A 288358-nucleotide genomic window follows, 5' to 3' on the forward strand; every position below is an offset into this window, starting at 1 on the left:
GGGAGGTGTGGCTCACTGCTGCTGCCCTGCATCACAAGAGAGTATTGTACCACATGTACCACATGTTGCTAGCTGGAAAAAAAAAAAAAATCAAAATTCAAAATTCGAAGTATGCATTCTACTGAATGCATATTGCTTTTGCACCATCTTAAATTTGAAAAACCGTAAGTCAAACCGCAAGTCAGGGACAATTTACACATATATCTGTATATGTATATACTATGATTTATTAATTTATCAATTTTAGATGTTATCCATTAACTTTCTGTTATTGTAGATGAGGAACTAGCTTTCTAACACCTTCTCTTAATTATCTCCCCTTCATTCTCTTAATATTCTCCTAATATAATTATATCACAATATTTATAGTATTATGTTTATATAAATGTGTCCCATAATTGCTCCAAGTAGTATGCTGTGATTATGCTTTCTTTTATATGTAAGTTTTGTTTAACCTAGGGTTAATAATTTCCTCATTTTTTCCATTTGCTTTGCTTTCTACTTACCTACTGCTATTTCATCTGAATACTCCAAAAAATCTGTCATGTACAAGCAATAGTATTTTCAAAATTCTCAAACACCTCAGACCTCCCTTCCACTTCCCTCTATGCTCCCACATGAACTGGTTGTTTTCTAAGCCTTGTTCATGGCTTTTGTCCAGGTTCTTTCTTTTGCACCTTTTTATTGTTGGATTCTCTGTTTCCATGTCTTCTTCACTGACTTACTCCCTTGCAATGATAGAGAACTTTCCCAAGAAAGTGTGTATGACAGGTAAATTTTTTGAATCCTTGCATACTATAAAATATTTTTCTTTACTGCCATACTTGGTAGATAGTTTGGTTGGGTACAATTTTTTAGGTTAAAAAAGTTTTTCCTTCAGATTTGGGAGGCATTGATTCATTGCCTTCTAGCTTCCAGTACTGCTGCTGAGAAATCTGATGCAATACTGATTCTCAGCATAGATCTCTGTGTGTATTGTTTTCTCTCTATAAGCTTTGAGAATCTTTTATCTCTGTTGTTCTGATTTCATGATAAAATTCCTGTTATTGATTTTGCTGACTTCTTGAGGATGCTTTCAAACTTGAGATTCATGTCTTTCAATTCTGGGAATCTTTTGTATTATTTCTTTGGTAATCTCCTCCCCTTTAATCTCCTTGCTCTTCCTGTTGTGAAACTCCAGTGAGATATTGGACCTGCAGAATTTATTCTCTAATTTCTCATATTTTCCAATCTATTTTTCTTTTCTTTTTGTTCTACTTTATGGGGGATTTCCTTGTATTTAGTCCCTAACCCCCTTTTTCCTAAATTTTTTATCTTGTCTATCATATTTATTTAATTTCTAGGAGCTCTTCCATAATCAATTATGTTTTTTAAAAAAATACATAACATCTTATTCTTATTTTATGTATAGTGTCATCCCTCCACTTTCTTCCATAAAAACAAACCTTTATCTTGAAGGTTCTAAGTTTTGTCTGTGTTACCTCTGTTTTCTGCATTAGGTATATTTTCTCCAAATACCCTTCTTTTTTGGTTTATTTTAGTGTATTTCATGTTAGAAGTTTTCCTCTAACATTTATTTATATACAGTAATTGTATTTGTTTTATTTATAAGCATATTTAAGAGTAGCTCTTTAAAAAAAAGGGAAACTCCATGTGCACAGCAAGGCTTGTGTCCCTGTGAGTTTGACTGCAGAGTCTCGCTGGGTTTTAGCTGGCGGTTTGGTTGGTTCAGGCTGTGCAAACAACTTCACCAAGCTCACTCTGCTTTCATATCTGTGCTTTCTGCTGCCCTGTGCTCTTCCTGATGCTCCTGAGCCCAGAGCCTATCTGATTAAATTTCCCTGAGAATGAACGTTGGTTCTCCCCTGGCAGAGTGGGCACAAATTGGAGATCCTGACTGCTTGGGTTGCGGAGGAGAGTCTCACTCTCCTGTGAGCCCTGTGCCTCATCCCTGCCTGCTTGGCTACATGGGGCTTCTCAGTCCTAAGCTTTTCCAGTGCTCTCTGGGGACAATGTGGCCCACTTTTCATCCACATTTCCCTGTGGAGGCACTTAAGCTTTATGATACTTCAGCTCTGCTAAGTGTGTTAACAAATCCTAATTTATCTTCCTAAAATTTGTTGAAATCCTTGTTCACTATTGCTTCCTGTCCCACATGATCAACCCACCATATTTAGTTAGGAAGTATTATGTTTATATTTTAGAATTAGAACTTTAAGTCAGAGAAACAAATTCCTAGTTGTGTCATTTTGGATATAATGACAGCTGTTTCAGAGATTTTTGTGTTCGGGAGGGCAGGGAGATGGAGTGGGATATGTGTTGGGAGACTATAAAGAAATCTTTATTGAAAACTAAACAAGACAAAGTAAAATCTTTTCTGTTTGCTGCCTCTTAGTAGTTTAAAAGGAAAAAAGAGTCTGTCTTTAAAAAATATACAGGTGAATGAGTGAGGGCAGTTTGACTCAGAGAGGAAATAGTAGAGAATTACAAATGAAGAATATCGTATGCTACTTTTCGAAAAAAATAAAATTTTAAAGCACAAATAAAATTCCTCTGTAGAGAAATAAGCTATTGATGACATTTGGGAAGAAAAGTTGAGACTATTTATACTCATAGAGAAATAGAAAAGTATTTTTAAAATACCTTCTCAATAGAAACTGCAAAGACATTAGGATTGCTATAAGATCTTTTAGTAGTCCCAGAATTGAAACAAAAATTAGAGCCTTTTTATAGCTATAAAGAAAGTGAAGATGTAGATACATGAAACTTATAAAGTTACGGTAGACTGAGTAGCAGTAAGCACACCCAGTGTCAGATCTTGGTTTCTAAATACCATTCCTTAGGGCTTCTTGGAGAAACAGCTGATTCTATGGCTGGGACAGGGAAAACACAAATGAGCATCTTGTAGTACCAGGAAGACAGTACACAATCAACCAAAAGGATGGGGCATGTCAAAGGAACACAGGAGTCAACTTGAAAGAGCTCCTGATGATCAAAGCTGGAATAATTTGAGTAACAAAATAAATAATGAAGTGTTGGATTATAAACTAAGGTATGAAATAAAAATACATGAGTCCATACTGATATAAATGAGTGAATGAATGAATGAATGGGGGAGAAGAGACAAATCTTTCTTAGAGAAGAATTCTAGGTGAAATATGCAGATACATCCTTCTCCAGGGGGTGAACCTTAATTATCATCCACCTCCCCTTGAAAGTGGGCTAGATTTAGTGATTTATCTCCAAAGATTAGAGTAGGGAAATGGGACACTACTAATTTCACAGTGGAGAAGCCTTGCAAACCCTGGCTTAACCAAGTGATGAAGGTTAACATCACCAGTGATGTCATGTGTGTGTCATCTACCATCTGATATGCAACAAGACAACTTCAACTCTGTGCTATTTCTTCCAAAAACTTATAACCTCAGTATAGTCATGAGAAAAACATCAGACAAATCCAGGCATTCTACAGGATACGTAGCAGTACTCTTTTTTTTTTTTTTTTTTTAACGGTACTCTTGAAGACTGTCAAAGTCATGAAAAATAAGGAAGGATTGAGAAACTCACAAACCAGAGGAGACCGGAGAGACATGACAGTTAAATGCAATGTGGTACCATGAATTGGATGCTGGAATAGAAAGAGGGTATTAATGGAAAAACTAGTGAAATCCAAATAAATCTGAGGTTTAGTTAATAATGTTCCAGTGTCAGTTTCTACTTTTTGAGAAATGTAAGATGTTAACAATGGGGGAAACTGTGTGAGGGTCATATAGGACATCTGTGTACTATCTTTGCAACTTTTATAAATTTAAAATTATTCCAAAATAAGTTTATCAAAAGGAAAAAAAATTAAAAGTACAGTAGAAAAAAGGATACTTTTGTAATTTATACTGGAGCTACCTGTATGTCCCCTGCTCTCTCTACTGCTTTTGAATAGAATTTCTTTTGAAAGAAGTCAATGTATTTCCTTAGGATTTGCCAAGCCAAGCATTCCTGCTCTATCTTTGTTGTGTGAAATGCCCACAGGCCTTCCTGGTTTTTCTTAAATTTATACTATGGAGAAAGCTGCCTAATTCATCTACCCTTAAAGCCAGGTCAAGTTACATGTAATGAGTAAAAACCCACCCACCGTCGGAGAGGTGCTAACATCATCCATGCTTGCACTCATCTGCCTTATTCCAGCAGATTAAGGGAATTCACACTCATTAAAGGAAACTGGGAAATGCAGAGAAATGGAAAGTGTATTTAAAGTCACCTCTTCTCTAATGCAGATGCTACTAATGTTTTTGTGTTTTTCTCTGAGATATTTTTTCTATGTATTGATACTTTTTAAAAGTCTTTAAGTAATTGACATGGCAGCATATTTTTATTTAATACTTATAAACCTAATTTTTATTTGCTGGATAATGTTTCTTTGGATGGATTTGTTGGTCTAACCTTTTCCTTAGTGTTAAACATTAATATTTTTCTTCTAGATTTTTGCTACTATAAATAATGCTGTGACAAATATTTTTTTTAAATAAGAGGTTTTCCATATTTATGACTATTTCCTGTGTATGTATTCCCAGAAGTAGAATTATTTGGTTAAAGGATATAAATACTCTTAAAGTTCTGATTACATATTTTAATATTGCTTTCCTACAGGATTTTGCCAATCTATACTTTTACCAACTATGTTAATTTTCTACCGTTACTGTAAGAAATTACCACAAACTTAGTGGTTTAAACTATATACCTTTATTATATTTCTGCAGGTTAGATGTCTGGTATGGCTCTCACTGGCCTAAAATCAGGTTGTTATTAGGACTTCATTCCTTTCTGTTGGCTCTAGGGCAGAATCTATTTCCTTGTTCAATCAGGTGGCAGAATTCAATTCCATGGGTTTGATCTGAGGTCCCCGTTTCCTTGCTGCTGGCAGCTGGCAGCTGCCCTTAGCTTCTAGGGGCCTTTCTCTGCTGCGTACATGGCCCCTACTTCTCAGAAACAGCAATGGGTATTGAATCCTTCTCATCCTGCCATCTTCCAGCTGACTTTTCTGCATTCCATTGTCTCATCTCTCTGATCCAGCCAGGAAAAGCTCTCCATTTTTAAGGGCTCATGTGATTAGATTGGGTCCACTTGGATAAAGAAGGATAATCTCCCCATCTCAAGGTTCGTGCTCTTAATCACATCTGCAAAATTGCTGTTGCTGTGTAAGGTAATATATTCATGAGTTCCTGGGATTAGGGCATAGACATCTTTGGGAGCCATTATTCTACCTATCACACCAAAAATAGACAAGTTGTTTATTTCACACAATCTTAACCTCACTGGGTAATATAATTCCAAACATTTTTGTGATAATCTGATAGGTTAAAAAAATGGTATCTTGTTATTTAAATGTGTATTTTTTATTTACTTGTGAGGATGAACAGTTTTCATACTTCATACAGTTATTTTTGTCTCTTGTAATTTTTGTTTATGCTTCTCTCGTTAGCAGAAGAACATATGCCTTTTCTATAATATTCCTACCAATTCTTCCTATTGCTTGGAATTTATTACATCTTTCTTCTTGAAGACACATCTACCTCTTTCTGCCGCATTCTTCTTGAAATCACAGCTGTATCTTTCTTGGTTTTCATTCTCAGTTTGCTCCAAGTGTCCTCAAGCAACATCCTCAGAAAGTGTGAATGAGAATTAAACTTTCTGAGTTCTTACAAACTTTATTCTCATACTTGATAGATATTTTGTCAGAGTAGAAAATTCTAAGTTGGAAAGAATTTTCCTTCAAAACTTTGACAATCTCACTCCATCATCTTCAAACATCTATTATTGTTAATGAAAAGCCTGATGCCAATCTGATTCTTGTTTATTTATAGGTAAATTATTTTTCTTTTCTCTGGAAGATTTAAGAATTTCCCCTGTATTCTGGGAGATGAAATTTCACCACAATATGCCTAATAGAGGGTATGTATCCTGATACTCCCCCCCGTTTTTTCTGGTAGTCTTTTAAAATTAAATAGTTAATTTAAACTTTTTATTATGAAAAATTTCAAACATATAAGTAGAGAAAATAGTATAATGAACTTACACGTATTCATGTACTCCTCACCCAATCTTGACAATGACCAATTTACTGCCAATCTTGTTTCATTTGAACCCTTCATTATCCCCCCAACTGAGTTATTTTGAAGAAAATGAAAAGCATTATATCCTTAAATAATTCATTGTTTCTTTAAAAGGTAAGGAATTTAAAATTTATCAACCACACTAATAAAAATTCCTTAATATCCTCCAAATATCCAGTGTGTGTTAAACATTTCCCTGATTTGTCCTTTCTTTTGTTTGTGTTTTTACAAGTTTTTTCAATCAGGATTTAAGTAAAGTCCATATACTGCAATTAATTATATGTCTCTTAAGTCTTATTTAAGCTATAAATGTCACATCCCACCATCTCTGTGTGGGTCTCTCTCTCTTTACTCGCTATGTAACTTATTATTTTAAGAAGATGGTAAAGAGGGCTTCCCTGGTGGCACAGTGGTTGAGAGTCCGCCTGCCGATGCAGGGGACACGGGTTCGTGCCCTGGTCGGGGAAGATCCCACATGCCGTGGAGAAGCTAGGCCTGTGAGCCATGGCCGCTGAGCCTGCGCGTCCGGAGCCTCTGCTCCGCAACAGGAGAGGCCACAACAGTGAGGGGCCCGCGTACCGCAAAAAAAAAAAAAAAGAAGATGGTAAAGAGCTTCCCACAGTTTTGACCTTATTGATTGCAACCCTATGTAACAAACTGCAGTATTTTTTTGTGAATTGGAGTGAGATGAGAGGCTTGATTATATCATATTCAATTTTTTTTTGGCCAAAATATGTCATAGATGGTGTCTGCCAGAAGGTACATAATATCTAGTTCTCTTTTCTGTTTGTTTTTTTTAAACTTGATCCTTCCTTCCTGCTGCAGCTATTCCTCACATTCTGGTAGTCAGCTGTTGATTTGTATTTAAGGGGAGGAAAATACAGCTGCCTGGGAACTCTGTGATTGTTTCTTTCTCCTAGTAGTCTTTATTTTAGTACAGATAGGCAAAGAGTAAGCTGTTACAGTAGTACCTCCCAACTGCCATAATGTGAGGGCTGTCTTGAGTACTGTTGCTTTTTAGTAAGTTTTGAAATTGGGAAATATGAGTCCTCCAACTTTGTTTATCTTTTTCAAGATTGTTTTGGCTGTTCTGGGTCTATAGCATTTACATTGAATTGCTGGATCAGTTTGGTAATTTCTGAAAAAAAAAAAAAAAAGCCTGATGGGAATTTGATAGGGATTGTGTTAAATCTGTGTATCATTTTAGGGAATACTGTCATCTTAATGATAGTCTTCTGATCTATGAGTAAGGAATACCTTTCATTAGGTCATTTATTTTTCAACAATTTTTTTTTTGCAATTTTCTGTGTACAAGTCCTGCACTTCTTTTGCAAATTTATTCCTAAGTATTTTTCTCTTTTTGTTACTATTATAAATGAAATTGTTTTCTTAATTTCATTTTTGGAGTGTTCATTGCTAATCTTTAGAACTACAATTGATTTTTGTATATTGATCTTGTATCCTGCAACCCTGCTGAGGTTGTTTCTTAGTTTTAACCATTTGTGTGTGTATGTGGATTCCTTAGTATTTCCTATATACAAGATCATGTTACATGAGAATAGAGATATTTTTTCTTCCTACATACTGAGCTAGATTCCTTTTATTTCTCTTTCTTATCTAATTGCTCTGGACCTCCAGTGTGATGATGAATCGAAGCGGAGACAGTGGACATCCTTGTCTTGTTCCTGATCTTAAGAGGAAAGCTTTCACTCTTTTACCAGTGAGTATGATGTTAGCTGTGAATTTTCATAAATGCCATCAGTCAGATTAAGGAAGTTTCCTTCTACTCCTAGACGTTGAATGTTTTTATCATGAAAATGTTGGATTTGTTAAATGCTTTTTTGTCATTAATTTAGATGATCATGTGCCTTTTCCTTCGTTCTACTGATGTGATGCATTACATTGAATGATTTTTACATATTGAAGCACTCTTTCATTCCTGGTAAAAATAACACCTGGTAATATGTAAAATCCTCTTAATATATTGCCATATTAGCTTAAATTTTTTTAATTAATTTATTTATTTGGCTGCATCAGGTCTTAGTTGTGGCACACGGGATCTTCATTGTGGTGCGAGGACTCTTCTCGCGGCTCGTGGGCTTCTTTGCAGTTGTGGCGCGTGGGCTGTAAAGTGCGAGGCTCAGTAGTTGTGGTGTGTGGGCTTAGTTGCCCTGCAGCATGTGGGATCTTAGGTCCCTGACCAGGGATTGAACCTGTTTCCTGCATTGGAAGGCAGATTCTTAACCACTGGACTTCCAGAGAAGTTCCCATTTTACTAGTATTTTATTGAGGAATTTTTCTGTCTATATTCATAAGGGATATTGTTCTGTAGTTTTCTTTCCCATGATGTCTTTGTCTAGCTTTAGTATCAGAGTAATGCTGGCCTTATCAAATGAGTTATAAAGTGATCCCTTCTCTTCTATATTTTGGAAGAACTTGAGAAGAACTGACATAAATTCTTCACATGTTTGGTAAAATTCACCAGTGAAGCCATGTGGGCCTGGGCATTTCTTTGTGGGTAGCTTTTTGATTCTTAATTCAGTTTCCTTTATTATTTTAGATCTATTCAGATTTTCTGTTTCTTCTTCAGTCAGTTCTTGTACTTTGTGTTTTACTAAGAAATTGTCAATTTCCTCTAAGTTATCCAATTTGTTGGCATACAGTTATAGTATTCTCTTATAATCTTTTAAAAATTATTTTTGTAAGGTTGATAATAATGTCCTTCTTTCATTTCTGACTTTAGTAATTTGGGCCCTCTCTCTTTTCTCTTGTCAGTCTAGCTAAAAGTTTGTCAATTCTGTTGATCTTTTCAAAGAATCCACCCTTGGTTTTGTTGATTTTCTCTATTATTTTTCTATTCCCTATTTTATTTATGTCTGCTCTAGTCTTTATTATTTACTTTCTTTTGTTCGCTTTAGTTCTCTTTCCTTTTTCTAATTTATTGATTAGAAAGAAGCTAGAAGTAGAAGTTAGGTTATTTTCAATATTTCTTTTTTAATATATACATTTACAGCTGCAAATTTCCCTTTAACCGTCTTTTTCTGTCCTTTAACTTTAATCTATATGTGTGTTTGAATCTAAAGTGGGTCTCTGGTAGATAGTGTGTATATATATATACAGACACACAAACATACATATATATTTAGTTTTGGCCTTTTAATTGGATGTTTAATCCATTTACATTTAATTTACAAATCCATTTACATTTACATTTAATGTAATTATCAATAATGTAGGATTTACATCTGCCATTTTGTTATCGTTTTCTATTTTCTTTATGTGTTTTTTACCCTCTGTTCCTACACTAATACCTTCTTCTGTTGGTTGAATAAGTATTTTCTAGTGTATCATTTTAATTCCTTTCCTTTTTCTTTTACTATATATTCTTCATTATTTTTTAGTGCTTTTCCTGGGGATTACAATGAACATGTTAACTTAAAAGAATCTGGTTCAAATTAATACCAACTTTATGTTGGAGAGGATGTGGTGAAAAGGGAACCCTGTACGCTCTTGGTGGTAATGTAAATTGATGCAGCCACTATGGAAAATAGTATAGAAATTCCTCAAAAAATTAAGAATAGACCTACCATATGATCCAGCTATTCCACTTCTGGGTATCTATCTGGTTGAATATGGAAATGCTAATTCAAAAAGATATATGCACCACATGTTCATTGCAGCATTATTTACAATACCCAAGATATGGAAATAACCTAAGTGCCCATTGATGGAAGAATGGATAAAGAGATGTTATACACACATACACCTACACACACACACACCAGAAGACAGAATACTACTTAGCCATAGAAAAGATGAAATCTTGCCTTTTGTGACAACCCAGATAGACCTGGAGGGTATTATGCTAAGTGAAATAAGTCAGACAAAGAAAGACAAATATCATGATTTCACTCATATGTGGGGAATAAAATGAGCAACAACAAAAACAACAAAAACAAACACATGGATACAGAAGGCAGATTAGTGGTTACTGGAGGGGAAGGGGGATTGGGGAAGGGCAAAATGTATGAAGGGGGTCAACTGTATGGTTACAGGTAAAAACTAAACATTTCCTGGTGAGCACACTGTAGTGTATACAGAAGTCAAATTACAGTATTGTACACATGAAACTTATATAATGTTATAAATCAATGTCAGCTCAATAAAAAACTACCAATTTAATTTTAATAGTATACAAAACTTAGTATCCACTATTGCTCTTCTCCTTACCCACTCCTTTCTGCTATGATTATCTATGCAAATTATATTGTTATATAACATATTTTTATAATTCTTGCTTACGTAGTTATCTTCTAAATCAACTAGAAGAAAAATGTTAAAAACAAAAATACGTTTATACTGTTTTCACATATACTTGTATGGTTACTTTTACCAGTGCTTTTAATTTCTTCATATGGTTTTGAGTTTCTGTCTACAATTCTTTTATTTGAGCCCGAAGTACTTTAGTATTTTTTTCAGAGAATGTATGCTAGCCAAAAATTCTTTCAGTTTAAAAAATACCTGGTAATATCTTATTTTCTTTCTCATTTTTGAAGGATGTTTTACAGGAGATAAAATTCTTGGTTGACATTCTTTTGGTTTCAGCACTTTAAATATGTTATCCCACTGCCTTCTGACCTCCATGGTATCTGATGAGGAGTCAGCATTTAATCTTAATTTTGATCTCTTGTTATGATGAGTCAATTTTCTCTTGATGCTTTCAAGATTCTGTTTTAGTCTTGAGTGTTCAATAGGTTGACTATAATGTATCTAGGTGTAGATCGTTTACATTTATTCTCCTTGGAGTTCATTGATCTTGGATGTGTAGATTAAGTTTTGTCATCAAATTTGGTATGTTCTTGGGCATTATTTGTTCATATATTCTTCTTGTCCCTTTCTCCCTTGTTTTCTTCCAGGGTTCCCATTATGCATATGTTGGTACATTTGATAGTATCCCACAGGTCTCTGAGGCTCTGTTCCTTTTTCTTTATTATTTTTCTTTATATTTCTCAGACTGGGTAATCACAGTTGATCTCTCCTCAAATTACTGTTTCTCTCTTCTACCAGGTCAAATCTGTTGAGCCCCTCTAGTGAATTTTTGATTTCAGTTATTGTACTTTTCAAATCCAAAATTTCTACTTAGTTACTTTTTGTAACTTTTATCTCTTTATTTATATTATCTATTTGATGAAACATTGTTCTCATACTTTTAATTCTTTGGGTATAGCTTCCTTTAGTTATTAGAAAATATTTATAATAGCTGATTTAATGTCTTTGGCTAGTAAGTTCAACGTTTGGTCTTCTTCAGGGATAGGTTTTGTTGACTGCTTTTTTTCCTTTGTGAGCCATACTTCCCTGGTTGTGTTCATGTGTCTTTTTTTAACTGGACAATTCAGATATAATAATGTGGCAACCTAGAAATCAGGTTCTCCTCTCTCAGCAGGACTTGTTGGTTTTTTGTTATTACTATTTGTTTGTTTAGTGACTTTTCTTGACTAATTCTGTAGTCTGTATTCTTTGCATGTGTGGCCACTGGAATCTCTGCTGTATTAACTTAGAGGTCAGTTATCGATTGGACAGAGATTTTCTTGAATGCTTTGAACAAAAAGTCTACCACTCTTTGCTGAGGGGCTCTGTCTTGCACACACCTTCAATACATTGGCCATCAGTTTACAATTCTCCTTAAGTCTTTAGTTCCTACTTGCACAGAGCCTTGATGTTAGTTAGAGGAGAGAGTTTAGGTCTTTCTCAGATCCTTCCTGGGCATGCCTACAGATTTATATATGTGTGTGGCCTTCTAGGAATATTTTGGGACTTTCCAAAGTCCACTATGGACATAACATACCCAGATTTTCCTTTTCAGTTTTTTGGCCAGCCTCTCGTTTGCCTCAACTAGTGTTGCTGTCTTACATCACTGCAGTGTTAAACCATTGCCACTGATTGTTTTTTTTTCTTTTTTTTTGCGGTACGCGGGCCTCTCACTGTTGTGGCCTCTCCTGTTGCGGAGCGCAGGCTCAGCGGCCATGGCTCACGGGCCTGGCCGCTCCACGGCATATGGGATCTTCCTGGACCGGGGCGCGAACCTGTGTCCCCTGCATCGGCACGTGGACTCTCAACCACTGCGCCACCAGGGAAGCCCTTTTTTTTCTTTTTTTAAAATAAATTTATTTATTTATTTTTGGCTGCGTTGGGTCTTTGTTTCTGTGCATGGGCTTCCTCTAGTTGCGGCAAGTGGGGGCTACTCTTCATTGTGGTGTGCAGGCTTCTCACTGCAGTGGCTTCTCTTGTTGCGGAGCATGGGCTCTAGGTGCTCGTGCTTCAGTAGTTGTGGCACGTGGGCTCAGCAGTTGTGGCTCGCGGGCTCTAGAGCACAGGCTCAGTAGCTGTGGCACATGGGCTTAGTTGCTCCATGGCATGTGGGCTTTTCCTGGACCAGGGCTCGAACCCATGTCCCCTGCATTAGCAGGCAGATTCTTAACCACTGCGCCACCAGGGAAGCCCCCACTGATTGTTATTTATTTATTTATTTATTTAACATTTTTATTGGAGTATAATTACTTTACAGTGATGTGTTAGTTTCTGCTTTATAACAAAGTGAATCAGCTATACATATACATATATCCCTACATCTCCTCACTCTTGCGTCTCCCTCCCACCCTCCCTATCCCACCCCTCTAGGTGGTCAGAAAGCACGGAGCTGATCTCCCTGTGCTATGCGGCTGCTTCCCACTTGCTATCTATTTTACATTTGGTAGTATATATAAGTCCATGCCACTCCAAAAGTCTTAGGGATAGGGTTTTATTACTGATTGAGATCTGAGTCAGATCAAGCCCTGTGAATGGACCTTTTCCAGAGAGCTATCAGGTAAAATAGTGACAGTTTTCTGGGGATGTTGCTTTTTGGAGAGCTCCAACCCCCCTCTGTCCCTTCTAGTGGCTACTAGGTGCTTTTTTTTCACAGATATCATGGTTTTGAGGCTGCTGGGTTTTTTAAGGGTCACCACAAAGCAGGGCAAAAGGGGATGAGAAAATAGCAAGTTATAACTCTACAAAGCTCATTTACCTGGTTTCAGCCATTTTTCTTCAATAAGTACTCCTCAGATTGTTGCAAGCCTGTGGTTAATTTCCAGTTCTGAAAAAGGTGATTTGGACAATTTTTTCAGTGTTTTGTTTCTTTTCTGAAGTAGATATTTGAAGGTGCTTACTCCACCACTCTGGAAGTACTTTTCCTTTTCCTAACATTTGCATGCAAACTCAGGTGGAAGAAGGTACAAATACATGTAAATACATCACCTTGAAATGGCTAAATTGATTTTTTAATAATTGAACCTCTATATTACTATTCCTCCTGTAATATACTGACCTCAACACATCTCACACAGGCAAATTATTTTATAATCATGTCTCAAGGTTTGTGAACATAACCTTAAAATCTGGAGTTCTAGCTTAAAATAGAACACATATCATGACTAATCTAGTGACTTTGAATTTTGGAGAGAATACAAACTGGTGGATGGCAATACATCCATATGCCTTATTTTTAAAGGATACCAGGTAAAAGATACAAATATTTTTCTCTCTTGACAGTTCCCTTAAATATATACAGACATTGTCCTTAATGTTCATTTTTTATAAGTGGACAAACGGAAGCATTAAATTTTATGGTTCAGACCAGAATAATTTATAACCTATGGTTAGCTAAGAACCGTTAATCTTTGAGCCTTTGTTCATCTTACTTGGTTTAGGTGAATGAACCAAAAAGGATTTAATGAGTAGTAAAGTTGGACCCAGAGCTTTGCTACACCTTTATAGGAATGCAAAAGATGAGACCCAGAGGCCTCTTTCTCTGCTGTCATTAAAAAATCTCCCAACACGTTGCTTTTTTTACTTCCCATACTCTGCAAAAGATTCTCTATAGGAAAAAGCTGTTTAACTCATGGAAGAAAACTCTACCTAGTATTTACAAATAAACCCTTGACTGAAAGCATAATGAAAACATCAATTCTCAGCTGGCAGACGAAATAAAAGTTCTATTTTAGACATTTTTTTCTTATTGTTTTTCAAGTGTGCAGCTGAAATTATGATGGTAGTTTCACATTTCTATAATCTATTTTTTTCTTTTTTTATATTGGGCCTGTTTAGGTCCCCAAACCCAGAACATCAATTTTATTTTCATTTGATTCTTCTTTTCTTTGAAAACTACAAATTAAGTCCCTTTATATTATTCCAAAAACAGGCTTCCTTTCTTTTCTCCATCCCTGGTTTCTCAAATAATTGCTCCTTTGTGAAGAACCGAACAATAGCAAACCACTGGTAATCTGTTGTTGGTTTAAGTCCTATATTTAACCAGAAAGTTGTTTAATCAGAAACATAATCCGAGCCATTGGGTAACCAAATTTTGTTTAATATATCTGAGAATAATATATCTCCATTTCTAACTGAGACATTCTCATCTAGTTTTCCGTGGACAACAGAGACTTCTTAGTACAAAACAAGATACACCAAAATTATATCATTTGATAAAATTTGAAAGTGGAAAATTAAAAGTTTAACCAATATTTTGTTTTTATTTTTATCATTCCACAGAAGGTTTTTGTGTGGTTGCTTTTTCTACTTTTTTTTTCATTTTCTTTGAGACATTATTCTCAAATGTACATTTTGGGATATGATTATGATTGTACAATATTGTGTTTCAGATTTGGATACTTTGTGGGTTGTTTCTAGAGCCACTGTCTTTTAGACTAATTTCAATATAGAAATAGAAATGCTGGAGGATTGAAACTGAGAGATAGGAGGCCAGTTCAATGCAGCCGGTCCTCAGTAACCTTCACATCTTAACTTCTCTGAGTCTCCCTCTTATTCTACTAGTAAGTCACTTCAGATCTTGATCAGCTGGTTGGCTCACCTTTACAGCATTTTCTGTGAGATGGTTGCTCTACACTGGATTGGGAATCAAGATCCTTAGGTCCTCATCCTGCCTTGTTATTAACCAGGGTGACCTGGGGTCAAGTTATTTATTCTTTCTGAACCTCAGGTTTCTTCATCTGTAGAATGAAGCAGAGTGTGTGGCAGGGAAAGAGCTGGGTTCAGTGAGCTTTAAGTATATTATTCTATGACTCAAAAGAGAAATATTTCTAGTTATGCAATAAAAGCCTTAGTTACCCAGTGCCTTTGACTTTTCCCAATTTCCTTGATAATCATCCTCTGTCTATGTGTGTGTGTGTGTGTGTGTGTGTGTGTGTGTGTATTTCAGTCTTCTAGCTAGTTACCGTTTATTGAGTGGTAACTATGAGGCAGATGCTGTTGTAACTGCTTTATATTTATTAGCTCATTATTCCTCACAACAAGAATCCAAGCTATATATCATGGAAATGGGGCTCAGAGAGATTAAATAAGTTGTTCAAGATCACTCTGATAGCAAATAGCTTAACTCAAGATTTAAACTCAAATAGCCAGGTACCAGAATCATGTTCTTAACTGCTGCATTGTATCACTTTTGTGTAAGAATCCTATGCTACATCTTCAAACTACTATCTTTTTATTCTTTGCCTTTCACTATAAAATTATAGAAAATATTATTCCTCATTCACTGTTCTTTCTTTCCTCCAAATACTCATTCCTCAACACCTGGCAAGCTGACTCTTCATTCCCATTTTGAAGAGTTGTAACACTGAATTCAGTATCTCTTTCTCCTCCACATTCTGTTGTTATCTTCTCTAACAGTACCTGGTTTTTACTTTTGCTCTGCCTGTCAACCACAAATGCCTTCCTCTCTTCTCTACTTCAGATACACGCAGGCATATTTGGGACCTTGTCATTGTTTCTTTTTGCCACTAAAATGTGGTCTGCACTTTCTGGCCTTGATATCTCTGTTGGCTTGGTTCTATCTGCCTGGAATTCCAAGTTGTATTTGTTCTCCAAGACCTTGAAAAATGCTGTTTTCTCCATGAAGCCTTTGTGATCCATCCAACAGGATGTTCTCTCTTCTAAAATCATATAACATTTGATATAACCCTCACTAATGGCATTTATTTTCTACCGTGCATTATAATTCTGCTGTCATGGATTGAATTCCTACTATGAGCTAGAGATACTGGGAATACAAAGATGAATAAGGCACAATATTAATTTTCAAGAGGTTTTGAGGATGGTGGAGGAGACAGTCATTTGAATATTCAACATGGAGATGTGGGAGGGGAGGGAGAAGGGACTATGCTAGGTAGGGGTACTGAAACTGAAGCTTCCCTGCAAATATGCCTCTGTGGGAGGGTTTCCTGGAGAGACTAATGGACCCCAGTTAATCATCATGTTCTGTAACTGTGTAGAGGACCCTTCTTTCTTTGGGAGAATTTCTGGCAGAGACACTCAAGGCTTATTGTAATCATTTAGGAAAGTAACTGTTATATTTTCCAGGTGGGAGCACTTAACACTTGAGAGGGAATTAAGGCACTGGTGAACTTAGATCTGGGTAGGATTGAAGGAAATGGTATTTGGGAGCCTGGAGTGAGCAGAAAGACCATTAAGGGAATTGGTCAAGCTTGCATTTAAGAATGATAATTATATTATAAAGGTAATATATAATGGTATAATTATAATTGTAATAATGGCTAATACTAGCTGTGGAATTCCAGCACCATTATAGATTCTTGAAGTCTCGCAGCACCACCTCATTTATACCTATTAACATTTCCACAGGATAGATACTATTAACACCCCCATTTTACAGGTAAGAAAACTGAGGCCCAGAAAATTTAGGTCATGGGTAGAATGGCTTCCTTTTAAGTTGCACAGAATCCTAGAATGAAAACTTGCCTTGCTCACTGTGAGAATTTTGGTAAAAGTCTTGCCCAAATTCTCATTGTTAATAAGTGGCAGAGAAGATAAAGGGAAATGAGTCAAGGGGAACAAAGTTGTAGTTGTGCAAGAAGTATAAGTTCTGGAGATCTAAGCTACAGTAGTATGAATATAGTTGATAATACTGTATTGTATACTTGAAACTTGCTAAAGGCTATATATCTCAAGTGTTCTTACTACACACACAGAAAATAACTATGTGAGGTGATAGATACGTTAATTAGTTTGATTGTGGTGATGCTTTCACAGTGTATGGATATATGAAAATATCAAATTGTATACCTTAAATATGTACATTTTTTGTCAATTGTACCTTAATAAAGGTAGGGAAAAAGGGTGGAACTTGGATTAAAACACTGTAATTCTCAGGGACCAGCTAAGTCACCTGATGGGAGCATGCTCAGGGACTTGGCTGAAGCCACACACAACTGCACCCCTGGTGAAAGGCCTGCCAACTGCAGACTTGACTGCAGATCCAGCAACAGCTATAAGACTTGGGCCCTCCTTGACCGCAATTCTGGAGGCAGTCCCATTAATCCAGGGACCCAGCAGGAAAAGGTTTTTCAAAACCAGTCTGTAAAGACTGGAGGAGGTGTCTGCTCTTATGCATAGACACCAATGCAACACTACATGGATCATGAAGAATGAGGCAAACAAACATAACACCATCAAAGGAAACAAATAAAGCTCAAGTAACCAACCCTAAAGAAATGGAGAGCCATGAACTCCTAACAAAGAATTCAAAATAATCATCTTAAAATCCCTAATGAGCTACAGGAGAACACGGACAAGTGAACAAAATTAGGAAAACAATACACAGACAAAATAAGAAGTTTAGCAAAGAAATAGAAACTGTTAAAAAGACCAAAAAGAAATCCTAGAGCTGAATAATACAATGACTGAACCAAAAAATTCAATAGAGAACTTCATTAACAAACTTGATCATGCAGAGGAAAGAATCAGCAAACTCAAAGACAAGTAATTTTTTTTTACATCTTTATTGGAGTATAATTGCTTTACAATGGTGTGTGTGTTTCTGCTGTATAACAAAGTGAATCAGTTATACATATACATATGTTTCCATATCTCTTCCCTCTTGCGTCTCCGTCCCTCCCACCCTCCCTATCCCACCCCTCCAGGCGGTCACAAAGCACCGAGCTGATCTCCCTGTGCTATGCGGCTGCTTCCCACTAGCTATCTACCTTACGTTTGGTAGTGTATATATGTCCATGACTCTCTCTCGCCCTGTCACAGCTCACGCTTCCCCCTCCCCATATCCTCAAATCTGTTCTCTAGTAGGTCTGTGCCTTTATTCCTGTTTTACCCCTAGGTTCTTCATGAGAAGACAAGTAATTTGAAATGATCCAATTAGAGGAATAAAAATAATAAAAAGGAGGGAAGAATGCCTACATGACCTATGAGACAAAAGGAAAAGAACTAGTATATGCATTCTGGGAGTCCCAGAAGGCAGAGAATAAGGAAGTGGCAGAAAGTGTATTTAAAGAAATAATATCAGAAAACTTTCCAAATCTGCAGAGGGAAATGAACATCCAGATTCATGATGCCCAAAGAACCCCAAATAGACTGGACTTCAAGAGATTTTCACTGAGACATATTATAATCAAATTTTCAAAAGTCAAAGACAAAGAGAGAATTTTGAAAGCAGCAAGAGAAAAACAACTCATCACATAGAAAGGGGTCCCATAAGACTAACAGCCGATTTCTCAGCAGAAAGTTTGTTTCGTTTCTTGAAAAGATAAACAAAGTTGACAATCCTTTAGCTAGACTAAGAAAAGACTCTAATAAGATAGTAAAAGAAAGAGGATACATTACAACTAATACCACAGAAATACAGAGTCTACTAGGAACAATTGTATGCTAATGAATTGGATAACCTAGAAGAAACAGAAAATTTTAACAGACCAATAATGAGTAAGGTGATTGAATCAGTAATCAAAAACCCAACAAAGAAAAACCCAGGACCAGGTGACTTCACTGGTGAATTCTACCATACATTTAAAGGAGAATTAACACCAACACTTCTCAAACTTCCAAAAAAATAGAAAAGGAGGGTTCACTTCCGAACTCATTTTATGAAGCCAGCATTACCCTCATACCAAAGCCAAACAAGGACACTACAGGAAGAGAAAATTACATGACAATATCCCTGAAGAACATAGACACAAAAATCCTCAATAAAATACTAGCAAACCAAGTTCAATAGTACATTAGCATGATCAAGTGGGATTTATCCCTGGGATGCAGGGCTGGTTCACCATCTGCAAATCAGTAAATGTGATACACCACATTAACAGAGTGAAATTTAAAATCATATGATCGCCTCAAAGGTGCAGAAAAGCTTTTGCAAAATTCAACATCCTTTCATGATAAAACCTCTCAAAACCTTAGGTATAGAAGGTATGTATCTCAACATAATACACGTCATTAAGACAAGCCTACAGCTAATATCATATTCAACAGTGAAAAGCTGAAAGCTCTACCTCTAAAATCAGGAGCAAGATAAGAATGCTCATTCTTGCCACTTTTATTCAGTATAGTGCTGGAAGTCCTAGCCAGAGAAATTAGGCAAGAAAAAGAAATGAGGCATCCAAATTGGAAAGGAAGAAGTAAAATCGTCTGTTTGCAGATGACATGATCCTATATGTAGAAAACTCCAAAGACTACCAAAAACTGTTAGAACTAATAACTGAATTCAGTAAATTTGCAAGATACACAATCAACATACAAAAATTGTTTGTGTTTCTATACACTATCAATGAAATATCCAAGAAAGAAACTAAGAAAACAATCCTAGGGACTTCCCTGGTGGTCCAGTGGTTAGGACTTGGTGCTTTCACTGTGGGGGCCTGGGTTCAATCCCTGATTGGGGAACTAAGATACCACAAGCCACGTTGTATGGAAAGAAAGAAAGAAAGAAAAAAGAAAGAAAGAAAGAAAGAAGGAAAGAAAGAAAGAAAAGAAAAGAATCCCATTTAAAACAGAGTAATAGAATAGAATACTTAGAAATGTATTTAACTGAGGAAGTGAAAAATCTGCATACTGAAAACTACAAAACATTGATGAAAGAAATTGAAAAGACACAAATAAATGGAAAGATACTCTGTGCTCATGAAGTGGAATAATTAATATTTTAAAATGTCCATACTACCCAAATCAGTCTACAGGTTCAATGCAATCCATGTCAAAATTCCAATAGCATTTTTCATAGAAATAGGAAAAACAATTCTAAAATTTATATGGAGTCACAAAAGATCCTGAATAGTCAAAGCAATCTTAAGCAAAAAGAACAAAGCTGGAGGCATCACACTTCCTGATTTCAAACTATATTACGAAGCTATAGTAATCAAAACAGTATGATATTGGCAAAAGGACAGATACATAGACCAATGGAAGAGACTAGAGAGCCCAGAAATAAACACATGCATATATGGTCAATTGATTTTAGACAAAGGTGCCAAGAATATACAGTGGGGGAAGTATAGTCTCTTCAATAAATGGTGCTGGGAAAACTGGACAGCCACATGCAAAAGAATGAAACTAGATCCCCATCTTAATACCATATATAAAAATCAACTCAAAATAGATTAAAGACTTAAACGTAAGACTTGATACTGTAAAACTAGTAGGAGAAAACATAGGGGAAAAGCTATTTGATATTGGTATGGATGAGGATTTTTCGGATATGATCCCCAAAACACAGGTAACAAAAGCAAAAATAGACAAGTCTGATTGCATCACACTAAAAACCTTCTGCACAGCAAAGGAAACAACAGAATGAAGAGACAACCTATGAAATGTGAGAAAATATTTGCAAACCATACATCTGATATGTAATTAATTTCCAATATGTATAGGAAACTCAAATACCTCAATAGCCCAAAACCAAATAATGTGATTTAAAAATGGGCAAAGGATCTGAACAGACATTTCTCAAAAGAAGATATATTAATGGCCAATAGTTATATTAAACAGTGCTTAACATCACTAATCATCAGGGAAATTCAAATCAAAACCACAGTGAGATGTCCACTCATACCTGTTAGGATGGCTTTTATCAAGAAGTCAAGAGATGACAAGTGTTGCCCAGGATGTGGAGAAAAGGAAACCCTTGAATACTGTTGATGGGAATGTAAATTGATACAGCTATAATGGAAAACAGCATGTAGGTTCATCAAAAAATTAAAAATAGAAGTACCATATGATCCAGCAGTCCCACCTCTGGCTATATATCCAAAGGAAATGCAATATGGAAACAACCTAAGTGTCCACTGACTGATGAATGAACAAAGAAAATGGGATACACACACACCATGGGATATTATTCAGCATTTAAGAAGGAAATCCTGCTATTTGTGACAACATGGATGAACCTGGAGGACATTATACTAAGTAAAATAAACCAGACAAAGAAACACAAATACTGCATGATCTCACTTATATGTGGACTCTAAAAAAGTTGAACTCATAGAAGCACAGAGCAGAATGGTATTTTCCAGGGACTGGATGGTGGGACAAACAAGATGGTCAAAGGGTATAAAGTTTCAGTTATATAGGATAAATGAGCTCTGGGAATCTAATATATAGGATGGTGACTATAGTTAATAATTCTGTATTGTATACCTGAAATTTGCTGAGAGAGTAGACCTTAAGTATTTCCATCACACACACACACACACACACACACACACACACACACACACACAAAGGTAACTGTGAGATGATGTAAATGTTAATTAGCTTGATTGTGGTAATCATTTGACAATGTATATGTAAATCAAAGCCTCACATGTAAACCTTAAATTATTTTTTGTCAATTATGCTTCAATAAAGCTGTTAAAAATGAGCTCTGTAATTCTCACTCTAGAGCCCCTGCTCCTTACTGCTCTGTTTCCTCTACTGTTTTGGATTTTTCCGGCTGCTGGTGAAATGAGGGGACCATTGATACATAGCCGTAAGCTTTTATTCCTCCCTGGTTAGAATGCATGGGCAGGTGAGGGAGAAATGTGAAATTTTGGGAGGCAGAGAAATGAGAACAAGGGTTCAGGGATAGCCCCTTTAAGGAAGTATCAGGATCGGGCTGGCCCCTAGTTTGGGTTCCCCCATCTCTATGAGTCTCATAAGGAGTGCATTTCCTAAGAACTGCGGGGATTTCAGGCTCCACTAGCACCATGTTTTTCTTCAAGTCATTGTGACTCATCCTCCAGTGATGGAGACAAAGCAGAGTGAGTGATGCCTGGAATTCTTCATTCCTGAGTGAGAAAATCCTATTCTCTCCACTTATGCAAGCATAACTTGTTTTGAGGATAAGGAACAAAGCTCATAGCTAGCCTGGACCTGTACTGGGATTTTCTGAAGGGATGGAAAGACTGCCAAGCCCCAAAGTCTCCATCTCATCCACATCCTGATGTCCCACTGCTCCCATACTGCCACATACATGCCCCTGCTTCATCTTTATCTTTTAACAGATTATCTTTCTCCCCTATGAGGTTTAGATACCTCAGGCTGCACCAGCTCATTTGGCTTATTGGAGTAAGAGCTGCCGATAGAGCTGGGTACCCTTTTTTAAAAATTTTATTTTGTTGAAGTATAGTTGATTTACAATGTTGCATTAATTTCCGCTGTCAGCAAAGTGATTCAGTTATACATGTATATACATTCTTTTTCATATTCTTTTCCATGATGGTTTATCACAGGATATTGAATATAGTTCCCTGTGCTATACAGTAGGACTCTGTTGTCCATTCTATATATAATAGGCTGCATCTGCTAATCCCAAACTCCCAATCCATCCCTCCCCACTCCCCTTCCCCTTGGCAACCACAGATCTGTTCTTTATGCCTGTGAGTCTGTTTCTCTTTCATAGATAAGTTCATTTGTGTCATATTTTAGATTCCACATGTAAGTGATATCATATGATATTTGTGCTTCTCTTTCTGACTCAGTTCACTTTGTATGATAGTCTCTATGTCCATCCATGTTGCTACAAATGGCATTATTTCATTCTTTTTTTATGGCTAGGTATATTCCATTGTATATATGTGCCACATCTTCTTTATCCATTCCTCTGTTGAAGGACATTTAGGTTGTTTCCATGTCTTGTCTATTGTGAATAGTGCTGCTATGAACATAGGGGTGTATGTATCTGTTTGAATTATAATTTGTCTGGATATATGCCCAAGAGCTGGGTACTCTTGACCCCTACCTTGTTCATTTTAGTCCTCATTCCAGAATGGCCCTGAAGGCTCTAGGAGCTTTGGTGTTTATCTCTCTCCAGGTGACTCCTAGAGGTGACTTCTAGGATGGGCAAAAGATATTCTCTCTGTTTTCTTTCTGTCTTTTTTGTTTAGAACACACACATTTCCAGCTCTCTCAGTTCTTACTGTGGGCATTACTTAATTAAGTCATTCAACATTCAATAAATATTTATGAGTTCCTACTATATGCCGAGAACAATTATAGACATTTGGGAATATGGTAGTAAACAAAATAAATAGTGTTTACATTCTAGGGGATATGAAGAAGTATATAGTGTGTTAATCAGTTCTAAAATGAAAAAAAAAAGAAATGGCAGATAGAAAGTATTAGGGTAAAATATTAGAAATGGTGGTCAGATTTCACTGAAAAGTGGCATTTGAGTAAAGTCCTGTAGGAAGTTAGGGAGAAATCCAGGTGACTAGGTGGGGAAGATTATTCCATGTAAAGGGAATAGCAAGTGCAAAGGCCCTGGGGCTGGTTATCTGATCTAAGGAGGCATACTGGCATATAGGAATAGTTGAAGCAAGTTGGAGCTGCCTTAGAAAGGCCATGGTTTAGGATTAGAAACATTCTGTGGAGAGGAATGGTGCCTGGCACACTAAACCAGGTACAGCCATTGAAAGAAGGTTCAGGTGGCACAGCAAAGACTGGCATCTAAGTAAGGAGGGCACACGTGGGTGGCAATCTGGACAAGACATTGGTAATGGGTGGAGAGTGTGTCCAAGTCGTGGTGATTTTGCCTGTTGTCTCTCAGCTTTAAATCCATCCTTCTGTGTTCTGTTCTGTGACACTGGAACGGGGTCTCAGAGATTGCTTTACCAACAGACCTCCTTTTAGATTCTGCCAGTAAGAGGCAGGAGATGAGTGAAAGCTGGGAGGAGGAGAGAAGAGAAGAGAGTCATTTCCTGTTTCTTGGTATCAGAGTTGTTACTCCAGTAGTGGCCCTTAGCTCCAGCAGTAGCATTTCATGCCATCAGGGCAGTTTGGTCCAGGTTCTAGCTTCTTTCCACACTCCCATAACCAGCTTCAACATGTCATAACAATGGTACCATAAGAAACCAGATTATGAACCATCTTAGATATGTGAGCTCTAGTTACGTGGTGCCCCCTCCTTCCAGCTCCTAAGTTCTCATAGCCCAAACCCCTTTTATTCTCCCAGTGTTAGGGTGGTGGCTGCTTTCTGCAGTTATTATTTCTGATTGGTCGGCCCTCCCACACCTTTGTGGCCAATTCCTTATGTAAGATCCCTTCTGTTGAAATAGCTAGTATGGTGGGTTTTCCTGACTGATACAGGAGAAGAACTCAGAGCACAGAACTCAAGAGGGAGATATTACTCAAGAATCCAGGCATACAAGTAGTTGGTCAACAGGTAGCCAAAAAGTTACTGGGAATGCCTAGGTGAGACTCTGAGTGGGTTTTCTTGTCAGTTATAATTGGAATAAGGATACCCACCTTCTATTCTTGTTGAGGTGTTAATTTACCAGAAGAGATGCCTGTGCAGAGACCTAAAAGGAGTGTGATTTCAAGTTAAAGAAGCCCACTTGATGCAGTTTGAGCAACACATGTGAATGTATTATAAGGATACAGAGTGTCTTATGGGATCCAAGAGCAGGAAATGCATCCTGACCTTGGAAGGAGCTTGGGACTGGGAACTAGAAAACTGCCAGGATTCTCAGTTGCCTTTTCGTTTTCTGTACATTGACTTCATTCTTTTCTCCCTGTAGACCAGCTTTCTCTGCTTCCGTGGTCCATGTGATGCAGAGACTATTACCACCTAGGGTTTCAGAGTCAAGATCTTCTCTTTCTAAGAAACTAGTTCAGACTGGAGTTGCAATCCCTTGATGCATTTTCAAATTTTATGGAATGATTTCTTGCATTTTATGAAATATAATTCAAAAAACAGCTTGGATCACTAGCTTGGGTCACACACTATTCAGAAAATAGCTTGTATATTCCTGATCCCTTCAATTATGGCCAAGGAAGTGGAGGTTATGTAATACAAGCATAGATTTTGGTAGTCCACCCCTGTAGGAGAGAGGGCAGTACTGAGGTCACTGTGGATTGAACAGACCTACAAATATTTACTATCCTTGGCCTCAGGAATGTTGATAAAACTTGGAATCAGGGCCATGACAAGATGTAGGTCTTTAATCAAAGACAGACCAGCTATGACTGCACAGGTCCTCCTATATCAGGCTCAGAGTGATTCTAACAAGGTTGGGGGAGAGGGGGGTGCAACTGAGTCTGCAGGTGAGGATCCAGGGGCCTTCACTGTAGGGAGTGGAAGGGATGCAGACTTAGGATCCATCTCTCCATTCACCTCTGCCACATCTCTCTCAAGTGTATTTAGATTTCTCATGACAAGATAATTCTACCTCTATCTAACCTTCATCCTGTTGAAGAAACTGGGGCTGCCCATGGGCAAAGCAAAGAACAAGAGATTGTAGGACTTCATCTGTGTTCTCAGAGACTGCTGACGTCTCATGAGGTGATCTTCTCCAGACTCCATTCCCATCTGGCCACTCCCCTGGCCTTCACTTGGTCTATAGATGCTTTACCTATTTTTTCCTATTTATTTTGTTGGCCTTAAATATTTTAACTGTTTAAAGTAAAAGAGTATTCTGTGCAATTGCACGATGCTTTGGAAAGAGTAATGAATAGGGACTCAAGAGATGTGAGTTCTATGCTGTGCTTTCTCCTCCTGTTTTGTGTGACCTCAGAAAAGCCACTTAACTGTGCTGGGACTCAGCTGTAAAACTAGAGCGCGAGGCTTGTTGAGCTCGGAGGCTCCTTCCAGCTTACGCTGAACTGGGGTCAGCGTAGAAGAACTTGCCCTTGCTTTGTGTCGCACGGGTTTTACATCTGAAACTTGTCTTGCTAGTTGTGAGAGCTCTGTCAAAAGGCCACTGGAGAATTCTGATGGAGCCTGGCTTGGTGTAAATGGTTCCTCTCTGGGATGTTGAAGGGCCCTGGAGAACGTGGATTCCATCCATAAGACTAACATCTGAGCTTTCCCAGAAGCACACAAGGATTACATGGAATCAGAATCTGGTCTTTATCTTGAAAGGCAATTTGAGTGCTGCTGGACATTCCAAACTGGAATTGTACATGGAAAAATAACATTGGCCTATAAATTCCTTTCCGCTTTGAAATATGTTGTGTGTTAGAAACAGAAAGGTGGTGTTTACGGTGTAACTCAGGGCAATGGGATGGAGTTATGCATTGAGAGATGAATGATACGGCGTTAAGCAAACAAAGTCTCTAACGTGAGATATTTTAGAGGATAAAATAATATTTGATAATTCTGTAGAGCCTTCCCCCCACCCCCCACAAGAACTCAGAGATATTAATCTCTCCAGCTTCTCAGTGCCCTCCATAGATACATGAGGAAAGGAGGATGAATCCCTAAAAGCAAGACTCAAATAACTAAAAGTCCTTTGATTTTTCCAAGTTTCTTGGATCCCTAACAGGACAGTCAGTGGGGATTATGTTGTTCCTCTTCCAGACGCCGGAAAAACCCCAGCCTGGATGAGAGGCAGCCGAGGGTCTTCAAATTTCATAAGGAGGGTTATCGTTATGTATAAGATGATTGCTCCAAACTGGGCCTGAGCATGGAAAAATAATACTGCTGCTCAAACTCCACTCTGCTCTGAAATATGTATGTATAAGGAGCTGGGAAATAATTTAGCTGAGGGTTGTTTTCACTGAGTGCAGACAAGGAGGAGGTAACATGGTAGCAGGGGAGATTCGGGGTAGATAAAAAGCAGAACTTTTGACACTGAGTGTTGATAAACACGAAGGCTGTTGAGAGATCCTCTTCCCTTGGAGATATTAAAAGTAGGTTACTTTCTTATCTGACAAGGACAGTTTAGGTTTACAGACTTTAGCCCGGAGAAGGGTTACATTCCTAGGATGAGGCTGTGAAATGCATTGTTTTAAAAACTCTTTTTGTAGCCCTCACTCTCCTTAGGAAATCTAAGGCTAAGCTACACTTCTGAGTTCTCCATGTCTATTTTCTCACCCCTCATCTCAGAATTTCTACCGAGGTAAGGGTTTTGTTATTCTTTCTCCACAGTGAAAAAGGAAATGGAAGAACAGTAAAACAGGGAAAACAGATAACCTAGTTAACTAGAACTGGGTGTAAATCAAGAGGCTAGAGGCTCTCAGGTTTTTTGTTGATGCTAAATGGGCAGAAAGAGAACTGTGAAGCAGATGAAATGGATTCAAACTCAGATTCTGCCATTTACCAGCAACAACTTCAAGTAAGTTACTACTTCCCTGAGCTTCATTTTCCTTATTTGTCAAATATCTGCACTGAGTACATATTGGGGCTGTCTGAGGATCAGATGAAGTCATGTCTGTGAAAGCACTCCTTTAAACTGTGAAATATTATATGTGGCATTGTTAAAAACACAAGTGAATAAGAACGTTATTTTGGCCATTAACCTCAGCTTCCTCTTTACTTGACTTTTCAGCTCGTCCATGGAAGAGTCACAGACAGAATGATTTTAATTTTTAAAAAATTTCTCGGGCTTCCCTGGTGGCGCAGTTGTTGAGAGTCTGCCTGCCGATGCAGGGGACACGGGTTCGTGCCCCGGTCCGGGAAGATCCCACATGCCGCGGAGCAGCTGGGCCCGTGAGCCATGGCCGCTGAGCCAGCGCGTCCGGAGCCTGTGCCCCGCAACGGGAGAGGCCACAACACTGAGAGGCCCGCGTACCGCAAAAAAAAAAAAAAAAAAATTCTCATTTCTTTCTCTGGTGGAAGTGCTAAGAAGCAGTGACACAAAGATGGGCTTCAGGGGAGAAAGAATGGAATGGAAAATAATGTAGATGATTCTCCACATGGATTACCAGACTTCAATGCCTGAATAGCTAAGAATTGACTCTTTCCCACGCACTGTACATCTTTCCTGTTCACCCATAAACACACTTTACTATCAACTAAGTACATATATACATACATGTGGTCTAGCTCACCAGGTATGATCCTGGGCAAGTTAGGATTTTTGTGCATTAATTTCCACATATGGACATTGGGGAAATAATAGTACGTACCCCATAAAGTTCTTTTGAGAAATGAAATGATAAATGTAACATTCCTAGAGGAATGCCTGCATACAGTAAGTACTCAGCAAGTTATTCTTTTCTGATCTAATTTTACTCTCACAACCCTGTGAGTTGTACATTCATATCATCCTTCATTTTATAGATGGGAAAGTCAATGACTTGTTCAAGGTGACTCTGATCACAAGGGGTTTGGACGTGGATCATCTTCCACTAAAGTCCATCAGAAGAATAGCATCGAGTAGTATGTAGCGTTAAGACCCAGCCCCTTGAGGGAAAGATCTCTTAGGGTTAAGATTATCTTTGAGAACTTCAAATCACTTATAAATGCAGTATTCATGCTTTTGTGGATACAACTCCATAGGATAACTATTAAGCACACTAAGATTCTTGAATCATGAGCTAAACTCAGGAAGAAACCAAATGAAAGTCTATATGCAGCTATCTGGACATTAAGACCACTCTGCTTTTAAGAAAATCAAAGTATTTCTATTGCCTACAAGTTTTCCTCTGTATTGATTTCTTCAAAAATTAAGCCTTTCTGACTTAATACATGTCAATGGATTTATCTGTTATGGACAGATTAACCAATAAAAAGACATCTTATTTTAAGGATTAGGTTCTAAAATTGGTACTTAAGTTAAATATGTACACAATATGACTTCGCTGTATTCTTTGTTCTCTTGTTTTGTTTGGTGAGGTATAATTTCTTTAAAATCCAGGGATTGTCAGGCTTTGTTAATTATTGATGTAGCAGATACTTTTGGCTTGTCTTTCTTTTTTCTTAAATTTAATTTTTATTGAAGTATAATTGATTTACAATGTTGTGTTAATTTCTGCTGTACAGCAAAGTGACTTAGTTATACACATATATACATTCTTTTTTATATATTATTTTCCATTATGGTTTATCACAGGGTATTGAATATAGTTCTCTGTGCTATACAGTAGGACCTTATTGTTTACCCATTTTATATGTAATAGTTTGCATCTACTAACCCCAAACTCCCAGTCCTTTTCTCTTCCACCCCCACCCCCTCCCCCTTGGCAACCACAGATCTGTGCTCTATGTCTGTGAGTCTGTTTCTGTTTCGTAGATAAATTCATTTGTGTCATATTTTAGATTCCACATGTACGTGATATCATATGGCATTTGCCTTTCTCTTTCTGACTTAACTTAGTATGATAATCTCTAGTTGCATCCATGTTGAAGCAAATGGTATTATTTCATTTCTTTTTATGGCTGAGTAGTATTCCATTGTATATATGTACCACATCTTTATCCATTCATCTGTTGATGGACATTTAGGTTGTTTCCATGTCCTGGCTATTGTAAATAGTGCTGCAATGAACATTGGGGTGCATGTGTCTTTTTGAATTATGGTTTTGTCCAGATATACTGGCTTATCTTTCAATGTATGACACCCCTTTTCTGAGAATTGACCCACCTGTGAACGTGATGGGGCAATTTTCATATTACATGACCCATTGCCCTCACAGTTTAGAGATAGAGGATGAATACATGAAACACACCTGACCAATCAAATTCTTCATCTCAGGATTCCAGAACTGGGCTTCAAAAAACTAGTCATTCTTTCTCATTCATTTGAAGTGAGGAGATATATATATATTTGAGAGATAAGACATCATTTTAGGGTAACCACCTTTAATAATGTGTGAAAAGAAGTAGAAAAGTCTGGTCTGCTGAAAAAGAATAGGTTAAAGCAAGATGTGTAGAGATAAGGAGAGAGAGATGGGAAATGAATGAATGAATGAGGCAGAGAGATATAGGGAGGGAGGGAAGAAGAGGGAGGAGAGGGAGAAAAGAAGAAGGAGGAGAAAGAGAAGGAAAAGAAAGAGAAAAGAGAAGACAATTAATTAGGCATTAGGTTACTGGTGGCTAATTTCTGATTTTAATTCCTTGTGAAGCTTAAATGTACCAACTGGGTTTGGTTTCTGTGAATACCCATATAGCCTCTTAAGATTTGTGTGTGTGTGTGTGTGTGTGTGTGTGTGTGTATTTCTTAAACTGAGTTAGTTACATTCCTTTTATTTCCATCCTTTATTTGACTTCCTATGGCACCACAAATGTATCGAACCCTTGTGAATTTGGAGACAGAAATACTATAGTTATTTCAGCTCTTAACACTTGTATTTAGTGTAAACACTTGAACCTTGGTTTGTAGACTAGAAAAGATCTTGAAAAGTAATCTTGCACATTTCTTCTAGTTAATCCTGCATCCTGACCATTCCAGATAGATCTATCTTATTTTTTAGTGAAGTCCAGGTAATGGAATTCTGTTTGTCAGTAATTCGTTTCTAGTGTGAAACAGTCCTCATAACTAGGATATGTTACCTCCCATGGAACATAAATAATTCTGATTGCAATGACTCATGTTTCCCAAGCCAGTCCAGGGGGCAAAATCTGTTCACAAAAGAGTAACAAAATCATATTTCTCCACATCTGTTCCCACAACTTTAAGAATTCCAGCCTTACTCAAAACTCTGTCAAATAATTATGAGAATCTCCAGGAAATGTTTTCTGTGTATTCTGTGAATCACTGCTTTCAACTTTGAAGTGGCATTTGCCATTGTCTTTCTTTTCAGCTGTGGCTTCGTGCAGCAGTGGCTGTTGTCATATCTGAAGGAGCATACCCCTCTCCCCCAGCCAGATCTGTAGACTCAAATCTGATGATCCCTTCTGATGCTTTCAGTATCCCTCAAATATTTTAGTAAAATGCTGCTTTCAGCTTTTCCTTACTCTATTTTTGGTAGCATCTTCTTCTTAGAGTTCATGAGTAGACCCCAGATTTGCCTAAGAGTAACCTGAGTTATAGACATGGTATTTTTCTTAGAGCTTCTCCTTACTTTTGACACAGCTTGGTTGCACTTGGTGCCTGGCTTTTGTCCCTTGGTTCTTTCTTCACTGAGCGAGTTCTTCCCAAAAGTCTCCTTGGTCTGCATACCAATAGACTCTTGACAGGGCTACCCATCCTTCCTCAGACAGACCCCAGTGTGTCTGAGTTTTGGAGTCAGCATCACTGGCTCAAGCTGGATTCCTAGTTATACACATACACAGAAAAACAACCAACTCTGACTATAGAGTAGAACCACCTTAAATACTGGTGTTTGAGGATACATACTTTATCTGTCCTTTGTTAGCTTCTGGCTTTATGAAATTATTATACTGTTTTCCGTATCTGACTTATAGTCTCACCAAATCTGTGAAATTATAGGTCAGGCTATCAGTGCATTCTTCATGGTCATGCCAAATAGGTAAGCAATTACGGGGCTAGATATTTGGAAGGATTCTAGGACTATTTCTATAACAAGATGTCTGTAATTGGTTCAGGCAAGCACCAAGTAAAGTGCCTGATAAATGCTCAATATATATTTATTGAGTTGAGCTGAGTTGGTCACCCTCAGCTAACTTTGGGCTTTCTAAGTTATTTGAAGTCTTCTTAATAGGTTTATCTCTGCACTGCTTCTTCTCTTTGTAAAATAACCCTAGTTCTAGTGTTTCCTCTTAGGTCTTGTTTTCTACCTTTAATCATCTCTGTGGCTGCCCTCTAAGAACTCTCCGGATTCTCTGTGTCCTCTTCTATCTGGAAAGTACAGATATGAAAGGCCAGTTTCTGACTGAGCTTAAGGGCTTTTTTAGGGACTGAACACTGGCAGCTTGTCTCCTCATGGCATCCCAGTTGGAGGTCTTCTTGCCTCCCTGCTCCTCGCCTGAAGTACCTATCGCTCCAAACTTACCATGGGGACGTCCTTCCATGATCTCTTTCCACTCTCCTCTTCCTGTTTGTCACACCTCTCTTCTTGCTCCTCATGGGGGCATGCAATCCCAGATTGCCTACCAAAGTACAAGCAGAGAAGAGTTGGGGATAGCTTAAGAGCCCAGAGGCAGGAAGTCTCTCTACGAGGAGGCCAACGCTCAGAGGTGGGTTAGGTCTTTTTTTGTGTGTGTGGTACACGGGCCTCTCACTGCTGTGGCCTCTCCCGTTGCGGAGCACAGGCTCCGGACGCGCAGGCTCAGCGGCCATGGCTCACGGGCCCAGCCGCTCCGCGGCGTGTGGGATCTTCCCGGACCGGGGCATGAACCCGTGTCCCCTGAATCGGCAGGCAGACTCTCAACCACTGCGCCACCAGGGAGGCCACGGTTAGGTCTTCTTAACCTCTCTTTTGCCATTTACCTTTCTCCACAGATCTTGTGAACTTAAGTCTCTGCTTACCCTGCATTTCCTGTACTCGCAGAGAATCAAGACCTCCAGGGCAGACCAAGCCTGTGCTTGGTAAAGAATGATCCAGGCTTGGAAGGGTTAATGCCAGGAGCCTTGATGGATGGGAAGGATTATTAGTTACTGTTTTTAAAGAGCCAAGGAAGGGTTCCTCCCTGTCACTTACACTCCCCTTTCACATGATCTCTCTTCATGGCCGTGGATAGGAAAAAAAAAAAAAAAAGAGGAAAATGAAAAACGTTTCAAAATAATTTAGAAAGTCCTCACAAACGCTTGTGTTTCCATTTAGCAGCATGGATTCAGGACAGCCACAGACCCTCAGAGGGAGCAACCAACTGGGAATTGAGTGGAAAAAAATAGGAATCCTAGACTCTCAAACTATCCACTTTTTTTTTTTTTTGGTGGGGGAGATAGTTCCGGAGCAGGGAGGATTAAATCAAATCTTTTAGGGGAAGGGCTCAGCTCTGGGCTTTCATGGATAAAACACTAAAGATCAGCTCCATGTGTGTGACCCAACTGTCCTGGAAGCGTCAACTGGAAGAGAATCCAAACCTTAAGTTGTGCTCATAGCTTCAGCTCAAGTAAGAAAAATGAGGTGGGGGTCACAGGGTGGGGACCAAGTCTTAGATGGAAGAAGGGGAGGGCTTGGGGATGGATGCAGTGGGGATAAGGCGGAAGGGAGCTGTGTCTTTAAGTCTGTCCTATGGTTATACATATTTTTTCTTCTATGAATGGGTTTTGCTGTAAATTATAGCTTTGCCCGTGGTCCCTTGGGTCAAAAGAAATAGTCTCTAAACAGAAAACAGCTCTGATTGGTGACTTTCCTTCTTCCCTCCCCAACCCCCTTCCTAATTGAAACCAAATGTGCAGTATATTGGATGCTGGGATCCCTGGCGCTTTCCCAGGAATCCTCAGAATGTGAGGTTTCTCTCAAAGGCATCTTGCATCAGCCTGTGGATGTATGCCTACCACCGGGCTCCTCCACCGGCAAAGTGGAAAAAGAAGCGTTTCACAACAGATTCTTCTTTTTGTGTTGGGGGAACGCAGTGGATTATAGCTCTGTTTTCTTCTTTCCCAAACTGTGCACTCCTGGATGAACGTAAGTTGTGTGTTTTGGGGCTTTTTTTCCCTTCATTTTTTTTTTTTCTTTATTTTCCGAAAACGAAAGCTCTAAATATCCTTCTCCTGGTGTCTCAGGAAAAGTTTTTAAAAGGAGGCAGAAGGGATTTTCAAGTCAGGCGAGGAAGGGAAGGGAATGGGGCACCCTAGGCACGAGACATCCAAGATTTCACGTTTTGGGGGGGCTGGATTTATGTTATGGAGAGAAGAATAAAGCACTGCTAACCAAAGAAGACTGAAGCATAATAAACAAATCCATCGCAGCTGCAAGATACAATAAACAACGTTCGCAGGGTTGAAACTGTTGGCAGGCAAGACAGGCCGATCGCAGGGCTGGTTAGGTTTTCGGCATTTAGTAGCGGCGTTTGAGGGTCCTGAGTTTGGGAGAGGACAGCTTTTTGTATTTTTGATTTTTCAGGGGAGTCGTTGACTTAATTGTGAGAAGGACAACTTCGGGTGACGGGTGCCTTCACCTTGAGGTTTGGGGTGGCTGGGGGTCTGGGTGGATGGGACATTTTCCAGTTGGTGATGATCCTTATCTTCCCCATTTCGCTGGCCTGGGTGCCTTTCCCTTTGTTACCGAATGACTTGGGACTGTTTGCAGTTGGGACCTCTGAGTCCTGGCTGAGGTTCAAGAGTCCCATCCAAGGGGAAAGAAAATTTTTCCAAGTGGCTGAAACTCTCAGGCCAGCCATTTGAGGCGGGAGTTCGCAGTGTTCAAGCCAGGAGGGGTTCAGCACCATTTTGCTGACTGCTTGCCTTCTGCCTCCTTTCCCTGGAGGAACGACAGAGTCAGAGTCTGTGAAGAGCCTTAGAGATCTCTTCTGACCTCCTCATTTCACAGGCGGTGGAAGTGACAGAAGGGGGGTTGACACATTCAGGGTCAACACAGCACGTTAGTAGTGAAGTTGCAGATGAAATCCAAGTTCTCTTTACTGCTAATCAGTGCTCTTTCCATTCCATACCTCTATGTCCCTGTTCATTTCTCTCGAGACTGAGGTGATAGAGGCAGTTTAATTAACAAGTCACCACAAGGACGTTAGTTATCAGCAAGAGAGCATGCTAATGGTGGTTCTTCAGCAGGTGGTATCTATGGTCATATTTAGTTGTGTGTCTGTGTGTAAAATAAAAAAAGCTAAGTGCTTGCTCTGCACCAGGCTCCATGCTCAGAGCTCTACATACATAATTTGATTGAATCCTCAGAGTTCCCGAGGCATTATTCCTATTTTATGAATAAGGGCATTAGAGCTTAGAGAAGAAGAATGTTTTGCTTAAGGAAGTACAGCTAGTAAGGTTGAGACTCATGCATGTCTGAGTCTAAACTCTGTGCTCTGAATCACTCTGCAATAACACTGCCCTCCCCCACTCCACACACACGTTTGACTACTTTCCGAGTCAAGTTCCACGTTTCCCTCGGTGACTGGTGACTAGGAGGTGAAGGTGTCAGGCTAGGGGAGCAGTGCAGATCCTCTCTTGAAGGCCACTTCCGCACTTGGATGGGTATTTATCTGGATACCGGAAAGGGGCTGCGGGTGGGCAGCTCTCTGCATTAATTCTGGGTGTTTGGTATATACTTACATTTGTTCTGCAAAGAGCCTGGGATTTAGATTCCAAAGACCCAAGTTCAAGTTCTGGCTCTACCTTTTATTATTTGGCAAAGTTGCTTTACCTTCCTGCACCTAGGCCTCTGTATTTATTACATGGTAAAAATAGCGATACTTTCAGTATTATTGTTGTTGTTTTTAAGAATTTTATTTATTTATTTATTCATTGGCTGCGTTGGGTCTTTGTTGCTGCGCGTGGGCTTTCTCTAGTTGCGGCAAGTAGGGGCTACTCTTTGTTGTGGTGCATGGGCTTCTCGTTGCAGTGGCTTCTCTTGTTGTGGAGCATGGGCTCTAGGCATGTGGGCTTCAGTAGTTGTGGCACGTGGGCTCAGTAGTTGTGGCTCATGGGCTCTAGAGCGCAGGCTCAGGAGTCGTGGAGCACGGGCTTAGCTGCTCCCCGGCGTGTGGGATCTTCCTGGACCAGGGCTTGAACCCGTGTCCCCTGCATTGGCAGGTGGATTCTTAACCACTGCGCCACCAGGGAAGTCCCCAGTATTATTGTTTTAAGAGACATTGGATGTGAACGCGTTCTGAAGGCTGTGAAGGCCTTCCCCATACCAGTTCTTGTGACAGTGACCCCTGAACACTGGAACAAAATGTGAGGCAGCGTCTGCCATGCTGGGTCCAGCAGGTGGTGCTGATGCTGGCGTGAGGGTGGCTGTATTGGGCTGTGTGTGAAACCCTGGAATGGGTGGCCTTGGTCTTAGTGCCCATCTCTTTTGAGTGGAAGCAGTCCCTCCTCACAGGGAATATTCCCAGGTTTTCTTTTTTTATTTCCTTTTAATTAATTATTTATTTATTTATTTTTGGCTGTGTTGGGTCTTCGTTTCTGTGCGAGGGCTTTCTCTAGTTGTGGCAAGCAGGGGCCACTCTTCATTGCAGTGTGCGGGCCTCTCACTATCACGGCCTCTCTTGTTGCGGAGCACAGGCTCCAGATGCGCAGGCTCAGTAGTTGTGGCTCACGGGCCCAGTTGCTCCACAGCATGTGGGATCCTCCCAGACCAGGGCTCGAACCCGTGTCTCCTGCATTGGCAGGCGGATTCTTAACCACTGCACCACCATGGAAGCCCTATTCCCAGGTTTTCTATCTGAAACTTTCCTCTGGTGCCTGGCTTGGCCATGCTTCCTCACCCAGTAAGCTCAGTGGAAGCTGAAGGACACAATGGTGTTCAAGCTTCCCTTGCCTGGGTCTGTGCGGTCTCTGAACGAGAAAGGTTTAGTTAAGATCAGTCCACAAGTCTCTCCTCAAAGGAGATGGCTTTCGAGGAGCTTCATATCTAGTTGAGGGTAGATCCTTGACCCTGGACCTTCCTCATGTTCCCTCCTCTGTGCCTGTCATCAGAAGGAATGCAGCTGCTCCTGGGGGTGGGGTTGGAGGCCCAGCAGGGGGTGGGGAGGCCTCTGCCTCTGCTTCTGCTTAAGATCTGTTTGCTTTATAAACACTAAAGGTAAGGGAAGTGGGGAAGGCGTTTCCAGATTCTTTTACTTAGAATACATGGGTTGTGACTCCAACAGTATCCATGTCTGTGACATATGCAAAAAATATATATCGGTCTCTTCCCCTGGCTCCTGGCACAGAGCTCCTGAAACCCTTGTAGTTTCCTAAGTGATAAGAGCACTCGAGCATCTTTTGTTCTAATATTTGGTCTCTGACTCCCGTTCCTGACATAGAGCTCTTAAGTCCCTTGGAATTTCCTGGGTGAGAGGAGTGTCTTTTGTTCTAATGAGGTGATTTTGGGTGGGCCCCTGAATGGGGGCTTTGTCCCCAGAAAGACCAAGCCATGCTTGGAAGCTAGGAATTTTCAGCCCCACCTCTTCCTCCCAGGCAGGGAGGCAGGGCTGGAGACAGAGCTGATGATTAATCATGCCTACATGATGGAAATCCCCAAAGTGTCAAGTCTGAGGAGCTTCTGGGTTGGTGAACACATCCATGTGTTGGGAAACTAGTGCACCCCAACTCCACAGGGACAGAAGATCCTATGCTGGGGACCCTTCCAGACTTTACATATCTCTTTGGCTGGCTGTTTATCTGTATCCTTTATTATATAATAAACTAGTACACATAAGTGTTTCCCTGAGTTTTGTGAGCTGGTCTAGCAAGTGATTGAATCCAAGACTGGGAGTAGGGGAGGGGTCATGAGAACCTCTGATTTGTAGCCAAGTTGGAAAGAAGTTGTGGGTAACTTGGGGACCTACTACTCGTAATTGGTGTCTGTGCTGCGGGGACGGTCTTGTGGGTCCGAGCCCTTAACCTGTGGGGTCTGCACTAGCTCCAGGCAGTGAGTGTGTTAGTAGGGGAAAGAAGTGAGTTCTTCCTAGACGATGTCCAAGCACAGAGTGGGAGTGTCGTCCAAAGGAGTCTCATCACCTCCTCACTCTCCCCTCGCCTCTCTGTTAACTCACTGTTTTCTTCCCTTCTTATATAGTCACATCCCACACTTTGTCATATGAACTATCTATCGCATGCAACAAATCTAGTTCAGACCTTTCCATTTTTAATAGACACACTAAAAAATTAGAGGTTCCCCCCCTTATATTAATGTCACACCATTTAAAATTAACTCTCAGGCACTTCTTCCCAAGTTTCTTTGTAAGGTCCACTTTCGGGCACTTTACATCACCCTCACCTCAAACACATGACTCAAACACACATCTCACGGGCATTCAGAAAGCTAACGCCCCTCTGAAAACGGACCTCCACAGACCTGCTGATGTCACGTGCCAGCTGACATAGATGGTGGTGACCTGCCCACAACTCAGACAGGCTGGATTCTTTATGCCCCTTGCCCTGTTTGACGCCGCGCAAGGTATGAGTTGACCCTCTCCTAACACTGACTACTCAGTCCAGATATGTGTCCTACATCCCCAGGCCTCCCAGAGCTTCTCTGAAGTCAGCAACCATCCACAATGAGGGCTGCTCACCACTACGTTAGGAAGCTCGGGTAGACCTTAAGGATCAATTAAATTAGAGTATCTGAGGGTAGGGGTTGAAGTGAATACACTTCAGTATTTTGAAGTGTTCCCCATGTGATTCCAACCTGAACCTCTGCTGATAAATCTCCAAGTTTGTTGCCTCAGCCATTCCTCAGTGGGGAGTAAGGGCGCCCTTTATAGGACAACCCCATCCCTGTTGTCCTGTAAAGAATTTAACGGTCAGTGCCTCCCTCCTCTAGCTGGCTTCTTTGATCTTGGTCAGGACCACCTCATGGTGTCCACAACCTGCCTTTTCCCTGGACACTTGCCCAGGCCTCAGCCTCTTTCTGATGTGAAGTCAGACAGACCTGATTTCCACTCCCAGCTCTATACTCACTGGCTGTGTGACCTCGGGCAAGCCGCTTCAACTCTCTCAGTTTCCTACTCCGTAAAATAAGGATCGTAATTCCCATCTAACAGGTGTTACAGATACCTCTTGTGAGTACATAGCATAATATTTGGCATGTAGTTAATAAATGAAGTTGATGATGATTGCTTTTATTATTAATTTGGCACAGATGCTTTGGCTTGTTCAGCCACATAGAACCAGCCCAGCTATTTTTCCATATCCTTAGTCCAAAAACATTCTTCCAGGCAGCGATGTTCACCCAACCAAAATCCCCTTCTACAAATAATGCTCCTCAAAGGACTTTTGCAGTGGAAAGGATATGGGTTTAAATTCTGGCTTTGCCACCACTTACTAGCTGTGTAACCTTGGACGAGATCTTGAACCTCTCCAGGTCTCATTTTTCTTATCTCATAGGTTTGGTATATGAAATAGGTGTCATTAGATATGCAAAGAGGCCAACATAGAGCCTCATACGTAGTAGATGCTCTGAGTAAGTGAATGCTCACTCAGTGTCACTTCTCTTACTTTTTCTGGTGGAATCTTCAATGCTTTGTGGTTTAAAAGCCTATCATGTGTGAACCATTGAGATTGTTATCTTGGATTGATCCCTTTCATTTGAACACCTTGGTTTGATCATGGATGCGGTCTGTTGGAAATTTGCCCTCTTTGATTTGAAAAGACAGCTGTCCGTTCATCTCCTTGCCTCCACTCCCTCATCCATTCCCACCTCACTTTTACCCAACCTTTCTCTTAATGCTCAAAACACACTTGTGCATAATGCTGTCTTTACAGGGGAACTAAACACAAGAGTGGATTACTTGGCTAGGGGTCCGTACAACACCAGAAGAAAAAAAGGAGTTGGCAGTTTGGGGCAGGTAGGGAAGAAGGGATACTATATATTATATATTATATATTATATATTAGACAAGATAATCCTCTTACAGTGGAAAGATTTAGAGGGCAGTATAAAACAGTATGGGTCACAATTGCTACTGCTGTTGTAACTAAATGCGAAATGCATTCAGGAAAGGGACAGATGAGTTAACAAAAGAGAAATACAGGTTTTGTGCTTCTGTAGAAGTCATCCAGCAACTAGCTCGTCCCACCAAGGCCTCCAAGTTGGAGGGACCACTGGGGGAAAATTGGTCTTGACTTATGTTCACCATTTTTTTCTTCTCCTACTCCTAATGCCCAAGTCTCTGCCCCTTTTCCCCATCTGGCTACATTTCTCAGTAGTTCCTAACCTGTTTCTCTCCCTGATTGTTCTGGAATCCCTTGGCAATTCAATTTTATTTTACTTGGCTTAATTCTATTTAGCAAGGATTTATTGAGTGCTTCCTAGTGTAAGGTACTCTGCTTAACATTTTCTAATAACAATAGCTTAATAAAGGAACTGAGATGTCCAGGTGCCTGCCCGGGGATATTCATCAAAACACCAATCACCTAATGGCTAAAGTGATGGTCTCTCTAAACTTTCTCCATCTCTTTAAATTTTATTTGCATGCATTTGGACCTGTTATGATTGAGCCTATGTTATTCAGCTATGACAGGCTGAAAAGAATTCTCTTCTTATTTTGATTTTCTTTCTTATTTTTGCTTTCTGTCCTTCCTGTTGTGCATGGAACTATTTGATGTTTCCAAGTTCTGTAATTCTCCAAGCAATGGAGATCCCAGCCTTTGACAAGTTGTATACTTATTAAATGGAATCTCACTTTGGTCTCTAAGCACCGAGAAAGGTTAGGTTTGAGCCAGCCCAAGTATCACTGAGGCCTGGAAGAGCAGTGAAAAGGCAGAAGGGTTTTAAATGGTGTTTAGACTTACTTTGAAACTCCTGGGTTCAGCTAGGCTTCTCCAGGAGATTGGCATTATCTATAATGGATTCACTCATTCAACTGTCTTGTGGCTTGTGTTTTGTGCCTAGCGAGACCCCAAAGAAATGTTTGAGGAGTCCCTTGTACCTACTGGTCAGAGGTTAATGCTGTGCGCTATGTGGTGTGGGTTTATAAGAATAGAACCTTGTGTGCAAAAGGTAGTGAGGAGAATATGCAGTAAGTTTTGGTCTCAGCACCATCATTTTCTAGATTTTTTACCTCAAAGAAGTCTTTTACCTTCAGTGGTCCTCAATTTCCTCATCTGTTTCCCTCATGTACTTTTTTTATTTTTTTGCGGTACGTGGGCCTCTCACCATTGCGGCCTCTCCCGTTGCGGAGCACAGGTTCCAGACGCGCAGGCTCAGCGGCCATGGCTCACAGGCCCAGCCGCTCTGCGGCATGTGGGATCTTCCCGGACCGGGGCATGAACCCGCGTCCCCTGCATCGTCAGGTGGACTCTCAACCACTGCGCCACCAGGGAAGCCCCCTCATGTACTTTTATATCCTTTTTTTATGTTCAGAAAAGGTAATGTGTCAGAAACTTTGTAAAGGGGAAAGCACTGTGCCTATGAAGATGGTAGGTGGGGATGCCCTTTTGAACGCGTTTCATAGATAGCTAATCCAGCACAATTTACTGTGCGCAAGGTTGCCTTGGAAGTGCTCATGCGAGCTATACCAACAACATGCCTTGCAGGACTGTAACTTCCCAGAAGCATATAAAACTTAGACGAGTGGTGAAGGTTACAAAGGCTGTTGGGGCTTGTCCTTTAGGATGTACTCTCTTGAGATTCGGGGGAACAAGTTGATCTAGAGGAGAGAGTAGTGGGAGTTAAATTCACTCAAGAGTAGCTAATCGTTCCTCAGACGGATGTAGTTCTAATTCTAGAATGTGTACACTATATAGATTTTTAAAACTGAGATAACAATGTTAAAATAATATCAAAGGGAATTAAAAATAAATCCTAATCCCCCCCAAAATCTCTGCAAGTTATTTTGTGCATACTGACAAATTGATTCTAAGGTTTATATGGAGAGGCAAAAGCCTCAGAATAGCCAACACAATATTGGAGGAGAAGAACAAAGTCAGAGGACAGAAATTACTTGATTTTAAGACTACTGTAAAGTTACAGTAATTAAGACAGTGTGGTATTGCTGAAAGAATAGATAAATAGATCAACAGAACAGAATAGACAGCCCAGAAATAGATCTACGTAAATATAGTCAACTGATCTCTGTCAAAGAAGCAAAGGCAATACAATGGAGCAAAGATAGTCTTTTCGCCAAATGGTGCTGGAATAACTGGACATCCACATGCAAAAAAAACCAAATCTAGACTCAGACCTTACATTCTTCACAAGAATGACCTCAAAATAGATCATGGGCCTAAATGTAAAATGCAAAATCAGGAAACTCCTAGAAGATAACATAGGGGAAAGCCTAGGTGGCCTTGGGTATGGTGATGACTTTTCGACACCAAACGCACAATCCTTGAAAGAAAAAATTGATAAAGTCGACTATGTTAAAATTAAAAAGTTTTGCTCTGTGAAAACTAGTATCAAGACAATGAGACTACAAGCCATAGACTGGGAGAAAATATTTGCAAAAGACACATCCGATAGAGGACTGTCACCCAAAATATATAAGGAACACTTAAAATTCAACAGTAAGAAAATGAATAGCTTGATTAAAAACCGGGCGAAAGATCTGAACAGACAGCTCACCAAAGAAGATATACAGGTGGCAAGTAAACATGAAACAATGTTCAACATTATATGTCATTTGGGAATTTCAAATTAAAACAACAATGAATTACTACTACCTACCTGTTAGAATGGTCAAAATCCAGAACACTGACTATACCAAATGCTGGTGCTGATATAGAGCAATAATAACTCTCATTCATTGCTGGTGGAAATGCAAAATTGTACAGCCACTTCGAAAGATAGTTTGGCAGTTTTTTATAGAACTCAACATATTCTTATGCATGATCAAGAAATCGTGCTTCTTGGTATTTACCCAAACAAATTGACAACTTACGTTCCCACAGAAACCTACGTACAGATGTTTATAGCAGTTTTACTCATAACTTCAAGACCTGGAAGCAACGAAGATGTCCTTCAGTAGGTGAATGGATAAATAAACTGTGGTACATCCAGACAATGGAGTATTATTTAGCACTAAAAAGAAATTAGCTATTAAGTCATGAAAAGACGAGAAGGAACCTTAAATGCACATTGCTAAGTGAAAGAAGCCAATCTGTAAAGGCTACATACTATAGGATTCTAACTATATGACATTCTGGAAAAGCTAAACTATGGAGACAGTAAAAAGATTAGTGGTTGCAAGAGGTTACAGGGGAGGTGGGGATGAATAGGCAGAGCCCAGCGGGTTTTTAGGGCAATGAAACTATTCTGTTGGTGGTGGATACCTGCCATAAAATTTTCCAAATCCATAGAATGTATAATACCAAGAGTGAACCCTCAAGTAAACTATGGACGTTGGGTGATAATAATGTGTCAGTGTAAGTTCATCAATTGTAACACATGTACCGCTGCGGTGAGGGATGTTGATATTGGGGGAGGTTGTGAGTGTACGTGTGGAGATACATGTGAACTCTCTACTTTCTGCTCAATTTTTCTGTGAACTGAAAACTGCTCTAAAAAAAGTCCCAAATTCTCAAAACTCTGATTTTATCCTGGCTATTTCTTTCTTATTTGATGTCAGACCTTGTAATATAGTTATATAATTGACTCCTAATTATTAATTTTGTTTTTCAGTTAAGTATTGCCAGTTTATCCTAAACTTTAATAATATTATTTAATCTAATGGAAGCAGAAACTTAAAATTATCGAGAAAGACTAATTCAACAGGTTAGTAGCAGATATTTGGGAAATCTCTTTGTCACATCATTCAAATTAGAATAACTTATCACTTGAAAGAATATTCATTGAAATTGTTTTGACTAATGCCACATACAAACATTCTCACTTAAAATCATGGTATGGTGGAAAGAGTGATGGGCCAGGAGTTAACAGGGTGAGATTTAAATTTTAACTTTGCCACCTACTAGCAGTTGAACTTTGTGCAACTATATTTTTTAACCTAATTGCACTTCAATTTTCTCATCTGTAAAGGGCAATATAAAATTTCTACATTTTCTAGTTCAGTTATGCTAATAACTGCCTATACCAGCACCCATACCCCCATATTCACTTTCATAGTTAAGTGTTGAATCATTCGTCTCCACTTCAGTTTTCACTCCCCGCCCCCACCCCCCCCATACTGTTAAGTATTCTCCTTTCTCCTCTCATGTTAGCCAAATACCACCGTTCCTTAAAGGTTAGCTTAAGTTTCCGACCCTCTGGCCAACTCAGATCTTACTTCTTGGCATCCCTAGTTCTTTTGGTCAGTATCACCTAGTCTAGTAAAGGTCATGTCTTAGGTGATCTCTATAACTCATCATAGAACATAACCCATAAATATTTACTGAGTTCTCAAGATATAGTATGTTAGAGACTTATTACATGCCTCGCAAAGTAATTACTTGTTGCCAGAAAAATTCTTAGAGGGGAGTAATTGAAGCCTCACATACTATACTTTTTGTGGATTTAACAGGGCTCAAAATTTTTCTATTACTTGGTTATTCTGTAAGATTGGAATCTCAAGAGAGCCAGGTCATGGAGAGATGGCGTGAGCACTAGGTTTGCTATCAGAAGCACTGGGTTCAGATCGTGCTATTTTTAGTTGTGAAAATTGCAGGCAGTAATGTCTTCATGAGTACAAATGTGGAGGAATAGATAAGCTCACATATGAATACTTGGTGTGTACTGGGTATAAAATGCACACAGGGCTATTTTTCTTTAAGCAATAAATAGAAAATGGTTATTCCCAGAGGGTGATGATTGTCATTCTAGGTTTTAGGATACAGCTGCAGATTTGGTTTTTCCTGGTTTGACCATGGGCAGAGCTGGTGTCTTTCTCCTCGTCATGCTTCTTTCCTTATAGGTGTGTCCAGACCTCTGATAATAGAAGTGCTTACCTTTCGCTCTTCCTTCTCATACTGAGTGGTCTCTCTTCCCTGAGACCACTTTCATTAAAAAAAAAAAATTCTCATTTGATCATTTAGTGTGATGTAAAGAGTAAATTAACTGCTACTTAATATCATGTTTGGAGGTAAAGATTTTTCTAAGCCTTTTGTTCAGTCATTCATTAGCAAAGGGGTGTCAAGCTTCGATGTCAAGCTAGGATGTAAATTCTAGACTTATGTGGATCCCTCGAGGGAGTGTGAAAAGTTACTTTCTAATCCTTTTGCTGTATTTTTGGTGTCGGACTTGGCCTTTGCAGGGTAAAAGTTGATTGAAGCTCTTCCCATTATTTCTCCTTCACAACTGTGATGTTTGCTTACATCTTTCATTTTCATGACTTAATGTGCTAACTTCTTGCCCTCTCCTAGATCCACAGGCACCCCACACCTTCTATAAAAAGGGGGCTGTGCCGTGCCTTTTGCTCAGTTGTAGGAAGTTCCCCTTCTAGGCTCCCGGGTGCTCACTTTCATTTCCCAACTGATCAAGTATTGCCAACATTTACAAAACATATTCTGTCAAGGACCTCAGGCTGTCTAATGTTATCCCATATATATGTAAACTTCAGTGACTGCATTTCCTGATGATCCTACAAGTACCTTCTTGCCTTGGGCATAAGTAATCTGGAAGAAAAAAAAAGGAGCATTGCTTTAAATAGGGCAGAAGTTCTAATTTCCAGCCCTAATTTACTAAGTAGTACGGATATTGAAATGAATTTCCAACTTTTTAGATCTAAGTCCTTATTTGTGTTGGGTAGATTAGGGCAAAGAGAAGTCTGGTGAAGAAGTTCTTGGGCAGTTAAATAGGAAGAAAAGAGTGTGACACATAAAAAATGGCTGCATATTTGTTATCAGCAGACTGGAAGCAACAAATGAGCCTTGGTTTCAAGTGAAATGATGCAAGTGAGGACCCTGAATTCACTTACAATGTTGCTTTACACGAAGGTGTTTAAGGCACTAGCAGGGACACCTCCCATTTCTTTTGGAAATAAATTGAAATTGAGTGTTCCAAAAACGTTATTGAAACAGTCATAATAAAAAAATAGGAACTTTACTGAATATTCTTATAGTTAATGCTACATTTAGCATTATTTTTTATAACAAAGTACTTGGTGAGGTGGAATGGGGAGGTTGCTATAATATTTTCAGCGCTTGGAGCCTCTAAAGGTCTGAATCCAGCCCTTTGTAGGAACAGAAGCTATTGTCATCCACAACTTATTCCTAAATGTACTCAGTCACCATTCCTCAGAGCTACTGGGAAAAGTACTATGATGCTCTTCAAAAATACGTTCAAGGGCTTCCCTGGTGGCGCAATGGTTGAGAGTCCGCCTGCCGATGCAGGGGCCACGGGTTCGTGCCCCGGTCCAGGAAGATCCCACATGCCGCGGAGCGGCTGGGCCCGTGAGCCATGGCCGCTGAGCCTGCGTATCTGGAGCCTGTGCTCCACACCGGGAGAAGCCACAACAGTGAGAGGCCCGCGTACCGCAAAAAAAACCAAAAAACGTTCAAGTCCATCCTTACCATGAGGATGTTATTATGGTTACCACTGCATGATTCAGTAATTGGTATTGGGGAAAAATACCCACCCCACTGATCGTGAGGTGTTAAAATACTTTCTCGTGAATAAAGGAAGGTTAGGTGAGAGTGGGGACAAAGCATTGGGATATTTAGGCCCATGTCATTTCCCTTCATCACAGCTCAATAATCTCCCCCCCATCACCAACCACACTTCTTAAGGCCAAGTAAATGGCTTCAAGTGTAAGGTAAATGCTGTTCCACATTCAAAGAAGTACTATCTTCCCCACCCCCACTCTCCCCAACATAGTAGCTTTGCTGCTGCTGATGTAGGGTCTACTGGGAAGATAGACAGCTGCTGAGGCTGTAGGAAACTGACATCTTGTCGCGATGGTTTTAGTCATGGGTTTCTAAATGAGCAGGTTCTCTACTGCTTCCCTCGGTGAAAAGGCAGGACAGGCTTTTTCAAGAGAGACAGAATGGACTCAGCGCTCTAAAAAACTTCCCTTAGGATTATCTAATTTGGTATTACTCAAACCTGAACAATATATGGACCAATTTTATAGGGAAATTTTTTTCAGCTCCTTAGGTTGATGGATTGTTTGGACACTATTAAAACATGTACAAACAGGGCTTCCCTGGTGGCACAGTGGTTGAGAGTCCGCCTGCCGATGCAGGGGACACAGGTTCGTGCCCCGGTCCGGGAAGATCCCACATGTCGCGGAGCGGCTGGGCCCGTGATCCATGGCCGCTGAGCCTGCGCGTCCGGAGCCTGTGCTCCGCAATGGGAGAGGCCACAACAGTGAGAGGCCCGCGTACCACAAAAAAAAAAAAAAAAAACATGTACAAACATAAAGCTAGGTATACACTTACATGAGGTTCCTGGACCCAATTTCCACATGCGTGTTGTGTGCGTGTTGTGTGCGTGTGTGTGCGTGTGTGTGTGTGTGTGTGTGTGTTCCCACACAACACCGAACTGTTCTCTGGACACCACCTGGGTGTCCTACAATTCAAATGAATTCTGACACTACCCAGAGATAGCATCAGATTCCCCAGGTTAAGGGTTCAGTCCTACAAGACTGCCCCCACCCCTTTACTACACCTCAGTTCAGAGGCCATTTGCAGGCTCAGGCTGCTAATACCTGTGCTTCTGATCGACTGGCTACAAATCAGACTCCCAAGACCCCCTCCTTGGGCTCACAGAACTCAGAGAAACATTTTATTTGCTAGATGACAAGTTTATCATAAAAGGATTTAACTCAGGGACAGCCAGATGATGAGATGCATAGGGCAAAGTATGGGGAAAGGGAGAGGAGCTTTTGTGCCCTTACTAGGCACCATTCTCCCCAAATCTCCGTGTATTCTTCAACTTGGAATCTCTCTGAACCCTGTCCTTTTGAGTTTTTATGGAGGCCTCATTACACAGGTATGACTGATTAAATCATTGGCCCTTGGCGATTGATTCAACCTCCAGCCCCTCTTCTCCCGGGAGCTCAGTGGTGGGACTGAAAGTTCCAACCCTCTAATCACAAGGTTGGTTTCCCTGGCAACCAGCTCCCATCCTTAGGTGGGGTCCCAGAATCACTTCATTAACCTAATAAAAGGCCTTTAAGGCTCTTGTCACTTAGGAAATTCCAAGGGGTTTGGGAGCTCTGTGAGCCTGCATCTGTGGATGAAGTCCAAATATATATGAGAAACATATTTTGGTCCTCTGAATGACCAGATATTTATTTATTTATTTTTAACATCTTTATTGGAGTATAATTGCTTTACAATGGTGTGTTAGTTTCCGCTTTATAACAAAGCGAATCAGTTACACTATATATTTCTTATAAATCACAATATCACAACATCTCTTATGCTTTAGTTCTTGCGCAACTATAAATCCAAAGCAGATTTATAAGTGAAATCAAATATAGTTATAAGCTCAACCAAACATTATTTTAATGCGTGAGATGATTTGGTTTGTTGAAACTAACCACTAGTGTGGAGGTTAAAGATAGAGTGGACACATGTGGCCCCAGGGCCTGGTCTGTATTTAATTTGGGTCTGTTGTTTAAGCAATTAATACTCATGCAGAAAATGCCTGTTGGAGTGAGTTAAACAGATAGTTATTAATAGCCTTAAGGGTTTATGCATTGAGGGGGTGGGAATCAGACCTCATACTTACTTAACCAAAGCTCTGCTGGTAGGCAATAGTCAAATGTTAGTTTTAACTTGGTATCATTAGATAATCTGTTAAATTGTCTATTCACTTGAAGATAAGGTTAGCATGGGGGTGATAATGAAGTAGCTACACAATGGGTATCTAATCTAATTACTAATAGAATTAGTGACAGAACCACTGTGCTTTGTGTGTTTATGCCTTATAGGTTTCTGCCTATAAACTGATAGGCTTCGGTATGTAGAGTCAGAGTCTGCATGACACAGCTGCCTGCTGCATGAACAGTCGCTGCCCACAATGGCTGAGCGGATTAAACTGCCCTGTACCACCCAGTGGCTCAACTCTCCCTCGGCCCGTTTCCTCTGTTTCTAGCTTTGACTTGCTCCGGCTTTCATTTGGCATTTGGACAATTGTAAACACAAAGAAAAGGCAGGCCCTGAAATCGCATGGCAGTGCTTGGTTACCATTGGTATGAAAAGTTCCAGATTATAGAATCAAAGGTATAAACTTTAAAAAATTCTAGAAATGTTGAGGACTGAAAGAATACATTTACACGTGGAGATACTCTGTTTTAAAACTAAATTCAAGCTACTATTTTTTTTCAGGAAAACCTTTCTGATCTGCCCTTGTTTCTTTAAATTTCATTAATAATCAAAAATGTCTAGGGAATTCCCTGGTGGTTCAGTGGTTAGGACTCAGAGCTTTCACTGCTGGGGCCTGGGTTCAATCCCTGGTCAAGGGAACTAAGATCCTGTAACCCAAAAAAAAAAAAAAAAAAAGAAAAGAAAAAACATCCATTTGTAAATTTATATATATAATAAAACCTATCATGACAACGTAGTGATGAGTGCTTATTGTGTACCAAGATTTATGTTAAGCACTTTATATACTTGATCTCATTGAAAGCTTATAATAATTGTGTGAAGTGGGTATTTTTCTTATGTTATATATGAGAACACATGACACTAAGACAGGATCACTTGCATAGTGAATAAGTAGCAGAATAAGAATTTGAACCTAGGTCTTTCTCACTGCAACACCTAACTCTTTACCACTGCTTCGTTACTCTCCTTGAGCCTGTGTCATACCTTGTGGATATCTCTTTCTTTGCAAGTAGGCGCCACTGTTTTATAATCTTCTTCTTATATGCCTGTCCTTCCATGGAACCAGTGAGTCTCAAACTTCAGTATACATCAGAATCACCTGGAGTTCTTTTTAAAAACGCAGATCCCAGGGCTTCCCTGGTGGCGCGGTGGTTGAGAGTCCGCCTGCCGATGCAGGGGACGCGGTTTCGTGCCCCGGTCCGGGTGGATCCCACACGCCACGGAGCGGCTGTGCCCGTGGGCCATGGCCCCTGGGCCTGTGCGTCGGGAGCCTGTGCTCCGCGACGGGAGAGGCCCCAGCAGTGAGTGGCCCATGTACCGCAAAAAACAAACAAACAAACAAACAAAATTGCAGATCCCAGGCTCCATCTCAGACTTGGTTAAATTAGAAATTTTCTGTCCACCAGAGAGCCTGTGTCTTTTTCACAACCTCCCTTGGGTGACTCTGTTGCAGGTGTTCCTCTGCCTGCATTTAGAGTAAAACTGCATTTGACTGTCGGTGCCTCGAGGACCGTGATTGTTTTTTATCCACCCTTGTAGCTCAAGGATTCACTCAGTAAATGTTTGTCAAATAGTTCAAAGAATGAATGAAGGAAGGAACAGTTGTCAGTGGAGGATATGTTCTTGGAAAGAACATTCTTTTGGCTAGACCCGTGGAGAATTTAGAGATACATGTTTAAATATCACTTAATGTACTCAGTCTAGGCTCTGTCTCCTGGAGGCCAAGCACTGCAGGGAAACTATGAGAAGGAGCAAGAAAGCACAGCTCTGTCTGTAAAAAAAAAGAATGAAAGCTCACTAGCTGCCCCAGGATGGGGTAAAATCAATCTTCTTCCCCTTTCCTGAAACTAAGATCAATTGAACTAAAAAGGTAGAAATGCCTTTGAGGCCCAGAAAGGGGTTAGTTTTCCTAGTGTTTTGTAGGCATGAAATTTTCTGCTTAACTCTTTGTTCCGAGGTCAATAAAGGATTTATTCCTTTATGCAGCAAAAGGTTTGTTTTGTTTTGTTTTTTGAGCATTTACTAAGTGCCTTGACTGTCATAAGGCACAGTCATTTCCTGAGTTTGTTATCAGTTAGAAAATTTGGGAAATGGTAAAGGAAACGTGGGGCTAGTTGCTCAGTGTCTGCAAGCACAGGAGTGCAGGGAAGGGGTTGTATTGTCGGGGGACTTGAGCTGGATGCTGGAAGTGGAGTAAGAATTGGATGGAATTAGATAGGCAGGAAGCAAAGAGCAGGAAGAACAGAGGCTTGGTAGTCAGACTGCTTATGACCCGCCGGCTCTGAACAGTGAGGATGTGAGCCTGGGGTGGTGGAAATTTGCACTGGAGAGCATGGAGAAATAGCCTTGTATAGATTTGTTTTATTACATTAAGGAGAGCTGTGAATGTCGTGGAGTTTTGAACATTTTCCTTTATCTTAAAACAGGTGCAGTGCTGTTTTAAGAAGATTAATGTGACGGCAGCATGTCAGGGAAGTTGCAGGGGAGAAGGAGTTAAGTCGGGGAGACTCACCCAAAGGCTGCTGTCAGTCCTCCAGATGTGAAGTGACAGGGTTTCGACCAGGGTGGTGGAAGGAGCAAGGACAAGCTAGAGCCACTGTGGATGTAACTTGAAGGACACTGATGAGAGAGTATTGCTACTAATGGTGGGGCTAGAGGCAGGGTGAAACCCACACGCTAGCTGATGTGGAGTGTTTGAGAACCTGGAAAGCCATTTTCCCACAAGAAGTCAAGGTTGGAGATGATTTCCACTTCAACTGCCTTAAGCTTATAACCAGGATCCTGAGTCAAAACTTCTCAAGTAGCTGTTTCGCCCTTTGATGTTGGCAGGGCAGATGGCTCTGGATGAGACTGGGGCTCTTTGTTGTTTCTCTTTCCTTCTCTGTCTCTCATTGCTACCCCACCCGGTTCACACAGGGAGGACCTCAGTATTGGCACTTCTTCTTGGGACCTAACAAAGGAAATCTTGCTAACTGGGCAAAGGTGGTGCTTCCCAAATTACAATCCTTGGAAACCAGTGGGTTTTTAAATGGAGGACGATAGGGCCAGGGCCAGGGCCAGAGTTCTGTGGCCAAATAAGTTTTTGGGAAGTATTCTTAGAGAATTGAGCAGGTTTCTTTACTGCAAGGACTTCCCAAGGTCTTTAATGTGGTAATAAGCATTTTGACCGTCCAAGAGAGGTATAGCTTATAGCACTCCACAAACTTTTTGGACCATGGAGCTCGTATTTTAAAGAAGCATCTTGAGGGGAGAGGGCTACATAGCATAATATCAAGAAATTAAAGACACGAAACATTGTCTTAAAAATAAGTCTCTTGCACTAAAGGTTGGTAGTGTAATGGAAAGAAAAAAAGAGTTTGGAATTTTAGTCTGGGGTCTACTGCTAACTGGTCATCTGGTCATTGAACTTCTCTGGCTCTGTTTGCACAGGGGCTATACTAATACTAGATGAATTCTTAAGTTCTTTCAACTCCGAAAGTCTGTGGTCATGTGCATATTCAGAAGAGGAAAATAATCTGATTTTTCTACTCTGTAATAACGCCGGTGGCGGAGACAGTGGTAAGGAAAGTGAGGGCAGAGGGACAGTGACAACACGATGAGTAAGATGTGGTTTGAACCCCTGAGCTGATGATATGGTTGGGCAGGGTCACAGTGCTGAACTGGTGGAGCAGAGGTAAATGAAGCTTCTGGTTTGCTCTCAGGCTTCTCTGCACATGCCAGTATCCAGTTGCTAAGGCAAGACTAATTCCCAAGTCACTTCATTTGTCTAGTCTCAGTTTTGCTGATAAGCAGCTGTGAGGCCTTGGATAAATCAGTTAACTGTCTGGCCCTGAGTCTTCTTTATCTGTAAACTGAGGGAGCTGGGTTAGATCAGGGAGTGCTGATGTTTTGTGAGGAGGAACTGTTTTTAAGTTGTCTTGAGTCTCACCCAGAGGGTAGTAGGGGAAGCAGAGACGTTCTTCCACCAGTCAGTGCAGATAGGCCCCAGGGTTCTGTCTTTAGTTTTCTTCTTTTCCTTCTACCCGGATCATCTCATCTTCTCAGACTTTAATTATTGCTTTTATGGACTTGATGTTCAGATATGAATCCATAACACCAAACTCTCTCCTTTTTATGGCCGAGTAGTATTCCATTTTGTGTGTGTGTGGTGTGTGTGTGTGTGTATTCTTTATCCATTCATCTATTGATGGAACCAAACTCTCTCTTGAAGGCCAGACTCAGATTTCTACTCCTCTGCTCGATGTATTAATCTGTTTCCACTGAGAGGAAACCAAATTCTTTATGTTCAAAACCAAACTCACAATCATCCTTTGTGAACCAATTCCTCTTCCAGTTTTCCCAGGTTTTGTTAATACATAGTGACGTGCTCCTGGTCACTTGCAGGTTGGAAACGCAGGCTTCCTTGACTCCTTCCTTCTTCCCTGCTGTAGCTAGTCGCTGAGCGATCCAGTCCTCTCCACTTGATTATTATCATACCTCCACGTTATTTCTTTTCCCTTCCTGATGTCATTGTTCTAGGTCAGGCTCCCATTGGTCACTCTGCCCCTCTCTCTCCTCTAAAGCATCTCACATGCCAGGTTAAGCCTTATAGAGCCTCCCTCACCCCGTCATTCCTCTTCCAAAGCTTTTCCTGGGTCGCCTGTTCTCACCTCTTGCCGGTATCCATAGCCTCAACCATCTTCCAGTCTAGCTTCAATTACTGAGCTTTTCCTGTCCTCCAGCCACTATTTATTGATATCCTCATTCCATAACTTGCCTATTCAAATTGTTCCCTTTTCTTAGACTTTTATATTTACTTTTTCTGACAAAATCCCAGTTATATTTCAAGAGTCCACTTAAATGATGCCTTCTCCCTCCTTCAAGTCTTCCCTGAACATTCCACTGGCTTGATTTCTCCTTCTTTTAGTGTCTTATTCTTTTCTATCTTATTATCTCACCAACCCAAATATATATATTATGTATATATATATATATATAATATATATATAGAGTAGTTATATCTATTATATCTTATAATATCCACTATATCTTCTTCTTCAAGGACAAGGAACATGTTTTCTTCATCTTTAACACTTATAGTACTTGATGTATACTAGGAGCTAGAAATATTATTGGCTAACTTAATATTAAAATATTAATCTATTTTTAAAAATAATAATCTATAAATTGAAACAACCTATTGATCTTAATAATTGAGCTAATCGAATGCAAATAAAATAAGATAATCTACAAATCCAAAACTAATAAAATATTGGTTTTGGTGTCCTGCCATTCTACTTTGCATCTAGTTGAGGTATGATTTTCTGAAGAATTTTGATTTTTTACACTATTGGGTTAGTAAATCCTTAACTTACAGTTAAGGATAATTTCTCCCTCCGTGAGACCATTTCTATGAAGCTGCCGGCCTTGCTATGTCATGACAGGGCTGGTTTCCTTTCTAGTTGGAGCATCCTATGATGATGTGGTTAAAAATTTGAGCTTTGGAATAGGACAAACCTGGTTTTGAGTTCCCACCCTGCCCTTGTTAGCTGTGTTACCTTGGGGAATTTACCTAATGTCTCCAGACCTTAGTTTCTTCATCTGTAAGTGGAGGTCATAATAATAATTCTGTCTGTAATTACTGTAAGTGCTGCTTCTACTCCTGGGAATTGTTCAGAAGTAAATCTCTGCTCATCCTCACCTGAGGGACTCCCCAAAACCTGATGGATTTTCTGTAGATTCTGTGGGCCTACAAGTGCAAACCACACTGGCCTATATAATTTCAGAGACAGATGGAAAAGTTGAAACAGAAATGCCGGAAATGTTGGTGCCAGTTTTCCTGGCCTAGTGAGGAGGAAAGCAGACCTGTGTCTCTCATTTTGAATCAGACAGATGACAAACATCTCACAAGAGGAAAAAAAAATCTCCATCATCTTCTCTTGTCCCAGTCTCTTATAGCTCCAGACTTCCTAAAAGACTAGATTATTGGGGTTCCCTGAAAAGCCAGCTCAGTCCATGACATAAGATCAGTCTCACACATTATTTCTGCTCATAGAACAATAAAGGGAGAGGGCTAGCAGTTACTGAGCATTGAGCACCTACTATGTGGCAGGCACATTTAACAGAGAATTACAATTATTCTTCTTCATAACTATGTGAGATAGTTATCATTATCTCCATTTTACAAGTAAGTAGAAGCTAAGTAACCCCCAAGATTATATAGCTAGTAAATCTCAGCGTGAGGAAATGAACGCAGGTAGTCTGCATACATTTTAGCATTTGAAGCCTGCAATGTAATTAGACCAAATTAGCCATATGAGGCGAGGGTTTCCTTTAGGTGACAGGTTTTCTATGTCAGGGAAATTGTGTTCTAACAGGGCTAACCTTTGCGACCTTAGTACCACAGGGAAATAGTTTTCAGAAATACTGTTTGGGGACCCTTGGACCCTGATCCTGCTTTCTTCCCCCATGATGATGTGGCACTGATGATAGTGTGTTTCAGAAGAGGTTGATGTTTGTAAACATTCTGGTACAAACAGGCACAGAGATATTAGTGCAAGTTTTTCTGGAACACTGAGGTAAGCCCCAAGTATAAAAGGACGGTAGTATTGCCAAAGTTGGGATATTTTCTCAAATTTTGAAGACTTCAGCTGCATGCCTTGTTAGGCAACTAGAAGTCGGAGGAAGGCTGTAGTAATATATGTGACATTCATTCTTGCTCCATGTGGCCACTTTATTTGCATTAAGTTCTAAATCCTTCACTGAAGAAATTGGCAACTTATGGTAGCCGTTCAGGAACCCACTTGGACCCTGTGGCACTATGTAGAGTTATATATCATTGTATCCATTGAGCGGGATACTATAGACCTGTGAAAAGGGATGATGTAACTACGTATGCTGAAATGCAACTGCCCCCAACATGTATAACAGAAAACCCAAGGTGAAATATATGGGATGCTAATACTTGATTTTTTTTAATTAAAAAAATCCTATCCATCCATATATTTTTACATATGTTTAGGATAGTTCTAGAAGACTACTCAGGTAACTGATAACTAGCTGCATCTGAGGAAGGGGACTGATAGTCCGACGTGGAAGCGTGACTTCTTTTGACCATATGGAGCACTGGTTCCTGTGTACTCGGGGGATCCCTGCGAGTTCTTGAGACCCTTTCAGGGGGTCCACAGGATAAAAACTGTTTTCATAACAACACTAGGATGTTTTTGCTTTTTTCACTCTCATTCTCCCACAAGTATATGGTGGAATTTTCCAGAGGTTAAATGACTTGTGCTATTACTGCAACAAATTGAATCCAGAAGCAGATAGAATCTGTTTGATTAAGCCAGATATCAAAGAGATTTTTAAAAATGTAAAACAATGTCACTCTTCTCACTAAATGTTTTATGAAACATTTTTATTAAAAATTCTTATTTGTGTTAACATGGAATTATTATTTTAATGAATTAATAAGTAATAAATTAAAAATTCAGTTTTTAAATTTCTAAATTGATAAATATCAATAGCATAACCCCCATAAACAAAAACTCTTTGAGGATTTCTCAAATTCCTTCAGTGCCAGGGGTCCTTGGGAGGCTTCTGTTTGATAGTGGTGGGCAGAAATGTCAAACAGGAAAGAAAACGTGAATGAAGAAAAAGTCTGTAATAAAACATTGCTTTCTGATTTTTCCCCCTCTGTAAAGGGAGATCTACGACTAGTCGGGGGTTCAATGCTCTAGAAAGTGCTGAGACTTGTGACTTGAAGCAAAGAAGCTACGATAATTGAAGCGAAGCAGAGGCCAGCTGTTCCTGAGGATCCTGCCCCTCAGAGGATGTTCTGCACCCGTTGATGTAAGTAGGGCAGTCACTGAAGCTGGGTCACCACAGGAGATTGGGGGTGACAGTGTGGCTCCCCTTGAGCCCCTCACTTACCCTGGTAGGTGTCATGGGGAAAGGTGAGCCTCGGGTTCTGTCCCAGAGCTGATATCAAATGAAAAGATCATGGATTTGATTGTACAGGGAACCTGATATTGAATGTCTGTTTCCTCTTTGTACTTCATTGATCCAGTTGTAGCCAGCCCAGATTAGAGGCCCATCCTGCGGTGTCCTGTGTCCCCAGCTCCGAGTGACCCAGGATCTCTAGGTCTTCCCTGTCCCTATAAGACCCACTGGAATCTCTGGAGTTCCTAGATCAATCTGGGCCTCTTCTAATAGAAAAGATCATTTATAAATTTTTAAATAAATTGCCCTCTTCCAGCAATAATTTGAGGTGGTTTAGAGAAAAATAATACTTAACAGAACTACTAAAATCAGGGTAAGAGAACCAGAGCCCTGAAATAAGTTTTGGGAGAGTTAAATGTACAAGAAAACCTAGCCCAGGGATGCTTATTGCAGTTAAGTGTACTACTTAGCTCTGGGACCCAAGGCAGAAAGAGAAACGTGATACACTGCAGAGCTTTCATGAGGAAACCAAAAACGTTTGCACAGGTCTAGGTGGTCTGCTGTAGGTGAATTTTGGTCTGAATGGGACTTCTCAGTTCATTCTTTAGGAGACTCAAATCCCATCAACAAAACTAGAACTGTAGCAATTTCATGTGTCTGAGACCTTCTCAGTCTGGAGCTTATTGAAGGCAGAAACCATATCTCCTTCATGCCTGCATCCCTGGCATCTAGCATGGGGTCTGGCATGTGGAAGATGCTCATTGAGGACTCAGTGCCTTGATTTAGACTTACATCGCTCACAGCTTCTGTAATACTTGTTAAGTGAATGCGCGGTTGAGTAAATAATGTGGACCATCTTTGCGATGAAGGATGAGGATAGGAGGGTAAAGTAGTCTTTCCTCACATTCCCCAGGAGATTTCTTCTCACTATCAAATGCTCCTGGGGGTTATATACTCCTTTCTGTTTATTATCTAGGTCATCCTACCCACCCTCCCTCCGCATTACTCCTTAGCTTCCTTGTGGTGATAAAATATCTTGGGTCCCTTTATTCCCATAGATTGCTTTGAAACTAATTTCCTCCCTCCCTCCCTTCCTTTCTTCCAATAGACTCTTGATACTGGAGAGCTAAGCAGTCTTAACTTGAGCCTTCATGGTGTACATTTCAGAATGAATAATCCATAGCTACACTTAACCACTAACCAGAGGTTACTGCGGGTTACTGCAGAGTTTCTCTATTCCATTTGACTCCTCAAACATTATTTATCTGTGACTCATTCTGCTTTACCTTTTAGAAGGGTAAAGTTACCTATCATTGTGGTCTTTTCTTCCCCTGCCACCCAACCTTAAATGACTAGTTCTAGAAATTATTATTATTATTATTATTATTTAAGCAGAGGTCTTCTTAGAAGCCCATATGATTTAAATTTATTTATTTATTTGTGGCTGTGTTGGGTCTTCGTTTCTGTGCGAGGGCTTTCTCTAGTTGCGGCAAGCGGGGGCCACTCTTCATCGCGGTGCGCGGACCTCTCACTATCGTGGCCTCTCTTGTTGCGGAACACAGGCTCCAGATGTGCAGGCTCAGTAGTTGTGGTTTGTGGGCTCTAGAGCGCAGGCTCAGTAGTTGTGGCTCACGGGCCCAGTTGCTCCGCGGCATGTGGGATCCTCCCAGACCAGGGCCCGCACCCACGTCCCCTGCATTGGCAGGCAGACTCTCAACCACTGTGCCACCAGGGAAGCCCTAGAAATTATTATTTCAATATCCAAGGCACGTGCTATAAATAGCCTTGGCTTGAGAAGCCTAATCTGGGTGCCTTCCCCACCCTTACCATCATAGTATTATGCCTAGAATTATCTCAAGTACTTTGGTTCTCCCAGGAAGGAGTTCTGATTTCTTCTGGTCTCTTCTGGTCACAAATGCAGGCTTCCTCCTTTTCTGAGAATGATGAGGCTAAGTATTTCAGTCTGTTTAGAGACTTAATAAGTTTCAGTTTCCTGTGTCTCTTATTAATAGGAAGCGTGGGTAATTTAGCATCTAAACCGGAACACTTGTGAGGGAAAGGGGACATTATTAACAGAAACTCTGGAACGTGAGGCTTCGTCTGCATGTATGCTCACGGACTTTTCAAAGGTCTTGCATCTCTAATGAAGGCTGAGTGCAGAAGGTTAACAAGAGCCTTTGGGGACAGACTCCCTGAATTCTATGCAGTTGTCTGTTTTGGGCCCAGGGGACTCTGACATACTCTTCAGAGCTCTGAGTGTTTCTAAGAAGCCAGTGGAGAGCCTGTCCCCTGGTGGATGACACAGCTCCTGGGGGAGAGCGGCAGGGTTGCCGCAGAACTGGTGGCCCGTGTTCGTGAGACCCAGCGGTGCAGGCCCCTCCTCCTCTGCCTTTTCCACCTCCTCCTCTGCTGCCTTCTCCTCCTTTTGTTTTTGACCCTCATTCTCTTGCTCTGCCACCCACCTCCTTCCGGTTTGTGCCCCCGCCCCCCCCCCCCCCCCCCCGCCCTTATCTGTCTTCCCTCTTCTTTTCTCTTTTGTCTCCCTCTCTTTCACTATTTTCTGCTCTCCATTTGTCACTCATACTTCCTTCCTTTCCCTCTGTCTCCCCAAATGGCTCTTTCAACACTGCTGGAGGGCAGCTGAGAAGAGCACTGCTGCCAACGTTACTTTCTCCTTTAAAGGAAAATCTTGTATTTCCAACTGTTTTCCCTTTGCAAGTGGTCTGTTTCTCACGAGCCACTCTGATGGAAGGTTCTGGTTTCATGTGTCCTGGGGGACATGTGTGCTAGGGCATGAAGACAGCATGGGGGGGGGGCTGTTGGAGGGGGGAGGCCATGTGGGTGGGGGGAGGTTGGGGCCGTGACAGGAGCAAACCTGAGAGGCGTCTGCTTGTCACAGAATGGATTACAGTGGAGACAAATGAGACCCTGTGATCGTGATGCTGCATAAACCCGAATGTCTGAGATTTTGGAGTTTGGGCTGTGCCAGGATCATTTCAGAGAAGTCAGGGTCTGGGTCAGCATCTAACTAATCAGGGAGCCACAGGTATGGTGGGTGTGCCACCGCAGGACAGGGGAGGGGAGCCCAATAGAAATGGAGGAAGCAAACCTGGCACAGGGAACTGGGGGTTAGATGTGCCAGAGGTTGATTTGGACGTTTCTGGATGAACAGGGCTCTGAAAATGTTCTGAAAAGGAGAAACAGAACGGACCATGGTGATCTGAAAAAGAACCTATGGGCTAGACAACATGCTCTTTTTTTGTTGTTGTTCATGGTTATCCAAGGACTTTGCATAGTATTTTTGCTTACTAACATAATAACGCTGTTTATGGAGCACCTGTGATGTGTAAGCGACTCTGGAAGTGACCTGAAGGGATCCAAATATAAATGAGAGAGAACCCAGCCTGAGTTGCTCATGGCTAATACGAGAGGGAAGGAGGGCAAAGAAGTACGCTCCAGGGAGGTAAGGGTGTGTCAAGAGGGTGATGAAAGGTTGAAGGAAGGAGAGAGCACTTGTGTCCGGGCTGGTCAGAGAACAATTGCCTTGACTATGGAGGGCGTGGAGCTTGGGCCAAACCTTGGAGACCAGGCAGGGATTCGATACTCAGAAAGGTGTGGGTCAGTCATTCTTGGCAGAGCGGACCTAGGCAACAAAGATGCAGAGTGACCAGTAAACAAGGATCGGATTGGGCACGTGGGTGGAGGGGAAGGAGGAAATAGCAATCTCCTGGGAGCAGAGTTTTGGGGTCGAGGAGGGGTGGAAGATAAAGCTGGAAAGGAGGGAGGCTGCCAGCCTGGGGAGGGCTCTGCCTGCTGGCTGGGCTGAGACATCTGGATGCCATCCTCGGGACTGAGCATCTGTGTGGTATATGCTCTAGGAGAGGGGGATGACATTGCTTTGGGAGATGCTCGTTTCCGATGCCCCTCTTGCTGAGTGTGGGTGCAGTTCGGAACCAGATTTAAGGTGTCGTAATAATAAGCCTTCGGGGGAAGTATCTGGAGACCTAAAAATACATATGCATGAAACACTTTGAGCCTGTTTTCTAAAATCTCAGTCTCTCGTTTTTGCTTTGATCTTTGTAGCTTTTAAGAGTAGATTTGAGGGTCAGCCACAAACTGTATTGCCCTCAGAGTTTACGTAAGTCTGGTAGAATCTTATTTCCATTGTTTTAATATTCAATGCCTTATAATTTCTCATATTACATCAGCTCTTTTATTCAGAGATTGTGGGCTGAAGGAATCGTGTTGTGTTCCTGGCTGGAAATGTTCACTGAATTTCCTCCTGACCCTGAATCTACTCAAAATTCCTGCTTCCTGGCTTACAGAGCCCCTGGTTCCTCCCTTTATGACGGATGGGAGGGATTGAGGGTCTTCCTGCTAGACATTCATAGCATATGTCAGGGTTTTTCACTGATGTCGTATTGTCTTACAAGAGACATTCATACAACCTCTTGTATTGATTACTTTTTTATTTATATGAGGTCCCCCCCCCCCGTCAAAAGATTGTGAGACCGTCTTAGTCAAGGTCTCAGTCTGTGTCAGATAGTTTTGCTTTGGCATAACATTTAACATAGTATTATGCATTCATTATTCTGTTTAGAGGTAGAGAAACTGGGTGGGTAGTGGTGGGCTGCTGGTACCCACCAGTTCCCATGTTCTACCCCAGTATTGGGTTTTGTAGAGAATCACCAAAATAGATCTTTGCTAATTAAACGTCATCCACTGACAGCATCAGTATCACCTGGTGGCTTGTTGAAAATACAGAACCTCAGGCCTCAGAATCTATCAATATAATTTGATTAGTATTTGAGACACATTGGTTTCCAGATGTACTATATACAAATCACCTGGAGATCATGTTAAATGTAGGTTCTGATTTTTTTTTAGGGGTAATTTAGGTAATGGTAGAACAAGTAGGCCGGTTTTTGTAAATAAAGTTTTATTAGAACCCAGCTATGCTCATTTATTTACATACTGTCTGTGAATTCTTTTGTGCTACATCAACTGAGTTGAATAGTTGCAACAGAATTCTTCTGGCTCACAAAGCCTAAAATATTTGCTATCTGGGCCTTTACAGAAACAAGTTTGCTGACCCCCCCACCCCGCCCAGCATATGAAATGAACCCTGTTACCTTAAAGGAAAGGACAGTAGCTGTGATCTTTTGCCCCAGTGGCAAAATTTGCAAGCCAATTTTAATCCATCATGGAGTAGCTGAATCATTAAATCTTAACTCCCAAGCAGGCAATGAAGGCTCTTGAGCCCCAAACTGATTCAAATAATGGTACCAAAGAGTCTGTGACTTTCCAGGGCCCATTTCATATCTCCCTTCTTAAAGAAATGACTGTGATTTTATTGGTATGACTCTTCTCCACAAACTGATTCCATTAATTGTTCAAAATAAGTTAGACTTTCCTCAAGAACTGGAAAGAGCCAAGAGGAAATTCTGAGTAGAAATGTTTGGGACCAAGGAATAAAGACAGCCTTGTATGGGTTTGGTAGAATCTGCCTTTTAACTACTGAACCAGTAGCCTTAGCCCAACCCACCCGTAGGCTGCTCACTGGGCAGCCAGACTCAGACGGCGTGGGCTTGGAGTCCTTCTTTTAATTCCCTGGGAGAATCCTACCACCTGTCTCTTATTTGGGGTTTTTGAATTGTGCAATGATGGCACACACAAGCTCCAAGCTTGCTGCCTGTGTATGCCAAGCACACGAAGACAGAAGGCAGAGATTTGGGCCGAGAAGCAGGAAGTGCAGAAGGGGGCTTGCTGGCACGGAGACATCTGCTCCACAAACACAGTGGAACAGGAGGTTGTGGGAGGAGACGGGCAGCCCCATGTAAACACTTGAGGATGTGGGCACATTGCTCTGATCTTCAAGTCTTGGAGATCCTGGCTCTCCTCCTTGCAGAACCAAATTTCAGAGGAGGTGGGCGTAGGAGAATTAGGACCCATTTTCCTTACACAGAGTTATCTGGAGCCAGAGGGGTTTAGTGTGGGATTCTGTGGGAATCTTTGCTGTAGCACTAGGAACTCTGGTCTTACTTAGTTTCTTTTCCCTCTGTCTGCAAAGCCCAGGACACTAAAAAAGGTTTTTTGAGGCAGTGGAGTAGACAAAAGTGGTGAGTCCTCTGCTCAATTCTAGAATCTATCAACCAATTCTGAGAGATTGTAGGAGTGAATTCGGGCTCCATATGTTGAGAACCATCTGCCTTGTTGCCAGGGAGCCCTCCTGGAATTCCCTAAGGTGCATTAGCTGATTAGCTCAGCTGGTCAGAATGTGGGAGTTTTAAAGCCAAAGTTACTGTTTGGGCTGGCATTTCAGCCATTCTCTCCACTGGAAGAAGCATAATGTATTCATTCATTCATTCATTCATTCATTTCTTCTGTTACTCAATGAATATCCATTGAAAACCTACCATGTCACAGGATGGTGGGAAAAACATGAATTGGAGAGTCGGACAAACCTGAGTTTAAATTCTAGTTTCCCCATCTGTGAGCCAATGACTCAGTCAAGTTGTAGTTTAGTTGACATGTTTCTTCCCTCCTCACCCACTTTCTCTGAATCTCCCTGAATCTGTGGGTTGGGCTGGATGATGTCTACTCTCTACTCTGCATCCTCACACCATATTACATCGAAATTATTCTTTTAGGTATCTCTCTCTCTCCCCAGATTGTAAAGTCATTGATGGCAGAGATCTTTGTGAATACTTGTTCACCCTTAATTTCTGACACACATGAGAATTTAAACATATGTCTGTAGCACAGAAAGGAACTGGCTATGTGACATAACTTCCCTAAAGCATGGTTTTCTCATCTGTAAAATGAAGATGATAAGAACATACCTCGTGATTTTGTTGTGAGGGTTAAATCACAACAAGATATTGTGTGAAGAGTTTGGAATGTTTGAGAGTGTTCTGTAAATATAAAGTGTCTACAGTATTGTGGTTTTTCTAATGTCTGAATTGATTGGGATTTGGTAGAAGACCAGTCCAAGAGAATCATGAGGGTACATGGGGATGCCCTAGTCCATTTTTCCTAAACTAGATGATTGAATGGGGGAGGACCTGGAGACTCAGGTTTCTGAGGCGTGGTTTGGGTGTATGAGTTGACACTGGACAGGGGACACCCTCCTGCAAACTCGATGTCTCCTCCACTAGATTATCTGCTTATGCAAGTGGGGCATGCCTTGTTTATTTCTGTACCCTTCTGTGTTCCTAAGCCCTCACTACTAGGAAAGTGATTAAGTAGATAGCTGGATTTTTAAAAAAAAATATTTGTTTGGCTGCACTGGGTCTTAGTTGCGGCACGCGGGATCTTCGTCGCAGCACGTGGGATCTAGTTCCCTGACCAGGGATGGAACCCGGGACCCCTGTACTGGGAGCGTGGAGTCTTAGCCACTGGACCACCAGGGAAGTCCCAGATAGCTGGATTTTGATGGGCACTACAAGGCCGAAATCTCCTGACCCCCCTATCTCCCAATATTCCTGGCTTGTATCTGTCTTGTCTTGAGAACCTGGATAGTGGGACCATTCTATAGAAAACGTAGATTGCAGGGGAAGAGAGTAAGTTCCGTTTGAAACAAGTTGAGTGTGAGAGCCAGCCGTCAAATATGCAGGGCTGGAGAACTGGAAGTCGGTGGGAGGGGGAGCCTTGTTATTTAACTTTTCACATGTCTGTTTCAGCTCCCAGAACCAGACATAGAGCTCATTGTATAGCTCCCATGGTGCTTAGTGCTCACTCATTAACAAGCACATGCTAAACATTTATTGATCCACTGCAAACTGTTGGGCCCTGTTTCGCATGTAGGTAACAAAGAACTGCTGCAGATGTTGGAGCAGAGTTGTAACACGATATGACTTCTGCTCCAGGAAGACCTGACCTTGCTGCGGTATATGAGAAAGATTGGAAGGGGAAGGAAGAAGGTGGAGGCGGGGAGCCCAGCAAGAGAGCAGGTGGGCAGTGAGGGAGTCTGAAGCAGGACTCTGCCAGGAGGGACGGAGAGGAGGGGGTCTGACTATACGAGAGGCTGGTGACTCATCTCTCTCCCTACCATTAGCCCTAGAGAAGTCTCCCTGCTCTGGGAGGAGCAATGACCAGCCTCGAGTGGCTTTGGAACGAAAACCAATGACTGCATCCAAGGGAAGATAATGAGAAACACACAGGCCATGAAGATCAGGAAAGCACCACTAATCTTTTTTTTTTTTTTTTTTTGCAAAACTTTACTTCCCGAAGCCCTGGGCAAGGATGCAGAAGCCTCTGTGTGTGAACTTGGCCTCTTTACTGAGGTATACAAGATGGAGTCTCCCTTGATAAATCGCAGAACTGATCATATCCAAGAATCTGAGAGGCTGGGAGAGGAGAGGGGTGAGGTAGGTTGTGAGGAAGGGAAGAGGGATGTAGTCCTAATCAGAAGACAGGAGAAAGCGGCAATACAAAAAATGCCCAAGCGTGAGTAGACATTAAATTTCATGTAAAAACCCCCTGCCGCCCCCTGCCCTGCCCTGCCCCAGCAGTCTAATTTTATGGAGATTGTTCTTTTCTTCAAATATGATATATTTTTGTAATTAGAGAAGAGCCATTAAAAAGGAGAAACGGCTTTCATTCAGTTAAAAACTCTAGCAATTCTATATATATAAAAAGACCCCCAGAATTATAAATCAATTCAACAAGATGAATGAATGACCTTAAAAATATGTCCATGCTGTTTTATGTAGGAATTTAACTCTTATGACTCTGTTCTGAGAAAACATCCTGAAAGGGACAAAATTTATACACAAAGATGAAGCATTAGATACAAAAAAGAAATAATGTAAGTGGCCAGCATTGAGGATATGGTTAAGTATAAAGGTTTTAAGCTTTTGAAATGATAGTTTTGAGGATTTTAGACACCACAGGAGGGTATTTGTGGTTTTATATTAAGTAAAATTAAAAATCACAAAGTTATATAAAGGTATGGGATCCGTTATGTAAAAAATGCACAGGAAAAAAACCTCTAAAGGAAATGTACCAAAAGATTAACCGTGTTTGATTTTAGATGAGGAGATTACAGGATCAGTTTTGGCTCTTCATACAACTGAAATTTCATAAATAAGCATGCATTACTTTTATATCAGAAAAAGACAGAAAAGAAGGTATGTAATTTTTTAAAAAGGAAGATATAAAAGAGTATTTGTTCTTTTCAGAGAGAATATATGAAAAATCTAGGTACCCTCTTTCCTTCCCTGGGACTCTGAGGTTATTTTTATTCTCAAGATTATCTTTCCTTGCTCTAGTTAAATTATCCTCACATGTCAGTCTGTTTCTGGGGATGAAAAATAACGAGTTTACAATCTGAGCTCTGCTCCAATATATGTGGTAGTTCTGTGTTACCTTCTTGGGAAAAATGGTGTAAACACATTGATATGGTATTCAAGGCCTTTCAGAACAAAACCCCACTCGATCTTTCCAACTTCATTTCCCATCAGTTTCCTACATGTATTTTAATTAGTTGATTAATTATTTTTATTGAAGTATAATTGACCTACAACATTATGTTAGTTCCAAATTTACAACATAGTGATTCGATATTTCTATTCATTACAAAATGATCACTATGATAAGTCTAGTTACCATCCGTCACCATACAAAGATATTACAATATTTTTAACCATATTGTCCATGCTGTACATTTCATCCCCGTGATTCATTTATTCCTACCTGTATTTTCTGCTCAAACCAAAACCCCTCTCGGACTTGCTGTTTCTTGCCTGTGTCCCCAACTTCCCGTTTCTGAACCTCTACTTCAGATTCCTGGGGACATGTTCACAGAACACGTATTAAACAATCAAGCAGACCAGGGGCCTCTTTCAACGTGACCAGGATGATACTGCTGTGTGGTCTTTACAAGCCATTGCACCTCTCTGGACCTTAGATGGCACACCTGTGACATGAGGGAGGGTGATAGATGGTTGCCAAGGTTCCTTGCAGCTCTAGAGCTTGGCGAGCCTTGCTCCCTCATGGTCCTAGGTGTGCTCATTCATCTGCCTGCACCTTGTCTTGGGTTGTGACTGCTGCCGTATGTGCCCATGGCCCTCCTCTGCACCTGTCAGAGTCTACACTTCCTAGCTCATGTGCCTTGTCCTTCATGATGTGTCCCCTGCAGTTCCAATTAACAATGACTGTGTGTACCAGTCCTTTGGCCACTCATATGTACTGTCTCTTATGAAAACCATGTTGCATGCCAAGGATATAAAAGATACTATCATTTGAAAAATATTCAACTCCATGGGGGAAAAAAGACAAATTAAGTGAACTTTGAGATGAAGGTGCAAACTTCTCTAAATCCTTTGTTTATGGTCCAATAGGGCCCAGTCTGTGATTCCCATATATATAAGGAGAGAGACTTATTTGCAATATTTAGACTATTTACAACATTTCTGAAAATCCTAAGAAAAATCACCCATGGGCCCACAGTAAGTCTGTGTTTCTTTATTTCGACTCTGAGGAATTTTTTCCTTTTTCACCAGCATATAAATGTGAACTTCACAGGAGCCATCAGAGAATAGTCCCCTGCTTCTATCAACCATTTGTTTAACCTTCAGTTCATTTCTTCCACAACCAGAGCCTTCCACTCCCTTCAAATTTCTACAGATACATTGCTCCCCTCCTTTCTCTCCACTCACCATATGTTCAAATGGGACAAAAATAAGAGGTTGGTTGAGAAAACTGAAGATATGCCCAAATGTCGAGAGCATCTTTGCCATGTTGCAGCACAAAAGGGCACTTTAGAAGGAGCGGGTCAGAGTCATCTTCTGACTCAACTTCACAAGAGTAGCCGGGGCAGATGGACAGTTCCCCACTGTTTACTCTCTCTCTGCCCAAGAAGCATTCCTTTTCCTTCCGTTTCTTATAAACAACAAAAGAGACTGTGAACTGCTGAAGGGCAAAAATTTTGCCTTGTTCATCTTTGCAGCTTTTTCTGGAACCAAGTGTGGTGCTAAACACAGGGTAGGCATTAGTAAGTGTTAGTAGAATGAATGAATGAACAAATGAAGGACAGACAGACTCTGATGGTGACAGGAGCAGTGTGAACTATGGAAAGAGTACAGGGTTGTAGTCAGAGTGGTGGATGGGTCATTGCTCTGACTTACGGGTTATGTAACCTTGGGCAAGCCCCTTCATCACTGTGAGGTTAGTTACCCCAGCTGTTGAAAAAGTGTGAGGGGTGTGTGTGTGTGTGTGTGTGTGTGTGTGTGTGTGTGTGTGTGTTGTGATGGAAAATGTGTACCTTAAGGAGAATATATGCAAAGTCATGTGGCACATGGTTGCAGCTAAAGATCAGGCACTTATGTAGCACTGTTTTTCCTTAAATATTTTTAAATTAAAAAACCTGAAAATCACTCAGGAAAGACAACCCATAATCCCATCATTTAAGAATGATGTGAAATGAGAAGTAAAATTTCCCTTCTCAGCCATATCTTTTTTTTTTTTTTGTGGTACGCGGGCTTCTCACTGTTGTGGCCTCTCCCGTTGCGGAGCACAGGCTCCGGATGCGCAGGCTCAGTGGCCATGGCTCACAGGCCCAGCCGCTCTGCGGCATGTGGGATCTTCCCGGACCGGGGCACGAACCCGCGTCCCCTGCAACGGCAGGCAGGCTCCCAACCACTGCGCCACCAGGGAAGCCCAGCCATCTCTTTTAATTCCCCAGAGATAACTACTTTCCTTAACATTTAAGGTTTGATGCTCATCCTTCCTGATATTTTTGCAAAGTTGCATAGGCATATCTGTATGCACACATACCCACAGTTTCAACACGGAACTATTCATATCTATTTGCCTATCAATTATCTATCATCTATCTATCTATCCATCTGTCTATCTACCTATCTTTCTTTTACCTACCTATCATTTATCATCTCTAAGCTGATTATTTTTTGAATGATAGCAGAATTATTCACTGTTTGGATATACCATCGTGTACCACCATTGCCACAGTTGCACTGTTTTGTCATTACAAACAATGCTACAGTGAAGTTCCTTATACATATACATTTATAAGCTTTTGTTTAGCACTTACTTTATCAACAAGGCGCTTACACCTTTATTATTTTCTTGACTCATAACCACTATGAGAAGGAAGGGTAGATATTGTTACTCCGTTTTACGGATAAAAGAGAACAAGTAACAGCTGAATTGTGGCAGAGCCAGGAGTTCCCGGTGCCTTGAATTCTAGCTCAGAACTCCTCTTATCAAACAGTCAGGAGTGACAAAGCACTCAAAGCCCTAGTCAAGAGGGAACAGCCACAACCGGACAGAGAAGAGTGAGTCAGTGAGCAGGCAGCTGCATTAAAGTGTATTAAAAAAACACAAACACACACAAAACAGAAAACACAAAAAAACTCAAGGCCGAACATATTTAAAAGACATTATTTGGAAGAAATGCACTAGCAGCGAGTGGGGGACCAGCATATGATGACCTGTTCTTATCTAGTTATCATCTCTTTTGGAATATTCTCCAGATGACATCCAAAAGGTGAGGGAGCCTTAGGTTGCACAGATGTGGCAGGAGACTTACAAAGGACACCCCAACAGTTCCAACAATGACATTACTCTCACCCCACCCCACCCCAGGGAAGTATCTAGAAAGGACCTGTAGACTTCAGCTTAGGATTGGCCTTAACTGACATCTTCCTCAATTATCTGCAGGAAATATCAAGTATGTTATTAAAATTCACAGATGCAGTCGATTGTCAGAGTCACAGGAGACCAAGAATTGTTTCACAGGCATCAAGACTGTTGCGGGGGCTGGCAGGAAGGAGAACAATTCAGCCTGGAAAAATGCAGACTAATGGATACAGTGGGAAAAGGCTTAGGGGAACAGGGCTGGAGACGGGGTGAGTCAGGGAGGCACTCACTTGCGGTAGAACTTTAAAGGGGCTCTAGACACCCAGTGATCAAGATAAATAACACCATATTAAAATACAGCAGCAAGGGAGATCCAAGCTAATTCTCTGACACGTGAAAACCTTGGTTAAGCATGTGGATGTTACACATATCAACCTTAGGCTGTAATTTACGGAAAAAATACTCCAGAAGAAAAAGAATAAGTGGGTTTATTTCTGTTCGTTTCCTAGGGCTGCCTTAACAAATTGTCACAAACTGGTTGGCTTAAGACAACAGAAATTTATTTTCGCATAGTTCTAGAGGCTAGAAGGCCAAAATGAAGGTGTCAGCAGGGTCATGCTCCTTCTGAAGGCTCTAGGGAAGCATCCCTCCTTGCCTCTTCTAGCTTCTGGTGACTCCTGCCGTCACTCCAATCCTTGCCTCTGTAGTCGCTTAGCCTTCTTTCCCGTGTGTGTCTCTAGGTCTCGTGCCTGAACCTCCCTCTCCTTTCTCCTCTAACGATACCAGTCATTGGATGATATCCTAATCTAGTATGACCTCGATTCAACTTGATAACACCTGTGAAGATTCTGTTTCCAAATAAGGCCTCATTCATAGGTACTAGGGGTTTGGTCTTCTTCTTTGGGGGGTGGGGGACACCATTTGACCTACTTCACTATTAAGCACTGTGGGAGCAGTTAACTTAGATGCAGCAGAAACATTATCTGTTTGTAGGAATCTGGCAGCTGAGGCATGGACCAATGCCTGCCATGGTTTAAATACCTAAGGAAATATTTAAGGAAATACAGTTTGGTTTCTTTGGGGTACATATGTGATAACCTCTGCTAATGGACATGGTGAGACATAGGTGCAGGATGTTTAAGAGTAGCCCTGATTTCCAATATTCAAATGATAGTGACTGGAAAATCTTTTTGCTCAATTTTATATTTCTTTTGTTGACATTTTATTTTTTTCTATAAAAGCAATTTACTAATTTATTATGAGTATAATATGGATTCATGATATGAATATGATAACTTTTAGAGATTTTTCACATAAGTGCACAAACTAGAGGAAAAAAATCCTTTGTCAGACCCAGCATCCTGACTTTTGGTTCATGAAATACGGCTATTATGCCTCTAAGACCTGCTAGAAGGTGGTAAAACAGTGGGGATCTTTGGATGTCGTTTGCATTTTAAAATAAGTTGAGATGTACGTGGGAACCAAATCTGTTTCCTCCCAGTTTTCAGACACATCCCAGCCAAGTTCCAAAACATAAATGGGGCATATAGTCCTTTTGTGAACATTGTTGTTATTAACATGCTATATAAAGTATAGGTACAATTCGTTGTATCAGCAATTATAATAATATTAGTTATTTTGATTATTGTCTCATTAATCCATGATTATTATATAATCAATAAATGTATCATAATTAAGTTAATGATTCAATAATAATAGCTAATATTTGAGTGCTTTTTATGTACCAGACACAGGGATAGATCCCTTTATGTGCATTATTTCACTTACTAATGCAGTAATTCTTTCTTAAGAACAGTATTCTGTTTACTTGGGTTTGAAATGGCCTACATATTTTTTCTGCTTTTGGTCAAGGATCACTAGCCCATTTAGAGATAGTTCTGTACATAGGCTGTTTTCCATATGAGAGCATTTAACCTGAACATGTAGGAAGCATGGCCAGCAAGGGCTGCTGGCACTGGTGAAGGAGTAAGTCCTGCTGTAACGAACAGAGAGAAGTCAGTTGTCATGAACATGCACATTGTTGATACATTCATTAAACTACTAAAACATTTTTTAAGAGCTTGAAAAGAGTTTGCTTTTTCAAAAAGGCTAAACTTCTCTCTGCAGTGTAGTTTGTAGAAGTGATTGATTTGCTTTGTAAACATTTTTTTTATAGTACAAAGGTAAAATTGAACTTATTTTATTTTAATTCAGTTTATCCCTCATTATAAACTAAAACCAGTAGAAACTAAATAACTACATAATTTTAGAAAGTGTCTAAAGAATGAAGTCCCAGAATTTGAATTGACTAAAGGAGTTTTTTTTCACACACACACACACACACACACACACACACACACACACTGTATTTTATTTTTACAAGAGATAAATCAGCTGACACCAAGCATTGTTAATGGATGACCACAGCAAAAGCAACAATGATTGCAATTACCAAACAGGAAACACACTCATACTATGTCATAATATTGACATTCAGTCCAGGAATCCTCCACTGTAACAGCTCCTAAAGGAGTTTTTAGACTTTCCATTCCTGATGAAAATTTAAATTTGTTTAAATACCCAACATTTAATTGCTTTAAGTGTGCACTTGTCTTGAGGCAGGAGAAGGGACTAAAATAAAGATTTGTAAATCTGAGGTTCACACACAAGGTCTCTGGGTAGAATTTGGAGGGGGGTGTTCTAGCCTTGGATAGGAAAAAAATTCTGTATTTATTTTTCTAAACTCTGACCAAAATTTAGAATTTCTTCCAATTAGTAGACATTTATAGTATTTTTATATCACATTATAATTTTAGCAACTATCTCAAAATATTGTATATACTCATCAGCCCTTTGAAACTATAGTGTTATTAGACCCTTGACTAGATCTTGTTATTTAATGGATTAATAAGATCTATTATTCTACTATACATTTTAAAATATTTTGATAACTGTATTTCAAATATTTTATAACCAGTATCATTCGTTTTCTTTGTAATCCTATGTTCTTTTTTTTACGCATTTAACATTATTCCTGGAAAAGGCTCAGAAGATTTACCAGACTGGAAAAAGGGTCCATGGCACAAAAGTTCCATGGGTTAGGAACTTCTGGGTTGGAGGAGCCCTGCTGGGCCCTTCTCAGTTTTGATTCTATCTGTGAGTTCATGAGGGCTTGGGTGTGATGCTGTATTAGGATATGTGTGTGTGTGTGTGTGTGTGTGTGTGTGTGTGTGCGTGCGTGTGTGTGTGTGATAGCAGGATGTGGCCTTATAGATTGCTGATGGGTCAATAGGAAAGAAGTGAAATAGCTGTAAAGTTTTCCATTGCATGACTCCTTACTTAAGACGACACTTTGCTGTCCACCTTCACCCAGGGTAGTGTGCAGGCATCAGAATGTACGTTGACTTGGAGCAGAGAGGCAGGCATCTGATCTGCACCTGGCTGCTTTGTAAGTGTGTGACCTTAGTCTGATCAACCCCTCTGTGTCTTATCTGTAAAATGAGATGAATAGCATCTCTCTTGCCTCATGTGATTGATCTCAGTGGTGATCGAGCAAGAGAGAGAGAGAGAGAGAGAGAGAGAGAGAGAAAGTGAAAGTGAAAGAGAGAGGGAATGGAAAACTTGCCTGTAAACTCCAAAGTGCCCTAGAAGCATAAGGGAGTCCTGTGGCAGAGAGCTCATCTGGACGCTGATCTAGTTTGACCCCACAGCCTAGCACTATGGGACAGGCACAAGGAGCAGTGGGCAACTATACCTGGATGCTCTTTGGCCTGGGATGGCTGAGAGCAGAGGTAATCTAGTGGGAGAGGGCAAGGGGCTTGTGGTAGGCTGAATGATGCCCCATGAAGATGGCCATGTCCTAATCCTTGGAACCTGTGACTATGTTACCTTACATGGTAAAAGGGACTTTGCAGATGGATTAAGTTGACCTTGAAATGGAGAGATTATTCTCTATTATCTGGGTGGGCCCGATGTAATTGCTAGGGTCCTTAAAACAGGGAGTCAGGAGGTCAGAGTGAAAGGGAGAAGATGTAAAGATGGCAGCAGAGGTCAGAGAGGAGAGAGGATGCTATACTTCTGACCATGGGCCCAGGATTGTAGGCACCTTCTAGAAGCTGGAAAAGGCAAGAAAATGGATTCTCCCCTAGAGCCTTCAGAAGGAAGAGAGCCCTGCCAATACATTGATTTTTAGGACTTCTGACCTCAGGAGAATAAATTCATGTTGTCCTAAGCCACTAAGTTTGTGATAATCTGTTAACAGCAACAGTAGAAACCGAATACAGGGCCACTGGGCCTTTTGTTGTGGCAGAGTGCACCTGGCTTGTACAGGGCCCTTCTTGCCACAGTGCTGATGTTACCTCAATTTTTTGACCGTCATAGTTTCATATTTTTCTCTTGTTTTATCTTTGTTTCTTTAGGCTGGTGTGGATAAACTTGAGTTACTAAAACAACGAAAAAAGAAAAAAAGTATTTTCTGACTGTCTGCATCCCCATTTAGAGAACCACCAACTCTTTCCCTTTCGTGGCATTCAAATCTCTCCTAATAGCTGCAGGGATCCTTAGGGGACGTCTCTCCGGTGGTTCAGGAACACGGGCCTCTCATCTACCCCGAGGCAGCTCCATTTTTCTCCTCTTCTTTCCCCACTCCCTCATCTGCCCTTGAGGGCTCTAATGCCTGCACAGCAGGAGGGAAGGTGTCAGCTACTACTGTTTCCTCTACAGCCACACCTCCTGCCCCAACCCAGCCCAGGGAATCACCCATGAATGTCCACCCCTGGCAGCTGCACCAAAGCCGCACTGAGACAACTCTGCTAGACCCCACCTGCCGAGTCTTGCCAAACCCCAACCCTCCTGATGCCACCATCTGGGTTTTTCACTGAAAAGGAGGTATCCTTTTCACCCCACTTTAATGCCAGGATCCAGTCTGTCTGGTGTTTTCAATGCCTCACAAAGAATATATATGTATGTGAGTGTGTATATATATATTTAAAATGAAAACAGAGTTTTTTCAGCCTTAGGTTGAGGATCCCTCTCCCAGGTGCTCAGACACCAGGTGTGTCAGTGGTGGCTGGCGTGAGTATGACACACTGCACTGAATTCACTGCCATCCTCTCCACCAACACGGAGGCGGGTCAAGTGGCCCGAGCTTATAATCTTGATTCTCTCTTCCTCAGGATGAGCAGTTTCCCTGGTGGAGCCTCGGTCCCTCATCAGACAGACTTCTAGAAAATTCTATCTCAAAATTCCTCCACCCAGGCTAGGACATATCTGAATCCCACACAGAACTCCACACAGGCTCTCTGCTGCATGTGTGCAGTGTGGAATCCCAGCTGGACCTTTGGTTTCAGCTGAAAAATCCATAGGAGACCCAGAATTGCTGGACGCATATTGAAACGATCGTTCTGTTCTCATTTTGCCTGAGTTTCCAAGTGTCAGGGGTTCAAGTGTATACTCTCGAACTTATAACCTCTAAAATATATGCCTTAGTTGAGGCTAAAAAAACCCAGCCACCTTTGCACTATATTCCCCACCCCCAACTGTGAAAAGAACATTTGAAGGTGGGGTGCGTGGCGGGGTCGAGGTTTCAAAGGCCTGACCTAGGCTGGGTGGTGGAAGACAGAGTTTGTGTTGGATGCCCTGTTTTCCCTTTGGGCTCCTTCATCCTTTTGTGACTTAGAATCTACTTCCCTGAGCCCTGTGCCCAGGGCTGCTCTTGGCCACCCCTCCTAACTTCACTGCTTAGAAACCTGCTGTTTTTGTAGAGTTCTCCCTCATCTTAGGAAAAAGTGTTCAAAGGTTTTACGTCTATCAGATGGATCCTATTCCCTTATTCCCTTTGGAGTCCACATTTATGAGACAGCTGGGAAAGGGAAGTTCCAGGTACTGTACATGCATTTAAGAGGGTTTGCAGCAACCACCAGCACCAAAGGCGGGGTTTCAGGCTGGTGTGAGAGGCACCTCTGGTGAGGCAGGCATTCTGGCGCTCATACACCACGAGATACAGGAAGCATCCCACTTCACCTGTCTTTATTCTGTTCCGTAGCATCTCTGCCATCTAGAACAGGACGTGGCACCTGGTAAACGCTCAAAAAATATTTACTGACTGGGTGCATCTGTTCAGAGGTGATTCCAGATTGTGTCATTCAGGGTTCAAACAGAGAAGCAGATCCAGTGGGAGATATATATTACAAGGTTTATTGCAAGGATTTAGCTTGGATGATGGTGGCGACTGCCTAGGAAAGTCCAAAATCCATAGAGCAGACCATTAGGAAGGGCGGGCTGGAGCCGCTGAATTTCTCCTTCAGAGAAATCTCAGCTCTGCTTTTAAGCCTTCCTATTGATCGAATTGGTTCCATCCAGATTATCTAGGATAATCTCTAGGATTATCTAGGATAATAATTGATTATGGATTTTAATCAATTTACAAAACACCTTCACAATAACACACACAAAACTTTTCTTTTTTGCTTTTGAATCAGTATATTAAGGAGACATTCATACATTTCAAGAATTGCTTAAATTCTGATATCCAGATTTAAGCTTGTGAACATATGACTTTAAACATACAATTAAAGCTATTCATAATTTGCTATTCTACCAACATTAAATTACAGTTACTTTGGAGCATAAGTTAAATGGTTTAAAGAAATATATGGAATTTAAGAAAAAAAATGTCATGAAGAACCTAGGGGTAAGACAGGAATAAAGACACAGACCTACTAGAGAATGGACTTGAGGATATGGGGAGGGGGAAGGGTAAGCTGTGACAAAGTGAGAGAGTGGCACGGACATATATACACTACCAAACGTAAAATAGATAGCTAGCGGGAAGCAGCCGCATAGCACAGGGAGATCAGCTTGGTGCTTTTTGACCGCCTGGAGGGGTGGGATAGGGAGGGTGGGAGGGAGGGAGACGCAAGAGGGAAGAGATATGGGAACATATGTATATGTATAACTGATTCACTTTGTTGTAGGGCAGAAACTGACACACCATTGTGAAGCAATGATGCTCCAATAAAGATGTAAAAAAAAATAATAAAGTAAGCCTGTAACATACCTGCAAAACACCTTCCTAACTCATACATGCAAATTACTTCTCATCACTCTAACCTCTAAGTTACCCTGCTCCAGAAGTGACTACTCTAAGGCTTACTGTGGTCCAAAGAGAAGGAAGAAAAAAAAAAAAAGTAACCAGGACCAATAGCTAGATATATTAAAAAATGTTTAGTATTTGAATAGTGTTTAGTATTTGAATAACTGGGCACTAGAGCGCAGCCAAGATTGACAGATCAAAAAGACTATGAACTGGTGATTAAAGAAACTTCCCTCTAGTTTCGTCTTGGGCGCCGACAGCGTAGCTAATATCAACCTGAATACTTCTGATGATGTTCTTCTGATGACTGAATTCAGCTTTGTTGCTCTCTCTGACTTCAGTTGCTTTAACCAAAAGTGCAAACCCTGAGCTTCTTCTGTCATCTGTTGATGTTCAAGGGTTCGAGTGGTCTGGAAGGGTAAGTCACTCCTCTCTGATTTGCCAGAAGCGAGTGGTTATATTAGCTGAGGAGCCATCACACTGATTTCAGTGATTTGACTCTGGTACAAGTTCTGCGGGGCCAGAGGGTGGGATGATGCTTTTGCCTTTGGCCTCGGTAAACATTTTATGCTTGTCATGGTGGTTGAAATGCTGGATTTGATCTTTTATTTATGCGCCAGGAGGTTCACAGTAAATGAGGGGTGTGGTCTGTTAGGGGAAAGTGGCTGTGGCTTGGCCGCTGTGCACCCTGTCAGCACACACGCATATTCTGTAACATGTGAATGCATCGTGCGGGGGCTGCTCCTGAGAAAGTGTGGGCAGTGGTCTGGGGGAGGGGAGGGGAGGCGGTGGAGCATGGTAGAAACAGCACGGGACTGGGAAGGAGTTCCTATTGCTCACTAACTCCTACTACTTCTCATCTGTCAGGTTTCTCCAATCCTCTAATCATTCCTTCATTACCTAGGACATACTGAGTTAGTGCCAGGCTAAGCCATAGCCTTCTAGAATTCAATAGTGAACAAGACAGACCTACCCCTGTCCTTTTAGAGCTTACTATCGAGCATATACTATGAGTAATAATGATCCTATCCTTAGTACTTACTGAGGGTTATCCTGTCCCAAGCATGTTGTTTATGATGGAAGTAGCAGGGAGTTAGTGTACGTTAGGTCAGGGGAGACTCTGGAAGAAGATGACTAATTATTAATGCTTTTCCTACTTTGGACTCATGTCGTTTCTCTGACCTCATTTCCTCTGCTCTGTGTCCTGTCCCTTGGCTGTTTCGGGCCACCCCCTGGCTTGTCTACTCTCTGATCATCCTCTTTATCCTGACCTTTTGCTCGGGCTCTTGTCTTGAATCTCCAGCTGCGTGATGGACACCTCCTCATGGGAACCCTCAGGCATTTCAAAGGCATGACATATGTGGAAGAACTCAACGTTGTCATTATTTTTTTTTTCTTCCCTTTTCTGTCTCTGAGAATTTTATCACAATTCTTTTTTTTCATTATGTTAAAATCTTAGTCACCTTTGATCTACCCTCTCTATCACACCTGCCAGTCACTTAGCCCTACCCTTAGTACCTGGGCAAGTTATTAACTGTGTTGCAGTTATTTCATCTGTAAACGAGTCGTGTCCATCTCATAAGGTTGTGATAAAGGTTAGATGAGTCAATGCGTGTGCAGTACTTATTAAAGTGCCTGATATAATATCAGCATTCCATCCAGGTACATCCTCTGACCCCTTGTTTCTCCATGTTTTTCCTCTTAACTTTTTGCTTTTTTAACTCTGATTGTCTATTATATTTCTAAATTATTGTTTGCAAAGTAGTCCATGGACTAGTGGCTGGACCTACATGAACTGCATGATACATGATATACTTGTTTTTCTTCACATTTCCCTGAAAACTCTCTCTCTCACTCACACACACACACACATACACACACAGGTATACATATAAATATATACATATATACTAAACTATAACACACGTATACACACATATGCATATATGTACTGAACTGTACAAACACACACATATATATATAGATTCACATATACTCTCTTCTTTGTTTCTTAATTAATTGACTCAGTGTTTTGATAATGCTTCAAAAAGAAAAAGACTTATTGTATGATGGTGAAAGATTAATTTTTCAAAACTGTCCAGAGAATAGCTTTCCATCCCACTCATCATGAGATATATATATATATATATATGTGTGTGTGTGTGTGTGTGTGTGTATATATATATATATATATATATATATATATATACACATGTATACATTTTTTCAATGTCCCAATCTTTCTGATAAGGGTGGATTTGCTGACTGGTCTTAGTGAAAATTATCTGGGGTGATGTTCTCAGGGACTCTCTGTCCCTGTGAAATGGATCCACTCAAGAGACACAGAAAACCTTCCTTAGATAAGCGCATGTAAATGGTTTCTGTGATGAAAATAGCAATGTGAGGTAGTGCCAGGGATTTCAGGTTCACAGAGTATAGTTAGGATTTTTCCCGACTCATTGCACACTGTAATTTCATCATTATGTACATCTTTTAATTATGGGCTCTAATTGCCTATTTTAGTTCTGTAATTAGATATAAAGATGTTAATTTTGTAGATATTACAATCAGCTCAAATATACTTCCAGATTCTTTCCCCCACCCTACCTTTCAAAGAAAATTAATATATCATTAAAAAGTTTGTGCACAGGGCTTCCCTGGTGGCGCAGTGGTTCGAACACGGGTTCGTGCCCCGGTCCGGGAAGATCCCACATGCCGCGGAGCGGCTGGGCCTGTGAGCCATGGCTGCTGAGCCTGCGCGTCCGGAGCCTGTGCTCTGCAATGGGAGGGGCCACAACAGTGAGAGGCCTGCATATCACAAAAAAAAAAAAAAAGTGCACAGAAGAAGCGTCTCAGAGGGCAGCTTTTGGGAACCAGTGGGTGTTTTCATGGGAAGGATATGGGAGCATTACCCTGATTATATTCCCTGTAGACTGTGCAGCTTCATGTCAGAGAGACCTTGCTGGGTCTAGGGCAGTGAGGACTCCTTTTATTTATATAGAACCAATTTCTCTTGACTGGAATATTTAAGGTGACATCAATTCTTAATGAATCTCAGGAGAGGAAGGAACTAATGTTAGAGCAACTCTGGCTTTTCGTTTCTCTTGTGACTTACTATTTTTTTTAACGCTGTTTTTTAAAAAAAATTTTATTAGACTATAGTTGATTTACAATGTTATATTAGTTTCAGGTGTACAGCAAAGTGAATCTGTATTACATATACATATAGCCACTCTTTTTAAGATTCTCTTCCTATATAGGCCATTAGAGTAGTGAGTAGAGTTCCCTGTGCTATACAGTAGGTTCTTGTGACTTATTGAAGATGAAAAGGCATTTTAGATTCATGAAGTTTATATTTTTTATTTGTGTATGGGCAGCTGATTATCTATCTATGTTTCTATCTATCAGTCTATCATCTCTGTATCATCAGAGAGAGGGAGGGAGAGAGAGAGAGAGAGCGAGCGAGCAATTGCCTTACATTTTTAACAAGCACAGACCTTAATTAAACTAGAATTTATTTTATAAGAACTCTCAATAATTCAGATCTCTCTTCATTTCTTTCTCTAGCTATAGCACTGTACTTTAAAAAAAGACCTAAAAGATAGGGGTTTTCCCTATAGGCCATACTATATATTCTACATATTTATCAAGTTGCCCCTATTTATAAATTTAAGCAAAAAGAGGAGTTTGGTAGAGTAGAAAGAGCCTTAGTAAGGGTCCTGGCCCTTCCATCTTCTCTTTTTGCATATATAGACTCTCTCTATTTCATCTCACTGGTCTCATACTTTAAATGCTGATTATATGCTTTTGTTCTTCAAATTTACACCTCTAGCCCCAACCTCTCCTCTGAGCTCCAGATCCAGGTAACAGTTAGAACTCTTGATATTCCCACTCGGATGACTCATAGGTATTTTATGCTTCTTGTGTCCAAAACTGAATTTACTTTTCCCCCAAACTCTTTGTTCTTCTATTCTTCCTAGACTCGGTAAATGACAACACCATTCACTCAGCTAGCCAAGCCAGAACCCTCAAAGTCATCCTCAGTGGTCCCTCTTTCTACACATGAGCCATCAGCAAGGCTTGTTTTTTCTCCAGAAAATATCTTAAATCTGTCCAGTTCCCTCTTTCTCTGTTGCCAGCGTCCCGGTTCAGGCTGCCACCGCTGCTCACCTGGCTGACTGCAATAGCTTCTTGTTTTCTTCTCTTTGGTGCCTGTCCCTCTTCATCTTTCCCCCAATGCCAGCAAAAGCAATTGTTATAAAAACAAAACGAAACAGATTGGTTCATGTCACTCCCTTGCTTAAAAAATTTTATGGATTTCCTTTGTATACAACTTGAACCTCTTACCATGGTGTATTAATCATTTCAGGCTGCCATAACAAAATGCCACAGACTGCGTGGCTTAAACAACTGAAATTTATTTCCTCACAGTTCTGGAGGCTGGAAAGACCAAAATCAAGGTCCGGCAGGGTTTAGTTTCTGGTAAGAGCTTCCTTTCTGGCTTGCAGAGGCTGCCGTCTTGCGCATGGCATAGAGAAAGAAAGTGAGTTCTCGGGTTCTCTTCTTATAAGGACACTAATCCTATCAGATCAGGCCCCCACCCTTATGATCTCACTCAACCTTGTTTACCTCCCTATGCGCCCTATCTCCAAATACAGTCATATTAGGGGTTATGGCTTCAACATATGGATTTTGGGGGAGACACAAGTCTGTCTATAGCCCCTGGCTTTGAAGCTTTCTGTGGTGTGGTACTCTCCACTCACCATGGTCATCTTCAATCTAGCCACTCTTAACCCTTCTTCGTTTCTTGAACAGGTTAATTTCTTTTCTGTTTAGGACCTTTACGCAAACTATTTTCTTTGCCTGGAACAACTAGCATCACCCCCTGCTTCTGCCCTTTCTTCTGGTGATTCCTTTATACCCTTCAGGTCTGAGCTTTCACCTTCTCAGGGAAGGCCTTCTATCTGCAGATACCCTTTTTTTTTTTTTTGCGATACGCAGACCTCTCACTGTTGTGGCCTCTCCTGTTGTGGAGCACAGGCTCCGGACGCGCAGGCTCAGCGGCCACGGCTCACGGGCCCAGCCGCTCCGGGGCATGTGGGATCTTCCCAGACCGGGGCACGAACCCGTGTCTCCTGCATCGGCAGGCGGACTCTCAACCACTGCGCCACCAGGGAAGCCCACCCTTATTATTCTCAATCCCTGTGTGCTGGACATTTCTGTCACAGGGCTCAGCATGCCTTGTAATTATTTCCCCCAACATGTAAATTCCACTAGGGCAGCAATTCATATACTCACTGATGAGGCTATCCAGCATTTAACACAGAACCTGGAACATATTCTATACTTGATAATATATATTGAGGAATGAACGAATGAGTAACAGACACTCTGCCTCCTAGGAATGAATAATTCAGAGCAGGATTAGTGCATTTTCATAGGTAGTCAACGAACAGGGTAAAGTGTGACATTTACTTTTGGTGAGAGCAGACCATGCCTTTTGCTTTACTATTTCACCAACAAATCTCTCTTTTTTCCAGTTTTTTTTCTTGCGGTAAACACACATAACATAAAAATACCATTTTTAAGTATACAGTTCAGTGATATTAAATATATTCATAGGGCTTCCCTGGTGGCGCAGTGGTTGAGAGTCTGCCTGCCGATGCAGGGGACACGGGTTCGTGCCCCGGTCCGGGAAGATCCCACATGCCGCGGAGCAGCTGGGCCTGTGAGCCATGGCCGCTGAGCCTGCGCGTCCGGAGCCTGTGCTCCACAATGGGAGAGGCCACAGCAGTGAGAGGCCCGCATACCGCAAAAAATAAATAAATAAATAGATAGATAGATAGATAGATATATTCATAATGTGCAACCATCACCACCATCCATCTCCATAGCTCTTTTCATCTTGTAAAACTGAAACTCTATAACCATTAAATGATAATTCCCCATTTTTCCCTCCCCTCAGCCCCTGGCTACCATCATTCTACTTTCTGTCTCTCTGATCCCCCTTTTGTTTTCACCAGTTCTTCTGAACACACAATTCAGTCAGAAGTCTGAATTTGAGTCCTATTTCTGCCCCCTCCCTCATATTCTGGTGGATAATATTGTACAAAACTTATCATTTGCTAATTACCTTGTAATTATTATTACTAAAGCTAATATCAATGTTGGAAACCCATCTGGAGTTTCCTTTCTAGAACCACTTTAACAGTGAGCGATAAATACTGCAAACCAATTTTTCACAATTGGGAACCGAGGAGAGACACTGCTTCATTCAACAAGCACTTCCTAAGGGCTTCTCGTGGTCCAGCGACGATGCTGGACCCTCTGGATATGGGAATGGATAATACAGGGATCACAGGCTAGTGGGAGGATGGGAATGTAAACGAATGAGTGGAAGAAAGGGATGCTGGTGTTGGCACAGCACTCACCACACAGCAGAGTGGATGGGACCACAGAGGACATGTGGTCAGTTCTGTGAGGGCATGATGGTGAGAAAGGGGAGGCTGGTGATCATGTCACTGTTGGTGGTGAGTTTACCAGTCAAAAGGCACAGATGAGCAAAGGCTTGGAGGCTGGAGATAGGTTGGGGCTTTCAGTGAACCGTACTTCAGCCTGCTGAAGCGTGTGTTTCAAAGAGAATGTGCCTGGCCCAAAGACTTGCACATAGTAGTCACTTAGTTTATATTCAGTAAATGAATGAGTGGATAAAAGTGGCAGGGGGAGGCCAGAGACATTGGGAGAGGCAAGGTCATGGAGGGCCTCGTATGCTGTGCTAGGGCTGGTGATGGGAGTTGAGAGGTGGCCAGTGGAGTCTTCTTTAAGCAGGGAAGAGAATTGCAATTTTTAAAAAATCCCTTTGGCTGCAGAACAGAGGATGTATTGGAGAGAATGAGAGTGAAGCCATAAGCACAGACAGGAAGGGTCATAGCATTAGGTGGGAGCTGAAAGTGTGGACAAGAAGGGCCTTCAGAGATGGTTATATAATCCAGGGAGAAAGCCTGGGACTGGCTGAGCAGTGTGGAGAGGTAGAGACAGGCAGGTGGAAAGCTACAATCTGGGAACTGATTGGAATGTGTGGGCACAATTAAGTTGCATGTGTGTGCATTAGAGAGAGAAAGTTGGAAAGTGTGTGTGTGTGTGTGTGTGTGCGTGCGTGCACATACATGTAGGAATGTGTAAGTGAGCAGTCAGAAATGATTTCTACTATTGCTTATCTATTTGGCCTAAAGGCTCATGAAGCACTCCTTATGCCTTACTCCCGATCACATACTCCTGATCACATGCTCCAAGTCACATGCAGAAATGGGCAGAACAGCTCAGCCCAGTAATTCCTCCCTGAATCACATTAAGCTGTTTCCAGCCAACTTAGTTAATCACTCCCCCCGTATGCTCACACAGCACTTTCCCCCATTCCACTTGTCACACCACTATTTTTACGAGTTTATATAATACTTCCTCCTTGCTAGCGAAAGGAGAAAATGTGAAATCCTTATGGATGGGAAAACGCGTCATTTATCTTTCTATCCCCAGAGCCTAACTTATTCGGGCACATAGTAGGTTCTCTAATGTTCGTTGAATAAGCTAACGGAAAAGCAGCCATTTTGTAGCTTACTTAGCCAAAACCTACAGTCTCCAAAGCAAAGTCTCATTATTGCCTCCTGTATTTTGGAAACAATGCTAATAATGGTTACCAACTTTAAAGAACCTGCTGTGTGCTAGTTACAATGCCAGGTACATTATGTGCAATGTTTTTAGAGGTCCTAGGAGTTTAAAAAATCCTAGGAGATGAATAGTATCAACTGCCTTCTACAGGTGACAGAGGGAGGCTCATGAAGGTCAAGTCACTTACCAAGTTACACAGCTAGAAAGTACAGAGCTACAGCTGGAACCAAAGCCTGGCCCCTAACTCCTGTGTCCTGCAGCCTGCCATTCCCTGTGGTGCCCCAGCCCTGCACTCTGTTTCTTGCATGATGGCAGAAGTCACTGCCCTTCCTGTGAGAAATGAAAGGTTTAATCTGGTCAAAGGAAACAGTGTTTCCTCTGTGCTCAAGGAGGTTTGGCCAGTTGCAGAGAGGGAACCAAAAACAATATTATCCCAGAGATGTGGCCAGTTTGGGTTAACTCCAGTGCTGGAGGCTGGGAGCTGGTTCCCAGGAGCACAGGAGGTATGATAATCGTTCAGTTAATTCCAAGCTCATGGCGGGTTGAGGCTAAAGGTTCCCCTTCCCTCGAATGTTGGCCTTTTCCTTTTCTTCCCCTAGCATTCAGGCAGGATGCTTTCTACTCCGGGTTGGGGGGGGGGGGTCACTTCCAAATTCTGCTGCTACTGGGTTGCAAACTCCAACTTTACTGAGGGTTTGCTATTTCCAACTCTAGTTACTATGGTGGATTCAAACAGAAAGGCAAAGACTCCCTATCTCCAGATCGCCTTGCATGTAGTTAGTATTCTATTAATATTTTATTTTTTGATGAGTCCTAACTGTCTGGTTAGTCTTTGCAAGGCTCCATTCATGGATAAATCACAGTTGGTCTTCCCAGGCTCTTTAGCTCTTTTCCCAGTGGGTTCCTCATTGTCGTGGGTAACCCAGGGAGAAAGAGGAAGCACAGAGGAGGCTCTCCCACATGGGCAGGTGGGGGTATCCAAGGGAGGTGTTTTAGCTTGTTTTCTTTCTGCCTGACTTTTCTACACTCTCCAGTTTGGATGACTCATCCACACAGTCTTTTTATTTAGCATCTTGGGACTGAATAGCACCTCCCAGGGAGCCCTAAGCCCTGGGAACTGGGCAGAAATGAACACGGGGAGGTTGTGAATCGTCAGGGATTTGGGGGTTGCAGGGAGGTATCCTACTTCCAAAACCACTTCCCTCATCTGATGGATATTAGCTTCATTCCCTTAGGCTTAGATCTCTACTTTAGACACACTGTTAATTACCTCTCTCATTTCATAGTATTTATACCTATGTGTTGGGGTTTGGGCAAGGGTTTAAAAAAAATTATGGAATGGGATCCATGAAGAGTTTGGGCAACTTGTAGGGAAGGGAGAGGGTGAACTTAGTGAGACCTGAAGTCAGTAAAGGTCAATCATTTGGGAGACCCTGAGTTCTGCAGACAGATCTTCCAACATCTAGTAGTTATGTAAGATATATATAGTTATAACTGTTAAGAACATGGCCTTGCAGCCAAACTGGCTGAGTTCAAGAGTTAACTCTGTTACCTACCTGTTTTCTGGCCTTGGGCAGGTTAGGGAACTTCTCTGAGCCTTATTTACTCGTATGTAACTTAATGATAATAATCATTTTTACCTCACAGTGTTGCCGCAAGAATTGGATAACGCGCTACATGTAGAAAACTCAGAATAGTACATGACACGCAGTAAACACTCATTAAAATGAGCTATTATTAATATTCGGTCTGTCTAAATAAAGTCTGGCCCACCTGGTATGTCAGTCTCTCTCAAATAAACCCTCTGGGATTCAGCATTAGAAACCTAGGCTTGCAAAAAGTTAGGGGTGGGAGGAACCTTAGAGACTCTGTTTTGTAGTTGAGGAAATGTAGACCCAAGGTCGCAGAGTGAGTCACGGAGGCATTAGCAAACTGTCCTGTCTGTTGCCCAGAACATGTTTCTTCTCACAGAGCTGCCCATCGTTGGCCTGGAGGGCAGATGGCCCAGTCCTCCAGGTGTGACCTCATATCTCCCAGTAAAGCCATCTCCTCTCAAACAGTGGCACAATTTCTATGGGAGTCTGTCAGATAACATGGTATAATAGGTTGTGTTCAAAGACCAGTGAGGGAGAGAAACTGCCCCAGCCACTGATCCCCGGATTGAACTTGGTGAGGGGAGTTCGGTGGAGCCTGAGTGTCCTGGAGGCCTGTGTGTAAAGAAGTCTTTGATAGGGAATGAGGAACACAAAAGTTCTCAAAGATACAGTTGAACATACTTTTGAGTCGAGGACTTGGGAAATTTTTGTCGTGATGGTTCCTGCAATGCTGAGGCATGTTCTTAACAAAAATGATGCTCCCTAGCTCATTTCTTTCTTGTTAAAGGCCTCAGTTCACGAGTCTTAGACATATTTACAATGACGTTGGGGAAAATGGACTCCTTTAAGAAAAAAAGTATAAAAATAATACAGCCCAACCTTAGAGAAGATTTTTTTTCTGGCGAAGAGGACTTTTCTCATCATCCTATCAGCTGAACACATTTGAGTCTTTTCCTATAAACACAGTGTTTTATAAAGTTGAAATTATAGAGCTAAACATTTCTAAGAAAACTCAAGTCCTGCTCTTGCTGACTATTCTCAGGGTAGTCAGTCTGGCTTCTTTTGGGGGAGGAAAATGTTGCATCCTTGCAAATGGGAGCATTGGAGTCTGTTTCTGTGATGGATGTGGTGGAAACCAGACTCTAAGCCTGAGCTCTGCTTCTGTGTTTGCTGGATGACCTTGAGAAAGTGTCTTCACCTTTCTGGATTTGCTTTCTAGCTTTTAGAACATAGATTACTGATGCACGGGTGATAGTTACCAGCTGGTTTACTGTGTACTGTGTTCGGTCTTGACACAGGCAAAACGTTTCCAGGGACTCAGGGTAAATTCTCATCTGTGTGGTCTTTGACTGCAATTTAGTTGATTGATTTATATGATTTGTAATTGTGGATTGATTGAGAGCTTTTACTATTTGTTTTTCTTCTATGCTCCAGGTCCTCTCCTCTCTGTGACAACAGGGTTCATTTACCAGATCATTTTGTCCTTCTATTTTCATTAATTAATCCACTTAAGCCAACCCAGATCCCAGGAGACCTTGCGTAGATGATGGGGGTGGTAGGAGAGTGAATGTTCCAGTGCAGAAATGTTCACAGCTGAAGGGAGCCATGAGCTGTGTGCAGAACTCCACTCCTCTGCCCTGAGTCATCTTATTTGCTGCTTCATTTCAAGAGAGGAAGGTTAATTTTGGGTCCCCTTTGGAACATTCAGGGGACTCTTGCCAAATCCAGGATAGCCTTGAACGGTAACCTCATGAGGCCCCTGGATGTGTCTGTGTGTCTGCTTTGGACCAGACCCAAGGTGCTGCCCTGTGTCCTATCCACAGTGAGGGTGGAGGATGGGGCTCAATGTTTATCTTGGCAGACCTCACTTGAACTGGACACTGCTGTTTTGTTGGCTCAGGTTGAAGTATACCTCTCTTTTTTTCATTGTTCGGGGACTCTCTCCCCTGAACTTGGTCTGCCGATGATTTTGACCCCTGTTGCTCAGGTCCTCTGGGATCTTAAGGAGAGCAGTGTTTCTCCCTGCCTGCCCAAATCTAATAGCAGTCACTTATGACCAGCATGCATGGCTACAAGTACTATCAGGTCAAAGGTCTAGCCAGTGAACTAGAACTTCACTTCTCTTCCTACTGGGGCTGAAGCTCCTGGGTAGATGGACCTGTTAGAATACACATAGTCTGTGCTGAACTACTCCTGGGGCAAGAACAGGGTAGCCTGCTTGCTGCCTAGCTCAGGTTGTGAAGCACAGTGGATGCGAGCAAGCATGCTGGTGCTAGGGTGGGTTCAAATGCCAACTCCACTGCTACCCAGATTTGTTAACTTAGGCAAACGTGTCTCAGTTTGCTAATTTGTAAAATGGGTGTATTTTGAGGATATTGTATTGAGGATTAAATGAGCTAATAAGTTAGATTGAAGCATATGTAATTGCTGATATTTTAACTGTTGTAAACCTATAAACATAACAAAGATTAGCAGAGTGCTGTATTTTTTTTTTAAGATTTTTTTGATGTGGACCACTTTTAAAGTCTTTATTGAATTTCTTACAATATTGCTTCTGTTTCATGTTTTGGTTTTTTTGGTCGCAAGGCATGTAGGGTCTTAGCTTCCTGACCAGGGATTGAACCCACACCCCCTGTATTGGAAGATGAAGTCTTAACCACTGGACCACCAGGGAAGTCCCTAGCAGAGTGCTTTAAAAACATGACTTCTATATGCTGTCTAAGAAACTTACTTCAAATATAATGATATAGGCATGTTGAAAGAAAAAGGATGAAAAAAGCTATATTGTAAAAATATTAACCAAAAGAAAGCTGGAGTGGCTATATTAATAGATGTGAAAGTCCTCAACAAAATATTAGCAAATTAAATACAACAATGTATTTATACATTCTTTTTAATGTATGCTACAACCAAGTGGGATTTATTCCAGCTATGCAAGGATAGTTCAATATGAAAAATCACATGATTACATTAATTGGTATAGAAAAGTCATTTGACAAAATCAAACACCGACTCATGATAAAAACTCTCAGCAAGTTAGGAATAGAGGGGAATTGCCTCACTTGATAAAGAATATCTATAAAAGGTCTATAGCAAACAGCATACTTAATAATGAAAGACTGAATGCTTTCTCCCTAAGACTAGGATCAAGACAAAGATGTCTCCTCTTGACACTCTTATTCAACATAGTCCTGGAAGTTCTAGCCATTGCAAAAAAGAAATAAAGGAATTGGAAAAGAAGAAATACAACTATGTTTAAAGATGACAGGATTGCCTACTTATAAAATCCCAAGAAACCTACCAAAACCCCCCCGGCCTGGAACAAATAAAGCGTTTCAGCAAAGTCACAGGGTACAAACTCAACAAGCTCATAAGATACAAAAATCAGTTGTATTTCCATATATGACCGTGGACACCAAAATTAAAAATACAATGACATTTATAATCACTCAAAAATACTTACATATCTATTTAATAAAACATGGACAGAACTTGTTTGCTGAAAATTATAAAACCTGAGAAGAGAAATCAAAAGGACTAAATAAATGGAGAAATATACTATGTTCATGGATCAAGACTCAATATAGTAAAGATGCCAGTTCTCCCCAAATTGATATATAGGTTTAGCACAACTCTTATCAAAATATTAACAATTTTTTTTAATGGATACAGACCAGATTACTCTAAAATTTACATGGAAAGGTCAAGGAACTATAATAACTAGAACCATTTTTAAAAAGAATCAGTCTACCCTCTTTGAAGACTTAAGTAGCTACAGTAGTCAAGACTATGGGTACGGGCTGAAAGAATAGACACACAGATCAAAGGGATACAATAGAGAATCCAGAAATAGACCCACACAAACATGGCTCTGTGTGGCTTTATTTTGCAAAAAAGCTCTAGATCCAGAGTCAGGAGGCCCAAGTTTAGGTCCCAGGACTACTATTCACTTGCTGTGTGGCCTTGGACCAGTGACTTCTTCCAGTTCTAAATGTCTTTGATTCTTTGGGTCTAAACCACTTAACTTTTTCTGTCTCAGTTTCCTCTTCTATTTAAAGGGGACATCCTGTCCTCTTTCTTCCAACCCTCTGTTTACGGCGGGGGGTGGGGGGGGACAAAATACCTTTCTCTTTTATGTATCAAGGACTCTACAAACCAAAAGAATTACTACACTGATTGCATTCTTTTTTTTTTAAATGAAACTCTTTTTTTTAAAAAAATAAATTTATTTTTGGCTGCATTGGGTCTTTGCTGCTGCATGCAGGCTCTTCTCTAGTTGCAGAGAGCGGGGGCTACTCCTTGTGGTGGTGCGCGGGCTTCTTGCAGTGGCTTCTCTTGTTGTGGAGCACGGGCTTTAGGCACGTGGACTTCAGTAGTTGTGGCATGCGGGCTCAGTAGCTGTGGCTTGCGGGCTGTAGAGCGAAGGCTCAGTAGTTGTGGTTCACGGAGTTAGTTGCTCCGCGGCATGTGGGATCTTCCCGGACCAGGGCTCAAACCAGTGTCCTGTGCATTGGCAAGCGGATTCTTAACCACTGCGCCACCAGGGAAGTCCAACATTGATTGAATTCTTAATAAACCTCAACACCATCAGAACTTGTCTCTGTGCCCCCAAAGTCAAATGCCAAGAACTTTAGTGTAATTTGTTAATTTGGTTTCTTTCTTTCTTTCTAACACCATCAGTTCCTCATCTGGACTTCTTAAAGAGCATGAGGAATGGGACTCATTTTTGTGGAAAAGATTTTGGAGTTCTCCAAGGCCCAAAGTTCTGGGTTTGGCTAGGTAATAAACTCCTGAGAATGTCTGTGAATAAGACATTTATAGTAATTTATGAGAGGTTCAAAGATAGATGCTGTGTTTCCCAGTAGAATACTTCTGCTTGTGTGGGCAGAAAGATCTTGAAATAATTCAGCCAACTATCAGCCAAGCACCCAAAGAAGATTATATGTAAAGTCATGTTGTGTGGGTACTGGGAGCTTCGAAAGCCACATACATGGAATGCAGATACACAGATAGACACACACACACATGCAGTCTCACACACACACACACACACACACACACACACACACACACACACACAGCAATAGCACCCTTAGCATCTATGCCACCTTCTGTGTTTAGTACCGTAAATACTCCTGGTTAAAACCAAGTAAGAAAATTTTAAATATATAGATGTCGTTAACACCCAAACTTTAACTGGGCCATGAGAACTTTTCTCTCTTATGCTACTGAGGCAGTACAGTATAGTGGTTAGAAGTATGAATTCTAGAGGCAGACTGCCTGGGTTGAAATCACAATCTCACCATTTATTAGCTATGTTTTTAGACATATTGTTAACTACTTTGTGCCTGGTTGCTCTTCAGTATAACTGGAATAATACCATCTCATAGGATTGCTGTGAGGATTTGAAGAAATAATTTATGCTGAGCTCCTATGCATAAAACACATTTAGAACAGAGTAAAACAGAAATAATTGTGTTCTTTCGTATAATGTATGAATGGAGTGGGACAGTTGGAGGCCCACTGCCCTAAAATAATATCTCCATATATCTTGTCATGGTACTGTTGCCACAATACTCCTACAATATTATTCATTTCTTTGTTTGAGTCACTAAATACAAAGATTTTTTTGAGGCGGGTCGGTGGAGTGATTTATAACCAGCTTATTAGACTGAGAGGCAGTTTGAAGACCTGGGTTAGGGGCCTGGGTCTAATCTCTGGCCTCCTGTTAATAAGGTTTATAATTGTGGAGAAATCAGTTGGGAGTCCCTGAACCTCATTCTAACCTGTACACTGAGGAGGCTGAACTGCATGATCACTGACGTCCTTTCTAGCTCTAACGTCTGAAGAGACAGGGTGCTCCTTAGATGAAGAGATTGTTTTCCTATGGAAGCTTAATAATAGTTAGATATTCTCCGAGCACTGTTTCTGTAGCTGCCACTTTTCTGAGGCTTTTGACCTGTTTAACCCTTGCAGCGATCCTATGAAGTAGGCTTTGTCATTATTCCCATGTTACAGATATGGAAACTGAAGCAGAGAGAGGCTAAATGATTTGCCGAAGGTCACGTGGCTATTAAGTGGCAGAACTGGGATTCATATCCAGATAATGGAGAGTACACACGCTAGGCATTTTATTCAACAGCAGGCAGTGCTAGGCAAATAATAATTAAAGAAGAGGGTCTGTGTGAGAATACCTGGAGCTTCATATAGATCCTCAGTAAACATTTATCATTCTTGTTGTTGACTATGCTGATACAGATCTGGTGGGGATGGAGGAAATGCTTGAGGCACTAAACCAGAGGTGATATTGCCTGGACCAGACTGGGGTCAGGGAAGAGTTTGAATTCTAAGACCTTGACCTCATCAATTTGGGCCCAAATATAGTTACTAACCTGATCCCACGATAAATAATGAGTGTTTAGAGTACACATACCAAGCATTAATGGTGTAATTGAGTGGATCATTTTTATTTATTTATTTATTTGCAGTACGCGGGCCTCTCACCGTTGTGGCCTCTCCCGTTGCGGAGCACAGGCTCCGGACGCGCAGGCTCAGTGGCCATGGCTCACGGGCCCAGCCGCTCTGCTGCATGTGGGATGCAGAACCCGCGTCTCCTGCATCGGCAGGCGGACTCTCAACCACTGCGCCACCAGGGAAGCCCGAGTGGGTCATTTTTGTGGGTCCCCTTTTATAAGTTGGTAAAACCAGAGAAACAAGACATGATGTAGGTGGGCATCTGGTGTTTTCACTCGCAGCTTTTAGAAACTGCAACCCAATCTACTAAAAGTTTCCAGGCTGACTCAGTGCAAAGGTGACTGTTGTGGAAAATCTGAATGAGATTGGTTCAGCAACTCGGGTGTTATGCAAGTGAAGGGATGAAGGCAGTTGAAAGAACTTTTGCTCTGGACACATTCTAAGTGACTTTAACCATGGGGGAATACTTGAGCATGGGTTAAGGGTGAAACATGTGAGACTAACATAATTGTCCCGTCAAGCGCCGGCACACACAAATGAACATAGTCTCTTGTTCTGTACAGTGTGAGACTTCTTCTGTGTTTCCTTTCTCTTCATGTGCACAGATGCCTTTACCACCCAAATGCCTTTACCATTTGTCAGATACTTTCCTAAGTGTTTTACATGTTACCTCCTTTAGCCTCATGGAAGTCATATGCCGTAGGTATAATTGTTATAGTTTACTGGTAAGGCAGCCGAGGCTCAGAAAGGTTAAGATCTTACCTAAGGTAAGGAAATGGTTCAGCAAGATTTGAACTCAGGGGGGCACCTGGCTCTAGAGTCTAGACTTTTAACCACAATGCTATACTGTCTCTATAAAATCTGCAAGGTTATTGAGTTTTAAACTCTGTTAATTGCAAAGCATTTATACTGTATTTCTATTAAACATCTGAACTGTGTGTGGGTTATAGATCTGTCTGTAAGGAAGACTCTGCAGGGGGGGTGTCAGTAGACAAGATAATCTAAAAGCTGTCCTAGGTTGAACTCACCTGTTACGGCTGCCACAACCCTGGCTGAAGAAGGTCCAGGAAACTACAAATGATGGAAAGGTAACCTGAGAATGCTCAGTTCCCGGGAGCCCCTGGGCACCTGCCAATCCGTGGCTCAGCTGGTTCTGGCTGTGGTTGCTGGCTATCCTCAGAGTCTTGTCAATGAGTTGATATTTTGGCAGCTTTGTTTCCCCTGTGATTCCCTTACAGTGTTTTGCCAGGGAACCACCCACATTTTGTTGTGGTGATGCGGTTCCCTCATTCAGTCTGGTCGACTGGACTTTGTTCCAGTAATCCAGTGTTGTCATATGTGTTATTCTGTGCATCTTTTCAGGCCAGTGTCAGGGCTGCCCTATGGGTTGGGACCATGGTTCTGGTGCCAGCTGTAACATGAGCAACAGTTGCAAAGACAGCCAATGGCAAGACAACAACACAGTCTGTCATGTAGCTGAATTCATGGCAACACACGTGGATTCACATGAATGTCTGTTGTGTGTGGTGATGGCTATACTTGTAGTGCCATCCAAGTGCCAGTCCCTGTTTTGTCCTTACCATGACCCTGTGTGGTAGCTGCAGTTATTAAACTTGTTTTATAATTGTAGAAGCAAAGACACAGAGAGGGTATGTAACTTGGCCCGGGTCACTCAGTAAACAAATGGAGGAATTAGCATTTAAAGCTAAGCAGTTGAGGCCCATCATCTGTGCTCTTGACCACCAGGCTATCCCAGCTGCCCTCTGCTAGGCTTCATAGGGGATGAAGTGACAATTAACACAGGACCTTCCCTCAAAGATTGTCTCATTGGCCTCATTTATTTAGGTTTTGGGTAGTCTTTGGGTTTACATTAAGTTGATGGACTTCTGGAAGAAATATAAAGTGTCATTTATAAGTAATGCTTCAAGGTTTTGTCTCAGGCAAATTTTCCAGAGGGTTTCCCAAGAATACAGAAGGCAATGCTGAGCCATTAGGGCATAAGATCATTTAGTCCCACCTTATTATCTGTGGTTGATAGTAACAGCCATTGTATATTGAGCACGTCCTGTGATCTGGGCACTTCCTAAATACTTTATGTGTGTTTTCTCACCTTATGCTCGCAACTGCTTTCTGGGAGTGGATTATGATTATTCCCATCTTATGGAAGATGAAATTGAGGTTCAGGGGTGTTATATAAACAGCTTGCGGTCACACAGCTAGTAAATGGTAGGGCTTGGTCTAGGAACCCAGGCAGTCTGGCTCCAGAGTCCATGCTTTTAATTAACCACCACTTTAGGGTGGAAAGATCACTGGGGTTAGGACAGTCATGCCAACTCTGCCAAAATGTCAACATGTGTAATGCCGGCCATTTCTCCGGTTCTCATTCATTCAGTCAGCAACCATTTATAGCACACCTACTGTGTGCCAGGCGTGGTTAGTGCTGGACAAATCCTGGTGAATAAGACAGACTTGGTCCATGCTCTTGTAGAGTTTACAGTTGAATTATCAGTTTCCTCATCTGTAAAAGACAAGAATTAAAATATACTAACAGCATTTCTCATCCTTTTGAAAACCCATACCTCTTTTTTTAAATATAAAATATTATGCCTTCCCTAATGGTTTTTGAGATTTCTAAGTAAGTGAATTACCATGACTAAAAATAAATTAAAGCACATTATAATATTGAGTAATTTTTGTTTTGAATAACACAGGCCCTCATCCCTACCCCTAGGGAGACTCTCATATGCTGACCGCCCCCCCGCAACCCTTGGCATTCTTTCGGTGAAGAATCATTGGGATGGTATTCTCACTCTAACAACAAAGGATCTACAGTTTAAATTTTCAGTTGCTTTGAAACTGTTGGCATTGTGTCTAATTTGTGTTCCTTCTTTCGCCAAGTTTTACGCTCTTGGGTTTGTGTGGCACATAAAACTTTACTCATTCCTTTTACTGAAAACCCCTTTCCCCATCCAGGGCATTGTCGTGAGTCATGAGCTCTCCTCACCATCTGACGTTCCATCATCTGTTTATGGAGGGAATACCAAGGAACACGCCCATGTGTCTGACAGAGAGTCCCACAGGCTCCTCCTCTTTCAGTGGCCCTGTTAGATGAAGCTTTTGGCTCTAGGAAATGTCTGGGCTGTTTGTACTTTGAAATTTGCATGGAACGATGCTTCACAGACCTCTTAGGAACACCAAGTGGCTTATGAGTGCCTCTTGAGAAGTGGGCTCTGGAAGGATGGGCTTCTCTAACATACTGCTTGCACTTGCCTTATGCGTTACCCGTGCTGCCTTCTCATTGCTTCGGGGACTCACATATAAACTCTCAGGTATGGTGTCAGCATGCATAGTAAATGAACACAACAGACATGCTGGTTGTGCCGAAGAAGCAGAGAGAGCAGGATTCTTCCAAAAGTTTTTTTTTTAAAGATTTTTTTTTGATGTGGACTATTTTTAAAGTCTTTATTGAATTTGTTACAATATTGCTTCTGTTTTATGTTTTTTTTGGTGTTTGGCTGTGAGGCATGTGGGATCTTAGCTCCCCTACCAGGGATTGAACCTGCACCCCCTGCATTGGAAGGTGAAGGCTTAAACTGCGGGACCACCAGCGAAGTCCCCTTTTCTTTTTTAGTTTTGACCAGAACATGAAATCTATCTCCTGAACAAATTTTAAGTGTGTAGGACATTGTTAATGACTGTAGGTACCATGTTGGACAGCAGATCTCCAGAGTATAACCCTCTTACTTAACTGAAACTTTATGCCTTGTTGATTAATAACTCCCCATTTCCCTTCCCCACCTCCTCCAGCCCCTGGCAACCACCATTCCCGTTTTTGATTTTATGATTTTGACTATTTTGTATTCTTTGTGTAAATGGAATCATGTAATACTTGTCTTTCTGTGTTTGGTTTATTTCACTTAGCATAATGTCCAGTTATAATGAGAATTTAGGTACTTGGGGTTCTATAAGGTGTTATAGGTGTTGTGAAAAATGCAATTTAATTCAATAAATATTGCTGCAGGCACTATGTTCAGTGACAAGCGTATAGAGATGAATAATACCTGTGTCTAGTGGTATGCTGGCAAACGATTAACAACGGGCTCTGTGCGGGAGGGAGGAGCCCTAATGTGGAGCATTTGCTGATTTCCACACTGTAAAAATACTCTGGTTGATTTAAAATACCATGGTTGATTTCAAGCTACTGACATAATGTCAACTGGCTTGCAGACTTCTTGAAAATTTAATAGTTAGCTCTCGTGAGCCTGTACAAGCTGGTCCTGTACTCTGTTGCCAATGACTGCTTTCAAGAAGTTGTCAGTTTAGACTGGAACATAGATAAATTGCAATGCAGTATGATAAAGGCAGAGATAGAAGTACATACAAGGTAGAAAGCTGTTGTGGGAGACAGTGATTAAATTCTGTGATGGGCACGTCCCCTGAGCTGCAGGGGCAGGAAAGATTGTGTAAGGAAGGCAGATGGGTAGGTGGAGACAGGACCTTAAAACATCGCCATTGTCTTCAGGTCAAAAGGAAACACCTTGGCCAATTTTAAGGCCCCTCTCAGTCTAGCGTCACCTTTCCTGGCTAACCTTTTCTTCTGGTCTTGGGAACACATCCCTGCCTTAGCTCACACTATATCCCTCCTTTGCAAAACACTTTCCCTTTGTCTCCGTTTCCCTGCTTTCCTCACCCTCCTTTATGAACTCTTTCAAGTCTCAGAAAGTGTGAACCATAAAGGTAAAGATTGATAAGGCAGATTACATCAGAGTTAAGAATTTATGTTCATCAAACCTCAGTGTTAAGAAAGTGAAAGGCAAACAACAGAGTCAGGGTAAATATTTGCAGCAGTTCTAACCAATGAAGAGCTTGCATTTAGAATGTATTAACAGCCCTTACAAGTCAGTAAGACAAAGGCAGAAAAAGCGAAAGAGACTTGAACAGGAACTTCACAAGCATTGATCCCCAAATGGCATATATGAAAAGATACTTACCTTCACTAGTCATTGGGAAAGTGAGATACCACCGCCCACCCACCACTAAAATGAAATAGATTTGCGCTACCAAGTATTGTTGAGGATATGGAACAATGGAAAATAACATACATTGCAGATGAGGGTTGGAATTGATACAATTATTTTGATAACTTTTAGGTAGTATTTATTAAAGCTGAACATATCCATACTCTATGATTCAGCAATTATTTTCCTAGATATATAGCCCACCCTCCCTACCTTCCCAAATACATATGGTCACCTAAAGGTATGTACTGGAATGTTCATAGCAGTGTCAGTAGTAATGGCTCCAAATTGGAAACAACCAGATGTTCATCAATAGTAGAAAGTAAGCTGTGGGCCCTTCATAAAGTGGAATCCCATACAGCTACAAAAGAGAAGGAAGTATTGCTCTGTATAAAAACATGGATGAATCTCACAAATCTAACATTAAGCGGAAGGGGCAAGACACAAAGAATACAAATGAAATTATTCCATTTATACATAGTTCAAGAACAGGTAAAGCTACTGATGGGGTTAGAAGTCAGTTTCCTGGTTACCTTTGGGGAGGAGCAAGGGGGTGAGTGATTGGGAGGGCCATGTTGGGGGCTCTGATGATGTTTTTTCTTGCTCTGCCTGCTGGTAACATGGTACATTCATTTTGTTATAGATTCATTGAGCTGTACATGTCTGACTTGTGTACCTTTCTGGTATGTCTTAGGAGTTTCACTGAAAAACAAAGGAGCTTCTGAACCAAAGTGTTACAAATAGAGGCAAGTGTGTGTTTTCTTAAACCACTTTTGTGTTTTCTCTTTCAGCGTTTCCTACCTTTGTGAATTTAATCATGAAACATTAAAAGATACGTTGAGGGTGACCATGTGCCAGGAACTATTTTAGATACTGTGGATATATAGGGAACAAAATAGAAAAAAAATGCTATCGCGGAAGCCCACATTTTCATGGGGACAGAAAGGTGGTTGAACAAATACATAAAATGTCAGGTGGTGATAATTGCTGTGAAGGAATATTAGGGGTGAAGAGTATAGCGAGTAATGGGGCTGGGGGGAGAATTTGGGTACTGATTAAGTTTTGTATAGGGTGAAGAAGACTCTGATTAAGGCAGTAGTTGAGCAGGAGCCTGAATGAGGTGACAGAGGAGCCTCGGAGGTATATAGGTGAAGAGTATTCCAGGCAGATGAGAACAGTAAGTGCAAAGGCCCTGTGGTGAGACCCCCAGCTTCCCAAGCCAGAAACTTGGGCCTCACTCTTGGCTTCCTTTCTCTCTTATTCAAACCAAACCACAAATCCATTGAATTCCATATGGAAACACTCTCTTAATTTTTTCACTTTTTCTCCATCCTTAGTATTCTTGCCTATTCGGGCAACGGTTTCTTAACTCTGCCTTCTCATGTCCCTTTTTTTTTTGGAGTCCTCTGATGGGGTGCCCCTTGTGTTCAGAGTAAATGCCCTACAAGACTCCTGCTTTCCTCTCTGGTTTCATTTCTTGCTGCTTGTGCCTTGTACCCCATGCTCCAGTCAAAAACGAAAATGAGTCCACTTCCCCAGATTCCCTCTGAGCCTCTGGTCTCTGGGACTTTCCACATGAGGGTGCTTCCTCTTTTGCAACATCCTTTCCCCTCCCCACCTACTTATTTCAGGCTTTGTACATCCTGCAGATCTTGCCTTGATATTGTTTATTCTGGGAAGTTTTTCCTGCCCCTTAACTGTTGGCCAGGTGTCCTCCCCAGGGGCTCTCATAGCACCCTGTGTCTCTCACTCATTGCCTCTCTTATGTCATTCTGTAATTGCCTTTTAGTTTTCTGAACCTCTCGATAAACTCTAAGACACAGGTGGGAAATAACTGTTTCTGTTTTGTGTCCCAGTGCTGAGCGCAGTTCCTGAAGTTTAGAATTGCACAATAAAATACTAAATGAATGAATGTGTGTTGAACTAGATCCCTGTGATATGACAACAGTTCTAGGAGTGTTTTTATTAGTCACTGATAGAAATATTTTATAGTCAAAACAATTCTTCATTAACTCCCCAAAGGCCAGACCAGCTTTGTGTTTAAGTTCTTGTTCCTGGTAATTTTGTGTTCCATAATTTCTCAAACACATAAATATTATCCTTTCAATGTTAAGATTATCTTATTTCACCTCAATCCCATGTAAAACTTCAATTCAGAGAGCTTTGAATCTATTCGCAAAAGAATTCAAATGTTGGGCTCCCTGGTGGCGCAGTGGTGAGAGTCTGCCTGCCGATGCAGGGGACACGGGTTCGTGCCCCGGTCAGGGAAGATCCCACATGCCGCGGATGCGGCTGGGCCCGTGAGCCATGGCGCTGAGCCTGCGCTTCCAGAGCCCGTGCTCCGCAACGGGATGAGGCCGCGACAGTGAGAGGCCCGCGTACCGCAAAAAAAAAAAAAAAAAAAAATTCAAATGTGAGACCCAAATGTGTTGCTCTGGCTGCAGAGCCAGTATCATTATGTGACTTATTTCTAGAGTGAGAATTTCTAGGAAAAAAATTTCCAAATTAAAACTGTATTAGTTTTGTCAAGTTTTGGGACTGGTCGGTGGACATTTCTTTCCAATTTATCAGGTATGGAAATGAAAGCTTTTAACAGGACGAGAGTGGGAGAAGCAAGAGACAGAAATAATAGAAACAGCAAAGTAGTTCTTCTTACGCTGATGGTTTGTACTTAGGTGACAAGTGATGCGCTATTGATCCCTGAGGCATGAGGAATTAGAAGAGAGTTGAGCTGGACTTAAAACGGGGACGGGACACTGTGCTAAAGCCTCTCAAATTGACCTTTAAAAATTGTTTTTAACAGGATTATTTAGAGAATTATAAATATTTGAGCATCAGACACACTCATAGCTGCCATTTATTGAGTGTTTGCTATATGCCAGGGCTAATATAACTGCTTTAAGTAGACAATCTTATTTAATTCTAATAACACTTGTGTGGAATCAATACCATTTTATCCTCATCTTGCAGATGAGAATGTAAGGCTCAGAGAGGTTGAGTGATTTGCCCTAAGTTACACAGCAGGTCAGTAGTCATGCTGTGCTATGAACCCATTCTCTCTGGCTTGAAATGTGTAAGGGTCCTAAACACTAGGCTCTATTGCCTCCCATATCAAAAGACAAACCATCTACTCCTTCTAAAGCAAAATGCATCTTACTTTAGGTTATCTATTCCTATGGATTATCCATGGCATAATCCACCCATTATGCTCCTGTTCTGGTTAAAGGGTAGGAGAGAAGCAATAGCAAACTCCATGCAAATGTGGGCATCTGAACTACAGAAGACACTGAAGCATCATCTTTTTCACCAAAAAAACACTAAAAAAACTTCACCAAGCAAGGATTCGTAAAAGAAGATCTCTAAGTTGTGGGTGGGGCAGGTGAGTATACTCTTTGAGCAAAAACAAGTTCCTCCTCTTTGGGGGAACATAGATCCTGGAGAGAAAGAGAGAGAACGGCTGGCCATCTTTCCCCGAAGGGCCAGCGGCCCCCTCTCTGGCCTCTGGGCTCAGAACTCTGGCTGAGGGTGTGTTTGTTTGGCTGTGACTCTTTTCCTGCAGTTCCCCTCTCTAGGTGTCATATTTCGTGAGCTCGAGGGCCAGAGCCTGCCACAGAGCTCCAGGCTCCCGCCTGTTTCAGCCTGAGCCCCTGGCTTTCATCCCTGCCTCCTTGGCCAAAGTAGGGTGAGGGTTTGAAAAATGACACTGATTGGATGCACATTTGATGGGGGTGATTGCTGGACAAGCACCTCACCCATCCCCAGCCCAAAATGAAACTGACAGCTACGCCCTCCTGGTTGGGGCCCAAACCACCACCTTATTAAGAGAGGCCCCTTCCCTCTCCTCCCCACTCACACCCTTGCAGCTTGCCCAGCTCTTCCTGCTGAAATCAGAGGTAGGCCATGTGCTTCGCAGCCTTCTTCCCTGCTCTGTCCTCTGCCCAGCCACTAGTTTTCCTCTGACAGAAAGCCCCCGCTTATTTAACTGGGCTAATCCTCCGCTTCAAGCTCCAGAATTCACTTCTGGATTTCTGGACCTTGCGTCCCTGTACTTAGCTGCCTAGAATCTCCGTTTCCCTGTCGAGGTTTCCATCAGAGGCCAACCCAGAGCCCTCTCCTTGTGCCTCCACTCCTCATCTTGCTGAATCCCCCATCACCCCTCTGGGTGGAGGTGAAGGTAAGATTGGTGGGGACTCAGGCATCTGAGCGTCATCTTAGGGCGAAAGCACAGAAGAGAATTAATAGCACGTTTATAAGCAACTCTTTCTCTGCTAATTTGTTTGTTGAACTTCATAGAATTCATGGATTAAGTTTATTGGTTAGAGTGTGTGTTTCTTAGACAAGATGAAATTAGAGACTGTTTTTTTGTTTTTTTGTTTTTTTTGCGGTAGGCGGGCCTCTCACTGTTGTGGCCTCTCCCGTTGCGGAGCACAGGCTCCGGACGCACAGGCTCGGCGGCCATGGCTCATGGGCCCAGCCGCTCCGCGGCATGTGGGATCTTCCCGGACCGGGGCACGAACCCATGTCCCCTGCATTGGCAGGCGGACTCTCAACCACTGCGCCACCAGGGAAGCCCGAGACTGTTTTTAAGAAGAACCAAGGGGGGCTTCCCTGGTGGCGCAGTGGTTGAGAGTCCGCCTGCCGATGCAGGGGATGAGGGTTCGCGCCCCGGTGTGGGAAGATCCCACATGCCGTGGAGCGGCTGGGCCCGTGAGCCATGGCTGCCGAGCCTGCGCGTCCGGAGCCTGTGCTCCGCAACGGGAGAGGCCACAACAGTGAGAGGCCCACGTACCGCAAAAAAAAAAAAAAAAAAAAAAAAAAAGAAGAACCAAGGACTGTCTTCCGGGAGTGCACAGAGCAGCTCAGCTATCGGAGACAAAGTGGTCTCCTGGGAAGGTCGGAGAACCCAGGTCGTGAGACCCCCCTGACAAGAAGAAATTGAAACTGCAAAATCTCACATAATCATTTGCTGAAAGCTGAAGTATCCCAGTTACTTTATAACTAATGTAGCATTAGACATACTTGGAGGAATATATTCCAGGGAGAGAATGAATCTGGCAACTTTGCATGCTAACCTGGACGGCTTTTTGTTAGGGCAAAGGAGGTGGAGCTTTTTGTTTGTTTTTGGTATGTTTGTTTTTGCTGCCAAGGGGTTGTAATGTCATGATTATTTATTATTATATGGATGAGCCCTAGCCATGTACTAGGGATAGTCAAAATATATTTACTATGAGATGAGACATGCTCCAGTCGTTTAAACATCTCCAGTTGTAATAATAATAATAGCTAAGATTTGAAGCCAAGCACTGTTCTAAGTATTAGATCACGGTGGTCCTTTTAGGAAGTTCTGCTGTTAGTATCCCATGTTTTAGATGAGGAAACTGAGGCCGAAACATTACATAACTTACTTAAGATCACACAGCTAGTAAAGATCAGAGTAGAGATTTAAAGCCAGGCGATCTGGTTCCAGGGCCTGCGGCTCACCCACGGAGCTGTGCTGCTTGTAATGACTGTTGAAGGAGGGGTTACAGCATTAGATGGTCTAGGGTTCTCCATTTCTAGCCCTGAGGATCTAGACTTACTGACTGGAATGCTAGCAAGTGCCAATTAAACACATCTTCTCTGAGACCGAGAACGAGATCTAGGAATTTGTTGGTGATAGATGTTTGTCATTTATCTTCTTGTCCATGTGCCTTAGAACTGTCTTCTCAGGACACCTTGTTAAAGGAAACTGAACACTGAGACAGCTGACTGAGGGGAAAACCCAGAATGTGGGAGAGTTGAGAAGGGGGAGAGATCAGACAAATGGCAAAGCTCTGTGGGGTACTGTGTCCAAGCAGAGCAGTCCAGGGATTCAGTTCTCAGAAGCTGTCCAGGTAGATGCTCTGCTTACCAGAGGGAATCAGCCCCTTGCTGTGTGCACGCTTGAGGCTGTTCAAAGCCCAGGGAACTATGTATATTCAATATCTTGTAATAACCTATAATGGAAAATAATCTGAAAAAGTACAGGGAACTACATTCAATATCTTCTAATAACCTATAATGGAAAATAATCTGAAAAAAATATATATTACTGAATCACTTTGTTGTACACCTAAACTAACACAATATTGTAAATCAACTATATTTCAATTAAAAAATTAAAAAAAAAACCCCACCACATCAGGGGAGGCACGGTCTCTGACTCATTCAAGGCATCTAATCCTGCTGCCCCTTTAGGCCTGCCCAGTACGAGGATGTTTTAATTTACCCTTCCATCTCCTGTATTTTCACTCTGGATGTGCCGTGGTGATTGTTTTTCAGGGGAGAAGGAAGAATAGTACTTATCTCAAGCCGGGTTGAGGTCCAGCCCAATGATTGGGGTCGGGTTATTCTCCTCCCAACTCTCCCCTGCCTCCTGCTGTGTGGGTACAGCTTACGCATCTTCAGGGCCGGAGAGGGTCGTGGTGAGGAATGTGCCCACCAGCAGAGGCTGACCGCTGGGAAGCTCGTAGGCACCTTGCAACACACAGCTCTCCTCTTGAACTATAAGGGCGTCCAAGGAGCCTGTTCAGAGGGCTCCTCCCTAACTGTTCCCATTGCTAGCTTTGGAGGGCTTCTCCCATCAGTCATGGGCTCCTAAAGAATAGGCTTTATTCCTAAAGGCCTGTCCTGGGTTTTCAGAGGAAAAGGAGGAGAGATTAATAGGTTCTCCCAAGCCTGAAATCGCTCTGTTTGATTCACAGGGCGAGGAGCTTTTAATATGTAATCCTTTGGGGGCTTTGGGGGTGCTGTGAGTGTGTTTTCTGAGGCTCTCCATATCCTTATTTAACCAGAAGTATCTGCAACAAGATGCTCCCTTGGCAGGGAATGCGGGAGAAGGCCAGCATAGACTGCTAACTTACATCAATGCACCATGATGCCTGGGAACATGGGCAGAGGGCAAGGAGATTTTGAGAACTAACTAGAGGCATTTGCATTTGTCAATGCCGTCTAAAAAACTGTTTGCTGAATTGAATTGAAACTTGTCTCATTAGTGTTATAATTCTAAATGCAGGCCTTGCTAGGCCATAACGATTTAATGATTGCCTTCATAAGATCTATGTTGGTTCCACTCACATCCATTTACATCCCATCGTTTCAATTCTGCGTTAATTTTGGACACTTCCCTGATGTCAGTTGTTTGAAAAATAATGTTTACCCTGTCCTGCGCTGCAAATGCAATCTCTGTGAACAACTGACTGTCGTAGTTGCTCTAACCTGGGGTTGGTTACTTTCATGGTCGTTGGCTTTGAAGAGTATGGGGTGTTGTTGGAGAACAGTTGGAGGCTGAATGTGGTTGTGTGATCTGGTTCCTACAAACTGTCAGGCTGGTGGCTGGATACAGGATGTCATTCTCTATTTCGTGTGTGATTCATTTAGAGTATGAGAAAATAAAAGCCAAATGTAGAGTATCTTCAAGTAAGTTTGTTTTTACTTCCTTTCTCTAAGAATCGCTCATTATTTCTCCAAATGCCATCAATTTTATGCAAGTGAAAACCCAGTTTTAGTTTCATAACACCATGGATATAAGAATAAGAGCAAAAGTTCTATACTAAAATTCTTAAACATCAATACCAAGAGTTTTGGGTTTGCAAAGAGTTTAGATAATACTCAGAAAGATCTCTTTTTCCTGATTAGCTCCCATTCTCACCTTGGCCTGTTATGTCCGTTGGTATGTGATTCAGTTAGTCAGGAAAGTGATGTCCCACACATGCCCTGAGTACAATCATAGGCATTTTCAAGCAGGGGTTGTTACTCATGAGAGAGCTTCTTTATTTTTTTCTCCTACCTTTTAATAATCTTTTATTTATTATTATTATTTTATTGAGGTATAGTACAATATTATATAAGTTTCAGGTGTACATCACGATTTTTAAAGGTTATATTTCATATCTAGTTATTATAAGATATTGGCTATATTTCCTGTGTTGTACAATATATCCTTGTAGCTTTTTTTTTTTAAACTTTTTGTTTTATATTGGAGTATAGTCGATTAACAATGTTGTGTTAGTTTCAGGTGTGCAGCAGAGTGATTCAGTTATACATATACATGTAGCTGTTCTTTTTCAAATTCTTTTCCCATTTAGGTTGTTACATAATATTGAGCAGAGTTCCCTGTGTTATACAGTAGGTCCTTGTTGGTTATCCATTTTAAATAGAGCAGTGTGTACGTGTCAATCCCAAACTCCCTAACTATCCCTTTCCCTCTTCCCTTCCCCCTGGTAACCATAAGTCCGTTCATGAGAGAGCACATTGGCATCCAGCACATTGGCAGTGACCGTAACTTTACTGTGAGCCTATTTCTCACTATGTTTCTTGCTTGCAATAGTGTAGGATCCAAACCTTAGGATTTGCTGTCTTCTTTTCAGCCTTAGCTCACCCTTCACTTGATGTTCATTCAGTAGCAATACCCTGGCTTCCACTGGGAACACTATCTTCTGCCACTTTGGGCAAATGTGCTCCTTCCTCTCAGCCCTGGATCCTCTACCCAGGCTTGGGACTTTGCGAGTGCTCTGCCTATCGGGCTATCGTGGACCCTACAGCCATGACCTAGATCCCTGTGTATGCTACACCTCTTTTCAGGGAGCTAGGTCAAGGACATCATGAATCTCATCTGAGTGCTAGATTGAAGATTTACACCCAGGTGAATATTTGGTTCTGGGCAGCCTGAGACTCTGAGACTCCAGGATTGTAAGGATGGTATTGAGCTTTCAGAATTTTTATCATATGATTTCAGCGTTGGGATCCTTTGGTACATGCAAATCTCTACACAAGAGGAAGTTATCTGCATAGAAACATGAGCACGCTTGAGTTGGGTCATTCTTTTACTAAACATGTTTAAATGTACATTCTAACCAAAATTTTAGAAGCAATGGCACTCCAGGACTGTAACATTGGGATTTGGGACCATGACAAGCCATTGGAAGAGATATTCTTGAGATGATGCAGCTCTGAGGTGTTACTCAGAGACATTAATTTCTTACAGGGCACTGTGAGGAACAGGACAGAGTCCATGCCCTCAAATTGCTTATAGCTACTGTGTAGAGACAGAAAAGGAAACTATACTCTGTGTAATTAAACCAGTATTTACCTTCCCATATTCTGTCTTCTACATATGTTGTGGTGAAATGAAATAAGAGAAACAGCAGTGTTGGCTTATATTTCAATGGTATTCAAGACCCTGATAAATAATTCAGGATTTAGGGGGATCAGGACATGAGAGGGGGAACTCAAAAACAAAGATAATTTACCCATGTATACTTACAAATTAAAACACTTGAATAACTAGGATTTTATGACTGACTACAGTAAATCGAATTATTCTTTACAACTATTAAGTGGCATGAAATAGGTTGACCATATTTTCTTGGAAGAGTGATCAGTTTTACCCTCCAGATCCACTTCTGACTGAAGCTCAAAGTTGCTGTAAACAATTTGGCTGTAGTAGAGAGTAGTCTTGTTACGCCACTAAAGTCTTGTTATGCCACTTTTGCCACAGAGTCTGGACCAGATGGTATATGCATAACAAGAAAAGTGACAATGACCAGCTCTGATGTGTGCATGTGTATGTGGTGTGAGCATGTGAGAGACTCCATATGTCCACAGGCCATGTGACTCTTGGGCCGGAAGTTATCATTATGTGAGACTTCCAATCTGTATCAGCATAAATAAGTTGTTCTTTCAACGCCTGGGTACCTCGCACAAACAGTCTATATCTGGAAGGGAGGGATTCCCTGGTGGCACAGTGGTTAAGAATCTGCCTGCCAATTCAGGGGACATTGGTTCGAGCCCTGGTCTGGGAAGATCCCACATGCCGTGGAGCAACTAAGCCCGTGCACCACAACTACTGAGTCTGCGCTCTAGAGCCCACGTGCCACAACTCCTGAAGCCCGCACGCACCTAGAGCCCGTGCTCTGCAACAATAGAAGCCACCACAACGAGAAGCCCGTGCACCACAATGAAGACTAGCCCCCGCTCGCCTCAACTAGAGAAAGCCCGCACACAGCAACAAAGACCCAATGCAGCCAAAAGTAAATAAATTTATAAAAAATAAATTGGAAGGGCTTTTCGAAGCTAGCTAGCACAATCGCCTGCACAGAGAAGGACTCTTTCCTACAGTCTCCTAAATAAGATGATTATTCAGCCTTCACTTGAATGAACACTTCCAATAATGAGGAGCTCATATCCTCACAAAGAAATACACCCCAATTTCGGATGATTCTAATTTTTAGGATGTTCCCCTTTAGTTTTGGTCAAAGTCTTCCTCTCTGAAACTTCCTTAGTTATGATTTTGAATGTCTGTTGTATAGCCTGGATCCTTCTACTTCAGGACAGTGTATCATGTATATGAAGACCATTAACTCCCAATGGAGTCTTCTTCTTTTTCCAGTTGGAACATTCCAAAGTCTCCTTCAGTGAATCCTTTTGTTTGCTTTGTAGAGAAATAACCTCTCCCCTCTTCCCACTCATTGTGTATTAAACTCCTTGAACCCGTGGATCCTGGAAGTTCTGCTTCCTTGGACTTCCACAAAGTCTAATACACCCTGTCTGAGGAAAGTCTCATTCTTCTTATTAGTTCCAGTTGTACAATTTTGAGTTCTTCTCTTGATCCTCTTTGTTGTAGGGCGCGGCCGGATAGCCATTACGCATGCACTAAGTATGCCGCTAGGGCGTATGCACCTAATATGCTAATCAGGTTTTGAAGCAGTGGCCTATCCAAAGTCCGGCTTGCGAAATGCGATAACCATACGGACGAATCAGGGACTTACACGAGTCCTTAAGCCCTTATATAAGCAGACAGGCTCGAGCGTACGGGGTCTTCCTTCCATCCGCCCGAAACCAAGCTGTACTCCAATAAAGTGTGATGCGAGAAGAATCTAGCGTGTGGTGATTCGTCATTCTGCTGGTCAGAAGCGGCTCGCCGCAAGTGGTGCCGAAACCCGGGAACCTGCGCGCCCCGCATGGAGGACCGATTCAGAACTCGACACACGGAGTGAACCGCCGTTAAGTAGTCCAGTTTAGGTATGTTTTTGCTGCAATAGAGCCCGAGATTTTTATTTTCGCTTTCGTTCTCTTCGTAGCTGTCGCACTTTTTGTCTGCGTGTGGCTACGGTGCCATCAGCCCGACCGAGTGTGTCTCCCCTGGCCATTAGATAGGTCAGAGATCTTCCCGCTTTAGCAAGTTGTTCATATATGAGAGTGAACTATGGGGAATAGTTCATCCGCGGAACCAACCGTTGGATTCCATGAGCCCATCCAAGCCCTTCTGAACGATCGAGGACTTAAGATTTCACATAAAACTATTAGTAAACTGTTGCAGGATATTGATGGTGCCGCCCCATGGTTTGCGGTGTCTGGAAGCCTGACTGTTCCATCTTGGGAAAAACTGGGGAAGGACTTGGCTGATCGTCACAAAATGGGGGAGCTCTCTCGAGGCACGTTTCCGTTATGGAGAATGATACATTCGTGCTTAAGAGAAGGGAAATGCGAAGATATTGTACAGATGGGCCGTAAAGCTCTTAGCATACATCAAGATAGTGCGTCAGAAAGTGAAAATATAGGGACTACGGTAGATAGGCCTAAGAATCCTAGGAAAAAGAGAGAAAAACAAATAGAAAAATCGGATGCAACGCCAGGATTGTATCCACTTTTAGATGAATTTAAAGCGCTTTATTCGTCCCAAGATGAGTTGAATCCCAAGGAGGAGGCGGATCTGGAAGAAGCAGCTGCCGAATATGAAAGAGGACGATATGGCAGTTCCCCATGTGCTCGTCCGCCATTTTGTGCCTCTGCGGGTGCTCGTCCGCCATTTTGTGCTTCTGCTAAATCAAAAGCTTTAACATGTACTCAGACTTCCGCTTTTATTGCTAGCGCCCCCCCTGGCGCTGCGGTTTGGGAACCGCCAAAGTGTACATTCATACCCAGAGAAGTCTGGTCTCAGGTACCCACAGCTTTTCCGGTGTTTGAAGACCCAGCCACGCGTCAAAGATATTATGAGATGGTGGATTATAAAATACTTAAGGATCTTGCAGAGGCTGCCAGGGGATATTTAAGCAGAAGTTGAATATCCTGCAGCTGAATGCAACCAGAGTGGATCCAGTGACTCTTGGAGAATTTACCGCATGGCTAGCTAGAGCATTTTCCTTTTTTAAGGAATGGGTGGGTGTGGGACTGTTCGCAGCCTGCTGTTTGTTTGGGATAGTGTTGTGTCTCTGGTTGGTCTGTCGTATTCGCATTCGAACCCGGCAAGATAGGATAATGCTCACTCAGGCGCTTGTGGCCATCAGTGAAGGCGAGTCCCCCGCAGCCTGGCTCTCCACCCTAAAAAACATATGATCGCCCTTGCACAGAGGGGCCTTGCCGCCATTGCACCTCTATAGGGGATCGGCCCTAGGGGCTGCCTCTGCACGGAGAGGTCTCGTTACCATTGCACCTCCATGAGGAGCCCATGCCGCGTGAAGACAGCCCTTGCACCCTGCAGTTCGATTGCGAGCATTGCACGCAGGAGGGTGTCTGCGAATGCAAGCGGAAACTACCGGTACACCGTGTACATACCCCGGTATGAGCACTGGTACGGGTCAATGTCCGCTGCAATGGTCGAAAAGAAAAAAGGGGGAGATGTAGGGCGCGGCCGGATAGCCATTACGCATGCACTAAGTATGCCGCTAGGGCGTATGCACCTAATATGCTAATCAGGTTTTGAAGCAGTGGCCTATCCAAAGTCCGGCTTGCGAAATGCGATAACCATACGGACGAATCAGGGACTTACACGAGTCCTTAAGCCCTTATATAAGCAGACAGGCTCGAGCGTACGGGGTCTTCCTTCCATCCGCCCGAAACCAAGCTGTACTCCAATAAAGTGTGATGCGAGAAGAATCTAGCGTGTGGTGATTCGTCATTCTGCTGGTCAGAAGCGGCTCGCCGCACTTTGTCTTATTTTTCTTCTCAGCATTCTTATCACACAGGCATTTTTGTGCATCGAGTACTGAATCATTTTTCTTATCTTTGCTCCTTTGCAGTTATTGTCACTCTGCCTTCCTTCTTGGATTATTTCCTCCATTGTCCTTTGAAAATTTTTAACTTCTTCATAATCTGCAGAAAAAAGAGATATCTTGGGCTTCCCTGGTGGCGCAGTGGTTGAGAGTCCGCCTGCCGATGCAGGGGACACTGGTTCATGCCCCGGTCTGGGAAGATCCCACATGCCGCGGAGCGGCAGGGCCCGTGAGCCGTGGCCGCTGAGCCTGTGCGTCTGGAGCCTGTGCTCCGCAGCGGGAGAGGCCACAACCGTAAGAGGCCCGCGTACCGCAAAAAAAAAAAAAAAAAAAAAAAAAAAAAAAGAGATATCTTTAGTGTCTTTTCTTTCTCTTCCAGCTGTAAAACCGGATTATATTTACAGCTCATGAGTTCAGAAAGACCAAGAACAATGTAAAGTCTTATATTCACTCTCATTTTGCTTGGATGTTGTCTACCCAACTAGACTCTTATGTGTGACTCAGTATAGATGATTTGTTGAGTGTCTATCACTACTAAAGTCTCTGGGTATGCAGTTTGTTGATATGGGCTTAACAGTAGTTGCTTCTATGGGTAGTTTAAATTTTACCTCCAAACTATTTCAACCTCATGGCTCTCATTTTCCTCTCAATAGCTGTAGCATTTTTACTTTCTACCACAGAATGTAATCACGTAAACTTTGGTACTGCTCGTTGTGAAGAAGGAACAGAATATGAGAGAGGGCATGTCCTTGGCAGTCCTTCCCTTTGTTTTGCAAATTAAGAGACAGAATCTCAGGGAGAATATTTGGTTCATCCAAGGTTACATCATTAGTTGAGCAACTGGTCAGATACTGTTTCTGCTAGACCACTTAGCTAGCTAACTCTTTTGACTTTAGTAGAGAAGGAGGCTTAAACTGTGATATTTCTGACCTCTATTGTGTGCACGTGTATGTGTGTGTGTGTTCATCTTTTCCCTTTTGCCACCTAGCACATTGCCTGATATACGGTAAGTTCTCAATAAAAGCTGGTTAACAAATGGTTAAAGTCTTTTTTTTCTCCTTTTGAAAGTTGGGAAGATGTTTAAGGGGGAATAGACCATATTGAATAATGAGGAATTAAGTATAACTAGGGAAGTTGTATCTTGGGAGAGAGAGACTGTGAGTTTGTTCAGAGATAGATAAAGCATAATGCTGGGTGCCATGGTGCCTATAAATCATGTGTAACTCAGTCCCTGATCTCAGTGATTTTATAATGAGAGGAATATAGTTGGCACTATACAAATGGGATAAAAATAGAGACAAGACTGCATCGTATGAAAAAAAAATTAACTTCCAGTCCAAGAGAGAATATATCAAGATCAATGAGGAGCTCAGAGAAGGGAAGGTAATAGAGGGCTTACTAGTATGTTGTTCTTGTTGGAAGGGTGGTGAGTATGAGGAAGGAAGGGAGGCCAGATGGAAAGCGAGAAACAGGTGTGCCCCAGAACAGTGTTATCTATTTAGTTCCAGCCACGAGTGGCAAACAGACCACAAACCCACAGTCAGCTTAAGTTCCTGAGCCGGAAGAGATTAAGAATGTACAAAAGGGAAAAAGAGTTTATTGGGCACCTACTATACATTAATTCCTGAGCACCTGCTCCATGGCAGGCAGTGTGTTAGGTGTTGGGGAGTCAGCAATGATCAAGGGAGATGCTCTCTCTGCTTTTGTGGAACATAAATTCAAGTGCCGGTTAGGCCGTGTGCTAGGAACCATCTATTCCAGGTTCTGGTTTTCCTGTTTAATGGATTTTGCAGTAGCTTCTTTCCCTCCACCCAGCACCGGCCTTCTGCCGAGTCTCTGTCTTTCCCAGGCCTAGTTCTATCCTCTGTGAGCATGCTGGGATCCCCACGGATTGGTGACACCACCCGCCATTGGATGCGTTGCTCCATGCACATTCCTGTAGTTACTGCTGAGTGAGGTCCTGGCAAAAGGAGCTCAATCCTTCATTTAACTTCAGACCTTCCGCTTCCCTTTGAAAATGTCTGACTGACATAGTTATTGAGAAACCTCAGCCTGAAAAGATCCTAAAGCTTAGAAAAGAGGTGCCCACGTGTGTTTGCTGTCAAACACAAATCACTGGCAACTCTCCTCTTCACTTCCTTTTCTGGTGGAGGCACCACGTATTAGAGGGTTCAGGGCATGGGTTTGGTGTGGTGTAGAAAGGGCACCTCTCTGGCCCTAAGCCCCATCTGTCCTAAGTGCCATGTTCCCTAACCACCAGGGACAGCCTTGGAGCAGTGGAGTCACACAGCCTGAGAGCTGTAAGCGGCCGGGGAGCCAGGTTTGCAGAGTATGTGCGTGAGCCTTTTTTCCTGTCTCTGTGGAGGATTGCTTGTGTGCATGTCCTTCACCATAATTTGACACATGCCAACATCAAACAACTATCTGATGGGGCCTCTGATCGGTCACGGACCATTTTATAGAACGTGGGTTGACTAGGGACTCTTTATGGTGAGGTGAACAGCTTAGTTCTTGCTTCAAGGAGTGGGCCTTGTAGGGTCTGCCAGCTTCCCCTGAGTATTTGCCCTTTGGCTTTGGGGAAGGCCCAAGGGAGAAAGTCCTTTCCATGTCGCCACAGCTCCTTCCCTTCTGACGAATGCTTGCTGTTCTGCTCAGCGGGTGCCTCCCAGGGCCCTGTGGGGGAGACCAGCCTCCTTTCTGTGGAGACCTTTGGCTGGACTCCTCTGGCTCTCCTAGAGGTGAGAGACCGCGGTTCCTGCAGCCTCAGGCCTGGCACCAGCTCATCTCTGGTGGATCCAGAACCCTGATCTCTACCCTCACTCCAGCCAGGGCCTCTGTGTCCCAGAGTGACCTTGCGGGCTCTCCCTCCCACTGGCTCTTCACAGCCCCTGCCGTCGTTGGTGATTTTCGTTCTAGACATGAGCCAATGGATTCCTGAAAGGGGTGTGTGGGCTCCCCTCACCATCTCTGCTCTGGCCTCGGTCTGGCGGCACTGTCCTCTGTGGTCTGGGCAGGGAATGATGATGAACCCGGGCTGCCCGTTGTTTTTGTTTTGTGATATTTAAAGCAACCCAAGCTCTCATTACTGTAATACAGTATGTGCCTGGGCTGGAGGGAGAAGCAGCATCCCGCCTGGACCAGGGGCGGTTCTGCGATGTTGCGGTGAAGAGCCTGGGAAAGTGCTTGGAGCCATGGCTGCTAGAGTTCAAGCACCAGGGCTGAGAGGGACCGCAGAGCTCCCCCATTCTCACTCATCCCAGCCCCCTCATTTGAACCAGGAGGGAGCTGAGCCCGTTCGGGGAGAGAGATTGCTCAGGCAGTAGCGTGGTTAGTGGCAGAGCTGGGACTAGAACTCGGGCCCTGAGGTGGGTTTGCTGAGAGTGGGTGTAGCTTCTGCTTCTGCCCTCCTCATTAGTTCAAGATCCATTTGAGGCCCTGAACTTAATTTTGTATTTGTAATTTTATATTATATTTCTTAATAAAATGGACCCTTCCAATGGCCTAAGCTTCAAGAGCCACAGAAGCATCTGCCCCTGCCCAGACCTTTCTACTACACTGAACTGCCTGTGTGTGTGAGTGGAAGGGGCAGGTGTGAACACTGAGCTGTCCCAGTGCTATGACACCAAACGCAGCTCTGAGGTTAGGTACCTGAGAGGCTCCAGGTCAGCCAATGAGAAACAAGGAGCACGAGTTGGAGGCAGGTGCATCGGATCCTGCAATCCCACTCCTGGGCATATATCTGGAGAAAATTCTACTTAGAAGAGATGCATGCACCCCAGTGTTCATAGCAACACTGTTTACAATATCCAAGACATGGAAGCAACCTAAATATTCATCTACAGATGCGTGGGTAACGAAGATGTGGTACATGTATACAACGGACTATTACTCAGCCATGAAAAGGAATGAAATAATGCCATTTGCAGCTACATGGATGGACCTAGAGGTTATCATCCTAAGTGAAGTCCGTCAGAGAAAGATGAATATCATATGATATCACTTATATGTGGAATCTGAACTATGATACAAATGAACTTATTTACAAAACAGAAACAGACTCACAGACATAGAAAACAAACTTACGGTTACCAAAGGGGAAAGGAGATGGGAGGGATAAATTAGGAGTATAGGATTAGCAGATATACACTACTGTATATAAAATAGATAACCAGCAAGGTCCTACTGTATAGCACAGGGAACTATATTTAATATCCTGTAATAAACCATAATGGAAAGGAATATGAAAAAGAATATATACATATATGTGTGTGTGTGTGTGTGTGTGTGTGTGTGTGTATGTGTGTGTGTGTATCTTAACCACTTTGCTGTACACCAGAAACTAACACAAATTGTAAATCAACTCTACTTTAATTTAAAAAACAGGTGGAGGCAGGTAGGGACTGCCTCCTGAAGACAGACTCACTTGCTGGCAATGTGACGGAAGTCTCGCAAGTAGAGGAGAGCTGAGCATACCTTTGTGCCCGAAGAGAATGTCCAATTAAACGGGGCTGGGTGGGGAGAACGTGGCAGCACCCAGCCCCTAAACCTCATCAACCACCCATAGGTAACCACATATTGAAAGCTATTGCATTTGCTACTTGTGTGATCTTGGGCAAATTATCAACACTCTGTGTCTCCATCTTCTCATCTGCAAAATGAGGATAATAATAATAAAAACCTCAGAGAGTTGATATGAGGGCCAAATGAGAAAATTCATACTGCCTGGTATATAATACGTGCTCCAGAAATATTTATTATTACTCTCATAAGCACCGAATGATGAGAAATATTCTTGCCCTTCAGGAGCTCACAGTTTTACTGTGGAGACAAGATTTTCACAGACATATACAAGCACAACTAGGAAGCAATGTAAGTCACTGTATGGTGTCTGCTAAGTTACAGAGTATAGATGTGATGGAGTCGAGAGAGGAGACTCCGTTATGACCTGGAAGAAGTGCCAGAGAGGAGGTAAGAGACTAGTTGAAAAAGCCGGCACACGCCATATCTCAGCTGTTAGCAGTGAGATGGATGGGCAACTGCCACTCCTGGATTCTAAGGACCCCTCTGGTCATCCATTCATCTGCCCAACGCATTCACTGATTATCTCTAGACTCTGCACTGGGAATCCAAAGAAGGCATGAAAAGGTCCCTCCCTGCAGGAGCTTACACAGTCTAGCTAGGGAGGGAGCATGCAGAGAAATATTGCAACTAACAACTGTTACATTCATATCTATTTATACCTCCAAGCCAATCATCTGAGCCCAAAGGCGGGATGGGGCAAGTCAGAAAGGTGTTCAGAACAAGAGTTTGAAGGAAAGCATGGATCTACTTGGTGGAAAGGGGCAACTCAAAAGCCATGAGGTCTTATTCAAAGAGCTGGTAGGTGTGAGTCTTTCTTCAGGAGAGGTGGAGTTGACTAGAACATTCTGAGACCGAGACTGGGGAAGCTTTGAGGCGAGGATCGGGCAGGCTTTTGGTCTCCCACTTGGCCCTGGCAATGTAGGGTCTTTGAGCCGGGCTATGAATTGGAGAGGGTTAGGCCTGGCAGGTTGGAGAGAGGAGGCTCTTTACACATCAAGAGTAAGTACCAGGCACTGGTGATGCAAGGGGAAACTTCCTGAAGTCAGATGAAGTCTGCAGATGTTTCATAGCCTTAAATAAACTTATATTTTCCGCACCTCTTGGTTCAGAGGCTGCCAGTGAAAGTAACACAGAAGGGAATGTCCAGCTAGCAACGTGAAGGAAGCATGAAATAGAAATGGCTGGAGGCTGAACTTCTCTTCATCAGTGACATTATTATTTGGGCAAGGATTGCAGGAGCTGCAGGTGGGGAGTGACTTGCTTGAAGAAAACGGTAGCATCCAGGAAAGGAATCCCAGACACTTGGTCCTAACCCAACTGCTGAATGAAGTTTTCAGGCTCTGGGATTTGGGCAGGAGCTCCTGAACTGTACTTGTTCAAGGTCTTGGGGCCCACGAGCCTTCACTCTTAGTGTCTATATGTCCCCATGCCAATAGTTGCATAATGACCCGTCTTCCACTTTGCTCTGCTACTCCTAAACTCAGAGCAAAATGAGAAGATTAAATTTATCACTACTGCTCCATGTCCTTGCCCTGCTTGTTTTTCCTAAGACTTTTGAGTCTAAAAAGACCTTCCAAGTCCCCGAGAGGGTCTACAAGGTGTCAGAGCCTGGTAGTGATGGCAAATAAGCTGGTCAGCTCTGAATTCCTCTTCCTCTTTTTCTCTCTCGTCCTTGAAGGTCTTCGTGAACCTTTGCCTCTTTCATTGGCCAGACCATTCAAACGTTGGCAATTTTTCATGATTCCTTATTTTGTATTTTTCCTTCTTGGTCTTTCCTAAAGTCTATTTGTCCAGGTCCACTTGTACTTCTCCTCCTCTGTCACACCATCCCTGCAGCCATGGCCTGCCATGAACTTGCGTGCCTGCTATCTTTGTTTTTCCAAATGTTCACGTGTGCCAGCCATGTAAATCTCCTGATGCTTTTTTGTTGTATCACCTCCAGGTGACCCAACCTATCCTGGGCTCACAATAGATGCCCAATATATACATGTCACCTTGACTACTGATTGTTTTTTCTTCCTGTGCACCATTCTATTCATAATACCACTACTAATGGCTAAATCTTTTTTTTTTAACATCTTTTTTGGAGTATAATTGCTTTACAATGGTGTGTTAGTTTCTGCTTTATAACAAAGTGAATCAGCTATACATATACGTATATCCCCATATCTCTTCCCTCTTACGACTTCCTCCCACCCTCCTTATCCCACCCCTCCAGGTGGTCACAAAGCACCGAGCTGATCTCCCTGTACTATGCGGCTGCTTCCCACTAGCTATCTATTTTACATTTGGTAGTATATATAAGTCCATGCCACTCTCTCACTTCGTCCCAGCTTACCCTTCCCCCTGCCCATGTCCTCAAGTCCATTCTCTATGTCTGTATGCATCTTTATTCCTATCCTGCCCCTAGGTTATTCATAACCATTTTTTTTTAGATCCCATATATATGTGTTAGCATACTAAATCTTAATAAGTACTTACTATCTCCCAGGCACCAGTGCTTTAAGTCCTTTATATACATCATCTCATTTAATTTTAATTGTGACACCATTTTCTACTTTTACCCTTATTTCATACTTTCCAGATCTATAGAAAAGTGTCCTTTTTTTTTAAGATTCCACATATAAGCATTATCATACATATTTCTCTGTCTCTGTCTGACTTACTTAACTCGGTATGACAATCTCTAGGTCCATCCACGTTGCTGCGAACTTATGGTTACTGGTGGTGGGGGAAGGTGTGGGGAGGGATGGTTAGGGGGTTTGGGATTGACATGTATACACTGCTGTATTTAAAATGGACAACCAACAAGGACCTACTGTATAGCACAGGGAACTCTGCTCAATATTCCATAACAACCTAATTGGGTAAAGAATTTGAAAAAGAATAGATACATGTATTACTGAATCACTTTGTCATACACCTGAAACTAACACAACATTGTTAATCAACTATACTCCAATATAAAATAAAAAGTTAAAAAGAATTAATGTTGTGCCCAGCCAAAAAAGGAAAGAAAAGTGCCTTTCAACCCAGAGGGTTATTAGTTTCTGGCTGTTTTAGAAGTGCTTGACCTGTATCATTGCTGAAAATGTTCACTACAGAATATGGTTGCAAAGTCCTAAAAGGTGAAATCCTTGTTTCCTCGTTCAGCTGATGGTTTCAGAGAAGGTGAGGGGTCTCCCTTCTCTTCGTGGCGAGAGCTGGTGTTAACCCTCATATACAGGAGTCTCTGAATATGTTAAGGGAAAGACACCTAGGTTTCTTTGCTGAAAGGGTAGGTGCTGACTGGTGTCTGGGAATGTGGATCCAAGTATCTCCCTGGAGTTCCTCCTGCAGGGAACTGGAAGCAGTGTTCATTGGCATCACACCAGATCTCTTCTGAGGTTCAGGAGGGTTTCCTATGGCTGGACGAGATGGAATTTATTCCTTGAAGCCAGAGGTGCTTCAAGCCCATGTTGATTGGGCCTGTGCAAATTAGTAAGAAGCCTGATAGAGTCATGTGTTCTTAAGAGGCCAGCACGGCCACGGAGCACAAGAATAGGGCAGGTCTGGTGGAAACGACATGACTGGAACAAGTTCTTGGCCCTCACGGCTTTGGGCGGCTGGATTGGAAGGTCTTGGGGGCGTGTGTGCTTTCTCACGCGGGAACAGAACAGCACTCGATCTAGCAGTGTGATCACATCACTGTCCCCCAAGACGTGGCCACCGCCCTTCTCTCCTCAGCCCCAGGCTGGTTTCTGCTGTGCTGGCTCATAGTTAAGTGCATAAGTCTTTCGTGACCTCTGAATGACTGTCCATATAGGGTCAAGTCACTTTCTCCAGAGGCAGCATCACTCAGGATGTACCCAGCAAGGTTTAGTGCGCTTGTCAAAGGCAAGGAGTTTGTACTGTTGTTCTTGCCTGTTTTATTACCATAGAAATGACCTGCCAATCAACTGGCACCCACTGTGTAGGTGCCAGCTGATACAGATATAAGGAGACGGATGGGGGAGGCATGCTTTTTGCCCCTAACTTGCAAATTTATTGAGGAGACAAGACCTAGGCACAGTAAAAATAAAATAGAAATACAAATATACGTGAACATTTGTGAGCCGGGCATTGTTCTAAGTACTTCCTGTGTAATAACTCATTCCATCCTCACGACATTCTACAGGAGCAGGTGCCATTATTGCTCTCATTTTACAGGTGAGGAAACAGAAAAACCAAGGTTCAGGGGTGTGTGTGGCCAGGTCTACATACCTGGTGCAGGAGGAGACAGGATTCAAACCCAGCAAGTCTGGCTTTGGCCATGGTGGCTGAGAAGGGCTAGCTGAAGTGTTAGTCCTACCTCTGGGGTAGGGGTCCAGGTGCAATAGGAAGGGGGGATCCAGTGAGTAAGATGCTGCTTCGGGATTCACTGCCAAGCCCTCAAGGGAAAGGCATCTCGTACGTGTAGACAGTTAGTCTTTCAACTCACTTCTGGGTTTAAAGAGAGAGCTGTGTCTCTTGCTTACCATTGTTTCCATCTGACCCCTTTACTGTGTGGCCTAAATTTTCATTCTAGGCTTTGAGACAATGGACAAATTGGTGATAAGTAAAAACTTGGCAGTGTTCAAAACCCAACACTTACATTTGCAAGGAGGCTGTGCCTTACTTACCCAAGGAGGTGAGTGTCAGAGAATTTGTGGACAAATTTGAAAACCATCACAGAGATTTTCCAAATAACTTCACTCTGGTTTAAAGAAATCAGTTACTGAGATAGACAGGGCCTAAAGAAGGTGTGTGAGCTCAGAGTTTAAGGAAAGAAAAACAGGAGGTTGGGCCAGGGAGAGGTGGTGGCACCAGAGAACCATTGCTAACCTGGGTGACCAGAGGCCTGGCCCTGCCTCTCACCAGCTGTTGACCATGTGGAGGCCTGTCTGCTTTGGGGGCTGCCCTACCTTCCTCACCTTTAACCACGGAGGGCTGAGAAAGATGGGCACTCAGATACCTTCAAGCTTTCGTGGCGGTGGGCCTATACTTTTGAGGACTAACGTCTTCATTTCATAACCTCCAAAACCCTCCAACCGTAGGCCCTCCTGCTGACGTCCGTGTACTCAGTAGTGGTGCAGGCGGCCCTCTGATCACCAGCACATGCATCAGGGCTCCTGAGGAGCCTGGGGTAGAGGGTGAGATGCAGAAAGAAAATGAGAGGGGCTGGGTGGGACAGGTGCCCAAGTGCGGGTTAGTGGAAGTCAGGGGTGGGAGTGAAATATCCCCATGAAGAGCCCGGGGCTGCTAGAGCTCGGTGAGGTTAAATGAGCTGCCCGAGGTCTTAGCAGGCCCAGGGATACTGAGCTTCTAACGGACCCTTTTGTGTTTGGAAAATGCCCTGCCTTCACTTTGTATTTACTCTCCTTCCTCCTCCCGCTAATCTCATGACGGCATTAGATTTGACATCCCTAGTGCTTATACTATAGAAAGGATAACAGGCAAATGATGCAACACCGTGGATGTTTTGTGGTCCATCCTGCCCCCGGCAGGGGGAGTGTCTTCTGTGACGGTGATTTCGTTCAGTGTCCTCTGCTCTTTCTGGATGGCGAGTGAGAGGATGAGATAGCTGTCTGGCTCTTCCCCCACCCCCAACCCTCGACTGCTTTGGCAAACTCTAGTTGCCTCCAAAGAAGGTGAAAAGAGTGAGGCAAGCAAAGTGCTCTTCTAACAAAGGCAGGAGCAGAGCTTTCTGTTGCATCCTCCTCTGAGCAGTGAAGGTCACCTTGGGTCATCCTTTGTGCTTAAACACTTACAGATTGGGCCAGTCTGGGCCTTTGGCTCAGCACTGAGCAGCTACATTTTGAGAAGCAAGAGATTGGGACTCCCAGAGGAAAGCTGGGAATGAGAAAGACATCAACAAATCCTTGGGAATCAAGATAAAACATGAGGGTGTTTGGTACAGCGATGGTGTGTGTGTGTGGGGTGGGGGGGGGGGGCTCATCTTCTGCCAAAACCAAGCTCATTTCTGCATATTTGTTTGCTGAGTATTAAATACTCCAAAGATTGCTCTTTCGATTTGTTGAATCTGAAATGAAAAATGACTCAGCAGAGAGGAAAACAAGGCTTGAATGCCCTGAACGGCCTCTGAATGAAAATCTACGGCTGTAAATCATGTGGCTTTTCTTCTCCCCACCAGGTCCTTCAACACACACACAAGCACGAGTACCACACACAGTTGTGCACACACCGCATCTTGAATCGGCTCCAGTTTGACCCAAGTCCCTTTATCTCATTTCCCTTCCCACTCCGGCCTTTCCAGGGCCCTACCCCTTCCTGTAGGAAGATCTGTCCGAGTTTAGGTGGAGGCACCCTGGCTGCAGGCCACGGCTGATTTTCCAGAAGGGCAGGCACTTCCTATTTGGCCCCTTTCACGGGCTCAGTGTGAAGATCCCTCAGGAAAATCGGAGACTTTTTATTCTTCGACAAAGGGGTGGGCACCTCAGATTGTCTCTAGCTTTTGGACCTGGAAAGATGGATTGTCTGGGGAAAATGACCATCTGCCAAATCAGATGTGCCCTGCTTTGTATAGAAACTGTATTCCTGAAAAGTTGAGTACAAACTGGATTTAGGTATACTGAATCATATTCTGAATTACTGGAAGGATTTGCTGTCAAAGGAACCCAGTCGTGGATCCCTTTGTGAAGTGAAGAATTATTTTGTAATGTGGAGTCTCCCTCAGTGATTTATGAGTTTGGTGAGTAGATGGAACATTATACCGAATGTTATTTTAAACGTATTGTGTGGAAACTTGTTATTCAAAGGTACCCAGCACTGAAGGCTTGTTCAAAGAATTATTCTGTAATGTGGATAAACATTTCATGATTTATGAGCTTGGCAAGTTCAGACATTTCTTAAAGTGGGATATACCTCTAGCACTGCTTCAGAGAAAGAGGTGGTTTTTACTAATAATCAGACCTGGGGGAAAAATGAGAGCTCTACTATCTGTAAGTTACAGTCACTTCAAAGGGGCTTGGGAGAAACAAAGAACTCAAACTTTCCGTTTTGTTAAGGCAAGAAATCCGAAGGGTTGCCTGCTTTGCTTACTTTCCTTATCACCGAGGGGGAATGATGGGGCTGTTTTTCCAAATAAATGCAGTTAACTATTATAGCAACACTTATAAAAGTGTTTCTTTTTATATTTAAGTCTATATCATCTATCTACCTCTCTATCTATCACGTGTCTATTATCTCTGTCTCTGTCTCTCTCTCTGTCTCTCCCTCTCTCTCTCTCTCTATTTATCTATCTACCATCTATCAGTCCTATAGTAAAAAACAGACACTGTAGTAGGACGTGTGCTTTGGAGCACAGAAAGCTGTTTCTCCACTAGTACAGAGAGCCTCATACCCTGAGATGTCTGCGTGTCTGAGTTAGGTGAGAGACCTTAGCTTCCTGCTCACCCTTTCTCACTCAGCGGTTCAAAAGTCATTTCAGCACTCATCTCCCAGGGTTCGCAGCTCTATCCTCACTCACTCTCCTATTTGGGCACTAGAGTAGAGCTTATTACTAGGGATGTGGTCTGACTTCCCCCCCCTCCAGCTTTATTGAGATATAATTGACATATAACGTTGTGTAAGTTTAAGGTGTACAGCGTGTTGATTTGATACACTTATTTATTGCAAAATGATGATCACCATAGCATTAACTAACACTTTCATCCTGTCCCATGATTACCATTTCCTTTCTGTAGTAAGAACATTTAAGATCTACGCTTTGGTACAAAATATAATATTATTAGCCATAATCACTATGCTGTGCATTAGATCCCCAGAACTTACTCATCTTATAACTGGAAGTTTGTACCCTTTGATCAATACCTCTCCATTCCACCCCACACCCAGCCCCTGGCAACCACCACTCTCTTTCTGATTCTCTGAGTTGGGCTTTTTTAGATTCCACATGTAAGTGATAGCATAAAGTAGGAAATGGTTTTAAGGCAGTTGGAAAAGAGGAGTTTGTTACTGCCTCAGCTGTGTATAACCTGGAGCTGCAGGAGACACAGGACTGACCAGGAGCGAGCCCTACCTGTGTGAACTCTCCACAGAATGGGATGGTATCAGGCAGGATGTGCTGATGACTTGCTCTTAAACCATGATGTGGCCCTGACTGTGTTTCAGAAAGAGGCCTTTGAAGCTCACCCAAGTACAGAAATAACTTGTAAGAAATTTGATTCCAGGTTCTTTTAAAAAAATTCCTGATAATTCCTGGCTGTGGCTGTCACACTCCCATCTGCCTAACCTTCCATTTACTTCCTGGTTTTTCCGATGGCTTTGACCCATAGCCTGTCTAGATCCTGGTGTGGGCAGTCCTGAGGTGGAGAGTCAACCATCTCCCATCGGATCTGGGAGGTCCTGAGTCGTGGCTCCTTTGGAATCAGTGTGGAGTGTTCATCCAGCTTGGCTAGGGCAGGGGATTTTGACTGTGAAGCGGAAGTGGGGTTTTCATTACATAGGACATATACTCTCTGAGCTACATAGTCATTGACATTCCTTGGAAACTTTTGGGCTGTGGGTGAAGTAACACTGGCCGTGGAGTCAGAGGAAACTGGAAGGGTTTTAACTCTGTCTCTAGTTTTGTGACCCAGGCAAGTTAGAATTAAACTGATTTTGATGTAGAGAGAAGCAAGACCCCTAACCTTAAATGACTCACAGTCTGGCTTGAAAGACAGACAGAACTGTAATTCAGTGTGATGAGTGGGAACCAGCAGCCAGACCAGGTAAGTCTGCCTAGGCTGTGGGTGAAGTGACTTAGGGACTCACTTTCCTGCTTTGTAAAGGCAGGTGGTAATCTCTCCTTTCAGGCTTATTGTAAGGCTTGATGATTATGCATTTGTAGGTATGTACTAAGGGGTAGGTGTTCTAAAAAATGAAAGGTATAAGTAGCAACTCTCAAACATCTTTTCTTTTGCTTCTCTATTTATCTGCAAGATATACTAATCAATAATATCTCTCAATACTGCAAGTGATTCTCAAAATATAAGACAGGTTCACCCAATACCTTGAACCTGTGGGATATGCATGGTTGGTTGGAAAGCACCCTCGAGATTCTGATAGACTGCCCCCAGGAATTTTTTTTTTTTTGTCAGAGAAACCAATGTGAATGACATTAACAGGGAACATATTTTCTTTGTTAAAATCAAAACATCGCAAATAAGGCTAGAGTTTCCCTTTGATCACCATTTCCAATCTCCCCTGCCAAACACTATGATCTCTGAGGGAACTACCATTATCAGCATTTGCCTTCTAAGGTTCCTTGCTCTATCCTCACATACCACCCTATCCGAGCACTATAGTATGCACTAGATTAAAGCTTGTTATCAGCATGGTGTTTAACTTTCTAGATCTTTTATGTACATATAAATGTATGTGAATGTGTGTGTATATATCCATAAAAGTATATAGTGTGCTTCATATAAATCTTGAAAGCTGCTTGTTCACCTAAAAACCATGTCATGGACACCTAACCATGCAATTACATGTGGCTCTAACTCATACTTTTAAGCTATTGCATAGTATTTCATAGCAGAAATATGCCACAGTTTATAGTACTCCCTTATTGATAGAAATTTTTCCAAGTTTTGTTATTTAAAAAAAATATTGTACCCACAGTGTTCAAGAGTTCCAATTTCTCCACACTCTTGTCTACACTTATTGTCCTTCATTTTTTTTTCTTTTTTGATAATAGCCATCATGACAGATGTGAGGTGATATCTCATTGTGGTTTTGATTTGTATCTCCTGATGATTAGCAGTGTTGAGCATTTTTTCATATATCTGTTGGCCATTTGTATGTCTTCTTTGGAGAAACGTCCATTCAAGTCCTTAGCCCATTTTAAGGAATTTTATTAGGTTTTTTGTTTTTGTTTTTTTGTTTGTGTGGGTGTTTCTTTTTTGCTGTTGAGTTATATGAGTTCCTTATATATTTTGGGTATTAACCACTTATTATATTGTTTGCAAACATTTTCTCCTTTTCTGTATGTTGCCTTTTCATGCTGTTGATTGTTTGCTCTACAAAAGCTTTTTGGTTTGAGGTAGTTTCACTTGTTTATTTTTGTTTGTGCTGCCAGAACTTTTGGAGTCATATCAATGTAGTCATTTCCAAGGCCACCGTTGTGAAGCTTTTCCTCTGTGTTTTCTTCTAGAAGTTTAACGTTTCAGGTCTTACATTTAAGTCTTTAATTCACTTTGAGTTGATTTTTGTGTATGGTGTAAGATAAGGGTTCAATTTCATTCTTTTGCATGTGGGTACCTAGTTTTCTTAATACAATTTATTTAAGAGTCTCATTTTTCCCCATTATATATTTTTGACATCCTTCTTGAAGATGAGTTGGCCACAACCTCTATGGAAAACAGTATGGAGATTCCTCAAAAATTAAATATAGTACTACCACATGACCCAGCAATCCCACTTCTGGGTATTTATCCAAGATAGTTAAAATCAGGATCTTGAAGAAATATTAGCACTCCCATGTTCATCGTAGCATTATTCACAACAGTCAATATGTGGAAATAAACTAAATGTTGACAAATGAATGGATAAAGAAAATGTGGCCTCTACATACAATGGAATATTATTTAGCCTTAAAAAAGTATACTTTGCAATATGCAACAACATGGATGAAACTTGAGGACATTATGTTAAGGGAAATAAGTCAGTCACAGAAAGACAAATAGTACATGATACCAATTATGTCAAATTCATAGAATTAATGAGGGGAACAGTGGTTGCCAAGGGCTAAGGGGAGGAGAAAATGGAGAGTTAATCAACAGCCATAAAATTTCAGTTAAGCAAGTTGAGTAGGTTCTGGAGATCTGATCTACAACATTATACCTATAGTCAACAATAATGTGTTGCACACTTAAAAATTTGTTGAGGCATGAATGGATTAAATGCTCCAACCAAAAGACACAGGGTTGCTGAATGGATACAAAAACAGGACCCATATATATGCTGTCTACAAGAGACCCACTTCAGACCTCGGGACACATACAGACTGAAAGTGAGGGGATGGAACTAGATATTCCATGCAAATGGAAATCAAAAAAAGCTGGAGTAGCAATACTCATATCAGATAAAATAGACTTTAAAATAAAGAATGTTACAAGAGACAAGGAAGGACACTACATAATGATCAAGGGATCGATCCAAGAAGAAGATACAACAATTATAAATATATATGCACCCAACATAGGAGCACCTCAATACATAAGGCAACTGCTAACAGCTTTAAAAGAGGAAATTGACAGTAACACAATAATAGTGTGGGACTTTAACACCTCACTTACACCAAATGACAGATCATCCAGACAGAAAATTAAAACGGATACACAAGCTTTAAATGACACAATAGAGCAGACAGATTTAACTGTTATTTATAGGACATTCCACCCAAAAGTGGCAGAATACACTTTCTCCTCAAGTGCACATGGAACATTCTCCAGGATAGATCACATCTTGGGTCACAAATCAAGACTCAGTAAATTTAAGAAAATTGAAATCATATCAAGCATCTTTTCTGACCACAATGCTATGAGATTAGAAATGAATTACAGGGAAAAAAACGTAAAACATAGAACCACATGGAGGCTAAACAGTATGTTACTAAATAACCAAGAGATCACTGAAGAAATCAAAGAGGAAATCAAAAAATACCTACAAACAAATGACAATGAAAACACGACGATCCAAAACCTATGGGATGCAGCAAAAGCAGTTCTAAGAGGGAAGTTTACAGCTATACAAGCCTACCTCAAGAAACAAGAAAAATCTCAAGTAAACAATCTAAACTTACACTTAAAGGAACTAGAGAAAGAAGAACAAACAAAACCCAAAGTTAGCAGAAGGAAAAGGTCAGAGCAGAAATAAATGAAATAGAAACAAAGAAAACAATAGCAAAGATCAATACAACTAAAAGCTGGTTCTTTGAGAAGATAAACAAAATGGATAAGCCATTAGCCAGACTCATCAAGAAAAAGAGGGAGAGGACTCAAATCAATAAAATTAGAAATGAAAAAGGAGAAGTTACAACAGACACCACATAAAGCAAAGCTTCCTAAGAGACTATTACAAGCAACTCTATGCCAATAAAATGGGCAACCTGGAAGAAATGGACAAATTCTTAGAAAGGTAAAAGCTTCCAAGACTGAACCAAGAAGAAATAGAAAATATGAACAGACCAATCACAAGTAATGAAATTGAAACTGTGATTAAAAATCTTCCAACAAACAAAAGTCCAGGACCAGATGGCTTCACAGGTGAATTCTATCAAATATTTAGAGAAGAGCTAACACCCATCCTTCTCAAACTCTTCCAAAAAATTGCAGAGGGAGGAACACTCCTAAACTCATTCTGTGAGGCCACCATCACCCTGATACCAAAACCAGACAAAGATACTACAAAAAAAGAAAATTACAGACCAATATCACTGATAAATATAGATGCAAAAATCCTCAATAAAATACTAGCAAACAGAATCCAACAACACATTAAAAGGATCATACACCATAATCAAGTAGGATTTATCCCAGGGATGCAAGGATTCTTCAGTATACACAAATCAACCAATGTGATACACCACATTAACAAATTGAAGAATAAAACCATATGATCATCTCAATAGATGCAGAAAAGGCTTTTGACAAAATTTGACACCAATTTATGATAAAAACTCTGCAGAAAGTGGGCATAGAGGGAACCTACTTCAACATAATAAAGGCCATATACGATAAACCCACAGCAAACATCATTCTCAATGGTAGAAAACTGAAAGCATTTCCTCTAAGATCAGGAGCAAGACAAGGATGTCCACTCTCACCACTATTATTCCACATAGTTTTGGAAGTCCTAGCCATGGAAATCAGAGAAGAAAAAGAAATACAAGGAATACAAATTGGAAAAGAAGAAGTAAAACTGTCACTGTTTGCAGATGACATGATACTATATAAAGGGCATCCTAAAGATGCCACCAGAAAACTACTAGAGCTAATCAATGAATTTGGTAAAGTTGCAGGATACAAAATTAATGCACAGAAATCTCTTGCATTCCTATATACTAATGATGAACAATCTGAAAGAGAAATTAAGGAAACACTCTCATTCACCAATGCAACAAAAAGAAAAAAATACCTGGGAATAAACCTACCTATGGAAACAAAAGACCTGTATGCAGAAAACTATAAGACACTGATGAAAGAAATTAAAGATGATACAAATAGATGGAGATATATACCATGTTCTTGGATTGGAAGAGTCAACATTTTGAAAATGACTATACTACCCAATGCAATCTACGGATTCAATGCATTCCCTATCAAATTACAATGGCATTTTTTACAGAACTAGAGCAAAAATCTTAAAATTTGTATGGAGACACAAAAGACCCCAAATAGCCAAAGCAGTCTTGAGGGAACAAAACGGAGCTGGAGGAATCAGACTCCCTGACTTCAGACTGTACTACAAAGCTACAGTAATGACAATATGGTACTGGAATAAAAACAGAAACATAGATCAATTGAACAGGATAGAAAGCCCAGAGGTAAACCCACACACCTATGGCCACCTAATCTATGACAAAGGAGGCAAGGATATACAATGGAGAAAAGACAGTCTCTTCAGTAAGTGGTGCTGGGAAAACTGGACAGCTACATGTAAAAGAATGAAATTAGAACACTCTGTAACACCATACACAAAAATAAACTCAGAATGGATTAGAGACCTAAATGTAAGACTGGACACTATAAAACTCTTAGAGGAAACATAGGAAGAACACTCTTTGACATAAATCACAGCAAGATCTTTTTTTGATCCACCTCCTAGAGTAATGGAAATAAAAACATAAATAAACAAATGGGACCTAATGAAACTTAAAAGCTTTCGCACAGCAAAGGCAACCATAAACAAGACGAAAAGACAACCCTCAGAATGCGAGAAAATATTTGCAAATGAATCAAAGGACAAAGGATTAATCTCCAAAATATACACACAGTTCATGCAGCTTAATATTAAAAAAACAAACAACCCAATCCAAAAATGGGCAGAAGACCTAATAAACTTTTCTCTACAGATAGCCAAGAAGCACATGAAAAGCTGCTCAATGTCACTAATTATTAGAGAAATGCAAATCAATACTAAAATTAGGTATCACCTCATACCAGTCAGAATGGGCATCATCAGAAAACCTACAAACAACAAATGCTGGAGAGGGTGTGGAGAAAAGGGAACCCTCTTGCACTGTTGGTGGGAATGTAAATTGATACAGACACTATGGAGAACAGTATGGAGGTTCCTTAAAAGACTAAAAATAGAATTACCATATGACCCAGCAATCCCACTACTGGGCATATACCCAGAGAAAATCATAATTCAAAAAGACACATACACCCTAATATTCATTGCAACACTATTTACGATAGCCAGGTCATGGAAGCATCCTAAATGTCCATCGACAGATGAATGGATAAAGAAAATTTGGTACATATATACAATGGCATATTACTCAGCCATAAAAAGGAATGAAATTGGGTGATTTGTTGAGACGTGGATGGATCTAGAGACTGTCATACAGAGTGAAGTAAGTCAGAAAAAGAAAAACAAATATCATATATTAACGCATATCTGTGGAACCTAGAAAAATGGTACGGATGAACCAGTCTGCAGGGCAGAAATTGATACACAGATGTAGAGAACAAACATAAGGACACTAAAGGGGGAAAGTGGTGGAGGGGTGAGGGGAGTGGTGTGATGAATTGTGTGATTGGGATTGACATGTATACACTATGTGTATAAAATTGATGACTAATAAGAACCTGCTGTATAAAAAAATTAATAAAATTCAATTAAAAAATTAAAAGAATAAAAAATTTGTTGAGGGAAGGTCATATTAATTGTTATTACCGTAATAAAATAAAATTTTTAAAAATATTGCAAAGTACTTCTTTGTGCCTACCTCATTGTGCACATATGTAAATATTTCCCTATGGTAAATAATAAGTGGAATGTATGGATCAGAGTCTATATATATGTTTTAATTTAAATTATCTTTTAATTTGTATACCCAGTGGCAGAGTATGAGAGTATCTATTTCTCCACACTACTGCCAAATTTCATAGTTTCACACAAAATTTTTGCCAATCTGATGGATAAAATTGGTATTCAACTACTGCTTTAATGTTTGTCTTTCTGATTCTAGTGAGGTTGAGTGCTTTTAGATTTTTACCGACATTATATATTTTCCTCTGTTAAATGCTTTTAATTGACTTGGCCCATTTTTCTAGTGTTTTTTTAAAAAATGATTTATAGAGGTTATTTATTTATACCAGAGAAATACATACACATTGTTTTGTTCTAAAATTTCAAATATTTATCTTAGCCTGTTGCTTCTCTATTAAGTTTATGATGTCATTTACTTCAAAGATGTTTTGAATTTTGATGAAAATATTTATCATTCTTTTCATTTGTGGATTTTGCTTTCTATGTCTCATTTATGCAGGTTTTCCTTTAGCTCACAGCAGATTCTCAAGATTTTCCAGAAATAATCTTATAGTTCTATTTTTACATTTCGGGCTCTTTATTTTTGTGTCAGATACCTTTATTTGTTTTTGAAAATGCTATTGAATCATCTGAAACTTTTCACTGATTCTAAATGCCCCTTTTCTCATATAGAAAGTTCCCACTTATATATGAGTCTTTTCTTGTGTATATGAGTATTGTCTATTCTCTTCATTGTTCTATTTATCTATTTCTTTGTCAATCCTGTATTTAGAGAGGCCTTTCCTGACCACCTTACCTGAAATAGCCCTCATCCATTCTCCATCACATTACAGCATTTTATTGTCTTCATGGCAGGTATATCTCTTTAGGTTTCTTATTTATTTACTTGTTTGCTTGTGTATTATAAGCTCCATGATGACAGGGGTCTTCTCTGCCTTTTTTAGCACCTAGAACAGTATCTAATAGGCTTTCAGAAAATAGTTGCTGAATGAATGAATGAAGGCCAATGACTTTTTTATTTTTAAGGTTTGAATAAATTTTTTGTCAAAGGAATTTGCACTGTTAACCAAAGAAGTGGGTAGAGAAGGACCTTTTATCTTCTTGAAATTCTTCCATGTATGTTTATGGATTCTATTCACATGTCACATTGCTTAAATATTGAACCTTTGGAAAAATTCATTCAAAGAGGCAGAAAAGGGTGATGTCTGTTTATTACAAGCTTTGGGGATACTTCCTTTTAGGGTATGGAATTTGGAATAGCCAGATAGAATCACTGAATATGTGGCTCAAGACAATAAGTAATTCATTCTGCAACTATTTATCCAGCACTCTGGTAAGTGCTGGGAATGCAATGGTGAGTAAAATAAACATGGAGCTTATGGGGGTGCAGACACTAATAAGACAACCACAACAATGGATATACAATTATAAACTATGATCATTTCTATGTAGAAGAATTATAAGATTCTCTCAGTGCCTGTACAATCAAGGGGGTAAGGGAACATTTCACTGAGGAAGTAACCATTGAATGGAGATTTGAACCAGATGAAGAGAGGAATGAAACTTTTTAACAAAGGCCCTAAGGTGGTAGGAAATGAAAGAAAAAAATGTAAGAAGTCTGAAAGTAGCTAAATAGAAAGGTTGAGCAGGAGTGTAGCTCTGGTGACGTAGCAGAGGCCAGATCAAAGGAGAGTGTAGTTTTTTAAGGAACCTCCATACTGTTCTCCATAGTGGCTGTACCATATAACCCAGCAATCCCACTACTGGGCATATACCCTGAGAAAACCATAATTCAAAAAGACACATGCACCCCAATGTTCATTGCAGCACTATTTACAATAGCCAGGACATGGAAGCAACCTAAGTGTCCATCAACAGATGAGTGGATAAAGAAGATGTGGCACATATACACAATGGAATATTACTCAGCCATAAAAAGAAACGAAATTGAGTTATTTGTAGTGAGGTGGATGGACCTAAAGTCTGTCATACAGAGTGAAGTAAGTCAGAAAGAGAAAAACAAATACCGTATGCTAACACATATATATGGAATCTAAGAAAAAAAAAAAGGTTCTGATGGACCTAGGGGCAGGATGGGAATAAAGACACAGACCTACTAGAGAATGGTCTTGAGGATATGGGGAGGGGGAAGGGTAAACTGGGACGAAGTGAGAGAGTGGCATGGACATATATACACTACCAAACGTAAAATAGATAGCTAGTGGGAAGCAGCCGCATAGCACAGGGAGATCAGCTCAGTGCTTTGTGACCACCTAGAGGGGTGGGATAAGGAGGGTGGGAGGGAGACGCAAGAGGGAAGAGATATGGGGATATACGTATATGTATAGCTGATTCACTTTGTTATAAAGCAGAAACTAACACACCATTGTAAAGCAATTATACTCCAATAAAGATGTTAAAAAAATAAAAGGAGAGTGTAGTATAATGACAAACAAAGACAAAAACAAAATAAACAACAACAAAAGGACCTAAGAGGATTTTAGAGTAATACAAACCCTGGGTTCATGTATGAGTTTTTGTGCCTATCAGCTGTGTAACCAGATCAGTTTTAACCTCTTCCTCCTCAATTACCTTACTGATGAAAACAAACCTCATTGGGTTACTGTGAATATTACATGAGATAGCCCTTGGCACGTGTTAGATATCCATGGTACAGTTATAGTACTCCTAGGTTTGTTAATGGTTCTTTTGTGTTTGTTAGCTGCTGGACACCCTAGTTTTAAAAAAACAAACAGAAATAATCACTGGTATTGGAGATTCACAGCCTGCAACCAAGTAAGAGTTTCCAAAAGGAAATTCAGTCAACACTTTTTGAGCAACTTGTGAATCCTTAGTTCAGTTAAAAACTGTTTTTGAGCACCTCCTTTGTACGAGATATAATGTATTCTTTTGGAGATACAAGAATGAGTCATTTTGAAGCTAATGATTAAATGGGTAATTTTATAACAATGTTATGGAGGATCTAATAGAAGCAAATTCAGTGTGTGAAGGGAATGAGGTGTAGGAGACAGTTCTTAAAGAAGGAACCACTGGGGAAGGTCATGGAGGGGAGAAAGTAATGGCCAAGAACCCACAAAGAAGGTGTCATGAAAGAGAATTGTAGCACTCTTCTTCAAAAGGCTGCTAAGAGAGGGTGGTTACCCAAGGCAGGGCTCGCAAGGCTGAATGGCTGCTCACAAGGAGCTCAGATCTTTGTAGAAGGACATCCTGGATCATGGTCACGGGTTAGTGCTAGACTACAGCCAAGATCAATGTCTCCAAGGTCTGCCTGTGTGTTTCTTTTCTGGGCATGTTTGTTTGTGGCCTTATTTATAGAAACGCAGTGTTCCTGCTGCTGGCAGTGTGTAGGCACTGAGACATATTTTATCTCTCCAAATCAATGCCATGAAACTATGGTCATCACCCTTTTGTGGTCTGTGGATCACTTGCCCCTGCCCCCTACCGTGATGCCACTTTAGTCTTTTTGTATTTGATTAGTTTCTGGCTCTATCCTCTTCAGGCAGAACTATCTGAATACCTATTTTTTTTTCTTACCATTTTGGGTGGGTCAGAGTTCTACTACCTAGAAAACATCATAGAAAGCTCCTGTTTCCTCAAAAAAGTGTCTTAGCTATGTCATCCTATTATTTACTCTATTCCCATTATTGCCCATTAAAATCTTATTCATCCTTCAAGAATCTGATCAGATGCTGATTTCATCATGAAACCTTCTCTGATCACTCAAGCTTAAAGGGATTTTGTCTCCCTTTATAATTTTGTTTTACATATTTTTCCTAACAGTGGATCCAGTGTTTGTTGACTATTAGTGTTACCTGGAAGAGAGTTTCTTTTTTAAATAAACTTTATTCTTGAACAGTTTTATATTTACAGAATCATTGCAAAGATGGTACATAGATTTCCTATCTACCCACTACCCAAGTTCCCCTATTATTAACATCTTACATTAGTGTAGTACATATGTCATAGTTAGTGAACCAATACTGATACATCATTATTAACTAAAGTCTCTACTTTATTCAGATTTCCTCAGTTTTCCCCAAATGTCCTTTTTCTGTTCCAGGATCCCATCCAGGATGTCACATTGCTTTTAGTCGTCCTGTCTTCTTTGGCTCCCTTAGCTGTGTCGGTTTCCCAGACTTTCTAGTCTTGGGTGACCATGGCAGTTTTGAGGATTATGTGTCAGGAATTTTGTAGAATTTCCCTCAATTGGGATTTGTCTGATGTGTTTCTCATGATTAGGCTGGAGTAATGGGGTTTTGGGGAAAAGACCACAGAGGCTAAGTGCCATTCACATCACATCATATCAAGGATACATACTATCAGCGTGACTTAACAAAGTTGATGCTAACCTTGATCACCTGGCTTGAGGTGGTGTTTGTCATGTTTCTCTACTGAAAAATTACCTTCTCCATTTCCATACTGTGCTCTGAAGAAAGCCACTGTGTGCAGCTCACACTTAAGGAGTCGGGGGTGGGGAAGTGAGAGGGGTGGTTATGCACCACCTCTTTAAGAGTAGAGAGTATCTATATAATTATTTAGAATTTTTTTGCATGAGAAATTTGCCTATTCTCCTCCATTTGTTTATTCAATCATTTATTTATATCAACATGGACTTGTAAATATTTATTTTATATCTTGAGTTATAATCCAATACTACTTGACTCATTTTGTTGCTTAAGTTGTTCCAGCTTTGGCCACTGGGAACTCCTTCTGTTGGCTCCGTGTTCCTTTGCCATATCCCCATTATTTTTTATTTTTTATTTTTTTCTCGCGGTACGCGGGCCTCTCACTGTTGTGGCTTCTCCGGTTGCGGAGCACAGGCTCCGGACGCGCAGGCCCAGCGGCCATGGCTCACGGGCCCAGCCGCTCCACGGCATGTGGGATCTTCCCGGACCGGGGCACGAACCCGTGTCCCCTGCATCGGCAGGCGGACTCTCAACCACTGCGCCACCAGAGAAGCCCTCCCCATCATTTTTGTGTATGTTTTCTCAATTTGGGGCACTAAAAGATTCTCCAGGCTCATCTGGCACTAAAATATTCTCCAAGATCATCATATTTCCTGCCCCATTCCTGGAATTAGCAGTTTCTCCAAGGAACCCTGGTTCCTTTTATTGGAGAATGGTATTAGAAGTCAAGATCTGGGTACTAGGTTTGCTCGTTGCTATTGGGGTGTCATTGTTTCTAGACCCTCTTAGCTTATATAGCGAGGAGATAGATATATGTGTGTGTGTGTACTAACCTGTGTGTACACATATCTATAAATATTTCCATATGTGACCATCTATATCTCTATTAAGCTAAATGTGAATTCATGCTGATGTCTCAACTCTAATCCACTAATAACATGGATTATTCTGGGGGAGCTTAAAAATATAGAATTTCAGGTACCATTCTAGAGCTAATAAATTAGGATAAATATTGACCTTACGTCTTTTGAAAGGCAAACACGTTAATGTCATTGAATGTTTTTTTTGATTTAATACTGGAATCAATATTAAAATTATGAAAAAACATTGTAAATGTAAGTTTTACTTTATCACCATTCACAATTTGGGTAAGTATTTATCTTACTAAAACGTTGTTACCCACCTATAGTTTGGCTAATTTTAATTCCATGAGTATATGATCTAATAGAGTTTGAAAATTCTTATATTACATAACTATTGAATGTCCCAGAGTTTGAAAATTCTTACGGTATATGACTATTGAATGTCCCATTCAAGTATTAAAATCCATGATTTAAAGTTCTGAATATAGAAATAAACACTGTAAGAACACAAAGATGCAAGTTGTGTTCATTCATGTTGAAAGTATCTGCCTCACTCATTTCCTCTCCTTCTCTTTCTTGTTTTCTTGCATTTTTGGTGGGCTGCAGGCTCCAGTTCCAACACCATCTTCTGAGATGATCCTGATTCCCAGAATGCCCTCGGTGCTGCTCCTGTTGCTGCCTATCTTGAGTTCTGCAAAAGCTCAGGTTAACCCAGGTAACACAGCCATTGCTCAGCCCCACGCTGGAAGACAGCTGAACACGCAAGCCCATCAATGTTCATCTTGGGAAAGGCACTGCTAAGGGGCCCAAAAGGTCATTCTTCCCTCCCTGTTTTTCCCTCCATGGTGAAACCTGGCCATAGCAGGAACAGAAATTACTATACTCTCTCTATGACATATTGTGAAAGGGCTTCTTATATGGAGTAGGGTAGAATAAAAGGAAAATTTTTTAAAATGGGAGGTGGAAGAAACAAACATTTGCTTCTGCATCTTCTGGGACACCGAAGGAGAGAATTTTTAGATGCCTTGTAGAAATTCTGCAGGTTGGTTTTCTAGTTATGTTTGGCTGTCCAAGGCCTGTATTTTACTTGGATGTCATGTTATGTTTTGGGGACCCTGGTCTTGTAGGATCTCAGGCAGTTTCTCTTTCCTACAGGGTGTGGCCATGCTCAAAAATAGGTATGTTAGTCCCCTTCCCCCAATTTTTTAAATTACATGTATATTTTAACTTTAAATTGAAGTATACAGTTGTATCACTTGTCTATTACCATCATAATGCCACTTAACAACTTATGCAAAACTGGTGATTTAGTCTGGTCTTTGTTGGACTATTCTTCTGGTCTCTTTTGGATTCATGCACGTATCTGGGAGTAAGCTGGTTATTGGCTCATTGAGGATGGCCTTGGCTCTGACAACTGGGGCAACTTTGCTGTGCTCTCTTCCAGCAGATTAGTATAGATATGTTTTAATGGAAATTGCACAGCAGTGAGAGCAGAAAGGGAAACATGCAGCATGTTACAAGCCAGTGCTTGAGTCATGTTCTCTGAGATATCATTGTCCAAAGTAAGTCACGTGGCCAAGCCCAGAGTCAGAGTGGGAGAGCACAAAAAATTACACAGGGAAGGTCTGAATACCTTCAGGGAAGGGAAGGGTGAAGGGTTGAGGTCATTTTTTTCATCTTGCCACAAATATAAATATAGGAAAGTAGATATAGCATAAGTGCTCCATTTGATGAATTTTACAAACTGAGCACATCGATCTAAGCGGTATCCAGCTTAAGAAGCAGAGCTGTACCAGCACTTCAGAAGCTCTCCTCACACTCTCTTTCAGTCACTTTTCCCCACCCTCACCCCAAAGGTAGTCATCATTTTGTTTTCTAACAACATAAATTCATTCTTCCTGGTTTTGTACTTTGTTTAAGTGGAGTCATCTTTTGTGTCTGGCTTCTTTCATTCAATATTTTGTTCATGACATTCATCCATATCACTGCATGCAGTTGGTGACTGTCTCCATTGTTGTATATTATTATTTTATTTGAATATTTTATTTATTCAGTCTACTGTGGATGGGAATTTGGATCATTTCCAGTTTGAGCTCATTATGAATAAAGCTTCTGTAACCCTTCTTGTAAAGGTCTTTTGATAGAGGTATATAGTCAAGTCAAAAGACTTGAGTATATACCTAGAAGTGGCTTATATGTTTCATATAATCTGTTTTTCTACGTGTGGCCAAAGAGTTTTCCAAAGTGATTTTACCAATATACCACCCCATGGCAGTGTATGAGCGATCCAGTGGCTTCATTCTATATTTGGATTCCTGAGGGCATTTTCATTTCCTCTTCTTCATATAGCATGAGTGTACATTTGTGAAATGCTCACCTTACTACTTTCTTTTAATAAGCTTAGCTGGTGTATCCCAGATCTGAACTTTGACACCATTCTTTCATTTTTCTGCTTTGTATTCCTCTCACCTAGTTGAAGTCTGGTTGCCTCCTACTACATTTACCAAGCCCAGTGTCATTCTCCCTGCTTTGGTCTCCAAGGAAGAGTTGCTGTGAATGCACAGGATGGTAGGATGTTTTGGTGCTTGGCACGCTCATAGAGACTGGTATGACATGAGGCTATTTAAATGACTAAACCAAAAGAGCTAGCCATCTGTGTTTGACAACATCGCTGTAGCCCTGGAACAGAAAACAGGCTGTTTGAAGACAGCAAGCAGTTATCTTTAAAACGTTTTCCCCCATTCCTGGCATCAACTATTTCTGCTGGCTCTCTCTGCCAAGGAAAAAGAAATAAAGGTCTTGACTTGCAAAGATCTTTACAGGAACATGGAATATTTGAGGTATGCTGAGGGGATAATACTTCCCTCTACCACTTCTTGTATTTTACCAAGTTAAGCGGGAGACAAGCAATGGGAAGCAGTGAGTCTAGTCACAAAGCTTTGGGCTCATGGAGGCTTAGGGCTCGCACACACTGATGAACTCAGAGTAGGTACATAATAAATGCATGTTGATTTAAGGATGACTTTTCAGAAGTCCTTATTGGTGTCACCGAAGGACTGAAAGTAATAGAGTAAATTATTGGCCAGTTAAATTTTCCCCACAGGCTGGCCATTTGGTATAAATAGATGAAATGTTGGAGTTAAGTCAGGAGAATTGGGTAGTAAACAAATCTTATATACAATCTATTGTTAAATATTGAAATATGTTTTAATGGATTATTAAGTATAAATATTGTTTGGCAAATAGTAACTGAGCTAAGCATTAAATTCAATTAATATATAAAGTCTAAAACAAACACTGATTTAAGCTCATTTTGAAGATTTCACCATGGCCATTGGTCAGTGAGCCTTCTGTCTTAGTATGACTTATTCATAATAAGGATATTGAATATTTAAAAGTATCAATCTAGACAAAGAAGCAGAAGCCAACAGAGGGTGAATAATGTTGCTATTTAGAGAAATTCTCTACAATTGAGATCACAAGTGTCCTACAGTTGCCACCTCCATGGAGGCTGCCGAGTAGTGCTAGCGTGATACAGGTCAAGGCATGAGGGCAGTTGGGCTGGTGGCTCACTGCTCTGAAGCACTGGGGTTTTGACAGTGGCAGCAAAGCAGGTAGTGGGTCAGGTGATGTCAGTAGCATTTCCACACAGTATATCCTTGTAGCTTGTTTTACACCTAATAGTTTGCACCTTTCGATCCCCTACTCTCCCCTCTGGTATTGCCCCTCCCCCCTTCTCTCTCCCCTCTGGTAACCACTAGTTTGTTCTCTATATCTGTGAGTCTGCTTCTTTCTTGTTATATTCACTAGTTTGTTGTATTTTTTAGATTCCACATATAAATGATATCATACAGTATTTGTCTTTGTCTGACTTATTTCGCTTAGCATAATGCCCTCCAGTTCCATTCATGTTGATGAAATGGCAAATTTTCATTATTATTTATGGTTGAGTAGTATTCCATTGTATATATACACCACATCTTCTTGATCCGTTCATTTATTGCCTCCCTTGGCTTGGTCTTAAATTATTTGCATAACACTGCTAAGTCATTATATTTTTCTTTGTACTTTCGTAATCCTTTCACCAGTAGTAAAATGAAGTTGGATTAGATAATGTATGAGATCCTTTGTCACAAACCTACTATGATTTAGTGGTATGGGAACTTTACTGCCCATATTGGAAGATATTGCTAGGCTTTGGGCTTGGAAACAGGGTCCCTGAACTTGCATGGCTATTCTTTGTAAGAAAGACCATTTGTCCCCAGCTCCCTGCCACTTCCCAGGCTCAAGGATCTAAAGTATGCACTTCAGAAGAATCTTGCCTTTAAGGCTAAGCACATAAGAGATAGCTGATGAATATTTTTACAATTTAAATCCTAAAATGCTCCCTAGTGAGAGGTTGAGTCCAGAAACCTCGCCCCAGCCTAGCCTGCAGGAGCTTCATAGTGCTACTAGAAGCTACCTTCTCTAGGGCATCTTTTTCTCTACAGGTGGGTCCAAGAGGAAGCCTTTTAGACAGAAGAAATAGCACAAGCAATGGCTGGGAGAGAGAGAGAGTACACATGCAGGGTGATGAGCAAAGGACCCAATAGCGCAGTTTTCCATCCTCCGGAAGGGTCCGTGGGTCAAGAACCCTCTTTCTTAACTTGGGCTGGGGCTACTGGACTTAATAGGAGAGCCAAGGCTACCTCCATGGGAAATGGACACCTCTAGACTCCACAATGAAGGACAAGAATACTCCTGGCTATTGAAGTTGTTTGATCAGTCACCAGGGTCAGGCTCCTTCAGAATGTATAAAACCGGTGTTTCAGTGGACATTAAGGGTCCAGAACCTTGTGGAGTTCCAGGTAGGAGGAAGTAATAGAAGTAACCTTGTTATTCTGAAAACCTAGTCCTGAAAACCTGAAGTCCTGAGTACTCACTCAGCCACCTAGATCACTGCTGTATGTGAAGAGCACAGGGGCAATTGTCCCCACTCTCCTGACTTGGCTTGTGACAACTACTTGTGGTTGGAAAAGGGAGAAACACCTCTTCTCCCCAACAGGCAACCCAGGCATTTAGGATCCATGGTACAGAGCCAGGGCAGGGCAGTGCTGGGACTTCCCACTTCCATCCTGGATTTTCCCCTCATAGGAAGCAGGCAACTTGCTAGCAGTTCAGAGCTCTGAGGTGGGGCAGTCCTCCTTTGGTATCTAGAATATTCCCACTTTGAAAGGAGGAACAAAGACATTAAGGGTTTGAGATTCAGAGAGGAGTTCTCCTCCTGGCTCCAAATTGGTTTTTGGTTCATCCCTGTGGTTTTATTCTTTCCAGCATCAGTCCTGCATTCAGTGAGTTCTTAGGGTCTAGGGACCTAGAATCCTAGGCTATTTATGCTACAATGAACCTTAGAGATATTTAAGTCCTTCCTTCTCATTTTACAGATAAAGGAACTGGGTGTCAAAGGGGGTGAATGATTTGTCCATGACTGCACACACAGCTAATGGCAAAGCAGGGACCCCCAGCTCCTGTCTCCCAGCCCCAGGTTTCTTCCACCAGACTACCCACTCCTCTGGGAGCCATTTGAGGAAATGATCTTTCTCTAATAATCACGTATAACTGGGCAGCCTCATGGTTTCCTTTCTGTGACTTCTGATGTACATTTATGGGGGTGAGAGGTAATTTGGGTTTGAGGGACAGCCTGAAGCCAAGGAATAGGGTAAGACAACAGGATCCTATAGAGGTCACACTTGGAAACTCGCTCTTGTTAGCACACTCAGCAAGCGAGGCTAGAGCTAGCAGCCCTTCAGGACCAACTCACCCTTGCAAAGAAACCAAAGTACTGGAGATGCTATGGTGCTTTCTGCACAGAGTTGTCCCCTTCTCCCCACTCCCTCGTCTCCCACCAAGGCTGATACCTGCTACATTACCAACACACGTTTCCATACTGAAAAATCATTTCTGTTTCCCAGGGTCCTCATTATTCATTTTCTCCAGAGATGTGCTGAGAGGGTTTATGGGGCCTCAACTGTTAATCAGAATGTGGTGCTAGTTCCAGGTTTCTGAAACCAGGCCTGAGGTGCTAAGGCTGTGTGTTTGTACGTATGTGTACATGTGTACTTCATATGGCTTGAGCAGGGCCCTGGGAAGGCACCTCCTGGGTTGAATTTCTCGTAAGTGAGCAATGCTAGCTGCTGCCCAGATTGGCTCTTTCTTGCTTGTATGTTTGTTTGTCGAGTCTAGCCTCAGGGTGGCCTTTGGTATCCTTCCTGCCAGTAAAAGGATCTCTCTCTGGGGATAACAGGAACTCATTTGCCTCTTAAGCACTCTTAGTTGTGCCAAATGGGGGAAAAGAGAATGCAAATTTTGAAGAATACCAACTAATATTTAATGAGCACTTAATATATTCCTGGTACCATTCTAAGTGGTGTCAACAAATATAATCTTCACAGTCATCTTATGAAGTAGGTGGTATTGTTATTCCAGTTTCCCTGAGGGGAAATTGAGGCCCAGGAACATTAGGTAACTCAAGATTATAGACCTAGCCAAGTGGCAGAGCTGGGATGTGATCCTCCTCCGGGGAGCACATTCTTGACCTCTGTGCTCTACTGCCTCCTGGAGTGTTAGACTCATTTTATGTTTGTGCTACCCAATCACATCAAGTCTCCAATGTCAGGCTGGCTGAGATGGTGAAGGTACGAGAGTGACCCAGAGATAAAGGAATTTGCCAGTCTCAGTGAAAAAAGGAAGGGAGAGCACTGAGCTCAAGTAGCAAAAACAAGAGGGTGGAGGTGGTTGTCACCGAGGGGTCATAGGGCAAAGATGAGGTCAAGGTGTTGCCAAAAACAGGAACCACGTGATTTTGGGATCCTCGGTATGTGACAAGTGCTTTCTGATCAAAGGCTTTGCCTTCACCCAGTGATAACAAAATGCTGTGCCAATGTCTTCCCTCCCAGGATGCACGTTCCTTTTGCTGTAAAATTTCAACAAATCTGGGATCGGGACATTCTAAAATCTAAAGAAGCAATAAGCTTCTCTGGGCCCTCTTTCTAGATTGTCCCCTGAATTGGTGTTTCTTCTTGACCCTGAGGTCGTATTACAGACAGCGTGGAGAGTATGTGCTGGCAGCAGAGCGTGATGACGACAAAGACGGTGAAGAGACCACGGCAACTGAGGGGTCTAGATTCTAGTTCCAGCTCTGTCACTATCTAGCTTAGTGACTTTAGCTAACTCTCTGCACCTCACTTTGCTCCCTTATAAAATGGGAAGAATAAACTCTGCTTTCTGCCCTTCACAGGGTTACTATAGGGAGACCAAATGAGATAATGAAGTCAATGGGCTTTGGAAAGTTATATGCAAATATCAAGGGTTGTGATTTGTTACTTTTGGAAGAGAAGGAAATTAAAATAACCCAAACACTATAAAACAATAGTTTCTATCAAGCGGATGATGGAGGAGGAAAGAGAAAAAGCGTTCATTAGTGACTATTATCGTCTCTTGTGGTCTCCAAGAGAGACTCAAGTTACCTTTGGAGAATAGGGGTTTCTAACAACCCTGAACTCCGGCCATCCTAATTCCAAGGGATTCAGGGCCATGTGCCCAGGCTGAGCATATCCATGACGGTGTATTTTTTCTGGGGAGAATAGTGTGATTGTTGACTTAGCTCTTGGTCTTAGCCAACAGGACTCTGAAGAGCATGGATGTGGTAAGATAGCCCTCCCAGAATTTTTCAGTGGTTTGGACACATACACAGTAAAGTAAAGCAAAAGTTAAGACATTCAAAACAATGAGGGTTTTGGAGTGGGGGGGGGTGCTTAAGTGGGAGGTGATGAGTTGTTAAAAAGTATGCAACTTCTTTTTTTCCTGCTTCACAGATGTTTATGACTTTGGCTATTGTCTTATTTGGTGTGGTCGATCTCTTGTGTCCTCATGACAGACACCTATCACAGTGCTTGGCCTATAGAGGCAATCAATAAATATTTGAGGAATAAAAAGAAGGCAGGAAAGAAGGGAAGTTAAGAAGCTCCCAGGCTTCTCTGTTTTTTTCTACAAAAATGGATCTAAATTATGCCATGTGAGACTTGATCTCACAAAGATGTTCAGAAGCTGAGAAGAGGCCATACGAGATCATCCCTTTAAGTGACGGGAGCGCAAAGTAGAAGGATGATAGACTGAAGTTCCCTGAGCTGCAGCTACTAATGGGCGGTAAAGAGGTCCAGCCTCTGATGTCCGAGGGCTGAGAGCCCTTCCCCTTGCAGAGGTAGAATGCAGCCTCTGCTTCTTCCTAAAAGCTTAAGGTCTCCCTCCTTTGGCCCGTGGGCAGAGCATTTTAGTGGATATAAATAAAGAAAAATGTGCTTAAGTTTACCCAAATATGTGTAAAGCTTTTACTCTTGACTTTTCAAGGGAGGGATTCAGATTTAATCTTTTGGGTGCTGTAAGCCAATATACAAGGTCTAACAATGAAGAGTATCTTCTATGTATAAGCATTGCTAACTTAAGAAATGGTTCATCCTGGCATAAGAGGAGCCCTGCCTATGGGGACAGGCTAAAACCACCTTGAAAAAGCTATAATATTAGTTTGTTTGTTTTCAGTAGGTTAGACCAATACTTAGGACTTTGTCATAGCTTTTCTTATTGAGGAACTTGCTCAGTAGTGATGGATGGCTATCCTACTACTACTACTACTATAGTACTAGTACTGCTACGACTACGAATTATAACAGCAACGACGACATGGCATATCTATGGCTACTGGTTGTGTTTCTTGATTAAGTAAAATTAATCCTTAATTTCTTTTATGAGGATGAATCTAAATTCCTCTCTTGAAGTGCCAAGAGTAAGAAATTCACAAATACTGGGGTAAATTCAAACATATTTTTCTTTATTTATAACCACTAAGATGTCCTGAAATTGACTTGGCCCACTTCTCTGTGAGGCTGGGGTGGTCTTCTCTTTAGAAACGTGTTTGGATCTTTGATTTTCTTAAGAAGAGGTGAACCCAAAGTCCAGATTGGCCAACAGTGAAAGCAGTTGGATCTACCTTTACTTGGTGGGGTAGAATTTCTTCACTCTGGGCAATTGGTAAGGGTATAAGCTTGGATTCTTGGTTATTCAGTGCTTTTTTAAAACCCCTGTGTTTTCTCTGTGGCCTCTCTTCCTGGTGGGTCCTGAACTCTAATCTTTGTTTTGTCAGGCTCAAAAACTCAGTTCAGCCTTTCAGAGGGTTTCTCCTTAGGTTTCTCCACTGCGTCTCTACACAGCCCCATCATTTGGCAAATGTGCTGAGCAAGAAAAAAGCCGCCTGCTGGGAGGATCCCAGGTCTACTTCAAAAGCTCTTAGGTTTTATCCTCTAGTGACCCTCTGACCAGTGCAAAGCCCAGAGTCAGCCTCTTGCCCTTGCCTCCAGTTGACAAAGGGCTACACATGACTACAGAAGTTATGTCACCTGTCTGATTCTCCCTTCTCTGAAGCTTCAGTTTCTCTGTTCGCACTACCTCAGCATCAATCAGATGCCTTCAAGTAGATGATTTGTGAATTTTATTCAGTTCTTCCAGTTATCCTCAGGTGGAGGGTTACTGTAAGCTACTCCATGCCACCTGGAAACAAATAAAAAGTTAACTTTTATCTCGTTGCCATTGTGATTCATATTAACTGATTATGCTTTGCTTTTCGAATTGGCTAGTAGGAAGCTTAGAGACAAATTTGAGGCCCATCACTGGCAAAAGGTATAGAACCAAATGTAATATTTTGGATATAAACCTTAGCTCCATCTTATCTTATTGTCCCTGTTCTCTTTCCGCTTACCCACATTTCTCCACTTATTTCTCTGTTTATTTATTTACTTAGTATCTTATACAGCTTTGGAAGCCAATTCCACTCTTTTTTTTGAATGAATCAGAGTAAAAATAGTTAAGAAAATAACACCTAACCTTTATTAAATGTTACTGTTCTAAGCATTACTCTGCTCTAAACATTACTATCTAAGTACTTGACATATATAACTCATATTTCCTTACAACATTCTTATGAACAAGTACTATTATTACTGTTAAACTGAGAGGCTTAAAGCTTAATTAATCTTCCTAAGGCCACAAAACCTTTGAATTGCTTAAGAAAACGTGAATATAATATCCCCTCTCCTTCTCCTATATCATTTACTGAGCCCTGTTGTCTTCCAGGAAGTGTGCTAAGTTCTTTGCATACATTATATTAAATCTCCACAACAACCCCGCTTGGCAGGATTATTAAGAGACTAGGAAGTTGAGGTTCAGAGAGGCTTAGTAACTTGTCTTGGGGGTCCCACAATTTGGAAATGGCAGAGTCAAGTTTTAAGCATAGACCTATTTTGATTCCAAACTATGCCGCAGGTTTCTTCTCAACTCCTGACTCATGGCTACCCAGCTGTGTCTTCAGCCTACCTCCCTGTTGAGGGAATGAACACACTATTTTACTACGAGTCTTTCCCTGACTTTGTTAACCAGGAAGAAGAACATATCTTGTCTGGCCCTCATCTCAGTACCCAGAAATCCAGTATAGCTTGGGGACCCCTCTTCTGGAGCTTTGCAATAACTGTTTCTGGAAAATATTTTGGGCTTTTAGGAGAACTGCAATTCTAAAGAACTGTTCCTAAGGGGAATTTAGACTTGGGCAAGAGAGGTCTTGGCAAAATAGCTTCATTGTACCTAGAGGAACCCAAATAATTTTCCTTGGCACCTAGCAAGATCCCTTTATGTAGATATTTACCTGCACAGCGAACCAGTCTGAAGTAGCCTGCTAGGTAGAGCTTATGGAGAGAAAGGGCCCAAATAACAGCTTCTTTAACTAGACCACCTTGTCCTCTCTGGAGCTAAAAAAACTAGGTCATGGTAGCCTGAGCTTGAAGAAAGAGGAACCAGGGATCAGGGGATCTGAATTTCAGTCCTGATTACCCTAGTCAGCTGTGCATCCTTGAGTAACTCAATTCACCTTTCTGGGCCTCAGAGATTCTGATATTTAACATGGAGACGTTAAAGGGATTGGTTTCCTAAAGTCCTGGCTCTAAAGTTTTATGATTGCAAATGTTCCTTTAGGCCAGAGACTGTCTTGGGTCCCCTGGTTGACCCTAGTAACTGCACCCCGTCCCCGTCAGTCTTACCTTGCCTGTGCCCAGAGAGGCCCAGCTGTCAGCTCTTCGTGCCTCAGGCCTTCTGTGTGTCGTGTGTGTGTTTTCTTGGAAGCTGCATATAGGACACTCATTGATGGGGGCCTGTGGTCTGGAGCTAACAGTGAGATGGTAAACATCATGGAACAAGCAGCCCTTTCAGGCTCTCAACTTTGGTAGCACAGTGTGAAAATAGTTCTTGGAAGCTGGGGCCTGGTGGCCGCTGCTTCTCCTCAGCCTGCCTGCCAGGTTCTACCAGAGCTCAGGATGGACCGAGCTCCCGCCTGGGCATGTAGCAGCCAGTACTGGTAGTTTTCCACTCTGAGAAACTGGAAAAGTGAGTTGGCTTCTCTGTCCAGGAGACTGGTGGATAGTGGAAGCGTCAGGAAACCACCAAGACAGCTCAGCAGGCAAAATCAGGTGATACTTCTTTGCTGCAGGGTCTCTTGCTTCCCTTGCTATTTTCTGCCTTTTCCTGCTGCTTTACATTTCATAATGTGGAGCTCAGAGGCAGATGGATGGGCTCTGATAAACGATGAGGTAGGCTTGGGGGAAAGTAAGGGGACCTGACAATTAGGACTTGGCAATTCTGAGTCTTTGCTATTGGCTGGGATCCCTTCCACAGAAGGAGTTTACCAAAAATAGGCATATTCAATAGGAAAACCACACTGGTACTGCTAAGAAGTGCCACGTTGGTTGCCCTGGGCCAAGGTTCATCCTGGTTCCAAAGACCCACTAGGATGAGAAAGGCCATCCAAGATCATCTTGTCTATTTTCCTGTGTCCTTTCTCGGAGGCCCCTGGCAAGACTGATTCATCAAGACACTTTGCCTAATGGCTGCTTTGCTGGCTCTTGTCTCTGAATTCCCTTTCCTCGTCCTTATATTCCTTGGTCTCAACTTCTAGACCTCCAGCCCCACTCCATTGTCTGAAGAGGGTTTGTAACACTTGTGGCCCAGAGCCTTATTCTAGCTTGAGCTGGGGATCCTCCACTGACTAATATTCAGGTCAGAACTTCTCTTCCTTTCATGCAGGTGCCCACAAAGCCCTTGAAAGAGCATCCCTGCCGCTCTCTGTCCTCTGGAGATGGTTGTGAGCTGGGAACAAGATGGCGCTCACTCTGACAAACCTTGACCCTTTTTGGGGAAATGCAACTGAGCAGGGTATTTTTTCAGCAAACGTGGGCTGAGTATCTTTTGTGGCCAGGCACTTTGGGAGGTTCTGGGGCAGAGAAATGAATCAGTTGCAGCACTTGCTCTGAAGAATTCAACTTGTGGTTAAGTTCACAGTCTCCATTCATCCATCCTTGCATTCATCCTTCTGTCCCATCTCTCTACTTCTTTGTCTACTTATTTACTTGTCAAGTGTGTGTTGAGCATCTAATGGTGCTCTGTGTTGGCAGATGGTGAGGGGGAAAAGAAAGAATCTGATGTGATTACTATTCTCCAAATTGCTTACGGTTTCAATAAGCAGGTAAACAAGCACAAGTAAAACGGGAACTCTCTGGTGAAGGTTGTTACCTAAAAGAACCCCCCATTTTCCCCACCATCACTTTTATCCTCATACCATGTTTTAGTGTTTTCCATAGTTTTGTCACACTACCTGAAACAGTAATAGCTAATAAGAGCTATAGTCAAATAGACAATTTGATTGCCTATTTTTTTAAAAAGTTATTTATTTAATTAATTTATTTTTGGCTGTATTGGGTCTCCGTTGCTGCGCACGGGCTTTCTCTAGTTGCGGTGAGCGGGAGCTACCCTTCCTTGCAGTGTGCGGGCTTCTCATTGCCGTGGCTTCTTTTGTTGTGGAGCACGGGCTCTAGGCGTGTGGGCTTCAGTAGTTGTGGCATGCAGGCTCAGTAGTTGTGGCACACGAGCTCAGTAGTTGTGGCTCTCGGGCACTAGAGCACAGGCTCAGTAGTTGTGGCACACAAGCTTAAAGGTGCTCCGTGGCATGTGGGATCTTCCCTGAACAGAGCTCGAACCCGTGTCCCCTGCATTGGCAGGCAGATTCTTAACCACTGTTCCACCAGGGAAGCCCTGATGGCCTATTTGATTGTTGAAAATCTATTGCCTTTTGTCTGTCTCCCCTACCAGAAAGTAAGGTCCATGAGATAAATCATTTTCTCTACCTTGTTCACTACTGTACCTTCAGAATAGTACCTTACACATAGCAGAACCTTATTGATTAAATAAATACACAAATAGTCATTAAATAAATATACTTGTTAAATAAATCCATGAACAAATCCATTAATAAATCCATGATAGGTTGCAATAAAATATGTAATGGCCCAGGCTTACAAGGAAGTCTCAGATGTCTGCTGCCTGGTTAAATGTCATTAGTAGGGGCGATCCTTCTCTAACTTCCCAGGCCTTTGTTTTTAAGTTCTGTAATAATAAACAACATAAAACTCTTCTTTTACCACTTTTTCAACAGATATTTATTGAGGACTCAGTTAACGCCAGACACCCTACTAGAAACTAGAGAGACAACAGAGAGAAAGATAGACAGGATCCTGCCCTCAAAACATGTACTGTTTGGTGGGGAGACTGAAATTAAACAATTATTTGTTCTACACATGTGAAAGGTGCTATAAAGGAAAAGCAGTGTGTTATAAGCATTTAACAGAGATTTCTAATTTAGCTGGGAGCTCAGAGGAATTCCCTAAGGGAGGCGTGGTCTGAGAGCTGGAGGATAGCAGGAGTTAGTAGGTAAAGGAGGGGAAAGGAAGAACATTTCAGGCAAAGGGTACATCATGTTTAGAGAGACCTTGAGGCTGGAAGGTACTTTGTGTCGTTGTGAAGTTGAAATAAGACCAGTGTGCTGGGATATAGAGAGCAAAGATCTGGGATGTCCCGAGATGAGGCCACATTATCCTGAGAAGAATGAGAAGCTGTTAGAAGGTTTATGCTGGGATAAGGCTTTAGGAAGCTCACCTGTGCTACTCTATGGAGAAGGGACAAGAGGGGAACCAGGAAGAAGAGCTAGAAGGCATTATAGTTGTCCACAAGTGAGATGGTGAAGGTTGGGCCCTGCATAGGAGGTGTGGGGAAGGAGAGAAATAGCTGGACTTAAGAAATTTGCAGGTGATACATTTGTGGGTTTTACTGATGGGCCCGGTGATTCTCAGAGGCCAAGTTTACATCTCACCCCTTGATTGCCTCTTAGCAGAGGTAACGTGTCACCTATCATCCCGAATTCCTCCTCTCCAATAACTCTATATCCATCTCCAGGCAGAGGTTCAGAGACCCTGCTCTTGACTCAGGGAGAGCCCTTCTAGTTTTCATCAATGTTGTTGCCACTCTGCTGTCTACACACAATGGGCTTAAACCCTTCTGTGTGATGCTTCGGTGTGATGGAAGGGCTGGAGGGGATGAGGACGAGGGGAGCTCTGACACATTTGCATTTTTTTATGTGGAGAGCCGAACCCTCATCTTCTCCCCCAGTTCCTCTAATTATCAAACTTGATCGTGCATCAGTCACCTGGAGGGCTGGCGACACCATACTTTGCTGGGCCCCATCCCCAGAGTGTCTGATCCAGTAGGACTGGGATGGGGACTGAGAATTTGCATTTCTGCCAAGTTCCTGGGTGATGGTGATGCTGCTGGTCCTGGGAGCATACTTTGAGGACCATGGCTCTAACACAACGACAGATAAGGAGAACAGAGCCTTCGGGAGGGAGTTGATACTCCTTTACACCCAGGAGAGTATCCTATGTGGGATCTCGGTCTCTCTCTCTCCCTCTTTCTCTGTTAAATAGGGTAAGTTCTTGTAAGACTTTAGTTAGAACACAAAATAGAAAGGATCCCTGAGCCCAGGAAATATAATGGAACTGAAATGTTCCATGAAGCAGCTATAGCAGCAGCATCTCTGTTGAAACTTCTTAGTTGCTGTTCCCAGGATAAGCAGCGCCTTGGTGGGGAAGTTCTTTGCAACAATGTCATGATTCACCCCATGCGACCCTCCTTCCCCATTTCTAGTTTACTTTAGATGTTCCAGGAAGCAGTTCTCATTACATTCATGGCTCAGTGACTAGAGATACATGATAGCCAGGAATGAAAGCCCAGTGGGACTGTGAATGAGGATTTCTCTGGTTGTCTGGCAGAGTCCCAGAGGATCATCCTGGGTCCAGGCTGGGAGGGATCTGGGAGCAGTGTGGCTGCACAGCAGAATCACCCGGGAGACTTTAGAAATATGTAGGTTCCTGGGCTCAGCTTCAGATATGCCAAAAACAAATCTCTAAGAGGAGACTCATAAATCTGTATTCTAGAACCTTCCCAAGAGATCCTAAAGTAATTGGCCCATGGACTGGCTTTTGAGAACCACTGCCTTAGAGAACGTCTACTCTGACTCCCTTGTTCTCCTCAGGAAGAAACTGAGATCTAAAGAGGGTGTGTGGAGTTTGCTCAGATCCCACATGGTTTAAATCAGGGGTCCCCAACCCCCAGGCCTCGGACCGGCACCGGTCCGTGGCCTGTTAGGAACCGGGCCGCACAGCAGGGGGTGAGCAGTGGGTGAGCAAAGCTTCATCTGCCGCTCCCCATCTCTCCCCATTGCTAGCATTACTGCCCGAACCATTGGTCGCATTACCGCCTGAACCATTCCCCCATACCCCCCACGCCCCACCCCCTCCCTGCCCCTCATCCATGGAAAAATTGTCTTCCATCAAACCGGTCCCTGGTGCCAAAAATGTTGGGGACTGCTGGTTTAAGTGGTAGAGCCAGGAATGAATTTGAAATCACTTGATTTTCAGAGGTTGTATAGTTTAGTGAGGTCACAGCCTCTAGAGTTAGATTCTAATATGAGTTAGTAAGGTCTTGGGCAGTTATTTAAACTCTTACCAGTAAAATGGGTAATAAGTGGGAAACTTGAAATAATGAGTGACAAAATGCTTATCTCGTTGCCTGTACTTGATAAATGCTTCTAAATGGATGCTATTCTTACCATATTTCATCGAATTTGAGAAACTTCTGACTCTAAGATGTATCATTACTTTCTGTGCCTCTAAGGAAAAAAACAAAACAAAACAAAAGTATCTATGACTCACTATTTGCTTGCAAGATGCACTCAGATTTGTAGAGATGTTAACATGTGGGGAAAAAAAAGGGAAATGTGGTATTCCAATTCTTTCCTCCACCCTACGAAGGTTATTATGTTATCAAATTAAATACTTCAACAATAAACGCAGATTTCTGAAGAAGAAGCACACAGTGTGCTAGAAGAACAGCAAAGAGGCCAGCATGGCTGACGGGAAGGGTAGGGTGGAAATGAGGTCCAGGACACTCAGGGCACAGATGATGTTTGAATTTTATTATGAGTGAGATGGGAAGTTAATGGAGTGCTTTGAGCAGAAGAGTTACATGATCTGATTTACATTTTAGTAGATACATGGGACAAAAGCAGGCCGGTAGGAGGTTCTTGTTCTCTTCTTGGTGATAGGGGACAGTGAATTGGCCTAGATTGGTAGCACAATATTTGTAAAAGGTAGGTGGGATACAGGAATATTTTTAGAGTAGCTAATAGGATTTACTATTACCTGATGGACTGGATATGAAGTATGAAAGGAGTCAAGGATGGGCCTCAAGATCTTTGGCTCAAGTCATTGGAAGAATGGAGTTGGCTGAAATGGAAAAAGCTAGGGAATGAGTTTTGTAGGGAGACTATATTTTACTCAACTTTCTTCTTATTCCTGATCTATATCTATCTCAAAGGTTTACCTTCTGTTTTTGATAATTTTTTTTTTTTTTTTCCCGGTACGCGGGCCTCTCACTGTCGTGGCCTCTCCTGTTGCGGAGCACAGGCTCCAGACGCACAGCCTCAGCGGCCATGGCTCACGGGCCCAGCCGCTCCGTGGCATGTGGGATCCTCCCGGACCGGGGCACGAACCCGCGTCCCCTGCATCGGCAGGCCGACTCTTAACCAGTGCGCCACCAGGGAAGCCCTCGATAAATGTTTTTTAAGCACCTATTCTCTCCCCTGATGTGCAATGAGAAATAAAAGAAATACAAATAAACAAGATACAGTCCTTTTATTTTTCCCTCCAAAAGTTTGGCATCTGTAGGGGAGATAGGACTCACAGAAATAATTATATTACATAGCAGTCTGTACCTACTGCTATAACAGATGTTGAAAATGTCAGAAATCAGAGGAAGGAGAAATTTATTGGAGGTGGTACTATCCTCCCTCAGAAATGCTTGCTTTAGTTGAGTATGAGTTCATTAGCCTGCAAAGGGAGGGTGCTAGATAATAACTTAGGTTAGTCTTTCCACTGCGGGTGCACTGACCTTGCTGTACCTCCAGCAGCCTAGACGCTCTTTCCTTGCGTTTCCTGTGCCCTTTACATGAAGCATGTTCCCCTCTGGAGTCACCTGGCTTGCTGTCTTCCTTCACTGAGCTCTCTGCTCAGTCAGCTTATCTCAGAGGTCTTCCTGATCTCTTTAGTTAAAAGAGAACCTATTCCCTTTCTATACTTTATTTTCTTCACAGCATTTACCATCTCCTCCCCTACTGAATTTTTATTTGCCTTTTGTCTTCTTTCCCACCCTAGAATGTAAACTCTGTGACGAAAGGCACTTTGCTTTGTTTGCTGTTGTAACCCCATAAAGATCCCCCCCCAATCATTGGGTGAATGAATTAGTAACAATAGGATATTTTAAAAACAATGGATTTAGTAAGCAACAAGCAAACAAGTAGATTATCATGCTGTGGGTGATGTTGAGATTGGACTGGATTCGGGAACGACCTTTGGTTTCGGAAGGGACGGAGGGTGCCAGAGAGCAGCTCGCTTACTGATCAGCTGAGCTGCCATCAGCATCCTGTCATCTTGGGAGAGACAGCTTTCCTCAGGTCATTCTTTTGGCTAAACCAGAGCGGGGCAGTCTGGTGCACTGGGACAAACTTTGTGTTAGGACTCAGAGATGTGATCTAAGTCAAACCCCTATCGTTTAATAGCCATGGGACTTCAGCTGGTTTCCTCATATACAATTTGAAAATAATAATACATGCCCTCCCTACCACATCGGGTTACTGGGTGGGTAGAAAACAGGTAGGCGGGCTTCCCTGATGAGGCAGTGGTTAGGAATCCACCTGCAATGCAGGGGACACGGGTTCGAGCCCTGGTCCGGGAAAATCCCACATGCCGCAGAGCAGCTAAGCCCTCGTGCCACGACTACTGCAGCCCGCGCACCTAGAGCCCGTGCTCTGCAACAAGAGAAGCCTCCACAACAAGAAAAGCCACCACAACAAGAAGCCCGCGCACCGCAATGCAGAGTAGCCCCTGCTCACCGCAACTAGAGAAAGCTCGCGCATAGCAATGAAGACCCAATGCAGCCAAAAATAAATATATTTTTTAAAAAGTCATTATAAATATTGGCTATATTCCCTGTGCTGTAAAATTTAGAAAAAGAGGTAGACAGTTGGACAGCACTTTTCAAATTGTGCAGAATTGTATTTTAGGTGTGAAGATGGCAATTGGGGGCACTATGACATGGCTGATAGCCAAAAGAGCCAGGAATGTCTGCCGTGGTGAGCCAGGCCCCCTCCCCAGGACGTCCCTGAGGGAAATATACACACAGGGGACAGTGGGAAAGGGAAAGCAAAGTTCTACTTTATTAGTAGCTGGGCTTGTGTCCTAAATGCCAATGCAGGTGCTCTGGTAAACTGGACTGGGGCATGTAGCATGTGGGTTAAAGGCCTCCAGAAGCCTCTCCTTGCCCATTAAGTCACTGATGCTAATGACTAAAACACTTAGCACATGCAACAACATGTAGGAAAAACTTTGAGGAGGGGACCAGAGCAGACCTTTAGTCAGGGCGTGGCCTTTGCTGCCTGATGGGATGAAGCAGAAGAGAGGACAGTGCCCTGTGTGTGACTTTGAAACGTACATTGACCTCACTCGTTGGTAATTTTGGCCTCATTGGGATCCTGTATTAGTATTTCCTCATCCTTACTCCTCCCTTCAATTTCATGTTCCAGAGTCTTCAGATTTTGAGAATCTGATGCTTCATTCCGGAACCTCCCAGATTCAAGCATAATGATTATCTGCAGAACCAATCACCTCTGATGGAGAAATTATACATTTGACAAGAATAGGCAAAATGATACTTTCAAATCTGACTTGGAAAATGCAGTGGACAGTAACATAGAAGAGTTTCAGTTGGGTATATGGCCATGTTTCTTGTCAAAGATGCCTGTATATGGTTTTTTTTTTGCGCTACGTGGGCCTCTCACTGCTGTGGCCTCTCCTGTTGCAGAGCACAGGCTCCAGACGTGCAGGCTCAGCGGCCATGGCTCACGGGCCCAGCCGCTCCGCGGCATGTGGGATCTTCCCGGACCGGGGCACGAACCCATGTCCCCTGCATCGGCAGGCGGACTCTCAACCACTGCGCCACCAGGGAAGCCCCCATACTGTTTCTTGAAGTGTCAGCTGGCCCTTGACTCAAAGTCATCCTTCCCTTTCCTAGGGTTGGACAAGAATCCAGGAACTTTTCTGGGTGTGATACGGACAGAAGGGCTTCTTGCCTTCAGCTTGTCATGATTATAGTGGATATCCTTATTCTCCAAGCCCTCCATGTTCTTCAGGGACAGCAGTTTGGCTGTTTCTGTGCCAAGCTTGGGCACGATGCTCACATGAAACCATTTTCCCTTTGATGTTTTGCTACCTCTCCAGGGAACTTCTAGGAAAGGAGCTTGGTTCCTGTTAGCCCTGTAAGTTGCCTACCTGTCTCCTTCTAGCCTAGGGAAACCTCACCCATCTTCCTGCCACCTCTACTTCATCCTACGGTCGCTTAATGAGGGCAGGCTTTCCAGGAAGCCATTAGTCTTCAAGCAGTTTCTTATTTCTGCCCAGTAAACATAAATCTCCCATGGGGCAAAGGAACAGGAAGTCTTTGGCTCTCAGCTTTGGAAAGGGGCGTGAAAATATACAAATAAAAATCTCAATATATTATCCTACCCCAGAGGTTACTTTTTGAAAAACAGCTTCACTGACATATAATTGATATACAATAAACTACACACATTAAAAATGCACAATTTGGGCTTCCCTGGTGGCGCAGTGGTTGAGAGTCCGCCTGCCGATGCAGAGGACGCGGGTTCGTGCCCCGGTCTGGGAAGATCCTACATGCCGCGGAGCGGCTGGGCCCGTGAGCCATGGCCGCTGAGCCTGCGCATCCGGAGCCTGTGCTCCGCAACTGGAGAGGCCACAACAGTGAGAGGGCCGCGTGCCGCAAAAAAAAAAAAAAAACAAAAAAAAACAAAAAAAGCAGCACAATTTGATCTGTTTTGACATGTGTATAAACCTGTGAAATCATCACCATAATCAAGATTATGACCATATCCATCACTGTCAAAAGTTTCTTTGTGTCCTCTTGTAATTCCTTCTGTCCACTGCTTCCTTCCCTAGGTAACCACTGGTCTGCTTTCTGTCACTGTAGATTGACTTGTTTTCATTTTCTAGAATTGTATAATCTACAATATAAATGGATGCATACGGTATATACTCTTTTTGCCTGGTTCATGCTCTTCTTTCCCTCAGCACAATTATTTTGAAATTTATCTGTGTTGTAGCATGTATCAATAGAGCATTCTTTTTTATTACTGAGTAGCAGAGATGGGACTAGGGTGAGGCAAGGGAGGTGCCTAGGGTGCAAAGTGCAAGCTGGTGCTCACCCTCGGGATCCTGCAAAGGCAGCACTGGGACTTCCATGACCCTGGGAGTGGGCACCTCCTTGTATTTTGCACCCTAAACACCTCACTTGCTTTGTTCTAATCCCAGTCCTGCTGAGTAGTATTTCACTGCATGGATATATCGCAATTTGTTTATCCATTTACCTGTTGATGACATAGGATTGTTTCCCAATTTGCGTTGTCTGTTACAAATAAAGCTGTTAACGACACTCCTAAGTCTTTGTATGGACTTACATTTTTATTTCTTTTGGACAAATGCCTAGGAGTGAGTGGCTGCAGGACAGAATCAGTGTATAGATATATGGGTCTACTTCTGGACTTTCTCCTGTTTCTTTGGTATGTTTGTTTATCTTATACCAACATCCCACTGTCTTGATTTCTGTAGTTTTATAATGTTTTAAAATCTGATGTTAGTTCTTCCTCTTTGATCTTCTTTTTCAAGGTTGTTTTGACTATTCTGGGATCTTTGCTCTTCCATATGATTTTTAGAATCAATTTGTTCATTTATACAAAAATGCCTGCTGAGACTTTGATTGGGTAGAATGGACATCTTAATAGTATTGATTCTTTTGACCCATGAACATTGTAGTATATTATCTCCACTTATTTAGATCTTTAACTTCTTTTTGCAGTGTTGGGTGGTTTTTAGTGCACAGGTCTTTCACATCTTTTGTCTTGTTTATCTTTAAGTATTTTGTAATTTTTGATGCTACTGTAACTTGTAATTGTTCACTGCTAGTTTATAGACACAGCTGATCGTTGTATATTGATCTTATGTCCTGAAACCTTATTAAACTCGTCTTTTAGTTCTAGTAGTAGCTTTTTTGTAGATTTCATCTGATTTCTTACATAGCTGATACTGTTATCTGCAATTAAAGGCAGTTTTATGTCTTCCTTTCTGATATGAGTGCCTTTTACTATTTTTTTCCCTTGCCTTATTGCTTTATCTGGAAATTCCAGTATAATTTTTAAAATTGAGTTATAATTGACATATAACAGTACACTAGTTTCAGGTATACAACATATTGATCCTATATTTGTATATATTGAGAAATGGTCACCATAATAAGTCTAAGTTAACATCTATCACCATACATAGTTACAAAAATAATTTTTTCTTGTGATGAGAACTTTTAAAATCTACTCTCGTTGTAACTTTCAAATATGCGATACAGATTATTAAGTCCCATGCTGTACATTGCATCCCTGTGACTTATTTATTTTGTAACTGGAAGTTTGTCCCTTTTGATCCCCTATACCCATTTGGCTCAACCAATCTGTTCTCTGTATATATGAGCTTTTTTTTTTTTTTTTGGTTGTTTGTTTTTTAGATTCCACATATAAGTGAAATCATATGATATTTGTCTTTCTCTGTCTGACTTATTTCACTTAGCATAATGCCCTCAAGATCCATTCATGTTGTCACAAATGGCAAGATTTCATTCTTTTTTATGGTTAAATAAACCATATATATGGTATGTATGTGTATATATATCACATCTTCTTTATCCATTCATCCATCAATGGACACTTAGGATGTTCCATAACTTAGCCATTGTAAATAATGCTGCAGTAAACATGGGGGTGCATATATCATTTTGAGTAGTGTTTTCATTTTCTTCAGATAAATACCCAGAAGTGGAATTGCTAGATTACATGGTAATTCTATTTTTAATTTTTTGAGGAACCTCCATATCATTTTCCATGGTCACTGCACCAACTTACATTTCCACCAACAGTGCACAAGCATTCCCTTTTCTACACATCCTTGCCAATACTTGTAATTTCTGATCTTTTTGATAATAGCCGTTCTAACAGATGTGTGCTATCTTGCTGTGGTTTTGATATGCATTTCCTTGATGATTAGTGATGTTAAGCTCTTTTCATGTACCTGTTGGCCTTCTATATGTCTTCTTTGGAAAGAAGTTAGTTGAGGAATAATTGAAATCTCTAGCTATAATTGTGGATTTGTCCATTATTTTGGGTTTTTTTTTGCTTCATTTGTTGTGAAACTCTGTTATTACATGCATAAGTATTTAAGACTGTCATGTATTCTTGATGAACTAGCCCCTGTATCACTGTGAAATACCATCTTTATTCCTTGTCTTGAAATTTTTTGTATCTGGTATTAATATAACCACTTCACCTTTCATTTGATTAAGTTTTCGTGGTATATTTTTTCCATATTTTCTTGTGACTTATCTGTGTTTTTATATTTAAAGTGTGTTTCTCATAGACCATATGTAGTTCAAACTTGCTTTTTTAAAAAAATCCAGTCTGACAATCTCTACTTTCTAATTAGGTTATGTAGACCATTTATATTTAATGGGAGTATTTATATGATTAACTTAAAATCTATATTCTTGCTATTTGTTTTCTATTTGTCCTGTGCTCTTTGTTTCCTTTTCTTCTGCCTTCTTTTCAATTAATTGAATTTTTATGATTCTGTTTTATCTTTTCTTGACTTATTAGCTATAAGTCTTTTAAAAAATATTATTTTTGTGCTTGCTTTAGCGTTTGCAGTATGCATCTTTAACTAAAGTCTATCTTCAAATGATATTATACCACTTCACATAGAGTTTAAGAACCTTTCAACAAGATAACTTCCATTTTTCCCTTTAAGCCTTTATGCTATCGTTGTCATGCATTTTACCTTTGTGTTGTAAACACCACAATATGTTGTTATTTTTGTTTTAATAGCCAATTACCACTTAAAGAGATATAAATAACATTAAAAATCATCTTATATATTTACCATGTAATTGCCATTTTGGGAAATTTGCTGTCATCTTTAGCTTTGGTCCTCGGTGCATAATGTGTCCTTTTCCTCTAGATGCTTTTAAAATTTTCTCTTTATTATCTGCTCTAAGCAATTGGATTATGATATACTGTAGTGTAGTTTTCTTCATGTTTCTTGTGCTTCAAGTTGTTAGGTTTCTTGGGTTTATAATTTTCATCAAATTAAAACAATTTTCCACCATTTTTTATTCAAATAATTTTCTTTCTCCCTCCTCTTTTTCAAGGTATCCATTTACATGTATATCTAGATGTTTGAAATTGTTTCACATCTTACTAATGTTCTGCTTTTTGTTTATTGATTTATTGACTGATTCTCTTTTCTTTCATTGTTTCATTTTGGATAGTTTCTATAGTTGTCTTTATGTTCCTATTTTTTTCCTCCAATATGTAATCTGCTTTTAATCCCATACAGTGTATTTCATCTCACAAATTCAAGTTTTATCTCTAGAAATTTGACTTACCTCTTTTCTCTATCCTCTATAGCTCCCCTTATATTTCTGAACATATGCAACACAGTTATAATTATTTTGGTGTTCTTCTTTTCTAATTTAACTTCTATATTAATTCTGAATCAGTTTCAACAGATATATTTATTTTTCTTATTATAGGTTCTATCTCTCTGCTTCTCTTAAAGCCTGGTATTATTATTATTTTTTTTGGCATGGGACATATCTGTACTAAAAAATTATTCATTGTTATTTAAATTTAGCCAGGGATCCTGTATTTTATCGGCAATCCTATGTCCTGAGAGCTCTAGTCCCCTTGACCTCTACAGACTCTTACCTTTGTCTTCTGAGCTCAGGGAATTCTCCAGCCTCTGCCGGAGTTTTCACTCACTGTGCTACAGCCTGAACGTTCTCTCATGGAAGTAAGCTTTTGCAGTTGTATGGTTCATCTTCTTTGTTTCCTGTCTCTCAGGGATTGCTGCCCTTTGTTGTCTGATATTCATTATGTTGAAATCCAATTTTTCATATACTATTCCCGTTTTCCGGTTGTTTCACCCAGGGGAATAAATCTGGTCTTTATTACTCTATCTTGGATGGAGGAGGAAGTCCAATTCCAGAGGTTATTATTTTTAGCCAGAGTCTAAAACATGGTACCAATGGGGGCCAAAGCTGAGTGTTCAGTACCTTTATAGGAGAGTTTGTTTTTAGCTCTGCTCCATAGTTTCATGAAATCAGCTATCTAAGAAAAGAAAATGCTATGGATCATAAAACGTACCTAGTGATTATGAGGACGGCTCACCACTGTTGGGAAACTGATTAGAAATGCATGTCTGCTAATAAGGAAATGGGGATGGGCCATAGAGTTATCACCAAATAAAAGAATAAATCAGCACATAACAGTATTGTCAGAGTTTGGACCAAAAGATAAAGTTAGCTGAGGTTCAAATGCTTAGAAAATTGAACACTAATAAGTTTGGAGGCAGGGCCAGGAAGAAAAGGCTGAGAGAGTCATAGTGGTCAAACTGGGGTCATAGAGGGTCCTAGTCCCTCTTTCCTGTCTAATAATCAATTGCATTCTAGCTGGGGGTCTCTGAAAATAAAATAAAAGGATTTCCTCTCTTTTCTCTTTGGTTTCTCTTGGTTCAGCCATATGCCGCTATCCTCTGGGCATGTCAGGAGGCCACATTCCAGATGAAGACATCACAGCTTCCAGCCAGTGGTCAGAGTCCACAGCTGCCAAATATGGAAGGTGAGAATGGATGCCTCAAGAAAACCTGAGTTCTGGGTTGGACAGAATTACTGACTCAAGGTCTAAGGAAGAAGCGTGGTACTTGGTGGGAGCTGGTGGGAATGGGGGAAGGACATCAAAGTGGACCTGCTCTGCATGTTTTCAGGTAGAGAATTTGGGGCCCGGCAGCACGTGCTGGTCTAGCAACCTCACCCTAACCACAGGGTCCCTAGAGCCACACCACCCACAGCAGATCGGCTTATTGATATGCAGTGCACTTGCTTTATCTCACGTTCTCACCATGAGCTACTGCAGGAAGTGGACTACAGTGGTACATATGAAAAAGTGCATATTAGGTAGGTCACTGAGAGTTAGGAGACACGGCCCTCTTCTCAGTGGGTGTTTGTGAAACATCAATCACAGTGCAAGGCATCAAGGCCTTAAATAGACATTGAGGCATCCAACAAATTCTTCCCTCCTCTCAAGGATACCTCACATAGAAGGGCCACCCTCATCCATAAACAAAGTATGTTGGGTTTCTTGTGGTCTAATATCAGGGGTCCTTTAAAGCAATAAACTATTGCTTGTCAAAAATTATTGTCAAAAACTATTCAGCTTGTTAAGAAGTAACCTTCTTCCTGGAATCTAGTTCTTTTGGTGTAAAGCATTGATTTCTGTTAAAATGGAATCATCCATAGGAAAAGCAACCCTGTAAACCTTCTCCATGATTTCTGTCTTAGGGTATGAAAGATTAGAGTGATGTTTGGTGGGGTTGGAAGGGAGCAACAATGAGCAGGTGCCGTCTGTGAGAGAAGGCACATTCCAGGGAAGAGGGAAAGGGGTAAGAGGGTCCCAAAATAAGCCTTATAATGATTTCACAGTTTTGTTTGTGGGTAGCTCAGGCTGGAGGTAGTAAAATGAAACCAGATTATTTACTATTCCCTGACATACTCTTTTTTTTTTTTAACATCTTTATTGGGGTATAATTGCTTTACAATGGTGTGTTAGTTTCTGCTTTATAACAAAGCGAATCAGTTATACATATACATATGTTCCCATATGTCTTTCCTCTTGCGTCTCCCTCCCTCCCACCCTCCCTATCCCACCCCTCCAGGCTGTCACAAAGCACCGAGCTAATATCCCTGTGCCATGCGGCTGCTTCCCACTAGCTATCTACCTTACTACGTTTGTTAGTGTGTATATCCTGACATACTCTTACCCCTCACTTTCACCATAGGTTTCCATGGCTTTTTGCTGAGCTGCCATGCTCACCCTGCTGGTTAAAATTCTACTACATTACACAACCCACACTGCAGGTCTTATGATTCCTCCCTCCCCACTCTTATAACTTGATATCCAGGCAAGGAGTGGTTAGCCTTGTTATGCTGAGACTGAAAATGGGGGGTGGGGGTGAGGGTGGTAAAATAACTCAGTGGGGAATAGAGGGTAGGAAGGGTTTCACTGCATGGGACCTCCCTTGAGATTACTAAATCAGGATGGGAAATAAAGGCTCCATGTCATCTGAAGGCCTCTAGCTCCCTGGTGGTGACTGTCTTTCTGGGTTTCATGGTGCCCCAGGAAGAGGGAACTGACCACAAGTGGGTACTGTGGTGACAGTCAGACTTGGTAGGGAGAGCCCAAAAGTCCATCTGGACTGGACTCCCAGCCTGCTGTCTCTCTTCAGCACTGGGCAGCTGCTTGCTGGGGACTGGTAAATAACTCTGTGGTTTCGTGGTTCCTTCCTCTATCCCCAACCCTCGTCAACCAAGGCTGGACTCAGAGGAAGGGGACGGAGCCTGGTGTCCTGAGATTCCAGTGGAACCTGATGACCTGAAGGAGTTTCTGCAGATTGACTTGCACACCCTGCACTTTATCACTCTGGTGGGGACCCAGGGGCGCCATGCAGGGGGCCATGGCATTGAGTTTGCCCCCATGTACAAGATCAATTACAGTCGGGATGGCACTCGCTGGATCTCTTGGCGGAACCGGCATGGGAAACAGGTGAGAAGAAGACACATTCAGACCCTGGGATGTCTGGGACCATATTTTGACTTAGGCTAGAAGAGGAAGTACACAGGTTGTCTATGTAGGTATGTGTGTCTGCAGATCTGGGATGCCCTTGTAAATGTGTGAGCCAAGATGAAGGAGTGGGGGGTGGGGGGCACGCATAGGGATATCAAGGCTGCTGAGTGGATACATTCTGCTCCTTGAATTAAAAGGAGAGGTTCCATCAAAGAGATAATGACTTGGGGAATGAAGAAGAGTCAGCAAACTTCATAGCATCTTCTCACTCTTTCTTTTATCTCTCCTCAGGTGCTGGATGGAAATAGTAACCCCTATGACATTTTCCTAAAGGACTTGGAGCCACCCATTGTGGCCAGATTTGTCCGCTTTATCCCAGTCACTGATCACTCCATGAATGTGTGCATGAGGGTGGAGCTTTATGGCTGTGTCTGGCTAGGTAGGTCTCTAGAGAGAGCGTGTAGACCTTATTAAAAACCCCAGCCCCTGGGAAATAAAGGCAATCAAATCAGAAAGAGGAATTACTTTCACCAAGAATTTCACCGGAATTACTAATCACCAAGAAGTGATCCCTTCTTGGTTAGAGTAAAGAAAGGGATATTATTCATCCACCCAGGGCTTGGTGCCCCACACCTGGCATACTGCATTCTAAGTCACTTTGCTGACTGCTGCTGAGGCGTACTCCCTGTGTGCCCAGATTGAGTCCTAGGTGGACACATTGCTCAAGATTGCAGTCTTGAAGCCTCAGGTAGTTCCCTGGGATAGTTATTCTGAGCAGCAGGTGCATCTCCTTCCCAAAGGCACTGACACGTCTGTGTTTCCTTTGGCAGATGGCTTGGTGTCTTATAATGCTCCAGCTGGACAGCAGTTTGTACTACCAGGAGGCTCCATCATTTATCTGAACGATTCTGTCTATGATGGGGCCGTTGGGTACAGGTAAATTCTGTATTGTTCTGGGAACAATAATCAATGACTCAATCAGTCAACTAGCCAATGTTTATTTAGCCCTTATACTAGGCATTGTGAGATAAATTTAGATGAAGTAAAATATGTAGTCTTTATTTGGAAGGAACTAAGAGCCTAGTTTGGGAAGACAAAGTAATCAGAAGGAAAACAACAAATTATACAAAGTAAAGGCTAAACTTTGTGGTATGGTTCTAAGCACGGTAGCCATAATTTTTGACCCTCAAAACAAGATGTGTGGTCTGACAAAAATAATAGCCTACTTATGGAGACAAAGGGACAGAAGATTTGAAGTTACAAGTATAATAAACTGGACAAAGAAGTTCAGAAAGAATGAACCCCAGAAATGTAAATGCTTTAGAAATTGTGAAAAGAAGGAGACTATTAAGGCTTACAATAGACAAGAAAAGATTCTAGGATGAGATTATAATTGGAGCAGAGGAGGTAGGTAGAGGGGAGCAGAAGAAGGGAATCAGGGATGAGGACCAGAATGGCCTGACTATAGCAAAAGCTAGAACTGGGAACAGCAGAAGGACCAATGGATACATGAGATGAACCAAGGGAGGGCCATGGTGACATATATTCAGATACAGAATGAATTTAGGGTTGGATAAGAGACATTCCCACCTATCCCAATTCACTCCAAGTCTTGCCATTCTTCTTCTACCCCACTTCAACACTTTTCTCTCTTAGGTTAATCTTTGTCTGCAAAGATTGAGCCTGGCAGAGAAGTTAGACCATAGTGAAGTCCACACCAGATGGTGGAGGTTGCTGGTGGTTGAGAGAGAGATTATTGAGTCTCAGGAAGAGGAGTGTGGAATTACAGCACTTCCATTGTCTTGGGTGTGAAGAATAAACTACTGCCCTCCAGCTTCCATGCCTTGTGTGAAGCTTCCATGCCCCATTCATCCAGTCTTCTATTACTAATCACTTCCTTTCCATCTACTTAGTCACTGTTCTTCCCCTTTTACATAATCTGTCTTGGCATCATTTCACTTAGCCACACCCAACTGCCATCAACTCAAGGCACAGAGGAAATCAGAGATCAATTGAATTCAGTTTAGTTTAGTAAGTCTTTGCTAATCAACTGTTACTATGTGCAAGGAATTTGGTTGGGATTCAAATATAATAAAGTCATTAGTCCTACCTTTAAGAAGCTCACAGTTAGGAATGGGGACTAAACCAGGATATAAATTACTATGATACAAGCATAAGAGTAAGAGATACACAATGAGTGCTTTGGGATTCAAAGAAACAAGAAAGCTATAGAAGGAAAACAGAGCATTGGGAGTGAAAACACCTGGATTCATGTCATAAAATTATTTCTGTTTGCTATGAGGCTGAAGTGATAAAAAAAGTATATAAGGAAAGCATTTTGTAGAGATAACGTGCTATATACATGTAAGTTATTATCTGATTGGAGGACCAGTTAAAACATAATAGAATAGAGGAAATCTGAAATGACCCCAAAGGATGGGTAGAACTTTCACAGGTAAAGAATCTTGAAATGGCATTTTAGGCAGAGGGAATACCATGATGACAAAAGAATCATGGTTGTAAAGTTTAGGGGAATGTCTGGGAAAGATCAGCAGTTTAGTTAAACATGGGCCATATTTATGTAGCAAGGCAGTAGATTAGAAGCATAGCAAGGCAGATTTTGTCATATTTTGGAGGAACTTGAATGTCAGGGCCAGGAAGAAGAGGGGAGGGGGAGGAGGAGGAGTTGTTCTTCTTTACCAACATCATCAACACAATGTGTCACTGAAGGTTTTTAAAGCTGGGGAAGAGCATGATGGGAGCTGTGCTTCAGACAGATTAATCAAGCTGCATTCAAAGATTAGATTTGAATAGGAAGGGAGGAGATGAGGGGGACATTTTCTAATTCCAAATTCTGTCAGATGAAAAGAATTAATGACCCAGGCCATAATGCTGACTGTGGGAATGGGAATGAGAAAGATACTCATTTAGGGAATATTTGTAGTCTGATTGGATACAGGGGGCAAGACAGTAACGTGAGAAAAAGAGTTAGATGAAACAATAGTCTAAAACAATGGAGACAACACTTATTCATTCAACAAACATATTTTGAATGCTCATCATGTGCCAGGGACTCTTAGTGGATATGGAAGAGAAGTATAATTGACAGAATTGGGAAACCTAGGTGAAAGACTTAGTTTAGAAAGGGATGATGATGGATTCAGTTTGGAATATAAGTTCAAGGGACTGACAGGACATTCAAATAGAGAAATAAGGCAGGTAACTGGAAATATGGCTCTGGATGAACGCCAGAGGAAAGATAACAAAATAATCACAGAGATTTAGACACAGTCAGCTTCCACCTAATAATTGAGGTCATGAGCTATCTAGCTGGGGGGTAGCTAAGTGATGAGATACAGAGTTACCTAATTCAAGCTCTCAGGAAATAAATAGTCATAGTAGCAAAAGTTACTTATTTAAATTAAAAAAAATTCTAAAAGTAATATATACTGTTGTAGAAATTCTAACAATTCTAAAGTATATGAAGTAAACAGGGAAAGTTTCTTTCCTTATTGATTAAATTTTGATGGAAGAGAAAGTGAATAAGCATTCCTTCTAATTTGTACTGCTTTTCTGAAGACTTTCATGGGGATTTATTTTTCTGGGGATAATGGGAAATATATTCATTGCAAGTAAACTTATGTTCTCCTAGCCTTCTGATCTGTAGAGAGAAGAAAAAGATGGCAAAACCTTGGAAGGGAGATCCAGGCTCTGGTCACTGTGGATAAGGCCAGTCAAATTTTATAATTTGCCAAACAGTTTTCAATGAACAAATATATTTAAAAATGTACCTGTAAGGCTGGCATAATCACTCTTAATCCTTTTTTTTTTTTTTTTTTGGTAATTCACAACTTTTACATAACATTGGTCTGCCTATAACCTCATGGGTCACATGGATTATTGCTTGAGTGTGACTATCCCAATCTCTTCATTTGGGAGACTCTTGACATATCTTCCAGAGCCGGAGGAGAGAGAAGTTCCACACGATGGGTTCTTGTTCTGTCCCTCCATGAACAGAAGGAAGGAGGTCTCTTTATGTTCTTCACATCGTCAAATTAACATCAATACACATCCATCCTACCCAGCAGTCAGGCTTCTGGCAAACTCAGCCATTCAAACAGAGCCTTACACTCAGAAGTGAAAAGGCTGCCAAGCTAGAAAATAAAACGAAATCCAGTGCCTGAGACTCTCATGTCCATGCATTTTACTCCATGAGTCTAGTATTCTGCAAATGTAATTAAAGTTAAATATAAATCAGTATTTAAATTTGTTAGAAGTTACTTTTTCCCCCTTTTGTTCGATATCGAATCAAGTTGTTGGAGATGTGGGGTAGAAGAAGGCATGACTGGCTTCCCTGGATTTGATTCACTGAACAATGACAACATGCAGTCAAAGTAGAGTCAGAAAAGTTTCCAGCCAGCTCTGGGACCATTTATTTAGTGATGAGCAAGTGTCACCATCTGCTGTAGTATTTGTTCTATGCATTCATTCATTTACTCATTAATGGATGAATTAGTCCAATGCATTTGATAATATTGAATCATTATATAAAGACTTGTTAAGTATATAAGAACAGGTAAGGATACAATAGATCATAGAAAGCTTTTCATATAAAATGATTAAAAAAAGGTGTTTAAAAGCTTTGCTATTATAGAGTTAAGCATCAGATATTTTGTAAAATTCATTTATATGAAATTCTTAGTTCTCCACTGATGCAGGATAAATGAGTCAGTACTACAAAATATATTGGATTTTTCATAATTCTTCAACCTCCGAGATAATCAGCTCTTACAAAACCTGGGGTGAAGAAACTGGGTAAAAGCTCTTCCATGAATATGTAATTAACTCCAGGTTCCTCTCTCCCTTTTCCTTCTCCTCTTTTGGCTTGAGCAGCATGACTGAAGGGCTGGGCCAGTTGACCGATGGGGTGTCTGGCCTGGATGATTTCACCCAGACCCATGAGTACCATGTGTGGCCAGGCTATGACTACGTGGGCTGGAGAAATGAGAGTGCCACCAATGGTTACATCGAGATCATGTTTGAGTTTGACCGCATCAGGAATTTTACTACCATGAAGGTCAGTGGAGTTAGGCGTAGAAGCCAAAATCATGGTGCAGGGAAAAAGCATGCTGGAAAGAACCCTAGGGTGGTGCCAGCAGAATGGCATTCAAGCACATATTCTGCTGCTAACTAGCTGCATGCATTTCTTGAGTCACTTCATCTGTCTGGGCTTGTTTCTTCATTTGTAAATAAGGATGTTAGATTAGGTCACTGTTTCACAATGTATTTGGCTGTTGTTGTCTCAACACCAGAGTGGACATATCCATTATGCAAAGTGGGCACAGTGTCTGGGACCCACGATACTTGTAAGGCCCATGGAAATGGGCCTTTAACTTCTTTTACTGTCAGAATAAAAGAAATGAGCCTTAACGTTGAAAGTTTTTACCTTTTTAACAAAACAGTTGTAAAATATAATTTTAACATATTTTTTGTGGAGGGAGTGGCCCACAAAGGCAGTAGTGATGAGGGCCCTTGGAAGTCATTCCATGGCCCCACCCAGCACTCTGCAGGGAGGGGACACACTCTTTTCAGTAAGGGTGTCTCATTGCAGCTCTGATTCTCAATGGAAGAAGAAGGAGCTTTGTATTTTGAACCACTTCCCATCCCTGAGTGTTTCCTCCATGCCCACAGCACTAAGAAATCACGACAGAAGATCCCATACTGTTCTGTTCCCAGAGTTCTTTGTTTCCTATCTATTATCATTTATCTGTCTATGTGTCTGGTTCTCTTACTAGACCTCAAGCTCCTTCTCAGACTCTGCTTTCTGGTCTTTGTACCCAAGCGTCTGACACTTAATATATACAGGCTCAATAAATGTTTGCAGGTGAACAAATGATATACTTTATTGCCTACTCTAGCCATTTATGGTTATAAATATCTCTGCAACCTGGGGTAGAAGGAGGAGGAGATATGATGAACATCAGTAAGACACTGAGAATATAATAGTATTCTCCTAGCTATAAACAGAAACTTGAAGAAGGACTGGGGCCAGGCAGGAGGAATCACTGTGACTCCTGGCTGGGCCACCATCCGGATTCTAGACCTCAGGCCCAGGGTTTCAGTTTGTCTTCTCTGTGGGACCTCCGTGACTCTTTGCCCAGTCAGAGGAGTTGGTTATCCAATGAGTGAGATTCAAGGGTGAAATGAGGTGGTTTTTCTAAGGCCTCAAATGTAAATTATTAGGTTTTTGGGTTTGTTTTTTCTGAAACACCATCACCCAGAAGTCTGTATTAAAATGCAAGTATTTTACCTCAGGGAGAGTAAAACAATAAAAAAAATTAATGTCTTAAATGCAATAGCAGAAGTTATTTTATCAGTTAACTATTACAGAGTAGTTAAGAGTGAGTAGGTAAATTTCATTGAGTACTTGGATGGAAGCTAAAAGACCTGGGAGAAGCCCAGACTGGGTGTGCTCTGGGGAGAGGTAAGTGCAGACCATGAGAAGAACTGGAGGGGGGGACTTAAGGCCTGATTTCCATTTTCTCTGGGGTAGGGCCTTTCAGGAGAGCCTACCCTGGATGTAAGGGTTGAGGACCTCTCCGTTGGTATGGTGAGTTTCCTGATACTTAGCTCAAATGATAGTTTTTCCTTTTTTCTTACTCAATCCCAAGTATGTTTCAGAGAGAAAGGAATGGAAGAAAAGTCCATGCATAAAGTGACCAGATTAGACGTTAAACCTGAATTCTAGGTTCTGGGGGTAAACAGATGAATAAGAAATGGTCCCTACCTTGGGGCAGTTTGCAGTTCAGTGGGGGAAGACACTATTTATTTGCAAAAGAAGGTATGTAGAATGACATGGGGACACTGAAGAAGGGAAACTGTATCATTCCCAATAAATAAAAATGTGTTATTCTTGGCACAAACCTGGAGTCAAAAAGAAAATCCATGTCTACTATATCACTCTCACATGTTAAGATGATAATATCTCCTAGTTGGATTAATAGCTATTAGTCAAATGATGAGAACAGAAGGATCAACACATACCCAATCTGCCAGTGTGTTGCTCCAAATGGCTCTTGGGAAGTTGTAAAATGTGTGTGAAATCGTGTGTTAACACATTATTCTTTACAGGTTTATGGGGGGGTGGGGAAAATATGCCCAGTAACAAACCTATGTATGCTTCAAGGAAAAATTTATCTGTATTGCTGAATAATGTGTATACCCAATATGTACCTATGAACATGTGTATCAATTCATTATAGATCATTGGGAGAATTTCTAGTCACAAAAATAATAAAATGTATTTTAAAGTCCCCATAAAGTTATAATATTTGCTCAATTGCCTTTGATCTCCCTGAGTCCCCAGGAGCTCCTGTTTAACTAGTTTATCACAGATCAAAATTATTCAAAAGCATATGTCTGCATTTAGAAGGTGCCAGAAACCTCTCAGGAGCTGACTCAGAGCTAGTCTTCTCAGGACTAGCAGGCCAAGCAGGTGTCTACCATATTTTAATTTTTCTGAGACAAATGAAAAGTAAAAGACGACTTTCAGGTCACTGTAGTCTTCTAGAGAGTAGTTTTTTACTTCTTAGACAAAGTACTGCGTATTTCCCTCCCTGATCTGATTATAGTTAAAATACAGCATTTAAAAGAAAATCAACAACCCAATCCAAAAATGGGCAGAAGACCTAAATAGACATTTCTCCAAAGAAGATATACAGACTGCCAACAAACACATGAAAGAATGCTCAACATCATTAATCATTAGAGAAATGCAAATCAAAACTACAATGAGATATCATCTCACACCAGTCAGAATGGCCATCATCAAAAAATCTAGAAACAATAAATGCTGGAGAGGGTGTGGAGAAAAGGGAACTCTCTTGCACTGTTGGTGGGAATGTAAATTGATACAGCCACTGTGGAGAACAGTATGGAGGTTCCTTAAAAAACTACAAATAGAACTACCATACGACCCAGCAATCCCACTACTGGGCATATACCCTGAGAAAACCAAAATTCAAAGAGTCATGTACCAAAATGTTCATTGCAGCTCTATTTACAATAGCCTGGAGATGGAAAGAACCTAAGTGTCCATCATCGGATGAATGGATAAAGAAGATGTGGCACATATATACAATGGAATATTACTCAGCCATAAAAAGAAATGAAATTGAGCTATTTGTGATGAGGTGGAAAGACCTAGAGTCTGTCATACAGAGTGAAGTAAGTCAGAAAGAGAAAGACAAATACCGTAAACTAACACATATATATGAAATTTCAGAAAAAAAAAAACTGTCATGAAGAACCTAGGGGTAAGACAGGAATAAAGACACAGACCTACTAGAGAATGGACTTGAGGATATGGGGAGGGGGAAGGGTAAGCTGTGACAAAGCGCGAGAGAGGCATGGACATATATACACTACCAAACGTAAGGTAGATAGCTAGTGGGAAGCAACCGTATAGCACAGGGAGATCAGCTCGGTGCTTTGTGACCGCCTGGAGGGGTGGGATAGGGAGGGTGGGAGGGAGGGAGATGCAAGAGGGAAGAGATATGGGAACATATGTATATGTATAAGTGGATCACTTTGTTATAAAGCAGAAACTAACACACCATTGTAAAGCAATTATACTCCAGTAAAAACAAAACAAAACAAATAAAAAAGAAAAGAAAATCAAATTCACAAAGCATTTAGAAAATGAAAAATTACATATATCAAAACAAATGGGATACATATAAAACCACACTGAATAAAATTCATGGTACTGAATACATTCTTTATTATTTTTTTAAATCTTTATTGGAGTATAATTGCTTCACAATACTGTGTTAGTTTCTGTTGTACAACAAAGTGAATATGCATATATATATCCCCATATGCCCTCCCCTTTAGCCTCACTCCCACCCTCCCTATCCCACCTCTCTAGGTCATTGCAAAGCACTGAGCTGATCTCCCTGTGCTATGCTGCTGTTTCCCACTAGCTGTCTATTTTCCATTCTGTTGATGCTACTCTCACTTTGCCCCAGCTTCCCCCTTCCCCCCTACCCCATGTCCTCAAGTCCATTCTCTATGTCTACATCTTTATTCCTGCCCTGCCACTAGGTCCATTAGTCTAACATCAAAGATAAATGCATAAACCAATTAATTAAAGTCAGAAAACTATAGAAATGATCATAAATCCAAGACCTTATTTTTGGAAAAATAGAAAAAATTTTACTATACAAATCAAGAAAAAATAAATTGAAAGAGATTCTGAAACATATTTTTATATATAAATGCATTTTTAAATATATTCTATTTATTACATAAATATGTTAAGTCCACAGGAGAATGAAATCCTATGCTATTTACTTGCATTCTAGAAGGATTCCCAAAACATCTGTAGGAAAGATTATTACCTACCCCACAGGCTACTTATCCAACACTTTGCAGATTTCAAAACATCTGAAAAATGTATTGAAGCTGTAGTTGGTATTTCTTTGATTTTGTTCTTAGCCTTGTTCCATTTACTTGTGTTCAATAAACTAGAACTGTTAATTCATCCCAAGGAAGGTACAACAAAAAAGCTACCTTCCTAAAGGCCTTCTTTTCTCATCTCAGAAAATATCTGTGAGGAAGATTTGAGGCTCTCATCAGAATGGCTTTACCTAAGCTGAATTTAATTAAGAGAGATAATTAAGTTTTGTGTCTCTGGCTGACAAATGCTAATACCCGGCAGTGGAAGTGAGATTTCTAAAGAGAAAGATGAAATTATATTGGATTGTGTATTATTTCAGGTTTCTCATCGAAACCTGTTGAAAGAAGTGGACTGGCTTTGGAATGTACATAGGAGAAAGTAGTTCAGAATAGCTCCATCCTGGGCAGATAGCAACCGTGGTTGAGAGGACTGGAGTGGTTGGGTTACAAAACTCTTTTGTAAAAACAGCAGAGAGAGTTCAGGGCAAGGAAGGAACTGAGAGGATGCTGGTCCAGCCCTCATTTAACAGATAAGGACGCTACTCCTAGCAGCATGCAGTGAGGTAGCCAGGGGAGCACAACTGCAAAGAGGTGACTGGGGTAGCAGCCCAGGTTTTATAAGGTATCACTGCCACGGTGAGATTCCTAGAAGGGAAAAACGCAAGACTGCAGAGCACCAATTATTCACCAAGGGTGGTGCTCAGAGAAATTTGGCAGGTCTAAGATCTTACTGGGTTAGGTTGCACTGTGTCCCTAGTGCCACCCAACAGGATCACCCTGTCACTCACATGCCTCTTTCTCTGCCAGGTCCACTGCAACAACATGTTTGCTAAAGGTGTGAAGATTTTTAAGGAGGTACAGTGCTACTTTCGCTCTGAAGCCAATGAATGGGAACCTAACGCTGTCTCCTTCCCCCTTGTCCTGGATGACGTCAACCCCAGTGCTCGGTTCGTCACGGTGCCCCTCCACCACCGCATGGCCAGTGCCATCAAGTGCCAATACCATTTTGCTGACACCTGGATGATGTTCAGTGAGATCACCTTCCAATCAGGTTGGGAGCTCGGGGGCCCCTTAGGGAGCTGGGAGCAGGGTGGTGAAGGAGGAGGGCGGTGTCCAGAGCTTCTCACTGGCGGGTGTCTGAAAGGAGGACGGTTGTACAGGTGGCTTCTCATGGGTAGATAGAGGGACTGTTTTCTGAGACTAGTGTAGTTGTGGAAGGGTAGGGATGAGGATGTAGAAGTGGACAGAATGTTTACTTGGCTCTCACATACATTTGTCTAAAAGAGATGTAAGATAAAGGATTAAAGAAAGTGAGTACAATGTGTTAAAACCTTTATGTAAATCAAGCCAGTTAAGGGGAAGGGCACCTAAACATTATTAAAATATTTAAATGAAGATGTCTAAATAAAAGTAAAGAGAACAATGAACCCCCATCCATCACCTAGCTTTACTAACCATTGATGTTTTTTTGTCATGCTTGTTTCCTTTATTCCTCCTTTTTTGGTATAGTATTTTGAAGCAAATCTGAGACATTATCTGATTTCACTACTAAAATTTTAGAATACACCTGAGAAAATAACATTACCTTCATAATAATGCCATTATTACATCCAACAAATTTATTAGTAACTAATTCCTTGATATAATATAATAGCCAGTCCACATTCAAGTATCCCTGATTGTCTAATAGTGTCTTACTACAGTTGGCTTGATTGAATTAGGATCCAACTAATTAGCCCCTCTTGGTGTATTTCCTTTATTATATTACTAGGTGGTATCTCTTTTAACCTAAAACAGTTTTTTAAAAAAATTCCATTCTGGTTTTGCTGATTACTTTCTGTGGTGTAATTTTACTGGAGCTTCTCTCCTCTGTCATCCTGTAGACTGGTGGTTATATCTACAGGTGAACTTGATTCAAATTCAATATTCATTTTTGCCAAGGATTTTTCACGGATAGTGCTGTGTACTCTATGCTGAACCTCATCATGGGGATGTTATGTTAGAATCTCTTACTTTTAGTGATGCTAAGATTGATCTCTGGGCTCAGGTGGTTATCCTTTCATTGAAAAGTTCCCAATGAACTTTCTCCTTAGGTTTTATCCTCCATTGATGACCAGTGCTTAAATTATTTCATTAGGAGTTGCTAAATGGTGATTTTCTAATTCTTTTATTCCTTCTGCATTTATTATCTGAGTTTCTTCTGAATAGGAGAACTATTCCCCATATGCTTGTTAACCCTGAAATACAGTTCATGTTGGAAGGGCAGCATACATAATTAATTTTTTCATCAATTTACAGAGTAATGAGTCAATGCTCTAGCAACCTTCAGTGGTATCTAATAGATTTTATTTTGGTTTTCATCCTCACTAACATTAAAGAGGACACATTTTTAGAGGTGTGTTTAAAAAAAGGATTTTTAAAAAATTTACTTATTTGGTTGCGCTGGGTCTTAGTTGCAGCAGGCGGGCTCCTTAGTTGCAGCTTGCAGGCTTCTTAGTGGTGGCTCGCCAGCTCCTTGGTTGCAGTACATGTGTTCCTTAGTTGCGGCATGCGAACTGTTAGTTGCAGCATGCATGCAGGATCTAGTTCCCTGACTAGGGATCGAACCCAGGCCCCCTGCATTGGGAGTGTGGCGTCTTATCCACTGTGCCCCAGGGAAGTTCCCTCTCTGAGGATTTAAATCTTATGACAGGATTCTTTACCTGCCTTAGAGAAGCATCCATCTCTTAATCAAAATAGAAGTCACGAAGTATCATATATGTACAGTTGACCCGTGAACAACATGGGTTTGAACTGCATGGGTCTATCTATATATGGATTTTTTTCCATAGTAAATATTACACTACTACACAATCCACAGTTGGTTGAATCCATGGATGCAGAACCTCGGATATGGAAGAACCATGTATATGGAGGGCTGATTTTAAGTGATATGCAGATTTTCCACTGCGCAGAGTACTCAGTGCCCCTAACCTGCACGTTGTTCAAGGGTCAATGGTACATCTCAAAGAGGAATATAATTACTTAATTCAATACAGTTTCTTCCTGAGAATCTCTTCTTTTTTATTCTATTGACCAGAGTCCTTTTAGACACTGTCTTGAATCTCACTCTTAAGGGTCTGACTTTACAGCACTTATCTGATTGTTCCTTGTGTATCTCCTTCACTGTTACTTCCTCTTTATACCATATACTACTTACAATGAACGTGTGTGCATTCATGCATAAAACATTATTGAGCATCTACTATATACCATGCGCTGTCTTATTTATTAGGTTACAATGACAAACAAGACAATGTCCTTGACCTAAAGGTGCCCAATGTCTCATAGAAGATGGATGAGTAAACTTAAAATATGAAACACTGTGGTATGTACTAAATGATATAGGCACTGGGTACTACGGAGCCAAAGAAGAAGTAAATCCAAATCAGACTTAGGCAGGAGTACATTATTTGGGGTAGGGTGGGCTACTGTAACAAATACTCCAATAACTTATTGTTGCTGACTAATTATTATTTATTATTACTGATAGTCTTTGCATATTCTAATTCTTGACCCCCTTGATTAGACAAGTCAGAGGGAAAAATTAGTTACCAACATCAATCTGTCAAATACACTTTTGGGAGCTAGTCCTAGAAGCTTCAACAACACTCTAAAGGATATTCTAATTTATTTCTAAGGAAGAAGGCTTAATTTGTAAATTAAAGAGCTAGGACTATGAGGCATAGTGAAAACTCTTTTGTAAAACACCGTAATTTCCTTGAAGGGAAAGCGCATCTGAACCCTATGTCTGTCCTATGTCTACTTACCCATTGTATTCTCTCTACGTTTTGTTGAATTTGGATCTCACTTCCTATGCATGATTCATGATAATGTGTGGTCACAGCCCTCTGATAACTCTAACATTTTTGTACCATGACACTTAGTAGGTAATAATTGAAACAAAATTTTTACAAGAGTTACCCTTACTATTTAGATGAATGGCAATATTTTTTACTTAATATATTATATGATTTAATTTCTAAGAAAGGCTTGTAGCAACCCAGTAAATCGATTTCACAAAGTGCTAGCTTACAACCTGCCTTCAGAAAAACCACTACCGAACTGTCTTCTTCCCAGCTCTGACTCACCCTTGTTTTGTGACAGATGCCGCTATGTACAACAACTCTGGAGCCCTTCCCACATCGCCTGTGGCACCCACAACCTATGGTATGTATGCTTCTTGGTTATAAAAATTAGGTTGAAGGGACCTCCTGGAGGATGAAGAAGGGTGGAGATTTGCAAAGGCTTGACTGTGTAGCAGGCTTGATACCAGGTGGCTTTCAATGAAGAGTAGCTCTGGAAAGATAGGACAGACCACCTCCAAAGTTAAGGGCCCAACCTCACTCTCTTCCCTGCTGGTCCATGTGATTCTTCTGCTGAGGCAGAGTCTGGAGCTGTTCCAACTGCTTCTGAGAAGTTTGGGAAGCTTGGAGCCAAAACAGGGAAAGGGATATTTCTAGGTGAGACCCATTGTAGGGATCTCAATGAATGAATGGAACAAAAAGCTAGTCTCTCCAATTGGAGAGAAATATGGAAAAGTGTATGCATTGCTTCAAACAGTCACTGGCTGTATAAGTCAGCAATCTGAGAAACACGTGATCAAGTGTCTCCAAAGAGGACTCTCAGCTGCCTTGGCATGTCTCAATGCAGAGTGAAACTGATTCTTCACCTGTTTTTCATGAGGTGTGATTAGGGGCCATGGTATAAAGGGAGCAAAATTTTGGGAGGAATGGAAAACCTCTCCATTATCCAGTCTAATACATGAGGAAGAGGAAGCTACCGTCCCATGGAGGAGGGCTGTAGGATATAAGAGCACAGGAATACAAGAGTAGCAAGACCAAGTGTTAAGTGGCATCTTGTGGAATTATCCTGAAGGAATAGGTTCTGCCTTCTTATCTCTAGTCCAAGCCCTTATGCTCTTCCTTGCTCCTTGAGATGATAATATTCTTCATCCTTCTTTTCCTGGTTACAGATCCAATGCTTAAAGTTGATGACAGCAACACTCGAATCCTGATTGGCTGCTTAGTGGCCATCATCTTCATCCTCCTGGCTATCATTGTCATCATCCTTTGGAGGCAGTTCTGGCAGAAAATGCTGGAGAAGGTGAGGAAGTGCAGGACGATCACGGGGTAGGAAGCTGCTCCATCCTTTCCTGTGCTGCTTCATTAATATCCAAGCCAAGTTTCTCACAGTTCTATTCCTACTTCTTTTTGTACTTGCAAGTTATGGTTGGGGAGAACCTGCCAGTCCAGTGGTTAGGACTCTGTGCTTCCACTGCAGGGGGCACATGCTTCCCCCCTTGTTGGGGAACTAAGATCCTGCATGCCACGTGGTACGGCCCCCAAAAAAGAAAGTAATGGTTATGCATCCTTCTGAGTGCCTCCTCAGATTCTTTTAGTCTAGGCCAAATGATCTATATACTTTCTATTACATTTGTCTAACACTTTACAGTCTGCAAAGACTTTTTCCTTGATGTTACTTGAACCTCACTGAATAATTGTGAGTTGGGCAGAGTAGTTATATTTAACTGTTTTGCTGATGAGAAGATGTGATGTGCTCAAGGTCATACAGTTAATCTCCTGCTTTCTATGCTTGTTCTAATTGTCAGTCTTGAAATTTGTTGACTTCTTTTCTTCTAAAATATATACCTTTCACCACGGATGGAATATCTATGACTTTTCTTGGTGTCTTAGACCAGATAGCAATTCTGGGCACTGCTGCTAAATGTGGGATACTCTTGGGGTTGGCTGATGATAAAGTGTTTCTACCGTTAGTCATGGACATTGTCCCTGGTCAGTGAGCTCAAATGGATGTGGACTGTGAGAGATCATAGATACTCTGGGCTGTGAGGCTTTGAGGTGCCCATCGAGGGCAGGGAACAGGAGGGAGGGAATAGGCTGATTGTGTTTATAGCCTAAATATTTGGGGATGGGATCTCAGAGGAGACCAGTGCCTATGTAGAGTACCTACCAGACAAAGGGAAAGGGCACTGTGAGAATGGACTGGAACCTTCTGAACTCTTTGTGGGTAGGACAAGAGGAAGGGGCTGAAATCAGAAAAGTGAGGGGAATGACCCAGACAAGTAGCATGCAATTCCTTCTGATGTGTTACATATTCAAGTTCTGAGATGATTGAGGTTTATTTTAAGGACTTTAGGCAGGAATATTTCACAGAAGAGAGGGTCTCTTTGCTTCCCACAGAGACTTCTAACATTAGTCTAAAAATTAAATTAAAGGTTTCAATCCATAAATAGTGACTGAAGGCTGAAAGGCAGAATCCACAGAGAGCTCACCCACTGGCATGATGAGGCAATATCAAAACCTTTTGTCTTTTAGAATGCTAGAACACACGTGGTATCTAAATTCCAGGATGCGGGGTAGCAGAGAGTGGTGGTGGTAGCAGCTGATGGTCTGACGGTTCATTGGACAGCTTGAAGCTGTGTTCTTACTGAACAGTCCGTTATGACTGCATTTTAGTTGAGGGGGGAGAGTCTGTGTTCTCTTCTCTGTGAGCTATTTTTCTCTTTATTTGAGCCAGAATATACCACTCTTTGAGTCTTTCTTCTGAGTCCCACTGGCATATATTCATGGGCTGGGAGAAGAATTTTGGATTGGAGACTCTCCAGGTAAAAGGGAGAACAAAAATTTTGCCCTTGAATATTTAAGTTGGTCCTTCAAGAAATTCTTTCTGTCCCTGTACATCCTGAGTAAGATAACTCAAGATGCTCTGGAATGACATAGGATTTCTTCTGGGGGAAAGAACTTTTTTGTAGAAGACCCTTAAGCATACCTATGTATTCCAAATACATTGCTCAAAATAGCCTTATGCTGTAGCATTATCTGCAGGATACTTACAGTGGTGTCCTCAGAATTCTCTCTTTGAGAGAGTCAGCCGATATCTATTGAGTACCTACTATGTGCTGGGCTCCATGCTCAGTATTGAGGATATTACTGCAACAAGGGAACTCAGTCTAGGGTATGGAGCAGACATCTAAGTTTCTCCACTGAGCACCCAAAGTGTGTTTGTTGGAGTAGAACGTTTCATGTGTTTAAATCCAAATAGTCACCTATACTTAGATTATGAGATTTTCCTTTTGAAGGAGCAGGCAGGTCATATTAAATAGAATGACGGAACAATTAGCTATTTTATTCTTCTTATTCCTGTGTTAGGTATAATTCATGTTAGTATCCCTAGCACCTAGGGCTTTCCTTTCTTATTTTGTAGCCATTTTATTTTTGGTTAGTGAAAATGCAGGGTCAAGGGGGTATTACCCTAATCTACAATGCCAGAGTGGTCAGGTGAACTACAGATTCATCATGTTACAGCACATTTGTTACGTTAATAAGCATTTTAATTTATGCCTACACAAAATCAATCAGTTGAGTGGTGTCAGGAAAACTCATTATTTAACAGAACATTGAAAACTCAAGATTGAGAAACTCTTTGATTGGCTACTGATAGGTTCTAATGGTGTCACGTGAATAATGCTTGTAAGTGTTTCAATGGAAGTTAATTAATGTTGGCAGTGCAGAACTTTGGAAGTCAAATTCTGCCTTGAAGAAATGAAAGATGATTCTGAGTTTCTACAACACAGGCATTTGTGGAACCAGACTGAAGCCCTGTCACTTGCATTGCTTCTGGAGTTTGAGTATTAGAGAGTTATTTCATCTGAGTGGAAGAGCTGGGTTTAAGAAGAGGAGGGAGTGATGATCCCTTTTGTGTCAACATGCCTTTCTCCCCTGTCCTTCTCTTTCAGGCTTCCCGGAGGATGCTGGATGATGAAATGACAGTCAGCCTTTCCCTGCCAAGCGAGTCCAGCATGTTCAACAATAACCGCTCCTCATCGCCAAGCGAGCAGGAGTCCAACTCCACTTACGATCGCATCTTTCCCCTTCGCCCTGACTACCAGGAGCCGTCCAGGCTGATACGGAAACTCCCAGAATTTGCTCCAGGAGAGGAAGAATCAGGTGAGGATGAAACAGTGAGCAGAAAATTGAGGGACAAGATTTATGAAGGTGTGACACTATTGCTTCTACTCAACCAAGTCTAATTTTAGCCGAGAGAAGTCCACCTTCTCCTGGGAAGTCCACACTGTCTTTCTAGATTTGGTCTACTGCTGCTCCTAATTGAATCTGGACGTCTCTCCTTTGCTACTGCACGTAGCAGATGTTTGGAGGGACCCACTATCAGAAGAAGAAAAATAAATAAAATGCGTTATTAAGGCATTAACACCAGAAGAACCTAAACAGTCCAACTAGTCCAACCTTCTCATTTTTCATAGTAGGAAAGTGAGAAGGCCCAGATAAGGTATTCACCCAACATCAAACACCAATAGGGGTAAATTCAGGACTAGAATTTCACTTGGAGAAAAAACAACGAAGCTAAAGAGATCCTAGAATTCCCAGGTTTTAGTCATCTAGATAATTGAGTTATTTAACTTTTGTTCATTTCTCTTTGGTGAAAATTTACTTGACTAATACAAGATTTTATTATGAGAGCAAATATTTCTTGTCTTTTCTCAATAAAGCGTTGCTTCAGTAAAATGGTGCCAATTGATTCACATTCCAGTGTCTTTTAAAAAGAGCTGCAGAGTGACATCAGAGGGGATGCTGGGGTCATCGCTGAGGCTCAGAGCAGCTTTTCTGTCCATAATGTCAGCATCCAAGGAGTGACCCCAGTCAGTGGAAGAGGACTGATGGTGTTCAGGGGAGAGCTGATTGGAGAAGTAGCAGGACTAACCATGAGAGCAGAGGCTTTTCAAGGGAGTCCTTCCAAAGGAAGAAAGGAAACTAATGTGTATTTACCACTCAGTGGATAGCAAACATTGAAGGAGTGTATTGAACTATGGGAATTTTAGAGAGACAGCAAGAATAAGGATGTAATTTATTTCCTAGGCCGAACCAAAGTGATCTACCTACTTTCTGAAGTCTAAAACATCCCCCCTCATATTTTAATATTTTTTAAGTTAGGATGTGTCTTAAGCTAGATGATATAAATTTAATCACAGTTTTTAATCCCTGAAATAGGTTATTAAAATTAGTGATTATATCTTAAAATTAAGGAAATATGCCATTAAATCCTAAAACTTTAATACTCCTGCCCCAACTAGTATAGCGAGCCTTCCTGGAGCTTCACTACAATTCCACAAGGTTAACCAAGGAGGTTATTAATGATCACGTAGTTATGAGGAGAGGATAAGAGATAAAATGGTGCCTACATTCTGGAGACCACAAGAAATAATCTCCAGAGGAACCATTCTCCAAGTAAGAATGTCATGGCGTAGGTTAGGCTGTCTTGGGGGCATGTTTTCGCTCTCCTCTCATATTTCCTTTCTTGAAGGTATCTCCAAAGAGGCCCCTTGGAACGAGACTCGTTGTCCTTGTCTTTGCAGGCTGCAGTGGCATTGTGAAGCCAGTCCAGCCCAGTGGGCCTGAGGGTGTGCCCCACTATGCAGAAGCTGACATTGTGAACCTCCAGGGGGTGACTGGAGGCAACACCTACTCCGTGCCTGCCATTACCATGGACCTGCTCTCGGGGAAAGATGTGGCTGTGGAAGAGTTCCCCAGGAAACTCTTAACTTTCAAGGAGAAGCTGGGAGAAGGCCAGTTTGGGGAGGTGAGCTGATTCTTTGAGTGGGGCCTCCAGTCCTTGGCCGTTCAAAGGAAGTGGTTGAATAAAAATGGTCAGTAGAGCAAACTGTCCCATCCAAAGTGGATTCACATCAAATGTCTCCTCCACTTGTCTCTCCTTGCATTGTTCTCTAGAAGACTAGTATTGGTCAGCCTCATCTTTGTCAAACAGCTGTGGAAATCCTGGGAATTCTGATTTCTATATAAGAGTTTTTAAAGCAGGAAAGTCACTAGACTTAGATATTCTGAAAAACATTCAATATTTTCAAAAATTTTTACAACAGGTTACAAAGGGTGGGGACCCATAAGATGTGATCATCTTTTATAAACTGTCCAAGAACATCCTGCTATTGGATAGCCACTTTGTTTTTTCCCTTTTAATTGGAGTTACATGTAAAATGGTCAGAAAACAACCTCGCCCCTGCCTTTGGTCCCAGAACCAGCCACTAGGGAATGAATCACTAACCAAGATAAGGAGGAACACACTTCTCAATGGCCCTCAGAGTGATGCATGTAATATTTGACTTTTCACTCTTACATCAGTCACATGAGCCTTCTGAGAATTCAAAGCAATGATTTAAGTGGCAACAGAAGCTCTTCAACACCACCGTCTAAATTCCAAATGTAATTTGGTTTCATAAGAATATGTTATTGGTTTCCAGCACGCGTGGCATGCTTTAACCTTGGTTAGGTTTGGTGGTGGTGGAGGTAGAAGGGTCCACGGCATCTGTTTGTGGTGTTATATACACTCATTCTGTCTCCTGGGTTGAAAACACAGGCTTGTTATACAGTTAGTAATGCCTAGAGGTTCCTGATAATGCTAATCCCATTCTAAGGGCTTACCTTAGAGAAGAAATTGCCTTATGTTTTGCACGATCCCGTAACTAAACTTCCTCGAATCAAAGTTCAAGTATTTATACCGAATGACATTTTATAGTGGGCTACGCTTTAATAAAATACCATGTTATAGATTCATCCACGTATTTAATGTTCCAATCAATGTATTTCTTTTATAAAGCAGTAACGTATCACATTAGCTGGGTACCTTACCATTTTCTTAAATCAGTTATTTGAGTCAAAGATGTGTTGCACGTATCTTCTTACTGGTCTTTTTGATTATTTTGCCTGAGTTGTAAGAGTTAGTTTATCTCCAGGAAATGCCCAGCAAGAGTACTGAGACATCTTCAGGAGAAATGATGATGCTGAGACTAGATGACTTTTGTCTAGGTTCATCTCTGTGAAGTGGAGGGAATGGAAAAATTCAAAGACAAAGATTTTGCCCTAGATGTCAGTGCCAGCCAGCCTGTCCTGGTGGCCGTGAAAATGCTCCGAGCAGATGCCAACAAGAATGCCAGGTCTGTGGTCTGCATTTTAAATTTTCCTTTATGTGTTTCATCTTCAGGAGCAGGAACCCTCCTGGAAACTTCTGAGCAGTTTGTTTCTTTTGAGATGGGAAGGTCTGTGAGCTACCTCACATTTCCATTGTTGTGCTTTATTTTTCTGATGGCTCAGTAGTCTTCAGCTTCATTCTCATCTCTCTCAAAAACAAATGTACATTTTCTGTTGGATATGCTACACATTTACTTCCTAACCCCCTTTGCACAGCACTGTACACCCCAACATACACTAAAGACTGAATACGTACCTCTTCAATCATTATACACAGACACACGCCTGAGTGTCATTACCTCCCCTTGCAGACTTTTCACAATCACACACATCTTTCTTGCTAAGTTTCTCCCATTCTCCTTTTTTCCCCCACATCTCTATTTACTTTCTCATCCTCTTTTTTCTCTTTTATGCTCCTTTTCTTCTATGTCCAGCAACCCCCCAAATGAGAAGCTACCTCTACTTGGAAAAGTATCCATGGACCTCAAAGCAAAAGGATCCACAGTCCTTTAGCAGTTTTCCAAACTGGCTAATAATCTCTTGGATCCTTTACTACATAAATTGCAGTTTCCAGCCACACTCCGTTGTCTGACAGCCTTTCCATTACAGTAATGGTGAGTTAATCCTCACCCAGAGAGGCATGCTGGTTGAAAGCTGGTTGTATGTGTCTCAGAGAAATCTGCACATCTGGGTAACATATGTATTTCCCCATTTGTGTTGGCTTGATGTGTCTCACTGATATTCAAATTTAGAGAAAGTTTATGATCCCGATTCCTTAAATTATCATAAATTCCAAAAATGGTGTTAGGGTTTTATTAAAAGTCTTGCAGTTGAAAGGATATGGCATGAAGAAGAAAGAAAGGCAAGGGAACAGAACTGTGGAGGTTTTGGAATTTTAACTGCAAGAATTTCAATTTAAGGATACTAGTATGAGTGAAAAGGGACATCCTCTGGGTCCCATAGAGAGATAGAACATTCCTGACATTAATCTTAGCACGTGATTGGAGAAGGTGGCAATATGAAAGAAAAAAACTATGGGATGTGACAAAGCCTTTGCCCATTGTTTTTTTTGGTGACGTTTGGTGTCCCACCTGTGCCCACTCCAATTTAGCAGTGATGGATGGCTTAGGCTCTGAGCTCTCCCAAGCCATGGACCCCCCGCTGGGTTTGAGATTGAAGGGGTAATGAAAGAGGAGAGGTGTTGTATCAGGACCACACTGATTTCAAGGATTTTATATTGACATAGTATGACTTCCAGTCCGGGATTCCTAGGAAACTCACAGGAGACTTATAACAGGTCTGCTTCAATAGTTTTGAGAATGTGGGCTAGTGGTCTCACTAACCCAAATATTGCTACTTGGAAGGTTATCGCCCACTTTGTGACTCAAGGGTGGTTGTCACCATCTATTCAAACAGTTATTAGTTTCGGCCAAGTGAGTACTTCTTTTGAAATGACGCTGCATTACCACCGTGAACTTTAAACAGCTGTTTTGAACAGGCTACTAAATATGTGTTGTGACTGACTGCTGGTGCACCCTGCATTAAAAGAAACCAGTATGAGAAAATAAAAAAATTATCAGATTAAACCAGAGGGTGGTTATTCACTTTATAAAAAGTGCCTTCACTTTACTTATAGAGTGACTCCACGGCTTTTTGTTTGTTTTTCTCTTTTGGGGGGTGCTGCATTGGATCTTTGTTGCTGCACGTGGGCTTTCTCTAGTTGCGGTGAGCAGGGGCTACTCTTCGCTGCAGTGAGCATGCTTCTTGTTGTGGTGGCTTCTCTTGTTGTGGAGCAGGGGCCCTAGAGCGGAGGCTTCAGTAGTTGTGTCACACAGGCTCAGTAGTTGTGGCTTGCAGGCTCTAGAACGCAGGCTCAGTAGTTGTGGCGCACAGGCTTAGTTGCTCCGCGGCATGCGGGATCTTCCCGGACCAGGGCTCGAACCCGTGTCCTCTGCGTTCGCAGGCAGATTCTTAACCACTGCGCCACCAGGGAAGTCCCTCCATGGCTTTAAAAAAGGTAAAGACCCCAGTGCACTTAAGATATGACTTTCAGTTGAAGGTTTTATTTTTAAGACTAGTTTTTAGCAACATATATTTGATTTAGCAAATATTAATCACTTTCTATGGGGCAGGCCTTCTGTTGGATACTAGGGATGCACATGTGAATGTCATGGTCCATGTTCCCCCGACCAAATTATAGTTGAATAAGGGCACATCGCATTCCAGGATGAGTAGAATGAGACAGTTTCCAGGGACCAATTTCTCTGTTCTCTCAAAGGTTATCCGAAGGGAAACAAGACTCAGTATAATGGTTAGGACTAGACTTTGCTGTGTCTTCTTTGCCCTCTTGATTCTAACTCTGGCAACCTCTGGGTTTATCTATGTCTCTGTCCTCCAAAGGAATGATTTTCTTAAGGAGATAAAGATCATGTCCCGGCTCAAGGACCCAAACATCATCCGTCTCTTAGCTGTGTGTATCACTGACGATCCTCTCTGCATGATCACCGAGTACATGGAGAATGGAGATCTCAATCAGTTTCTTTCCCGCCACGAGCCCCCCAGTTCTTCCTTCAGCAACGTACCCACTGTCAGGTAAATACGCCGGGTCTTCTGTCTCTTCCCTGTGTTCATGAGACTAAGCTGGGATCTGAAGTGGGGAGCAGTGAGCCTTAAAGTTCATCATTGTTCTGGAATGGTTGGGGAGGTTAGTATGCAGGGAATAATAAAGCAGCTGCCCTTTAGGGGAAAGCAAAGAGATTCATAAAGAATAGAGAAGGGATGTTGAGGTTGGAACCCTAGTTTGTTGGTACCAACTATAGGGTGTGTACCTTTCACAGCTTCCTCTTTCCAGAGGCTACTTTCTCTCTTCCTTTATATTTCCTCAGTTATGCCAACCTGAAGTTTATGGCTACCCAGATTGCATCTGGCATGAAGTACCTTTCCTCGCTTAATTTTGTTCACCGAGATCTGGCCACACGAAACTGCTTAGTGGGTAAGAACTATACCATCAAGATAGCTGACTTTGGAATGAGCAGAAACCTGTACAGCGGTGACTACTACCGAATCCAGGGCCGGGCAGTACTCCCGATCCGCTGGATGTCTTGGGAGAGCATCTTGCTGGTGAGTTTCCTGTGTTTCTGAGCTCTGCCCTAGCAGCTGGCATGTAGGCAGATGCAGACAGTGTGTAGGGGTGCACCTGAGACAGCAGGAGGCAGACAATAAATAGACTTTGATATTTTCTCTGACTTGAGATGATTTACTTTGTGTACTAATTATTATTTTTAACACTTGCCTGTTTCTGCTGATAAAATATAACATAGAAAATATATACCGTAGAAAGTTTGGAGGAAAAGGTTAAAAGGTTAAAATATAACCGTAGAAAGTTTGGAGGAAAAGGTTAAAAATATACCCATAATGAGAAGAGATTTAGTACCATTTTTTTCATCTCTACCCTTTCCACCTACTGACTGATCTTAATTAATTTAGAGTATTAAAATCTTGTCATTTGAAGAACTGTTATCCACACAAAATATTTTTCTTCTGTATTAATTTCATAACCATGTTTCTAATTAATTATTTAGATGGATCTCTATATTTGTATTTTAATGATTTTCACAATTTACACAATTTACTTTTTACGGTCCTCATTCTTTGCTTTATAATTTTTATCCGGCTCTTGGTATTCTGGACCACAAGTGAATACGTTTTTTTCAAATGCCTCTTAGAAATATATCTTCTGACCATGCACATTTGGGACAATTTACTGTTGATTTTATACCACGTAGCTGATTTATAGAATTATTAGACTAAACTTTTACTTCTTACAATGCTGTGTATGTGTAATTTTGTCTTTTGTCATTTAATATTGTGGAGAAAAGCCTGATAGCAATCTAGTTTTGTTAATTTATTATTAATCTGTTTGTTTCTTGTTCATATCTTATAGGGTTCATAATTAATGTTGAAATAAGAAATGTATAGTTATCCCCTTCCTTTCACCAAGATAACCACTATTAATATTTTAGTGTATTTCCTTTGAGGATTTTCTCTATACATGTATTTCTCTGAATATATATATAATTATTTTACATATTGGGATGATACTATGCACATACAATTCTCTCTCACTGGCAGTAAATATTCTTCAAAAACATGATTTTAATTGCTGTATAATATTCTATTGTGTGGATATATCCTATAATTTAATAATGTCACTATAATTTGATATTTAAGTACTTTCCAATTTCCTTCGATTATAAATGATGCTGTGATATATACCATTTTATGTTAAGTCCTTATAAAGATCTTTATCATCTATATAGATGAATCACATATTTTACTCATTTCTAATGCGATTATTAAGCTTTGCTCCCTTTAAAGGTATTGTGTGGTGGTGTAAAAGATTATTAGACCAAGATTCAGAGGGTTTTGGTCCAAATCTCGGTTTTTCCATTATTAATGGTCTCGTTAACCAGGGAATTTTAATAAACCTCTTGTCTCACTTTTCTGATCTGAAAAGTAAGGATAAATAATATCATCTATGTCAGCACTGTATTTATTGAATAGAACATATGCAAGTATTTAATACCTGCTGATTGCATCTGAATCTCATTGCTGTCACTCGTTAGTCTGTCCTTCAAGACTGTGACGATTATTGAACGAGGACTACTTGGGGCACTTACACTAGATTTCCGTATCTCTCACATAGAAACAATTGCTTCCCATTCTAATTTTGCCTTTCCCCTGGGCATTTCTCCAAGGCTACCCTAGATCCTAGTTTGACCTTCTAACATGCACTAGGAGAGTCAGATAGCTTACGGCGGCATCCTTTTCAGCCCTTGGATCTCATCTCCAAGAGAAGTATACCTCAGCAGAGATCCTGAGGGTGAGAAAAGGGCCTGTAGCTTGGCATCGAGACAACTTCCTATTGTTGTTTCCAGATGGCCCATGAGTATCTTGGCAGTCCCAGTATTCCTTGCCCTGGGTTGTAAAAGTGGCAAAACTCCAGATTATGAAAACCTAATCAGCTCTTCTTATGCACAGATTATTCTTTTTCTTATTTAAACAGGGCAAATTCACCACAGCAAGTGATGTGTGGGCCTTCGGGGTGACTCTGTGGGAGACCTTCACCTTTTGCCAGGAACAGCCCTATTCCCAGCTGTCAGATGAACAGGTCATCGAGAATACTGGAGAGTTCTTCCGAGACCAAGGGAGGCAGGTGAGAACTGTTGGGGGTGGAGAGATGTGGCCTTGGGTGCTCTTGAAGGAGAGAGAAAGAAAAGTTCTGACTTAACAGGATAGGTCTGAGCTGGAAAATGGGCTACCTGGATCATAGTTGTTTGTCACTAATTATCCAGCTAATGTAAAAGACCAAGAACTTTTGGCACTAATTATCCAGGTGATGTGAAAGACCAAGGTCTTCCCTAGGCATCCATACACTCTGCTTTATCCATGTGTCAACCCGTTGATCATTGGAGAACATGAGGGGTCCCCTCAGGCTGCTCCCCAACTCAGAGATACCAGAACATAAAATCCTGTCTCTCATATTTGATCTATTTCCTGGTCTAGGCTGTATGGTTTGTCTTCCTGGTTGAGAAACATAGGAACAAAAACGTAAGCTTAAAAGTGAATAAGGGATTTATTAGCATTCGTTAAAAATTTGGTTTGGACTGTCTAGAAATGTTTCTTGACTTACATGTCCAGAGACCTTCAGGTACATCCTGGCCTTGCTGTTCTTGGAAGGCACCTCTGGGCCCAGCTGCTGGGCATCTCAGGACTCAGGAAAAGCTGGCTTCTTAGCTTACAAGGGCCCCAATTCCTAGTTAAGATACTACAAGCTTCCTTTGGATGACTCAGTGTTTAAAGTTCCTGTGAGACGTGGGATTGAAAGCTCGCTGGTGGTGGGAGCACCGAAACCCCAGAGTGGCCCGGCTACAGCACACACTTGGAGTGTGGCATCTCAGGCAGGAAGATGATAACAGTTGAGGAGAGGGAGAAGGCTCTTGCTGAAGATTAAAAGTAGATCTTCTGTGGCTTGAATGGCTCAAAGCAAGCAAAAGATAAGGGAATGACTAGAGACTATACAATATGCAGCTTAAAAATAGGAAGGAGGGGTCCTAGAATTTTATCTTGATACTCTGTAGATATTTTGGTAGCAGGATATCTAAATTATCTATCTCGGTTATGAGGTAATTGCCTTCTTACCTTGGCAAAGGGCAGCTTTACTCCCGTGTGCATGAGATAAGAGAGTAGAACGAAGAAAAATGTTTTTTCTCCTGGACTAGTAGCACATCGTGGGCACCTGGTTGACCGACTAGATTCTTGTGGCCAATTAAAGGCGGGGCATTCAATTAGAAAGTGTAATTTTATTATCATAATGATTCTAACTTGAGTACATCCTAGAATTGTAGGCAAAGGGAGGAATATTTTAAACCTTTCAGTTTCCCTCATCTTATTATTCAGTGACTGAAATCCCACATGGAAAAAAAAAATGTACACGAGGCAAAATTGAACTATCAAACATTCAGGCAAGAAAGGCATGCTTCCCCTCCCCCCACCTCATGTCCACTGTCTGCTTTGCATTTGAATAGTAAAGTCAAACATTTGACTGAAGCCAAGGCCAAAGCCAAATATTACCATTATATGCTAGTAAGCTTCTCATCTATAAGTTTAAATTTTTGATAAAAGTTTATTTAATTTAACATATGGACTTACTAGACGTAATTTATTAAATTTGTATTTTATTACAATTTACAAAATTTAATTACTTTAAATTTTATTAAAATTTCAGTATTCAAATTTTAAAAGTTTGACATTAGAATTAAGGATGGTAATTTCTCAACACTATCAGCTGCTAGATGGATTTTATGGTCTCTAGACTAGACGTGTGTGATCTAATTTGTTTTCACATGGCACAATGTCACCAACTTGTTGAACATAGCAGATATAATGCAGAAGAAAACTTTTCAGTAGCACAAATTCTAGAAAGAATCTTATACTTGGGGCTCACAGCTTAAGCAAATCTTAAATCTTTTGTATTCAATTGGAAGTCTATAACGATAATTTCAATAATTTTAAAATGTATTTGACATTTTTGTTTTCAGTTTATTTTTACAAACTGTAAAGAATTCTCAGATAGCACTTTTCTTAAAAGCTCATGGTCTAAATGGAATTAAATAATTAAAAATTGGGACTTCCCTGGTGGTGCAATGGTTAAGAATCCACCTGCCAGTGCAGGGGACACAAGTTCATGCCCTGGCCTGGGAAGATCCCACATGCCGCGGAGCAACTAAGCCCATGCGCCACAACTACTGAGCCTGTGCTCTAGAGCCCGCGAGCTACAACTACTGAAGTCCGCATGCCTAGAGCCCATGCTCCGCAACAAGAGAAGCCACCACAATGAGAAGCCCACGCACCACAACGAAGAGTAGACCCCGCTCGCCACTAGAGAAAAGCCCATGCACAGCAACGAAGACCCAATGCAGCCAAAAATAAATAAATGAATGAATGGATAAATAACTAAAGTTTAAATTAAAAAAAATCAATGCTCAAAACCATCATAAGATATCATCTCACAACTTTAGAATGGCTGTTATCAAAAAGACACGAAACAACAAGTGCTAGTGAGGATGTGGAGAAAAGGGAACCCTCGTGCCCTGTTGGTGGGAATGTAAATTGGTGCAGCCTCTGTGGAAAACAGTGTGGAGGTTCCTCAAAAAATTAAAGGTAGAGCTTCATTATGAAGCATGACATAAGCTGGTGTTGGTGTGGGAGAAGGCAAGATGGAAATAGTTAATGATTTACCAGCTGCAAATGTTGGACCCATGTTTCAAAGAGCTTGAGAAATTTAGGTTTGCTTTAGGAATATGTCAGTATACCAAGGTGTTAGAAAACATAGGTAAGGAAATGACAGTAACAGATTACAGGCAAACAGAAGATGACCTGGAGTCAGCAGAGTGGCATCTTGCTGGTGGAAGCGGTCAGTAACTGGTTCTTTGGGAGTAGAGCCAAATACAACTCTAGGCTGGAATTCAGGGCAGGGCTGTAGAGGGGGTAAATGTACAAATATTGGTGAATAATGTAAGGAAGAAATCCAATCTTCTCTCCCTGGGCCAGTACAGGAGAGAGGGAGCACAGAGAAGGTTATGGTTAGGAGCTACATGGATATATCCCACATCTCAGTGACTAGGGTTTTATTCCAATAAAGGAGCTGAGGCAACTAATATACTTTCTGCCCTTTTGCCACGATTGGCTCAATCAGAATAAATCTCATTGTGGCTAGGCTATAAATAGAGGTTTGGTGTTCTAATCACTTGCTTTCCAGTCTAAGATGTCTTCTTCCTTCAGTTTCATCTTTTCCATGATGGTAGGGACCACAGGATGGCCCATCAGGAAATTCTGCTCCAGAGAACTGGAAAAGACAAAAGGAATGGAAAAGGGACTGATGGGATTTAGAATTCTCATGAATAGGAAGAACAGACACCCCACTCGTTTCACTTTCCAAGTCCAAGAAAATGGGGAGTGGGCAACTCATACTATGATGCAACTGCTCTTCCTTTCTCTGCGCTCTTCTTAATAGTCTCATTTTTTGTTCATTTTTCTTTCCAAAGACTTACCTCCCCCAGCCTGCCATTTGCCCTGACTCTGTGTATAAGCTGATGCTCAGCTGCTGGAGAAGAGACACCAAGCACCGTCCCTCCTTCCAGGAAATCCACCTTCTGCTTCTTCAGCAAGGGGACGAGTGATGCTGTCAATGCCTGGCAACAGGTCCTCCTCACAAGACCTACCACTCACCCACGCCTAAGCCACTCCATTTGGACATTGAATGGACCTGAGAGACAGAGGCTTGTTTGCCTTTATCTCTTTCTGTCCCTCGTCTCCCTCCACTCCACTCCCCCACTCTCTACCCCGACACATATATACTTTTTTTACATTAAAGAACTAAAAAAGAAAAAAAAAAAGCCTAGGGCAGAATAGGGCAGATAAAATCTAGTAAAGAATCTTACTTGATATACTAAAAAAGTTGGATAACAAAGGCTAGATAATTGAGATAATTTATAAAGGTTAAATATGCTTGTGTTTATGAATGTGTAGATTCTAGAATATGTTTTCCATGTCATCTTTTTTAAAAAAATGGCTTCAGAAAGAAAACACTTGAAGAATAGTAATGTCTTAGGAAACATGAGATTAGACTTAGGGAAAGTACTTGGTAAGTGTGGAGAATCTGATGAAATGGTATTCAGTAACTAGTCACCAATGGTTTAATTTCCTAATTCGGCCTGTAGACACGTCCTGAACTCTGCATTTTCCTCTCCCGGCAAAGTAGATGTTAACATGCTTGAAAAAACCCACCTTCTTTGAATGGGTGTTTTGTTTGTTCATGGGCAGGGATCAGGGTTGAGATCTATACGCATAGGAAATACAGAGGATGTACATAGGAAAGAATATCTACTGCAAGGCTATATGAACAGGAATCGTCATTTGCAAAACAAAAACAAAACCAAAAAAAAGCCTCATGCATGGAAATATTCTTGAATAGAGAATGGACACAGGAAAAGAGACCTGTGGAGGACAGGTAACAGATGTGATATTCATTTCTGTAGAGGGTCCTCCTCTTGTCTTGTTCAGACATTTTAAGGTATGTGTTTTAGTAAGAGCCTGATTTTGAGTCGGTACAAACTGTTGTTTTTTGATATCTTGATCCTAGGCCTTTTGGTTCATCTTCTCCAAATCTTCCAACTCTTTTAATGGATGAATACCAAATGGAACCCAAGGGCTGGTGATTGAATTTCTCAGGCATAAATCTGAAGGCCATGCACAATAGGGAATAGATATGTTCTGAGCACTCCCAAAGGGTTGGCTGAGGACCAATGAGGGGAAGTTACAGGGAGATTGATTTCCACTCCTTCTTAGGGAAAACATAACCAGAGGTAGAACATGCAAGGATGAATGGGCTGCCTCCAGAGATGGGGAGTCCTTTGTCACTGTCCTTTTGTCAATAGGGTTTCAAACATAAGTGGTTGTGGGAGATGATGTTTAATGTCCTTTTAACCCTAGGAATCCCTTGAGAGGAGCAGGTTGGGCGTGGAGGAGTCATTCGCTACTGTTGCTGGGTGTTCACACTCTTGCCTTGGAGATGGTATGACCAGCAGAAAAAGAAAGTTTGAGGCTCTGGCTTCAGAATCCATGGATACTGATAACACTGTCAAATAAGAGTCCCCTCGGAACAGATTCTGAGCTTTCACACTCCACAGATCCTCAGATTCAGTAGGAAACAGGGAAAGAGAACCCTCAATTCCCTCTGAGAAGAAACAAGAAAAGATCACAATATAAGCTTCCCAAACTTAGAAGAAATAGACCTGACCCCTTGGGTCTGCTTCTGTTGCCTTCACCCAGCCCACCTTCTACACAGTCTCTCAGGAACTTGAGTGTTTCCCCTTGTCCAGCCTTCAGCGTTGCTCCAGACCACAGCAGAAGCATAAATCCCCAATCCCCAAGGTTCATTTTGTGGGTCATCTTCCTTCCCCTAGAAAATACCCTTTCCCCATGGTTGTCTTGTGAGTCTGGTCTTCAGTGTCTCCCAGGACTAACTTTGGAGAGAACATCAGTTTGGGAGCTGTGACCCTATTTCTGCCTCAAGCCAAGTGTATCATCTTGGACAAGTCACTTTGCTTCTCTGGACTTTTGTTTCTTTATTGGAACAAGTTAGATGAGATGGTCTTGAAGTCTCTTCCAGTTCTGATACGTTCAGTGCTCATTGGATAACTGGATCTACAATTGATGCAGACTCAGTTATCTGATCATCTCCTTCTCTGAAGATCGTGGTCAGCAAAAGAGATCATGTAGGGAAGCCACTATAATAGTAGTAATAGTAACACCTGTCATTTGTTCAGTGCTTTAAAGTTTACCATGTAGTGTACCACATACATTATCTCATTTGATATATGCAGGGCCAGACATGTTCTTTTATACTTGGGGCCTGCCACACTCTCTACATTCCCAAGATCAGTGTTAACTTCATGTATTATTCAGAGTTCTCCAGAGGAACAGAACTAACAGACTATATATGTATATGGAATGGGGGGATTGGCTTACACAATTATGGAGGCTGAGAAGTCCCACAATCTGACACCTGCAATCTGGAGATCCAGGAAAGCTGCTGGTGCTGTAGTTCTGAGAACCAGAAGGCCAATGGTATAAGTCCCCGTTGAGGGCAGGAGAAGACTGATGTGTCAGCTCAAGCAGTCAGGCAGAGAGGGCAAACTCCCCCTTACTTTTTTCTTCTATTCGGGGCTTCATTGGATTGGATGATGCCCACCCACATTGGAGAGGGCAATCTGCCTTACTCAGTTCACCAATTCAAATGCTAATCTCATCCAGAAACACCCTCACAGAAACACCCAGAAATAATGTTTAATCTGAGTGCTACATGTCCCAGTCAAGTTGACACATTAATCATTCCATTTCAGTAGAATCATAGGGACTTGAAATCAGGGCCTGAAGCTTATTCTCCTTTATCCACGTACTTCTGGCAGGAGTACATCCAGACCAGGCCATGACTTCCTATGTGGCAAGAGGAAAGACATAATTTCCCCTTCCTTCACCTTATATCTCTCCACTTACTTCTTTTTACAACTCTGCGTCAATACACTGCATTTCATGATCCCATAAAAAAATCATATTTAAAATGAACTTAGTATGTCTGGATTTTTCTGGCCTTGAGTCATAGAGGTAATCTATTTCAAGCAGCTGGCAAATATGTATTGTCAGGTACAGTTATCTTTTTCTGAGATGAGGAAGGCACCATTTTCTGGCGCTAAGGCTTTGGTACTACAGATACAGTTTTAACTTCTCCCTTAGTCAGACCCATCGAGTTTAGCAGCACAAATCTGAGAGACCCAACAGGGCGCAATGGCAAAGGCTTAGTATGTAGACTTTAAAGGTAGCTGGAATCCAAATTGGAAGAATGAAGCTAGGAATTACGTAGAAAAGGAGATAGGAAAAGGGATGAGAAACTGTGGGGCCTTGTTACCTTTCTAGGAAGTTATCCTCTTCATGATATATGTGAAATATTTTATGTGCAGATTGTGGTTTTGGGGTAGTCAGATTTAAATGTATACTTTTGCTGGTGAATGTGCTGATAGCTAAGTCCAAATCTTGATGTGCTGTCCAGACACATACGTGCTAAGAAAAGATCTGGAGTAGAAAGAGGCCCCCGAGGGGGAAAAGTGGTTTTAATGCTATGGAAAGATCACTTGCAAGTTTATAAGACTATATGACAAAGGGCATTGTATGGAAATGGAGCAAAGGATGAATAAATGAACATGCATGTGACTGGACGGGGCACGTGGGAGTTAGAAAGAAGACTACATAGTAAAGGATAATGGAGAGTGCGTGAGAAGGATGGGGGAGGTCAGGGCAAGCAAGATAGACACAGGGGGTGCTGTTGAGAATCCATTCGGAAGCATGAAAGCAGATCTCTCTGAAGAGAGAGCCGAGAGAGGACAGAAAGTAAGTGTGTTGAAGATAAAAGATAGATGTATATGGAGAGAGAAGCAATTCTGGATGATAGAGATTATAAAAGTATTTATTTAAAAAATGAAAAGTCAGGTGCAGAGTATGACATGGAAGGGAGCTTTTCAGAGATTTAAGAAAAGGGAAGCCCAGCATGAACATAAAAACACACAAGCAACCACCAGGGAATGACCTTTTCATCTCACAGGAAGTGGGAGAGGGAGGCAGTTTGAACACGTGTGTTCTAGACCACCTCAGGTACTGGGGTTTAATGGTGGTGAGAAGAAATCAACTCTTTGTCTGAACAGGACATGGCTTTCCCAGTGCTGCTTTGGAAATGAAGACCAAGAGATGGGGAATTTATGTTAGCTCATGAGGCTTTGTGTTCCCTTCTTTGCTTCTGTTAATGAAATCCATTTTAAATAATGCTCATCACTGTTGTGCCTAGAAAGGCCACAGGGAAACATTGGAACAACAGGTTTAAGTTAAACTAGACTAAATCTTGTTTGATATCTGCACAAAGAGGTACATGCCATGTTGGAACCATGTGTTTTGCTAGTCTCATCCAGACTTCCTACAAGAAAGCCATGATGTGGGGCTAAGCCATATGTTTTGAGTAAAGGAGAGCTGAAGAAGGGGAAAGAGAGGAAGATGTTCCAAGGAAATAGTCTAAAACAGAATAGCATCTGTTTTGCCCAAATATACCCCAAAAATGAAGAAAATTACAGTTAAGGCTTAAATTACTCCCAGTATAGAGGTAGTAAGGCTTTGATCCTAAATTGAGTTTATAGACCTGGAATTTGCCTTCTTAGTCTTTTCAGTAAGACCTCTGACCTCTGGCAGTGCATATGTTTCTGGAAGACACAGATCCAGATCTATGCTGGAATTTCCTTCTGAATTAAAATTTAACATTTTTATAGAAACAGATGAATGTCTTTTCCACTTGGTAAATGTCTTGGAATGCTAAATTGAGATGGAAAGAGACTGGAATGGTTAATGTTTATTGGATTTCTGGCATTTTGAGTTCTCTGCTACAATTAGCTACATTGCTTGGCTCAGACCGTGGTGGGTAATTTGTTTAGTTGCTGTATCCTTTTTTTTTTTCAATTTGTTATTTTGAAATGCTTTAAGACTCACAAGAAAATAGTACAGAGTGGCCTTTCCCTAACACCAGGCTTTCCAATTGATAACATTTTACGTAACCATAGTCCAGTTTCAAAACCATAAAATTGACATTGGTATAATACTATTAACTAAACTACAGACCTTACTCAGATTTCACTAGTTCTTCACATGTACACATTTCATTTCTGGATAGTTTTAACCCTTGCTGATTTGTAACCTGGTCTTCTTGGTTGCATCAGGAAAGACATTGTCTAGATACAATTCTATAAAATCCTAAAGAGAATATAACAAATTGATCTGTTCCTTTATCAACAAGCAATATCCTACCTAGACTGTTTCCACATTTTCTGACTAGTTTGGCTGTTCAGCATCTGAAACAATCCAAGAACAGCTTAGATAAATCAGGCAACACAAAGGACAGCAAGACCCACAGCTCACTAGCTAGGATAGAAGGAAATTAATTATAGGTGGTTTCTGCAGTTCCTGCAAGTAGGATTTATATGATGGCAAGGAAAGGACTTTAGAATAAATCAGAATTTTGGTCAAGAGCTAAGGTGGCACTTCATTAATGGCACCAGGGAGAGCTTTTGGAAGGAATAGAGTACAATGGTAGAGACGCCTAGTGAGTATCAAAACACTATTCTCAGAATAGTAGAGAAGTTTCATTTGCCTGAAAGTCTATTCTTAAATGGAATAGCAACCACATTGGACCAAATTAAATGCAAATACAGCTGCAACATGTAGGTTGCAGCTGTAGCCCAGAGGTTTGGAGGGGATAGGGGAGTTGAAACTCTGGTTTTGTGGATTACAGCTTTGAGTTTTATGATGGCATTTTTAAGCTGCCCTGTTTAAGGGTCACAAGATTATACGTGAGTTCACCTCTGTATACCCCATGTCCTGTAAAGTTCCTAGCACATAGTGAGCACACCACAAATATTTGACAAATGTTGTTTTTTGAATGAATAAAAGGTAGAAGCAGAAACTTGTCATCTGGCATAACTGGGGTGAATTTAGGGAAAATTGCTTTGCTGTAATGTAGAGGGTTTATTTTCAAAGGCGGAAAGAGGAAAAAGTGCCCAGACTTGTACCTGTAAGTTACATCCTCCATTTCTAGGTTTACTGATGGTGAAATTGATCTATGGAAATGTCTTATTCTTTGAGGTATTTAGACAGAAATGCAAGGTACTTCTCTACATGGCACCCCATCAAGAGCAGGGAGCGACCCTGGCCCCAAACCCAGCTCTTTTGGAACAAGATTTTTAGTTTCTCTTGCAAACACCTTGTCAACAACTTCACGGGCCTCCAAAGGAGAAAGATGGGAGTCCCAAGCTAGCCCATGCTTACCCACATTCACAATTGCATGTAAAGCAATTTGCAAAGAGACTCAAGGGAAAGCCCAAAGGGATAGGTAATCACTTGCAGTGAAAAACTGTTTTCTTGAAAAGAGGCTTGGAAATAATTGAAAGTTGAGTGGATTCCTACAAACGCACCAAGAGTTTGTAATCTAGCCTATTCATTTTATGTCCTTTACTATTCATGATATCCTATTCTTCTACCCCGTTGTCTGGTAATTTTTTCTGAGGATTGACTTTCTGAAGCAATGTGGTGCACTCTTCCTATGAGGAGGAAACATCTGGGCTTTATTCTGCAGGCTTTGGAGGATGATGTGTCTTGTCAAGGGGTAAATAGCAAACTGATTTAATTTTTGCTTAAAACTTTCTTAGTCATTCCAAAATAGAATGCATAAAAATTCTCTGTATTAGAAAAAGAAATGAGATATACCAATTGTATATTGTCTTTTCTTTATTTATTCTCTGTAAGTCTGTCAGATGATAAATTGTAAATAACAATGATTAAAGAAATATGCTACCGACGGATCCTTTTTTCTGTGAAAATAGCACTGTTTCTGGGTTTTATTACCCTTAACTCCTTACTCCCTTACATCCTTTTTGGAGAAATGATGGGGGGTGGGGACACAGTTGAGGGGTGTATGTGGTGTGGATGCCTGTTTGTTGAGGGTTATCCAACAGAGGGTTATTTACATAGGCCTTGCATATATTAGTTGATTGTTTATTGGAAGAAAATCATCTTGGTCCCTGGCATATCCAAACATACTAGAGATTGGGATTTTATGTTTTCACATTGGTCCAGTTCTAGGGAATCTAGTCCAGAATTAGGGATCCTTTATTATTGTTGTTACAAAGTTGTCTTGTTTGATACACCGAAATCCCTTCTAAATCCAAATATCGTCTGTCTCAAGACTGCTCACGCATACAAAAAGCAACAAAAAACTATGAACAACCAGAATACAGACTCAGTCTTCATAATAGAGAGTAGGATGGAACCACCCAAAACAATATACATTCTTACCTGGTCCCTGAAGAATACATTTATACTTTTAATAATCTGAGTAATATGAACTTATTTTTTTTTTCGGTGACAGCCATAGTAGGTAAGGGAATGGATATAAATTCCCAGAGAATAACCAGAGGACTCATGAATGTACACTCTGACCACCAGAGTGTCTGGTTTGATTCCAGGACTAAAGGCCAGGTGTTCAAGTATCTGTGTAGTGAGAGTGGGGTATTGGGGGTGAAGGAGAAAAAAAAATAAACAGGAACAGCAGAGATGCTCAAAGAGGTACAATTCTATTCTCAACACCTATTGCCTAAGTTTAAAGGTAGACATGAGTGATACATTTGCGTCCATATGTGATAAGCCATAGATACATATTATGCATATATCTGAAAATATAATTCGTTACTGAGGACGGAGATTATGTCTGCTCTTTTACATTTTAACTAACAACTTGAAGGGCACTGCATTTTTCAAGTGCTAAGAACTAGAAAACTGATATATCTCCATTGATAATTTTATACTCATTTGTATTTGAAAAAGTAATGTATACACTTATAACATCCTCTGGTCCTTGAGTCCTCCAGAACAATAGCTTCTTATGTATAAGTGACAGATGACCTTTTACTATCTAATGAAATGGGTAAAATCCCACTCTCAAAGTAGTTTTGCACCAGGCTGGTTGTATAGTGATTTGAAGAAAAAAAGAGATGAAAGATATCTACAAGAAAAGTCACATGACCCCACTGGCAGCTGTTCTTTTGCCCCTGTTCGCAAACCAGAAGGAAGTTAGTGCTGGAGAGAATTATAAGGGCCCAGAACAGAGCTCTGTTACGGAGGCTAAAGATAACTTTACTCATCTTTATCTACCTAAGAGCTATTTCAGGCACGATAAAAGAAATCAGAGATCAGTTTCAGGGTTTAGGGTAAAGGCAGATTTATTATATGAAGTAGCAAATAGACAGTCAAAGGTAAAGTGGCTACATTTACTCTTCCAATCATGGGGCCAAGGATTGGGATAAATGGGATCACTGTATACCATGTTTCCTTCTGGTATTTCCAGGAAAATAGTCCATGAACAATACAAACTCAAGGTGACTAGTTTGAGATGATAAAAAAAATTACATTTACTTGTAAATAAAAATGCATTATGACTCTTACTGAGCAGTATCCTACATGTGATAAAATATTTTTAGAATACAAAATTAAATATCTGTCATCAACAGAGTTCTATTCTCCTTGTCTCTCTGGCACCTCTAGCAGTTCAGCCTGTCTTTCAAAGGTTGCAGAACCTTGAAAGTAAGCAACTTTATTTGAAAGAAGGAGGAGGAGACCAAGGTCTCCTCACTTGGCTTGGACGGACACCATGATGGAAGGAGAGACTGCTGGTCTTGCTCTGAAGTCTTCAGGCCTTCACTTAAGTGACAGTCAGTCCTACACTGGTTGTCCCCCTAAGACTGTGAAGAGGCTGCATCTTCACCTTATTTGTAGGAATGAGTTTTTCATAGGATAGCCACACAACCCTTGTGTCCCCTCTCTTATTCGTTTTACAAGTCATCTCTGAGCTCTAAGACACTCTAAAAGGAGACTTTGGGTCTAGATTCTAAAGGTTGGAGTGTACCGTCAGGCCTTATAAGATGGGCTCTCTCTTGCTCTCTGTACAGCCCTGCCCTACCTGGCCCTGCCTCACCCTTACCTTATGCACATGACTGCCTCCTTCTCCTAAGCGCAAAGTTTAATTAGTAACTACCCCTATGATCAGCCCAACCCCCAGCTAACTATTGTTCTAGCCCGAGGACCAGGATGACTCCAGTATGTTTGATCATCAACAAGAAAATCTGGCCCTTGCAATGGTTGCTAAATCAAAGAACAAGACCTTCCAGCAGTCCCCCTGGCGACCAAGGAGCTCTTTTGATGTCAAATCCCCTATTACTGATAACCTTCTCCTCTACTGTGTAGCGAAGATTGCTGCCTTGTCCTGCCTGCTGTTGGCCATACACTGTGGGGTGTCGCTCCAGGATCATTCCCTCTGACTTGTAAGGTTCCCTGTGCAATAAATCATTGATGTCTCTGTAGCTGACTTCTGGTTCTTTCTTTGGTCTAGCGACTGGGCAGTTGCAAGGATTGCAAGACTGCAGGGTGCAGCCCAACATGGGGTTAATTTTACCCCAGGACTCTGAGAAAATATTATTAAATTGTGGCCTCTTAGAATAGTTGAAAGTGGGATTAAGGATAGGAGCTGAGGGCTTCCCTGGTGGCGCAGTGGTTGGGAGTGCGCTTGCCGGTGCAGCGGGTCATGGGTTCGTGCCCCGGTCCGGGAAGATCCCACGTGCCGCGGAGCGGCTGGCCCCGTGAGCCATGGCCGCTGAGCCTGCGCGTCCGGAGCCTGTGCTCCGCAACGGGAGAGGCCACAACAGTGAGAGGCCCGTGTACCGCAAAAAAAAAAAAAAAGCATAGGAGCTGAGTTTCACCCAAATAATAAAGAAGAATTGATAATTTAGGAATCAAATCTTTAATAATCACATTTATTCTTTCAGTCTAATTTTATTGGTATAAGATTTATCTCACACTAAACTGATACCAAATTAATCAAAACCTCTAGGATATTCAAAAGCCAATATAAATGATCTCAGTCATATCTTTCAGAGATCATTGCTGTTTATAAATAACTAAAACTTTGAAAGAGGCTGTGAAATAAAGTGTGTTCCACAGAGTTTGATACATGATGCGCAGCATTCCTTAGTGTGGACCGGGACTGGTGATGGTCACATTGTTACCAGTCCACAATAATCCAGAAACCTAAAGTAAGTTTTTATAGCAGTTTGGCAGAGTATCATCTGTTGAAGCTAATAAAAAAAATTGGGGCTTGTATGCCTTTTGCATTTTATTTCATTTTTCTAGTAATTTATTTTTATTGTATATTACAAAAGTACCCATCTGGGATGGCTTTGAAAAACAAAGCGGGTCTTTTACCACAAAGAGTTTGAAACACAATGAAATAGGAGGTTAGAGTACACGACCCATTGCGTCCTACGGAGTTCTGAGATTCTCTGGTTCCATACCATATTCCAAGTTTTGAAAATTGGTACTTCATGCATGATTCTACGTAAAGTTCTTAATAAAACAAATGTTCATTTTCGCGAAGATGAGTTTTTTAGAGGAGGAGGAGTCCTGGGGCAGCTGGGCTGTTAAGTGGCTCAGTGACTGGATGGAAAACTAAGTAGATGATAGTCCCCAAACTTCAGTTCCTAGGTTCAAACCTTTCCTCTAAAATAAGGAGCTCTGGTGCAAATATCCTGAGGTCTTCCTGCAGTGAAGCGCCAATCGGAGGCGCCAGGGTATCGACCCTGTGTATACCACGAAGCCCGGACCCTATCGCTCTGCTGGGAGAACAACCCAAGCAAGACAAACGCCTTTCGCCACCGGCGCGCTTAGGGTCTGGGGCGGGACACCTGCTCCGCCGAGGGGCGGGGCGAGCAGGGTCTGGGGCGGGGAGAGCCCGGATTGGCTTGGGCCTTGGGCGACATGCGGCTCCGCCCCTCGGCCTATCTCACTCCATCCCCGCCCCCGCGCCGCGAGCGGAAGGCGGGCTGCGATGGAGGCGGGGCCCAGCGCGAAGTAGATGGCGCAAAGGGAGGCGGGGCCCCGCCGGGCCCTGATTGAAGGGCTGGGGGCGCGGCCGGGGCGGGGATACGGGTCAAAGTATAATACTTGTGAGAAGCCTTGCGCGGTTCCTGCTTCAGGGTGCGTGGTGATAGGGTGCGCGGCCATGCGGAAAGTGGTTTTGGTCACCGGGGCGAGCAGGTGAGGGCTCCATCGCGATACTGGCGGCGGCGGCGGGGTGGAGTGGGGGGGTCCGAGGGAGCCGGAAGTACCGGGCCGGGAGGACCTGCCACAGACCGACCCTGGCAGCTCCCGTCGCTGACCCTGCCTCGGTGGGGACTATGGCCGAGACCCTGGCCCGCTCTTCCCTGGGTCCCCCACTGCGCGAGGTACCGGACTTGTCGGCCCAGTGAGGGGCTCAGTAACTGGTGCTTTGAATTAAACATGACAGCGGAAAGAAAACTAGAGCGCCACTAAGAGATGAGTCTCTCAGTGACGATACTGTCTGTATCCAGGGAAAGGGCGCTTCCCACGCAGACCTCGCCTCCTTCCCGTCTTTGACTTTCTCATCACTGGTAATTTAATCGTGACCAGGTTGCCATATTTTGTACTCCAGCTGTTTTTTCTGTGCTAGGCTTCTGGCCCTAGGTAAATTTCAGCGTCCACGAGCGTTAGAACACTGGGGGGAAAAATCTCATTCCATGTAACACCGTGCTAGACACCTAGTATATATACCCTTCAGAAACTCAGAGAAAAGCAACTTTTTCCTGTTAAGGCATGGAAGGAGTGCAAATAACCATATTGCCAATGAGTAATTACTCCAGGGTTGGGCATTTGGATTCAGCCTCTTCTAGTGCCTGTTTTACTTCTCATTTGCTATTAAGTGAACAGTGTGTGGAGGATGAAAGTAACCAAACCATTTTTCTAATTGCTGCATTTAGAGTTTTGGGGGGATTAAGACTGAGGATATGTTAAATGTCATTTAAAATTAGTTCACTTTCAGTTATCTGGCCATGTCCATGTTGACTACGCCAAACCTGGCAGGTGTCTGTAATGGGCAGATTTTAACGTGCCCTCACCTGAGTAACTTTAACAACTGGTTCAGTGCTTCCTATGTGGAAGTTGCTTAAATAAGTCAGACTTGATTTTGTGTGTTTGTTTCTTTTACAAATATTGTGATACGTGCAGTTGTATATTTGTAGTAAAGGCCTATTCTCAGGTGGGGATGAATAAACATAACTATATTTGATGCTCAGGTTACTGATGGTACTAGGCTTTTTGCCTGGAATCAGCTTAAGTCTTGGAAGAAAACCCATTTACCCCAGTTTTCATTGTTATCAGCCAACCTGGTCTGAATGCTGTCCCCATTATGTGGTTTCACAATGCTCTTTCTGAAGGAGGTCATTTATCTTTGACACTTGTACTCATCCCTGCTTCTCTCTCCTGGTACCCATCTTATATGTCCCATTCCTATCTTCTACTTAATCATGTAGAGTTCTTTCTCTTCCTGTTGTTTATTCAATCGTAGCAGTTGAGAGGGACTTGTATCTCCTGCCATGTTACTTATACCTTTTCCTTGAAAGATTCATCCATTCCTTATCAGGAATTTCTGGTGCTCCTGCTACTGGCCATGATACCAACAGATAGTAGAGCCCTTGCCCTCGAGGAACTTAGACAGTGGAGTAAAACATACACACCGGAAAACACTAATAAGATGTTCTTTTCCACATTTGCTGGTGATGTACTGAATCACTTTCATGAGTGTCATAATCAGTGTAAAATGAAAACCACTGGCAGGATAAACCCTGTCTTAAAAGAAATGCTAAAGGAGAACTCTGATTTGTAGTCGAGTTATTTGGGTCATCCAGCTTTTGCAGAATGAAAGAGACACAAACGGGACAGCGTCCTGAGCCAGTGACTATTAGAGTTGGAGGGTTCCCCCTTCTTTACATAATTTTTTTTTCTTTTACATTTTTTTATTACATTATTATTATTTTTTATTGCTTTACAATGGTGTGTTAGTTTCTGCTTTACAACAAAATGAATCAGTTATACGTATACATATGTTCCCATATCTCTTCCCTCTTGCGTCTCCCTCCCTCCCACCCTCCCTATCCCACCCCTCCAGGTGGTCACAAAGCACCGAGCTGATACTCCCTGTGCTATGCGGCTGCTTCCCACTAGCTATCTACCGTACGTTTGGTAGTGTATATATGTCCCAAAATGTTCATTGCAGCTCTATTTACAATAGCCCGGAGATGGAAACAACCTAAGTGTCCATCATCGGATGAATGGATAAAGAAGATGTGGCACATATATACATAATTTTTGAATTCTTTCTGTCTACCTGGGCTCCTGGTTGGGGCTCAAGCTGACAAAATCAGTCTTCTGAGCCAGGGAGAAATGCTTCTATTTGGCACCATCTCATTGAATGCATATTCTGTATCTGAATTGTCCTTTCAGTGGCGTTGGCCTAGCCCTCTGCAGGCGGTTGCTGGAGGAAGACCATGAGCTTCACCTGTGCTTGGCGTGCAGGAACATGAGCAAAGCGGAAGCCGTCCGCACTGGTCTGCTGGCCTCCCACCCCACCGCCGAGGTCTCCACCGTGCAGGTGGATGTCAGCAGCCTGCCGTCCGTGTTCCAGGCCTCCAAGGAGCTCAAGCAAAGGTATGCCTCTTGTGGATGGCTTTTCTCTCATGTGATTGTACAACACAACAGCTAATAGAATAAGAAAGGATAGGAAAACCTAAAAAAGAAATAGGTGCAGTATAAAAAGAAGTTACGCTGAGGAAATCTGTACAGAGTGACCCGTTGTTGCCTTGCCTCAGTAGCAAAATTTCATTCTCAGTCAAAATCATGACCATTCCATGAAGATTAATTTATCAGTGTATTTTGACATGTGGTCAGTTGTGAAGCTTTATGTTAGTGTAACTCCTTTGATGTTTGAATGCATTTTTTGCATCTTTCCTTCACATAAGAACTTCATTAAGTGGTAGGGCAGGTACTGACAAGTGAAGAAACTTCCCCAGGCCACTAAAAATGTGTTCATACCTGGACAGTAATTGGCATGTAATAAACATTTGATAAATATTTAGTATATGAAGGGATAGAGTCCTTGGATGTATAAATTCCCAGAAAGTGTGTACAACAAATTGCATATGGGTGCACAATGCATTTTTCTGGAGAGAGAGGGCATGCTTTTTATTAAATTCTAAGAGGAATTTATGATCAAAAAGTCAAGAACCCTGCACTAGTCCATGCTGAGTCCTAGCAATATCTGGAATAATTAAATTTAATCAGTCATTTAATTTAATCAATAAATTATTAATTATATTTTTGTAATTGAGGCCCTTACAAAGCAAGAGCTGCTTTATTTCCTTGGACAATAAAATGAACTTCAGTATACATAAGGAAGACCTTCTTGGTTAAAGCATTGGCTGAAGAATAATAGTTTGCTTTTGTTTTGTTTTTGTTTTGCGGTACGGGGGCCTCTCACTATTGTGGCCTCTCCCATTGCGGAGCACAGGCTCCGGACGTGCAGGCTCAGCGGCCACGGCTCACGGGCCCAGCCGCTACGCGGCATGTGGGATCTTCCCGGACTGGGACATGAACCTGTGTCTCCTGCATCGGCAGGCGGACTCTCAACCACTGCGCCACCAGGGAAGCCCAATAGTTTGCATTTTATATATGTTTATTGATAGCAATTTGCATTACCCTGTTCCACATGTACAAGTTACAAAGTGAAACTGGTTTTCTTCGGCACAGTTTTCCCTGCAGCCTTAGCCCTTTGTAAATGAGGGTTTGCTCTCCTCTACTGCTGAGCTCCTAGAATTTTCTGTCACACTATCTTTCTAAAAACTGAGCTTTTCTAGGTTTCACATCTACTTTTCCATAACTTGTCTCCAAGTCTGTGAAACTATACAGTCAGTGTCTTTGCTGATTTAAAAACCCTCAAGTCGGGAGAGCAGTTATGAGTTTCAAGTCGTGTTTGCAGGCTTTCTGTCCCCAAACCTTCTCAGCCAGTTGGCTCTCTCATCCTGTTTTGTATAGATTTAGTTATTTCCTTGTTTAGCAGAATAGAACCTTCATCCTCAGTTAGTCGTAGCCCATTTCAGTACAGTTTTGAGATTTCATGTTGTGACATTCATAGTACTGACTATTCTCAACTGCCTTCAAAGGCTCAGGATAGGTTATCACAGTTTTAGTAATTTAGTGTTTAGTAAGATATTTAGTAATTCGACCCAAACGTAAGGGGGGGAGGCTGTGGGGAAGAAGGTAGCACTAAGATGATGAGTTGTCCCAGCTGCCTGTCAGCATTTAAGTGCAGCGTTGATGTATTTATTTAATCCTCAGAACAGCTCTCTTTGAGGTGGGTGGTATTATCCGAATTTAGGAAATGATGGTTGTAGTGATACTGACAAATTTGGGAATATATGACAGTGTCCAGATAGATCTCTTGCTTATACGAAGGATGTCTTGCACTTCATGGCCCAAATGGATATCTTCGACTGTGGACCTAAATTTAGAGGCTAAGAGAGCTTGAGAAGGGCCCTTTCCAGTTGGCTGAAGAAGCACCATTCCTGATGCTGGTCTTTCCACCTGTGATACTCTGTTCTATTAGATTTGTGCCGCTGAAAACTGATAAGGAATAGTGGTTCCGTTTTATCCAGAATAGAGCACTTGTGTCAATCATTTAAGCTTTCAAGGGTACTATGCCGTTTAACTGCAGCCAGACCTGAATTTGGAAATGTGCCATTTCCACTCTTTGCTAAACATTTCCTCTCCATTCCCAGCGAGATTCGTTAGTATACTTAGATGAAAGTTTGCAAGTTAGATAATGGAACAACTAGCAATAGCTGGACCCATACTGTCTTTGTGGCTCTCATGTGGATAACCTGATGGTATCAGTATGAGCAATTTAAACAGTCAGTTTATAAGTAGAGCCATGCAGCTGTTGATTACTTATAGGATGATCAGGAAATGTGTGTGGTGTGTATTGGTAACCATGTATGATCCTGAGGTACCAGCTTTAGTAGCTGTGGCCCGTGTTGTCCTGGGTTATACGGAGGATATGGAGACAGTGTGGTGCACAGAATTCTAGGCGACATTTTGAATATTCATGGTGTCTGTAAGTGTAATGAGCACGGGCTCTACTTACCTTGAATCTAGTTCAAAAAGAATACACTTAGATCAAGGTTTATGTTGGTGAAAAAGGCTTCGCAAGTCAGCATTTCACACGTGTCCTGGAGGGAGCCTATTGGAAGCACCTTACCCCCATTCAGCTTCTCTAATCTCACTGTATTCTTGTGAGCTTTCATCATTTTATGACACAGGGCACCTGGCCATGAACAAGGAGAGGGTTCCACATGGATCTAATGCTCTAGTGGATATCTTGGCGTTCAGATTCCAGCACTGATGGATCAGATTACATAGATTTCACTTGTCAATGAGGGAAGATGTGAATTAAAAAAAACTTTCTAAGAGCAGAAGGAGAGTGGGTTTAATAGAAAGCTGCTTCAGTGCCTTGTTGGGAGGACTAAGCTAGAAGGAGCATTGATCAGAGAAGATTGGACTTCAAAGCCCGTTATAGCTCTCCAAATTCTGTTTGAAGCCACCATCAAAAAAAAGAATACTCAAATATTTACCATGGCTAAAGAAAAACTGTTGAGAAAGTAATACTGATGCTTTAGCTTGCTATGGCCATCTTTTTGGTTCAGAAAGTACTTTCTGTCCTTCATAGGCCTTCTTTATTCTAGTTGCTCAAAGAGATAACTAACGATCTTGGTTTTCCTTGCAGGTTTCAGAGATTTGACTATGTATATCTAAATGCTGGGATCATGCCTAATCCACAGCTAAATATCAAAGCACTTTTCTGTGGCCTCTTTTCAAGGTAATTTCCGTCTTCTAGGTGAACTGATTAGAGGGAAGGTGTTTATTACTTTGCCTAGTTTTGCCCTCAGTGGGATAACTTGAGATGAGGGGGTGTTGAGAAGAATGAAGACAGAAAGGGCGTGTTGCAGCCATGTCATGAAAGAAGGTTTCCTCTTTGTGAGGAATGTTGCAAGTCATGATTCTTACTGTGTTCTTGGTCCCCAGGACATTCTGAGTGGTTGGACGTTTTGGCAGGTCAATTTTGGTCTGCCTGACTGTGTCTGTTAGCAAGAACATTTCAGAACTAGGCAGAATTGTCAGTGAGACTCTAATACCCAGGAAGGCAACTTGAGAAGCATTTCTCAGCTGTATGCCAGGTGCCCTGACCAGTAGGCTGGGGAAATGTACAGACCTAAATACCTTCCTGGGAGATTCTCTATATGCATTATTAGAGTGGCTTCCAAAAATGTTTAATTAACCACAACGCACAGTAAGAAATAAATCTTATTTTGTGACCCAGGGTACTTATTCATAAACAGATATTACTCTCACTGCATGCTATTTCCTATACTGCTACTTTTGTTTTACTTCTCTGCCATTAAACACAGCCCTACACACAAAATTCCACGCTGGTCTTGACCTATGACGTAGATCTCACAGCAAATCAATTAGTATATTCGATGCTTCAAGAATTTCTGATAATAAAACAGCCTGTTTAACTTTGTTCAGCAGTTAAAAGTCAGTGTTCAGGGGATGACTTTTTCTTCTTGGCGTAGCTATTATTTCCCCAGGGCAGCTGACTTGTAACCTGGTTTGGAAAGAGGTGACGAGAGTTTTTGCAGCAGGTTTTTGAGAGACTCAGGTTCCTATTGGTAGTATGAGCTATAACTATGTAAGTCCTTCTGTGAATTGGGGCAAGAAAGCATTTTTGCATTTGATTTAGTACTCATGATAACCCACTCTGAGAAATAGGTATTTTTGTTCCTGTTATTACAGAATCAAGGAAAATGTAGTTTTAGGGTGGGGGAAGGCAGGAGGGGGTGTCTGTTTAGTATCTTCAGTTAAAAAAGCTTTAAAAAGTCATGCAATTGTCTTCTACTGTTTCAGAAAAGCGATTCATATATTCTCTACAGCTGAAGGAGTGCTGACCCAGAGTGAAAAGATTACTGCCGATGGCCTCCAGGAGGTGTTTGCAACCAATGTCTTTGGCCACTTTATTCTGGTAAAAAGGCTTTGGGCTTAATAAGCCAACACTTAGTACTGTGATGCTAAACACTTGCACAGATAGATCACAGTGCTGTTTTGTTAAGCTCATTAGTTTATGGCTAGCATTAAATCTTCACGTGTTTAAATAGGGTGATCACTCTACTCTTTGAAGACATTGCTTAAAGCAGCCTACTGGTATATTTTTTCTTTTGACATCAGCTTTAGAGATCGGAGAGAAAGTAAGGTATAAACACACAAGCACCTTCAGAAACAATGTACAGAACTGAGTAAGTGCACCAGTACCGTTCTAAATGGTCTTTGAAACTGGGCTTTGCATCAGATAGGATGGGGTGACAGGGAAGCCATTATTAAACACTACTTCATGGTTAATCTTTTACTATCTTGATTTGTGATTTTTTTTAAGCATCCAGTCTGGTGTGTCACAATTTCAGGCAACTATAAAGTTAAGCAAGGGATGTGCAACTTGTCTAGATTGTTCTGTGCTTTGGCCTCAGGTTTAATCTCATAGGACAGCTTTAATATCTAGATTCAGTAAAAGCCAGAGCTGTTGCCAGTTGCTTTTAATTCCTTGGTGCTAGAACTCCTCCTTCTAATGCTGGGTTTGCTTGCATAGAACTTGTATCTCTGACACTTTTATATTCATGATCACTTTTTTCACCTTAAACCTAATTTCCCTCAAAATTGGACCTCCTTGAGGACTAGCCTGTATATACATAATTTAAGATATACATAAACATTGGAATATTGTGAAACCACTAAAAGAAATCAGGTAAATATTTTGCACTTACATGGGATAGCCTCTAGTATTTCATTATTGAGAAGAAATAGCAGGTTGTAATTTGTATAGTGTGATCTCATTTGTATAAACAAACAAAAATATGTATCTTTACACATTGTATATACATGTATATACTATTTCTAGAGTGATACAGATGAAATCGAGAACAGTGGATACCTTTGAACTGGGGTGCCAGAGCATCAGGGATGAGTGGGAGATTCATGTTTCATTCTAGATCCTTTAGAATGAAACATGAATCTTAAAAAAAAATGTGGTATTACCTTTTCAATGACAAAAATTAGAATATAGTTCAGGATGGGATTGAATTCTTATATGGTCATGTTTTATAACTCTACAGGGATTCATTATCTAATATTTCCTTTATCTTTTCATAATCCTCTCCTCTTTGCTCTCTTTTCAAATTATTAAATTAATTGGCAATGATAGAGGGTAAGTTAATTGTTGCTGTTAATAGTCTGTTAATTTTTTGATGAATCTATTGTTTAAAAAATTAAGTTGTTAAGGCTATCTAGTATTTGGGTAATCCAGGTTGGGGGAATGTCAGAGGAGAGTTGTGGCCAAAGGCACAGTTATTACAGGTGTCCTTGTGACATGACTTATCCTTGTGTAGCCTTATATAGGTAGGCCTATCAGCAGGAGTTTGGGGATTGACTTATCAAGTAAAATGATAGGAAGGTTTATGATGCCTTCCACCCTCTCCAAATTAGTTTTAGGAATCTTACAACTTTTTATGGATCACAAACTTGGATTCTATGTCCAGATGTAAATGCATTATATAAATGGATCCATCCCCAGTTTGATTATAACTGACCAAACTTTTAGGGCTGTTAAAAGAGTAGAGAGAATTTCTGTAAAGTTCCAGGCACAGTGCAGTATTACAGTTGTGGAACCAGGTAACTGATTTAATCTCATGTTCATGAGTTCTCTTGATTGTGTTTGATGTAAACGTTCATTGCACATCTGGAAGCTTTCCTAGATTTTTCTTTAATAAAACTTTAGTTTTAGGATAATCTTAGATTTATAGAATTATTGCAAAGAGAGTTCCTGCATACACTATGCCCGGTTTCCTCTATTATTGACATCTTACATTAGTATGGTAGATTTGTCACAATTAGTGAACCAATATTGATACATTACTATTAATGAAAGTCCATACCTTATTCAGAACTCTTTAATTTTGTGTGATGTCCCTTTTCAGTTCTAGCACCCCTTCTAGGATACCACATTACATTTAATAGTCAAATCTCCTTAGACTCTTCTTGGTTGTGATAGTTTCTCACACTTTCCTTGTTTTTGAAGACCTTGACAGTTTTGGGATTACTGCTCAGGTATTTGTACATGGTCCCTTGATTGGGATTTGTCTGTTTTCCTCATGGTTAGATTTGAGAAAATGTGTTTTTAGGAAGAAGACCACAGAGATGGAGTGCCATTCTCATCACATCCAATCAATATGTTTTATCAGTATTGATGTTCTTTTTTTTTTTTTAAAACATCTTTATTGGAGTATAATTGCTTTACAATGGTGTGTTAGTTTCTACTTTATAACAAAGTGAATCAGTTATACATATGTTCCCATATCTCCTCCCTCTTGCATCTCCCTCCCTCTCACCCTCCCTATATCACACCCCTCTAGGTGGTCACAAAGCACCAGAGCTGATCTCCCTGTGCTATGCGGCTGCTTCCCACTAGCTATCTATTTTACATTTGGTAGTGTATATGTGTCAGTGCCACTCTCTCACTTCATCCCAGCTTACCCTTCCCCCTCCCCATATCCTCAAGTCCATTCTCTATGTCTGCGTCTTTATTCCTGTCCTGCTCTTAGGTTCATCAGACCCTTTTTTTTTTTTTTAGATTCCATATATATGTGTTAGCATATGGTATTCGTTTTTCTCTTTCTGACTTACTTCACTCTGTATGACAGACTCTAGGTATATTGATGTTCTTTTTGATCCCCTGACTTGAATCAGTGTTTGTCAGGTTTTTCCACTATTAAGTTACTTGTTTCTTTCTCCCTTTACATACTGTATTCTTTGGAAGAGTTACTATGTGTAGCCCACACTTAAGGGGTTGTGCTTGACCCCCTTAAGAGTAGAGTAGCTATATGAATTATTTGGAATTTTTCTGCAAGGGAGATTTGTCTATTCTCCTCCACTTAAATGTTTATCCAATCACTTATTTATTGGCCTATTATTCCTCAGTAAAACTGAAAAAAATCATTTGTTATATCCATGCAGATTCATGGATATATATTTTTCTCCATTGTATTATAAATATTACTTTATTTTCTTGCTCAAATTATTTTAGTTTGGGCCATTGGGAGCTCTTTCAGTTGGAACCTCTATATCTTTTTTAAAAATTTATTTATTTATTAAAAATTTTATTGAAGTACAGTTGATTTAGAATGTTGTGTTAGTTTCAGGTGTACAGCAAAGTGATTCAGTTTTACGTACATGTATGTGTGTGTATATATATATACACACACACACATATCTTTTTTTTCAGATTCTTTTCCCATATAGATTATTACAAAATATTGAGTATAGTTCCCTGTGCTATACTTGTTGGGTATCTATTTTTTATATGGTAGTGTGTAGATGTTATTCCCAAATTCCTAATCTATCCCTCCCCCCCGACCTTTCCTCTTTGGTAACCATAAGTTTGTTTTCTGTGTCTGTGAGTCTGTTTCATAAATAAGTTCATTTGTATCATTTTTTTAGATTTCACATATAAGTGATGTCATATGATATTTGTCTTTCTCTGACTTACTTCACTTAGTATGATAGGTCCATCCATGTTGCTGCAAATGGTATTATTCCGTTCTTTTTTATGGCTGAGTAATATTCCATTGTGGCATATATGTGTGTGTGGCACATCTTCTTTATCCATTTATCTGTCAATGGACATGTAGATTGCTTCCATGTCTTGGGTATTATAAATAGTACTTCAATGAACATTGGGGTGCATGTATCTTTTTGCAGTATGGTTTTCTCCAGATGCCCAAGAGTGGGATTGCAGGATCATATGGTAGCTCTATTTTTAGTAGAGCTCCTCCATGCTGTTCTCCATAGTGGCTGTACCAGTTTACATTCCCATCAGGAGTGTAGGAGGGTTCCCTTTTCTCCACACCCTCCCCAGCATTTATTATTTGTAGTCTGGTATAAGGTGACACCTCATCGTAGTTCTGATTTGCATTTCTCTAATAATTAGCGATGTTGAGCATCTTTTCATGTGCCTCTTGGCCATCTGTATGTCTTCTTTGGAGAAATGTCTATTTAGATCTCCTGCCCATTTTTTGACTGGGTTGTTTGTTTTTTTTGATATTGAACTGTATGAGCTGTTTGTATATTTTGGAAATTAATCCCTTTTTGGTTGCATCATTTGCAAATATTTTCTCCCATTCTGTAGGTTGTATTTTTGTTTTGTTTATGGTTTCCTTTGCTGTGCAAAAGCTTTTAAGTTTAATTAGGCCCCATTTGTTTATTTTTGTTTTCATTTTCATTACTCTAGGAGGTGGATCCAAAAAGATATTGCTGCAATTTATGTCAAAGAGTGTTCTGCCTATGTTTTCCTCTAGGAGTTTTACACTATCTGGTCTTACATTTAGGTCTTTAATCCACTTGGAGTTTATTTTTGTGTATGGTGTTAGAGAATGTTCTAATTTCATTCTTTTCCATGTAGCTGTCCAGTTTTCCCCTCACCACTTATTGAAGAGACTGTCTTTTCTCCATTGTATATTCTTGCCTCCTTTGTCTTAGATTAATTGACCATAGCGGCGTGGGTTTATTTCTAGGCTTTCTGTCCTGTGGAACCTCTATATCTTCGACGTGCCCTCATCATTATGGCTTTTCTGGTTTTGTTTTGAGCACATCCTTTCTGGCATCACATGATGTTTAAGACTCATCTTACGTATTTCCTATCCCGGTCTTAGAATCAGCCATTTTCCTAAGGAGATCTGTTTCCTTTTATTGGAGAATGGTATTAGAAACCAAGGTCTGGGTGCTTATTGCTGTTGAGATAGCATTTGCTTCTAGGCTCTCTCAGCTAACAGAGCAAGGATGTATCTGTGTGCATACTAACCCATTTATGTATAAATATCTGTAAATATTTTGTATGTAACCATCTGAATCTTTATTAAGCTAATCATGAGTTCACACTGATGTCTCTGACTCTAATCCCTTACCACATAGATCAGTCTAGTCTCTTCTCTTGTGTACCTGTGTCCCACTCTACCAATGACATACCTGTTCAATTCTAGTGTACATTTATATTGGTTTCAAAATTGTTATCTTGTACTCGCCCAGTATATTTTGATACATTTTTTGTTTCTTTTATGCCTCATTCAGATTCGGGAACTGGAATCTCTCCTGTGTCATAGTGACAGTCCATCTCAGCTCATCTGGACATCATCTCGTAATGCAGTGAAATCTAATTTCAACCTTGAGGACATCCAGCACAGCAAAGGCCAGGAGCCCTACAGCTCTTCCAAATATGCTATTGACCTTCTGAGTGTGGCTTTGAACAGGAACTTCAACCAGCGGGTGAGGCCTGTCTCAGTGATATGGAAATGGCAGGGCAGTGATTTCTGAACTACCACTGATTTCCTAGTAAGATGGCTGGCTTTCTAGTAACTATTGTAGTTTAGAAGATGAAATATTGTTTCTTGAGCAGGATTGCTATGAGGACAAGATAAGACATGATGAAGACTGATAGTTGGTGTATAGGAAAGTTTTAGGGCCGAGATAATTAGCTCCTGACCTTTTAGATATATGGGGGTTCACTCACCATTCCATAGTTCTTCAAGAGCTATATCTTATATAACAGAATGATACTACTAACAATGTCAGTAGTTACCGTTAAGCATTTGCTATGTTTTAGGTGCCGTCCTTTTTATCTATGTATGTCATTTAATACCTTTCCCATCATAGTAAGGTAGGGCTGAGTATTCCCATTTTCATATGAGGACACGAAAGATTGGAGCCCTTAAGTCATTTACCCAGAAGTCACGCAGCTAGTAAAGGGTAGAGCTCAGAGTTGAGCCCACGGCTAACTTCATAGCTTGGATTTTTCCCACTAAGCCATGCTGCCACCCAGTGTTTATTATATCTGATGTTATAGGACAGTTGGTACTTAGAAAGCCTTCTGGAGACTGGTGACCTTTGGTGAGGCTGCAGAGCTCTGTCTCTGTGAGGACCCGGGTTTTGAGAGCAGCTGTTGTCAGTCATGCTGGCTCCTTGTGTCCTCTGTGGTCTGGAACTTAGTGCTTCTTTGTGTGTCTCTCTTGCCCAGGTCTAAAATCTTAACTGGAAATCTCTGGTCTTTCCCATGGGCATTTTCCTTTGTTTGCTTTGACTGTTTTTTGAGTGTGGGACTGGGGAGAAATTTAATTCCACTAATATTTACAAAAGACTGACCATTTTTAGGGTACTGGCTCAGGCTCAGAATCGAGGAGGAAGGAAAAATAAAAAGACAGTGCAGAAACTATCTGCCCTTAAGGGACGTTCTTTGATCACACTTTAGGTACAGCAATCTAAGCCTTACGTAATGGTCTAGACCTGGTTGATTCTGCAGTGGAGACCTTCATCAGGTGGAATTCTCACTTCTGAGAACTGGCTCTTGGAATCAAGCCTCTTAGTGAAGAGGGTGGTATAAAAGTAGAAGCTATGAGCATATTCTCTAGAAATGCATTTGAATCCTTGCTTTGTCACCAGCTTTGTAAACCTGGACAAATTATTTAATCTCCTTGTACTTCAGTTTCCTTATCTGAGAAACAGGGATAATAATAGTGCCTGCCTCAGATTTGTTGGGAGGCTTGAATGATGGGATTGGTATGAAGCAGTCACAGCCATGCTTTGTGCTCAGAATGTGTGTGTGTGTGTGTGTGTGTGTGTGTGTGCTTGCGTGCGTGTGTGCATGTGTCTGCACACATGTGGGTGCGAATGCGTGGGAGGTGGGAGGGTGTGTGCTTGTGTGCATGCATACGTGTGTGTGCCTATCCACATGCACACGTGTGGGTTTTTTTGGTGTGTGCATGTGTATATGAACGTGATTGTATATGTGGTGTGTGTGCTTGGGTGTGGGTGTCTGTGGTCACGTGGTCTGCACCTGTGTGTGTATGTGCTTATGTGTGTTTGTGTGTTGACTGTTCTTCTTCTTATTATTTGAGCTCAGTGTGTTGGTCCAGTTGTGAGCCTCCTCCTAAGATTTCTTGAGATGTTTAAAAACTTGTCACAACTGCTTGTCCTCTGGAAACTCCCTTTTAGGGGTAAGGTCAGAGTGGATTAGCTTCTCTTTTCATAATAAGCTCTAGGATTTTGCTTGTCTCAACTGTCAAATAAGTTTTGGGATTTCATCTTTTACAGAAAAGGGAGATTTAGCTAATGCTGCCACCTCCTAAAATCTGTGTGATTGTTTTGCAGCCTGTGATTTTTTCTCCTTGGCTTTTATGAATAGAGAAGTAGCTAATAAAGAACTACCTCCCTTTGAAGGCTTGTATGACTGGAAATGTTGTTAGGTCTGTACAAGCTACCTGAAAGGCTAACCATCCATGAATGGCCCCTCACACAGGCCTTGTGGAAGTACTCAGGGTCGTCACACACATTCCCTAGGATTAAACATGTGGGGTGACTGTAGTCTTGGATAAGACGGCCTCCTTGCTTGTTTCTTTTGTTGCTTAATGTCAGAAAGTTGTATGTGTTGGAAGCCCTGAATTTTAGTTCACAGATGTCTTCATTTAGGGCTGAAAAGGCCCTAACTGTTCCTGGCTAGTTCCCAGAATAAGAAATTTTCCTTAGCTATCTTTGGGGCAAAATATTCTTGGGAAGAATTTTTGGTCTCTAAGACTCCTGACTTTTTTCAGAGGACTGTTGGTAAATCAGGGGGACTCTCGGGGGCTGGATTATCCGTGTCAGGTACCTCCAGGCCCTTGCAGCACTGAATAAAGGAAGAAGACCTTCCAGCTTTTGATGCTCAGGGTACTTTCTGTCCACTGAACTGACTGTGCTACACTGGCATTTTCTATTTTTGTTTAAAAGAAAAATAATAAGATTAAAAGTAATAAAAATATGAATTAAAATGGTCAACATCAAAATAAGGTAAAATGCAGTGAAAATTAAACCAAATAAACTAGTAAAACAAATCCCAGTGCTCCAAGGATTACTAAAGACCACCCAGGGCCTCTTCTATTACTAATACGTGTCGTATGTTAACTGGGGCTCTCTTTATAGAACAGATCTTTCTAAAATGATGAGTCCTGGGCTAAGAACCTGATTTAGAGATCTTCAGTTGGAGGAGGTCTTTGAGGAACCACACACAGCCCTCATTCCTCTCTGATGCCAGGAGCTCCCAACTCAAGCTGGAGATATGGACCTTCTATACCTGCAGGGAAACAGACACAGTTGAGGTTTAGTTGTCTGTATTTACTAGATCAGAAACTTCTTGCAGGCAAAGACTTTACTGTGTACGTCTTTTTTTATCTTAACTGCTTATTATTTTTTTTTAACATCTTTATTGGAGTATAATTGCTTTACAGTGGTGTGTTAGTTTCTGCTTTATAACAAAGTGAATCAGTTATACATATACACATGTTCCCATATCTCTTCCCTCTTGCGTCTCCCTCCCTCCCACCCTCCCTATCCCACCCCTCCAGGCGGTCACAAAGCACCAAGCTGATCTCCCTGTGCTATGCGGCTATTTCCCACTAGCTATCTACCTTACGTTTGGTAGTGTATATATGTCCATGCCACTCTCTCGCTTTGTCACAGCTTATTTTGATTGGTCAACTGATCTTCAATTAAGCTAATAACATGGAAAACTCAGGTAACCAGGTCCTACTTTTCTCGTCCAGCTTCAAGCTTGGTTATTCTTTGTTCTCTAAGTTTCTTGAGAATAGAGACTTTATCTTACTATTTCTTGCACCCTGAGTGCCTCTCATAGTGAGTTCTCAGTACATGATTCTTAAACTGAAATGGTCTACCCAGCTTCAAGGACAACTTAGAGCATAAATCCTTGATGCCCTGGCTTGCTGGCTCATTTGTGTATCTCCTTTATTAACTAGCACATAGGTGACTCAAAGTATATTGAATTAAAATTAATTGCTACCCCTCTTTGTGTTCCCAGGGTCTGTATTCCAGTGTAGCGTGCCCAGGTACAGTGTTGACCAATTTGACATATGGAATTATGCCTCCCTTTGTGTGGATGTTGATCATGCCAATCATATGGCTGGTAAGTGATGAACACTTCTTGTCTTAGTTTACTTAAGCTGTTCGAGTTGGAACCAAAAAGTTGTGTTTAAGGGTTGGGAAATAAGAAATTGAATCTAAAGGTGGCAGAATTCCATTTCATTCAAGGGTTTTGGCGTTACTTAGCATGTAATCTCTCTGCTTCATACTACCTGATATTCCGACTGTACCACCATCTGAGTGTCCACTTTTCTATAAGGGAATGTTTCTTTGGTCATGTACCATAGATCCCAAGAGTTCTATGATTATATAATTTTGGGAAACCTGTGTTCACATATTATTGAGACGTATATTATGTCTCAGTAATATGTTATATACATCTCAGAGACATATTAATACGTCTTCTGTTACCCAAGCGTCATTGACTAGAGACGTTTCAACATTCATAACAAATTGCTGGCTACGGGCATTAGTTTCTGCAAAAATCCCCTGGTCAATAACGAGTTAAACGATATCAAACTGGATTTCTCTGAGCTTTTAATCTAGTCAGATGCATTAAAAGTTCCCCAAAAGTGTATGATTGTGCATTGTATGATCATAGAATCGTGTTTTTGCTTGTTTGTTTTGTATTTTGAGCATCTTGCAGGACCAGTGTCCTCCAGCACACATTAGAAAATGTTGCTTTTAGGAAATGTCCCTCCCTTGTAGAGCTCAGGAAAAAAATATCCCTCCATTATAGCAGGCGGAGAAAAAAGATGAGAAGGAAATATGCCTTCATGTTAACAGTGGTTGATTGGAGTAATGGAGATTAAGTGATATTTCTTATTTAGATTTCTTTATCTTTTGAAACTTAAAAAATGCTCTATAATAAGAAATGCAGGTTGTCTTTTATTAATATTTAAATGAATAATGCTTTTGTGACTCTAAACCACCACGAAATGACTATGGTTTTCTTTTTCTTAGTTCCGCTTTTTCGCAAATGCTTTCACGTTGACACCATACAATGGAACAGAAGCATTGGTATGTTACTAGAGTTTTAATATATTGTATTCACTTCACAGATGTAGACTGTAAGTTCACTGGTTTAGAAACAATCTTAACAGAAAAGATAAGAGAACAAGCTCTGAATAATCAAGGTCCTGTTTAGGACTAAGTTCTGAGCATTAGGAGTGAACTTTGAAAGTTTAGTATGTTTCATGGCACTGGATACCATGGTTGTGGGGACAGCACTTCTGTAGAAGCAAAATACATGAGCAGCCGGAGGAGAGCACAGCGTGGAATACTGCAGCGGCAGGCAAAGCAAGACGGTGGCTGGGCAGTCAGTGTGAGATTTCCTGTGGAGAAGGTGTGTTTCATGGGTCAAGAGTAGAGGCAAAGACGTCCAGCTCCATTTCCTTATGGGAAGGTTCTCTTTGTTAATATTCGAGAATCGAGTTGTTACTTTATTAGAAAACAAGTTCGTTTCCTTAAATCGCACATGTGTGGATTGCATGTGTTTCCTCATCAATGGCAGACATTAGTAATGGATCATAATACTCTGTTCTGTTTACATAAATGATGTCTCTGAGTGTTTTTCAACTCAAGGCCCAAAGACATCCACTACTAATGGATCAGAATCATCATACAAGATGAAATTTATTTGTCCTCTGTGCTTTACACCATCTGGTTGAAATTCTATTGTATGAAAGTCAGTTCTGTGTGTATGTGTGTTTCCCTCACTCCATTTAGCTCCCTCAGGGTCTTTGCTAGGCATCTTGAAAACCCGAGAGCCTAGCACTGTAGTGCTCATACTTAACAGATTCTTAAATCGTAGCTGAATTGAAATTAAGGCAAACGTTAAGGGAATTGACTTGGCACTCTTCTTTTGGTAAACATTGCAGAAGCAAATGCATTGATTGTAGAGACACACAGTAGAAGCAAGTACTTTTAAACTCATTTTAATGATTTCTTAATGTATATGTCAAACTATTTAAGATAATGAATAGTCCTTTAGGGCACTCATTCCGCACATTTATGTCACTGAAAATCAAGTCTAGAGGTCAAGTATATATTGAGTGTCGGTGGTGTGGAAATAGAAGTCAAAATCTAGTTAGAAGTCAAAATAGTTAGAAGTTCCTAAGGAGCTTAGAGTCATGTTTAGAAAAAAAGAATGAATAGAGAAAATAGACAAGAAAGTAAGACGTTCTGTCATCTGGTGGCAAGTACTGGAGGAATAATCAGAAAGGAGGATCACAGTGGGGCTGGACTAGTTGGAGGAGGCTTTGCTTGCTGAGTGGGGCTTAATCCGGGCTCTGAAGGATAGGTTGGATTTGGATGAGATGAGCAGCATGACCCCAGTGTCACAGTTTTAAAAGTTTGTTGTGACCCTGCTGTAATTTCCTTCAGTGTGGATGGGTAGGACGTAATTACCACTTAGTGATGGTTATATATGCTGGTGGATGCAAATGAGGGTTTGAGCACACCACATGTGTAGCAAGAATCTCTTCAATCTTTGGATAAGTTTTATCTCCTTAAATGGTTTGAACCTGAGTGGCCTAAAGCACAGTGGTTAAGAATGTGCTATATATAATTCTATTACTATAGAATTATAGTAATTCTGTTCAAATTCCATTTCTCCAGTTTCTGGCTGTGAACCCTTGGGCACATGTTTTTCACTCATCTAAGCCTTTTACTATTAACTATAAAATAGGAATTATAGGAGTCAATGAGAGAAGGCTTATTGTAAAGGATTCTGTGTATTTCAGCATTTGAGATTTTAAAGAAGACCATCTTAATGAAAAAAGTATAGTTCTGGCATGTGAACTGACAGGTCAATGGAACAGAATAGAAAGTTGAGAATAGGCCCATAGCATACTGGGATTTGGTATATGATAATGATGGCCTTCCAAAACAATGGGGAAAAGATGGTTTATTCAGAAAATAATAGAATAGGATCTTTTCTTCTTACCTTACTGTCAAATAAAATTCTAGGTAAGTTAAAAGATCCATAAAAATTAAAATATATAGTTACTAGAAAAAAATACGGGGGGTGGGGCACTAAGATCCTACAGGCTGCTTGGTGCTGCCAGAAAAGAAAAACAAAAACGGGGAAGTTATAAAATAATTTAAGAGTGTGGAGGCTTAGCTACGCCCAGTAACCATAAAAGAAAAGACTGAAAATTTTGATTTAATAAAAGTAAAAAAATTTTACATGACTAAAATTCTCACTACACATATACTCGAAAGAGTAACCACAAAGTGGAAGAACACCTGCTACTCATACCATAGATAAAGGGTTACATTTTCTTAATATCTAAGGAGCTTCAACAAATCAAGAAAAACAACCTATTGGAACAATAGGCAAAGGACATGAACAGAGAGTTTTGAAACTGTTTTAATCATATGAAAAGATGCCTAATCTTACTCCTACTAAGAGAAATGCGAATTAAAACTATAATGGAAAACTGTTTTTCAACTCTGATTAGCAAAGATTAGAAAGTTTGATAATGTACTATATTGACAGTGGTCTAGGGAAATAAGCACTCTTCTACATTGCTGGGGGAGAGTAGACTCCTATAGCCTCTATCAAGGACTCTTTGACAAGATCATTCAAAATAATAAACACACATACCCTTAACCCAGCAGTTCCATCTTTGATATTTATCTTATTAGATGTACTCAAATTTATATGGAATGATGTATTCATCATTCATCACAGTGAGGTTTGTAATAGCAAAAACTGGAAAGAACCTCTAGGTCTAGCAGTTGAAAACTGATTATATAAAGTATGGCACATCCATGAAATGGAATACTGTGCTACTTTAAAAGAGAATAAAATTTTCATATACTGATTTGAAAGTATCTCCAAGGCCTATTCAAGTGAAAAATGCAAAGTGTGGAGTAGTGTGTATATTTTGCTTCCGTTTGCATAAGAGAAATGGATATGTATGTTTTTAAGCAAATAGATTTCCTTAGAAGAATATACAAAACAGTAGCATGAGTGTTTGCTTCCAGAGAGGAGAACTGGGTGGCTAGAAAATTGGGGAGGAAGACTTTTTACCACGTACATCTTTTGAAAGTTGTACGTGTGTGTGCTTATCTATTAATAGAATATCACATCAGTGACCCATACTTTACTGTGGCGTGAGCTGAGTATCCACTCTGAATAAGCTCCAGACCACATGCCATGAACTTTAATCTGGGGATTAAGAGAAGAGATAGCTAAAATATGGTTTTTTGCTTTAAATAAAAATTTCACAGGATGCTATTAAGCAGGCTGCCCTACTGTCTTCCTTCGAATTATAGTAGTGGTTCATGAAGGCATCACAGTGAGCTGATGCTGTTCAGGAGGACTTTTAGAATTTGTCTGGGGCTCTGTAAAGTGCTGATTGTACATCCCCTCCAGCCTCACTCACCTTGGGCAGAAGAGAAGAATCACTGACACCCTCTTCTTTTCCAGGTCTGGCTTTTCCACCAAAAGCCTGAGTCTCTCGATCCTCTGGTGAAATATCTGAGTGCCACCACTGGCTTTGGAAGCAATTACGTAACGTCCAAAAAGGTAAATGTTTCCTTTGTTTCACTGAAGAGGTTGCTGCTGGGTTCCTGACCAGCCCTACCAGCTGCCCAGCTTCTCTCTCCTGGGGCTCCCGTCTCCGCTCGCTGGTATCACATGGGCCTGTTTTCATTTCTTTCTGCTCTCTCCTGCCTCTCAGCCATGGCACACCTTCTCTCCACCTAAACTGCTCTTACCCTTCTTTCTACTGATTCATTTCTACTGTTTAAGGTCACAGCATTCACGTGACCTTTTACATCAGGTCAGATGCTTTCATGCTAGGCTTTTTTGACCTCTTATGCCAGTTCTGTGTAGTATTCATTCAGTAGCGGGCCCCCTTGTCCAAGGATAAGCTCCATGAGGAGGGGGGGATTGCACCCCCTTTCCTAGCATGTTCCCTTGCACATGGCAGGTGCTCAAGAAATGTGTCACAAGTTGGATGAAATATAAAGCATCTTTCTGAGTGAAGTTAGCTTCCCTTTGAGTGTTCAGTTCCACTTATGACAACTGTTAGCTTTAATAGACTGGTGTTTTGAAGAGGTACGGGATGGAGTTTGGGAAAAAAATGAATGCTGTGTTTTGTAGACTCTGTGTAACCTAAAATGAAATTAAACATAGTTACAGGAGGCTTCCCTGGTGGCCCAGTGGTTAAGACTCAGCACTCCCAATGCAGGGGGGCCGGGGTTCGATCCCTGGTCAGGGAACTAGGTCTCGCATGCCACAACTAAAAATGATCCCGTATGCTGCACCTAAAGATCCCACACGTGGCAACGAAGATCCTGTCTGCTGCAACCAAGATGCGGCACAGCTAGATAAATAAATAATAAAAATAAACATAGTTACATATTAGAAAAATGAAAAAAGTTTTATTTCGACCCTGTAAGGATTAATTTTGTTGTTGTTGTTGTTTTTTGGCTGCATTGGGTCTTCGTTGCTGCACGTGGGCTTTCTCTAGTTGCGGCGAGCGGGGTCTACTCTTCCTTGCAGTGCACGGGCTTCTCATTGCAGTGGCTTCTCTTGTTGCAGAGCACGGGCTCCAGGTGCGCGGGCCTCAGTAGCTGTGGCTCACGGGCTCTAGAGCACAGGCTCAGTAGTTGTGGCGCACGGGCTTAGTTGCTTTGAGACATGTGGGATCTTCCTGGACCAGGGCTCGAATCCGTGTCCCTCGCATTGGTAGGTGGATTGGTAAGCGGATTCTTAACCACTGCGCCACCAGTGAAGTCCTAATTTTGTTGTATTTTTGTCATGAGTAAGGTTTACTTTAGCTTCCCATTTTTCACTGCCTATCTTATTGTGAGGAGGAATCGGCATAAAATAAACTTAGATTGAAGCAAATAAGTTAGCTAAGTCAGAGTCAAAATTGTCAGTGATCTTGTCTATGTCAGTAGCTTGAGGTCTAAGGGGAACCAGGATCTCTGCTTCCCGTGGTATATGTTTACTGAAAATGAACCTATGAACCTCCAGTGTTTCCCAAAATACCTTTTGTGGGATAGTTCCTTGAGAAGATTTGCAGAAAGCAGTTTGTCAGCCAAGTAAATTTGAGAAATGCTTCATATTATATGTCCCTCTTTCAGAGACATGCACAATACACATTAGCCCAGTAAAGGCTTTGAGAAGTTGATACAGTTAAGAAATATGCGTGACGTGTTTCATCCTGCTGCTTGCAAGCTATTCTTGATTATACAACTTTTTCTTTTCTCTTTAAATTTTACATAATGCTTAACATCATCCCAAAGAACACACTTTGGGAACTCTGTTGTAAACTAATGAGCTTACTTTTAGGCCCTCAGAATTAGTTTGGACTTACTATCTATTGATCTCGAAGGAATAACTGGTTTACCAAGGGGAGAAAATGTTTAATTCTATAAACCAAAGTATTTTATTAGCATTTCATAGAAATGCATTGCAGAGTGTTTTTTTTTTTTAACATCTTTATTGGGGTATAATTGCTTTACAATGGTGTGTTAGTTTCTGCTTTATAACAAAGTGAATCAGTTATACATATACATATGTTCCCATATCTCTTCCCTCTTGCGTCTCCCTCGCTCCCACCCTCCCTATCCCACCCCTCCAGGTGGTCACAAAGCACCCAGCTGATATCCCTGTGCCATACGGCTGCTTCCTACTAGCTATCTACCTTACGTTTGTTAGTGTATATATGTCCATGCCTCTCTCACGCCCTGTCACAGCTCACCCTTCCCCCTCCCCATATCCTCAAGTCCGTTCTCCAGTAGGTCTGTGTCTTTATTCCTGTCTTACCCCTAGGTTCTTCATGACATTTTTTTTTCTTAAATTCCATATATATGTGGTAGCATATGGTATTTGTCTTTCTCTTTCCCACTTACTTCACTCTGTATGACAGACTCTAGGTCCATCCACCTCATTACAAATAGCTCAATTCCATTTCTTTTTATGGCTAATATTCCACTGTATATATGTGCCACATCTTCTTTATCCATTCATCTGATGATGGACACTTAGGTTGTTTCCATCTCCGGGCTATTGTAAATAGAGCTGCAATGAACATTTTGGTACATGACTCTTTGAATTATGGTTTTCTCAGGGTATATGCCCAGTAGTGGGAGTGCTGGGTCATATGGTAGTTCTATTTGTAGTTTTTTAAGGAACCTCCATACTGTTCTCCATAGGGGCTGAACCAATTCACATTCCCACCAGCAGTGCAAGAGTGTTCCCTTTTCTCCACACCCTCTCCAGCATTTATTGTTTCTAGATTTTTTGATGATGGCCATTCTGACTGGTGTGAGATGATATCTCATTGTAGTTTTGATTTGCATTTCTCTAATGATTAATGATGTTGAGCATTCTTTCATGTGTTTGCTGGCAGTCTGTATATCTTCTCTGGAGAAATGTCTATTAAGGTCCTCTGCCCATTTTTGGATGGGGTTGTTTGTTATTTTGTTATTGAACTGCATGAGCTGCTTGTAAATTTTGGAAATTAATCCTTTGTCAGTTGCTTCATTTGCAAATATTTTCTCACATTCTGAGGGTTGTCTTTTGGTCTTGTTTATGGTTTCCTTTGCTGTGCAAAAGCTTTGAAGTTCCATTAGGTCCCATTTGTTTATTTTTGTTTTTATTTCCATTTCTCTAGGAGGTGGGTCAAAAAGGATCTTGCTGTGAGTTATGTCATAGAGTGTTCTGCCTATGTTTTCCTCTAAGAGTTTGATAGTTTCTGGCCTTACATTTAGGTCTTTAATCCATTTTGAGCTTATTTTTGTGTATGGTGTTAGGGAGTGATCTAATCTCATACTTTTACATGTACCTATCCAGTTTTCCCAGCACCACTTATTGAAGAGGTTGTCCTTTCTCCACTTTACATTCCTGCCACCTTTATCAAAGATAAGGTGTCCATATGTGTGTGGGTTTATCTCTGGGCTTTCTATCTTGTTGCATTGACCTATCTTTCTGTTTTTTGTGCCAGTACCATGCTGTCTTGATTACTGTAGCTTTGTAGTATAGTCTGAAATCAGGGCGCCTGATTTCTCCAGCTCTGTTTTTTGTTCTCAAGATTGCTTTGGCTATTCGGGGTCTTTTGTGTTTCCATACAAATTGTGAAACTTTTTGTTCTAGTTCTGTGAAAAATGCCAGTTGTAGTTTGATAGGGATTGCATTGAATCTATAGATTGCTTTGGGTAGTAGAGTCATTTTCACAATGTTGATTCTTCCAATCCAAGACCATGGTATATCTCTCCATCTATTTGTATCATCTTTAATTTCTTTCATCAGTGTCTTGTAATTTTCTGCATATAGGTCTTTTGTCTCCTTAGGTAGGTTTATTCCTAGGTATTTTATTCTTTTTGTTGCAGTGGTAAATGGGAGTGTTTTCTTGATTTCACTTTCAGATTTTTCATCATTAGTGTATAGGAATGCCAGAGTTTTCTGTGCATTAATTTTGTATCCTGCTACTTTACCAAATTCATTGATTAGCTCTAGTAGTTTTCTGGTAGCATCTTTAGGATTCTCTATGTATACTGTCATGTCATCTGCAAACAGTGACAGCTTTACTTCTTCTTTTCTGATTTGGATTTCTTTTATTTCCTTTTCTTCTCTGATTGCTGTGGCTAAAGCTTCCAAAACTATGATGAATAAGAGTGGTGAGAGTGGGCAACCTTGTCTTGTTCCTGATCTTAGTGGAAATGCTTTCAGTTTTTCACCATTGAGGATGGTGTTGGCTGTGGGCTTGTCATATATGGCCTTTATTATGTTGAGGAAAGTTCCCTCTATGCCTACTTTCTGCAGGGTTTTTATCATAAATGGGTGTTGAATTTTGTCAAAAGCTTTCTCTGCATCTATTGAGATGATCACATGGTTTTTCTCCTTCAATTTATTAATATGGTTTATCACATTGATAGATTTGCGTATATTGAAGAATCCTTGCATTCCTGGAATAAACCCCACTTGATCATGGTGTATGATCCTTTTAATGTGCATCTATGTTCATCAGTGATATTGGCCTGTAGTTTTCTTTCTTTGTGACATCCTTGTCTGGTTTTGGTATCAAGGTGATGGTGGCCTCTTAGAAGGAATTTGGGAGTGTTCCTCCCTCTGCTATATTTTGGAAGAGTTTGAGAAGGATGGGTGTTAGCTCTTCTCTAAATGTTTGATAGAATTCGCTTGTGAAGCCATCTGGTCCTGGGTTTTTGTTTGTTGGAAGATTTTTAATCACAGTTTCAATTTCAGTGTTTGTGACTGGTCTGTTCATATTTTCTATTTCTTCCTGCTTCAGTCTTGGCAGGTTGTGCATTTCTAAGAATTTGTCCATTTCTTCCAGATTGTCCATTTTATTGGCATAGAGTTGCTTGTAGTAATCTCTCATGATCTTTTTTATTTCTGCACTGTCAGTTGTTACTTCTCCTTTTTCATTTCTAATTCTATTGATTTGAGTCTTCTCCCTTTTTTTCTTGATGAGTCTGGCTAGTGGATTATCTATTTTGTTTATCTTCTCAAAGAACCAGCTTTTAGTTTTATTGATCTTTGCTATCGTTTCCTTCATTTCTTTTTCATTTATTTCTGATCTGATTTTTATGATTTCTTTCCTTCTGCTAACTTTGGGGGTTTTTTGTTCTTCTTTCTCTAATTGCTTGAGGTGCAAGGTTAGGTTGTTTATTCGAGATGTTTCCTGCTTCTTAAGATGGGATTGTATTGCTATAAACTTCCCCCTTAGAACTGCTTTTGCTACATCCCATAGATTTTGGGTCGTTGTGTTTCCATTGTCATTTGTTTCTAGGTATTTTTTTATTTCTTCTTTGATTTCTTCAGTGATCACTTCGTTATTAAGTAGTGTATTGTTTAGCCTCCATGTGTTTGTATTTTATACAGATCTTTTCCTGTAATTGATATGTAGTCTCATGGCGTTGTGGTCGGAAGATACTTGATACAATTTCAATTTTCTTAAATTTACCAAGGCTTGATTTGTGACCCAAGATATGATCTATCCTGGAGAATGTTCCATGAGCACTTGAGAAAAATGTGTATTCTGTTGTTTTTTGGATGGAATGTCCTATAAATATCAGTAAAGTCCATCCTGTTTAATGTATCATTTAAAGCTTGTGTTTCCTTATTTATTTTCATTTTGGATGATCTGTCCATGGGTGAAAGTGGGGTGTTAAAGTCCCCTACTATGTATGTGTTACTGTCAATTCCCCCTTTTATGGCTGTTAGTTTTTGCCTTATGTATTGAGGTGCTCCTGTGTTGGGTGCGTAAATATTTACAATTTTTATATCTTCTTCGTGGATCAATCCCTTGATCATTATGTAGTGTCCTTCTTTGTCTCTTCTAATAGTCTTTATTTTAAAGTCTATTTTGTCTGATATAAGAATTGCTACTCCAGCTTTCTTTTGGTTTCCATTTGCATGGAATATCTTTTTCCATCTGCTTCCTTTCAGTCTGTATGTGTCTCTAGGTCTGAAGTGGGTCTCTTGTAGACAGCATATGTATGGGGCTTGTCTTTGTATCCATTCAGCCAATCTGTGTCTTTTGGTGGGAGCATTTAGTCCATTTACATTTAAGGTAATTATCGGTATGTATGTTCCTATTCCCATTTTCTAAATTGTTTTGGGTTCATTATTATAGGTCTTTTCCTTCTCTTGTGTTTCTTGCCTACAGAAGTTCCTTTAGCATTTGTTGTAAAGCTGGTTTGGTGGTGCTGAACTCTCTCAGCTTTTGCTTGTCTGTAAAGGTTTTAATTTCTCCATCAAATCTGAATGAGATCCTTGCTGGGTAGAGTATTCTTGGTTGCAGGTTTTTCTCCTTCCTCACTTTCAGTATATCCTGCCACTCCTTCTGGCTTGCAGAGTTTCTGCTGAGAGATCAGCTGTTAACCTTATGGGGATTCCCTTGTGTGTTATTTGTTGTTTTTCCCTTGCTGCTTTTAATATGCTTTCTTTGTATTTAATCTTTGACAGTTTGATTAATATGTGTCTTGGCATATTTCTCCTTGGATTTATCCTGTATGGGACTCTCTGTGCTTCCTGGACGTGATTAACTATTTCCTTTCCCATATTAGGGAAGTTTTCAAGTATAATCTCTTCAAATATTTTCTCAGTCCCTTTCTTTTTCTCTTCTTCTTCTGGAACCCCTGTAATTCGAATGTTGGTGTGTTTAATGTTGTCCCTGAGGTCTCTGAGACTGTCCTCAGTTCTTTTCATTCTTCTTTCTTTATTCTGCTCTGCAGTAGTTATTTCCACTCTTTTATCTTCCAGGTCACTTATCCGTTCTTCTGCCTCAGTTATTCTGCTATTGATCCCATCTAGAGTCTTTTTCATTTCATTTATTGTGTTGTTCTTTGTTGTTTATTTCATCTTTAGTTCTTCTAGGTCCTTGTTAAATGTTTCTTGCATTTTGTCCATTTTATTTCCAAGATTTTGGATCATCTCTACTATCATTATTCTGAATTCTTTTTCAGATAGACTGCTTATTTCCTCTTCATTTTTTAGGTCTGGTGCATTTTTATCTTGCTCCTTCATCTGCTCTGTGTTTTTCTGTCTTCTCATTTTGCTTATCTTACTGTGTTTGGGGTCTCCTTTTTGTAGGCTGCAGGTTCGTAGTTCCCGTTGTTTTTGATGTCTGTCTCCAAGTGGCTAAGGTTGGTTCAGTGGGTTGTGTAGGCTTCCTGGTGGAGGGGACTAGTGCCTGTGCTGTGGTGGATGAGGCTGGATCTTGTCTCTCTAGTGGGCAGGTTCACGTCTGGTGGTGTGTTTTGGGGTGTCTGTGGCCTTATTATGATTTTAGGCAGCCTCTCTGCTAATGGGTGGGGTTGTGTTCCTGTTTTGCTAGTTGTTTGGCATAGGTTGTCCAGCACTGTAGCTTGCTGGTCGTTGAGTGAAGCTGGGTGCTGGGGTTAAGATGGAGGTCTCTGGGAGATTTTTGCCGTTTGATATTCTGTGGAGCTGGGAGGTGTCTTGTGGACCAGTGTCCTGAAGTTGGCTCTCCCACCTCAGAGGCAGAGCCCTGACTCCTGGCTGGAGTACCAAGAGCCTTTCATCCACACGGCTCAGAATAAAAGGGAGAAAAAGTAGAGAGAATTAGTAGAAGTAGGAAGGAAGAAAGAAAGAAAGAAGGAAACAAAGAAAGAAGAAAAGAAGGAAAGAAGGCAAGAGGGAAAGAAAGGAGGGAGGGAGAGAGGATGGAAGGAAGGAGGGAAGGAAGGAAAAAAGACAAAGAAAGAAGATACAGTAAAATAAAAGTATAATAAATTTATTGAATTAAAAAATAATTATTTAGGAAAAAAATGGCACGGATAGAACCTTAGGACAAATGGTGGAAGCAAAGCTATACAGACAAAATCTTACACAGAAGCATACACATACACCCTCACAAAAAGAGGTAAGGGGAAAAAATCATAAATGTTGCTCTCAAAGTCCACCTCCTCATTTTGGGATGATTTGTTGTCTAAAGGAGGGAAGGAAGGGAAGAAAGAAAGAAAGAAGGTAAAGTATAATAAAGTTATTAGAATTAGTTATTAAGAAAAAATTAAAAAAAAAACAATGGACGGATAGAACCCTAGGACAAATGGTGGAAGCACAGCTATACTGACAAGATCTCACACAGAAGCATACACGTACACATTCACAAAAAGAGGAAAAGGGGAAAAAATCATAGATCTTGCTCTCAAAGTCCACCTTCTTAATTTGGGATGATTCGTTGTCTATTCATGTATTCCACAGATGCAGGGTACATCAAGTTGATTGTGGAGCTTTACTCCGCTGTTTCTGAGGCTGCTGGGGGAGATTTCCCTTTCTCTTCTTCATTCTCACAGCTCCCAGGGGCTCAGCTTTGGACTTGGCCCCGCCTCTGCGTGTAGGTTGCTGCAGGGCGTCTGTTTTTTGCTCAGACAGGACGGGGTTAAAGGAGCCACTGATTCGGGGGCTCTGGCGCACTCAGGCCGGTGGGAGGGAGGGGCACTGCATGCAGGGTGGGCCTGTGGCGGCAGAGGCCGGCGTGACGTTGCACCAGCCTGAGGCCAGCCGTGTGTTCTCCCGGGGAAGTTGTCCCTGGATCCCGGGAACCTGGCAGTGGCGGGCTGCACAGGCTCCCTCGAAGAGGGGTGTGGATAGTGACCTGTGCTTGCACACAGGCCCCTTGGTGGCAGCAGCAGCAGCCTTAGCATCTCCTGCCCGTCTCTGGGGTCCGTGCTTTTAGCTGCGGCTCGCGCCCGTCTCTGGGCTCCGCGCTTTTAGTCGCGGCTCGCGCCCGTCTCTGGAGTTCCTTTAAGCAGCGCTCTTAAACTCCTCTCCTTGCGCACCAGGAAACAAAGAGGGAAGAAAAAGTCTCTTGCCTCTTCGGCAGGTGCAGACTTTTCCCCGGACTCCCTCCTGGCTAGCCTTGATGCACTAACCCCTTCAGGCTATGTTCAAGCCGACAACCCCAGTCCTCTCCCTGCGCTGCTCCGACCGAAGCCCGAGCCTCATCTTGCGGCTCCGCCCACCCCGGCAGTGAGCAGACAAGCCTCTCGGGCTGGTGAGTGCCGGTCGGCACCGATCCTCTGTGTGGGAATCTCCCCACTTTGCCCTCCGCACCCCTGTTGCTGTGCTCTCCTCCGCGGCTCTGAAGCTCCCCCCTCCGCCTCCCGCAGTCTCTGCCCGCGAAGGGGCTTCCTAGTGTGTGGAAACCTTTCCTCCTTCACAGCTCCCTCCCACTGGTGCAGGTGCCATCCCTATTCTTTTGTCTCTGTTTTTTCTTTTTTTTCTTTTGCCCTACCTAGGTACGTGGGGAGTTTCTTGCCTTTTGGGAGGTCTGAGGTCTTCTGCCAGCATTCAGTAGGTGTTCTTTAGGAGTTGCTCCACGTGTAGATGTATTTCTGGTGTATCTGTGGGGAGGAAGGTGATCTCCACGTCTTACTCTTCCGCCATTTTCCCAGCACTGCAGAATATGTTTTAACCTTTGATTAATTTTGGAAAGTAAGCCCTCTGCTCTGTTTAAAGGTTGGGTTGAACTAAAGAGAGCTATAATGTCTTTTCCAGTTACAACATGAGAAAACACTAAGATGATTGAACGAATAGAAATATTTTTTCCAAAATGTTATAAAGTTTTCTTTCATTTTTTAGCCTTTTAGCTTCATGAAGAAAGAGGCTTTTTTTTTTTTTAAGTTTAGGCTCTGTGTTGACTTAGAAAGAGATAAACACTTTATAGGGGCTGAAAGTTTGCTTTTACATACAGTGTATAAGTTAAAATTAGATTTTCTACATAAAACAGAAGAGTGTAAAATAATAGTGGATTAAACAAGATAAAAGCTTAGGTTTCTCGCATGTAAAGTAGTTTGGAGAGGCAACCTTAGGCTGGCCTGGCAGCTCTGCAAATTGTCAGGTGCCCAGGTTCCTTCTGTCATCCCTGAGGTGTGGCCCTCATCCTTATAGCTCAGGGGAGCAGCATGGAAGAAGGGAGAAAGAAAGGGGTGCCCCATTCCTTTTAAAGAGAGTCCTGGATAGGTACCATACAACACTTCCACTTACATCTCATTGGCCAGAACATGGTCACCTGGTACCACTAACTTCAGTGTAGGCTGGAAATGTAGTCTTTCATCTGCAGGGCAGTGAGCTCAGCTAAGATCAGGGTTCTTTTACTAAAGAATGTGGATATTAGGAAGTAAGTAGCAGTTGGAATTTTAAAAAAATTTCTTGATTTTCCTCTCTTGGCCTTTTTTATATCACAGATGTTTGGTGTCTTCTGTTACTAGGTACACAGCAGTTAGGGGAGACAGCAAAGCTCAGATCTTTCAGTCTTGCTATATAAGGGAAGCATCAGTTGGCTTGGTGAGTGTTGGAGTTTGGATGGAGAGTTAATGTGTCCTCAGGATTCCTGACATTCCCCACATGGCTGCCACCACAGCCCATTCCAACTGGCCCTATTTTGGGTTCTCTTACCTGTGTTATTTAAATGGCTCCCTTTTATTCAAATACTATTCATTTCATTTTTCCTTCATAGTCATCCCTATCTTTGTTTCTTTTCCAGATAGACCTAGATGAAGACACTGCTGAAAAATTTTACCAAAACTTACTGGAACTGGAAAAGGATATTAGGGTCACCATTCAAAAAAGCAAAAACCAGAGCTGAAAATGGTGCTCTCTGAGCACCATTTTCATGCCTTCTCTGGATTCTGGAGCACCTGGGTTTCTGAGTTGGATGGTGTGCATTTGTGGTAAACTGTGAGTTCTGATTTTCTCTTTGTTTCAGAATTACCTCTATGACTGTGTGTGTGTTTGTGCGTGTGAGAAAAAGATTGATAAAATATAATATATTCTTAAGAATGGTGTTATATCAAAATTGTCCTAAGTGTCCATCATTGGATGAATGGATAAAGAATATGTGGCACATATATACAATGGAATATTACTCAGCCATAAAAAGAAACGAAATTGAGCTATTTGTAATGAGGTGGATGGACCTAGAGTCTGTCATACAGAGTGAAGTAAGTCAGAAAGAGAAAGACAAATACCGTATGCTAACACATATATATGGAATTTAAGAAAAAAAAATGTCATGAAGAACCTAGGGGTAAGATGGGAATAAAGACACAGATCTACTAGAGAATGGACTTGAGGGTATGGGGAGGGGGAAGGGTAAGCTGTGACAAAGCAAGAGAGTGGCATGGACATACATACACTAGCAAACGTAAAATAGGTAGTGGGAAGCAGCCGCATAGCACAGGGAGATCAGCTCAGTGCTTTGTGACCACCTAGAGGGGTGGGAGGGAGACACAAGAGGGAAGAGATATGGGAACATGTGTATATGTATAACTGATTCACTTTTTTATAAAGCAGAAACTAACACACCACTGTAAAGCAATTATACTCCAATAAAGATGTAAAAAAAAAAATTGTGCTAGTCACAATTTGTTTATTCTGTGAACTGCAGCCAAAGCTACACTTCATGGGATGAGGTGTAGACTTGAATAATCGTGACATAAACACACACTGGTTCTCCTTTTCACCTGCCCCAGCAGGAGGAAATACTGCCCATTCTCTGAGTGACCATCTTAGCCTTGTTCCTTTCAAGTAGTTTTCCTAGGTCTTGTACCTTATTTCTTCTTCCACATGCTGCTTTTACCAATCCTAATACAGATGCCCATGTAATTAATCATAGTAACAAAGTATATATGTATTTGGGCCACTTGAATTATTTTTTTCTTATTTTAAAAATGTCTTTTGAGATTGATTTAATCCATGTTAATAGTGGGCCTGACCTTTAACACAATTTGCAAATTTGTTTATTACTTACCCACTCGTTTTCATGACATTTTAGTGGATGTAATCTTGCAGCAAAAATGATTTATTCAGATTGTTTCAATGAAATTTTCCAATTGAATAATTACTGGTGGAATGTCTCCTGGTATCAGTAGTGGTCGAAAGTGGTTAGGACTTAGTTTGCATGATATGAAGACAAAATGCTAAGATGCTTAGATGTTTCAACCAACACCTGTAATATAACAGTTACAGTTTGAATGAGTTAATGTGAAAAATTATATGTAAATATAATTTCTTTACATTTCTAAAGTATGGATTTTTGGTTATACTTTAAGTTTGTTGCTAAAGATATTTTTAATAACAATAAACATGTGAAAATGAGGGCTGAACACTGTCTTCAAGAAAGAAGGGTAAAGTTGGAGAGCTGAAAGCAGAGCTGGTTTTTGATCTTCTGTTCACTTGCTGTTAATTGGGAAGAAGGACTTTGTTTTGGATCTCAAACTCTTCATCTGTGAAGGTATTATCTTTCTGCTTCCTCTGTTCATGGGTATGAAGTGAGCATTAAATGCAATAATATGTGAATGAATAAAGAGCATGTTTTGAGAATGATGACTACAAAGTTTTTATTAGAGATTAATAAGCCAGAGTGTCATAGTTGAAATATTACTGTGTAAGGCACTGAGTGACCACGTCCCACCTAACTGAGAGTTGGTTCTGTTTCCCGAATGTTTTGTTTTAAATTGAAGTACAGTTGACTTACAGTGTTTCAGATGTACAGCAAAGTAATTCAGTTATTTATATATATGTATATTTCAGATTCTATTCCATTATAGGTATTACAAGATATTGAATATAGTTCCCTGTGCCATACAGTAGTTCCTTGTTGTTTATTTTACACATAGTAGCATGTATCTGTTAATCCCAAACTCCTAATTTATCTCCCCCAGCCCTGCTATCCCCTTTGGTAACCATAAGCTTGTTTTCTTTGTGAGCCTATTTGTTTTATAAATAAGTTCATTTGTATCACATTTTTAGAATCCATGTATAAGTGATATCGTGTGATATTTGTCTTTCTGTCTGACTTACTTCACTTAGTATGATAATCCCTGGGTCCATCCATGTTGGTGCAAATGGCATTATTTCATTCTTTTTTTATGGCTGAGTAGTATTCCATTGTATATTGTATGTGTGTGTGTGTCTGTGTATCATGTATTCTTTATCCATTCATCTGTCTATGGACATTTAGGTGGCTTCCATGTCTTGGCTATTGTGAATAGTGCTGCTATGAACATAGGGGTGCTTGTATCTTTTCCAGCCGGAGTTTTCATCTTATTCCAGATATATACCCAGAAGTGGGATTGCTGGATCATATGGTAACTGTTTTTACATTTTTAAGGAACCTCCAGACTGTTCTCCATAGTGGCTCTACGAATTTACATTCCAACCTACAGCATAGGAGGGTTCCCTTTTCTCCACACCCTCTCCAGCATTTACTATTTGTAGACCTTTTTTTTTAATTTGCTTTGGCTGTGTTGGGTCTTCATTGCTGTGTGCACAGGCTTTCTCTAGTTGCAGCGAGCGGGAGCTACTCTTTGTTGCGGTGCATGGGCTGCTCACTGCAGTGGTTCCTCTTGTTGCAGAGCACGGGCTCCAGTAGTTGTGGCACGCAGGCTCAGTAGTTGTGGCGCATGGGCTTAGTTTCTCCACGGCATGTGGGATCTTCCTGGACTAGGGATCAAACCCATGTCCCCTGCGTTAGCAGGTGGATTCTTAACCACTGTGCCACCAGGGAAGTCCCTATTTGTAGACTTTTTGATGATGACCATTCTGACCAGTGTGAGGTGATACCTATTGTAGTTTTGATGTGCATTTCTCTAATAATTAGCAATGTTGAGCATCTTTTCATGTGCTTTTTGGCCATCTGTATGTCTTCTGTGGAGAAATGTCTATTTAGGTCTTCTGTTCATTTTTTTTTGATTGGGGTATTTGGTTTTGTTTCAACATTGAGTGGTATAAGCTATTGTATATTTTAGAAATTAACCCCTTGTCAATCACATCATTTGTAAATATTTTCTCCCATTCTGTAGGTTGTCTTTTCATTTTATTGATGGTTCCCTTTGCTTTTAAGCTTTTAAGTTTAATTAGGTCCCATTTGTTTATTTTTGCTTTTATTTATTTCTTTTACTTTACGAGATGGATACAAAAAGTATTGCTGCAATTTATGTGTTCTGCCTGTATTTTCCTCTAGGAGTTTTATAGTATCCACTCTTAGGCATTTAATCCATTTTGAGTTTTTTTTTTTTTTTGTATAGGTTATTACAGAATGTTGTAATTTCATTATTTTACATGTAGCTGTCCAGTTTTCCCAGCACCACTTATTGAAGAGACTGTCTTTTCTTCATTGTATATCCTTGCCTCCTTTGTCATAGATTAATTGACCATAGCTGCATAGGTTTATTTCTGGGCTTTCTATCCTCTTCCTTGATCTATGTGTCTGTTTTTGTGTCAGTACCATATTGTTTTGATAACTATAGCTTTGTAGTATAGTCTGTAGTCAATGAGCCTGATTCCTCCAGCTCCGTTTTTCTTTCTCAAGATTCCTTTGGCATTTCAGGGTTTTATGTTTCTACACAAATTTAAATTTTTTTTTGTTTTAGTTCTGTGAAAAATACCATTGGTGGTTTGCTAGGGATTGTACTGAATCTGTAGACTGCCTTGGGAAGTATGGTCATTTTTACAATATTGATTCTTCCAATCCAAGAACACATTATATCTTTCCGTTTGTGTCATTCTCAATTTCTATCATCAGCATATTATAGTTTTTGGAGTACAGGACTTTTGCTTCCTTAGGTAGGTTTATTCCTAGGTATTTTATTCTTTTTCATGCAATAGTAAATGGGATTGTTTCCTTAATTACTCTTTCTGATATTTCATTGTTAGTGTATAGAAATGCAACAGATTTCTGTGTATTAATTCTGTATCCTGTAATTTTACCGAATTCATTGATGAACTCTGGTAGTTTTCTGGTAGCATCTTTAGGATTTTCTATATATAGTATCATGTCATCTGCAAACAGGGACAGTTTTATTTCTTCCTTTCCAATTTGGATTCCTTTTATTCCTTTTTCTTCTCTGATATGGCTAGGACTTCCAAAACTTTTGAATAAAAGTGGCAAGAGTGGGCATCGTTGTCTTATTCCTGATCTTAAAGGGAACGTGTTTAGCTCTTCACAGTTGAGTATGTTAGCTGTGGGTTTGTCATATATGTCCTTTATTATGTTAAGGTATATTCCCTCTATGCCCACTTCCTGGAGAGTTTTTATAAAAGGATGGTGAATTTTATCAAAAGCTTTTTCTGTGTCTATTGAGATTAACAAATTGAAGGATAAAAACCACATGATAATGTGGTATATCAGGTTGATTGACTTGCAGATATTGAAAAATCCTTGCATCCTGGGGATAAATCCCAGCTGATCATGGTGTATGATCCTTTTAATGTATTGTTGGATTCAGTTTGCTTATATTTTGTTGAGGATTTTTGCATCTATATTCATCACTGATACTGGCCTGTAATTTTCTTTGTGGCATCTTTGTCTGGTTTTGGTATCAGGGTGATGGTGGCCTCAGAGAATGAGTTTGAAAGTGTTTCTTCCTCTGCAGTTTTTTTAGAATAGTTTCAGAAGGACAGGTGGTACCTCTTCTCTAAATGATTGGTAGAATTCACCTATGAAGGTATCTGGTCCTGGACTTTTGTTTGTTAGTTTAATTACTGATTCAATTTCATTACTGGTAATTGGTCTGTTCATATTTTCTATTTCTTCCTAGTTCAGTCTTGGGAGATTGTACATTTCTAAGAATTTTTCCATTTCTTCTAGGTTATCCATTTTATTGGCATATAATTGCTTGAAGTAGTCTCTTATGGCCATTTGTAACTTCTTTTTCATTTCTGATTTTGTTGATTTTGGCCCTCTTTTTTTTTCCTGTTGAGTCTGGATAAAGGTTTATCAATTTTCTTTTCAAAGAGACAGCTTTTAATGCCACTGATCTTTACTATTGTTTTTCAGTCTCTATTTATTTCTGCTCTGATCTTTATGATTTCTTTCCTTGTACTAACTATGGGTTTTGTTTGTTCTTCTTTCTCTAGTTCCTTTAGGTGTAAGGTTAGATTGTTTGAGAGGTAAGTTCATATCGCTATAAACTTCCCTCTTAGAACTGCTTTTGCTGCATCCCATAGGTTTTGGATTGTAGTATTTTCATTTATCTCTAAGTATTTTTTGATTTCCTCTTTGATTTCTTAAGTGATCTATTGGTTGTTTAGTAGCATATTGTTTAGTCTCCATGTGTTTTAGTTTTATTTTTTAAGTTTTATTTTTGTAGTTGATTTCTAGTATCATAGTGTTTTGGTCAGAAAAGATGCTTGATATGATTTCAATTTTCTTAAATTCACTGAGTCTTGCTTTATGTCCTAGCTTGTGATCTATCCTGGAGAATGCTCCATGTGCATTTGAAAAGAATGTGTATTCTGCTGCTTTCTGGTGGAATGCTCTGTAAATATCAGTTAACTTCTTTGGCCTAATGTGTCATTTAAGGCCTGCATTTCCTTATTGATTTTCTGGCTGGATGATCTGTCCATTGATGTAAGTGGGTTTTAAAGGCCCCTATTATTGTCTTACTGTCAATTTCTCCTTTTATATCTGTTAATATTTGCCTTGTATGTTAAGTTGCACTGCCACTGAACAGAAAAAAAGAATGAAAAGAAATGAGGACAGTTTAAGAGACTTCTGGGACAACATCAAGTGTACTAATATTCACATTAGAGAGTCCCAGAATGACCTATATGTAAATATTTATGTTGGGTCCATATATATTTATAATTGTTATGTCTTCTTGGATTGATCCTTTGATCATAATGTAGTGTTCTTCCATGTCTCTTGTAACAGTTTTCATGTTAAAGTCTATTTTGTCTGATATAAGTATTGCTCTTCCAGCTTTCTTTTCATTTCCATTTGTGTGGAATACCTTTTTCTATCCCCTCACTTTCCATCTGTATGTGTCTCTAGATCTGAAGTGAGTCTCTTGTAGGCAGCATATTTACAGATCTTCTTTTTGTATCCATTCAGCCAGTCTGTGTCTTTTGGTTGGAACATTTAGTCCATTTATATTTAAGGTAATTATCAATATGTATGTTTTTATTGCAATTTGTTAATTGTTTTGGATTTGTTTATCTTTTTTCCCTTTTCTTGTGTTCTCTTTTATGATTTGTTGACCAACTTTAGTGTTATGTTTGGATTCCTTTTTCTTTGTTTTCTATGTATATTTTTGGTATGTAGTTACGATGAGATTTTTTATATAGCAGTCTCTATATATGTGATTGTTTTTGGTGGTCTGTTCATTTCAAAGATGTTTTACATACCCTTCATTTGTATTCTCCTGCCCTATTACTGTTTTTGATATATTTTACATCTAATTGTTTCATGTATCCCATAACTGCTTGTTGATACAGATGATTTTACTACTTTTGTCTTTGAACCTCACTACTAGTTTTGTGTGTGGATGATTTCATACCTTGACTGTATGTTTGCCTTTACTGGTGAGCTTTGTCCTTCCCTAATTTTCTTGTTTTTATATGTGACATTGTCTTTTCCACCTAGAGAAATTCCTTTAGCATTTTTTGTAAAGTGGTTTTGTGGTACTGAATTCTTCTAGCTTTTGCTTGTCTGTAAACCTTTTAATTTCTCCATGAAATCTGAATGAGAGCCTTGCTGGGTAAGTATTCTTGATTGTAGGTTTTTCCCTTTCATCATCTTATGTATATCATGCCACTCCCTTCTGGCCTATAGATTTTGTGCTGGCCTTATGGGAGTTGCCCTGTAATTTGTTGTTCTCCCTTGTGGCTTTTAGTATCCTCTCTTTATCTTTAATCTTTGTTATTTTGATTACAATGTGTCTTTGTGTGTTCCTCTATGGGACTCTGCACTTTTGGGCTTGGGTGACTGTTTCATTTCCCAGGATAGGGAGGTGTTCAGCTGTTATGTTTTCAAATATTTTCTTGGGCCCTTTCTCTCTCTTTTCTCCTGGGAATCTCTAATGTAAATATTAGTGTACTTGATGTTGTCCTAGAGGTCTCTTAAAGTGTCCTCATTTCTTTTCATTTTTTTTGTTTCTTTTCAGTGGCAGTGATGTCCACTTCTCTGTCTTCCAGGTCACATATTCTTTCTTCTGAATCATTTAGTCTACTATTGATTCCTTCTAGTTTATTTTTCATTTGTTACTGTATTCTTCATCTCTGTTTGGTTCTTTATATTTTCTAACTCTTCGTTTAAAACTTCTAACTTCTTGCTCCGTGCATCTATTCTCCTCCCAAGTTCTTTGATCATCTTTATGATCATTACTGTGAACTCTTTCTCAGGTAGATGGCCCATCTCCACCTAGTTCTTCTGGAGTTCTATCTTCATTCCTTCCTCATTTTGTCTAAGTTGCTGTTTGTATTTTTATGTATGTGGTAAGTTATGTTTCTCGACCTTGGAGATGTGGTCTTCCATAGGAGGCATCCTGTGAGTCCCAGCAGTGCACTCCCCTCTTGTCACCCAAGCTCTATGCGCTGGGGGTTCCCCCTAAGAGGTCTGCATAGGTCCTTGTGTTGTGGCGGCTGACTTTGTGGGCAGCCTGGTAGGCTTGGTTGGCCCCTAGTCTTGTTGGTTGCCAGGACCTGCCTTGTGCAGGTGCTGCTGGATGTTGTTTAGTGGGGCCTGGTCATGATGTGACTGGCTGTGGAATCTTAGGGGGCTGTGGAGCTAGTGCTGGCTCACTGGTGGGCAAGGCAGGGTCCCGAAGACTCTGGTGCTGTTGCCAATCCACTGGCAGGTGAAGCCACATCCTGGGGTTAGTGCCAGACCACTAGCAGGCAGAGTTGGTTTCTGGAGTCTGGCTGCAGGTCCCAGGGACCCCAGAGCTTTTTTCAGATCGTTGCAGGGAGAGGGTGTTCCTGATGCAGCAGGATGTCTGGAAGTTTGCTTTGGCTTGCTAGTGGGCAGGTCCAGCTGGTCCCAGGGTAGGGTAGGGCCTGTGTTGTGGTATCATAGTTTTGTTTCTGGTGTCTGCCCCCTGGTGGTTGAGGCTGGTCTAGAGGCTTGTGCAGGCTTCCTGGCAGGACAGGCCTGTACCTGTCCACTGGTGGGTAAAGCTGGGTCTTGGGCCTCTGATGGGCTGGGCTATGTCTAGGGGCATTTCCAGAGGTTGCTGTGGACTCTTTAGTCTTAACGCACCCTGTCTGCTGATGGCTGGGACTGGGTCCCTGTCCAGTTAGTTGTTTTGCTTTGAGGCGTCCCAGCACTGGAACCTATAGGCTTTTGGGTGGGGTCAGGTCTTGGCACTAATGATCCAAGATGTCAGCATCCAGGAGTGTTAATGTGGCTGAATGTTCCTCAGTATGGCTGCCACCAGTGTTCCTCAGTATGGCTGCCACCAGTGTCTGTGTCCCCAGGATGAGCCACAGCTGCCCCCTGCCTCTCCAGGACGCTCCAGGACCAGAAGGCAGGTCTGACCCAGGCTCCTATCAAATTACTGCTTTTGCCCTGGGTCCCAGTGCATGCTGGATTTTGTGTGTGCCCTTTAAGAGTAACGTATCTATTTTCCCTAGTCCTGTGGAGCTCCTGCAATTAAACTCCGCTGGCCTTCAAAGCCAAATGCTCTGGGGGCTCATCTTTCTGGTGCCAGAACCCTGGCCTGGGGAGCTTAATGTGAGGCTCAGAACTATTTCTTCTGTGGGAGAACCTCTGCAATATAATTCTACAGTTTGTGAGTCATCCACCCAGGCATTATGTGATTTGATTATATCGTGAGCTTGTGCTTCTTACCTGTCTCATTGTGGTTCCTTCTTTATGTCTTTAGTTATAGAATATCTTTTCTGGTAGGTGCCTGTCTTTTTCATTGATGGTTATTCTGCATATAGTTGTGATTTTCATGTGCTTGTGAGAGGAAGTGAGCTCAGGGTCTTTCTGTATTCTCCATCATGGCCACTCTCCCCACTCTGTTTTCCGAATATTGAGTCATCCATCACCTAGGAGCAGCATCAGGTCAAGTGTGAGCATGTGGCGGGAAGAGTGTGGGCTCTGGGACTGGGCAGACATTGAATCAAATTTTAGCCATTAACTAGCATGAGTTCTGGCAAGTTGCTTCAATTTATACTTCAACTTAATTATAAAAAATACTGATGCTTCCCTTGCAGAATTGTGATATTATAGCCTAATGTACTCAGTTAATATAACATTTCATTCTGTCCCACATGAAGTACACAAAAGGAGATTTTAAACATGAACTAAATCCTGATTTCAAGTCATTTATGATGTGTCAGTAGGTTGGTGCTCTATATATTTTCTGAGTCATTACATCCAATTTCCCTAAAATAGAGAACAAAACATAGACCCTTTAGACATTAACATATCTGATGTACTTTTTACATTTTTAATCATAACATTACTATACAGAAATAAAATATACAATTTCCAAACCAACGGAGGTATAAAAAAATACAAGCCATCCAAAAAAATAAAATGGAAAGGAGAAGCAGATGATAGAAAAAAACATAAATAAAAATTCCCCAATTCGATTTTTAAAATATATTCTAATATTCTCAAAAATCTGAAAATAGAACTACCATATGACCCAGCATTTCTACTCCTGGGTAAATATCTAAAAAACCCAAACACTAATTCAAAAAGATACTATACTTCCAATGTTCATAGCAGCATTATTTACAATTGCCAAAATATTGCAGCAACCTAAATGTCCATCAACAGATTAACGGATAAGGAAGATGTGGCTAAGGAAGATATATACAATGGAATACTACTCAGTCATAAAAAATAATGAGATTTTGCCATTTGTAACAAGATGGATGGACTTAGAGGGTATTATATTATGTGAAATAAGTCATACAGAGAAAAATATAAATACAATATGATATCACTTATATGTGGAATCTAAAAAAAAAACAGCTAGTGATTATAACAAAACAGACTCGTGGATATAGAGAACTGCTAGTTTTAGCAGTTACCAGTGAGGAGAAGGAAGGGGGAGGAGGGTCAAGATAGAGGTAGAGGATTAAGGGATACAAACTACTATGTATAAAATAAACTACAAGGATATATTGTACAACAGAGAATACAGCCAATATTTTATAATAATAAATGAAACATAACCTTTAAAAATTATGACTCACTACATTGTATACCAGAAACTTATATAATACTGTACAACAATAGCCTCAACTTTTTAAAAAAGCTACAAGAGGAAGATGGCGGAAGAGTAAGACGTGGAGATCACCTTCCTCCCCACAGATACACCAGAAATACATCTACATGTGGAGCAACTCCTACAGAACACCTACTGAATGCTGGCAGAAGACCTCAGACCTCCCAAAAGGCAAGAAACTCCCCACTTACCTGGGTAGGGCAAAACAAAAAAAGAAAACAACAGAGACAAAAGAATAGGGACAGGACCTGCACCAGTGGGAGGGAGCTGTGGAGGAGAAAAGGTTTCCACACACTAGGAAGCCCCTTCACGGGCGGAGACTGCGGGAGGCAGAGCGGGGAGCTTCAGAGCTACGGAGGAGTGGACAGCAACGGGTGCGGAGGGCAAAGCGGGGAGATTCCCACACAGAGGATCGGTGCTGACCAGCACTCACGAGCCCAAGAGGCTTGTCTGCTCACCCGCCAGGGCGGGCGGGGCTGCGAGCTGAGGCTCGGGTTTCGGTCAGAGCGCAGGGAGAGGACTGGGGTTGTCGGCTTGAACATAGCCTGAAGGGGTTAGTGCACCACGGCTAGCCGGGAGGAGTCCGGGGAAGCGTCTGCACCTGCCGAAGAGGCAAGAGACTTTTTCTTCCCTCTTTGTTTCCTAGTGCGCGAGGAGAGGGGTTTAAGAGCGCTGCTTAAAGGAACTCCAGAGATGGGCGCGAGCCGCGGCTAAAAGCACGAACCCCAGAGACGGGTGCGAGCCGCGGCTAAAAGCACAGACCCTAGGGACAGGCGGGAGACACTAAGGCTGCTGCTGCTGCCACCAAGGGGCCTCTGTGCAAGCCCAGGTCACTATCCACACCCCTCTTCGAGGGAGCCTGTGCAGCCCGCCACTGCCAGGTTCCCGGGATCCAGGGACAACTTCACTGGGAAAGTGCACAGCAGGCCTCAGGCTGGTGCAACGTCATGCTGGCCTCTGCCACCGCAGGCCCGCCCCGCACGTAGTGCCTCTCCCTCCGCCTGGCCTGAGTGCACCAGAGCCCCCAAATCAGCGGCTCCTTTAACCCCGTCCTGTCTGAGCAAATAACGGACGCCCTGCAGCGACCTACACGCAGAGGCGGAGCCAAATGCAAAGCTGAGCCCCTGTGAGCTGTGAGAACAAAGAAGACAAAGGGAAATCTCTCCCAGCAGCCTCAGAAACAGCGGATTAAAGCTCCACAATCAACTTGATGTACCCTGTATCTGTGGAATACATGAATAGACAACAAATCATCCCAAATTGAGGAGACGGGCTTCAAGAGCAAGATCTATGATTTTTTCCCCTTTTCCTCTTTTTGTGAATGTGTATGTGTATGCTTCTCTGTGAGATCTTGTCAGTATGGCTGTGCTTCCACCATTTGTCCAAGGGTTCTATCCGTCCTTGGTTTTAATTTTTTTCTTAATAATTTAAATAACTTTATTATACTTTACCTTCATTCTTTCCTTCCTTCTTTTCTTTCCTTTCTTTCCTTCCTTCCCTCCTTTAGACAACGAATCATCCCAATTGAGGGGGTGGTCTCTGAGAGCAAGATTTATGATTTTTTCCCCTTTACCTCTTTTTGTGAGGGTGTATGTGTATGCTTCTGTGTAAGATTTTGACTGTATAGCTTTGCTTCCAACATTTGTCCTAAGGTTCTATCTGTCCCTTTTCTTCCCTTAATAATTATTTCTTAATTCAATAACTTTATTATAATTTATTTTATTTTACTGTATCTTCTTTCTTTCTTTTTTCCTTCATTCCTTCCTGCCTACCTCCCTCCATTCTTTCCTTCTTTGCTTCTTTCTTTTTCTTTCTTTCTTTCTTCCTTCCTTCCTTCCTTCCTTCCTTTATTTCTTCATACTTCTACTAATTCTCTCTACTTTTTCTCCCTTTTATTCTGAGCCATGTGGATGAAAGGCTCTTGGTGCTCCAGCCAGGAGTCAGGGCTCTGCCTCTGAGGTGGGAGAGCCAACTTCAGGACACTGGTCAACAAGAGACCTCCCAGCTCCACATAATATCAAATGGCAAAAATCTCCCAGAGACCTCCATCTTAAAACCAGCACCCAGGTTCACTCAACGACCAGCAAGCTACAGTGCTGGACAACCTATGCCAAACAACTAGCAAAACAGGAACACAACCCCACCCATTAGCAGAGAGGCTGCCTAAAATCATAAGGCCACAGACACAGCAAAACACCACCAGACGTGAACCTGCCCACTAGAGACAAAAGATCCAGCCTCCTCCAACACAACACAGGCACTAGTCCCCTCCAGCAGGAAGCCTACACAACCCACTAAACCAACCTTAGCCACTGGAGACAGACATCAAAAACAGCAGGAACTACAAACCTGCAGCCTGCAAAAAGGGGACCCTAAACACAATAAGATAAGCAAAATGAGAAGACAGAAAAACAGCAGATAAAGGAGCAAGATAAAAATGCACCAGATCTAACAAATGAAGAGGAAATAGGCAGTCTACCTGAACAAGAATTCAGAATAATGATAGTAAGGATGATCCAAAATCTGGGAAATAGAATGGACAAAATGCAAGAAACAGTTAACAAGGACCTACAAGAAATAAAGATGAAACAAGCAATGATGAACAACACAATAAATGAAATTAAAAGTACTCTAGATGGGGTCAATAGCAGAATAACTGAGGCAGAGGAACGGATAAGTGACCTGGAACATAGAATAGTGGAAATAACTACTGTAGAGCAGAATAAAGAAAAAAGAATGAAAAGAACTGAGGACAGTCTCAGAGACCTCTGGGACAACATTAAACACACCAACATACAAATTATAGGGGTTCCAGAAGAAGAAGAGAAAAAGAAAGGGACTGAGAAAATATTTGAAGAGATTAGAGTTGAAAACTTCCATAACATGGGAAAGGAAATAGTTAAACAAGTTCAGGAAGTACAGAGAGTCCCATACAGGATAAATACAAGGAGAAATACGCCAAGACACATATTAATCAAACTGTCAAAAATTAAATACAAAGAAAGCATATTAAAAGCAGCAAGGGGAAAACAACAAATAACACACAAGGGAATCCCCATAAGGTTAACAGCTGATCTCTCAGCAGAAACCCTACAAGTCAGAAGGGAGAGGCAGGACATACTGAAAATGATGAAGGAGAAAAACCTGCAACCAAGACTACTCTACCCAGCAAGGATCTCATTCACATTTGATGGAGAAATTAAAACCTTTACAGACAAGCAAAAGCTGAGAGAGTTCAGCAGCACAAAAGCAGCTTTACAACAAATGCTAAAGGAACGTCTCTAAACAAGAAACACAAGAGAAGAAAAAGACCTATAATAATGAACCCAAAACAATTTAGAAAATGGGAATAAGAACATACATATCAATAATTACCTTAAATGGAAATGGACTAAATGCTCCCACCAAAAGACACAGATTGGCTGAATGGATACAAAAACAAGACCCTTATATATGATGTCTACAAGAGACCCACTTCAGACCTAGAGACACATACAGACTCAAAGGAAGCAGATGGAAAAAGATATTCCATGCAAATGGAAACCAAAAGAAAGCTGGAGTAGCAATTCTCATATCAGACAAAATAGACTTTAAAATAAAGACTATTAGAAGAGACAAAGAAGGACACTACATAATGATCAAGGGATCGATCCAAGAAGAAGATATAACAATTGTAAATATTTATGCACCCAACACAGGAGCACCTGAATACATAAGGCAAAAACTAACAGCCATAAAACGGGGAATCGACAGTAACACATATATAGTAGGGGACTTTAACACCCCACTTTCACCTATGGACAGATCATCCAAAATGAAAATAAATAAGGAAACACAAGCTTTAAATGATACATTAAACAAGATGGACTTAATTGATATTTATAGGACATTCCATCCAAAAAACAACAGAATACACATTTTTCTCAAGTGCTCATGGAACATTCTCCAGGATAGATCATATCTTGGGTCACAAATCAAGCCTTGGTAAATTTAAGAAAATTGAAATTGTATCAAGTATTTTCTCCGACCACAACACCATGAGACTAGATATCAATTACAGGAAAAGATCTGTAAAAAATACAAACGCATGGAGGCTAAACAATACATTACTTAATAATGAAGTGATCACTGAAGAAATCAAAGAAGAAATTAAAAAATACATAGAAACAAATGACAATGGAGACACAATGACCCAAAACCTATGGGATGTAGCAAAAGCAGTTCTAAGGGGGAAGTTTATAGCAATACAAGCCCATCTTAAGAAGCAGGAAACATCACGAATAAACAACCTAACCTTGCACCTCAAGCAATTAGAGAAAGAAGAACCAAAAAACCCCAAACTAGCAGAAGGAAAGAAATCATAAAAATCAGATCAGAAATAAATGAAATAGAAATGAAGGAAACAATAGCAAAGATCAATAAAACTAAAAGCTGGTTCTTTGAGAAGATAAACAAAATAGATAAGCCACTAGCCAGACTCATCAAGAAAAAAAGGGAGAAGACTCAAATCAATAGAAATGAAAAAGGAGAAGTAACAACTGACAGTGCAGAAATAAAAAAGATCATGAGAGATTACTACAAGCAACTCTATGCCAATAAAATGGACAATCTGGAAGAAATGGACAAATTCTTAGAAATGCACAACCTGCCAAGACTGAAGCAGGAAGAAATAGAAAATATGAACAGACCAGTCACAAACACTGAAATTGAAACTGTGATTAAAAATCTTCCAACAAACAAAACCCCAGGACCAGGTGGCTTCACAGGCGAAGTCTATCAAACATTTAGAGAAGAGCTAACACCTATCCTTCTCAAACTCTTCCAAAATATAGTAGAGGGAGGAACACTCCCAAATTCCTTCTACGAGGCCACCATCACCTTGATACCAAAACCAGACAAGGATGTCACAAAGAAAGAAAACTACAGGCCAATATCACTGATGAACATAGAAGCAAAAATCCTCAACAAAATACTAGCAAACAGAATCCAACAGCACATTAAAAGGATCATACACCATGATCAAGTGGGGTTTATTCCAGGAATGCAAGGATTCTTCAATATACGCAAATCTATCAATGTGATAAACCATATTAACAAATTGAAGGAGAAAAACCGTATGATCATCTCAATAGATGCAGAGAAAGCTTTTGACAAAATTCAACACCCATTTATGATAAAAACCCTGCAGAAAGTAGGCGTAGAGGGAACTTTCCTCAACATAATAAAGGCCATATATGACAAGCCCACAGCCAACATCATCCTCAATGGTGAAAAACTGAAAGTATTTCCACTAAGATCAGGAACAAGACAAGTTTGCCCACTCTCACGATTCTTATTCAACATAGTTTTGGAAGTTTTAGCCACAGCAATCAGAGAAGAAAAGGAAATAAAAGGAATCCAAATCGGAAAAGAAGAAGTAAAGCTGCCACTGTTTGCAGATGACATGATACTATACCTAGAGAATCCTAAAGATGCTACCAGTAAACTACTAGAGCTAATCAATGGATTTGGTAAAGTAGCAGGATACAAAATTAATGCACAGAAATCTCTGGCATTTCTGTACACTAATGATGAAAAATCTGAAAGTGAAATCAAGAAAACACTCCCATTTACCACTGCAACAAAAAGAATAAAATACCTAGGAATAAACCTACCTAAGGAGACAAAAGACCTGTATGCAGAAAATTATAAGACACTGGTGAAGGAAATTAAAGATGCTACAAATAGATGGAGAGATATACCATGTTCTTGGATTGGAAGAATCAACATTGTGAAAATGAAACTACTACCCAAAGCAATCTATAGATTCAATGCAATCCCTATCAAACTACCACTGGCATTTTTCACAGAACTAGAACAAAAAGTTTCACAATTTGTATGGAAACACAAAAGACCCTGAATAGCCAAAGCAGTCTTGAGAACGAAAAACGGAGCTGGAGGAATCACGCTTCGTGATTGCAGACTATACTACAAAGCTACAGTAATCAAGACAGTATGGTACTGGCACAAAAACAGAAAGGTCAATGGAACAGGATAGAGAGCCCAGAGATAAACCCACGCACATATGGTCACCTTATCTTTGATAAAGGTGGCAGGAATGTACAGTGGAGAAAGGAGAGCCTCTTCAATAAGTGGTGCTAGGAAAACAGGACAGGTACATGTAAAACTATGAGATTGGATCACTCCCTAACACTATACACAAAAATAAGCTCAAAATGGATTAAAGACCTAAATGTAAGGCCAGAAACTACCAAACTCCTAGAGGAAAACATATGCAGAACACTCTATTTCACAAATCACAGCAAGATCCTTTCTGACCCACCTCCTAGAGAAATGGAAATGAAAACAAAAATAAACAAATGGGACCTAATGAAACTTCAAAGCTTTTGCACAGCAAAGGAAACCACAAACAAGACTGAAAGACAACCCTCAGAATGGGAGAAAATATTTGCAAATGAAGCAGCTGACAAAGGATTAATCTCCAAAATTTACAAGCAGCTCATGCAGCTCGATAACAAAATAAAAACAACCCCATCCAAAAATGGGTAGAAGACCTAAATAGACATTTCTTCAAAGAAGATATACAGACTGCCAACAAACACATGAAAGAATGTTCAACATCATTAATCATTAGAGAAATGCAAATCAAAACTACAATGAGATATCATCTCACACCAGTCAGAATGGCCATCTTCAAAAAATCTAGAAACAATAAATGCTGTAGAGGGTGTGGAGAAAAGGGAACCCTCTTGCACTGCTGGTGGGAATGTGAATTGGTTCGGCCACTATGGAGAACAGTATGGAGGTTCCTTAAAAAACTACAAATAGAACTACCATATGACCCAGCAATCCCACTACTGGGCATATACCCTGAGAAAACCAAAATTCAAAAAGAGTCATGTACCAAAATGTTCATTGTAGCTCTATTCACAATAGCCCAGAGATGGAAACAACCTAAGAGCCCATCATCGGATGAATGGATAAAGAAGATGTGGCAAATATATACAATGGAATATTACTCAGCCATAAAAAGAAACGACATTGAGCTATTTTTAAAGAGGTGGATAGACGTAGAGTCTGTCCTACAGAGTGACGTAAGTCAGAAAGAAGAAGACAAATACCGTATGCTAACACATACATATGGAATTTAAGAAAAAAAAATGTCACGAAGAACCTAGGGGTAAGACAGGAATAAAGACACAGACCTACTGGAGAACAGACTTAAGGATATGGGGAGGGGGAAGCGTGAGCTGTGCCAGGGCGAGAGAGAGTCATGGACATATATACACTAACAAACGTAAGGTAGATAGCTAGTGGGAAGCAGCCGCATGGCACAGGGGTATTGGCTCGGTGCTTTGTGACCGCCTGGAGGGGTGGGAGGGAGGGAGATGCAAGAGGGAAGAGATATGGGAACATATGTATATGTATAACTGATTCACTTTGTTATAAAGCAGAAACTAACACACCATTGTAAAGCAATTATACCCCAATAAAGATGTTAAAAAAATAAAAGGTACAACAATGTAAAAAAATATACATATATATTCAAATAGACCAAGATGAATATAAATGGAATAAACTAATTAAAGGAACAATTACTAGAGCCAGTTAATTTTTTTTTTTAAACATGGCCAACTGCTAAAACATGAGGCTATGTAAAGGTTGAAAGTAAAAGGATGAGAAAATATACACTTGGGAAATATTAATGAAAGTCAGTAGGCTTGTATAGCAATATTGATACCACATAAAATGCAAATGCATTTTTAAGGACTAAATGACAAGGAAAAAAACACCGTGAAGGTATTATAGTTATAAATCCATATGTACCTTTAATGCTTAGAATATAAAAAGTAGTTTACAGAATTATAAGGGGGAAATTGACAATTCCACAATTTTAATAGATAATAGACATCACTTATTGTTTTATTAATCACAAAAAATTGGTAAGCATATGGAAGATAAGAATACAGTTAATAAGCTTGATCTGATGAATATGTATCCACAAGTCACCAGTTGGATAACCATGTTATTTTCAAATTAACATGTAACAATTTATGAACTAATAGAATACTAGACCTCAAAGTAAGTCTCAACAAATATTAAAGAATGTGTATTATTCAAACCATCTTCTCTGACCACAGATCATTTCCAAAAATATAACCAAAAGAAAAAAAATGATAATGAAACCTCCTGTTTTACCACTTTTTAATTCATGGGTCAAGGGAGGGTTAATATTGAAAATTAGAAAATATTAGCAACTAAACAACAATGAAAATTCTACATATTAATGAGTGAAACTCACCTGAGAATGACTAAGAGAAATTTTTACATGAATAGCTTAGAAAAAAGACTGAAAATTGACTTCATTCTACTCGAGTTAGAGAAAAGAACAAATTCAAAACAAGTAGAAGGAATGAAAAGATAAAAAGCAGAAGATAATGAATTGGAAAAGAGAAGAACTAAATGAGAATTGATTCACTTGAAGAAAAATAGGCACACTTATGGTGAGATGGATATATGAAAAAAGAATAGGCACTAATGACAATTTAAGTCCAAAAGGGGAACATAACTACAGAAGCAGAGCTTTTTAAAATCAGAGGAAACTATGAAAAACATACAATTGTTTGAAATATTTGGAAAATGTTTCCTAGAAAAAAAATGTATTCTTCCAAAATGGACACAAGCAGAAATAGGAAACCTGAATAGACCTACAACGATTAAAGAAATACCATGCTTTAAGAATACACTCGTTTTCTGTGTGGTTATAAAAGGGCAATACAAGAGATCTTTGTGATTATGGGACTGTTCTGTATCTAGACTATTGTGGTGGATACATAAGACCTATAAATATGAATAATTGTCTATAGAAACAAAAAACACATAGACACATACACAGACAGGCTTATAAATGCATACAAGCAAAACAGGAAATCTGAAAAAGATTATATCAATGTCAATATTATGGTTGATATTGAATTACAATTTTGCAAGATGTTATCAGTGGGGGAAGCTAGAAAAAGAGTATCTGGGATCTCTACTGTTTCTTACTCCTTCCTACAACCTTACAATTATCTCAACAAAAATTTCAATTAAAAAGTACATCAGGGCTTCCCTGGTGGCGCAGTGGTTGAGTCCACCTGCCTATGCAGGGGATGCGGGTTCATGCCCCAGTCCAGGGGGCGTCCCACATGCCACGGGGCAGCTGGGCCCATAGGCCATGGCCACTGAGCCTGCGCATCCGGAACCTGTGCTCTGCGATGGGAGAGGCCACAACAGTGAGAGGCCTGCATACCGCAAAAAAAAAAAAAAAAAAAAAAAAAAAAAAAAAATATATATATATATATATATATATAATCATCCCCAAATGTCAGGAATATTGATTATTTCCTCCAAACATCAAAAACAGATCATCTCAATCCTGCACAAACTATTCCAGACATTTGTAAAGGAGTACCTTTTTCCAAGATCATTTTCTGAAGCTTGCATAACTTTTATATCAAAACCAGACAAATATAATACTTTAAAAGAAATTTGTAGGGGCGGAGGGGAAGATGGCAGAAGAGAAAGACGCGGAGATCACCTTCCTCCCCACAGATACACCAGAAATACTTCTACACGTGGAACAGAACTCCTACAGAATACCTACTGAACGCTGGCAGAAGACCTCAGACCTCCCAAAACGCAAGAAACTCCCCATGTACCTGGGTAGGGCAAAAGAAAAAAAGAAAAAACAGAGACAAAAGAATAGGGACGGCACCTGCACCAGTGGGAGGGAGCTATGAAGGAGGAAAGGTTTCCACACACTAGGAAGCCCCTTCACGGGCAGAGACTGCGGGAGGCAGAGGGGGAAAGCTTCGGAGCCGTGGAGGAGAGCACAGCAACAGGGGTGCGGAGGGCAAAGCGGGGAGGTTCCTGCACAGAGGATCGGTGACGACCAGCACTCACCAGCCCGAGAGGCTTGTCTGCTCACCCCCCGGGGTGGGTGAAGCTGCGAGCTGAGTCTCGGGCTTTGGTCGGAGCTCAGGGAGAGGACTGGGGTTGGCTGCGTGAACACAGCCTGAAGGGGTTAGTGCACCACAGCTAGCCGGGAGGGAGTCCGAGAAAAGGTCTCGAGCTGCTGAAGAGGAAAGAGACTTTTTCTTCCCTCTTTGTTTCCTGGTGCGCGAGGAGAGGGATTTAAGACCGCTGCTTAAAAGAACTCCAGAGATGCACGTGAGCCACGGCTAAAAACGCGGACCCCAGAGATGGGCGTGAGCTGCAGCTAAAAATGCAGACCCCAGCGACAGGTGCGAGCTGCGGCTAAAATCACGAGATGCTAAGACTGCTGCTGCCACCAACAAGGGGCCTGTGTGCGAGCACAGGTCACTATCCACATCTGTCTTCCGGGGAGCCTGTGCAGCCCGCCACTGCCAGGGTCCCGGGATCTAGGGACAACTTCCCCGGGAGAACGCATGGCGGGCCTCAGGCTGGTGCAACGTCATGCTGGCCTCTGCCGCCGCAGGCTCGCCCTGCACTCCGCGCCCCTCCCTTCTCCTGGCCTGAGTGAGCCAGAGCCCCCAAATCAGCGGCTCCTTTAACCCCGTCCTGTCTGAGCAAAAAACAGATGCCTTCCAGCGAGCGACCTACACGCAGAGGCGGGGCCAAATCCAAAGCTGAGCCCCTGTGAGCTGTGAGAACAAAGAAGAGAAAGGGAAATCTCTCCCAGCAGCCTCAGAAGCAGGGGATTAAAGCTCCACAATCAACTTGATGTACCCTGCATCTGTGGAATACATGAATAGACAATGAATCATCTCAAATTGAGGAGGTGGACTTTGAGAGCAAGATTTATGATTTTTTCCCCTTTTCCTCTTTTTGTGAGTGTGTTTGTGTATGCTTCTGTGTGAGATTTTGTCTGTATAGCTTTGCTTCCACCATTTGCCCTAGGGTTCTATCCATCTTCTTTTTTTCTTAATAATTAATTTTAATTTTAATAACTTTATTATACTTTACCTTCTTTCTTTCTTTCCTCCCTTCCCTTCTTTAGACAATGAATCATCCCAAATTGAGGAGGTGGACTTTGAGAGCAAGATTTATGATTTTTTCCCCTTTACCTCTCTTTGTGAGGGTGTATGCTTCTGTGTTTGTCTGTATAGCGTTGCTTCCACCATTTGTCCTAAGGTTCTATCCGTCCCCCCCTCTTTTTTTCCTAAATAATTATTTTTAATTAAATAACTTTATTATGCTTTATTTTATTTTACTGTATCTTCTTTCTTTGTCTTTTTTCCCTTTCCTCCTTCCTTCCTTCCTTCCTCCCTCCCTTTCTTTCCTTCTTTCTTTCCTTTCTTTCTCTTTCTCTCTTTCTCTCTTTCTCTCTTTCTCTCTTTCTCTCCTTCTTCCTACTTCTACTAATTCTTTCTCTCTACTTTTTCTCCCTTTTATTCTGAACCATGTGGATGAAAGTCTCTTGATGCTGCAGACAGGAGTCGGTGCTGTGCCTCTGAGGTGGGAGAGCCAACTTCACGACACTGGTCCACAAGAGACCTCCCAGCTCCACATAATATCAAATGGCGAAAATTTCCCAGAGATCTGCATCTCAACACCAGCACCCAGGTTCACTCAACGACCAGCAAGCTACAGTGCTGGACAACCTATGCCAAACAACTAGCAAAACAGGAACACAACCCCACCCATTAGCAGAGAGGCTGCCTAAAATCATAATAAGGCCACAGACACCCCAAAACACACCACCAGACGTGGACCTACCCACAGGAGAGACAATATCCAGCCTGACCCACAACAACACAGGCACTGATCCCCTCCACCAGGAAGCATATGCAACACAATGAACCAACCTTAGCCACTGGAAACAGACATCAAAAACAACGGGAACTACGAACCTGCAGCCTGCAAAAAGGAGACCCCAAACACAGTAAGATAAGCAAAATGAGAAGACAGAAAAACACACAGCAGATGAAGGAGCAAGATAAAAACCCACCAGACCTAACAAATGAAGAGGAAATAGGCAGTCTACCTGAAAAATAATTCAGAATAATGATAGTAAGGATGATCCGAAATCTTGGAAATAAAATGGACAAAATGCAAGAAACATTTAACAAGGACCTAGAAGAAGTAAACATGAAACAAACAATAGTGAACAACACAATAAATGAAATGAAAAAGACTCTAGATGGGATCAATAGCAGAATAACTGAGGCAGAAGAACGGATAAGTGACCTGGAAGATAAAAGAGTGGAAATAACTACTGCAGAGCAGAATAAAGAAAGAAGAATGAAAAGAACTGAGGACAGTCTCAGAGACCTCTGGGACAACATTAAACACACCAACATACAAATTATAGGGGTTCCAGAAGAAGAAGAGAAAAAGAAAGGGACTGAGAAAATATTTGAAGAGATTAGAGTTGAAAACTTCCATAACATGCGAAAGGAAATAGTTAATCACGTCCAGGAAGCACAGAGAGCCCCATACGGGATAAACCCAAGGATAAATATGCCAAGACACATATTAATCAAACTGTCAAAAATTAAATACAAAGAAAGCATATTAAAAGCAGCAAGGGAAAAACAACAAATAACACACAAGGGAATCCCCATAAGGTTAACAGCTGATCTCTCAGCAGAAACTCTGCAAGCCAGAAGGGAGTGGCAGGACATACTGAAAGTGATGAAGGAGAAAAACCTGCAACCAAGACTACTCTACCCAGCAAGGATCTCATTCACATTTGATGGAGAAATTAAAACCTTTACAGACAAGCAAAAGCTGAGAGAGTTCAGCAGCACAAAACCAGCTTTACAACAAATGCTAAAGGAACTTCTGTAGGCAAGAAACACAAGAGAAGGAAAAGACCTATAATAATGAACCCAAAACAATTTAGAAAATGGGAATAGGAACATACATATTGATAATTACCTTAAATGTAAATGGACTAAATGCTCCCACCAAAAGACACAGATTGGCTGAATGGATACAAAGACAAGCCCCATATATATGGCGTCTACAAGAGACCCACTTCAGACCTATAGACACATACAGACTGAAAGGAAGCAGATGGAAAAAGATATTCCATGCAAATGGAAACCAAAAGAAAGCTGGAGTAGCAATTCTCATATCAGACAAAATAGACTTTAAAATAAAGACTATTAGAAGAGACAAAGAAGGACACTACATAATGATCAAGGGATCGATCCAAGAAGACGATATAACAATTGTAAATATGCACCCAACATAGGAGCACCTCAATACATAAGCTAAATACTTACAGCCATAAAAGGGGAAATCGACAGTAACACATACATATTAGGGGACTTTAACACCCCACTTTCACCCATGGACAGATCATACAAAATGAAAATAAATAAGGAAACACAAGCTTTAAATGATACATTAAACAAGATGGACTTAATTGATATTTATAGGACACTCCATCCAAAAACAACAGAATACACATTTTTCTCAAGTGCTCATGGAACATTCTCCAGGATAGATCATATCTTGGGTCACAAATCAAGCCTTGGTAAATTTAAGAAAATTGAAATTGTATCAAGTATCTTTTCCGACCAAAATGTCATGAGACTAGATATCAATTACAGGAAAATATCTGTAAAACATACAAACACGTGGAGACTAAACAATACACTACTTAATAATGAAGTGATCACTGAAGAAATCAAAGTAATAAAAAAATACCTAGAAGCAAATGACAATGGAGACACAATGACCCAAAACCTATGGGATGTAGCAAAAGCAGTTCTAAGGGGGAAGTTTATAGCAATAGAAGCCCACCTTAAGAAGCAGGAAACATCTCGAATAAACAACCTAACCTTGCACCTCAAGCAATGAGAGAAAGAAGAACAAAAAAACTCCAAACTAGCAGAAGGAAAGAAATCATAAAAATCAGACCAGAAATAAATGAAATAGAAATGAAGGAAACAATAGCAAAGCTCAATAAAACTAAAAGCTGATTCTTTGAGAAGATAAACAAAATAGATAAACCATTAGCCAGACTCATCAAGAAAAAAAGGGAGAAGACTCAAATCAATAGAATTAGAAATGAAAAAGGAGAAGTAACAACTGACAGTGCAGAAATAAAAAAGATCATGAGAGATTACTGCAGGCAACTCTATGCCAATAAAATAGAAACCTGGAAGAAATGGACAAATTCTTAGAAATGCACAACCTGCCAAGACTGAATCAGGAAGAAATAGAAAATATGAACAGACCAGTCACAAGCACTGAAATTGAAACTGTGATTAAAAATCTTCCAACAAACAAAACCCCAGGACCAGGTGGCTTCACAGGCGAAGTCTATCAAACATTTAGAGAAGAGCTAACACCTATCCTTCTCAAACTCTTCCAAAATATAGTAGAGGGAGGAACACTCCCAAATTCCTTCTACGAGGCCACCATCACCTTGATACCAAAACCAGACAAGGATGTCACAAAGAAAGAAAACTACAGGCCAATATCACTGATGAACATAGATGCAAAAATCCTCAACAAAATACTAGCAAACAGAATCCAACAGCACATTAAAAGGATCATACACCATGATCAAGTGGGGTTTATTCCAGGAATGCAAGGATTCTTCAATATATGCAAATCTATCAATGTGATAAACCATATTAACAAATTGAAGGAGAAAAACCATATGATCATCTCAATAGATGCAGAGAAAGCTTTCGACAAAATTCAACACCCATTTATGATAAAAACCCTCCAGAAAGTAGGCATAGAGGGAACTTTCCTCAACATAATAAAGGCCATATATGACAAGCCCACAGCCAACATCATCCTCAATGGTGAAAAACTGAAAGTATTTCCACTAAGATCAGGAACAAGACAAGTTTGCCCACTCTCACGATTCTTATTCAACATAGTTTTGGAAGTTTTAGCCACAGCAATCAGAGAAGAAAAGGAAATAAAAGGAATCCAAATCGGAAAAGAAGAAGTAAAGCTGCCACTGTTTGCAGATGACATGATACTATACCTAGAGAATCCTAAAGATGCTACTAGAAAACTACTAGAGGTAATCAATGAATTTGGTAAAGTAGCAGGATACAAAATTAATACACAGAAATCTCTGGCATTCCTATACACTAATGATGAAATATCTGAAAGTGAAATCAAGAAAACACTCCCATTTACCATTGCAACAAAAAGAATAAAATATCTAGGAATAAACCTACCTAAGGAGACAAAAGACCTGTATGCAGAAAATTATAAGACACTGATGAAAGAAATTAAAGATGATACAAATAGAGAGATATACCATGTTCTTGGAATGGAAGAATCAACATTTTGAACATGACTCTACTACCCAAAGCAATCTATAGATTCAATGCAATCCCTATCAAACTAACACTGGCATTTTTCACAGAACTAGAACAAAAAGTTTCACAATTTGTATGGAAACACAAAAGACCCCGAATAGCCAAAGCAATCTTGAGAACGAAAAACGGAGGAGGAATCAGGCTCCCTGACTTCAGACTATACTCCAAAGCTACAGTAATCAAGACAGTATGGTACTGGCACAAAAACAGAAAGATAGATCAATGGAACAGGATAGAAAGCCCAGGGATAAACCCATGCACGTATGGACACCTTATCTTTGATAAAGGAGGCATTAATGTACAGTGGAGAAAGGACAGCCTCTTCAATAAGTGGTGCTGGGAAAACTGGACAGGTACATGTAAAAGTATGAGATTAGATCACTCCCTAACACCATAACCAAAAATAAGCTCAAAATGGATTAAAGACCTAAATGTAAGGCCAGAAATTATCAAACTCTTAGAGGAAAACACAGGCAGAACACTCTATGACATAAATCACAGCAAGATCCTTTTGGACCCACCTCCTAGAGAAAGGCAAATGAAAACAAAAATAAACAAATGGGACCTAATGAAACTTCAAAGCTTTTGCACAGCAAAGGAAACCATAAACAAGACCAAAGGACAACCCTCAGAATGGGAGAAAATATTTGCAAATGAAGCAATTAATTTCCAAAATTTACAAGCAGCTCATGCAGCTCAATAACAAAAAACAAACAACCCAATCCAAAAATGGGCAGAAGATCTAAATAGACATTTCTCCAGAGAAGATATACAGACTGCCAACAAACGCATGAAAGAACTCTCAACTTCACTAATCATTAGAGAAATGCAAATCAAAACTGCAATGAGATATCATCTCATACCAGTCAGTATGGCCATCATCAAAAAATCTAGAAACAATAAATGCTGGAGAGAGTGTGGAGTAAAGGGAACACTCTTGCACTGCTGGTGTGAATGTGAATTGGTTCAGCCACTATGGAGAACAGTATGGAGTTTCCTTAAAAAACTACAAATAGCACTACCATATGACCCAGCAATCCCACTACTGGGCATATACCCTGAGAAAACCAAAATTCAAAGAGTCATGTACCAAAATGTTCATTGCAGCTCTATTTACAATAGCCTGGAGATGGAAACAACCTAAGAGCCCATCATCGGATGAATGGATAAAGAAGATGTGGCACATATACACAATGGAATATTACTCAGCCATAAAAAGAAACGAAACTGAGCTATTTGTAATGAGGTGGATAGACCTAGAGTCTGTCATACAGAGTGAAGTAAGTCAGAACTAGAAAGACAAATACCATATGTGATCATATATATATGGAATTAAAAAAAAATGTCATGAAGAACCTGGGGGTAAGACAGGAATAAAGACACAGACCTACTGGAGAACGGACTTGAGGATATGGGGGGGGGGAAGGGTGAGCTGTGACAAAGCGAGAGAGAGTCATGGACATATATACACTAACAAACGTAAGGTAGATAGCTAGTGGGAAGCAGCCGCATAGCACAGGGATATCAGCTCGGTGCTTTGTGACCACCTGTAAGTGTGGGATAGGGAGGGTGGGAGGGAGGGAGACACAAGAGGGAAGAGATATGGAAATATATGTATACGTATAGTTGATTCACTTTGTTATAAAGCAGAAACTAACACACCATTGTAAAGCAATTATACCCCAATAAAGATGTTAAAAAAAGAAAAAAGAAATTTGTAGGCTAAGTTTACTTAATACAAAGATCTCATTATTGAATATAGCAATATATTAACAAACACAACTAAACATGACCAAGTTGTAATTGTACTAAAAATGCAAGGATAGCTCAGCACCAGTAGAGCTAATAATATAATTTATTATGTTGAAAGAATAAGGAAGAAAAGTAATGTGATCCTTTTGGTATATGCAGATACACATGTAATAAGATTCTACACTCATGTATAATAAAATCATCTTAACACATCAGTAATAGAAGGAAACTTCTGGAATTGAAATCAAGATGGTAGAGTAGAAGGATGTGGAACTTGCCTCCTCCCACAAATACATGGAAAATACATCTACATATGAAACAATTCTCACAGAATACCTACTGAACACAGGCAGAAGATGTTAAAAACTTGAAAGGACAAGAAAGATCTCCACATAACTGGGTAGGATGAAAGAAAAAAAAAGAAGCAGGATGGGAACTGCTCCCCTGTGAGGGAGGTGAGAAAGAGGAAAGTTTCCCAATCACTGAGAAGCCCCCTCATCAGTGGGGAGATCAACCAGGACAGAGGGAGAGCTTCAGAGGCTCAGTGGAGAGCACAACAATAAGTTTGCAGCAGGCAGAACAAGAGAGACCTGCACAGATGGTCTGTGCCACTCTCCTGTGCTCCCAACAGCAGATGTGCGTCCACCTGGTAAGGGCAGGGGCTGGGTGCTGAAACTCGGGGTTTAGAGGACAGACCCAGGGAGAGGACTGGGGTTGGCTGCACGGAGACAGCCTGAAGGGGCTGGAGCATGGTATGGCTGCAACCAGGGGTGTACACGGAAGAAGCCAGGGCCTGCCACAGAAGTGAAGCACCACTGTTAAGTGGCACATGAAGGGAGGGGTGGAGCCCACGTCAGCAGCCTCTTTGCACACCAGTCACCACCTCAGTGGGCTCTGGGAGTGTACGTACCAGCTGCCGCCTCAGCAGGCTCCTGAAGCAGGTGCCAGCGGGTGGCCCACAGAGAGAGGCTGGGCTGAAATCATAGCTGAGTCCCAGGGGCCACACAATTTAGGAAGTAGAACTGAAATCTCTCCCCACAGCTGTGCAAGCCACCACTGGCTTTGTGAACTAGGTGCCTGCGGGGCATCAGAGCAGACAAAAGGTGCTCCTGTGGCTGAGATGGATTTGGCCTTAGCAGGTGTGGACATTGTGGGTGTGTGCACATGGGGGCTGGGCTAGGCTGGGCCAGGGTCTGAGCTGCTTCCATAGCTCCCATAGTGGGTCCAGGTGCACGACGACTGCAGTCCAGGGACTTGACATCAGCGGATATTCACTGGCGGCCTTGTGAAAACAATACCTGAGTGACACAAGGGCCAATTACTGGCGTTGAGGAGGGGCGAAGGGAAGCACCAACAACAGTGTACTTTGTGACAGGTGGCACAGCAGAGTGCACTCCCCAGTGGACAGCTCCGGTGGAGGAATACTCAGTAGTTTCTTTCCCAGTGGGAGCCCTCCGATACCACTTACCTCACACTGCAGATCAGAAACACGGCTCAGAAATGAATCTGGGGGCTTCTACTCCAACAATTAGGGAGCAGACCCTACCTGAGACAGGGCTGTGACAACCACAGAGCAAAGAGGATGACCTGATCAACATCTAGTGTAGGCTCTGGTCACCACAACACCAGTCATACTCCCCTTATCAAGGGGATAATGGCCATGACACACTGAGGAAAGAGTTGGCAGACAACCATACTAAAAACAGCCCTTGAACCAAAATACTAAACCAACAGAGGATACACAGGGATGCTCCCACATATAAATAGCCCTCTAAGACCACAGTAGATAACCATTTCTCCTAAAATCACAGAGGAAGAGAAATAAGTAAAATGAAGAATTAGAGGAACCACTCTGAGTTAAAAGGTCAAGAGAACTCCCTTGAAAAAAAATGAAACAGACATCTTTAGTTTGGTAGACACCAAGTTTGAAAAGGAGATAATGAAAATACTGAAGGAATTAAGAAAGACTATCAGTAGAAATGCAGATTATTATGAAAAGGAACTAGAAACTATAAAGAGCAAAGAAGAATTAGAAAACTCTTTTGCTGAGATGAAATGAAAGCTGAGCTAAAGGCAATGAATAGCAGAATGAATAATGCCGAAGAATGAATAAGTGATATGGAATATAGAATAATGGAAATCACCCAATAACAGCAGACAGAATGCCCAAAACAAACAAACAAAAGCAACATAGGAGACTATTGGATAATATAAAGTGGGTCAATCTGTGCGAAATAGGAATTCCAGAAGGAGAAGAAGAGAAAAGGGGATTGAAAATGTATTTGAAGAAATTATGGCTGAAAACCCCCAAACCTAAAGAAGGAAACAGATATCCAGGGACAGGAAGCACAGAGGGTCCCAAACAAGATGAACCCAAACAGACCTCCACCAAGATGTGCTATAATTAAAATGGCAAAAGATATAAAGAGAGGATTCTAAAGTCAGCAAGAGATAAAAGAAGAGTTAATTACAAGGGACCCCCCCGATAAGGTTATCAGCTGATTCCTCTACAGAAATGTTGCAGGCCAGAAGGGAGTGGCAAGATATATTCAAAGGCCTGAAAGGAAAAAGTCTGAAACTTAGGATACTTTACCCAGTAAAGATTATCATTTAGAATAGAAGGAGAGATAAAGAATTTCTCAGACAAGCAAAAATGAAAAGAATACAGCAATAATAAACCTATCCTAAAAGAAATATTGAAAGGTCTTCTCTAAACAGAAAAGAAGAAGCTATAGGAAAGAGAAAATCACAATTGGAAAGTAAATCACTTAAATAAGCCAGTATACAGATTTTTCTTAAATAAAAATTTTTTGAAAGCAATGATGATCACAATGAACAGCAAAAGGATAAACATGAAAATGTAAAACAAGACATCAAAATAATATAATCTGGAGGAAGATAGTAAGAAAACGTAGATTTTTTTCTTCTTTCTTTTAGAATGCATTTGAGTCTAAATGACTATAATTTAAAGCAAGTAGAAATAGGAAGTGGTTAGCATACTTGAAAAATAGCATACCCACAAATCAAAAACATATAACAGATTCACAAAAACCAAAAAGAAGAACACACAAACATAATACAAAAGGAAGTCATTAAAACACAAATGGAAAAACAAAAAGGATAAAAGTAGAAATACAGAATCAACTGGAAAACAAGGTATAAAATGGCAACAAATACGTATCTATTGATAATTACCTCAAATGTCAATGGACTAAATGCTTCAATCAAAAGACAAAGAGTGGCAGACTGGATTTAAAAAAAAAAGAGAGCCTACAATATGCTGCCTAAAAGATACTCACTTTAGGACAAAGGACACGCATAGATTGAAAATTTGGGGTTGTAAAAAGATATTTCATAAAAAGGAAATGACAAGAAGTGGGGGTTGCAATACTCAGACAAAGTAGACTTTAAAAGAAAGGCCATAAAGAAAGATAAAGAAGGACACTGTATAATGATAAAAGGATCAATACAAAAAGAGAATATTACAGTTGTCAACATATATGCACCCAATATAGGAGCACCAAAATAAGTAAAGCAAATACTAACAGACATAAAGGAAAATATTTATGGGAATACAATGATAGTAGGAGACTTTAACACTCTGCTCACATCAATGGAGAGATCTTCTAGACAGAAAATCAGTAAGGCAACAGAGATCCTAAATGACACAATAGAAGTTAGACTTAATTGATACTTTCAGGACATTACATCCACACCCCCACACCCCCACCATACACACAAAAAAAATCCAGCACACACTTTCTTTTCAAGTGCACACGGAATATTTTTTAGGATTGACAACAAACTAGGACATAAAACATGCCTCAACATTTTTAAGACTATAGAAATTATTTCAATCCTCTTTTCTGACCAGAATTGTATGAAACTAGAAATCAACCACAGAAAAAGAAATTAGAAAAGACGATTACATGGAGACTAAACAACATGCTACTAAAAAACCAATGGGTAAATGATGAAATCAAAGAAGAAATTAAAAAATACCTTGAGACAAATGACAATGAAAACAGAACCATACAAACTCTATGTATGGGTTTCAGCAAAGGCAGTTCTTAGAAAGAAGTTCATAGCGACACAGGCCAAATAAATAACCACCTAAAAGAATTGGAAAAAGAAGAATAAACAAAACCTAAAGTCAGTAGAAGGAAGGAAATCAAAATCAGAGAGAAAATAGAGTTTTAAAAAACAATAGAAAAAAATCAATAAAACCAAGAGCTCATTCTTTGAAAGGGTAAACAAAATTGACAAAACTCTGTGCAGGCTCAACAAGAAGAAAAGAGAGAGGACCCAAATAAACAAAAGAAATGAAAAAGGAGAAATAACAACCGATATCACAGAAATACAAAAAACCATAAGAGAATATTATGAGCAATTAATTGCCAACAAATTTGACAACCTAGAAGAAATGGACAAGTTTCTAGAAACATAAGAGCTCACCAAAATTGAATCAAGAAGAAACAGATAATGTGAACAGACCAATCACTAGAAGTGAAATAGGATCTGTAATAAAAAAAATAAATAAACTCCCTACAAACAAAAGTACAGGACCAGATATCTTCAAAGGCGAATTCTACCAAACAGATAAAAAAAGAACTTGTATCGATCTTTCTCAAATTTTTCCAAAAGGTTAAAGAGGAGGGAACACTCCAAAAAACATTCTGTGAAGCCACCTTCACCCTGATACCAAAACCAAAGACGCTATCAAAAAAGAAAATTACAGGCCAATATCTTTGATGAATATAGATGCAAAAATCCTCAAAATATTAGCAAACTGAATCCAACAACATATAAAGAAGATCATACACCACAACCAAGTTGGATTCATCCCAGTGTCACAAGGATGGTTCAACATATTGAAATCAACCAATGTGATGAACCACATGAAGACAAGACAAAAACCACACAATAATCTCAGTACAGGCAGAAAAAGCATTTGATAAAATCCAACATCCATTCATGATAAAAAGTTTTTAAAAACTCTTACCAAAGTAGATATAGAGAGAACATATCTCAACATAATAAAAGCTATTTATGACAAACCTACAGCCAACTTAATACTCAATGGTGAAAAGCTGAAAGCCTTCCTGCTAAAATATGGAACAAGGATACCCACTCTCACCACTTCTATTCAACATAGTAATGGAAGTCTGAGACACAGCAATCAGACAAGAAAAAGAAAGAAAAGGTATCCAAATAGGAAGGGAAGAGGTAAAATTGTCATTACATGCAGATGACATGATACTATATAAAGAAAACCCTAAAGACTCCAAACTAAAACTACTAGAACTGATAAACAAATTCAAAAAGGTAGCATGATACAAGATTAACATACAGAAGTTGATTGCATTTCTTTACACTAACAATGAAATATCAGAAAGGGAATGTAAAAGAACAATCCTTCTAAAAATCACATCCAAAAATTAAATACTTAAGAATAAACCTGACCAATGAGGTGAAAGATCTGAGCATGATAAAACATTAATACAGGAAATTGAAGATGATTCAAAGAAATGGAAAGATATTCTACTCTCTTGGATAGGAAGAATTAACATCGTTAACATGGTCGTACTACCCAAAGCAATCTACAGACTTAATACAATCCCTATCAAACTAACCATGACATTTTTCTACAGAACTAGAACAAATAATCCTAACATTTATATGGAACCATAAAAGACCCAGAATTGCCAAGTCAATCCTGAGGGTAAAGCACAAAGCAGGAGGCATAACCCTCCCAGACTTCAGACAATGCTGCAAAACTAAAGTAAGTAAAGCAGCATGGTATTGGCACAAAAACAGACATAGGAATCAATGGAACAGATTAGAGAGCCCAGAAATAAACAAACACACATATGGTCAATTAACACTTGACAGAGGAGGCAAGAATATACTATGGGAAAAACGCCTCTTCAGCAAGTGGTGTTGGGAAAGCTGGAGAACCCCATATAAATTAAGGAAGTTAGAACACCCTCACACCATACACACACACACACACACACACACACACACACACACACACAAACTCAAAATGGCTTAAAGACTTAAATATAAGACATGACACCATAAAACTCCTACAAGAGAACATAGGGAAAACATTCTCTGACATAAATCATAGCAATGTTTTCTTAGGTCAGTCTCCCAAGGTAATAGAAACAAAAGCAAAAATAAACAAATGGGACATAATCAAACAACCTTTTGCACAGCAAAGGAAACTATAAACAAAATGAAAACATAACTTATAGACAGGGAGAAAATATTTGCAAATGATGCAACTGAAAATGACTTAATTTCCAAAACATGTAAAAGGCTCATACAACTCAACAACAATAGCAAAAAACAAACAACTGAATCAAAAAAAAATGGTCAGGAGACCTAAATAGACATTTCTCCAAAGAAGACATACAGATGGCCAATAGGCACACTAAAAGATGCTCAACATCACTAATTATTAGAGACATGCAAATCAAAACTACAATGAGGTAACACTTCACACCAGTCAGAATGGCAATCATTAAAAAGTCTACAAATAACAAATGCTGGAGAGGGTGTGGAGAAAAGGGAACCCTCCTACACTGTTGGTGGGTATGTAAGATGGTGCAGCCACTATAAAAAACAGTATGTATGTTCCTTAAAAAACTAAAAATAGAGTTGCCATATGATCCAGCAATCCCACTCCTGGGCATATATCTGGACAAAACTATAATTCAAAAGACACATACATGCACCCCAATGTTCATAGCAGCACTATTTACAATAGGCAAGACATGGAAACAACCCACATGTCCATCAACAGATGAATAGATAAAGAAGATGTGGTGCCTATATACAATGGAATACTACCCAGACATAAAAAAAGAATGAAATAATACCATTTGCAGCAATGTGGATAGACATAGAGATTATCATACTAAGTGAAATAAGTCAGACAGAGAAAGATAAATACCATATCATATCACTTATATGTGGTACCTAAATATGACACAAATGAACCTATCTATGAAACAGAAACAAACTCACAGACATGGAGAACAGACCTGAGGTTGTCAGGGGGGTGCTGGGGCAGGGATGAATTGGGAGTTTGGGGTTCACAGATGCAAACTATTATATATAGGATGGATAAACAACAAGGTCCTACTGTATAGCACAGGGAACTATATTTGATATCCTGTGATAAACCATAATGGGAAAAATATATGAAAAATTATATATATATGTGTATAATCTGAATCACTTTGCTGTACAGCAGCAATTGACACAACATTGTAAACCAACTATACTTCAATTCAAAAAAGAAGAGAACTTCCTAAACCAAACATAACTAGCAAATAACCATAACATCACATGATGAAATATTGAAGCATTTCTTTTAAAGATAGGAACAAAACATGTATGACTGTTATGCCCATTTCTTTTCAACACTGTACCAGAAGTTTTAGCCAGAAGAGTAAAACATGACAGATAAATAAAATGTCTAATGATCAGAAAGGAAGTAACAAAGTATTGTAGATGACATGATTGTCTATACTGAAAATTAAAATGATCAATAAGGTAGAGATACACATTGATCAGAAAGGAAGTAACAAAGTATTATAGATGACATGATTGTCTATACTGAAAATTAAAATGATCAATAAGGTAGAGATACATATTAACTTTTCAAGTAAGTCAACTGCACTCTCTATATCAGAAATAAACAGTTAAATGACCATTAACTAACAAGAGAATAGATGGTCATTCCACAAAAGTCTATAGAGCAGTTTAAAATTAATGACTTAGAAATATTTTTGTTGATAGAGATAACCCTGAAAATATGTAATGTTGAATAAAGACAAGTTACAGAAGGATGCATACAGTTTGATTTCACTTGTGGTTTAGAAATACAATCCTATGTAGAAAAAGTAAAAATTATAGATGTGATAAACACCAAATTAAGAATACTGATTACTTTTTAATGTGGGATAAAACAGTGGTAGAACATTAATTATATGGGATTTTATATTAGTATCTGTAAGGTTTTATTTCTTAAGTTGTATTGTGCACACATGTGCATAGTTCAAATTAGTATGTTGTGTTATAGTTTTCTTCTCCCTTGCAGTTGTGTCCTTGAAGGTGGGAGAGGGGGTAATTATGAAGTTAGCTGAAGTGTTTTGATTCTCATTTCATTTTCTTGACTTTTCAATGAGGTCCTCTCTGATCACCTAATCTAAAATTTCATCATGGCCCTCAAGTTTTCTCATCTACATTTTTTTTCTTTTACCACTTATTACTATCATGTGTTTTTCACTTCTTTACCTCGTTTATTGCCAGTCAACCCTACCAAAGAATGCACTCCAAAAGGGTTGGGACTTGTGTGGGGTCATTTTTCATTGTTCATTATTGTATCCCCACCACTAAATCAATGTTTGGCACATAGAAGTTTCTTGATAAATACTTGTTGCATAAATAAATATCTGAACAATTCATTAAACAGGTTTATTTGAATAAAAATATCTTGCCCTTTGATATGTCTGTTTTATAGCCTTACTTGATTTATTTTTTAAAAAATTGCTGTATGACAATGTCATGCTCTTAATTTAGAATGGTGTTGGGAGTACCAAGCCAGAGTTTATTGAGACTCTGTCTGCTGTTACCATCATTTCAGAAGACTGCCTTGTGCTGATACATACAATTCCTTCTCATGGAAAACAGCTAAAAATTACTGAGAACCACCAGAATGTAGAATGAGTCTTATTCCTAGTAAAGAAATTAGTCTTTCCTAGTAATACTAGTCTTATTCCTAGTAAAGAAACTCCAGAGAATAACCATGTTTTTTATCTGGCACCTGAAAATCTGAATGATTTTCTTTACCTGATAAATCTCATTTTTTATAGCTATGAGAATATAGACAGGTACTGTTAGAAATGGACAGTAAACTACTAGATTAGAGAGGGCCCATCTCACCTTCATTGAGGGTTATTTCTCACTGTCTAATTTGACTCCTTCTTCAAGGACAGGAATTCTAAGAGGTTTTCTGGAGGATTTGTAGTGGAAAAGAAAAATCCCCAAGACTCTTGGTGTTCAAGAAACACACATTTTTTTTTTCCTTTGGTAGTGACACGTGAATGGGTTTAAATGTGGATAGGTACTATAAATACAGTTTTAGATATAGGCAATGTTTAGATTTCTTTTCTTTTTTGGGCAAGGAAGTAACTCTATTCCACTTTTTTCTATTTAGTAGCTGTAATGGTGCTATATTTTCTCTCTGATTGCAAAATGATTTCCATTTACGGCTATCATTTACATTCTGTATTTAGAAAAAATGCATAGTCATAAACACTCATTTTCTCACTTCTGAAACTTTTAGAAAGAAAAAAATTATGTTTTCTTTGGGGCCTATGAGTAAGAATTCACTACTTATCATGTAAAACAATATTATAAAAAAAATCCTATCTCACACGTTAGTTCTAAGCCAAGATGAATGTATGGGCATTTGAAAAAAATAGATACAAGATGGTAGGAGGGACACAGTTGTGATATAATCAAATCTCACACCCCCTGGGTGGGTGATGCACCAACTGGAGAACAATTATATCACAGAAGTTCTCACACAGGAGTGAGAGTTCTGAGCCCCATTGCAGGCACCCCAGCCTGGGGTTCTGGATTGGAAGGAGAAACCCCCAGAGCATTTGGTTTGGAAGGCCAGTGAGGCTGGAGTGCATGAGCTCCACAACACTGGAGGAAACAGAGACTCCACTCTTGGAGGGAGAACACAAGTTCTCACGCACACTGGGACTCAGGGCAAAAGCAGTGACTTCATAGGATCTTAGACCAGACCTACCTGCTGGCCTTCAAGGGTCTCCTGAGGAGGTGGAGGATGGCTGTGGCTCACTGTGAGGACAGGACACTGCTGGCAGAGGTACCAGGGAGTATACACTGGCATGAGGTCTCCTGGAGCCAACATTTTGGCACCAAGACCAGGCCCCACCCAACAGCCTGTAGGCTCCTGTGCTGGGACACCTCAGGCCAGCCAACCAACAGGGCAAGAACACAGCTCCACCCATCAACAGACAGGCTGCCTAAAGATTTCCTGAGCCCACAGCTGCCTCTAGACATCCCCCTTGACATGGCCCTGCTCACCAGAGAGCCAAGACCCAGCTCCACCCACCAGTGGGCAGGCACCAGCCCCTCCCAGAAGGAAGCCTCCACAAGCCTCTAGACCAGCCTCACTCACCTTGGGGAAGACACAGAAGCAAGAAAACTACAATCCTGCAGACTGAAGAACAAGGCTGCAAATGTAGATCAGAAACTACACTGGGACCAGCTGGTGCCTGGCCCTTGGGTGATGAGAAGGGAGTGCACTGCTGGGGCAAGTAGGACACCCCATATAGAGGGCCACTTCTTCAAGGTTGAGAAACATCTAACCTTCCACATACATAAAAATACAAATAAGAAATTTAGACAAAATGAGTTGGCAGAGGAATATGTTCCAGATGAAGGAACAAGATAAACCCCCAGAAGAGCAAGTAAGTGATGTGTAGATAGGCAATCTACCTGAGAAAGACTTCAGAGTAATGATCATAAAGATGATCCAAGAACTCAGGAAAAGAATGGATGCACAGAACGAGAAGTTACAAGAAGTTTTAACAAAGAGAAAATATAAAGAACAACCAAACACAGCTCAAGAATACAATAACTGAAATGAAAAACACACTAGAAGGAATCAATAGCAGAAAAAATGAGTCAGAAGAATGAATAAGTGAGCTAGAAGACAGAGTGGTAGAAATCATTGTCACAGAGCAGAATAAAGAAAAAAGAATGAAAAGACAGTTTAAGAGATCTCTGGGACAAAGTGAAACACATCAATATTGCATTATAGGGGTCTCAGAAGGATAAGGGAGAGAGAAAAGGTCTGAGAAAATATGTGAAAAGATAATAGCTGAAAACTTCCCTAACATGGGAAAGGAAACAGTCACCCAAGTCCAAGAAGTGCAGAGAGTTCCATAAAGGATTAACCCAAAGGAGGAACATACAGAGACACATAGTAATCAAATTGACAAAAATTAAAGATAAAGAGAAAATATTAAAAGCAACAGATAACACAAGGGAATCCCCATGAGGTTATAAGATGATTTTTCAGCAGAAATTCTGCAAGCCAGTGGGAGTGGCAAGATATGTTTCAAGTGATGAAAGGGAAAAACCTACAACCGTGAATATTCTACCCAGTGAGGCTTTTATTCAGATTTGATGGAGAAATCAAAAGCTTTACAGACAAGCAAAAGCTAAAAAAATTCAGAATCACCAAACTAGCTTTACAACAAATGCTAAAAGGAACTTCTCTAGGTGGAAAATAAATGGCCACAACTAGAAAAAAGAAAATTATGAAAGGAAAAATCTCACTGGTAAAGGCAAATATACAGTAAAGGTAGCAAATCATCCACACACAAATATATATCTAAATGAGTAATTGTGAGAGGATGATAGTACAAATGCAGACTATTTGAAATGCATTTGAACTTAGGACATCAGCAACTTAAAACAATCGTGTGTGTGTGTGTGTGTGTGTGTGTGTGTGTGTGTGTGTGTATATATATATATATATAGAGAGAGAGAGAGAGAGAGAGCTATATCAAAACCTCATGGTAACCAAATATCTATAATAGATATAAAGACAAAAAGAAATTCAAACACAACACTAAAAATAAACATCAAATAACAAGAGAGGAGAAAAGAGAAAAGAAAAAGACCCATAAAAACAAATCCAAAACAATTAACAAAATGGCAATAAGAACATACATATCAGTAATTACATTAAATGTAGATGGATTAAATGTCCCAACCAAAAGACACAGACTGGCTGAATGGATACAAAAATAAGAACAGTATATATGCTCTCTACAAGAGACCTATTTCAGATCTAGAGACACATACAGACTTAAAGTGAGAGGACAGAAAAAGATATTCCACACGAAAGGAAATCAGATGAAAGCTGGAGTAGCCATACTCATATCAGACAAAATAGACTTTAAAAAAAGAATGTTACCAGAGACAAAGAAGGACACAACATAATGATCAAGGAATCAATCCAAGAAGAAGATATAACAAATTTAAATATATATATATATATATATATATACACACCCAACCCAGGAACAATTCAGTATATAAGGCAAATGTTAACAAGCATAAAAGGAGAAATTAACAGTGACACAGTAATAATAGGGGATTGTAACACTCTAGTTTCATCAATGGACAGATCATCCAGACAGAGAATCAGCAAGGAAACACAGGCCTTAAATGACACTTTAGACCAAAGGACTTAATTGATCTTTACAGAGCTTTCCATCCAAAAACAGCAAAATACACATTCATTTCAAGTGCACATGGAACATTATCCAGGGTGGATCATATGCTGGACCACAAAACAAGCCTTGGTAATTTAAGAAAATTGAAAACATATAAGCAGCTTTTCCTACCCCAGTGCTATGAGACTAGAAATCAATTATGAGAAAAAAACTGCAAAAAACATGTGGAGGCTAAACAATATGCTACTAAACAACCAATGGATCACTGAAGAAATCAAAGAAGAAATTAAAATAATACCTGGAGACAAATGAAAATGAAAACACAATGAACCAAAATGTACAGGATGCAGCAAAACAGTTCTAAAAGGAAAGTTAATAGCAATACAAGCTTAACTCAGGAAACATGAAAAATCTTAAATAAACAACCTAACCTTACACCTAAAGCAACTAGTGAAAGAAGTAAAACCCAATGTTAGTAGAAAGAAAGAAATCATAATGGACGGAGCAGAAAAAAATGAAATAGAGACTAAGAAGACAATAGAAAATATGAAACTATAAGCTGGTTCTTTAAAAAATAAAGAAAATTTATAAACCCTTAGATTTTTTTCTGAATAAACCCTTAGATTTATCAAAAAAGGGCGGGGAAGGATGCAAATCAGTAAAATTGTAAATGAAAAAGAAGTTACTACTGACACCACAGAAATAGAACCATAAAAGATTACTATAGGAAACTATAGGCCAATAAAATTGACAACCTAGAAGAAATGGACAAATTCTTAGAAAGGTACAATCTCCCAAGACTGAACCAGGAAAAAATAGAAAATATGAACAGACCAATTACAAATACTCAAATTAAATCTGTGATTAAAAACGCCCAGCAAACTAAAGTCCAGGACCAGATGGCTTCACAGGAGAGTTCTACAAAACATTTAGAGAAGAGTTAACACCTGTCCTTCTGAAACTACTCTAAAAACTTTCAGAGGAAGGAGCACTTCCAAACTCATTCGATGAGGCCACCATCACCCTGCTGCCAAAACCAGATGAAAATATCACAAAAAAAGGAAAATTATAGGCCAATATCACTGATGAACATAGATGCAAATATTCTCAACAAAACATAAGCAAACTGAATCCAACAATACATGAAAAGGATCATACACCATGATCAAGTGGGTTTTACCCCCAGGATGCAAGGTTTTTTCAATATCCACAAATCAACCTGATACACTGCCTTAACAAACTGAAGAATAAAAATCATATGATCATCTTAATAGATGCATAAAAGTCTTTTGATAAAATTCAACATCCACTTATGATAAAAACTCTCCAGGAAGTGGGCATAGTGGGAACATAACAAAAATAAAGGCCATATATGACAAACTCACAGCTAACATCATACTCAATGGTGAAAAGCTGAATGCATTCCCTCTAAGATATGGAACAAGACAAGAATGCTCACTCTGGCCACTTCTACTCAAAATAGTTTTGGAAGTCCTAACCCCATCAATCAGAGAAGAAAAAGAAATAAAACGAATCCAAATTGGAAAGGAAGAAGTAAAACTGTCTCTGCTTGCAGATGACATGATACTATACATAGAAAATCCTCAAGGCACTACCAGAAAATTACTAGAGATCATCAATGAATTTGGTAAGGTTGCAGGTTATAAAATTAAAACACAGAAATCTGTTGCATTTCTGTACACTAATAATTAAAGATAAGAGAAATTAAGGAAATGATCACATTTACCCTCACATCAAAAAGAATGAAATATCAAGGAATAAACCTACTTAAGGAGGCAAAATTCCTGTACTCCAAAAACTATGACACTGATGAAAGAAACTGAAGATGTAACAAACAAATGGAAAGATATACCATGTTCTTGGATTGGAAGAATCAATACTGTCAAAATGATTACACTACCTCAGACAATCTACAGATTCAATGCAATCCCTATCAAATTACCAGTGGTATTTTTCACAGAACTAGAACAAAAAAAAATTTAAACTTGTTTGGAGACACAAAGGACCCCAAATAGCCAAAGCAATCTTGAGAAAGAAGAACAGAACTGGAGGAATCAGGATCCCTGACTTCAGACTATACTACAAAGCTACAGTCATCAAAACAGTATGGTACTGACACAAAAAGAGAAATATAGATCAATGGAAAAGGATACAAAGCCCAGAAATAAACCCATGCACTTATGGGCAATTAATCTATGAGAAAAGAGGCAAGACTGTATAATGGAGAAAATCTATGACAAAAGAGGCAAGACTCTATAATGTCATATAATCTATGACAAAAGAGGCAAGACTATATAACAGTCTCTTCAATAAATGGTGCTGGGAAAACTGGACAACTACATGTAAAAGAATGAAAAGTAGAACATTCTCTAACACCATTCACAAAAATAAACTCAAAATGGATTAAAGACCTAAATGTAAGACCAGGTAGTATAAAACTGCTATTGGAAAACATATGCAGAACACTTTTTGACATAAATCACAGCAATATCTTTTTCAAAAACAATCCCTTTAAAAATTGTATCAAAAAATTTCTTAGGAATAAACTTGACCACAAGTTTAAAAGATTTATATCCTGGGAACTATAAAACATTGATAAAGGAAATTTAAAATGATTCAAAGAAATGGAAAGATATCACATGGTCTTTTACTGGAAGAATTAGTATTGTTAAAATGGCCATATTATCCAAAGCAATCTACAGATTTAATATGATCTCTATCAAATTATTATCAAAGTGAATAAAAACAAGATGCTGTGAAGTATGTACACTTTGTTTTCATTTGTATTACACACACACACACGCACACAATCTCTGGAAGGACCTATAAAAAAACCTGGGTTTTGTGAGGGTAACTGGCAGTTCTGGGAAGATTAACTAGACAAGAAGAGTCGTCATAGGCTTTTTTTGCATTCCCCTTGTACTAAATTTTTTAGTTTATATATTTTGTTTTATTTTCCAGTGCATATTGCTCCAAAAGAAAAAAATCTCTAGGATATAAAATGATTGGTTTATATTTAGTTCTGTCTCCAGGCCTCCTACAATGAAGTTGTCACTTCCCTTAATGGTGGATATTTAGCAAGATGGTCCAGAGAGGTGGATAAAAAGAGAAACCAATCGAAATATTTTATGGAGGTTCAGTTTTATGCACAGGCAGTTGAAGTGGATGACCTCTCCCACACCATGAAATTATATATATTGTGACAGTACATACAATTCCTTATCAAAATCGACTTTCTGCTCCATCCTGTAAATAAATCAAGACAAATGAAGAATTTTCTCTAAGATGTCATGACTAGTAGTGTAATGGCAACAGAGGGAGAGAAGACGAAATGAAGGATTGGAATGTGAACTCAAATGACACAGTGGCTTGATCTTTGCATTCAAAATGAGATAAGAGAACAAGTGGAATAATGATTCAACATTGTAGCTCCTAGGAAAAACTTTAGAAATAGTTCAAGCCTGTGGTGGAGGATGTGCATGGAAGCAATGGAGGAACTACATGGAACCATGTGGAATCCAGGGTGACAGGTGGCAGGTCCTGGGCCCTGCCCTGCCTCATGGCCAGCCAGGGCCTCTCTCCTGGGGCAGCCACCAGGCCAGGTGTTAAGCAGTGAGCATGGGGCTGAACCAGTTCAGTGGGCAGCAGGAGAGTGGAGGGGGCCTGCAGCCCATGTTACCTGCCCTGCCAGTTCAGGTGTGGCAAGGATGAAGGGCTGAGCCACAGGTAGGGCCACAGGGTCCGTCAGGGTGCAGAAATAAGTACTATTCAGTAAACTGTTGTCTGTGGTCCTGCTGCTGGGTGCTTGGTTTTCGTACCCACTCCACTGATGAGAAGGTGGTTGTGGTCATCAGGGAGGAGGTGAGTGCCTTCTCCTGGACCTCAAATGAAGCACCAACTGAGTCGGGGGACCCTGTGACCAGTGGCTGCATCACCTGGCAGGGCTGAGATCCTGTCACATTCAGCTCCCCTCACTGAATGCATGGGGAACACACAACCGAATCAAGCCGGCCTCCAGGAACTGTAGTCCTGCCATCACACAGATCCAAGTGTGATGGGCAAGAGCAACCAACTGTCCCTGACCCCACTCAGACCCGGTGGTCCTGACCCACATGGCCATGTAATGGTTCTAGTTGTTTGATGTGTGTAGAGCCTTTCCCCCAACCAGATATAATTACCAAGCGGAATAGGAACTGGGCATCCTCCCCTCAGAGCTTGTGGTGACCGCGTGGTAGCATCTGTCAATTCTTATTTGATGACTAACCCATTGGAAGGAAGAATCATTTACCTTTTGAATATGGAAAGGATCAAATACAACCAGAACTCTCAGTGTCTCAGCATGCTGACTCTTTTTCTGGATGTTTCACTTTATTTGCCTTTCTAGTGCAGGGGCATGAAAAGAAATGTCTGTAGACATTAACAAATCCCTTTTGCTACTTTTGGAATCTGCATTTATAGTCTATGCTGGCACTAGATTTAAAGGTCTCAATTAAAATTACATAGCATTGATGGTATTTACCTACACTCTCTATTAACTGAAATAGATTTTTAGGTGCTTGAGTGAAGCTTTGCCATGCCCAGTGAATCCTTACCATTTCCCTTTTCATTGATCTCCTTAATAATTCCTGCAATAGATCTTTCCACCCAGCAGTGCCTAGATAATGCACACAAGATAGAATCTTGTTATTAAACTACGTTAAAAAATTAAATAGCACTAACCGGGTGGCAAGCACTGATCTAAGTGTATTATATTTTTCATGTAATCTTCATGCTATGGGCAGGCACAATTATTATCCTCATTTTACATATGAGGCAAAAAGGTTAAGTAACTTGCCTAAGGCTCAGAGCTAGCAAGCAACAGTCAGGACTCAAACTTAACCATCTATTTCTAGATTCTGTACTCATAACTACTACACTAAAATTGTCTCACAAGGTCACAGTATGTGCATTCTCAATCTCTCTCCCTCCCATTTTCACCCCAACCTCTCTCTCTGTGTGTGAATGTATGTAAAAATAAGGCAAGACAATCTTTCTCAGTGAAGGAAGAATACACAATGAAGGTGTTCAGTTCTGTGCTTATAGGACAGCTGCTTAAGGTTATACTTCAGAACACATTGTAGAACACGTTTAAGACATTTTGTCAGCATGTGGGAGGGAGACAGCAAAGATATTCAATGAAAGGTCAGGATTGTTGTCTTTTAAATACATAGTCCTGTTTTCTTCCTCTGAAGACCTGGCTTCCTTTGAACACCTGTATCCTTGCATATCCTACTCTTCCTAGTTTCTCCTTCCTGGTCTCTATTTTGTATTTCCTCCATTCTTCCTTCTAAACTTCTAATTTGTTCAAGGAAAGATAGTGTCACAAAACCAAACACATACTTTGTTACACCAGACTCCATTTTTCTGTTAGGTATTTTCTCATACTGAATAGTAAAAATGAATTCAATCAGTAATTCATGCAGAAAATATTTGCTGTTTGCTCCTAACTGCATTGATTACACTTAATCATGATACTGTATTTGCCCCAAAGAACTGAAAAACTGGTTAATGAGCCTGCTGTCTTTAACACCTGCCATTGGTGGTTTAAATCAAATGCAGGTATCAGTTGCATAGTATATACAGGATAATTTACCTCAAGATAAACTTGATAGAGAAAAGGAAAAGAGCAACTCTCATTTGATGACAGTATGGGCTCCCTCCTCCCTTTAATGAAATAATTTTTAAAATAAAAACAATATCTCCTTGGGCTACTGATTAGAGCCAAAATGGTCATTTTTTTGAACTGGAGAGAAATGCCCCTACCTGACACCATCCTAAAGTGAGGGTGTTAAGTGAGGGGGAGAGTGAGCAGTCAAATGGGAAAGGTTATGATAAATCATGGAATCTCACCTGGGTAAGGGAGGCAGTGAGGACATGCGGAGTGTGAGCCATGGAAAGGTGGTAACAAATACGTTGATTAGAAGTTCTGGAAGGGTCTTCCCTTCTGGGGAAGTCCCTTCAACCAGATATTGTAAATTTATCTGGACAAAAGGCAAACAGAAAACCTTGTTACTAAGTCCAAGCTCATATTGCTCATTGTACAACAGGCCAATAAATCGAGACATGTGGTTGGGACAAGGAATAATGACTTTATTTGGAAAGTGAGCAGAATGAGAAGATGGTGGACTAGTGTCTCAAAGAACTGTCTTCCCCAAGTTAGGATTCAGGCTTCCTTTATACTATTTAAAAGAGGAAGGGGTAAAGTCCTGGTTCTGCCTAGACTCTGGAGGAGATGTTTTAATTCTGTCCTTCCTGCAGCCATTCACAAGTGGGCTTGGTCAGGTGGTTTCCAGTGAGCTAAACAAAGGTATTTCCATTAATGCTCATTGCTGGGTGGCAGGGTAACTAGATATGGGCCATTATGTATAATTTAAGCTTATAGGTAACATTCCTTGAGTGATTAACTTGTAATAGAATACAAAGGTTCTACCCTATTATAATTTCGCACTGTCAATGATCCATTCCACTATCCTGTGGGAAAAGAGACGAAGATTGCTCTGAGTACTTCCTGCAGGACAATGAAGGAATGGAGTGATGAAGAGGTGATTTTAGACTGGAATCAATCAGCCTTTTACAGGGAATATTCCTCAGAATCTTTTAATAGTACAGTCCTCTTTCCCTTTTTATCTACAACTATTTAAACCTGATGAAACCCCTTGGCACTTTGTTGTCTAATTTGTAGCTGAACTTGGGGTTTTGTTCTAGTTCCCAATACAGATAATAAATTCCTGTGCTGTTTACTTGAACAAATCAAACAAATAGAGGAAAGCAACCACCACAGCTGAGTAGAAAGACCCCGAGTTCACCTCCTCTCATGAGCACACCAAAATCACAACTATCTGCAGAACAGCAATCAATGAAAAAGACTGGAACCTACCAGAAAAGCTCTTCTTTGGGTAAAGACATAAAGAAGGAACTATAATGAGATGGTTAGGAGGGGTGGAATTACAATATAATCAAATCTCAAACCCCCGGGTTGGGTGACCCACAAACTAGAGAATAATTATATTGCAGAGGTTCTGTCACAGGAGTAAGAGTGCTGAGCCCCACGTCAGTGTCCCCATCCCAGGCTTCCAGCACCAGGAAGATGAGCCTTGAAAGCATTTAGATTTGAAAGCCAGTGGAGCTTAATTGCAGGAGCCCCACAGGACTGGAAGAAATAGAGACTTCACTCTTAAAGGGCACACACAAAATCTCATGTGCACTGGGACCCAGGGAAAATGTAGTGATTTGATAGGAGCCTTGGCCAGACCTACCTACTAGTCTTTTAGTCTCCTGGAGAGGTGGTGGGCAGCTGCAACTCACCATGAGGACATAAACACCGGTGGCAGGTATACTGGGGAAGATTCAGCTGTGTTAATACTCCTGGCAGCTGACATCTTGGATCATTAGTACGAAGACCTGGCCCCACCCAACAGACTGTAGGTTCCAGCAATGGGAAGTTTGAGACCAAATAACTGACTGAGCAGGGATACAGTCCCACCCATCAACAGACAGGCTGCTTAAAGACTAAAGAGCCTGCAGCCACCTTTATGCTCATTACCTGGGAGGCAGGGTAACTAGAGATGGGCCATTATAGATACAGTCCCTAGACACAGTCCAGCCCACCAGAAGGGCAAGACCCAGCTCCACCCACCAGTGGATAGGCACTGGCCCCTCCCACCAGGAAGTCTGAACAAGCCTCTGAACCAGCCTCACCCACCAGGGGCAGACACCAGAAGCAAGAAAACTATGATCCTGTGATGCAGGCCAGACACTACCCTGGGACAAGTTGGGCCCTGACCCTGCCTACTAGCAGGCAAACACAACCTTCTGGATACCCTGGATCCCATTCCCAACTCTATCAGGAATCACACCCCCACCACCAACAACTATCTGAAACAAACTCTGGGGTCCCTGGGCCCTGCAGACAGACTCCAGGAACCAGCTGTGCCTGCCAGTAATCTGGCAGTAACCCCAGGATCTGGTTCACCTGCCAGCTGGTGGGCAACAGCCTCAGAGTCTTTGGGATCCCGACTCCGACCACTATTGCACCAGCACTAGCCCTGGGGCCTGCTAAGTTTCTGCAACCAGCCACTTGGTGACCAGGCTCCAATGAACAGCAGCCAGCAGCACCCACACAAGGCAGGGCCTGGAAACAAACCAGACTAAGGGCCAACCAAACTTACCAGACTGTCCACATATCCCACCATAACAGACAGATGCATGCAGCTCTCTTAGAAGGAACCCTTAGAGCATATAGCTTGGGTGACAAGAGGGGAGTACCCTGCTGGGATGCATAGGATACCTTCTACAGAGGGCCACATCTCCAAGGTCAAGAAATGTAACTAAATTCCCACACACATAAAAATACAAATTGCAACTGAGACAAAATTAGGTGGCAGAGGAATATGTTCCAGACTAAGGAGCAAGATAAAACACAAGAAGAACTATGTGATGTGGAGATGAGCAATCTACCTGAGAAAGCGTTTAGAGTAGTGATTGTAAAGATGATCAAAGAACTTGAAAGGAGAATGGAGGCACAGAATGAGAACTTAGAAGTTTTTAACAAAGACTTAGAAAATATAAAGAACAACCAAAGAGATGAAGATTACAAAAACTGAAATGAAAAAAATACACTGGAAGGAATCGATAGTAGACTATACAAGAATGCATCAGTGAGCTGGAAGACAGTAATGGAAATTACTGTCACTGAGCAGAAAGAAGAAAAGAGAATGAAAAGGAAAGAGTACCGTTTAAGAGATCTCTGGGACAACATCAGGCACACTAATATTCAAATTATAGGGGTCCAATAAGGAGAAGAAAGAAAGGGTGTGGGGGAATATTTGAAGAGATAATAGCTGAAAACCTCCATAATCTGGGAAAGGAAACAGTCACCCAAGTCCAGGAAGTGCAGAGAGTTCCATAAAAGGATTAAACCAAAGAGGAACACACCAAGACATATTGTGATCAAAATGACAAAAATTAGAGAATACTAAAAGCAGCAAGGGAAAAGCAACAAACAACATACAAAGGAACTCCCATAAGGTTATCAGCTGACTTTTCAGCACAAACTCTGCAGGCCAGAAGGGAGTCACATGATATTTTTAAAGTGAACAATGGCAAAAGCCTACAACCCAGCATACTCTACCCAGCAAGGCTCTCATTCAGATTTGATGGAGAAATTAAAAGCCTTACAGAAAAACAAAAGCTAAAAGGATTCAGCACCATTGCTTTACTACAAATGTTATATGAACTTCTCTAGGTGGGAAAAAAAAGGTCACAACTAGAAACAAGAAAATTACGAAATGGAGGTAATTCCATCTAAAAACAACAGAATACACTTTCTTTTCAAGTGCTCATGGAACATTCTCCAGGATAGATCATATCTTGGGTCACAAATCAAGTGTTGGTAAATTTAAGAAAACTGAAATTGTATCAGGTATCTTTTCCAACCACAAGGCTATGAGACTAGACATCAATTACAAGAAAAAAAACTGTAAAAAACAAAAACACATGGAGGTTAAGCAATACGCTACTAAATAACCCAGAGATCAATGAAGAAATCGAAGAGGAAATCAAAAACACCTAGAAAAATGACAATGAAAACACGACGACCCAATACCTATGGGATACAGCAAAAGCAGTTATAAGAGGGAAGTTTATAGCAATACAATCCTACCTCAAGAAACAAGAAAAATCTCAAAGAACCTAAACTTACACCTAAATCAGTTAGAGAAAGAAGAACAAACAAAACCCAAAGTTAGCATAAAGAAAGAAAACATAAAGATCAGATCAGAAATAAATGAAAATGAAGGAAACAATAGCAAAGATCAATAAAACTAAAAGATGTTTCTTTGAGAAGATAAACAAAATTGATAAACCGTTAGCCAGACTCATCAAAAAAAAGAGGGAAAAGACTCAAATCAACATAATTAGAAATGAAAAAGGAGAAGTAACAACTGACACTGCAGAAATACAAAGAATCATGAGAGACTACTACAAGCAACTATATGCCAATAAAATGGACAACCTGGAAGAAATGGACAAATTCTTAGAAAAGCACAACTTCCAAGACTGAACCAAGAAGAAATAGAAAATATGAACAGACCAATCACAAGCACTGAAATTGAAACTGATATTAAAAATCTTCCAACAAACAAAAGCTCAGGACGATATGGCTTCACAGGTGAATTCTATCAAACATTTAGAGAACAGCTAGCACCTATCCTTCTCAAACTCTTCCAAAATATAGCAGAGGAAGGCACACTCTCAAACTGATTCTATGAGACCGCCTTCAGCCTTGATACCAAAACCAAACAAACATGTAACATGCACACAAAAAACCTACAGGCTAACATCACTGATGAACATAGATGCAATAATCCTCAACAAAATACTAGCAAACAGAATCCAGCAGCACATTAAAAGGATCATACACCATGATCAAGTGGGGTTTATCCCAGGAATGCAATGATTCTTCAATATACACAAATCAGTATGATACACCATATTAACAAACTGAAGGATAGAAACCATATGATACTCTCAATAGATGGAGAAAAAGAATTTAACAAGTTTTAAACCCCTTTATGATAAAAAAAAAAACTCTCCAGAAATTAGGCAGAGAGGGAAGCTACCTCAATATAATAAAGGCCATATATGACAAACCCACAGCCAACACTGTTCCCAATGGTAAAAAACTGAAGGCATTTCTTCTTAGATCAGGAACCATTTCCTCTAAGACAAGGTTGTCCACTCTCACCACTATTATTTAACATAGTTATGGAAGTTTTAGCCACGACAATCAGAGTAGAAAAAGAAATAAAAGGAATCCAAATCAGAAAAGAAGTAAAACTGTCACTGTTTGCAGATGACATGATATTGTACATAGAGAAGCCTAAATATGCTACCAGAAAACTACTAGAGCTAATCAATGAATCTGGTAAAGTAGCAGGATACAAAATTAATGCACAGAAATCTCTTGCATTCTTTTACACTAACAATGAAATATCTGAAAGAGAAATTAAGGAAACAATCTCAATTGCCACTGCAATAAAAAGAATAAAATACCTAGGAATAAACCTACCTTAGGAGACAAAAGACCTGTATACAGAAAACTATAAGACACTGATGAAAAAAATTAAAGATGATACAAACAGATGGAGAGATATACCAAGTTCTTGGGTTGGAAAAATGAGCATTGTGAAAATGACTATACTACCCAAAGCAATCTACAGATTGAATGCAATCCTTATCAAACTACCAACTGCATTTTTCACAGAACTAAACAAAAAATTTCACAATCTGTATGAAAACACAAAAGATCCTGAATAACCAAAGGAATCTTCAGAAAGAAAAATAGAGCTTGGTGAATCAGGCTCCCTGATTTCAGACTACACTATAAAGCTACAGTAATCAAGACAGTATGGTATTGGCACAAAATCAGCAAGATAAATCAATGGAACAGGATAGAAAGCCCATAGATAACCCACATACATATGGTAATCTTACCTTTGACAAAGGAGGCAAGAATATACATTGGAGAAAAGACAGACTCTTCAATAAATGGTGCTGAGAAAACTGGACAACTACATGTAAAAGAATGAAATTAGAACACTTCCTAACACCATACACAAAAATAAACACAAAATGGATTAAAGACCCAAATGTAAGGCCAGACACTATAAAACTCTTAAAGGAAAATATAGGCAGAACACTCTAAGACATAAATCACAGAAAGTTCCTTTTTGACCCACCTCTTAGAGAAATGGACATAAAAACGAAAATTAACAAATGTGACCTAATGAAACTTAAAAGCTTTTGCACAGCAAAGGAAACCATAAACAAGATGAAAAGACAACCTTCAGAATGGGAGAAAATATTTGCAAATGAAGCAACTGACAAAGGATTAATCTCCAAAATTTACAAGCAGCTCACGCAGCTCAATATCAAAAAAACAAACAACCCAATCCAAAAATGGGCAGAACACCAAAGTAGGCATTACTCCAAAGAAGATATACGGATTGTCAACAAACACAGGCAAGGATGTTCAACATCACTAATCATTAGAGAAATGCAAATGAAAACTACAATGAGGGGATTCCCGGGGGGCACAGTGGTTGAGAGTCCGCCTGCCACTGCAGGGGACGAGGATTCAAGGCCCGGTCCGGGAGGATCTCACATGCCGCGGAGCGGCTGGGCCTGTGAGCCATGGCTGCTGAGCCTGTGCGGCCGGAGCCTGTGCTCCACAACGGGAGAGGCCACAACAGTGAGAGGCCCGCATACCGCAAAAAAAAAAAAAAAAAACACCAAAAAAAAAAAAAGTACAATGAGGTATCACCTCATACTGGTCAGAATGGACACCAGCAAAAAATCTACAAACAATAAATTCTGGAGAGAGTGGGGAGAAAAGGGAAGCCTCTTGCACTTTACACAGTAATGTAAATTGATAGTCACTATGGAGAACAGCATGGAGGTTCCTTAAAACACTAAATGCAGAAATAACATATGTTTGAGGAATCACACTACAAGGCATATACCCTGAAAAAACCATAATTCAAAAAGAGACATGTACCACAATGTTCATAGCAGCAATATTTACAATAGCCAGGGTATGGAAGCAACCTAAGTGTCCATCGACAGATGAATGGATAAAGATGTGGCATATATATACAATGGAATATTACTCAGCCATAAAAAGAAACGAAATTGAGTTATTTGTAGTGAGGTGGATGGGCCCAGAGTCTGTCGTACAGAGTGAAGTAATTCAGATATAGAAAAAAATATACCGTATGTTAACACATATATATATAATCTAAAAAATGGTTCTCATGAACATAGAAGGAGGACAGAGGCAAACGTAGAAAATGGACTTGAGGACACAGGGAAGGGGAAGGGTAAGTTGGGACAAAGTGAGAGAGTACCTGACAATTATATACAAAAAAATGTAAAATAGACAGCGAGTGGGAAGCAGCTACATAACACAGGGAGATCAGCTGGGTGCTTTGTGACCACCTAGAGGCATGGATAGGGAGTGTGGGAGGGAGATGCAAGAGGGAGTGGATATGGGGATATATGTATACATATAGATGATTCACTTTGTTATACAGCAGAAACTAACAACACTGTAAAGCAATTATACTCCAATAAAAATGTAATAAAGGATTTTTCAATATCTGCAAATTCAATGTGATACACATTAACAATTGAATAAAAACATATGATCATGTGAATAGATGCAGAAAAACTTCTGATAAAATTCAACACCCATGTATGATAAATATTCTCCAGAGAGTGGACATAGACGGAACATACCTCAACATAAGAAAGGCCATATATGACAAACCCACAGCTAACATCATACTACATGGTGAAAAGCTGAAACCATTCCCTCTAAGATATGGAACAAGACAAGAATGCTCACTCTGGCCACTTTTACTCAAAATAGTTTGGATAGACATTTCTCCAGAAAAGATATACAGATGGCAAAAAGTCACACGAAACGATGCTGGACATCACTAGATTTTAGAGGAACGTAAATGTAAACTACTCCACACACCAGTCAGAATGACCAGCGTCAAAAAGTCTACAAACAATAAATGGGGTAGAGGGTGTGGAGAAAAGGGAGTTCTCCTATTTCATTGGTGGGAAAGTAAATTGGTGCAGTCAGTATGGAAGATAGGATGGAGGTTCCTTACAGAACTAAAAACAGAGCTACCATATGATCCAGCAATCCCACTCCTGGGAATAAATCCAGAAAAGATGAAAAATTGAATTCAAAAAGATACAAGCAACCCATGTTCATAGCAGCACTGTTTACAACACCCAAGACACGGAAGCAACATAAACGTCCATCAACAGATGAATGGATAAAGAAGATGTGGTATATATACGCAATATTACTCAGTCATAAAAAGGAATGAAATAATGCTGTTTGCAGCAACAAGGAGGGACCTAGAAATTATCATACTAAGTGAAGTAAGTCAGATACAGAAAGACAAATATCATATGATATCATTCATACGTGAAACCGCAAATAGGATATAAACGAACAAATTTATATAATAGAGAGATTCCCAGACATAGAAATGAAACTTATAGTTGCCAAAAGGGAAAGGGTTGGGAAGGAACAAATGAGTTTGAGCTTAACAGATACATACTACTATATATAAAATAGATAAAAAACAAGGATATGCTATACAGCACAGGGAGGCATATTCAATATCTTCTAATAAATTGTAATGGAAAATATATATAACTGTAACACTTTGCTCTATATCAGACCTAACACAGCGTTGTGGGTCAACTATACATTAATAAAAAAAGGAGGGCTTCCCTGGTGTGGCAGTGGTTGAGAGTCCACCTGCTGATGCAGGGGACACGGGTTCATGCCCTGGTCCGGGAGTATCCCACATGCAGCGGAGCGGCTGGGCCCATGACTCTTGGCCGCTGAGCCTGCGTGTCCGGAGCCTGTGCTCCGCAACGGGAGAGGCCACAACAATGAGAGACCCGCGTACCGAAATATAACACCACAAATAAAACAAAAAACTAAAATGAGGTATCACCTCAAAATGGTCAGAATGGACATCATCAAAAAATCTACAAAAAATAAATGCTGGAGAGGGTGGGGAGAAAAGGGAACCCTCTTGCACTGTTGGGAGGAATGTAAATTGATACAGTCACTATGGAGAAGAGCATGGAGGTTCCTCCAAAACCTAAACGTAGAACTAGCATATGACCCAGCAATCCCACTACTGGGCATATACCCTGAGAAAACCATAATTCAAAAAGAGACATGTACCACAATGTTCATTGCAGCACTATTTACAAGAGGCAGGGTATGGAAGCAACCTAAGTGTCCATCGACAGATGAATGGATAAAGATGTGGCATATATATACAATGGAATATTACTCAGCCATAAAAAGAAACGAAATTGAGTTATTTGTAGTGAGGTGGATGGACCCAGAGTCTGTCGTACAGAGTGAAGTAATTCAGAAAAATCAAAACAAATACCGTATGCTAACACATATATATAGGATGTAAAATAATGGTTCTGATGAACATAGGAGCAGGACAGACGCAGATGTAGAGAGTGGACTTGAAGACACAGTGAGGGGGAAAGGTAAGTTGGGACAAAGTGAGAGAGTAGCTGACATTTATATACAACCAAATATAAAACAGACCGCTATAGGGAAGCATCTGCATAACACAGGGAGATCAGCTGGGTGCTTTGTGACCACCTAGAGAGCTGGGATAGGGAGGGTGGGCGGGAAATGCAAGAGGGAGTGGATATGGGGATATATGTATACATAGAGTTGATTGACTTTGTTATACAGCAGAAACTAACAACACTGTAAAGCAATTATACTCCAATAAAGATGTAAAAAAAAAAAAA

General features: G+C 40.8%; 2 protein-coding genes across 8 annotated transcripts; both read left to right on the forward strand.

Moving 5' to 3' along the window:
- Window positions 1-33103: 33103 nt before the first annotated feature.
- On the forward strand, window positions 33104-197906 carry DDR2 (discoidin domain receptor tyrosine kinase 2). Of its 7 annotated transcripts, none has more exons than XM_032632725.1 (19): window positions 33489-33641; window positions 56002-56149; window positions 114081-114261; window positions 135175-135283; window positions 159772-159874; window positions 161623-161854; window positions 162167-162314; window positions 162706-162811; window positions 166769-166952; window positions 172142-172385; window positions 175481-175543; window positions 176349-176479; window positions 179133-179343; window positions 180768-180991; window positions 182233-182360; window positions 184795-184986; window positions 185280-185514; window positions 187460-187609; window positions 191001-197906. In XM_032632725.1, the coding sequence occupies exons 4-19, from the start codon at window positions 135202-135204 to the stop codon at window positions 191133-191135; spliced, it is 2568 nt and encodes an 855-aa protein (XP_032488616.1). In that variant the 5' UTR covers window positions 33489-33641; window positions 56002-56149; window positions 114081-114261; window positions 135175-135201; the 3' UTR covers window positions 191136-197906. The 7 variants fall into 7 exon arrangements, with proteins under 7 accessions (XP_032488597.1, XP_032488606.1, XP_032488616.1 ...); XM_032632734.1 differs by lacking the exons at window positions 33489-33641; window positions 114081-114261 and adding exons at window positions 50949-51055; window positions 54841-54879; XM_032632706.1 differs by lacking the exons at window positions 33489-33641; window positions 114081-114261 and adding an exon at window positions 33104-33123.
- A 4131-nt stretch (window positions 197907-202037) lies between these two features.
- HSD17B7 (hydroxysteroid 17-beta dehydrogenase 7) lies at window positions 202038-234964 on the forward strand. Its single transcript, XM_032612902.1, has 9 exons — window positions 202038-202188; window positions 204451-204654; window positions 207785-207877; window positions 208966-209080; window positions 214228-214422; window positions 218000-218104; window positions 219025-219081; window positions 222500-222598; window positions 233061-234964. Exons 1-9 carry the CDS (start codon window positions 202154-202156, stop codon window positions 233160-233162), a joined length of 1005 nt encoding a protein of 334 aa, XP_032468793.1. The 5' UTR covers window positions 202038-202153; the 3' UTR covers window positions 233163-234964.
- Window positions 234965-288358: the final 53394 nt, after the last annotated feature.

Source organism: Phocoena sinus, chromosome 1 (genome assembly GCF_008692025.1).
Source record: "Phocoena sinus isolate mPhoSin1 chromosome 1, mPhoSin1.pri, whole genome shotgun sequence".
Lineage (NCBI taxonomy): Eukaryota > Metazoa > Chordata > Mammalia > Artiodactyla > Phocoenidae > Phocoena > Phocoena sinus.

Bases quoted from the DNA above. Each gene is read 5' to 3' on its own strand.
- DDR2 (XM_032632681.1), top strand. From the start codon at position 64,534: ATGGAGTCTCCCTTGATAAATCGCAGAACTGATCATATCCAAGAATCT. The intron at 162,812-166,768 runs GTAAATTCTGTA...TGGCTTGAGCAG, and splicing joins GATGGGGCCGTTGGGTACAG to CATGACTGAAGGGCTGGGCC. The intron at 166,953-172,141 runs GTCAGTGGAGTT...TTTCTCTGCCAG, and splicing joins GGAATTTTACTACCATGAAG to GTCCACTGCAACAACATGTT.
- HSD17B7 (XM_032612902.1), top strand. From the start codon at position 202,154: ATGCGGAAAGTGGTTTTGGTCACCGGGGCGAGCAG. The intron at 219,082-222,499 runs GTATGTTACTAG...CTTCTTTTCCAG, and splicing joins ACAATGGAACAGAAGCATTG to GTCTGGCTTTTCCACCAAAA. The intron at 222,599-233,060 runs GTAAATGTTTCC...TTTCTTTTCCAG, and splicing joins ATTACGTAACGTCCAAAAAG to ATAGACCTAGATGAAGACAC.